This window comes from Pan troglodytes, chromosome 4 (assembly GCF_028858775.2).
Source record: "Pan troglodytes isolate AG18354 chromosome 4, NHGRI_mPanTro3-v2.0_pri, whole genome shotgun sequence".
NCBI classification, from domain to species: Eukaryota; Metazoa; Chordata; class Mammalia; order Primates; family Hominidae; genus Pan; species Pan troglodytes.
The window spans coordinates 13,007,214-13,295,571 of NC_072402.2; the positions used below are offsets into that span (position 1 = coordinate 13,007,214).

The 288,358-nt window shown below is 35.7% G+C and overlaps 1 long non-coding RNA gene across 1 annotated transcript; it reads right to left on the bottom strand.

Moving 5' to 3' along the window:
- Positions 1 to 6,753: 6,753 nt before the first annotated feature.
- LOC107974627 (uncharacterized) lies at positions 6,754 to 214,542 on the bottom strand. The gene is made up of 5 exons (XR_001717493.4): positions 214,177 to 214,542; positions 211,490 to 211,578; positions 169,792 to 169,930; positions 13,972 to 14,023; positions 6,754 to 9,813 (listed from the first exon to the last, which is right to left on the bottom strand). It is a non-coding gene; the product is annotated as an uncharacterized LOC107974627 (long non-coding RNA).
- Positions 214,543 to 288,358: the final 73,816 nt, after the last annotated feature.

Here is a 288,358-nt window from a genome sequence, read left to right on the forward strand (position 1 = left end):
AATTTTGATATTTGACTGTTATATTTTCTTATGATGGTTTAGCTATAAACATAAAAAAACTAAATTATTAATAATAGTATACTCATTTATTGGAGGGCTGACACTTCAGTGACACAATTTGAAGTATAGAGAACAGTACCTTATTTGATTTCATTTTTTAAAGTGTTAAAAATATTTTAATTGTATTTAATTAGTTTGATATTTTTAATTCTGATGTTATATGCCATGTAACAGAGTATCAAGCGACAGGTTGTTAAGATATTTTTTCCCCTAGGACTGTAGTATGATCTCTCACTTTTTGAATGTATAAGCTTATGGGGACATATGTTACTTTATATTACTTCCCCCTGTGATTTACATTTTCTAATGGCAGCAAGTTAATATGAGAAAGCAAATTAAGTAAAAAAATATAGCATTGAAATAAACCTGTGTTATTACTGACAACTGGGTATTGGGATGATGCTCTCTGCCTTCTAATGCTGAATATTTCTCTTGATTATTAGTTTTCCTGTTTGCTTATTTGTTGTAACTTTTTCCTTACTGCTCAGGTCAAAGTTTAGGTATTAAGTTCATCATCTGAACTTTCGCTTGAAGACAGTTATATCTCCTGTGTAAAAGTGAGGTCTTAACTTGTACAGAGCACCACGTGTGATCCCATTTATTCATGCAGTTGGGGATCATCTAGCCCAGGCAGAACTGTGTCTTGTCTGTGCCTTGGCTTGCTTGAGGGCTGCTACCCAATCACAGCCCTCTCCTAGCAATCTAAAGGCGAGAAGAGGACACAAGTTTACAAAACAGTCTTTCAAAAAATAATGGGCTGTGGGGAGATTGATCCAATGTAGGCTTAGAACATCAGAATATTCCTTTCCCTAATACTGTGACCAAATTACATTCTAAACCTTGAGAAAGACTAATCCTAGCTTTACCTTCTGTAGGCTGAATGGGAGCAGGGTAGCACATTTTAGTTTCTAGAGATACCATCAAAACAGTGTCATATCAGAAATCAGCTGTGGCAGGCATGGTAACCTTTATTTAGTAATGAAAGGAGATAAGAGAGAAAGCATACAACCATGTCCTACTCCATTACATGATTAAATGTTTGAGAGTGGATTCTTTTCTTCTGATCACTTATCTGAGCAAGATATCTTCTAGGTATACTCATTGGGAACTGAGACAAGTTTTAATTCTATCAGATTAATGTGTTTGTGTGTGTGTGTGTGTGTGTGCGTGTATGTGGCAATTAAAACATCTATTCAAATGATGATCATAATTTTCCTCCAAAGGACTAATGAAGTGAAATATCGATTTTGAGGAGACTTATTAGGATAATAACATACAATGACATTCTGAAGACTAAGGCTATAATTTAATTTTTTTCTATAGTTTTACCACAAAAACAAGGGTGAGAAACCTACGAGGCATTAGGATGTTTGAGTATGTTGGAATTGGATCTTTGTTTTGATTGACATTGAACGACCAGACCCTTTCATTCAGTTCTGTGTGTCTGTTGTATTCTTATGTAAACTCATCATTTTTACTCTTTTTTTATTTTATTTTATTTTTATTTTTGAGACAGAGTCTCGCTCTATCGCCCAGGCTGGAGTGCAGTGGCGCGATCTCGGCTCACCGCAAGCTCCGCCTCCCGGGTTCACGCCATTCTCCTGCCTCAGCCTCCCGAGTACCTGGGACTATAGGCGCCCGCCACCACACCCAGCTAATTTTTTTTTGTATTTGTAGTAAAGACGGGGTTTCACCGTGTTAGCCAGGATGGTCTCGATCTCCTGACCTCATGATCCGCCCGCCTCGGCCTCCCAAAGTGCTGGGATTACAGGCATGAGCCACCGCGCCCGGCCCATTTTCACTCTTTAAGAGATTGTATAAAAGTTTTCTTCTGACCTTTCTTTTAGTTTACTAGTTCTCTTTAGTTGTTCTTCTCTACTTTTAAACTTACCTATTTCTTGAGTTCCTAATTTTTGTCATTACAGCAATCATTCCCAGAATTTCCATTTTATTCCCTATGGCATCACATCTTCCATTTAAATTATTCTTGTCATTTCATTTCTTGAAAGTATTAATTGCTTTTAAAGTCCTTCAGTGTCTGACCTGCCTGTTAGTCTGTTTTCAGTGTTTCTTCTCCCGTCTCATTTCTCAGCCCATCTACTTTTTTTTTGATGCCTGCTATTTTTTCCCCTGTGTTTTGGGCATTGTGATTTGATGCTCTGTATGATGTTTCTATTTTTCAGAGATCATTTATTTTTGCATTGGGTTGGCTATTATGTAGTGACAGATCCCCCTAATCCAAGCAAAGATTGAGCAGATCTGTGGGGGCTAATTTATGTTTAGTTCCCCTTTACTTCTAGTATATATCCCTTGTTATTCCTAAATAATACCCTGGAGTTTGTACGGCTCCTGAATTCCAAATTTGTCCCTTTATTCCTTGGAGCCAGCCAAAAGCCTCAGGTGAAAAATGATATTAAATACTGAGCTCGTCTCCCTGTATGCCTCTCCTTTCTCAGACTTTGGCCTTTCAAAACTTTTGTGACTTGCAGCCTTACCAATACTTTTAAATAGGTGTGTGTGTGTGTTCACGTGTGTCTTCATATGTGTGTATTCATGCATATGTACAAGGATATGTGTATGTTCTATCCACCTTCTCTTCTTCTCTTTGGGAAGTTTAGCTGAAATTAAAATAGTCTCCAATTTTGAGAAGACATTCCTTGTTAGGAAGTAAGTTGTGGTATAGCAGCGTGCCTGGAATTGTGCATAAACCTAAGAGAACTGGCAGGCAATTAGTCACACAGCTATGACAAGTTCTATGCACATGCATAGAAATGCATCACTAGGCAATTTTGTCATGTGAACATTATAAAGTGTACTTACACAAACCTAAATTGTATGACCTATTGCACACCTAAACTATATGTTGTAGCCTATTACTCCTATGCCACAAACTGGTACAGCATGTAACTGTACTAAATACTGTAGGCAACTGCAACACAATGATAAATAATTGTGTATTTAAACATATCTAAGTGTAGAAAAGGTACAGTAAAATTATAGTATAAAAGATAAAGAATGGTATACCTATATAAGGCATTTACCATGAATGGAGCTTGCACAACTGGAGATTGCTCTGTGTGAGTCAGTGAGAGAGAAGTGAGTGAATGAGAAGACCTAGGACGTCACCACACACTATTGTCGATTTTATAAACACTGAATATTCAGGCTACACTAAATTTATTAAAAACTTTTTTCTTTCTTCAATAATATATTTACCTCAGCTTATTGTAACATCTTTATTCTATGAACTTTTAAAATTTTTAACTTTTGGGCTTTTTGTAAGAAAATTTAGCTTAAAACACACACACATTGTGCAGTCATACAAGAATATTTATTTCTTTATATTCTGATTTTATAAGACTTTTTTCCATTTTTAAAATTTTTAATCTTTATTTTTATAATTTTGAGCTTTTTTTGTCTGTCTGTTTGTTTGTTTTTTTTAAAAACTAAGACATAAACAGATTTGCCTAGACCTACATAGGGTCAGGAGAATCTGTATCACTGTCTTCCATTTGTACATCTTGTCCTGCTGGAAGGTCTTCTAGGTCAATAACACGCATGGAGCTGCCATCTGCTATGACAACAATGCTTTCCCCTGGAATACCTCCTGAAGGACCTGCCTGAGGTTGTTTTATAGTTAACTTTTTTTCTTCTTTTTTTGTAGAGACGGAGTCTTGTTCTGTTGCCCAGGCTGGAGTGCAGTGGCGTGATCTCAGCTCATTGTAACCTCCGCCTCCCAGGTTCAAGCAATTCTCCTGCCTCAGCCTCCCAAGTAGCTGGGACTACAGGTGCACACCGCCCCGCCTGGCTAATTTCTTTCGTATTTTAGTAGAAACGGGATTTCACTGTGTTGCCCAGGCTGGTCTCGAACTCCTGAGCTCAGGCAATTTGCCCGTCTCAGCCTCCCAAAGTGCTAGGATTACATGCATGAGCCACCACGCCCTGTCTTTTTTTGTTGTTGTTGTTAAGTAGAAGGAACACACTCTAAAATACTGATAAAAAGTATAACGAAGTAAATACGTAAACCAGCAACATTGTCATTTATTATCATTTTCAAGTATTATTTACTGTGCGTAATTGTATGTGCTACACTTTTATATGAATGGAAGTGCAGTAGGTTTGTTTACATCAGCATTACCACAAGCCCATGAGTAATGAATGCTACAACATTATGACGTCACTAGGCGATAGGAAGTTTTCAGCTTCCTTAGAATTTACGGGACCACTCCCATTTTATATGCAGTCTGTTGTTGACTGAAACATAGCTATGCATCACACGGCTCTACATTTTACCTTTACTGTCCTCTACATTGTTTGCTTACCCAAGCCATGCTATTTTTTCATTTCATTATAGATGTGAGCAGAGACCGTGTTCTCCTTGTCATAGAGAATGGGGCATTATATTTACATATTTCAGAGATAATGTATGTGAGAGAGAAAATATACTGTTTTCTCATCCATCTTGTGATTTCACAAAATTACTTTGTGTAAGATTACGTTAAATTGGGCGACAACCCTATTAGGTGTAAAATTAAAATACATTTCTATTTTATGTCTGTGACTAGGAAAACATTTGTGAAGATTTTAAGTTAAAGTTTGTCATTGGACCTCTTGTTTTTCTACTGTTAAAGATTAGGACTCTGGACCAGGCGCTGTGTCTCATGCCTGTAATCCCAGCACTTTTTGGGAGGCTGAGGCAGGCGGATCACGAGGTCAGGAGACAGAGACCATCCTGGCTAACACGGTGAAACTCCGTCTCTATTAAAAATACAAAAAATTAGCCGGGTGTGGTGGCGGGTGCCTGTGTCCCAGCTACTCGGGAGGCTGAGGCAGGAGAATGGCGTGAACCTGGGAGAAGGAGCTTGCAGTGAGCCGAGATCGCGCCACTGCACTCCAGGCGGGGCGATACAGCGAGACTCTGTCTCAACAACAACAACAGAAAGATTAGGAGTGGTTAATTGGTCATAAATGAACATTGATTTACAAAAGGAAATAAACAGAGGAAGAAAGTAGAGAGCCTGATATTAGAAACAGCTTTGGCAGTGGGAGCAACAGCTGCAGTGAGGATTATTGGGTAATACACGACACAGGCAGCCTAAATTCCCAAGAGAGTTCTCACAACAGACTGTCTTTTGTTTCTGGAAGTGCCTGGAAATGCGCTGAGGGCAGGAGAAGAGAGAGGTAAACTATCCAGACACACAAGAGTGATGTTAGGTCTGAATCCCCGGCCATTTGTATTGCACAATTTCAGAAAATAAAAACCTCACAGGTGTGGGCATACCAGGACACCCTGTCTGCTAAGAGTAAATAACTGCTCCTTCTTACCCCAGGGTCTCCACAGTTGACCGTCCTGGAGGAGAAGAGGTTAACTGCTCTAAGATATGTGGCTGACCCTATCCTACAGGCTTGTCTGAAAACCTTTCCGGTGTATTGAGGACCTTATAAATCCCAAAGTATCCTTGGAACTTCTTTTGCAGTTTCCTGAATTGAGCAAGTTTGGATTTCTATGAGAATTGACATGCAATTACAAATGGATGAATTTATAAGGAAAATGCAAAGATAAAGAAGGAAAGCTACCTGCATAGTATATATTTATCTACACTGCATGTTAGTATAATCTGTGAATATTTCTGTATGTGACCCAATACTTACCATAAAATTAGAGAAGCAAATGAACAAATTAATGATTGTATTAATGCTAAAATATATAATTTTTCTATTTTGTCATTTAAACAATAAAACAGCTCATTCTGATTTATTTATCAATAATAAGTACCTGTGTGTATAGCTTATTATTACCAGTGGAGAGGTGGCTTATAATAAAATTATAACAATTTATAAAGCTATAGTTAACTATGTAGAAAAGAATGGTTTAAGCTCAATAAAAATCCAGTTTAATTACTGCCTCAGCATTGTAATAGTAAGCAACAAATGCACTCTAGTGGGTGCATATAGCAATTTAAAAAGCTATTCAATCTATATAAAACCAGGTTTTTCATTTGTCTTGTTTTAAATATTTACAAGTATTATTAAAACACATTAGAAACTTTATTCTTACAGCAATATCCTTGTATGGCTCTTCATTCATATTCATCCATACCTTATAGAATCAACAATTCTATTTTTCCTAAATCATTTCATAGGCAAAACAAACTGGCTTGTCTATTCAAACAAAACAAGGATAAACAAGAAAGGAAGAAGGGTAGAAGGAATATATTGCAACTGATACAGAAATGAGCTTAAGTTTTAAGCCTGGACTCTCTTTAAATTCATGGTCATTGTATTAGTTTGTTTTCACACTGCTGATAAAGACATACCTGAGACTAAGTAATTTATAAAGAAAAAGAGGTTTAATGGACTCACAGTTCCATGTGACTGGGAAGCCTCACAATCATAGCGGAGGCCAAAAGGCATGTCTTACATGGGGACAGGTAAGAGAGAATGAGAGCCAAGAGAAAAGGGAAACTCTTTATAAAACCATCAGATCTCGTGAGACTTATTCACTACCATGAAAACAGTATGGGGGGAACCCATAATTCAATTATCTCCCACTGGGTCCCTCCCACAACACTTGGGAATCATGTGAGCTACAATTCAAGATGAAATTTAGGTGGGGACACAGCCAAACCCTATCAGTCACTAACCTCAAGAGTACCCTTCATTCTACTTAGCAAATGTGCCTCTTTTTTTTTCACATTCCCATATTCTTTGGAAATTTCATACTTTGTCTTTTTCATAAACCTTCAGCATCTTTCCACAACATCCTCGCATTTAACTTTCTGTCATTTCCTCTTCTCCATGTAAAATGAAGTTCTTAGAAAATAGATTTCATAAACTCTCATCATCACAACTCTTGACTACTCCACATTTCCCAGCGCTTGCATCTACGTATTCTATCTGCCTGCCTAAAATTTCTTATAGACCTATGCTTTCCAATACAATAGCTGCTGTCCACATGCGGCTGTGGAGCATAGGAAGTGAATGAGGCTAGCTCAAAGTGAGATGTGCTGTCAGGTAAAAATCACATTAGATTCACAGAGAGTATAAAAATTAAATGTAAAATATCTCATTCAATTTGTTATATTAAGAAGCTATCCTTCAAAAATGAAGCAGAAATAAAATCTTTCCCACACAAATAGAAACCAAGGTAATTCATCACCACTAGATCAGCCCTACAAGAAATGCTTAAGGGAGTCCTACATCTGGCAGCAAAAGGACAATATCTATCTTCATAAAACACGGACAAATAGAAAACTCACTGGCACAGAAGAAACAAAAGAATAACATTTTGGATATATTGGGTTAAATCACATATTAGAGTGAATTCCACATGCTTCTTTTACCCTTTTTTTTTTTAGTGCGGCTGTTAGAAAATTTAAAATGACCTACGCTGTTCATATTATAATTCTATTAGGCAACATTTCTGTTAGAACTCTCCAAACTTCTATCTTAAGCCAATCTCTCCAATTTCGTAGATTTTTTAAAAGCAGACTTTAGTTAGGAACATTGTTCTAGCACGTTTCCTATCTCCTACATTGCCAGTTTGTTTTCTCTCCCACATCTTTTCCGATTGTATGTAGATATGATGTTATTCTCCAGGTTTTAAAAAGACATTCACGTAATTCTTCTTCCCAATGAGTATCCCATTTCTCCAGTTTCCTTTTTAGTAAAACTTTTCAAGAGTGTCCCAAATTCTTAGTGTTTGCATTCTCCTTTTCTCATTCTTTCTTAAACTTACCTTTATTTGGCTTTTGCCCTCTCCTTGTCATCCTCTGCTTCTCAACAACAAAAAACCTCAATGACAACAAGCTGTTTTTCTTATGGTCACTATTGACTCTCATATGGTGTAAATTTAGTGGTCAATTTTAGGCAGTCATCTTTCTGGACCTACCATCAGTTTTGGCAGAGGTATCTCTCCTTCTTGACATCGTTCCTTATTGAGCTTCCAAAACACCACATACTCTTGGCTTCCCTTCAACGTTCTGCTGTTACTCCTTCTCAGTCTCTGTTTCTGGAATATTCTTTTCCCCCTGAGCACTTATGTTTTACATATTCTCTTTTAGTCTTTTCTTTATGCATATTTCTTGGTGATCTCATAAAACCCCAAGAATTCTCAACTTCTATCTTCTGCCAGACCTCTGCAAGAACTCCAGACTAATATATACAAATGCCTGTTAAATATCTCTTTTTATGTTTCTAATTTGCCAATCAAACTTAGCCCTTCTAAAACTGATATTCTGACCTCCCTGACTCCAAAACTGCTCCAGTGGCAGTTTCTTCGTCATCTCAGCTGATAAAAACTCTTTTCCTATTGCTGAGACTAAAAATCTCTGTGGAGTCAATTTTAAGCCTCTGGGTCTCCTCTTACTGATCATATTCTACTGGGCACCAAAACTTGTCTTTCATTTCAAAACACAATACAAATTCCAGCCATTTCCCACCACCACCATTTCTACCACTGGGAATGTACCTCACTGGCCCCAATTCTTACACAGCTCTTTAACTGTGCTCTCCGGTTCTACGCTTGCTCACTGTATCGTGTTCGTAGCATAGAAAGTGGAGTGATCCTTTTAGGACACAAATTAGATCATGCCTAACTTCTACTTAAAGCCCTGCAATGGTTCTCCATCACACCATAATAAAAGAAATTACTAGAATTAGAATGCAGAGCATTTCAAACTATCTTTAATCCAATGATATAGTTCTTATAAATTAAAAGTCAAATTACAAATGTAATATTTAAGTGTGTCCTCAAGAAACTTAAATATAAATATTGCAATAATTTCTGTTAAATTTAGTTTTAATTCTCTTTAGTAATGTAAAATTCTAGTAATTCCTTATATATATATTTCTTTCTTCTGGATCAAATATTCTTGTACAAATTTTAATTTTTAAGTAGAAAAAAATATTTGGAGTTATGACTTACCTTCCCACACGAAACTTTTAGGTGGTTATGATGATACAAAATTTACCAGGTCTTCTACCTGTGCATTGCTTTTCTTTTTCTTTGGATAAGAAAAAATAATGCTCACTCTATCTTACTGGCTCATCTATCTAGAATATATGTACACAAACACACAGACACTTGTATTTTCTTCCAGAAACCAAATTCTAGAAATTTTTGAAACTATAATTTTCTTCTTCACGCACTTTTTTTTTTTTTTTTTGCCATAAACACGTGGATAAGTTGTGGACATTAGTAACAAATCAGGTATGTCATGGCATTATGAAGTTTAAAAGTATCTGTATGAAATAAACTCTGTACCTCATTGACTCAATTCAGATATTTCCTCGTTAATTAACTGAAAAGCTCTACCCAAATCGTACAGCCATAAAGCCTCTCTTTTCATCTTTCATCATCATGAAATACTAAATTTCCTTCTCTACTACCAGAAATCCAGTGTTTATTAGCAATAAAGCTAAGACTCAGAAGCTAAGGTATTTTTCCAGCAAATCTTAGGGACTCTTTCTCTAGTATTCCAGATGCACATTACAAACAGTAGGAAAGGTAGGAAGTCTTTCTAAAAAAATTTCCATGTGGGATCTTGAAGACAGAATTATTTACTGCCCAGGCTTTAGTTCATTGTTTCATCATTCTTTTTTTGAATAACATTTCATACCTTATGCTTTTTCTTGTTTTATTTTTGTTATGTGCTCAGAATGGCAAACCTGAGGTCAGAAGCAGTCTATAGCTTGACAGAGGTTGTTTTGGTCAGAAGCAGGCTCCAGTGTGACAGTGGGTGTCTCTGGTAGCTGAAAGACAAGATATTAATTAATAGCTGACAAGGTTTGCAGGCAGTTGGGAAACCCTCCTGATGAAGAGCTTCTTGTTCTGCTTCAAGCAGCCACCATGTACATGGCCAATCTTGTGTGTGGAAAAGGCTCTCAAGACTGTTAGTCACCATGTGCCCACTACATAACAGGAAGAGAGAGCTTGATTGTAAGCAGTGTTAGGATGCTAGACTAAAAGCCAGTCTGCTAGATTTCCATACGTGCGCTTAGTCAAGTTCCAGCCCTTTCTAGAAGATTGGCGGCTAAGATTACTGCCTTACCATTGTGGAACAGTCTCAGGCTAGGAACAGCAAGGATAAGTCCTCAGATGTTATGGGACCATTTTCCTAATTCAATTGGCATGCCCTAAGGAATTCCATAACATAAAAACAACCTATCTCAAAGAAGTTCAAAGCTTTGAGAATTTGGACCCACCAACATGTAATGTTATTGAAAAAATTTTAAATATTAGAAGCAATAAAGTTTTCACATATGAGATCATCTAAAATCTCAGTAAAACCAGGCTGTTTCCTTACTCTTGAACACCTTACCCACTGTTCTAAGATTTTAATTAGTAACAATATCGTTGGTTATTCTAATGACATTTATAAATGGTTAAAATAAACTAATATCAGTCATGAATACTTAAAACAGAACAAAACAGACAACACTGTCAAGTTTTATAAAATATTAATTACCTGCAAAGCTGTTATTAATGCTACTAGTGTCAAACAAATACAATTTGGAGGAAAAAAGTAATACAAGTGACTTTATTACCAGAATCGTAACTGCTTCCTTAAAAAAGAAACATTATAGTCTATGTTCAGGCTCTTGAAATAAATACACCAAAAGTCATAGATATATTGTTATTTTATGGATATTAATTTTAATGTAAATGATATTATAAATTTATTTCCTATTACACACAGCTGATGAGTAACTTTATTGGTTATTTAAAATACAAGTTGTCTCATTTATTTACACAGCAGCTAGAAGTTTTACTATTTAAACTCCCAGCTTAATTTTTAGGTATGGTTGCAGTCATAAAAATAAGTAAATTTTATACATACCATACACAAGATTAGGTTTACATTTTCTGTTTGCACAGTTACCTAAGCCTTTTTATTTTTAGAATGTGTCACGACTACATCAAGGAGATGCTTCCAGATCAAAAACCCTGAAAATAAAAACTTTGCCTTTTCTGGTTTAATGTAAGAGCCAGGTATTAACTTTAGATGTAAACAATCCACCACTGAAAGTTACTTAAGTACACTAGCCAGACAACAACATCACCATCTCGGTGATAAGTTGATATCACCAATGAAAATTCGGCTGTTATAATTCTCAACACAACATTATCAGATAAAGCTACACAAAATCTGAGCTGGATACAAATCCCTCCCTTCTTGAGAAGCTGAGATTTGAAACTTGTTTTCATGACTACATCACAGATAATTGACTAATTGCATTCTACAGTCAAAACATGCTGACTTGAAAGTATACTAACAAAAAAAGTTCAACAAGTTTTCCAAGCTAACATAGATTTCAAAATTGATTTAACTCTTTTGTTGATTGATCGCATTTTATTTTGTTAATATATTTGTCTTCCAATGGTATATTTTTAAAGCTAAATTAGTACTTTTGGTAATATTAAAAACCTAAGCCCAAACTACATTTAACGAGAAGATACTTTTAATTTCAAATGTTACAATGCGTTTCTACTTACAATAGTTTATTTAAATTGCATCTTTAGACAACTGGTGTTATCAATAGTATCTCTCTACTTTTGCTCTAAGGTATTGGTTCCAATGGAGAGGAACAGTATAAAATAATCATTCATATTCTGACTTGGATCAAGAATAGTTTTTGTCTTTAATGTCATCAAATAGAAACTTTATTACCTTTCCTTTTCTTATTAAATAGTTCTTTAAAAGAAATTTCCACCGACTAGTTAAACATATTTATATTTATGTACTGGTTAATTACTGCTTATCTGAAATGCATAGATCAAAAGTGTTTCTGATTTCAGATTTTTTTTAATTTTTGGAATACTTGCAATATGCATAATGAGATATGTTGGAAATGGAACTAAAGATGAAACAAAATTCATGCATGCTTCATATACACCTCATACCCATAGACTGAAGGAAATTTTGTGCAATATTATACATTATAGAGTGTACTTACACAAACCTAGATAGTATAGCCTACTACAAACCCAGGCTATGTGACGTAATCTATTGCCCCTACACTACAGACCTGTATAATATGTTACTGTACTGAATAGTGTAGGCAGTTGTAACATAATGGTATTTATGTATCTAAACATTTAAACATATAAAAAAGATACAGTAAAAATAAGATACTATAATGTGGGAACACTGTCATATATGAAGCCTGTCATTAACTAAAGCACTATGTGGTATGTGTATTCCTTTATGATTTGTATTTTCCCACTAACAAGTATTAGGTTTTCAACATCGCTTTTAGTTCTTTGAAATGTCAGCTAAATTTATCTAGGTGTCATTTTATTTTATTTTGTTATTTTTATATGTCCCTTTAGGGATTTATTGTACTTTCAAAATATATAGTTTCTAAACTGTCTAGCTCTAGAAAATTCTCGGGTATTTTTAAGTTTAACCTCTTAAACTCGCTTCCATTTTTTCCATTCCTTCTACTGTCAGTAATGTTTTCTGAATAACTAACTGGTGTTTTTTTTTTTTTTTTTTTAGTAATTTTCTTTTCAGCTTTTAAAATATACTTTGTCTCATCCATGAATTGAAAAATTTTAGGTTTTATAATTTACCCTTCTATACTTTTATAAAGTTTCATTTATTCAAATATGTTTATTAGTGTTTATAGTATCTACTTCCGTACTTATACTTTCAGTTTCATCTTATTTTCTTAATGTTCTTACAGAGATTTATTTATTTTATATTACATAATAAATAATATCAATAAGTCTTTATTTTTCTAATTGTTCTGCTTACTTTTGTTTGGATTTTTGTTAATGGGCTTTATTATTTCATGTGTCTTGTACTTTTATGTTTTGGGTATGTTCATTTGAGATTCATGTTTAAAATTATTTGGGGAATATAGATATGAGGCATTTTCTTTGAAATGGAGACAAAAAGAAAAGTCCTATTTTCTTCTGTAGTATACAAAACAAATCTCAGTAAGTGCATTTTTAGTTTTTGTTTGTTTGTCTTAAATTCTGTGGTTAGTGAATCATCTGGGTCCAAACCTATATAAAAGTTAGTTCATGGCCACCGATACTCAGAGGAGACCCCCTCCTCTGTCTAGTACCAAGACCAGGTCAGATGAAATCTCTTTTTATTTAAGTGTCTACCGGCGAGTTTGTGTTGGGGGTATAAATGGGGGTGTTTGAGTGTTTATAGTTCACCCATACTGTGCGCTGAGTCTCTTCATGAAGACTTTGATCTGACATCCCTGATTGAGGTTCTTTAACATTTTTGACGTGGTTACAGAGAACAACCTTGGCAAATTCCTCCAAGTCAATAGTCAACTTTATCTTGCTTTTTCTTGATTTACATGCCTCACTGTTGCTTATTTACTTACTTATTATAGTTCTACCTTTGATTATTATCCATAATTTGTTGGACACTCCACCATTCCTTAATGAGATTTTGAATTATGTAAATATATGTATTTTTTTCTAAATTTTTGGTTATTTTTCTTTTTTAATTAAAGCCAATAATTTGTCCATATATGTAAATAAACTCATGAATCATATAATGTATCATGTCTTTATACCCCAGAGTTTGCTATGATAGTGCATTATACAGTTCATCCCATCTTGTTTATTTCAGAGCTTTTTTCAACAAACCTGTTGCTTATTACAAATAAATTAGCAATGTGGCCTGGCCAATTTCCTTTTATAATAATTTTCATAGAAATATAATAGATTTCTTCATTATTAGGATTTCCAAATTTTTAAGTTAAGGAATAGCTATAACTATAATTTCAAACATATGTAATCTTAATCAAAATATATTGTATAAAAATGTGAAAACCAGACTTTCACCACTATGTAATACATCCATATGACAAAACTGCACTGGTACCCCCTAAATGTATATACGTATAGAATAGAAAAGAAAAACAACCTAAATTCCTTACCTTGAGCCTTATTATAATATTGCAACACAGGAACAACTCAAAGGTGGGAATTCTGTGGAGGGAAGAAATATAAAGGTTGTATAAAATAGGCTGAGGAATACAGTCAATTTTAAATTTTGTTCTAAGAATCATTCACTGTTTGAATTCTTGGAAGCTGTGGAAAAACTTGGGTTACCATAGACATGAAGCAGATTGTAGTGGGAAGCAAAGACTGTAGTCACAGTTTGGCAACTGTTGCCCAGGCAATTTGGGTTTAGCCAGACGGGTGGTGTTATGGACTGAACTGTGTCCCCCCCAAATTATCATATCAAAGCTCTAAAACCAAATATATTTGGAGATAAAGTCTTTAAGGAGATAAATAAAGCAAAATCAGGTCATAGGGGTGGGACCGGAATCCACTAGAACTGGAGTCCTTATAAAGAGAAGAGGACACAAAAGCAATTTCTCCATGCCCAGAGAAAAGGCCACATGAGGATGCAGCAAGAAAGTAAGACAGGAAAGAAGTCCCCATCAGAAGTCATCCAGGTTGACGCCTGGATGCTGGACTTTTAGCCTCCAGAACTGGGAGAAAATACATTTTTGTTGTTTAAGACATTAGTTTGTGGTATTTTGTCATGGCAGCATGAGAAGACTAACATAGGGAAAGAAGGATGATCATGAGCTAAAGTCCTACTAGGATTAGTAAAAACTAGTCTTTCATCCATCTTTCATAATGATATGTATGGTTCTAACGATGTTCTGCAATAACATATACTTTCTTGAATTATAGGCAACAATGAGTATGTCCAAGCTGGATGTGGGGATGGAAATGCAAATTAACGTCTTTGAGACTTGGAACAGCAATCTCTGTCTCCTGTCCATGCTATCTGGAACATTGTCATGGTAACTAATGAATGTACCCTCTTTTGGTGGACAATTGACCTGTTTGCCTTTTGGAAGTACTTGTTAGGAGAAGAGAGCAATTTGAAATATGAGAAGGGAACACAAATGAATGAAAAGTTTCTGTTGAGGAGATAAAACTTGACTAATTATACTTTAAAAATATAATTTAGTAGAGTTGAAATATCATTATTCTAAACCAATTTATAGTAAGTATGTTTTCAAATTATAGGATAAAGTATTTCAAAGGCAAAATTTTAACATTACTTTAAGTACTCTAAGCACCTGTGAGATTAAAGAGTTCTGTAGACCATGATTTAAAAGATCAAATCTACAGATAATTATGTCAACTCTAATTAGTAAATTTAGAAATACAGGGGTGTGAATAGTCTTTCTTATTTTGTTCTATGAATTACCAGAAATCTCTGTCTCCTTTATGATAAACCTGAATGGAATTAATTTCAAAGTGGATGTATGTGTTTAATTTACTAAACAAGATAAATTAAATAACAGGCTTTTTCAAGGAGATTGGATACCTCAGATTTGATAAAAATCAGAAATTTAAAAAGGAAAGCAGCAATGAAATACTCATAAAATTCAACAGTGGAAGATATTGAACATTATTCTCAAAGTATTATATTCCTTTACCCACGTTCTTTCAATTTAAGTTTTTACTTTAATCTCTTTTGCCTTTTGTTTTTAAAGTGATGCTTTTATTTATCTACTTATGCTATGAAATTGTCTACATGGATATTTTTGTGTTCAGAATTTTAAAATAATGCATTTATTCAAATTTGTCTAACTCTATTTTTTGATCCAAGTCTTATTTACTTCAAAGGAAATTCACCTTTTAAAGAACATCACTTTGAAAACTCTTTAAATGCTTTCCCTTGTTTGGGGGTTGTGGAAGGTGAATATGAGTACTGCATTTTCCTCTCCCTCTAAGCTTAACCTTGGTAAGCCTTGACTCAGTACCAGATAAATTAACTCCATATAAAACACCACCTAGTACTATATTTCTAAAATTTAATAAAGGCTTCTACTTGAGACATTATTTTATTTTTAGAAAATTTGGATTGAGTGTTTTTGAGGCTGAATATATATATATTTTAACAGCACTTCATAGATTCACTATAGTCACTCCTTCTTATGGATGGGACTGAGAAGATAATGTATCTTCCAGAACCGGAAAAGGTAACGTGGGCACCAGGAGTACATACCTTCTATATTACACTGATGATACAATATGGAAATCCAGTGTTGTCACAACAATCTACATTTTGAGTATTTAAGCAATATATTGGTTTGCACTCCAGCTGCTTTAGATTTTGACATGTCTTAGCTGGCATCGTGTGTGTGTGTGTGTGTGTGTGTGTGTATGTGAGCATGTGTATGAAAATGTCGATTATATAAAACATATCTTTGGGGTTGTGTATTTTGGTTGTTGTGTTGTTTTAATTCCATTCATTTTGGTCACGTGTGCATAACTGTATCTATTTGATGGTGGGGTTATTTGAAAATGTTCCTTAGGAGGATGTAGGATGTGATATATAATCTTCATTACTCGTTAAATATCCATGGCCTTGAATCTCCAGTAAGTTCATCTGCCTTTTATACCTTTGCTTTCTTCTTGTAATATGTGAACCAACTGCAATACCTCCTCCTGCTTGATTCTCGGAAATAAGCTATTCTTTTGCAAAGCATTTAGCCTCTTTTAAAAAGCATTAAAACACAGCTTCCTGATAACTCTATTGCTGCCTTTCTCATCTTGATTATGGATCATTTTGATGTGATGTTAGTATGTTACAAAAGAGAAGATTGTTTTCTTTACCATAAGGTACTAATTGCTAGAAGACACTTTACAAGTGATAGGTAGCTATGTGGTGGAGGAGGCAGTTGCTTTCAAAGGACCTGTGCATCATACATTTTAGAACTTGGCACTTGAGTATTATTTTCTAGATTAAAAAATTACACATTTGATGATGATGCTCTTTCACAAGTACCGACATCTTTTAAGAAAAGACAAATTATAAGACAAGTCTGCAGCAGCAAATGAGTCAAATGAAGCTAACCTAATTAGCACTAATAGGACAGTAAATTTTATTATACTATTTATTGACTCCTTGCATTTACTAAAAATGATAACCAGGCTTCAGCCATGCTATACAGCATCGAGTCTGTAGTACATCTCTAAATCTGTACTGCAATAAAGCAGACTATCAGCATTATTTGGTGAAATAACATATTACCCCTAGATTAGTCAGCCACTGTGGTACAGAAAAGAGAAAAAAAGCTTCAGGTAATTAAAGAAATCGTAAGTACTTGACATTTTACATCAAAGTTCTTTTGTCACAATTGAGATGTTCCTACAAAATGTAATATATATTTTATCAAATTTTACTTTAAAATGAATTTTTATTAGTTTTATGAGATTAACATGTGAAAAAGCATTTTATCAAAATTTCATGGGTTCTGATTGAGAGATTACACTTATACAGCCCTCACGGTTTTAAACCTTTTGAAGAAAATTAACCAAAATCTTGGTTAATATTTTTCACTGTTATTAAACTGATTTGCTTGGGCCGTATGTGTGTGTATCTGTGTGTATAAAACTTTGTTAGCAATAATAGAAATATGATAGATGTAATTAAATAGAATATTAAAATCTATATATTTGTGATTCTGGAAAGAGAGTAGATCCTCTCTGTCTGATTCAAAAACCAATTATCATACTCAATTAAAATGTTTGTCCACTTGCAGATTGATTTAGAAAGAGAGGGACCAAGAGGCATAGTGAAAGGGAGAGAAAAAAGAAAAGAGAGAAAAGAAGGGAAAGTAGAAGAATAAGAAGGAGAGAGGGCAAGAGAAGAGGTCCCTTTTTCTTGCTAGGAGTGTTTGCTGGGAACCAGGACTGGGGAAGCTATACTTGCTCACTTCCACCACTCGTCCTGTCACTGCTTTCTTTGTGACCTTGATTTAGGAACTTAATTTTATGCATCTCATGTGTAGAACAGAAATGTTAACAATTACTTAATATTTGATCACTGTGATATTTTATTATGCTAAGATAGTAAATGCTACTTAAAGGTCATCATTATTAGGGGCATTATTCTCTATCATGTTGCTGTTGGGAGGATTTGGTGAGTTAACATGTATCAAATGCTAAATGTCTCAGTCAGTTCAAGCTGCTATAACAAACATACCTTAGACTGGCTGCCTTGAACAACATTTACTTCTCATAGTTCTGGAGGGAGTAGCAGATCTGGTGTCTGAAGGGAGTATAAGCTTCTTGACTTATAGATGGCCATCTTCTGGTGGTGTCAGGTGGCAGAGAACAGAGACAGAGAGGCAAATCTCTCCAGTCTCTTCTTAGAAAAGCACTTAACTCATTCATGAGGGCTCTGCCCTAATGACTTAATCTCCTCCCAAAGTCCCCATGTCCAAATAGCAACCCCTTGGGAATTCCAAGATGTTGACTGAATGCTGATAAGCTAATGTGTTTGCAACATTTTTCTATAACACAACTCTCTGCTGTTATTTTGTAATTTTGTAATTAAAATAGGAAAAACACTTTTTAATTTAATATTTTAAAAATTCATTTGGAAGAGAAAACATATTTCATTAGTTGCTGCCATATAAATTTCTGATTCAGTAAAGAAGAGCAAATTGTACACACCGCATATGACATACTAGCTATGTAATAGTTTCCCAACTGTGACACGAAAATATTAGGTGCATATGCTTTTAAAAAAATTGGATTCATAGAATTTCCCTCCTCAAACATCAATACACACTTTAAAAAAGTTGTCAGTGGAAATAAATCACAACCATAGAAGACCAGAATGCTTCAACTATATCCATTTTAATTATGCCAGTATTCGTGGGAGAAAACAAATCTTTCCCTCAGCAATGTTATTTTACTTCAGCAGTGACAAAAATTTTGTCATAGAAGAAAGACAGTACTACTTTTCCTTTTATATGCTAAACAATAGCTCTGACACATTTTTTGAAAGTTGGTGGTGTTGCCAGTCTCAGAATTTATATGATTCATTTAGGTTCTGATTAAAATACATACAAAGAAATAAAGAATACAATAAGACTGACATTTATACTTAGTGACAAATTTATATGGAAGTAAAATCTATTGTAAGGAAGATAAAGAGTGACCTTCTCTGGGGAAACAAACAACACTTACTTCCAGCTTCATTCTTTTGTTATTAGGTGCCAAGCAGCATATGTAATAAAATTGTTTTAAGAATTATTTGGAGGCCTAGGACAACATTAACTTCTTTCAGAGGAGATTTGCATTTACTTCTGCCAGGCACCTCTCAGAGACCCTAGCAGTCTGTGGTCTCCTACCCCAATTTCAGAGACTGAGATTGGAGGTTGGAAGTAGGGTTGCTTCACCCTTATTTCTGAGGTACAGCTTTTCAGGGCTCCTTGCTAAATTCAGGCAGTTTAGCAGAGCCCCAAACTCGTTGGCTGTGAATTTCAACTTTTATCCTTCTCTTCTCACAAAACCCTCAAACATCCTGCTCATATTCATAGAGTGTCAGACACCTCTTTCAGAATTGAAAAGACGAATCCTCTTTGAATTTCCGTCTCCTACCAAGACTGTGGCCTCATAAGCTTCAGAGCCTTGTAAGGCCCCAGTCCGGTTTATGCTTTGTCTATGGTTCTTAGTAGGAGGGTTGCTCTGGATTTTCTAGTTCACTTTAAGGGGACAAATATTCCATATTTTCTATAATTTTAAATAATTTTCCATTCCTAAGGCTGAATAAATTCCTTCTGAAATTTTGAATCTGTGAGTGAAGGTCTGGCAAGTCAAGGTTACCCACATCAAATCAGCAAAGAAAACCAAACTTTTGTGCTTTTAAAATTCATTATACTTGCTTGATAAGCATTCTGATTCTAATAACAATAACTGGAATAACATTAGACAATGAAAAATAATCACCAGGCAAGATCATTTCATGACAAGAAAAGTATTAACTTGGGAGAAAATAGTAATTTGGGAGAAAATATTCATTCATGTGTTCATTGACTCAGTAAATTTCTATGAGTGCCTTGCGTATGGATACATACAGCACTGAGCTGGGTACTGGGGGTTTATGTGATGACGATACGGATATGGGCCCTTCCCTCCTTAGAAGGCTTGGAATCCAGTGTGTGCTGAAATGTGTTTCATGTTCATGAGCAGTGAAGAGTCATCAGTGATTAGGTTTCTATGTTTAAAGTAAAGTAGGCCTTAGAAATCATGTAGTCATTCTGAGCAAACTATCGCAAGGACAGAAAACCAAATACTGCATGTTCTCACTCATAGGTGGGCACTGAACTATGAGAACGCTTGGACACAGGGAGGGGAACATCACACACCGGGGCCTGTCATGAGGTGGAGGGATGGGGGAGGGATAGCATTAAGAGAAATACCTAATGTAAATGATGAATTAATGTGTGCAACACACCAACATGGCACATGTGTACATATGTAACAAACCTGCACGTTGTGCACATGTATCTTAGAAATTAAAGTATAATAAAAAAAAGAAATAATGTTGTCAAATTTTCTTTTCTTATTGAAAAGTGAAAACTTGCCAATTAAGCTCCACTGAATTTCCTAAGGCCTCAAAGGTAAGTTAGTGGATGAACGTAGAGTAAAACTCTTCCAACTCTCAGAAGAGTTCTTTTTGTGGTAATAAAATGGCCTCTTTCATCCTCTGGGTGCTTTGAATAATCTTCACAAATACATTTTAGACATTGGAAATAATGATACAGGCTCGGAATTCATAGACCTAATGACTGAAAGGCCATTTTTGTTTATGTAATTTCAAAAATTAATTATAATTTTAAAATAAAATATTTAGACTAAGTTGGTCCACTATGTCAATCTACTATACTCATATATGATTGAACTTGAAATGGCTGGCATCAAACATGAATGAGAACTTGAAACATTGTAAGTTAAATATTACCTAAAAATCTGTTATAGTTTTTAATCAAAAGTTTATTTACTAGAAAACTCAGTTCTGCTAGCACTTTTACATTATTCTCATTGTTTTACTGATTATAATACAATCATAGTTTTATATCTGTTTTCATAACAAATTAGAGATTTATGGCACTTAAAGTAAATAAAATATTAACACATATATAGCATGCAATTAAAATGTCGTGTGTGTTTCACATTAGGTGCAATCTATGACTTTTCTTCTTCAACATTTCTTTGCTACATGACTAAGTTCTATTATCATAGTTCAAGCTAAATTCTAATTTTTTCCTTTTAAATAAAGTAAAAATTTTGAACTTTTCATTACAAATGATCATTTTATAATATTTAAAGGAAATAAAACAGAGGTAATTTGCCTACAATACCAAAGGCCATTTTTTATTTTAACATTTGCAGAAGGTTGATATGCCAAATTGCACTTGACCCAAAGTTTGCTATTTTTAACAGTAAAAAAATTTCTAGTATTTTTACAGAAATTAATAATGCAACAGGGAGGAAAAAGTGAAGTCTTAGAATGCCTAGAAACTATATGCCAAATATTTGGAACAATAAGTACTCTAACTCCAGCAGCAGAATTATCTTCCTGGTACATATTTAAGTGAGGAGTTGTAATGATGTGTACATTTCATTTCTTAATGTACATTCACAGTTTGCTAAACATTCAGTTTGCTAAAATATGGAAAAATAACAAACCATTCTCATTTCTAACAAGAGAACGTAGAAGTTGCAATTTTTGTCCTGCATGCATATTCCAAGCAGCACATTAAAAAAAGGTAAGGGTCCAAAATTCACTGGCTTTTACACTAGGGTGATAGCTGCTAAGGGCATTTTAAATAGTGAGAAAGATAAATGGTCTTTGAATTATAATCCCTAGTGAAATCTGAAATAAGAAAATACAGTTTCTATTATAATAAATAAAATAGAAAACATGGTCTATGCTTCCCAGAACGCCATATTGAAAGGACAAAATGAAATAATTAGAAACTAGGACTTTAGCTCAAAATACAAAATTAATGTCGGTAGCTATCACAAACTATTTATTCTTTTCCTTTGATGTATCAATAAGTAATTCATTCTTTGCTCACCTGCTTATGACCTTCACTTAGCTTGGAAAAAAAATGTGTTTTTCTTCTAGTGACTTTATTGTGAGAAAAATAAAGGAAAATATTACAATGTTATTATGCTTGATGAAAAAAATTGAACTATGCATTATTAAGAATTATCATTTTGCAAATCTGTCATAAGCCACATGGGATTTCTAGCATCTTCATCTTTATCTGTTTGCTCTGTTTTGGCATATCCAGAAACCTGTGAGCAATTCTTAGAGACACTTTTTTCTATACATACATCAAAGTGGCAACTTTTTAATGATCCCTAAGCTAGAGAAGGCCAGATAGTATCTCCTGCCTTTGTGAAACTATAAAAAGAAAGCAGGGGATATTTTATTTCTTTTCTTAATTGCCTTCCAAAGTTCTCAAGGTAAGCAAAATAAATTATGTACACAAAAATGAAGATCTTCAAAGGTTGCTTGTTACGGTCTAGATATTTTTTACTTTCTAACATATATTTATAGAATTGTTATACTACAGAAAGCTTTAGGTAACAATGAATAGAGCCAAGCAAATTTTTTTTTTAAGTACAGTAATTTAGGTGGAAGTTAGTATGATAGAGTAGAAAAACATGAAGATTTTACTGGAAGAGAGATTCTTAGCTTTTGGAATGTAGGTTTCCTTTTAAAATGGAACATTGCAAACTCAAGCTACTTTGTGTATAGGATCTGCTAATTTAATTTGGCGATTATCTAAAAAAGTTGCCTCATTTTGATTGATTTTATTTATTAGCTATTAATTTCTTGTCACTAAAGAAGGTGTGTGGGTGTGTGTGTTTATGTGGAGCTAAGCATAATCAGGGGAAGGGAGGTCATTTCAAATAATGTTTTCCACCAAAAATTTATCCTGGACTCTAAATTATTTTCACACAAGGAGGAGGCAGAAGGGTGCAGCAGAAAAATAATGGACACTAGAGTCTTGAGTTTGAGTTTCACATGTAGCCCCTTATAGGAAGGTAATGTAAGACAATTTACTTAGATTCTCTAAATTCTTCTTGTGAGAATATGATAAACTGTATGAAATCCCTACTCTGGTGCCTGGTACATAGATGATTGATGTTTCTCAATAAAAGTTCCAACTATTTTTCATGAATAACAAAATAGATTGTAACAAGTATGTGAGTTGTATGTTGCCCTCTGCTGCATAATAAACCAAAAACATAGGGGCTTAAAACCATCACCACGGGTCTAGGGTTCTGTAAATCTGGGCCAGCTGTGGCTCTTTCAGCTGGTTTTTCTCATTGTCTTGTGAGCTGCTGGGTCAGCAAGGGTTGGACTGGTTAGAATGGCTATAGCTTGGAAAACTTAATTTTTGCTCCACATGATCTCTTCTCAGTAGGCTAGCACAGTCTTTCTCTCAGAGTGGAGACCAAGTTCCAAGAAACTGAGGTGATGCACATCAGGCTTCATGGATCAAAATGAACAGCCAGTGATATAGACACCAGAGTGGACCTCTATAAAGATGACTGACTGAGAAGTCTGTAGGTAGCTATCAGCCTCCCCTCACTGTGAGTCTGCACACAAAGTTCTGGTGATAGGTTTGATCGTTGGTCATTATGGGCAAGAGTCAGGAGTAAGAAATGGGTGTGGTATTTAATAGAGCAAGAACAAGCTGGAATTTGCTGGTTACTCTGCCTCTGCCACAAGAGCCTTTCAATGGTGTTCATATAGTGATAGCTATTGTTTACATCCTCATGCCAAATCACATGCAAAGCCTTGAAATCAACCCTAACCCCAAATCGTACTGGGGAGGGGACTCTGGGAAACATAGCTCTACATAAACCAAATCCACTCCTTGTCATCTTTTCATCCATTCACATATATTTAAATTGTGGTTTTTTATATCTCTAAAGTAAGTACATAAAACATTAAACTTATTTGTTTTGGTGTACAGTTCTATAAACTTTACCATCTGTACAGATTTGTGTAACTATCACAAATTAAAAAACAGGATGGTTTTATCATCCTAGAAAACATCTTCATAGTTATATAATTCCCCAACCGTATACTTTCCTAACAGTGAGCCTCTGGCAAACAGGAGAATCATTTCAACACTGAATTCCTTCACTCAGTACCATAACTTTGAGATTCAGACAACTTACTGGGTGTATCAATAACTGGTTCATTTTTATTGCTCATTCATATTCCATTTTGTATACGTCTACCAGTTGAAAACATTTTGGTTTGAAAAACATGGGCTGTTATGAACAGAGCTACTACGTAAATTGGTGTATAGGTTTCTGTTTGCACTCAACTTTTTATTTATCTAGTATAATTCTTAGAAGTAGATTGCTGGACCATACTATAAGTATAGATAGAGAATTATAAGACATTGCTAATGTGATTTCCTAAGGGCTGTACCATTTCGCATTCCCACCAGCCTTGTCTGAGGTTGCCACTAGCTCTGCATTCTCTCCTGCCTTTAGTATTGGTATTATTTTAACCATTCTATTAAGTGTATAGTTATATATCATTGGAGTTTTAATTTGCAGCTCCCCATAGTCTAATAATGCACATTTTTATTTGTCTATTTTCTATCTGTATATCCTATTTGGTAAAGTATCTTTTCAAATTATTTGTCCATTATTAATTGTGTTTTCAATTTCCTTTTACTTAGATTTTGAGAGGTCTTTTTATATTCTGGATACAAGTCCTTTACAGATGTAATTTTAAAAGATTTATGCAGGTGTAAAAATCTGTCCTTCCATGATTTTAATAGGGTCTTTGCAAGAAAATTTTTAAAAATACAGACCCACTTTGTCCGTTTTATAGCTTTGATCAGGTATAAGAAACTTTTGTCTAATCACGGGACAGGAAGATTTTCTCTTTAAAACTTTGATTTTATAACTTTATATTTCAGATTTGGATCTATAAAAAATTTAAGATAACTTTTTATGAAGTTTAAGATTTGTGTCAAATTTCTTTTTTTTTTTTTTTGCATAGTGTTGGCCAATTATTCTAACTGCTGTTGGAAAAAATCACAGTTTCTGATGATAAATCTGAGGTCATTAGAATTTTTAGGCATTTCTCTGAATTTTCAGAGTGAATATTCCCTTAAAGCATTTTTTTGTTAACTTTTATTTTACTTTCAGGAATACATGTATAGATTTGTTATATAGGTACATTGTGCATCCTGGGAGTTTGATATACAGATTATTTCTTCACCCAGGTAATAAGCATAGACTCCAATACGTAGTTTTTTGATCTTCTCCCTCCTCCTACCCTTCACCCTCAAGTAGGCCCTGGTGTCTGTTGTTCTCTTCTTTGTGTCCATGTGTACTCAATGTTTAGCTCCTACTTATAAGTGAGAACATGTAATATTTGGTTTTCTGTTCCTGTGTTAGTTCACTTAGGATAAGAGCCTCAAGCTCCATCCATGTTGCTGTTAGGGACAGGATCTCATTACTTTTATGATGTTGTAGTATTCCATAATGCCTATGTACCAAATTTTCCTTATGCAATCAATGGTTAATGGGCAGTTAGATTAATGTCATGTCTTTGCTACTGTAAAAAGTGCTGCAGTGAACATATGTGTGCATGTGTGTTTATGCTAGAATGATTTATATTCCTTTGGGTATGTACCCAATAATGGGATTGCTGAGTCAAATAGTACTTCTGTTTTAAGCTCTTTAAGGAACCACCATGCTGCTTTTCACAATAGCTGAACTAAATTAGATTTCTACCAGCCATGTATAAGTGTCCCCTTTTCTCGTCAAACTCACCATCATCTGTGTTATAAACATCTGTTAAACATTTTGCTAAATTTTTCTCCCATCCTGTAGGTTGTCTGTTTACTCTGCTTATAGTTTCTTTTGCTGTGCAGAAGCTCTTCAGTTTAATTAGAACCCATTTGTCAGTTTTTGCTTTTGTTGCCACTGCTTTTGGCATCTTCGTTATAAAATCTTTGCCAGGGTCTATGTCCAGAATGGTATTTCCTAGGTTATCTCTTAAGGTTTTATAGTTTTGGGTGGTTTTTTTTGTATATAGTGTGAGGATGGGGTCCAGTCTCAATCTTCTGCATATGACTATCCAGTTATCTCAGCACCATTTATTGAAAAGGGAGTCCTTTCCCCATTGCTTGTTATTGTCAACTTTGTCAAAGATAAGATGGTTTGAAGTGTGTGGCTCTCAATTCTATTAAATTGGTCTTTGTACCAGTACCATGCTGTTTTGCTTACTATAGGCTTGTAGCATAGTTTGAAGTCAGGTAACGTGATTTCTCCAACTTTGTTATTTTGCTTATAATTGCCTTGGCTATTCAAGCTCTGTATTTGTTCCGTATGAATTTTAAGATTTTTTTTTCTAATTCTGTGAAGCATGTCATTGATAGCTAGGAATTGAATCTAGCACTGAATCTAAATTGCTTTGGGCAATATGATCATTTTAACCTTATTGATTATTCCTATCCATGAGCATGTAATGTTTTTCCATTTGTTTATGCCATCTGTTATTTCTTCGAGCACTGTTTTGTAATTCTCATTATAGAGATCTTTCACCTCCCTGGTTAGCCGTATTTCTAGGTATTTTATTCTTTTGTGGCTATTGTGAATGCAACAATTTGGCTCTCAGCTTGGACATTGTTGGGGTATAGAAATACTACTGATTTTCATATATTAATTTTTGTATTCTGAAACTTTGCTGAAGCAGTTTATTAGATCTAGGAGTTTGGTGGCCAAAACTGTGGGGTTTTCTAGGTATAGAATCCTATTGTCTACAAATAGAGATAGTTTGACTTCCTCAATTCCTATTTTGATGGACTTTTTTTCTTTCTCTTCTCTGATTGCTGTAGCTAGGACTTCTACTGCTATGTCAAAATAAGAGTGGTAAGAATGGGCATCCTTGTTTTCTTCTGTTTATTAAGGAGAATGCTTCCAGCTTTTGGCCCTTCAGTACAATGTTGGTTGTGAGTTTGTCACAGATAGGTCTCATTATTTTGAGATATGTTCCTTCAATGCCTAGCTTGTTGTGGGTTTTAAACATAAAGAGAGGTTGAATTTTATTGAAAGACTTTTCTGCATCTCTTGAGAAGATCATGTGTTTTTTGTTTCTAGTTCTCTTGATATGGTGAATCACATTTACTGATTTATGTATGTTGAACCAACCTTATATCCCAGGGACTAAGCCTACTTGATTGTGGTGTATGTGCTTTTTGATGTGCTGCTGGGTTTGGTTTGCCAGCATTGTGTTTACAATTTTATCATCAAGGATATCTGCCTAAAGTTTTCTTTTTCGTTGTTGGGTCTCTGCCAAATTTTGGTATCAGAATGATGCTGACCTTGTAGAATTAGTCCGGTTGGAGCCCCTCCTTCTTAATTTTTTGAAGTAGTTTCAGTAGGAATGGTACCACCTCTTGTTTATACACTTGGTAGCATTTGGCTGTGAATCTATCTGGTCCTGGGTTTTTTCTAGAGGGTAAGCTTTTCTTTATTTCCTGATTCAATTTCAGAACTTGTTACTGGTATGTTAAGGGAATTAGTTTCTTCCTGGTTCAATCATGGGAGGCTGTATGTTTCCAGGAATTTATCTCTTTCTTGTAGGATTCCTTGTTTGTGTGCATATGGGTGTTCATAGTAGTCTCTGAGGATTTTTTTTTTTTTTTTTGTATTTCTGTGGGGTTGGTTGTAATGTCCCCTTTGTCAAATCTGGTTGTGTTTATTTGGATCTTCTCTTTTTTCTCTTTATTAGTCTGGCTAGCAGTCTATCTGTCTTATTAATTCTTAAAAAAAAAACAAAGCCTTGGATTTGTTGATCTTTCATAATTTTTTTTCTCAACTTCATTCAATTTAGCACCAATTTTGGATATTTCTTGTCTTCTGATATCTCTGGGGTTGGTTTGCTCTTGTTTTCAGGGGCTCCCAAGGGAAATAATACAGTCATGGTTTCTTAGTTTCTGTTTCTGATTGGGCCAGTAAAGATCCTTCCTTATTCCACTTTTCTGCATATCACCAGAGACAGAAACTAAAAACCATGGCTTCAAGCTGCTAAAAGCCTAAAACAACAACGAAATAATGTGGGTTGGATAAGATTTTATTTCTTTAGTTTTGATGTAAGATTGTTAATTTTGAATCTTTCTAAGTTTTTCACGTGTGCATTTAGCACTATAGCCTTCCCTTTTAACACTGCTTTAGCTTTGTCCCACGGATTCTTGCATGTTGTATCTTTGTTCTTATCAGTTCCAAATAATTTCTTGATTTCTGCCTTAATTTCACTGTTTTATCCAAAAGTCATTCAGGAGCAGGTTGTTAAATTTCCACGTAATTGTATGGTTTTGAATGTCTTTTTAGTATTGATTTCTATTTTTATTGCACTATTGTCCAAGGCTGTGTTTAGTATGATTTCAGTTTTTTTTTTTTTTTGGAATTTTTGGAGGATTGTTTTCTGGTTGATTTTAGAATATGTGCCATGTTCAGATGAGAAGAATGTATATTCTGTTGTTTTGGGGTGTAGACTTTCATAGATGTCTGTTACTCCCATTGTTCAAGTGTCTTTGCTAGTTTTCTGTCTCAATGATCCATGCCCTTCTTTGTCTTTTTTGATCACTGTATGTTTAAAGTCTGTTCTGTCTGGAATTAGAATAGCAGCCTCTGCTTTTTTCCTGTTTTCCATTTGCTTAGTCGATTATTCTCTATCTCTTTACTTTGAGCCTATGGGTGTTACTATATGTGAGATAGATCTCTTGAAGACAACATATAGTTGGGTATTGCCTCTTTATCCAACTTGCCACTCTATGCCTTTTAAATGGGGGCATTTAGCTCATTTAATTTCAAGGTTAATATTGATGTGTATGAGTTTGATTCTGTCATCGTGTTGTTAGCTGTTTATTATATACACTTCATTGTGTGGTTGCTTTATAGTGTTTATGGTCTATAGATTTGAGTGTATTTTTGTGATGGAGAGTAACAATCTTTCCTTTACATATTTAGCACCCCCCTAATAACCTCTTATATGGCAGGTCTGGTGGTAACAAATGCCCTTGGCATTTGCTAGTCTGATAAGGATCTTATTTTTCCTTCTCTTATGAAGCTTATTCCAGCTGCATAAGAAATTCTTGGTTGGAATTTCTTTTCTTTAAGACTGGTTAGTATAGGCACTGAATCTCTTCTGGCTCTTGGACATTTTGCTGAAAGGTCCACTGTTGGCTTTATGGAGCTCCTTTCGTAGATAACCAGCCCCTTCTCTTTAAATCATGTTTAACAATTTTTCTTTCCTTTTGAACTTGCAGAATGACGACTATGTCTTGGGGATGGTCATCTTGAATAGTATCTCACAGGGGTTCTCTGCATTTCCTGGATTTGAATATTGCCCTCTCTAGCGAGGTTGGGAAAATCTTCATGGATGACAACCTCAAATATGTTTTCCAAGTTGCTTGCTTTCTCTCCCTCTCTTTAAGGGATGCCAATGAGTGTAAGATTTGTTCTCTTTACATGATTCCACGCTTCTCAGAGGTCTTCTTTATTTTTGTCTCACTGAGTTATTTTGGAGAGCTGGTCTTCAAGCTCTAAGATTCTTTCATCAGCTTCGTTGAGTCTGCTCTTAATACTTGTGATTGTATTATGAAATTCTTGAAGTGAGTTTTTCAGTTTTATCAGGTCATTTTGGTACTTTCTTAAAATGGCCATTTTGTCTTTTAGCTCCTGTGTCATTTTATTGGATTACTTAGATTCCTTGAATTGGGTTTTGGACTTTTTCCTGAAAGTTGATGATCTTTGTTCCTATCCATACTCTGAATTCTATTTCTGTCATTTCCACCATTTCAACCTGCTTAAGAACTATTACTGGGGATCTAGTGTAGTTGTTTGAAGGTAAGAAGATATGGTGGCTTTCTGAGTTGCCAGAGTTCTTGTATTAGCTCCTTCTTATTTGTGTGGGTGGCTGTTCCTTTCATCTTTGGAGTTGCTGTCCTTTGGAGAGATATTCTGGGGGACTTTTATCTTCTCTGATGTCCTTTGGGGTTTTATTTTGGTATAAGGTGGGTTCAGTCAACTTCCTTTGGTTCTGGAAGATTTCGGGTAGCCAAGCTTTAGTTCTGTGCTTCCTCATGCTGTAACTCTAGGGGACTGGGACAAAGCCCCTGGTTTTGTTCTCTGAACCCTTGAGGATAGGAATCTGCTGTGTTGCAGGGATTGAGGTGTTCCTGGTCTTCTGGACACAACACTATGATGGATGTCGCTGGTCAAAGTGCTTCATCAAGGTGGTGGCAGTGGCAACTGTGCTTGCTTGCATGTGCCAGCAGGTATGGTGGTGCAGCAGGGTGCACACACATTGACTGGTGTGGGGCACTGATGGGAGACTTTGCTTTCATTTTCACAAGTGCTTCATATTGGCAATATATTTTGATATTGTATTTTGGACTATGATCCAGTAGGTGGTGGTGAAGAGTGTTAGCCATCAGATATGCTCTTACTTGGCTGCACGGCTTTTTTGTGGGTGTTTCGGTGTAGTTGGCAGTAGTGCTCCGTGGTGGATGGGGAAAGAAAAGACTCCTTTACATAGTCCACTCCTGTGTCTTGGAGGAGCCCCCTCTGATGACTGTCTCTGTGCTCACATTTCTTTTGTTGGCTGTTCTGGTCCATGGGGCTCCCCCAGTCAGGGGCTGCAGTTTGCAGCCAGGCTGTATCCTCCTCGGGTCACCCTACTCCTCCACTGATCTGTAAGCCCGAGCATCTCACTTCTCTCAGTAATTCGAGAGTGAGGGATCCTCCCTGCTTAGACACTGCCCAAACCAGCAAGTCCTGCTGAGCTAGAAGATGTGGGTGTGGGTGGGGTCACCCAATTTGCTATCTGAGTTCTTCCCAGGAAAACATGGGGCTGTGCCTGCCCAGAGACTTCAGGCAGTAGTGGGACCGCTGGGCTGGAAGCTTTGGGAGGTGCGGCCCATCTAACTAAGAGAAGTGGGGTGGGTGGTGTTGTCCTCTCTGCCATCTAGGTGTTTTCCAGGGCAACAGGAGGCTGTACTGCTTGGCAGAATTCAGAAAGAAGTGGGTCCTCTTGGCCAAAAGCTCCTGCTGGCATTGCTCACCTGGCTACCAGTGGCAGGGATGGGTGGGGTCGCCTGCCCTGCCATCCAGGTGTTTCCCAGGATGAAAGGATGCTGTACCCATCAACACAGTCCACACAGAAGTGGGACTGCTGGGCTATTAGCTCTAGCATGCATTGACTACCTGATTAACAGTGGCAGTGGTGGATGAATCACTCATCATCCCTGGTGTCTGGTTGCTTCTGGGGACAACAGAAGGCTGCACCTGACTGACTGAGTTCACATAAAAGCAGGATGGCTGGGCTGGAAGCTCTAGCATGCATTGCCTTCCTGGCTACCAGTGGCAGGGGTGGAGTCTGGGGGATTGCTGGCCCTGTCGTCTGGGTACCTCCTAGGACAACAGGAGGCTGCAGATGCTGGCCAAGTTCAGGCAAAGCAGGACCACCGGGCTGGAAGCTGGTACTGAGCCTTGTCTGGTGAAGTGGGGTGGAGCCATCTTACTGCTCCCATGAACTGCAACTGTGGCTTCTATTGGAGCTATAGTGCTTATGCTCGTCTGTTTCAGGGTCCAAGGCTTGTAGAGGACCCCTTGGACTTGATGGTTGCCTCCACAAAAGGGAGACTTTCTGCCTCAGCTTAGAAGTGCAGTGGAGGGGGCCAAGGGGCTTCTCTCATTCCCAAGTCTTGCAAGGGTCCCTGTGGAATGTATAAATCCCCCAAGGGGCTCTCATTCATTTACCCTTTCCTGAGTCGGGGAGCTTCTCCTGGCTCCACATTGGGCCCTGTTAGGCTAGTGCCCAGTTTTGCCCCCTCTCTGTTCTCTGTGTCCCCCTGATGCCTTGATGGATCTTAGCATGGCTTCTTACATGATCAGCCTGTAGGGTCAGTGTTCACCAGCCCTATGTTTTGCTTTCCATGAGAGTGGCACACATGAGCTGCTCTAGTCTGCCATCCTGACCCAACATTTAGAGCATTTCTCTATAAAAATAGATTATATTTTATTTTAATTTATGCCTTTTCAGACATTCTTTTTTAATTTTCATAGATCCACTGTTCTGACCTATGTCATATTCCTTCTACCTGAATAATTTATTTTAACATATCTTATGGACAGTTCTGCTGGTAATAAATTTCTTGTTTTCCATTATCTGAGAAAGTTTTTACTTCTTCACTTCCTAAGAATATTTTCTCTGGACATGCAGTTTCTGATTGTCAACTTTTTCTTTCAAAATTTCAAACATTTCAGTCCAGTGTCTTCTTACTTGCCTGGTTTCTGATGAGAAGTCTGTTGTAATTATTGGTCTTGTTCATCCACAGGTGACATGCCCTGTCTCCCCACCTCAAGCTGCCTTCTTGGTTTTCTCTGTGGATTTTTGTCTTCAGTGGTATGAATATAGTATGCTTGGTTTGATTTATTTTTGCTCATTAGTTTTATCTTTATATTTATTCTGTTATGGTGCAGTCTGTGCTTCTTGGATCTGTGTGGTTTGTTGTCTGTAACTAGTTTTGCAAAGTTTTGGGTAATTGATTATTTAAAAATTTCTACTGCTCTAAATATCTTCTCCTTGTGGGACTGCAATGATGATGTATATCTTACATTGTTTATTACCTCAGAGTTCCTGTTTGTCATATTCTGTGTTTTCGACTTTCTGCTCTTTGCATTTCAGCGTTCTATTGAACCATCTTCAATTTCATAGGTAATTTGGCTGTCCTAAGTCTACTCATGGGCTTGTTGAAAATATTTTCAGTTTTTGCTACTGTTTCTATTTATAAGATTTCCATTGGATTCTTTCATATAATTTCCATCTCTCTGATGATATTACTCATCAAATATTGCAGATTTTCTGCCTTTAATTATTTTAAATTCCTCTCTAATAACTTCATTGTCTCTGTTGTATCTGAGTATGGTTCTGATCATTACTTTGTTTTCTCACATTGTGCTTTTTCTTGCCTGTGGGCATGCTTTCTACATTTTTCTTCTGAAAACTGAATATCTTTTCACAAGGCAATGGATACTTTAGTAGATAGGACTTTACTGTGAGAATTTTAATTAATTTAATCTGTACTCGAGCTGTATTTGAAGTGTGTTGTTGGTGTGGGAACCAGAGGCTTCAAACTCCTCTAGTGACCTTGTTTCTAATCTCCCTTCTGATTTGGGTGCTTCCCTTTTAGCTGTATCTCAGAGAAAGTCTATCTGTTGCCACTCGTAAGCTGCAGCCCACTCTTGTATTATTAATGGGGGCTTCCTAGCATGGTTAGAGCATGGGAAGAACATTATCTAATCTTCTGATTAAGTCTTTGTCTTTGGAGTACACAATAGGCCTGTGTCTCAGGGGTGTGAACTTCAGAAGCATTTCTATTTCTCCTTCAGGGCTACAGACTTTTCCCTCTGTCCTCCTAATCCATTTTCTGGTTGCAATTGGACAGTTTTCCTAATGTCCCTTAGGCCATTGTTCTTGCAGATTATGGCTTTTTCTGTGTCCTAAGCAAGACTGGGAGGCTGGAGCTGCACTTAGTTTGCTTCCCTTAACTATAATGGGATTTCACTACTCAGGAGGCGTTACTCATTTTCTACCCCTTGTGGACTGAGACTTTGTTCTATAAGGGAAAAGGATGTCTGGGCATCTCACTTGTCCCTTCCCACAACTGGTTCTGGTGGGGCGTGTGTTGGGGGGTACTTTTTGCAGATCCACATTTTGAGAGACTTTGGGGGTTCTTGAAGGAAAAGGCTACAAAAGCATAGTGGTATCCCTATGACTATTGATCCCAAGAATTTCTCACTCTCATCCTAGCCCATATTTGGCTTCCAGCAATTTGTCAGAATTTTCAGTTTGATCTTACAATTGGTTTCTGTGGATTCCAGTGGCTTCTGTCCAGGTAAGAAAATTCTCAAATCCTGTATCTCGTTGCAGGTGCCTTGGGGATAGCAGTTTGTCCTGAGACCTCAAGATTCATGAAAAATCACTGGTTTTAAATTTGTGTAGTTTTTTCTATCTGAACTGAACTTATGTCAATTAATTTTTTTATATATCAATTTATAATCTGACTAAGCAAATTGCTTGATATTTTCTTTACTAAAATAAATAAAAAGTGGACTGAAGAAATTAAGAGCTTCTTGCTTACAAACATAGAACGTATAACGCATATTAAAACCTTAAGTATTTTGAGTTTTTTTTGTTTTTTTTGTTTTTGCCTTTGAAAAAATACTGGGATACTTCAGAGTTTTGTAAAAATTTTTTTTCTGTTTTTTTTTTTTTTTTTGAGACGGTGTCTTGCTCTGTCGCCCAGGCTGCAGTGCGGTGGTACGATCTCCGCTCACTGCAACCTCTGCCTCCCAGGTTCAAGCGATTCTCCTGCTACAGACTACCGAGTAGCTGAGACTACAGGCATGTGCCACCAGGCCCGGCTAATTTTTTGTATTTTTAGTATAGACGGGGTTTCACCGTGTTAGCCAGGATGATCTAAATCTCCTGACCTCATGATCCACCAGCCTCAGCCTCCCAAAGTGTTGGGGTTACAGGCTGAGCCACTGTGCCCAGCCCTGTGAATATTTGAATAAAGAAAACAAATGTGAATCTTTACAAACATAGTTCCTTATATAAAGTTCTAGAAATGATAATTAATTTGAGAATTCTTAAGGAAAAAATTAGATTGTTTATAACAACACTAGCAACCTTAATTTTCTGATCAGTAATCAGTTTCTGTAAACACTTGTCATTAAAGAAAATAATTGTTTTTTAAGATTTATTAAACTTTTTTTAGAAACTTAGACAATTTTATAAAAAACCACTAAATCAGAGATTATTTGGAAACTCTAATTTTCACTGTACTGTTTTTGTATATTTTTCTTCAGTTAGAGAGAGTTTTCAGTGATGGTAGAAACTAATAATATTTTGCTCACATATATTTATTGTGAGAAATTATTTTTGAATAGGTTTCTTATTTCCCAATTGTTTCTTTTACAGAGATTTATAGGTTTAAATGGTGAACTGGTGGATATCTTATTCACCTCTTGTACCAGAGATTTCTGCCTTCATAATTTTTGTATATAATTTGGTACCATCAATAATGTGCTTTTGCAAAAGCATAGTAATTGGTGTATTAACAAAAGCACATCTCATGCAGTCACAAATGATTCTTATTGGAGAAGAAAGCCAAATATTTTTCCATGATAAAACAGTATCATTTACTATTCTTAACGTCAAGTAGAATAAAAGAGTACTGAAAACATAACCATACTGTATAACAGTAGGACAAGTCTGTGCTTTGGATGATGCTGTGGGGTGACTTGTGCCCCCTCCCTGAAGTTTATATGTTGAAGTAATTACCAGTACCTCAGGCTATGGCTGTATTTGGGAATAGGATCTTTTTTTTTTTTTTTTTTTTTTTTTTTTGAGACGGAGTCTCGCTCTGTCGCCCAGGCTGGAGTGCATTGGCGCGATCTCGGCTCACTGCAAGCTCCGCCTCCCGGGTTCACGCCATTCTCCTGCCTCAGCCTCCCGAGTAGCTGGGACTACAGGCGCCCGCTACCACGCCCAGCTAATTTTTTGTATTTTTAGTAGAGACGGGGTTTCACCGTGTTAGCCAGGATGGTCTCGATCTCCTGACCTCGTGATCCGCCCGCCTCGGCCTCCCAAAGTGCTGGGATTACAGGCGTGAGCCACCGCGCCCGGCCGGGAATAGGATCTTTTAAAAGGTATTTTTAAGGCCCTTAGTATGGGCTTTTATCCAGTATGATTTGTCTCCTCATTAGAAGAGATTAAGATACAGACACACACAGTGGAAAGATCATGTGAAGGCAGAGGGGGAAGATGACCATCTACGAGTCAAGGATAGGGGACTCAGGAGAAATCAACACTATCAACGCTTTGATCTTAGACTTCCAGCCTCCAGACCGTGAGGAAATAAATTTCTGTTGTTTAAGCACCCAGCCTGTGATACCTTGTTATAGAAGCCCTGGCAAGCAAATATAGGTGATTGAGGATAATCATTTTTGGATTACAGTACAGATCTGGATGAAGGCCACCTGTCTCACTGAAAGCAATCATCAGTTCCATTAAGTTCTTGAAGATAATTAATAACAAACCAAAGAATAGAAATAATGTAATAGCCTTATGACAGTACAGTGGGAAATCTGGACAAAGCTTAGAATTCATGACTTCAAAAACTATCATCTTTTTCTAAATTGTTTATTTTGAAAAGTGTTAAACTATAGGTGTTGACATTAGGGCACCAACTCATTTTTATTAGTTAATCCTTTTCAAAGAAGACTATGGTCTATTTATAAGAGCTCCAGAGAAGAATGTGTGAACATTGGGCTGTCACGATTCTCTCCTATGCTCATATGTTAAGATATTGCAACCATATCATGTTCTATTATTTCACAGGGGTCTAGGTGGAGTCTCCGTATTCTTTCTGAACACAGTGTTCCACAACTCCCATGGCTATTGGTGATACTTACTCAACTTAGTCACTAAGAAAATGATTTTTCAGGCTACCATGTGCCCTACACTGCTTTAGGCACAAGAAAAATAGTAGACAAAAAAGGAGTCAAGCAGCTGGTCTGGAATCCATTGATTTCCCTCTACCAGGAGGATGCTCAGACAGAAGGCAGGTGGCTTTCAATGGCATCATAAACTCTTTGGCAACTGACCTTCTGGTTACTAGACTAATGGTATGTGTTATTTCATTAACAAAATAAAAATATTTTTGGTAGTTTGTTTCTGGTTTAGCATTTCTTTTGGCAGACAAACTTAACTCCTGTGGGCATGAATCCCTGGAAATTTTCATGTAAATTCTAACTATCTAAGTAAAAAAACAAATAGATGTTTCATGACCTAAAGTATTGCTTGATGTTTCAGGGTGACTGTGATCTGCATTTGGAGACTTCATCCTTCAATCTGGGACAGAAAGCACATTTCCAGCAGAAAGAACCTGAGGAGTCACATTCTGTCCCAGCTTTCTCTAACCTTTGCTTGTGTTTCTTGATTCTGGTGGATTGAAAATGATGAGCAAACCTTGATTCTGTGCACTGCTTTGCCATTCCAGAACAACAGCATGGTTTTAATAAGGAGATGTGACCTTCACAACCATTGTTTCTAAAGTTTATAACAATTAGAGTTATTTCTTGAAGTATAAAATCTGTAAAACTGAATACAGTCTTCTGAGCTATTATTACAATTGCAGTTCGTCAATTTCTCTTTTGAGAACCTTGGGGCAAAATATAATTTGAAATTCGGTTATTTTTTAGATGTTAGGAGACACCAGTCAGGTATTATAAATGTTATAACAGCTGCAGTAGATTTGAAGGCATAGCTCCATACTCAAAAATGTTAATGTTTCTGAAATTAAACATATGAATATTTATACAAAATATCACACATACAGATTATAATATGTTGTTTCCTGTCAGTTCAGACTATGCCACCAAAGGAGTTAGAAGAAACTTTTAGTTTTCAGATAATTTTGGTTTATAATATTATAAATAAGTAATTATGCAACTGAATTATCATTATTTATTTCTACATTTGTAACAAAAACATTTTTCAAAGCATTTTTGACTTCCTGTTTTAGATTAAACTGATTTCTTTTTCTGCCTGTTGTGGGCTGGGTATTTTTATACTACCTTGTATATTTAATTAAATGCATTGATTCTTGCATCCCATGACTTCCTTACTGCTTTTTTGTTTTCAGTTTAGCTAAAACATGCTCAAGCAGTTTTATTTTCAAATGGATACGTGGGGGAAATTTAGATGCTTTTGCAAGAACAAAAATATGTTTAATTTTTTGTACACATAATTTATAATTTGGTTGGGTAAAAAGTTCTAGATTCCAAATTCTTTTCCCTCAGAACATTGAAGGTATTGCTCTATTGAGCTTTGAACTCAGTGCTGTTAATGGATTCTTTGATGACAGTCTGGTTTGCATTTATTTGCCAATAACCTGATCATTTTTTAAAGCCATTAGTATCCTCTCTTCATCTTTTATTCTTTGAAATTTCAACATGATGTTCTAAGGTGATGGTCCTTTTTAAATTTATCCTGGTGGTTACCTGGCAGAGCCTTTTATTACAAATGCTTTTATCTACTTTTTAAGCTTAGCTATTTTTCTTATTAGTCCTTTGTTTTCATTCTTCATCTATATATTCTGTTCCTTTATTCTAATGTAATATATTTTGCCATCCTGGTTTAATTCTATGTATTTCCTAACATTTTATGCATCTTTTTATTTTTATATTTTTTCTTTGTATTATGGGAAATTCTTTTAATTTTAATATTTTTGTATAATTTCAGGGCTTTTAACAAAGCAAACGTGTTCTCATATTCTTCAACTTCTTTATATGACCCTATTATTTTTTAAAAATATAATATCCTCTCATATATTTTTGTGAATAAAAAAGTATTTTGAAAGTTGTTCTCATTCCCTTAAATATGCCTGTTTTCAGTACCAACTTTTTTGTTTATTAATCTTTCCCTTTCATGCTGTGCACTTAACCACAGTGTCATGATTTGTGTTCTTGTACATGATTGGTAAGGCCACTACCTGCTACCAGGCATCTCTTGTAACACTCAGATCCTCACACTCCACATTCGCTATGTCATGACCTGTCAAGATCCTTCACATGATAGCTGCTTGTATTTTAAAAATTAATAGAAACCCAATAAGTGCAACAGAACAAGCTGCAGCTCTCCACACCATGGTTGTTCCCATAGCCATAATTGCTATTCATCATTTCCTTCCTCTACCACTAATCCTAGATTCCTCTCATTCTTAGCCAGTATGTCTGCTGGCCCGTGACCTTGCCCAGCATCCAGTTGTGATCCTCAGTCATAAAACTATTCGCTTACCAGTTTTATATTCACCACCTTCTCCAGTGCAGCACCCACAAGACCCATTCCCAAGCATGTTTTCTGAGTTACTTATTGTGTCTATTGACCACATCTCATAGCTCCTTTTGTGAATAACCTCCTTAGTCTTGAAGGGAGAACAAGACTTCTTTGATCAAGTCATGCTTAAATGCAGCCCTAGTTTTAGTCAAGTAGCAATGAAGTGAGTTTGATGCAGATTTGAAGAAAAGTATCACCTTGCAAAGCATCCACTAGAGAATAGGACTTTCCATGGTCTTCAGGGGAGTGGAGGCTGCTTTCCACCAGCAAAGTGGGGAACATAATTTCAGAAGCTAGAGGCCTTGGACCTTTATATCTGTGTTTGAAACACATCCAACAGGATGTTCCTACTCCAGGTCTCCTGGGACCACAGCTTCACTGTCAAAGCCTGAATTGCAGTGTAGGAATGCACTATTTTTTTATTGCTGCAAACAAAATACTACATCCTTGTCAGCTTCAAACAATACCATTAATGTCAAACAAAATTCTACAAACTTGTAAGCATTAAACAACACCATTAATTTATTAACTCTGAAAATCTGAAACCTGTTCATGGCCAGGATAGATTCTTTGTTCAAGTTCTCACAGATTAAATTCAAAGAATTGGCTTATCTAAGTTTTCAGCTGAAGATTAACATCCTCTTCCAAGCTCCGGTGCCTGTGACACAATTCAGTTCCTTTTCATTGTGGGACTAAAGTATTTTTTTCTTGCTAGATGACAGCTAGATGCAGCACAAAGAGGCTGCCCACATTTCTTGCCATGTGGCAGCTTCCATCTTCAAAGCCAGCAATGGAGAATCTCTCTTGTGTTGAATCTCTCTCATGAATAAATTTCTTTTGCCAGGAGGACTTCAGTGTTATTAAAAGACTGACTGATTTGGCCAGGTTTCTTATGTTCATGTCATCTGGTTAGAATATTAAATACGTCTGTAAAATTCCTTTATAGCAGCACTTAGATTAGTGTTTGATTGAATACCTGGAAGAGTTGTGTGTCTACCAGGGATGGGAATCTTGAGGGCCATCTCAGAATTCTGTCTTCCACAAGGAGACTTGCTAGGGCTGTGAATTCAGCTTTCTCTGCACTTCTCTTCCCTCACAATGCATTCCTTGAATTGATATGCAGCACAGTCATCTTTCTAGATACAAGACATGGGGCCCTTAATACTATCCATAGAGACTGTACTGGGTTGACTGGTGTTCCTCCAAAATTCATATCCACATGGAACCTCATAATGTGACCCAATTCAGAAAAAGAGTCTTTGCTGATGTCATTAGTTGAGATTAGGTCATACTGGATTAAGTGGGTCTTAATTTAATGACTGGTGTCCTTATTAGAACACCACAGAAGCTAGGAAGAGACAAGACAGAATCCTTCCCTAGAGTTTTCCAAGAGAGTGTATAGCCTTGCCAACACCTCAGATTTACAGCTTCTAGAACAGGAGAAAATAAATTTCTACTGTTTTAAACATACAGTTTAAAACAGTATGTGTTACTATAAAACTAATGCTGAGGAAACTAAGATAGAGGCTTTCTGACTTTCTGACCATGTCCTGAGTTTGTAGTTGTTTAACCAACACTGTTATTTTCTTCGATTAGTACTGCAAAAATACTAAAAATTAATAAACCAATATGACAGTCCTTATGATTAGCATTGCCACTGTGGAGATATTGCAAAAACCAGTGTATTCTTTCCTACCTATATCCCGTCCCACATGACCATGGGTGAGAATCCCTTAGCTCTGTGCTACAGCAAACAGGTGCACAGGTTTTCTCTATATATGTATATCTATATACATATCATTCTTAGCTCTATAACTCTTTTTATTCCTATATCAATCTATCTACAGATTTATTTTAAGGAATTGGCAGACATGGTATTTCGGCTCCCATCTGAAGGAAGTCTGGAGGCACAATGCCTTCTTCCTCAGGGGAAATCAGTCATTTTCTCTTAAGGCCTTCAATGGATTCGATAAGGCATATTCACCTTCTGAGGAGTGATCTGCTTTACTCAGATTCTACTGATATAAATTTCAATTTCATCTAAACATGCCTTCACAGTGACATGTGAACTTGCATTTAGTCAAATATACAGGTATTGTGGACCAGAGAAGTGGGCACATAAAATTAACCATAACCAGCTGGGCGCGGGGGCTCATGCCTGTAATCCCAGTACTTTGGGAGGCAGAGGGGGGCAGATCATTAGGTTAAGAGATTGAGACCATCCTGGCTAACATGGTGAAACCCCATCTCTTTTAAAAATACCAAAAATTAGCCAGGTGTGGTGGCATGCACCTGTAGTCCCAGCTACTCAGGAGGCTGAGGCAGGAGAATCGCTTGAACCCTGTAGGCAGAGGTTGCATTGAGCCAAGACTGCGCCACTGCACTCCAGCCTGGGAGACAGAGCAAGACTCCGTCTCAAAAACAAAACAAAAAACAAAGCAAAACCAAAAAACCATAACCACTAGCAATTGAGTTCTCTTTGCTATGTCTGTTAAGTCAAGAAACCCATATTTCTAGGTACCAATCATGTTACTTAAATAACAGTAGGTAAAAATACTGTATACTGGTTATACTTAAAAATCACTTTATTGAAAGTTTCTGATAAAAATTTTAATGTTTCTTTTTAACTTTTAAGTTATGAGTGAAGAATAAAAAAAAGTACTATGGTAAAATACTATCAGTCTTGGAAGGGACCTCACAGCTATGTATTTTAGTCCTCATTTCACAGATGAGGACATTTTGATAAAGAAAAAGATAAGCTTTCTATAAGTGATTGTTAGTTTCATCATGCCTTTCTTATTTTTCAATCATTTTCCCAACATGACAATTAGTGGAGTCAGTGGCTCATTACTGGGGACATATGGCTAGGTTTGCTTTGTTTTATACATGTATTATATTTGTTACGGCATTTATTCCAGTTAAAAGATATATAATATATGCACAGATCGTAAGACATGTGCTAATAATTCCCTGACTGATTCTAATGATTTTCTTGGTACTTTTCTTCTTGTTTCAGCTCTGTATGTTTACTGAGAATTTCTGAATATCACAAATTATAATTGGTGGAAAGCTTTTGTTTTTACCACCTCGATTGAATTTGGCCACTGTGGCAGGAGATTTTTACAATGCCAAATATTCAACCAAGATTTACTGAGCCCTTAATTTATATTTGGCAAAAAGAAGAATATTGATTGTTTAAAGCATTGATCTTGTCAAAAAGTAGATAGGAAAAGCACATTACTATTTTTAATAATAATAACAAAATAATAATTTTTCAATTAGACTTATATAAGGTTTCAAAATATAACAAATATAAATTTCCAATAAAATTATTAAGTTCAACAATAAACAAATAACTTTAAATTAAGTCCACAAGCATGAGTTGTTCTTCTCCTATCACAACTGTCAAATAAATTTTTTTTTTTTTTTTTTTTTTTTTGAGATGGAGGTTCGCTCTGTCACCCAGGCTGGAGTGCAGTGGTGCGATCTTGGCTTACTGCAACCTCCGCCTCCCAGGTTCAAGCAATTCTCCTGCCTCAACCTCCTGTGTAGCTGGGAATACAGGTGTGTGCCACCACACCCGGCTAGTTTTTTGTATTTTTAGTAGAGACAGGGTTTCACCATGTTAGCCAGGATGGTCTCGATCTCCTGACCTTGTGATCCACCTGCCTCAGACTCCCAAAGTGCTGGGATTACAGGTGTGAGCCACTGTGCCTGACCTCAAATACAATTTTTAATGTGAAAATAATCACTTAAATGCAATTTTCCTGTATAGCAGATTATTGCACAGTTAATTAACTGTTTTATTATATTTATGTTGCTTAAAGCTTCACAAGAGTCACTTCATTTCAACTTACTATTACCCAAATAATTTTATTAATATGCACTTATCTTAAAGTCTATGCCTTAATAAAATTTTATGTATAATTATGTTAAATATTACATGCTGTGTATTTGCCAAGCTATATTATTTATGAATATTGGTTCTAATGGCAGCGTTTGGTTTGAAGCATCAAACATTCATTTTATATTTTATAATAAACTATAATTACTAGTTTGGAGAAAAAAATGAAAGCATAGATTGATTTAAAGAGCTAAATGTCACACATGTTACATAATAGAATGGTTTTAAGCCAGCATCAGATGCTTTACAGAATGCTTTTAGGAAATAAAATTTACAGCTAATGGAACTTTGGGAAATAAAATTATAAGAAATAATTACCTGTGACACATTCATAAAGGAATAAGGATTTGAACAACATTTGAGGCAGGATTAGCATCTTGACTCACATTTTAAAAATTAGCCAACAACCTGATTTCATTCAAGAAATGATTGTTCTTTTCATTTGAGATTATTAAAAGGGAAGTATTATTATTCTGTCTGAAAGAGGTTTGAAGACAGAAATTCCCCAAGTTGGGTTTATTTTAAAAACTGTTGGTGGGACTGTAAACTAGTTCAACCATTGTGGAAGACAGTGTGGCGATTCCTCAAGGATCTAGAACTAGAAATACCATTTGACCCAGCCATCCTATTACTGGGTATATACCCAAAGGATTGTAAATCATGCTGCTATAAAGACACATGCACACGTATGTTTACTGCAGTACTATTCACAATAACAAAGACTTGGAACCAACCCAAATGTCCATCAATGATAGACTGGATTAAGAAAATGTGGCACATATACACCATGGAATACTATGCAGCCATAAAAAATGATGAGTTCATGTCCATTGTAGGAACATGGATGAAGCTGGAAACCATCATTCTGAGCAAACCATCGCAAGGACAGAAAACCAAACACTGCATGTTCTCACTCATAGGTGGGAGTTGAACAATGAGAATACTTGGACACAGGGTGGGGAACATCACACACTGGGGCCTGTCTTGGGGCAGGGGGAGGGGGGAGGGATAGCATTAGGAGATATACCTAATGTAAACGACAAGTTAATGGGTGCAGCAAACCAACATGGCACATCTATACATATGTAACAAAACTGCACGTTGTGCACATGTATCCTAGAACTTAAAGTATAATAAAAAAATTTAAAAAGCTAGCTCAATATTCAGAGATCAATGTCATCCACCATATTAGCAGTCAAAAGAAGAAAAACCACATTATTGCATCAATTTATGTAGTTAAAGCATTTGACAGAACCCAACACCTACTCTTAACAAACTAGTATTAGAGAGAAACTTCAACTCCATAAAGAGCATCTACAAAAAAATCCTACAGTTAACATCATACATAACATTGCAAAGGTGAATGCTGTCCTGCTATATAGAAAAAACGGTAAGGATGCCCACTCTCATCACTCTTATTCAGCATACGACTAGCCAGTGACATAAGGCAAGATAAGAAAATGAAATGCACACAGATTAGAAGAGAATAAATAAAACTACCCTATGTGTGCATATGACAGGATTGTTCGTGTAGAAAATCCCAAGGTACCTAAAGAATCTCCTAGAACTAGTAAGTGAGTTTTGCAACACCATAGGTCAAAACAAGTAAGTCAATATTTTGACATATTATCACAGAATATTTTGAAACTGAAAAAATATGATTTACAATAGCTTTAAATAAATCTGACAAAACACATAGACGATCTATAAGCTGAAAACTTCAAAATGCTGATGAAAAACCTAAATATATGAAATGCTAGGTTTAACTCATTTTCCTTCAATAATCTGGCATGAATTCTTATAGATATGGTTAAATCTAAAATTATATGGAAATGAAGAAAGAACTAGAATAACACAATTTTAAATTAAGAAGAAAAAAATCGAAAGACCATACAACCAGATTTTAAAATTTAGTATATTTCTACAGTGATGGAAAGGCTGTGGTTTTGCACAGAAATAGACACACAGATCAATGGAACCAATGAAAATTGAGAAATAGAACCAGAAATGTAGAATCAACTGAATTTTGAGATAGGCGCAAAGAAAGAGGAGTGTTTTCAAAAGAGATGTTGGTGCATTTATACATGCATATGCAAAAGAATGATTCTTAACATAAGCCTTATACCTTTCAAAAAATCAAATCAAAATAGATAATCGGTACCAATTAAAAATATACAATTACAAAACGTTCAGAAGACAACAAAAGAAAAAAAATCTATGTGACCTATGAATAAGCAAGCAGTTTGTGAACTCATAAAATAAAAAAGTAATAAATTGGACTTTTTCAAAGTTAAAACTATTTGCTCTGCAAAAGACACTATAAGATAACCACACAATGGGCAAAAATATTTTCCAATAATATATCCAGTGAAGAACTTGTTTTCAGGATATAAAAAAGGGTTCTTTAAACTTAACATTAAGAAAACAAATAATCCAATCAGAAAATTAAATACACTTCACCAAAGGGTATGTATAGCTGACAAATTACTACATGAACAAATATTTAACATCAGTAGGCATTAGAATAATGCAAATTAAAGCAAAAATTAGATATCATTATATAACTACTAGAATGGGATAAATAAATAAATAAATGAATAAATTTGCTCTACCAAGTACAGATAAGGCTGTGAAGCTCTAGAATCTCTTACATCTTGCTGGTGAAGACACAGATGTGTAGTAACTTGGAAAAGAATGCTGGCAGTTTCTTGGAAAGCTAAATATACAGTTACCACATGCCTCAGCCATCCCATTTCAGCATATTTATCCTGAGAACTGAAAACGTATATTCAGGAAAAGAACCTGTACACATATTTCATATCATCTTTATTAGCAGTAGCCCCAAAATGAAAAAAATCTTTGATGTCCTTGTGTAGGAAAATGAATAAACAAACTGTCATTCATCCATATAATAGCATATCATTCAGCAATAAAAAGGAACAATTCACTGAAGTGCACAATTTTAATGAATATAAAAAACTTTATGATAAGAGAAAATAATCTGTCTCAATGGGTTGCATAGTATGTGGTTCCATTTATATAAAATCAAAATAACAAGCGGTGTTGCCAGAGTTAAAGTGTGGAGAGATGACATGACTATGACAGGGTAATACAGGAGTTTCTTTGGGGTGATGCGATTCTTGCCTATTCTGATTGCGGTGTTGGTTGCAAGAATCGATACATGTGATAAAATTTTGTGAACTTCTACAAACACAAACGAGTGCATAAAAATAATAAATTCTGTATAAGGTCTGCAGCTAACAGTATTGTACCAATGTCTATTTTCTAGATTTGATAATTATGCTACGGTTATGCAAGATGCTATCATTTGGGGAAGTCAGGTGAAAGGAAGGTGAGAACCTTCTCATTATTTCTGCAACTTCTACGATAGTCTAAAAGTATTTAAAAATGAAAGTTTACAAATAATATATTCAGATATTTTATATATATATGTGTGTGTGTGTGTTTATACATACACACACATACACACACACACACCATGGCACACATAATAATGGGGTAAATGCTAGTGTATATTTCCAAGATTTCCATTTTTTTACATAGTTGGTGCCATGTTGTAATACATTTTTTTAAAAAATGTAATACTGTCTTGCTCTGGTTATGAGGTCTTGGCTAGAGGCCAGTCAGGTCTCTTCTTGAGCAGCTGATTAAGTCCACACCCAAACCACTTCCTTTATGGGGCTTTCACACCTTTCACATTCCAGGCCTCTATGAACCTGTCCTAATTGTTCTAGGGCCAAGTATGACAACTAGAGACAGAGCTTTTGTCATGGAGCCCATGACATTATTCATATTATCCAAGTGTTATGGGCTGGTTTGCATCCCCATTGCATCCCCCTCAATTTAATATGTTGAATCCTTAACGCTTCATACCTGAGAATCAACTATATTTGGTAACAGGGTCTTTAAGAGGTAACTAAGTTAAGATGAGATAATTAGGGTGTGTCCTAATTCAGTATCACTGGTGTCCTTGTAAAGAAGAGGAAATCAGGCTATACGAACATATAGAGGAAAGATTATGTCAGGGCAGTGGGAGAAGAAACCAAAAAGAAACTCTCAGAAGAAACCAACCTTGCCAACACTTTAATGTTGGACTTCAAGACTCCAAAATTGTGAGAAAATAAATTTCCATTGTTTAAGCCACCTAGTCTATATTAGTTTGTTATGGCAGCCCTAGCAAACTAATGCATCAATCTTCAGAGAGCACAAACACCTAGCTACTAACCCCATTCCACTCAACATATGTGAACTGCCTCTAGCAGCTCCAGCTTGCCGTAACCGTGTCCCTGCATGTGACACCTTGCGTGACCCTACCTGGCAGCCTTCTCTCACTTGCAGATGTAAGCAGCAAAGACTTCTTCCTTTCATCTCTTCAAGCACCAGTGTGTTCTGTCCTACTATCAATGAATCTCTAAATTTCAAAAAACTCATATTAATTTTAGGGTATCCTGTGAAAAGTTAAGAATGTATATTGTAGTACCTAAACAAGCCACTAAAAATGATGCACAGAAGTATCAGTAGTAAGCTGACAGACATATTACAATAAGATCCTAGGAGATATTCAAGTTATCCAAGGAAAACAGGGAATAAACAGCACCTAAACTGTTTAATATTAATGGACAAAACACCCAGTTAAAAGATGGATCCAGCTAATTGTTGTATACATGAGATGCACTCACAATATACAGACACAGAACTGTAGGAGTAAAAATGGTTGTAAAAATGTAACTACAAACAGTGACTGTAAGAGGCCTGAAATAGCTATATTAATATAAAATAAAGTACAAAACAGCAAGTACTACCTGCGATTAAAAAATGACATTTCACAATGATAAAAGTGTCAAGCCTATAGGAAGACATAATAAACTTAAGTGTGTATGTACAAAATAACAACTCCTCAAGGTAAAGTTGACAGGATCCAAGGGGACAATGAATTTTTCTTCAATTTTATTTGGAAAAATGTGAAACAATGTCTTAGCAATTGATAGAATTACTTAAAAAATTGAGGACAAAGGTGATCTGAACTAAACCTTATGAAGAATTCCACCCTGCCAATTTAGAATACAGATTTTTTTTCATATTTGTGTGGTGGTGTATTTACTAATGTAGAACATATGTTGTATGACAAAATCGTATCAAATAATTTAAAAGAACTGGAATAACACAGTGTGTGCTGACCACAATAGCATTTAGTTAGCTATCAATAAAATATATTGTTTGAACCTAACTATTTGGACATTAACATAAAGCTTGATAACCAATGGGTAAAAAGTAACTTGTAAAGAGAATGAGCTCTTCATTGATTAGTGTTCGCATGATATGTCTTTCTCCAATCCTTTCACTGTAACCAATCTAAGTCTTTAAATTTAAAGTGGGTTTCCTATAAACACAACATAATAGGGTATTTTTTAATCCACTCTGGCAATCTGTCTTTTAATTGGTGCATTTAAAATGATTATTAATATAGTTGGATTAATATATACCATGTATGTGAATGTTTTCTATTCATTCCATTTGTTCTTTGTTTCCTTTTTATCTTTTTCTGCCTTCTATGGTTTTAATTGCACATTTTATATAATTCCATTTTATCTCCTCTTAGCATAGTAACTATACTTCTTGTTTTAATATTTTTAATAGCTGCCTTAGAATTTCCAGTATCCATTTTAACCAATATAAATTCATCTTCAGATAACACTATAGTGCTTCATGTATAACGCAGGTACTTTATAAAAAAGTATTCCCAATTTTTCCCTTTTGCTCCTTATAATATTGCTGTGATTTATTTTGCTTATTCATATGCTAAAAACACCCAATATATTTTTACCTTTATTTCAAACAAAGTTATTTTCAAATTGATTAAGAAAAAGGAAAATTGATCTCTTCTTTATTTATTCCTTCTATAACACTCTTCCTTTATGTAGATTTGAGACTTGTAAAAGCTAAATTGCACCAGACACTAGTTAAAAACAGCAAGGAAGACTTATTTAACTATTACAATAAGGGAGAGAGCTTGAACTCAACTCAGCTGAAGCAAAAGGTGAGGCCATCCGTGTTTGCTAATAGCCACTTACGAAATTTAGGCTCCTATTCTCCCACAGATCTGAGAAAGTCTATTTCTCCTTCACTTTTGAAACAGTTTCACTAGATATAGATTATGGGTTACTGGGCTTTTTTTGTTTTTACCACTTTAAATATTTAACTATCCTTTTTTTACGCATTCATAGTTTCTGACAGGAGATCCATTGAATTTCTTAGGCGTATGCCTCTGTGAGTATGGTGTTTTCTCTCTCTCTCCTTTGAGTTATTTTAAGACCTTTGTCTTTGGTGTGCTACAGTTTGAATACGATATGTCAAAATGTAATTATTTTTCCTTTGGTGGTGTTCTTTGAGCTTTCTAGATCCTTGTTTAGAGTCTGACATTAGTTCTGGAAATTTCTCAGCCAATATTACATCAAATATTTCTTTTACTCCATTCTCTTTCTTCTCCTGGTGTTCCCACTATGCATATATTACAGCTACTGAAATTGTTCCACAGTACGTGGCTGTTGTATTCTGTTCCCCCCATTCAGTTTCTCTTTTTATTTCAGTTTGGAAAGTTTCTATGCATTTGTTCACATTTTTCAAAACACAATGAATGTACGGTCAAGATTTGTGCATTTCATTTTACATTGAAGACATAAATTCGGCCAGGCACTGTGGCTCATTCTTGTAATCCCAGCACTTTGGGAGGCTGAGGCAGGAGGATCACTTGAGCCTAGGAGTTCAATACTAGCTTGGACAATATGGTGAGACATGTCTCTACAAAAAAAAAAAAAGTTAAACATTTTTTTAAATAAGAAATTAGCTGGGTGTGTTTGTACATGCCTGTGGTCCTAGCTACTTGAGAGACCGAGGTGGGGGGATTGCTTGAGCCTGGGAGGTTGAGGCAGCAGTGAGCCATGATTATGCTACTGTAATTCAGTCTGGGCCACAGAGCAAGATGCTGTAAACCCCATTTCTACTAAAAATACAAAATTAGCCAAGCGTAGTGGCACATGCCTGTAATCCCAGCTACTTGGGAGGCTGAGGCAGGAGAATCGCTTGAACTCAGGAGGTGGATGTTGCAGTGAGCCGAGATCGTGCCACTGCACTCCAGCCTGGGTGATAGAATGAGACTCAGTCTCAAAAAAAAAAAAAAAAAAAAAAAAAGACAAAAATTTATGATAAATTGTGAACTCTAATTAATAATATAATGTTGGAGTATTTAAGAGTAAGTAAGTTAATTTCTGCTACTGTTTGTGTAATTCATTGAAAGAGTTGGATGATTGATAGATTGGCAGTGGCAGATGGATGGAAGGATATGGGATAAAACAAGTCGAGTAGAATTCTATTTGTAGAATCCCCATGGTGAGTAGATGGGCATTCACTATAAAATTACTGTATAACTGAGATATTCCTAATAAAATATTTGAAAAAAATACAATTGCTCAAAATCTCCTGAGGACCATAATTGAACAAAATGAGGCAATCAAATAATGAGGAAAATGTTGACCAGAGAACCCATATCAATCTGTCCCTAGATAGGCCACACTTATTTTTGTACAAAGAGTATTATTTGTTATTAACCTAAACTCTAGTTTTGTTATTGACTTAAACACTAATTTAAGGTCAGACTCAATAAAGCCTCTCACATTTGAAGTAAAATAATTTTAACTTAATACAGTAATAGACCTTTAAATCACCAGAGAGTAGGGTTAAACATACTATGTCAAAGATATCAATGAGGATAAAAAAGATCACATGGTGATATTTAAAAAACAGAAATTAATTGTATGACTGTTGAAGTTAATGACTTTATACTAGAGGGAACTCAATGATTTAACAGACTATTTTGTGTTCTTTATCACATTATATAGGGTGATAAACCACAAACTTGAAAGGATTCTCTTTTATTTTCTCTCCTTATCAGTGCCATAAACATGCATTCTAATAGTATTTTCCTTTTGATAAAGTGGCAAATGAAAAGTTTTGTATTAAGTCCAGAGATAGATCAGCACATATCAAATTAGTTAATCTGCATCTGTGCTGCTTCACTTTGATATATTATCTAGCCACCCTGACCTCGAGCAGACATGTTCCTGCTGATCCTTCTGGTTGTCTGATGCTCAGGACTTTTTTCTCTGCTATTTCTTTAGATCCCTCTAAGCACTGGGTGCATATAATCACAGATTTCCTCGTGGCTATTTTTGGTTTCTAATCTATCTTTCAGTTTGGGCACAGCTTTATTCTTTGATATTCTATTTACAGCTGCCTAGAGACCATCACCCTTTGAATGTCACCAGGTAACCTGTGATTCAAAATTTTTTTACACCAACTCTACTACACAGTCTTGATATCACTTTTTAAATCAAATAGACTAGAAATCTTACAGTCCTTTTCACTATTCTCTCTGTTCCTTGTTTTCTTCTATTCTTTTATTCTCTCTATGACATATTCTTGCTTTTCTTCAAGTTTCTCTGGTATGTGGATTTTTCCTCATGTTACAATCATCATGAGGTCAATTCCATGCCCCTAGAACAATCAACTATTCAGTTCATCTAACAAAAAGAGCATATAATTTTGAAAGTATATCCAAGTAACTTCTCTAAGATTCAGAACAACTTTTTATAAAGTAGGAACAATAGTGATATTAATGAAAGCAAAAATATACATGGATGACAATGGAGCCTGAACTATATTGTTTATAAAGAGTTATGATGGCAAAGTCTTCAATCATGGCCCCTAGGGAGGCATTTTTGTTGGATTGCAAGAATGTCTTGTCAAGTATGTTTCTGGCTCATGAGAACTGGCAATACCTATATATGAACTTAATCAAACTTTTTTGGGTTTAAACCATCTTTCTTTTATTTCACCATAGAAAAAACACAGAAAGATGCTAATTATGTGACAATTCTTAGAGAAAAAAGGTAAAGCCAAGAGCCAGATTATTTTATTTTCAGAGAATATAAAAAGGAACAAATCTCTGTATGAAATTTTTAAAGTTCATTATAGAAAATCTGAGTAAAAGGAAATCTCATACTTCTAGTGCAGATAAAAGTCCTTTTTGTATGCACTTGTGTGATTTAACAAAATTAGCACATTACTGGATAGTTAATTTGCCATCTTTGAAGTTCTTTCAAAATTAACATCATGTAATAAGCAATTTTCCATCCATTAACTAATCCTCATGAGCATAATATAATGCATTTTATATGATAAATTATGCTTCATGATCTAATTGATCTTGTTAATATTTTTATATTAGTGTTTTTTCAATTTTGTAATATTGTTTAAAAAGTTTTTATTTTTTAGTTTTGTGGGCACATAATAGATGTATGTATTTATGAGGTACATGAGATGTTTTGATACAGGCATGCAATTCATAATAATCACATCCTGGAGAATGGGGTATCCATACCCTCGAGAATTTATCCTTACAATTTATCCAACAATTCAATTATACTCTTTTAGCTATTTTGAAATGTACAATTATGGTATTGTTGACTATAGTGACCCTGTTGTGCTACTTTTTGTAGGTCTTATTCATTCTTCCACTTTTTTTTGTACCCATTAATCATTCCCATCTTCCCCCTACCTTCACACTACCCTTCCCAGCCTCTGGTAATCATCATTCTACTCTCTATCTCCAAGGGTTTAATTGTTTTGGTTTTCAGATCTCACAAATAAATGAGACCATGCAATGCTTGTCTTTCTGTGCCTGGTTTATTTCATTTAACATAGTGATCTTCATTTCCATCCATGTTGTTGCAAATGACAGGGTCTCATTCTTTTTTAAACGGCTGAATAGTACTCCATTGTGTATATATACCACATTTTCTTTAACCACTTATCTGTTTATGGACATGTAGGTTGCTTCACAATCTTGGCTATTGTGAAGAGCGCTGCAACAAACATAGGAATGCAGGTACCTCTTCAATATACTGATTTTCCTTCTTTTGGGTATATAGTCGGCAGTTAGATTGCTGGGTCATATGATAACTCTAATTTTATATTTTTGAGGAACCTCTAAATTGTTCTCCATGGTGGTTGTAATAACTTAAATTCCCACCAACAGGGTATGAGGGTTCCCTTTCTACACATGCTCACCAGCATTTTTTACTTCCTGTCTTTTAGATATGAGCCGCTTTAACTGGGGTAAGATGATAGTTCATGGTAGTTTTTATGTGCATTTCTGATGATCAATGATGTTGAGCATATTTTCATATGCCTGTTTGCCATTCTGTATGTCTTTTTTTGAGAAACGTCTATTTAAATCTTTTGTCCATTTTATAATCAGATTATTAGATATTTTCCTATAGGGTTGTTTGAGCTCCTTATATATTCTGATTATTAATCTCTTTTCAGATGGGTAGTTTGCAGATAATTTCTCCCAGTATGTGCGTTGTCTCTTCACTTTGTTAATTCTTTTCTATGCTGAGCAGAAAATTTTTTCTCAATGTGATCTTATTTGTCCATTTTTGCTTTGGTTGCCCACGCTTGTGAGCAAAGTTACTCAAGAAATTTTGCCCAGACCAAGGTCCTAGAGATTTTCCCTAAGGTTTTCTTGTAGTGGTTTCATAGTTCATGGTCTTAGATTTAAATCTTTAATCCATTTTGATTTTATTTTTGTATACGGTGAGAGGCAGGGGTTTAGTTTTATTCTTCTTCATATGGATCATATAGATATCCGGTTTTCCCAGCACCATTTATCGAAAAGACTGTCTTGTCTCCAGTGTATGTTCTTGGCACCTTTTTTGAAAATGAGTTCACTGTAGGTGCTTGATTTGTTTCTGGGTTTGCTATTCTTTCCCTTGGTTTATGTGTCTACTTTCATGCCAGTACCATGCTATTTTGTCTACTATAGATTTGTAGTATAATTTGGCATCAGATTATGTAATTCCTCTTTCTTTTTCTTAGGATAGCTTTGACTATCCTGAGCCTTTGTGATTCCATGTAAATTTTAGGATGTTTTTTTATTTCTGTGAAGAATGTCATTCATAATTTGATAGAGATTAGATTGAATCTGTATACTGTTTTGAATAGTATGGACATTTTAATAGTATTGATTCTTCCAATCCGTGAACATGGAATATGTTTACATTTTTTGTGTGTCCTCTTAAATTTCTTTAATCAGTGTTGTATAGTTTTCATTATACTAAGATCTTTTACTTCTTTGATTACGTTAATGCCTAGGTTGTTTATTTTATTTTTTTGCTATTTAAATGCAATCACTTTTTAAATTTCTTTTCAGATTGTTTGCTGTTGTCATATAGACAGGCTACTGATTTTTGAATGTTTGTGTCCTACAACTTTACTGAATTTGTTTATAAGTTCTAATAGTTTTTTTCTTTTCGTTTTTGGGACAGAGTCTCACTCTGTTGCCTAGGCTACAGTGCAGTGGCTCAATCTCGGCTCACTGCAACCTCCTCCTCCCAGGTTCAAGCAATTCTCCTGCCTCAGCCTCCCAAGTAGCTGGGAATACAGGTGTGCAGCACCACCATGCCTGGCTAATTTTTTTGTATTTTTAGTAGAGATGGGGTTTCCCCATATTGGCCATGCTGGTCTCGAACTCGTGGTCTCAAGCGATCTACCCACCTTGGCCTCCCAAAGTGCTGGGATTACAGGCGTGAGCCACTGAGCCCGGCCCTAATAGTTGTTTTAATGAAGTCTCTAGTTTTTTTTTTTCCCCAAATAGAAGATCATATCTGCAAAAAAGGATACTTTGATTTCTCGCTTTCCAGCTTGGATGCCCTTTATTCTTTCTCTTATCTGATTGCTCTAGTTAGAACTTTCAGTATTAAGTTGAATAACAGTGGTGAAAGTGGGCATTCCTGTTGTGTTTCAGATCTTAGAGGAAAGGCTTTCAGCTTTTCCCCATTCAGTATAATAATAGATGTTGGTCTGTTATATGTGGCTTTCATTATGTTTAGATATGTTCCTTCTATACCCAGTTTTTTTAGAATTTTTATCATGATGGGATGTTGAACTTTATCAAATGTTTTTTCAGCATCAGTTTAAATGATGATATGGTTGTTGTCCTTCATTCTGTTCATATGATGTATCACATTGATTGTTTTGCATATGTTGAAACATCCTTGTATCCCAGGGGTAAACCCCACTTGGTCATGAGCAATGATCTTTTAAATATATTACTGAATTTGATTTGCTAGTATCTTGTTGAGGACATTTGCATCAATATTTATCAGGTATATTGGCCTGTTGTTTTATTTTTATGATAAGTATTTGTATTGTTTTGGTATTAGGGCAATACTGTCCTCACAGAATGAGCTTGGACGTTATTAGTCCTCCTCTTTTTCAGAACAGTTTGAATAGGATGGGTATTAGTTTCTATTAAAAATGTTTTATAGAGTTCAGCAGTGAGGCTATCGGGTCCCAGGCTTTCCTTTACTGGAAGACATTTTATTAAGATTTCAATCTTGTTACTTGTTGTTCACATGTTCAGGTTTTGGATTTCTTCCTTGTTCAGTCTTAGTAGGTTAGATGTGTCTAGAATTTTGTCCATTTCTTCTAGATTTTCCAGTTTATTGTCATTTAGTTGCTCACAGTAGCAGTTAATGTTTCTTTGAATTTTTGTAGTATCAGTTTGTAATGGCTCTTTTTTCATCTGTGATTTTATTTATATGGATCTTCTCTCTTCTCTCCTTTTTTTTTTCTTTTTTTTTCTTTTTCTTTGAGATGGAGTCTCGCTCTGTCACCCAGGCTGGAGTGCAGTGGTGCGATCTCGGCTCACTGCAAGCTCCACCTCCTGGGTTCACACCATTCTCCTGCCTCAACCCCTGAGTAGCTGGGACAACAGGCGCCCACCACCACGCTGGCTAATTTTTTTTTTTTTTTTTTTGTATTTTTAGTAGAGATGAGGTTTCACCGTGTTAGCCAGGGTGGTCTCAATCTCCTGACCTCGTGATCCGCCTGCCTCGGCCTCTCAAAGTACTAGGATTACAGGCGTGAGCCACCGCACCCAGTCTCCATTTTTCTTAGTCAGTCTGGCTAAAGGTTTGTCAATTTTGTTTAACTTTTCAAAAAAAACCTTTTTGTTTCATTGATATTTTGTATCATTTTCTTCATTTCAATTTCATTTATTTCTGCTTTGATTTTTATTATTTCTTTTGTTTTAGTAATTCTGGGTTTGGTTTGCTCTTGCTTTTCTAGTTCTTTAAGCTTCATTGTTAGGGCATTTATTTGAATTTTTCTTCTTTTCTGATGTGGGTTATTACAGTCATAAACTTCTCTCCTAGTACTGCTTTTCTTATATCCCATAGATTTTGATATGTTGTGTTTTTCTTATTTTTTTCAATAAATTTTTTAATCTCCTTCAAATTTTCTGCATAGACCCACTGGTCAGAAAGAAGCATATTGTTTAATTTTCATGTATTTGCATGATTTCCATAATTCCTCTTCTTCTTGCTTTGTAGTTTTATACAACTGTGGTCATAGGATGTGCTTGGTATTATTTAAATTACTTAAAATGTCTCAAGACTTGTTTCATGACCTATCATATAATCTATCTTTGAGAATGATCCATGTGCTGAGACAAAGGATGTATATTCTGAAGCTGTTGGATGAAATATCTTGTAAATATCCATTGGATCCATTTGGTCCATAGTGTAGTTTAAGTCTGATGTTTGTTGATTTTCTATTTAGAAGTTCTGCCCAATGCTGAAAGTGAGGTGTTGAATTCTCCAGCTATTATTGTATTGGAATCTATCTCTCTCTTTAGCTCTAGTAATATTTACATGCCTGAGGGCTTCAGTGTTGGGTGCATATATACTTATAGTTGTTATATCCTCTTGCTAAATTCACCCTTTTATCATTTTATAGCATCCTTGTCTCTTCTTATACTCTTTGTCTTTCATCTGATATAAGTATAGCTACTCCTGCTTGTTTTGGGTTTGCAGTGACACGGAATATCTTTTTTTCAGGGTATGTGTGTCTTCATAGGTGAAGTGTGCTTCTTTTAGGCAACAGATCAATGTTTCTTGCCTTTTTTTTTTTTTTTTTTTTTTTTTTTGCCATTCAGCTACTCCATTGGAGACTTTAGTCCATTTACAGTCAATGTTATTATTAATAAGTGGACTTTCTCCTACCATTTTGATATTTGTTTTCTGGTTGTTTTGTAGTCTAAGCATCCATCTTTCCTTCCTGTCTTCTTTTTGTGAAGGTAGTTTTCTCTGGTGATATCATTTAGTTTCTTGCTTTTTATTTTTTTATGTATCCATTGTATGGTTTTTGGTTTGAGATTACCATGAGGCTTGCAAATTCTATCTTATAACCCATTATTTTAAGTTGATAACAACTTAACTTAGTTTGCATAAAAAACCTAAAAAGCAAAAAGAAAACTAATAAAAACTCTACACCTTAACTTCATTCCCCACTTTTAGATTTTTTGTTGTTTCTATTTATATATTGTACTGTTTATATCTTGAAAAGTTGCTGTAGTTATTATTTTTATTGGTTCTTCATTTAGCCTTTCTACTTAGCCTAAGGTGAGTAATAACTAACCACAGTTACAGTGTTATAATGTTCTGTGTTTTTCTGGATACTTATTATTACCAGTGAGTTGTGTGCCTTCAGGTGATTACTTATTGATCCCTAATGTCTGTTTCTTTCTGAATAAAATACTCCCTTTAGAATTTCTTGTAGGACAGGTATAGTGTTGACGAAATCCCTCACCTTTTGTTTGTCTGGGAAAATCTTTATTTCTCCTTCATGTTTGAAGGATATATACCAGTATATCTGGAGTATTCACCAGATATATTATTCTAGTGTAAAGGTTTCCTTTTTTCTTCTTCAGCACTTTAAATATGTCATGCCACTCTCTTCGGGTCTGTAACATTTCCACTAAGAAGTCTGCTGCCAGACATATTGGAGCTTCATTGTATGTTATTTGTTTCTTTTCTCTTGCTGCTTTTAGAATAGTTTCTTTATCCTTGATATTTGGGAGTTTGATTATTAACTGCCTTGAGGTTGTCTTTGTGTTAAATCTGCTTGGTGTTTTATACATTCTTGTACTTGGACAATGATATCTGTCTAGATTTGGGAGGTTCTCTGTTATTATCCCTTTGAATAAACTTTCTTCCCCTGTCTCTTTCTCTACTTCCTCTTTAAGTCGAACTCTTAGATTTGCCCTGTTGAGGCTGCTTTTTAGATCCTGTAGCCGTGCTTCATTGTTTTTCATTCTTTTTTTGTGTGTGTGTCTCTTTTGACTGTGTATTTTAAAAGAGTCTGTCATCAAGCTCAGTAATTCTTCCTCTGTTTGGTCAAATCTGTATTTACAAACTCTGGTGCACTCTTCAGCATGTCTATTGCAATTTTCGGCTCCAGAATTTCTCCTTGAGTCTTTTTAATTACTTCAATCTCTTTGTTAAATTTATCTGATAGAATTCTGAGTTCTTTCATGGTGATACCTTGAATTTCTTCAAATTTCCTCAAGACAGCTATTTTGAATTCTCTGTCTGAAAGGTCAGGTATCTCTTTTCTCCAGGATTGCTCCCTGGCACCTTATTTACTTCTCTTGATGAGGTCGTGTATTCCTGGATTGTTTTGATACTTGTAGATGTTCAGCTGTGTCTGGACATTGAATAGTTAAGTATTTATTGTAGTCTTCACTGTCTGGGCTTGTTTGTAACCATCCTTGGAAAGGCTTTCCAGATATTCACAAAGACTTGGGTATTGTGATCCAAGCTGTATCTGCTTTAGGAGGCCCAATAATGCTGTGGTTCATGAAGACTCGTAAAAGTACTGCCTCGATGATCTCGGACAAGATCTGGAATTCTCTGGATTACCAGGCAGAGACTTGCTCTCTTCACTCAGTTTCTCCCAAACAAATGGAGAAACTCTCTCTAGTTTCTGAACCACCTGAAGCTGAGGGTGGAATGACACAGTCACCCTGGTGGCCATCACCACTATGACTCTGCTAACTCAGACCTGAAGCCAATACGTCACTGGGTCTCACACAAAGCCTGCTGTAAGTACTCCCTGGCTACTGCCTATGTTCACTCAAAGCCTTGGGACTCTATCGTCAGCAGGTAGCAAAGACAGCCATTCCTCTGTCCTTCTTTTCAGGGTGGCGAGTTTGCCGGGAACCTGGAGGGTCCAGAGGTGCTGTCAGGGAGCCAGAGTCCATATTCAAATACCTTAAAAGTCCACCTGGTGTTCTATTGTACTGCTGCTGAGCTTGTACTCAAACCACTAGATGCTGACCTTCCACTCTTCCGTTCCCTTTCCAAAGGCAGAGGAGCCTCATCCCATGGCCACCACCACTGCAGGCCCATGGAGAATACCTCCATACTACTGCTGATGTTCCCTTGAGGCTCAAGGGCTCTTCAGTCAGCTTGCAGTGAATGCTGCCTGGCCCGGGACTCACCCTCCAGGGCATTGGATCCCCTTTGGCCCAGGGCAGGTCGGGACATGTCATCCAAGGGCCAAATTCTGGAATCAGGGACCGCAAGAGCCCACATGGTGCTCTACAACTCTGTGGCAGAGATGGTACCTAAAGTGCAAGACAATGTCCCCTTTACTTTATCCTCAACTTTTCTTAAGCAGATAGTGTTTTGCCTCATAGCCACCACAGCTAGGAATGTGCTGAGTCTCACGTGAAGCCAGCCGATCTCAGATTCTCACCCAAAGCCGTTAATGCAGTTCCTGGGTATCACTGCTTGTTTTTCAGGGCCCAAGGGCTCTTCAGTTAGCAGGTGATAAATGCTGCCAGGACTGGATTCTTTCCTTCAAGGCAGTGGTTTCCCTTCTGACCCAAGGTGTACCTAGTATTGTTGTCTCAGAGCGATGCCCAAGGGCTAGGAAAAGGGATATCAGGACTCTGACAGGGGCCCTATCCGGCTGTGGCTTAGCTGGTAGGCAAAATGCAAAACAATGTCCTCCCCACTCTTTTGATTTCCTCTGCTTAGGGAGAAGGAAGGGGTTTCTTTTTAAACTGTAAACTGTGCAGCCTTGGCTTAGGGTTAGGGTGATGGCAGCATTACCTTAGCAACCCTGGCTTGTGTCTCAGTAGGTCATATGCCCACCCAATCTAGTATCTCTAGGCCCAGTTCAGCACTAGAACTCACCTAGTTGTTATAGTTCTTGTGGCACAGACCGCCTTTCTAGTTTATTTTATTTAGATCCTCGGAGTACTTTAGCCCAGTGTTGAGGCTTGCAGAATTCAAATTTGAGCTGCTGGGATTTGACAATTTCTCTCTGGGGAGGGCTGCTTAAAAGCTCCCTCTGTGGGCTGGCATCAGCTGAGTTTGTTCTGATTTTCTTTTCTGCTGTAACAGGACAGCATTGAGTTTAATGCCTCACAATTACCGGGCTCTCCTTCCCCCAGCCCAGTTAAAGGCTCTCTGTACCATTCTGCTGCTGCCAGGTGGTGTCAGCAATTCAAAACGGTTTTTCTTCCCTCTTCAGTGCCTCTTTCAGTTATACGACAGTAAAACCAGGTACTGTGAATGCTGAACTGATTTTTCATACGTACAAAGGTGTTTTCTTTTGTGTGTGTAGACAGTCATTAAATTACTGCCCTTTTGGTGAGGGAAACAATTGATGGAGCCTTCTATTCTACCATCTTGCTCCACCTCCACCACGTGTTAAAAAGTTATTTTATTTCAATAATTATATGTTATATCTGACAAAGTCTTGTGGTGCTTTATCCCTCAGAACTTTGTGAAAACAACACAAGCCTTTAATGACAACGAAGAGACCCACATCGTGACATGAATACGATACCTTAAAGATTTGTTACAAACTCCCTCTTTCTGTGACACCAATACACTAATGAAAAGGTTTAGATCCTTTAGGTGGTAGGCAAAGTAATGGACCTCCAGCGCTTTTACTCCCTAATCTTTGGAACCTGTGAATATGTTACCTTACAGGGTAGAAAGAAACTTTGCAGGAGCAATAAAGGATAAACAGGAAATGAGATATTATTCTGAATTATCCAGGTGGGTCCCACCTAATCACATGGGTTCCTAAAAGTGGAAGAGGAAGGCAGAAGTTTGGGTTGGAGAGATGCAACAGAAGAAGAGAAAAGGTGGGAGTTGAGAGGGATTCAAAGGGTAAATGAGACTCAACTGTCATTGCTGGCTTTGAAGAGGGAGGAAGGTAGCCATAAGCCAAGGAAGTTGATGGTTTCTATAAGCTGGGTTCGGGCCTCAGCTTAAAGTCAGAGAGAAAATGGGGATCACAGTCTTAAAATCCAAGGAACTAAATTCTGGAAACCACCTAAATAAACAAGGAAATAGATTTTCCCTTAGAGCCTCCAGAATGAAGCATTACCAACATTACCAATGTCTTGATTTTAATCTGTTGAAATTATTATCTTTCAATATACAGAACTGTAGATAATAAGTTCACGTTCTTTTAGGCCACTGAGTTTGTAGTAATTTTTTGTGGTACTAATAGAAAACTAATATATTACACCTACTATATTAACAATAATAATGGTATAATTACAGTAATCATAATAGTTTACTATTTTTATTGAGCACTTACTATGCCCCAGTCTGTATATAACTATAGTAATTATATTAATTCAATTCATATTTAGACTCTATGAGTTAGAGTTAAATATCAAAGATGTGAGGAAACTGAGGTGCTAAATGGTTAAGTAACTCATTCAAAGGCATTTCATTAAAAGCACCATTAAAAGCAGCAATGTCAGGATTTGTTTTTAATTTTAGTTTGGATGTAGTTATCATAATCTTTATTTGTAAACAATTGATAATATGACATAACATATTTAAAGCCTTGAAACGTAACTATTAAACACAAAATCAATGAGTTATTGAAATGCATCATTGAGATAGAACTTTTAAAACTCAATTTATATACTGTTTTTATTTTAATTTACTTATTTCTAAAATCAACCTGCATTTAGTATCTATTCTATTTTTTATATGTTCATTTCTGATTTATTTAAAAATATATGTATAAAAATGCTTGTAACAAATTAATAGATTAAAATGAAAAACATTTTTGGCAATATTTATTAATTCTTTGAACTTCTGAGTGTCATGTGCTCTAAATCACATAATAAACTCTCACCACAAAAATTATTTTTAGAGATATATTCCTTGACCATAAGGTAAGATCTTCTTCCAATTTAGTTGAGTTAAAATGATCTTGCAAAAAAAAATTTGCCTACACATTTGTAGTATCTACAGATTTACTTCATTTGAATTATGGGAAATAATCTCCATAGAAACTCATTGCCTGAAGCCCTGCTTCTCAAAACAAAAGCAAAATCACATACTCTCTCTCAGAAAAAGTCTCCCGTATGACAGCCGGGATGGCTTTTTGGGAGGGAGAGGACACTAGAAAGGAAAAGATCAGAAAAGCCAACCCTTCTCCATGTTTCTCGGGTTTGGAGGAGTGACTATGCATACCCTCTGACCCTACACAGTCAGAGGCTTGGAAAAAGGAGAGGTAAGTATTGGACAAGTAGCTCACCTTAAGAAATTGGGGTACAGGTGCTCTACCCACCTGGGGAGCTTCCACAGAAAAATGCTATGTGACCAGGAGAAAGAGGCCTGCCAAATACTTTTGCCTAAATGTCCTTGAATTTAGAGTCCCAGGACCAGTGGGCAAGGGTGGCCTGCAGCAGTGGCAGAGGTAGGAGGTCAGGGTGCTGGAGGAGTAGAGGATGAAGGATGTGATCAATGCCCAAGTGGGCACTTTGCAGGCAAAAACAACATTAAGCTCTGAGTTACAGCAACTAACACTTCAGCCCAAATATTCAACAGGGCAAACAATACTCAGTGGGGTGAGAGACACAGCTCTGGAGACGAATATAAGGAGGAACTAGCACAAAGTCAGCTGGTTCTTCTTAACACAACGCAGCTGACATTGAATTCCATTTTAGGAATAGGAAGGAGGAGGCTGGAGGACAAATTAACACGTTTCTAAAGATCATCTTTAAATAATCTTATAAAACTAACTTCAAACTAATTTGGTTACGTATTTATTTTGCTTCCTCTTATCAGTAAGAGTCAGGTCAGAGGAAAGTTCAAACTAGTCAGAGATACGAGTAGCTCCATTTTTTTCAGACATCTGTCCTGTACTGGGAGTTAAATTTGAAACTCTATTATATGATATCTGGAAGTTTGCATTTTATTAACTTAAGCTTTGTGTACCTACAATGATACTTGCTATGTTCATGGAGGAAAATATCTTTTGGGAAAATACTAATTGCTGGAATTCTTTTTATCATTTACTAGATGCCATAGACTATTCTAGTACATATATTGTCTTTTTAAAAAATCCTTATAATAACCCTACAAAATCACTCTTCACCTGCTGCAAATGAGAAAACTCTGGAACAGAGGTTGTAAATAATCTGACCAGGACCAGCATTTTAATAGAAGGTGGAATCAGGATTCTGGACCAAGGAGTTTGAATCTAGAAGCTGAACTCTGAATTCATAAGTTGTACTTATATCCCAGGATGTAAAATGACATAGATCAGTTGTGAGTGGAAAATATGGAAACAAGAAAAACATGTTTAAATATAATTCCCCCTTTTTAACCTGCCATTGGAAAAAGAAAGCGAGCTGTTGATTGATTGGTTCCCTTTTCTCACTCAAGGTATTTTATCAAAAAATAACTCAGCTGGCTGGATCTATAAAAGTCAGTTCCAAAATATGTTCTGTCTTTTCCTATTCACAGGAAGCTACTTACACTGCTTTACTGCTAACAAATCAAAAATTGGTCTCAGACAAACAGTCAGCCAGAAAACATCCTTCTTCCTTTTTAGCCAGAGAGTGAGGTATGGGGTATTGATTCTTCCATACAATCCAACTAAATCTTATAGTCAAATCTTATGTGATATAGCAAAATTTAAAGATACCTTCTTTATGTACAACGATTGTGGCTCAGCAGGTGATAAAAAGTCATTTTCATTAGTGATTACGGAAAGGGATGTTTGTGCATTACTGTAATAATACCTCAACTGTCAGCAGGATAATTATTAGTGTGGACCCATCATTTTCTCTTTCACAACAACTAATGGTCCGTGAGGCCGGTAGCTTAGACCTGCCACAGACAACTGCAGTTGCTGAATATTTTTATCTCTGACATCTTCAGATGGCAAAGTTGGGATGGTGGGTGGGGGAAGAAAAGGAATATAAAACAAAGGAAAATCAGAAAACATGAGATATTCTTTCCCAAATATCCTCTTTTAGGTTTCAGAAATAGTTTGTGCCTAGTCTGGGTCTTCTGTCTGCCACTATTTTGTTAAACTTACTTATTCAAGGTAAAGAGTCAGGCCTCTGAGACACCTGATGAGTTTCATAATTAAATTCAGGCAGTGCATTGAAACCCTACTGAAAATATGCAGCCGTGGGAGTGTCTTATTCTATGATATCCACCTTATTTTTTTATAAGGACACCATCTGGTTCCTACTAAAGTGGGAGCAAAACTTTGAGCACACATGGACATAAATATGGGAATAATAGACACTGTGGACTCGTAGAGAGTGGAGAGGAAAAGGTGGGTTAAAAAACTACCTATCAGGTACTGTGCTCACTGCCAGGGTGACAGGATCCCTGCTCCAAACTCCAGCATCATGCGATATTCCCATGCATCAAATCTATACATGTACCCCCTCTATATAAAAGTTACAACTAAAAAAAAATAAAATTTCAGGTAAAAGAAATAAAATGTTTAGGCAAAGCTTAATTTCCATTTTTAAGAAACATTATTTTTGATTATTAAATTTAATGTTATATTTCAAATATGTACTTTGTGGCTCCTCAAAGATTCCTGTTTGTTAGATCTTTCAACTTTTGACCTCTCATGGGCAGGAATGAGCAGAGAGTCCAAGACCTTGAGTTATTTCTGGAAGGACCACCACCCACTTCTCCCAACCACATTCACCTCTCACCCCCTTTTCTGTCTTGATGCCACCAGCATTAGTTTCATTGTGGATATTAATTTTGTTTATCTTAGTCATCAAAGAAGCCCAGGACTACTGGATCTTCTTCACCCCAAACTCCTTAATTGTTAATATAACCCAATATAACCCCTTTGGTGATCCCCTACAACCATTTCCCAGGCTTTAACCAACTCCTCAAATCCTTCCTATTGCTCATGGAACTCCTGGCCTGTCAGCAGCAAAATCTCCAGAGGATTCATCTGTTCTCTGAGTATGCCCTTCCCTTTCTGGCTCTACAAGGAAAACAAAATTCTATGCAAGGAGTCACTGATCCCTGCAGTCCTCTCCAGTGACAGCTTTTTCACTCCTGTAAATCTTATAACTTTGGTCTGGAGATGGGGTGTTTTCCTTACTCCCCATGTCCACTTCCAGACAATTTACACCTCTCATTCCTTTAAACACCAGCTATGAATTTAGTAATATCACATTGCACCACACACATTATCTCCTTGGAGTCATGTACCTAACCTTTATCACTGTCCTATACTCTGGACATTTTCCCTTCTGATGTGTGGTCACATTATGACTCTTCTTGATGCAATACTCACGATTCAATGTCCTGAGTGTCTCAGTATCTGGATCTTCTATTTGCTAATACTCCTAGTTCTTAAGTCTATCTCAGCCCTTCACTGCCAAGGTCTTTACTTTACACATCTTCTCATAAAGAAGTGGCCAGAAAGAACTTAGGCAAATTCCTACCACAATGTCTATTCACTACCTGCATTTATGCATGAATTCATATCTTTATAGTTTGAGTAAACTGCCCTTTCACAGAGCAATGCCTCTGCCATTGTTCTCAAACCCATTTTCCTCACCTACTCATGCACATAGTGCCAACAGTTCTCCCGGCTGTCTCCTATGTCATCATTTTTTCCTCTCTCCTAGATAATTTCAATCAACAAGGAAAATGCTTTCATTTTCCAATCTGCCTTCATTGTTACACATATGACAATCATTCATCCTTTCCAGTGCCAGACCATAGCAGCTTGGTGCTTTAACAGAGTCAACTGAAGAAAACTCTAGTTACAGTCTTGGGAAAAATGAAGTGCACTCCTGTATTTCCATGATCTGTGTCATTCCTGGGATTGTACTCTGGTTACTTCACACCTTACTACTACTACAATTTGCTAGAAAGATACCCAGAATTTTACTCAAGACAAAGATAAATGACTGGATTAGTAAATTTGTAAAAGTTGATCAATAACAACAGATTAATAAGCAAGAAACTCTTTAAAAAAGAAAAAAATGATATTATAGTTAACCATCCCAATGTTTGCTTGGTCAATTGCAAGTTGTTATTCTCCAAATTGACTAACTCTGTCTCCAATCAACAAACTGGCCAGGAAAGAAAAACTGACCCCAAGACACAGACAAAGGTTAGTCACCCCTGGGTCTCCTGTTAGATTTCTTTCATCTTCCCTAAGTTTAATTTAGTCTGTGAAATAAGTATTTTTTGCTGTTTATAAAAGAGAGATGGATCTCAAGAGCATTATGCTAAATAAGGGAAACCAGATGTAAAAGACTTTATGATTGCATTTACATAAAATATTAGAAAAAGCAAAATGATAGTGACAGCTAGCAGATCAGTGGATGCCACGTTTTGGGTATGAGAAAGGAGACTGTAAATGTAAGAAGTGGACTTTCTGGAAGGCGGAAATATTCTACATCATGATTGTGGTGGTTGTTTTACAACTGCAGACATTTTTTTGAAAACATTGAATTGTAAAAATAAGTGAATTTTATTGTGTGTGAATTATAATTCAATAAAATCTAAAACAGTATTTTGTGAATTATATAGCCTCTGTAGAGAGTTTATCTGAAAGGATTAACTTCACCCCAACATTAAAAAATTTCCAAGAACCTGTGCACTATACAATAACAAAAACAGTTGACTCTTAGTCAAATATCAGATATATGTACATTTCACTCCAAAATAAATTATAATTTCATCTTTTACAATAAAAATTATATAATCAACACTTGATAAATTTATTTTATAAAAATATACATTTAAAATTTTAGTTTTTAATACATTTCATATTTTTATTGGTTGCTAATAAAGTGTCCTAAAAAAGTAACAAGGCATTCTTGTATTTTCTAAAACTCAAGATAAAATATTTATACCAATAATTTCTATTCAAATTTCCAAAATTCAGCTCTACTTGTGATACAGTTTGGCTCTATGTCCCCACCCAAATCTCATTCTGAATTGTAATCCCCATGTCAAGGGAGGGACCTGGTGGGAGGTGATTGGATCATTGAGGTGGTTTTCCCCATGCTGTTCTCACGATACTGAGTAAATTCTCAAGGGATCTGATGGTTTAAAAGTGTTTGTCAGTTTTCCTGCCCCTCCTGCCACCATGTAAAATATGCCTTGCTTGTCCTTCACCTTCCACCATGATTATAAGTTTCCTGAGGCCTTCCAAGACATGTGTAACTGTGAGTCAATTAAATTTATCTTCTGTATAAACTACCCAGTCTCAGGCGGTTCTTTATAGCAGTGTGAAAACAGACAAATACAGAAAATTGGTACCAGGATAGTGGGGCACTTCTATAAAGATAACCTGAAAATGTGGAAGCAATTTTGGAACTGGGTAACGGGCAGAGATTGGAACATTTTGGAGGGCTCAGAAGAAGACAGGAAGATGTGGGAAAGTTTGGAACTTCCTAGAGACTTCTTAAGTGACTTTGATCAAAATGTTGATAGTGATATGGACAATGAAATTCAGGCTGAGGTGGTCTCCAATGGAGATGCGGAACTTCTTGGGAACTGCAGCAAAGGTGACTCTTGTTACACTTTAGCAAAGAGACTGGAGGCATTTTGCTTCTGCCCTAGAGATCTGTGGAACTTTGAACTTGAGAAAAATGATATAGGGTATCTGGCAGAATAAATTCCTAGGCAGCAAAGCATTCAAGATGTCACTTGGCTTTTTCTGAAAGCACATAGTCCTATGCATTCACAAAGAGATGATCTGATACTGGAACTTATGTTTAAAAGAGAAGCAGAGTATAAAAGTTTGGAAAATTTGCATCCTGACCATGCAGTAGAATAGAAAAACCCGTTTTCTGGAGAGAAAAATCAAGCTTTCATCTGCAGAAATTTGCATAAATAAAGGGAAGTGGAATGTTAATAGCCAAGACAATGGGGAAAATGTCTCCAGGACATTTCAGAGACCTTCACGGCAGCCCTTCCCATCAAAGGCCTGGAGACATAGGAGGGAAAAATGGCTTCCCAGGCCCAGGGCCTCCCTGCTCTATGCAGCCTCAGGTCATGGTGCCCTGCATCCCAGCTGCTTCAGCTCCCATTGTGGCTAGGGGAAAAAGGTGCAGCTCAGGCCATTGCTTCAGAGAGTGCAAGCCCTAAGACGTAGCAGTTTCAACATGGTGTTCAGCCTATGAGTGTGCAGAAGACAAGAGTTGAGGTTTAGAAGCCTCCACCTAGATTTCAGAGGATGTATGAAAACACCTGGATGTCCAGGCAGAAGTCTGCTGCAGACTTCTCATGAAGAACCTCTACTATGGCAGTACTGAAGGGAAATGTGGGATTAGAGCCCCGACACACAGTCCCCACTGGGTCACTCTCTAGTGGTGCTGTGAAAAGAGGGCAACCAACCTCCAGACCTCAGAATGATAGATCCCATGGTAGCTTGCACCAAGAGCCTGGAAAAGCCCCAGGCACTCAACACCAGCCCATGAAAGCCACTGCAGGAGCTGTACCCTGCACAGCCACAAGGGTACAGCTGTCCAAGGCCTTAGGAGCCTACTCCTTTCTTCAGTGTGCCCTGAGTGTGTGACACAAAGTCAAAAGAGATCATTTTGAAGCTTTAAAATTTAATGAGTGTCCTGCTGGGTTTTGGACTTGCATAGGGTCTGTATCCCCTTTGTTTTGGCCAATTTCTCCCATTTGGAATGGGAACATTTATCCAAAGCCTGTATCCCCATTGTATCTTGGAAGTAACTAACATGTTTTTTATTTTACAGGCTCATAGATGTAAGGGACTTGCCTTGCTTGTCTCAAATTAGACTTTGGACTTGGACTTTTGAGTTAGTGCTGGAATGAGTTAAGACTTTGGGGGACTGTTGGAAAGGCATGATTGTGTTTTGAAATGTGAGAAGGACATGAGATTTGGGAGGGATCAGGGGCAGAATGATATAGTTTGGCACTGCATCCCCACCCAAATCTCATCTCAAAGTGTAATTCCTGCGTGTTGAGGAAGGGACTTGGTGGAAGGTAATTGGATCATGGGGGTGATTTCCCCTATGCTGTTTTCATAACAGTAATTGAGTTCTCACAAGATCTGATGGTTTAAAAGTGTTTGTCAGTCTCCCACTCCCTCCTACTGCCAGGTAAGATATGCCTTCCTGCCGCTTTGCCTTCTGCTGTGATTGTAAGATTCCTGAGGCCTCCCAAGTCATGTGAAATTTTGAGTCAATTAAACCTCTTTTCTTTATAACTACCCAGTCTCAGGTAGTTCTTTATAGCAGTGTAAAAATGGACTAATACAACTTGTCAAACGCAGAAAATGCATTTCACAAAATTAAACACCAATCATGATATAAACACTCAGTAATCCAGAAATAGAGGGAATTTCCTCAATTAGATAAAGAGAATCTATGTAAACCAACAGCTAACATCACACTTAATGGTGAGAAACTAGATACTTTGATCCTAAGACCAGGAACAAGATAAGATGTCCCCCTCACTATTTCTATATAACAACATATTGTATGTCATGGTTAATGAAATAAGGAAATAAATGGTACATTAATTGGAAAGGAAGAAATAATACTGTATGTTCACAAGTATCATAATTGTTTATGTATAATATTCCAAAGAATTAACAAAATAAATTCCTGGAACTAATAGCAAGGTTGTAGAAAAGAAGACTTCTATATAAAAGTCAATTGCTTTCTTATACCAGCAATGAACAATTGTTAGTTAAAATTAAAAATGTAAAATTAAATTTACATTAACGATAAAAAATTAAATAGATATGAGCATAACAAAATGTACAGAATAAATGTTAAGAAAATTATAAAACTCTAATGAAAGAAGTCAAAGAACAATTAAATGAAGGAGATATATTCTTTGTTCCTAGATTGGAAAACTCAATATTGTTAAGATTTTAATTATTCCCATGTAGATGTATAGATTCCATACAATCTCAATTGCAATCCCAGTAAGCTATTTTACTGATACCAACAAGTTAAACCTAAGTCTATATAGAAAGACAAAAAAAAAAAAAACAAGATTAGTTAACACTATATTTAAGAAGAGCAAAGTTGGAAGACTATCACTACCCAATTTTAAGACTCACCATAAACCTACAGTATCAAGACAGTATCAAGTGTTGAACTGGCAAAAGAATAGACAAATAAGTAAATGGAACAGAATAGAGAGCCTAAAACTAGCCCCAGTCACACACTGTCAACTCATCTTTAACAAAGGGGCAAAAACTATTCAAAGGTGAAAGATAATTTATAAATGGTGCTGGAAAAATTGAAAACATGTAGGCAAAAAGAATAAATTTAGACACTTATTTTACATCTTTCACAAAAATTAACTCATAGTGGATTGATCATTGACCAGAAATATGAAAGGTAAAACTATACTACCTCTAGAACCCAATATAGAAGATCTAAGGGACCTTGAGTTTGGTGTTGAGTTTTTAGATACAATACAAAAAGTACAATCCATACAAGAAAAACATTGATAAGTTGGGCTTTATTAACTGTAAAAACTTTTCCTCTGTGAAAGACCCTGTTAGAATGAAAACAGAAACCCAGATTGGAAGAAAGTATTTGAAAAACACAAGTCTGATAAATGAAGTGTATCTAAATATGGACAGAATATTGTATATCTCAAAATAGCTGAGAATAAATTTCAAATTTTCAAACCCCCAAAATGATCAGTTTTTGAGGTGGTGGATGTTTCCTTAGCTTCATTTAATTTTTCCATATTATATTCATAAATTTTAACATTACTTAATACCCCATGAATGTATACAACTATAACTTCTCAATTTATAGTAAAATAAACTGCCAAAGTCATGAATTAAAAGAAAAACTGAGAAACTGAAAACTGGATTGGATCCTGGAACATGAAAAGAACATCCATGTAAAAACTGGTGAAGGAAAGGAGATTATAAGGTTGTTACAAATACACTCTTGAGACAAACTTTAGACACGTCTAATCCCTGCAAGCCTTGGCATTTGCATTCACACTTGAGGGGCCTATATCGCTCAGTTGTAGCAAGCATCCTTCTAAGTCAATCTGGGGAGAAACCATCACCCTTGATATTGAACACCTGACTTGCTTTCAACAAGAATTCTGTCAAGTCAGTTTAGCCAGAATCCCCCATCCTTACTCCTGATATTCCCTGTGAGAACTTTTCCATCCTCTAGTCTATACCCTGCTCCTTGGGTATCCAGCCCCATCTGCCCATGGTGTATTCAGAATTGATCCAAGTTCTATACTGAAGTTTCTTTTCCCATATTGCAATAGTTCTGGTGTAAAATATATTTTTACTACTTTACTGTCTGGCTCTGGTTTTCTTTAGCAGTTAGTAAACTATTCTGTATGATACTTAATGGTGAACCCATGACATTATGTATCCCATAGAATTGCAGAACACAAAAAGTGAACTTTTACGTAAACTATGGTGTTTAGTTACCAAAAAAGTATCAATATTGGTTCGTTAATTGTAATAAAGGTCCCACACAAGTGCAAGATATTAATAGTAGGGAAATATGTGTGCATGTGAGAGAGGGATAGATATAATAAATCTCTGTACTATCTACTTAATTTTTTGGTAAGTTTAAAGCTGTTCTAAAAGTGGTGACTCCATTGACTTACCTGGCAAAAAGCTCTTATCTTTTGATCAAGAGCTGAATTATGTATGTATGTACCCCTAATATGCAGATGTTGCATAGGCAGTTGTAGCTGGATTTCAGAAGAGGGCGCTTAGTTAGAGATAGAGATATAAGGGTTATTTAGAGCAATGACAATAAATAATCTCCAAGGCTGAAATTATAGAATGAAAGAAAACAATAGCAAGATTATTTCTGAAGAACCCCAACATTTGGAAATTGGGAACGTGAGTAGATGTAGGCAAAGTGTAAATAACATTGACTTGAGAAATAAGAGGAAAATAAGAAGAATGAGATATTAAAGTGCAGAATTGCTTATGCAAGACTTAGACTCAAGATATTTTTCTCAGTTGAAACAGGAAAAGTCATATTATGCTATGCAGCCAGAAAAACTTCCATTAGTATATTAGTATGTAAAATACTGTCAAATGTATGTGAAAGACAAGTAAAAATTTTCATCTTTTCCCAAAATAATCCAACCCTAGTAAATAATTTTACCTAAGAGAAGACACACCAATTAATGATTGTGTGTGTGTATATATTATATATACTATATATATATAGTATATATATATAGTGACAGATTCTCACTCTATTGCCCAGGCTGGAGTGCTGTGGCATGATCTCAGCTCACTGCAACTTCCCTTTCCCAGCTCAAGTGATCCTCCCACCTTAGCCTCCCAAGTAGCTGGGATTACAAGGGTGTGCCACCACGCCCAGATAATTTTTGTATTTTTAGTAGAGATAGGGTTTTTCTATGTTGACCAGGCTGGTCTCGAACTCCTGACCTCAAGTGATCTGCCTGCCTCAGCCTCCCAAAGTGCAGGGATTACAGGGGTGAGCTACTGCACCAGGCCTGCCTTAATAGTTTCTTATTTTATTCCATAAAACTCACTATTCTTTCAAGTCCTTCAATTTTCTACCTGAAAGTGTTGGTAACTGACCTGCTTGCCATAGTAAGCTCTCAATTAGTGGCTTTTCATTAACTCTATTAGTCCTTTAGACATGAACAACAAAGGAAGAGTGTGTGAAATTCTTTTGAGCTGTGTGCATTGTGTTTTAAAAATAATCTGATGAGTTCACTCATTCATCAGTATATCACATAATAGAATACCCTTATATCTATTCCTAATTTTAAGAGTGTATGTTATATATTTTATTTGGGTTAACTTGTTTGTGTTTAGATCTTGTGACCTCTATAGTAATAACATTAATTGAAAAAAAGTACACAGTTAAATATGTATTCTACTAAATCAGTTTCTTCAAGCAAACATTAGTAATTTGAGGTTTAAGACAATAGCTCCTTAAATTATTAAGAAGTGTGTAATACTGTAGTAAGTTATCTTTGTCCTCTTTTTGTTAACAGACAAATAGGAACTTACATTTATGGCAAGACAAAATACTATATACACATATGTATAATAAAACTTAAATGTGTTTTGTTAGACTGGTAAACAATACATAAAAGATTTACTTCTTATTTTTCCTCTTTAAATAAAGTAAAATATTGAATATAGTATGTAGTGCAGTATTCACAAAACCAACTGCAATGACATCTTCAAATCCTCAGGTTTCCTGAAAACCAAAAGCAGAGAAATTATGTTTTGTCTGTATTCAACTATAATTTTAATGAAAATAAAATGAAAGATATTTAGAATTAATGAAAAATTATATCTACATCCCTGAGAAAAAGTCTTTAAATTCTCTTTCGATGTAGCAGCATGGATATCATTGGAGTGTCATTTTCAGTAAAAAAATTCAATGAAATCGAAGAAAGAAGATGGACATATGAAGAAGACCCAATAGGAAGTGAGAGAGTGAAGCCTGCATGATGTATTTTCCCTAAACATTTCTGCCTTAGACTTGAATAATAGACTGTCTTATATCTGGAAAGAATGCAATAGAAAACAAGAGTAGTGCTAAAGATGAAAGCCCCCTGAGCTGTGTGAGGACAAAGATTCATCTGAAAAATGACACGGCAGAGAAGGTGGAAGATGCACTGTGATTGGACAGCATTGGCTTTAGTGACAGCAGCCATTTCTACTGCAGGCTTTCTCCAGAAGTATTTGGCTATTTAGAGTCTGCCTGTGACATGCAGGTGGTTGGGTAAGTTCAGACTGGATTTTTAATGAGAAGGTGATGGAAAAAGAAAAAGAAACGTGTTGGGAATATGTGTTAGTTTATTGTGGCTGCTGTAACAATGAGCACACGTTTTGGGGCTTAAAACAATGCACATTTATTCTTTCACAGTTATGGAGGTCAGAGTCCAAAACCAGTCTGAATTGGGCTGAAATCAAAGTATCCGCAGGTCCACTCTCCTTTTGGAGGCTCTAGGGAAACCTGTTCCTTACTTCTTCCTGCATTTGGTGGCTGTAGGCATTCCTTGGATTTTGGCCACATCACTCTAATGTCTGCCTGTGTTGTCACACTGCCTTCTCATCTATGCGTGTCAAATCTCCCTCTCCTTTTCTTAGAATACATGCTATTGCATTTAAGGACCGCTTGGAAAATATGGGATAAACTTCCCACCTTTGGATCCTTAACTTTATTATACCAGAAAGACACTTTTTCCAAATAAGCTAATAGTTACAGTTTCCAGGAGTTAAGTCTTGGAATCTGGGGGCCATTATTGGCCTGCAGAGGGTATTTGATGATGATTTCAAAGATCAAAGTGATATAGAACCTAAGGTAGATGAAAAAGTGAGAAAGAAGAGTGTTAAAACATGGAAAAGAAGACAACTGTAAATCATATAATCAATATATTAAGAGAGAGAAAAGTCAGATGCTAAACCATAGCGGCTATTTTATGTTAAAAATACATACATATTAATGTATGTAGATGCATCTACAGTATATAAATTTATGCAAATATGTTAACAGTGGTTTTTTTCCTGGTGGTGCTATTGGAGTGGCTTTATATTTATTTAGTTTGTATTGTCTCCATGGTAGCATAGCCAAAATCTAAACTTAAAAAAAAAAAAATCCTGCACCGTTTTATCTCATATATGAAGTCTTTTTGATGGTCTTTGCAATATAACCATATTTCACTTGAAACATTTGAAGGAAAATCTGACATTGTGAATCAAACAATGTAATAGAGCCAGCAACATAGACTCCATTAAACCGAGAAAATATCTTAAGTTAGAGCAACACAAACTTCTTAAACATAAGAATTTGTCATTTAGGATAAAGACCGTGTAATTCTGATGAGCTGTGGAGTTGAACATCAATAATCAATTGTTTTGATTTGGCAATTTGTTTTCCCTAACTTCAATCCTCCTTCAATTGCTGGTAAATATAATTCTTCAGCTCCCCCTTGATCTCAGTGAGGGTCTCTCACTTGAGGCTTAACTTGGTGGTTATAAAATACCTTAAGCTCTTCAGATAAAAGGGATATTAGTGCAAAATACTAATAAGCATTATCATTATAAGTGGTCTGAGCTCTAAGGTGTTTGCCTAGTATTGGAAGCTCGGAAATACGTAGTTTGAATGTAAAAGTGTCAAAAACATGCAGTTTGGGAAGTATTTTAGGAAAGTTGATGAGAAGGCATTAGTTTGAAGTGATGTTTTCTAATTCTTTCAAAAAATAATGCAAGAAATTAGGCAATGACTCAATGCAAGCCAACAGATAAAAATAGTAATTAAAAAATAAATTTTTCTAAAAGGAAAAGTCAAGCTACAAAAAAAAGAAGAGTAATTTAGAGCAGTATTGATCCAAGGGAATGAAACTGAATGACAAAGCTCTATCCCAGGTAAAAGACAATGTCACGAAATTGGTTTTATTGGAGACACCTAGCAAGATAGATTTTAGTGAAGATCATTATTGACATGTTATATTTGGGAAATAGACAACTAAATTAGTATGTTCCTCCATCATTATTATGCATTGATGGTATTAATTTGTTCTGCAAATATGGTACATATATGCTTAATGTCTGTCATTTAGTTTTCTAACTACAAAAATATTTGCACTACTGATTTTTATGAGCATTATGTGGTCATGACACAATAGTTGCTATGAATATGAACAGTTACTGTAAATGCTCACACTTTTTTCTCACTGTGTGATTGCCCTTAGAGGGTCTTATTTGTTGTCTTACAAAATGTTAACAGAACCTCAAAGTGACAATATTCTCTTTATTTTTAAATAAAATGAAGGGCATGTTCTGATTGCTCACAAGCTGTTGTCTCTGAATTTACTGACATCTTAAATTCAAATGTCAAACTTCATAGTGATTCAAGAGAATGTTTTTATAATGAATTGAATAGATGAACTTTTGAAAGAAGATTATTATGGTCAGTGGGTTAACAAAATGCAAGAAATTCAGGATGACTTTGGAAAATATAATTTTGTATAATTATCTGTAGAATAAATGGTTTTTAACATAGAGAGTAACTTATTCTCAATTAATCCCACTCAAATATATTTTCTCTAAAGTGTTGTGGCTGCATGAGAATTTATTAATGGGCAACATATAAACATCCTAACTCCTCAAATATTTCAAGGAGGATGAGGATTTTTATGCACATTTATGCCTAGGGCTGTACTCCTTAAACATTAATGTATATAGGAATAGCCTGGAGGTTCTGTCTCTGATTCAGTAAGTCTCATTTGGGCTGCACGATTCTGCATTTCTAGACAGCTCCCAGGTGAGATTGCTGCTGCTGATTCACAGAGTACATTTTGGAGTAGCCCAAGGCCCCACCACACAGTGCATCACACACAGCTCTCTGTGCTGAACAAAATTATCAGCAGATGTAAAAAAAGCGAGGCAATGAAAGCTTATTATTCAAGTGGAAAGCAAGTTATTTCATGTATGTATTTATTATTTATTTACATTATTATTAAAGTAGAATGCAAGTCAGAAAGAAGCTTATAGTCAGACAGCAGGTTTTGTAGATAAAGTTCACGAAAGTGATTTAATGGTCAGACTAAATTTTCCACTCTTTTTAGTCATAATTTCTTAAAATTGATGTGTTGTCCCCTGTATCCCTGTAGAACAATACCATTGGTAGAAATAAACATTGTCCAATTTTTTAAAGGTAGATGTGCTTTTTGTTGCTTGTAAAGTGCATCTGTTTAGATGTGAAAAGATAGACAGTCTCCGTTTTATACCTGCCAGCTGTAGGCAGTGATGCTAGAAATAAATTTAATTATTTTTTCCCTAGAAATTGGAATAAAACAAATTAAATTTAGCTTTAATAAGGTGGTTTAATCCATTTTCTAAAATTGTACCAGTACAATAAATATAAGCATCTTTAGCATTTAAAAATATGTTGTGGGAATCAATCATTAAAGCTAAAAACAGATTGTGGAAATCAATTATTAGAAACAATTTAAAAATGTTTCTGAAAGTATACAAATAAAATATACTAAATTGGTAATATGTTGGGTGCCAGTAATCAAATAGTATAATACATATGTGTGAGAGGGTAGATTGGAAGTGAAAGAACAAAAATCATCCACACAGAGACAGCATAGAACAGTTTTTGAAAGTATCCAGTAGTTCTGTAGCCTGGAGTAAATTACTTCAATTCTGAGTCTATCAGTTTTCTCATCTATACAACAGAGGTCATTATAACTGCCTCAAAGTGTTGTTCTATACATGAATACGTGTAAAATCTAAGAACAACGCCTGGAAGATAGTACATTCTCAGTAAATGTCAGTGTCTCAGTTCTTTTAGACTGCTCTAACAAAATACCACAGACAGGGTAGCTTATAAACAACAGAAACTTATCAAAAATCTGGTGGCTAGGAAGTCCAAGATCAAGGTGCCAGAAAAGTCAATGTCTGGTGCGGGCCTCTTTCCTGGTTCATAGATTGCAGTCTCTCTCTGTCCTCACCTAGTGGAAAAGGGTAAATCAGCTCTTCTCTCTGGGGCCTCTTATAAAGGTGGTTCTGCCCTCATGACCTAATCACTTTCCAAAGGCCTCATCTCCTAATACCATTACTTAATGGGTTAATATTTCAACATATGAAGTTTGGGGAGACATAACTATTCAGGTCATAGCATTTAGCTATCATTATCTAAATTTTTGCTAAAGTTAAAAGTTTCTTTGTGAAGAATCAGTATTTCTAAGTGATATTTGGGAATGTCTATAGGGATATTTTATAAGCCCTTTTAAATCAATGTCTTCAAATCTGTACTTATCAGGTTCAGCATTAATACTCTGTCTGCCTATTTACTGTCAATTCCTCCCCCCAACAAATACATAATCAATAAAACCTTTGACTAAGGAAAGCTGAGTTTATTACACCTAATGTAATAACGGAGAACACCACTTAGGTAGAAACTCAATACAATCTCAGAATAGAGACTTTGGGGAAAGGTATTGATATTGATTGAAACGTGGGAAGCTGATTGGGATTGGACAAAGTTCATGGCATGATAATTTGGGATTGGCAGGTACAGATGGCAGGAGGGTGGTTAAAGTGAGTCACAATAAACAAATAGCTTCCTGTTAGGGGAGTTCTTTGCCCAGGTGGGCAATCTATTGTCCAGAAAAGGAGAGCTGCTGTCTCAGAAGAAATACTGTCTATATAAATCAATTTTCAGGGATTTTATGGAACCAATGTTAAAATATTTGTGGATTATAGCTTTATATTCCTGACTGAGACTTTCACTGAAGAAATGGTTAAGTCATGTTGACACAGGTCGTGTGAGTTTTCAGGTCCAATAGTGTGTGAAGCTAATCTTAATTCTGATACCTAAAGTTCTCATGCCTTAATGATTGTCATGCCTACAGTTCAGATATAGACCCCTAAGTGACAACAACAAAAACATATTATATTCCCCAATTGTGCTCCTTTTCTCGTTCATATCCCTAGTTTACATCAATTATCTACCAGGTATTTTGGAAGACTCTATCTTCTCTATTGATGTCAGATTTCATGTCAGAACTACCAAAATGTCTTTTTAGCTTTATCCTCACTGCCAACTCTCATTGTCCTTCAAACCACATCTATAATCTTTAGAATATAATCCCAGTATTATCATTCCACTGCTTAATATCCTCTTTGTCTATAGGATGAAATACATTGTTTCTCAAGAAATAAAACTCCTTATAGCTTGTGGGGTGACCAGTTTTGCAGGCTTAACTTCTTCCTTGCTCATTAGAACCCTTCCCTTCCCTTCCCGTCCCCTTCCCTCCCCTTCTCTCTTGTTCACTTTCCTTTCTGTCCTTCTTCTCTCCTCTCCTCTCACTCCCTCCCTCCCTCCATTCCTTCCTTCCTCTTTCTTTTATTTTCCTCTTTCTTTCTGTTATTTTCGTCTTTCTTTTCTTTCTTTCTCTTTCTTTCTCTCTTCTCTCTCTCTCTTTCTTTCTTTCCTTTTTCTTCTTGTTCTTTTTCTTGTTCTTTCCTCCCCCTCCTCCTCTCCTCTCCTCTTCCTCCTCCTCCTCCTTCTCCTTCTCCCTTTTTTCTCTCTCTCTCTCCTTGCTTTCATATCTCTGTTCTTAGTCTTGTTCCTAGTGAGCTAGGGTATCTTCCATGATGTGCTCAGACCAATAACTTAGAAATATGCTTGTTATATAAATAGCAATGTTAAAATAAACTGTTCATTTATCATGGTGTCTTGGCTAAGTGGAAAGTAAGAGTTAGCTTCTACAGGTGAGACATATTAGATGGCACTTTAGTCTTATGTATCCACTTGTTCAAGTAATTCAATAAGCGTTGTTGGAATAGAAGTCATTTCCATTTGCCACTCGTGCCATATCTGATGGACTGTGGTCACACTGGCAGAGGCTTGGCTGTGGAGAGCAATGGGGGGACATGGAAATGAATGATCTTAAAGGAATAGTCTGACTGGTTAATAACAATATCTAGCTTTGGATGAATTTAGGAATTCCCATCTCTTCATATAAGTATTGATATCCCAGACCACTTGGACATGGAGATGTCTCTAGTGTAGGCAAGTGTTATAGCAAAGGTAATGGGGACATATGTGTAATACTTTCAGATTCAGAGTTGTTTGTCTGTACACCCATCTCCTACAATATTTCTGCCTACCCAACAATCATTAAAAGAATCGAAAGGATTTTTCTTTCTGCATTTGATCGGGAGGGGACTCTATGACATAGACATTTGAATAGTAGTCTATTTCTACCAGCTAATGAAGTCTGACAAAATGCTAGGCAGTAGACTCTAGTTCTATGAACAAAGCCCATTTAGTGTCGTATTATTACTGTTAACACAGTCTCTAGGAATGAGTGGGTACTTGATGAATATTTACTAAAGAATGGAAGGAAAAAAGAAAGAAAGAGAGAGAGGGAGGAACAGAAGTAGAGGTAGATAAGAAAAAAGAGTAGAAGAAAGAAAGGAAGGAATGAAATACTTGAGAAGAATAGAGGAAGAAAACAAAATTGAAGAAAAGCAAAGCAAAAAGGGAACTAGCATACTTAAAGGCCAACTGCATTCCTGTGTCTTAGATATAAAAAATCCCTACCCATAACGTAAGATAAGGGGAATATCTTAACTCTTTCACTATGTGAAATATATTCAAATATGTGGTTTTTTTTTGTGAGAAAAATCTCAAATATAATACTACATTTTACTATTTGCTATGGCCTGTTTTAAAATGTTATTTATAATTGCTAGGTGAGAATGTTTCAGAAAAGCATAGCTACATAAGGAAATATATATATATTTATATGTTCTATATTATACTATATATAATTTATATATTGTATATTATACTATATATAATTTAATATATAATTTTATATATTGTATAAGATATAGTTTATCTATTTGTATTAGTCTGTTCTCATGCTCATGATAAAGACTTACCTGAGACTGGGTAATTTATAAAAAAAGAGAGGTTTAATGGACTCATAGTCCTATGTGGGTGGGAAGGCCTCACAATCATGGCATAAAGTGAAAGGCACGTCTTACTTGGTTGCAGGCAAAGAGAGAATGAAAGCCAAGCAAAAAGGGCAACCCCTTATAAAACCATCAGATCTCAGGTGACTTATTCACTACCATGAGAACTGTATGTGGGAAATGACCCCCATAATTCAATTATTTCCCACTGGGGAATAATTACTGTGTTAACATATTATTACTGTGTTAACAGTAATAGTATGACACTAAATAGACTTTGTTCATAGAACTAGAGTCTACTTCCTAGCATTTGATCAGGTTTCATTAGCTGGTAGAAATAGACGAACATTCAAATGTCTCTCCTACAACACAGGGGAATTATGGGAGCTATGATTCAAGATGAGATTTGGGTGGGGACACAGCCAAACCATATCATTATTCTATATATATAAAAATACCCCTCTCTCTCTAATATATATATATATATCACATATATATGTGTATATATATCACATATATATATGTATATATATACTTAATTGTTCCTCACAGGGAAAACAGAAGTTATAAAAGTTAGATTAACTGGTTTGTGTTCTTTTTCCTTTACTCCTTCCTTTTCCTCTTTTTTCATTCTGACTCATTATTAAATCCTGCTTTCATTTAATATATATAAATGTAATTCTGCTTTAATTATATATAGTTATATTTTATATTTATTATAAATATTGTAATAAATAAAAATATTTATTATTACAAAGATTCAGCATAAAGTAAAATAAATCCTAACCTTTTTGATAATTTATGTAAGGTATTTCTACTTAGTCAGAAAAATCACTCCTAACCTGTAATTTTTCATGGTCCTTTTGGGAAGTTTGTTTGATGCAAAAGGGATCATTTTGGAAATTATAAAGCTTCAATTTCTTTCTTTTTCCATATATATTGAGTTAGTGATCATCCACCCAAAAAATTTCTTATTAGGGTCATTGTTTATGGTTCTAATTTTTTTTTTATAAACACCAACATGTCTGAGTGACATTACAGAAGCGAAAGGAAAGATGAAATTCTCTAACTTCAAATTCCTTACAACTCAGCAATTTGTTTCCTAGGGTATCTTAACATTTTAGGCTGAATAATTCTTAATTATGAAGGGGGTGTAGGCTGATCTGCACATTGTATGATGTTTAGTAGCATCCCATCCATTAGATGCCAGTAAGCTCCTCTTCCCAGTTATGACCATCAAAAATGTTCCAGGTACTGCCAAATGTCCCTTGGGGGACAAAACTTCCCCAGTTAACCATTGAAAGGCTGCATACATATATGTTAGTATAGTGGTAACATATTTTTTCAACTGTGTGTTAATATGGGTACTCATTTTTCAGTGGTAAGATCAAATACATATTTTTGAAAAAATCTATTTTGTAGTTTGCAATGTTGCATATTAACTTCATCTTTCCCTTAGATCTTTCTACATCAAAATATAATTATGTTGTTATGCTTCTTGCTGGGACGTTTGGGTAATATCAGTTGTTGATAATAAAAAATAAATTTTTTTATACTAATAGAATTTGATTAAGACAAAAGCTGTACCTTTAAGTACTAACTGGAATTTATAATCTAATTCTGTCAGGTTGCATTGGCATGAGCTTCTAAGCTTGTGTTACAGAGTAATTGGGCATCTTGTATACAGAGTGGTGAGAAATAACATTTGGTACCTGGATACCATATCTTATTATAGACACTTGAAACATATGGTATCCCAACTTCTGTTTAGGAAGTTAGAATGGAACAGTCACTTTCATAAACAAAAGACTCAATGGCAATCTTCTTTCTCTCATTTGGAATCCCTTATGTGAAATGATATTCAACTCAACTGAAAGTAACTACAGAAAATTTCACATTTTAGAAGGTAAAGTGGTTTTGTGACTCCTAATTGTTCCTCACAGGGAAAACAGGAGTTATAAAAGTCAGATTTACTGGTTTTTGTTCTTTTTCCCTAAAACCTTCCTTTTCCTTTATCTTTTCTGACCTATTACTAAATTCTGCTTTAACTTCCTATCTTCTAAGTAGTATCACAATTATGAATATGTTACACTTGAGATCATCTGTAATCTCAAGCTTACCCTAAATTCCCTCTTGCTGAGATAAAAAATTCCTATGTATCTCTCTGTAGGAACTTGAAGTTGGAACTCAAATAGGGGAAGCCCTTTAATGGAATGAAATGAACTCCTGTTAATCTAGGGGTTCTCTATGTTTGGTTTCCCAGTAGCGGCATGAGCTGCTAGATGTTTGTTAGAAATGAAATTTCATAGTCTCTCCTCCAGATCTACTGGATCAGATTCTGGTAGTAGGGCCCAGCAATCTACTTTATGAAGCCTGCCAAGTGGTAGTGATGACTGCCTACATTTAAGAACCAGTGGGCTCATACATCTATATCATCAAACTTTCAATGGAACAGGGATTCAGAATTTGCAAAATGACATTTGTTATATCTATCTTCTTGAAAAGATGGAGTAGAATGTTAAAATAACACACCACATAGGATGCAATTTAATAAAATCCACTGAGATTGTTTGAGTAACCTGTCACCATAGCAATTTCTTATCCTCATAACATGTTCTTCCTTCTCTTCTCTTCTCTCCTAGTGGTGCACATGGGGCTCCACATAAGTAGGCAATCAGACCTTAAACTATCAACTTATCAGCATATTCATCCAGTAAAAGCCAAACTTTTCCTAAGGAGGGACTAGGTGCTGGAATTTCATAGCAGCTTATGGAAGAATTATATTTATCTCTAGTTAGATAGCCATGTAAAATCAGCCACAGCTAAATGTTAGAAGAAACTTCAATAATATTCTACAGTTGAGGTGGTGATGAAGGGGATCAGGAGACATACAGTGATGGTTGGATGAGAAGAGAGAATTTAGGAGATTAAATTGGTTTTGGTAGACAAAGAATTTAAGCACACCTGAAGCCTGGGACTTAGGGAAAATGTGGTCATGGAAATTGACTTTCATGTCAACTTCCCGACAAGCCATTCAAGAATGTCCTCCATCTGTTCCCAGGGATGGGTTTGCAGATCACTGTCCCTAGAAATATCAGGAGGTGTTCAGAGGGTAAAGAATCTGCCCAGTTTGAATAATAAAACGACAATGATGATCTGGAGGTTAAAAACCCAGAGAAATTTGCTATCCCTAGAGAGAAAGCTGTGGTGTGTCCTACCCTGTATAGCTCTATGTAGAAAGCTCTGTCATCTAAAATCATTACCTGAATTAAGAGAATTAGACTATGTCCCTGTGTTTATCACTAGGTGATAAAATGATTGGTGTATGTATGTGTGTGTGTGTGTGTGTGTGTGTTTGAGATTGATGGATGGATAAGATTAAAAAGGAAAATGGGACCAAGATTGAACCCCTAGGATTTGTCTTGGGAAACCAGATGTTTAATCATGTGGTTCACAAGATAATATAAAAATAATAAAGGGAATCTCATTTAGTCATATTCGTATTAGGCATATAAATCTTGGACAGTTTTAGATCACATGATGCTAAAAAAAATAGCTAAGATTACTCATGTCTTTCTAAATTAGCATGCATGAAAAAATTGGTTAATATGTATCCACTGTTTAACTAATTTGTACAAAAATTCTCTAGTCACCATTAGGTTCTATAAGGAAACGTGTAATACATGCCAGCTTCAATATTTTGCTTTTTATAATATTTTTTCTTGTGTGTAAAATCATAGAGAAAAGTAGGTCATCCATTTGACTCCTGGCAAAGTACCTTAGGGAGACACGGATAAAATGCGGGATTTGTAGTTTGCGATAGGACCATGTTAACGATTTTTTAGTGGTTTGAACTTTCTGCTGTGATCAATATCATTTGGCTGTGTCATATCATCTTTGTCTGACTATTTCCAGGCATCTAATGCAGGTCAGTTTAGATTGATATTAGGAAAAGCTGTTTTGAACTGTGGACAAAAGAAGAATGATTCTGAGTTTGGGTTCTCTTTAAAACTGTGCAATACTGTTTAATAATGCAGACATGCTAATATTAGGACATTGAAAATACTGTTCCCAGTATCGTTGGAAATTTGATGACACAGCATACACAGCAAACATATGATTTAGGAAGCCAATTGTACTGTATTTCATATAACTATATATAAATTGTTGTTAGAGACATTTTCTTGGGAATTGTTATTCTTTTTTTTTTTGAGACAGAGTCTTGCTGTGTCGCCCAGGCTAGAGTGCAGTGGCTCGACTTCCGCTCACTGCAAGCTCCGCCTCCCGGGTTCACGCCATTCTCCCGCCTCAGCCTCCCGAGTAGCTGGGACTACAGGCGCCCGCCACCACGCCCGGCTAATTTTTTGTATTTTTTTAGTAGAGACGGGGTTTCACCGTGTTAGCCAGGATGGTCTCGATCTCCTGACCTCGTGATCCGCCTGCCTTGGCCTCCCAAAGTGCTGGGATTACAGGCGTGAGCCACCACCGCACCCGGCCAGGAATTATAATTCTAAAATTTGGTGAATGGACACATACATTCTTAACCACAATATTTTTGTTCATTTTTTCACATATATTTGTTAAAAGGATAAAACATTTTTCTGCATCTAATTCAGTCCTCCAAACTGTCAGGTTCTACTTTTAATACCCTGATAGAAAACGGGGGAAGAATTTCTACATTTAGGGATTTTCAAAGTGGGCTAAGGCCTAACAGCCATTGAAGCAGCAATAATATAAAATAACATTGTTCATAATGACTTTCTGAAAACCACTTTATTTATTGAATTGTGGCGACATGAAGTCTTATATTGATGCCACTTCTCATGTAGGGAAAATACAAACGTCACAGTTCACGTTTTCAATGTGGTGTGGCTATAAAATAAGAGTTACTAGCTTTAAAATTGATGTAACAAAAAATGCATTCAAAGGATTATTACTGAATTTTTAAAAAGACTGTTTGGAAGGCTCTATGTATTCCAGTATATTGTATTGCTTTAACCATTTCTGAAATTATGCATGCAATTGTTATCAGAATCAGTAGCAAAACTTCTTTCACTTTTATTATATTAAATATTTTCATTTTATTAAAATAGTAGAATCTAATTTCAGAAAATTTAGAACATTTAGAAAAGCATGAAGAAATAATTAAAAATACCTGTAAAATGTTTTGATAGGTGGAAATAATAGCTATAAATATATTTATTTATTTCCTACCAATGTAGTACTTTGTTACTACCATTATTAATATGGCTTATATATAATGTATATGTGTATGTATGTGTATATGTGTATATATATAACTTAGTTCATAGTATCTGTATATCCTGTTCATATTAATATTTTAAATATTTTTGAAAAATTTAAAAAAATGATTGCATAAGCCAATGTAACGTCATTTATAACTAGACTCAAATTGATTCTTCTAGTGTAAAAATTGCGGTGCATATTTTTAAACATTCATATTTGTGCATACCTCATAATTTTCTTAAGATATTTGCTATTAAAGAAATTTGGGAGCAAAGTAGTGTAAAGTTTTTGTAGGTTGCCTAAACCAGGTTGCCCCATTACATTTTGAAGACTGCAATGAACTCTGCTGACTCATAACCCCAGATTTGTTTTCAACTATCTTTTTTTGTTTGTTTGTTTTTGGAGACAGGGTCTCTCAGTCTATCAACCAGGATGGAGTGCAGTGGCTCCATCTTAGCTCACTGCAACCTCTGTCTCCTGAGCTCAAGCGATTCTCCATTCTTAGCCTCCTGTGTAGCTGGACTACTGACACGAGCCACCAACGCCCGGCTAATTTTTGTATTTTTTTTGTAGCGACAGGGTTTTGCCACGTTGCCCAGGCTGTTCTCTAACTCCTGAGCTCAAAACAATCTGCCCGCCTTGGCCTCCCAAAGTGCTGGGATTACAAGCTTGAGCGACTGTGCCTGTTCTCAACTATCTTATATTGAACAAGGATACAATTATTAAAGATGTGACAACTATCAAATGGCCATAAGAAATATTCCAAATGAATCACAACTTGGCCAGCCTGATAGTGTAAGCAGCTGAATCACCTCTAGAAGTCGTATTTAGAATAAGTATCTGAGACAAATGAACTCCTAACTCTTTCAGACCACTTTTAGGAGGGTCTTGTCTCGCCTTTTGCCTTTATGATTGTAATGTGATTGAAATTACTTATAACTCTTATAAAGATCTTTAGTAGGGGGCAAATGCTTTTTGTCATTTAATACAAAATAAAAATTTATTTGGTATTAAGTCTAATGAATATTAACATTCACGTAAGAGAAAATATTGTTTGGAAGATAAGTGTAATTTTTGACTGGGAAAGCAAAGAATCTTCAATATCTTTTAAACTATCTAAAGTTTTTAAAAGTAGAAGTTCTGGAAATGTTTCGATTGGATTACATATGCAGATTCCTAAAGCTGGTTGCTCCTCAGGTAACCCTTCTCATTTGAGATTTCAATTCCCATGGACGTATTGAGTGAGGGAGATGAAGAAAAATAGATGCCTCAATAAGATAGAAATGGATAGAGGTAGAGACACAGATAGTACAAGAGTGAGAAAGTGAGATACAGAAAGAAAAAGAGACAGAGACAGAGAGACAGAAATTAAAGTTCCATATTTTCAGTGATTTTGAAAATGTTGTAGAAAAATGGTGTCTAGTTTACTGTTCTCATTTCATTTCATGTGATGATCTTTAACTCCTGCTCTTTTTATTTCCCTTCTTATAGGAGGAAAATCCTCCCTTACCTTGGCCCATCAAAGTATGCGGGCAGAATAAATTGTTAACTCCAACAACCGGCAAATATACTGAGACCCGAAGTTTTCCCACTGAAAAGAAGAAAAATATTGCTGCACTTGCTATTATTGAAATATGCCCTATTATAAATAATTTCTTGTCCTAAATTCTCATCATAAGGCACAAATAACATTCACCTGGAAAATGCAAAGAACCACATAACTGACGCACAAGGCAGATAAACTGAAATGAAAATAAACAATTTACAAATTTGTACATCAGCATTTTTCAATATTTGGATAGAAAATGTCAATAGTACAATATATTCCATACTGTATAAATTCTTTCTGTGAGAAAGAGTGTCTTTAATCCTTCCCTATGTTTTAGTTTTATTAGAATCACTAATCCATATGCATTTTCTCCACACAAACTTTCACATCCTTCTCTTGGGATCCACTCCACTTTCTACATAGAGTTAAAATATCACAACAGTTTCAAAACTACTCTCTGGTGTTTTGTATTCATCTTTCACAAAACCTAACTGAGTTGGCTATCTATAGTTTAGATTCTTCCTAAACTCTTACTTCTGCTACCCTAACTGCAGGGATTCTTTAAAAGCCAATACAAGTTCTGGAATCATTGCTTTTTCCCACTGTGTCCTTCAATTTCCCATTTCTGAGTTTACTTGTCTTCCCTAAAATGTCTTAGTTTCATAAAAACAACAGTCATGTCAATCATATTTATCATTTTCTCTCTGTGCCAATTACAAATAAGTTATTTCATAAATTTTTTTGAATCTTTTTATGTGTTAATTAATTTAGAAAGTGACAAATGGCGAGAATCCTAACAATTACCTAAATCTTTCAATAGTGGGTGATAATATCCTCCTAAATTACATTTTAACTTCTATTTCCAGAGTTAAATGTCATCAAATTGTTTACATTTTTGAAATATTTTGCCTAGATGGACTTATAAATATATGAATAAGATATGTTTTGTTATTCTGCATAATTTAGACAACATGACAGTTATCTAACAATATATTATGTACTTCAGTTTTTAAAGGGCTTTATAGTATTCCAGAGAGCACAGTAATTCACTTTCACTAAACACTTTATAGTCTCCCAGAGAAACAAAATCAAGAGAGGATACATGGATACATACACACACACACACACACACAAACACACACGCGTATATACATGGAGAGAGAAAGAGATAGTGGGGCAGGGGGAGAAAGAAAGGAGCAGAGGGAGGTTTTAAGAGACTGGCTCACATGATTGTGCAAGTTCAAACTCTGAAGGGAAGGTAGCAGACTGTAATGCAATTAGGATTTCTATGGTGCATATTTGATGAGAATTCCTTCTTCTTTGGGAAATCTTAGTCTTTGCTTTTTATACTTTTACTTAATTGAATGAGGCCACTCTGCATTATAGAGGACAATATGCTTTACACAAAGTCTACTGATTTAATCATGTCTAAAAAATACTTTCACAGCAATATTTCACTAGTGCTTCACCACACAATTGGACTCTGTAGCCCAGTCAAATGGACATGTAAAATTAACCATCACAGCAATCTATCCATTGCTCAGGGCCAAAATTAGAGTTATTTTTGACTGATCTCCTTTATATGGCACAACCACTCCATAACTAATTCATACAGGCTTCTTGATCCAAACATGTCTACCTCTCTCCATATCTAATCCACTATACCATCATAGCCCAGTCACATTTTTTGTGTGGATTACTGCAATGGTACCTTAACTGCTCTCCTGCCTTCCACACTTGACCTCCCTCATATCCCACCCTCCCCAACACATATATATTCTCCATAAAACAATCAGAGTAATTTCATTTAAGGAAACTCCTCTACTGAGAACACCCCAATAGCTTCCCATCTAGGGCCAAGTAAAATTAAGACTCCTTACTTCTTAGAATGCTCCAGACTCTGGGCCCTTGCCTCATTTCCTACCACAGCTCCATCATATGCCACTTCAGAAGCATTAGCTTACTTGACGTCCTGTGAACATATCAAGCATGGCCTCTCTCAGAACATTTCCTTTCTGTCCCATCTGTTCCTAACCACTTTTCTCCAGGTATCTGTATTGCACTGTTTCTTACTGTATTTAGGTTTCTGCCTCTAAATCACTATAACACAGAGTACTCTCCTTATCAGTGTTTTTAAAGTACCGCAATCAAACACTGAAAGTCTTCATGCCTATAATTCTCCTTTATTCTTCCTTATTGCAACTATCATATTCGGATGTAAAGTGTATATATTGTAAACTTGTAAACTTATCTGTTGGTTTACTCTTTTACTCCCTGTGCACAGGAATAAAAGTGTCATGAAATTGGAGACCACACCAAAATCTTTCACTGTGGTTTTCTCAAGCAATTGAAGTTAATTTTGGCATATAGTGCCTCTATTTTAAAATGTGAAGATTTATTACTTAATTTGCAATATTTCTTCAATTCGAATGCCTCTTTTTCTACTTATTGAATTATGAATTATTGAATACTTATTAATTACTAAATATTCAAAATATTTTATTTCGTGCTTTAAAAATCATTTTATGTGTGTCTATTATACCCCTTTTATAAATAACAACACTGATATTCAAATAGTTTAACTCTCTGTCAGAGAGCTTACAAGAGATAAAACAAGAATTAAGATGCTGGATTTTGTAACTCAAAAGGCTATGATACCATAAATGAGTCACATATTAATAAAATAATGTTTAATTAATAAAATAATGAATAAAAGTGTCAGAGGACTAACACACATACACATTAACAAAATAATGAATAAAAGTGTCAGAGGACTAACGCACATACACACAAATCATCAGATAAATTCAGAACTATGCAGTCTAAATGTGAGTATAGAATGGGTAAAAGTATCTTGACTGAATACCATTGAAACAATGAAATAGACTAGTATAAAATGACTCTAAAATGTGGCAAGAAGAAAATAAATGGACTAGAGACCTCATGACTTGAAGAATGAGAATGAATTGAGTTTCTGTAGCTTTATTTTTATTCCTCATATATCTCATACTGGGTGCCAGAGAACTCTGCACACTCAGACTGCCAGCAGAGATAAGTAAAAAATAAGACAAAAAGAAAGAAAAGTGTACTCTGTCTGACCAAAGACTGCTAAAGGAGAATCCCAGTAGAGATTTAGTGTGGAGTCCCATGCCCAGTGGGAATGGTGGCCCAGTCTGCCTGATGCATCATTGCCAGCAGATCCTGAATGGGCCAAGTTATCCCTTGTTTTACACCCACTGGTAGTAGCAGCTCCTTCTAACTCCAGTGGTGATGTCAATAGATACAGTGAAGGCTGTCACAACCTACATTATAAACCTAAACATTTTGATAGCCAGTTAAATTAGAAGATTTAAATAGAATCAAGAATGCCTTAACATAATATCAAATATAACCAGAATATAATTGAATATCACTCATCATACCAAGAACCAGAAAAATCTCAATTGAAATGAGAAAAAGACAATAAAGTTATGCCAAGGCTGAGATGAAATGGTTTTTAGAGCTATCTGGCAAAGAGTTCATATCAGCCATTATTAAGTAGATTTCTCAAATCGTTACAAATTTCATTAACACAAGTAAAAATAAGAAGCCTCAAAAATAGAAATATAAACTATAAAAAATCCAAATGGACACGGTAAAATAACAAAATGCAATAACAAATATGCACTCTTTGGAATGCATCAATAGTAAAGGTAACAAAAACCAGGATGTTAGGATAGATCATTGGAATTTACTTTATCTGAACAACAGAGATAAAATAGAATCAAAAATAAAAAAGCCTCACGAACATGTGGGATGATAAAAGGATCTCAATTTATGTCATTGAAATATCAGAAGGAAAGGAGAATGAATGAGGTGATTAAAAAGAATTCTAAGAAATAATGAACAAAAATGTCACAAACTTGGCCAAAGATAGAAACCTACAATTTCAAGAAACCATGTGAATACCAAATACGTAACTTCAACGAAATCTATGCCAAGACAGATCATAACTAAATTTCTCAAAACTAAAGACAAGGGAAAAATATTAAAAGCAACCAGAACGACATTCAGAATCTAGGTTTAAGGAAAGATATGTTAGCCTTGACTAGGAAAGCATGTTTTATATAAGGAAAATTGACAAATTGGACTTTATTGAAAATAATAAGTTGGCTCCATGAAGAGGATACAAAGGTAAACTACAGACTTGGAAAAAATATTTTAAAATACTTACATGCCAGAGCACTAATATCTAGAATCTATATAGAAGGTTTTAAACTTCAAAAGTTAAAATTAAATAATTAAGTCAGAAAATGGCAGGTGATATTAAACAGATAGTCTAGAATCCTCACCCTCAGTGGGGTAGATAGAGGTTGGGGAGAGATACTTGAACAGCTGCACAAATTCCTGCAGCCTAGGCCACTGAGGAATCATGGATGTTGACAACAGCTGAAAACTGTATGAAGACAATACTACAGCACCCACCCAGAATCAAATCCAATGCACCCCACCTAACCAAAATCCTATAACACATCTGGAGTTGAAAATCTTTCCCTACAAAAACCACTTTACAAAATTGAAAAAGGCAGTTGTTGTGCCAGATGCACAGATATCAATGCAAGGACACAAGAAACATGAAACAGTAAAAAGAAATGACACAGTAACTGATCACTTGGAAAAGGAAATGTACAAATTGTCTGAAAAAGAAATCAAAATAATGATCTTAAGGAAATTCAGTAAGATACAAAAGAATCCAAACAGAAAATACAATTCAACCAGGAAAAAATTCATAATCTGGATTAGAAATTCAGCAAAAATATAGATATCATAAAAAAATCTCAGAAATTTTGAAGCTGAAAACTTCAATAAATAAGATAAATATACAACTGAGAGCTTGAAAAGCAGACGATCAAATGAGAAGAAAGTGCTTATTTAAGAAAGAAAGTAAATTTATATTTAGAATCAGAATCAAATCACAAAAAAGTGTAAATTTTGAAAAAAAATCAATAAATGCCAACCACATGAGATAATCCAAAAAGCATAGTTTTTTCTTAGCTACTTTCATCACACAACTCTATAGTACCTTTGTTCCTTTGTTTTCCTTTTTGTTTGGCTGCACACTCTTTGGTCACCTATTCAAGTGACAATGATTTTATATTTCTAATAGCTAAGATAGAGTGATTATTTATTTATATCACTTATTGTGTCTTCTAACTTTTATCTTAGCCTCAGAGGTTACGTGAGCCAGTTTGTTACATGGGTAAATTGTGTGTCACTGGAGTTTGGTGTACAAGTAATTTTCATTACCCAGGTAGTAAGCATAGTACCTGACAGGTGTTTTTTTTAATCCTCACCCTTCTTCCACACTGCACCCTCAAGTAAGTACCAGTGTTTATTGTTTCCCTCTTTGTGTCCATGTGTACTTTTTGTTCTCATCTTTGTGTCCATATATTCTTAATGTTTAGCTCCCACTTATAAGTGAGAACATGTGGTATTTAGTTTTCTGGGACTGCATTAATTTGCTTAGAATAATGGCCTCCAGCTGCATTCATATTGCAGCAGAGGACCTAGTTGCATTCTTTTTTTTATGGTGGCATAGTACCCCATGGTGTATATGTACCACATTTTCTTTATTCAGTTCACCCTCGGTGAGCATGTAGTTTGACTTCATATCTTTGTTATTGTGAAAAGTGCTATGATGAACATATGTGTGCATGTGTCTTAAGGGTAGAATAATTTATATTCCTTTGAGTATACATCCAGTAACGGGATTTCTGGGTTGAATTATGATTCTGTTTTAAGTTCTTTGGTAAATCTCCAAACTGCTTTCCACAGTGTCTAAACAAATTTACATTTCCTCCAGCAGTGTATAAGTTTCCTTTTCCCTGCATCCTCACCAGCCTTGGTTATTTTTTTACTTTTTAATAATAATCATTCTGACTGAGGTGAAATGGCATTTCACTGTGGTTTTGATTTGCATTTCTCTAATAATTGGTCATGTTGAGCATTTTTCCTTATGTTTGTTGGCTATTGGTGTGTCTTCTTTTAAAAAATGTTTGTTCATGTGCTTTGTACATTTTTCAATGGGGTTGTTCGTTTTTTGACTTGTTGATTGGTTCAAATTCCTTATAGATTCTAGATATTAGACTTTTGTCAGATGGACACTTTGCAAATATTTTCTTCCATTATGTAAGTTGTGTGTTAACTCTGTTGATAGTTTGTGAGTATTTTGTGATTCCATATATATTTTAAGATTGTATTTGCGTTAAAGACTCAAAGTCTTTAACAACATCCCACCTGTAGTCATTTGGGGCCCAGGACAGTCAATGTCAGCATCCTTCACAACTCTGAAATTCTAGTATATGTTGTATACATTACATACTTTGTACATTTTTTTTAAATGACAGAAAGCTAGATCTGACAGTGGTAATTCATTGGGACACAACAAATCACCAACTACTTGGGATATAATGGAAACCTTTTATCACCACGTGGATGACAGGAATAGGTGAAACTAACGGTCCTAACACAGGGAAATGATCAATGCTTGAGGTGACAGATACTCCCATTATCCTGATTTGATGATTAAACATTGTATGCTTATATCAAAATGCCACATGTATCCCATAAATATGTACAACTGTTATGTATCTGTAATAATTAAAAATTAAAAAATAAAGATCCTTTAGAAAGCCAGTGTTTATTAGAATACACTTAAATATTTATTTAACAATACATTAATTATAATTTCCCAATGAAATACAAAATACAAAATTATAAATAATCTATTCAAAATTAAACTTGAAACTTATTTGAGGGGTTGACAACAGGTAAAATAAACTCTTTCCCGATCATAATTCAACTTCCATTTTTGTAATTATTTGTATTTAAATTGCCTGGAGTAGAGGCTTGCATATCATGATAGTGTTGTTTTGTTTCCCTGCACTGATTGGATGCTGCTTCTTTAAAGAACTCTGGTAGTGGCACTCAAATAGTTCATAGATTGATAATTTTTCTTGTATATATGACAAGCAACAGGCAGTGATTTCTGTGAACTGCTTATCAACTTATTATAGAGGAAAAGCTTAAATATGCATGTATTCATGTGATTCCTCTGTGCATATTTGAATTTCAAAAATTCAAAATTATTCAAACTATTTTATCTCTGTTAGTGTGTGTCATCGGCTACTTAGACCCTTGTGATATGGCCCTGAAGGAAAAATGCTTTTTTATTGATTTACTCACTCACAGAAACTAATGTCATCTCTAACTCTGCTCACTTGCTATTACTGTAAAAGAAGGTCAATAAGCAATATTTGGGATCTTTACTTTCTTTATTAGTGAGTTGAAATATAATCAGTGCAACCAATGTAATTTTCTGTTCCCCAAAATATATAAAAGCTCAAATTTCAAGGAGTATATTTGTCAACAACAATTGATTTAATAGCTCAAATATATACATAATTTAAACAGAAACCAAGTTGTCAAGAGACATATTTACCTTATATGTGTTTGACATTCTTGTTTTTGACCAATTTACCAATAATAGCATTGCAAATTACCATTATTTTTCAACATAAATAAGAATTTTTGCTGAAAAAATTTGTGGATAATATGAAAATTTAAGTAATTCTCAGTAAAATATATTTTTTAAAGGGCTTGAGGACAAATAATTAACTGAGTAATAATCAGTTTGATTTTCCCTAAAATTTTTAGCAAAATGAATCACAATCTCTCTAGGTTTTTCTCCAGCGTAACTTCTTGTAGCAGGTCACACATGTGGATGCAACAGAGAGCTGGCATATGCTGCTACTACTTTGAGATCCTTGTCACCAAATAACCACTCTGTGAAGGACCTCTTCAAGGAGAACTACAATCCACTGCTCAACGAAATAAAAGAGGACACAAACAAATGGAAAAACTTTCCATGCTCATGGATAGGAAGAATCAATATCATGAAAATGGTCATACTGCCCAAAGTAATTTATGGATTCAATGCTATCCCCATTAAGCTACCACTCACTTCCTGCAGAGAACTGGAAAACACTACTTTAAATTTCATATGGAACCAAAAAAGAGCCCGCATAGCCAAGACAATCCTAAGCAAAAAGAATAAAGCTGGAGGCATCATGCTACCTGACTTCAAACTATATTACAAGACTAAAGTAACCAAAAAAGCATGGTACTGGTACCAAAACAGATACATAGACCAATGGAACAGAACAGAAGCCTCAGAAATAATGCCACACATCTACAACCATCTGATCTTTGACAAACCTGACCAAAAAAAAGCAATGGGGAAAGGATTCCCTATTTAATAAATGGTGTTGGGAAAACTGGCTAGCCATATGCAGCAAGCTAAACCTGGATCCTTTCCTTATACCTTATACAAAAATTAGCTCAAGATGGATTAAAGACTTAAATGTAAGACCTAAAACCATAAAAACTCTAGAAGAAAACCTAGGCAATACCATTCAGGACATAGGCATGGGCAAATATTTCATGGCTAAAACACCAAATGCAATGGTAACAAAAGCCAAAATTGAAAAATGGGATCTAATTAAACTAAAGAGCTTCTGCACAGCAAAAGAAACTATCATCAGAGTGAACAGGCAACCTACAGAATGGGAGCAAATGTTTGTAATCTATCCATCTGACAAAGGGCTAATATCCAGAAGCTACAATGAACTTAAACAAATTTACAAGAAAAAAAACCCCATCAAAAAGTGGGTGAAGGATATGAACAGACAGTTCTCAAAAGAAGACATTTATGCAGCCAACAAACATATGAAAACAATCTCATCATCACTGGTCATTAGAGAAATGCAAATCAAAACCACAATGAGATACCATCTCACGCCAGTTAGAATGGCGATGATTAAAAAGTCAGGAAACAACGGATGCTGGAGAGGATGTGTAGAAATAGGAATGCTTTTACACTGTTGGTGGGAGTATAAATTAGTTCAACTATTGTGGAAGACATTGTGGCGATTCCTCAAGGATCTGGAACTGGAAATACTATCTGACCCAGCAATCCCATTACTGGGTATATGCCCAAAGGATTATAAATCATTCTACTATAAAGACACATGCACACGTATGTTTATTGCAGCACTGTTCACAATAGCAAAGACTTGGAACCAACCCAAATGCCCATCAATAATAGACTGGATAAATGTGGCACATATACACCATGGAATACTATGCAGCCATAATAAAACGATGAGTTTATGTCCTTTGCAGGGACATGGATGAAGCTGGAAGCCATCATTCTCAGCAAACTAACACAAGAACAGAAAACCAAATAGTGCATATTCTCACTCATAAGTGGGAGTTGAACAATGAGAACACATGGACACAGGGAGGGAAATATCACACACCAGGGCCTGTTGGGGGATGGGGCCTAGGGGAGGGATAGAATTAGGAGAAATACCTAATGTAGATGATGGGTTGATGGGTGCAGTAATCCACCATGGCACGTGTATACCTATGTAACAATCTTGCATGTTCTGCACATGTACCCCAGAACGTAAAGTGTAATAATAATAATAATTAAAAATAAAAAACCTTTCTGTGAAGAAGCTGAAATGAGATTGAAGAAACTATTTGGCGAAGACAAGTTCTGTAACAGAAGACCTCTGTATATGATTCCAGCCAATAGAGTTTAATATCTGCATTAAAAGAATTGATAAAATGTACTCAAATCTTCCCCGCCTGATTAGTATGCTGAATTGACATTGATGGGAACCAGATGACTCAACTGAGCAAAGCTTGAGCAATACTAAAATGTGAAACCCTGGCAATACGACTCTGAGATTTTGTCCTACGCACGATTTAACATTTCATCACAATAATAATTTGAGACGCTTTTATAGATTAGTGATTATAATATGATGGAATTTAGCTTACTTTTTGTAACACTGCTTAAAGAGAAAAATTAAAAGGTTTTGTAGATAATTTAATACATTGTCTAATTTTATTAGAAACTTCAGGTGTGTCATGGAAGGAATTCTGTATCTCCTCAAAGTTCATAGGCTGAAGCTTTAATTCCTAGTATTTGAGAGTCTCTGTCTCCTAGTACCTCAGAATGTGACTGTGTTTGGAGATAAGGCCTTTAAAGAGGTGAGTAGGGTGAAGTGAGATAATAGGAGTTGGGTTCTAATCCAACAGGACTCGTGTCCTTAGTAAAAGAGAAGAAACACTAGGAATGCTGGTGCACAGAGGAAAGGCCAAGTGAGGAGAGAGAGAGAAGGCGGCCATCTTCAAGGCAGGGAGAGAGGCCTTAGGAGAAACCAATCTTGCTGGAACGTTGATCTTGGACTTCCAGTGTCCAGAACTATGACAAAATAAATTGCTCTTGTTTAAGTCACCCAGTTTGTGATATTTTGTTATGGCAGCCCTAGCAAACCAATGCAAGAGGACTTATGTTTTCCTTAAACTCCTAAAAATTCACTTTGTTTTTAATTTCATTTACTATATGTAAACATGCTTTCAGAATTTCAGACTTCCTCAGAATGTTTAATTCCTTTCCACAAAACATGTGACTCTTTTAATTATAGTATATTTTTCTACACTTACTGAAGAAATGATTTTATTAATCCCAATTTAGTTCCCACATTTCAAAGCTGGTTATGTATAGCAAGTCATACTTTTATATATAAAAAAATACCTTCATCTCACCCCAGTTAGAATGGCAATCATTAAAAAGTCAGGAAACAACAGGTGCTGGAGAGGATGTGGAGAAATAGGAACACTTTTACACTGTTGGTGGGACTGTAAACTAGTTCAACCATTGTGGAAGTCAGTGTGGCGATTCCTCAGGGATCTAGAACTAGAAATACCATTTGACCCAGCCATCCCATTACTGGGTATATACCCAAATGACTATAAATCATGCTGCTATAAAGACACATGCACACGTATGTTTATTGCGGCATTATTCACAATAGCAAAGACTTGGAACCAACCCAAATGTCCAACAATGATAGACTGGATTAAGAAAATGTGGCACATATACACCATGGAATACTATGCAGCCATAAAAAATGATGAGTTCATATCCTTTGTAGGGACATGGATGAAATTGGAAACCATCATTCTCAGTAAACTATCGCAAGAACAAAAAACCAAACACCGCATATTCTCACTCATAGGTGGGAATTGAACAATGAGATCACATGGACACAGGAAGGGGAATATCATACTCTGGGGACTGTGGTGGGGAGGGGGGAGGGGGGAGGGATAGCATTGGGAGATATACCTAATGCTAGATGACGAGTTAGTGGGTGCAGCGCACCAGCATGGCACATGTATACATATGTAACTAACCTGCACAATGTGCACATGTACCCTAAAACTTAAAGTATAAAAAAAAAAAAAAAAAAAAAATACCTTGCCAGTAACCTTCTCCAAAGTTATCTTCAGGTTTCTTAATGAAAGGGAGGATTTCAATTCTTTTCTTTGTTGTGCTTCATAGATTTCAATTAATTGAAATAGTGGCTTTGACAGAAAGACTAACATCTCTCTTTTTTTTTGGTAAAAATGAGTGTAGTTTTAAAATACATAAGTGTTAAATATTTTAATGTTTAATCTGTTTGAAATTATCATTACCAGGAAGACAATTAAAATAAAGACACCCAAATGTAGAATTATTTTATATTTTGCATCCCTTACTGGAGAGGATTTAAAGAAAGACAGCACAGTCACAAGGCATTACTTCAGAGAATTGATTTTTTTAAAGGCTTTTATATGATAGGCTACAAATTATCTCCTGGCCAGAAAGTGAAAACCAGTCAAGGTTGGTTATTATAGTTTTAATCATAAACTCCTCCAATGTTCAATATTTTGAAATTAGTTGAAAGAATTATTATTATTGTCTTTGAAAATAGCTGTTATTGAAATATATGTGTATGCATATGTATTATATATATAATTCTGATGTTTCTGTATCCACTAACCTTATCCTATGCATTTCACTACAAACTTCATATTTGAGCTACTACTCAAAAGTGTGCTTTCTTTTCTTATGAAATTTCTCAGTGAGGCTATGAAGAATGCTGGGACTTTTTATGATGTTGCTGTTGCTGTTAATACTTGTGTCATTTTATTCCTCTAGAAGACTGCAACTGTGTGCCTGTTGAGAGATTTGACTCTGTAATTTCAGCAATCCCTGGAGAATAAAGTAATCTACACTTTGAAGTACAAGTTTTGAAATATTTCTGAGGCCAGTTCTTTCTGTATGGAAAGAATAAACACACCAAATATTCTCCCACTTGGTGAGATAAAAGAGAAATTCAGGCTAATCACAAGAATATCATCTTGATGTAATAATAGTGATAATTACAATAACATCTTTATCTTGTGTAGTATTTTCTTATTGTAAAAATCATTTCAAATAACTTTAATGATTATTCATAGTGACTTCATCAACATGTTAAATAATACTCTGCAATATTGTAGAAATGGAATATATTTTAGTTTTTTTTGCATTCTTAAAATATCCTTTCATATCTTCATATATTTCAGCCACAGATGTTTCACATCTGCACATATAAATGATAGAGCTACATTTTACTATAATTGTATCTTTTGAGCCCAGTTTCACTCTTGTCGCCCAGGCTGGAGTGCAGTGGCACGATCTCGGCTCACTGCAACCTCCACCTCCCGGGTTCAAGAGATTCTCCTGCCTCAGCCTCCCGAGTAGCTGGGATTACAAGCATGAGCCATCACGCCTGGCCAATTTTTGTATTTTTAGTAGAGACAGGGTTTCACCATGTTGGCCAGGCTGGTCTTGGACTCCTGATCTCAGGTGATCCGCCTGCTTTGGCCTCCCAAAGTGCTGGGATTACAGGTATGTGCTGCTATGCTGGGCCGAAAATGAACCCATTTCTAAGAACTACCTTCCTATTTACTTTGATTTAGCTTACTCTTAAAAATGTTTTTATCATATACTCAATAAAACACACACTAGTAAAAATAAAAAATCAACTTTTTAGAAAATAAAAAAGTTAAGTATATTTGATATTCACACTTTTTTCTTACCAAGTAATTTATCTCTTTTATGAATTTCCAAACTCCTATGAGATTTATGATGTTCTAAATTTACCATATAAACAGGATTTTTATCAGTGTTTTGAATATGCCTTAAACATGGTTTATTTCTTTAAGTTTCTAAGTGATAATGTATAAAATGCAAACTAAATCTAAGACAAGAATGATCATATTTTCTAACTGCATGGTTATAAAAATGCAAGAGTTTTATCAAAATCTGATTCATAGGAACCAATCCCAAGGAAAACCTAAGCAAAGCCAATAAGCATTTAGAAATTACCTAGTGGATATCCAGCATTGTGCTGAACTTGCTGTTGAATTCAGAAAGAGTGTAGGTGAAGATTCTCCACTTAAACTATTAATAATCTACGATATATATCTAATTAATTGTTTAGAAGATACATAAAATGATGTATATCAGCATATAATATACTAAATATATGTATTTTATGTATTAATATATACTCATATTTTATACATTCTTCAGTGTAAAGCAAATGATTTCTTAATTTTCTTTACATGTTTCATCAGAGGTAAAAATAATGACCTTTCCATAAATGCATAAGGAATGAGGTAACTGGAACTGAACAGGTCCTCATGAAATAGTTATCATGTTTGTAAAATGTTTTTTGTATAATTATGGGTACCCATATCACAACTGAACAACTAAATTGCAAGGCCTGAGATTGTGGGGCTATGTTTTAACATCCTCTGTCCTCCATCTTGCTTTGAACCATGCTTTGGTTTTATCAGACATCGACTATGTTTCAGAGAAGGAATAGAAGATAGGAAGAAAAAAAAGAAAAGGCAGAAATGGGAAATGAAGGATGGAAGCAGAGGTCCAGGAAGAAAGGAAGATAATCAAATTGAAGTTTGCAACAGTCAATAAATTAAAACAAAGATGACTGGAATTGAATAGAAATACGGTTAATAAAAAAGTAAAGATAGAAATGGGGCATGACACTTGATTTGGTTATCCTCTGTCTCTCCATGTCTGCACTCCACTTTATATTTCTTTCTCTGCCCTCTACTTTACTCTGGGAGACTGATTCCCACAGATTGCAAGACCTAGGCCCTTGTGCTTTCTGGCTTTCAGTTAAGTGGCATCAATGGGGCGCAAACAAAAGATAGGAAGGCAAGAAGAGATGTATAACTTCCTGCCTTCTCATTATTTCACTGTGGATTGGAAAAAACTTTGTTTTCTCACTTATGGCTTTAGCTTCTCTTAGGTAGCTTTGCCCCTACAATTACAACAACTACTGGTTTCCAACAGCATTGTTCTCTCCCAAATAATCTACAGATCTAGGGCTACTAATGACTCCTTGCTTTTGTTAGTTTCTGGAAGCTGTACCATCCCCTCTTAATTTCCTTAATCTTTTCCAGACCTTTGTAAACAGGCCTTTATTATTTTTTTAAATTACCCTTTTATATGTACCATCTCTTTTTCTACCAAAATTATCTGACAATTTGTACTAGGGTGGCATCAAGAAAAAACCCACAAAACTAGATTATGTAATAAAAATGTTCATCTAATGACTCCACAAAAAATCTCCATGTTGAAGGAAATGGGATTTAACAGAATATAGCGTAGAGTGGTGTATCACAATCACACACATTATCACTGACACTGCCATGGGCTTGAATGCAAATGGAGGTCAAGGCATTGGGAGACAAGAATAAATGACACTCAATGGCCATGCTAAAAAGATTGGTATTGATTATGTTTTGCGCTGAATGATGTCGATCGTATTGCAATGATACAATCATTAAGCAATGATAGAAAACTTTGAGCAATGATAGAAAGATCAGTGATAGAAAACTCTGAATTTATATCTCAAGGTACAGGTCAACCTGTATCTGGCTACCTCTTTGGCAGATACAGATTCAGGGCATATATGGCTGAAGATTGATCATAAGAATTGGTTGTAAGAGTTGCAGAGTTGGAAGCAAATAAATACTTCATAAGGCACTGTTTGAGAAGAAATGGGAAAATCTTTCAGGAACAACACACGTAAGGAAATGAGGAGGCACAACAGGCAAAGGGAGAAACCGAAATATGATACATGGCTACAGATGTTTCAGCTGACCTTATGGGGAACTGTGAAGCTAGGATGATCCTTAAGAGAGTTTTTAATTGACAAAAAGGAACCAGGGTTTTTACCCCTCTATCCACGACCCAGTGGATGTAGGCCTTCCCTGAGAGGGATCATTTCTCAGTTAACATATTATTGCATTAAAAACCATTCCTGAATTTCGAAGCCTAAATAAAAAATAATTATTTTTTCATCATTCTCTGTATTACCTTGTGATTCTTCTTTTGGTCTCACTTCAAATCACTCACGTGGCTGCACTCAGTTGGTCATTTCATTGTGGCCAGAATTCAGCCACATTTCTGCCATTTTCCTCCTCATGTTTAGGTTGAGCCCTAAACAGATTTTTGTGTTTGTTTGTTTTTAAACTAAAAGGCCACTTAAAGCCTAGCCTTAGAAATCACTGACTCTCTTCTACCACATATTATTGGTCAAAGAAAATCATAGAGTCAGTTCAATTCAAGAGGAGAGGAAATACATTTCAAGAGGAGAGAAAATACATTTTGCAATGAGCAAATTCTCACTGCAAAAGGCAGGCAGGATGGGAATGCAGTTGCAGCCATCTTTAGAAACAAACTACTGCAGGCTGTAACCTTGTGTGAGGCAGCTCTTTTTGGTTCATAAGAATTCTTGAAGAGATACTCATTAGTGAGCCATGGCAGACAAAGTTTCCTGCATTTGGGTCAGTGAGTGCCTTGATATTGAAAAGATCTAGGCAGTGTACCAGAACTTCCACTACCTTGACTGCACCTCATTTCTTCCAAGTTCTTAACTGGTTGGATCTCAGCAACTCCCAGATGGAAAAGTGCAAAGCATGATCTTCTTGGAAGAGAGTTGACACTCTTACATCTTGACACCATTTTTGGCATAAGTGTGGAGAACATATGGGAATACATTCTGAGGGTGTTAGACCAAAGAAGTCAGAATATAAGATTTAATATTTCTGGATTTATCACTGTGAACACACGCATAGTGTTAGAAGGTTGACAAGTTAACTTAAAGGATATTAACAGTCTGCTAGGTTGTTTAAGTGAAGCCTGCTTGTCAAAACATAGATCGTTAGGTCTCACTTTCAGAATTTCTAACTAATACAACATGGGCCAGAACTTTGGGCCAGGCTTAGGTGGATCCTCTGCTCAGTGTGTTCAAGAGCTCATCATGTGAGATGTGGTCCTCATTTTGAACTTGGGATGCTTTTTCAAGTCTGTCCTGGTGATTGGAAGACTTTAACTCTTTGAGGTTGTAACACTGAGACCCTCTCTCTCTCTCTCTCTATATATATATAGTTTTGAACATCACTGTTTGGTTCTCTTCTTTGAGGCTAGAATGAGAATCTCTTTGATGTTTTAATATCTTTTAAGAGCTCACCTTATTAGGCCAGAATTACCCAGGATAATCTTATTTTATATTAACTCATTGTAAATATATTAATTATTAAACTGAGGCAGCCATATCCAATACAAGGACATGTACACCAGGGACTGGGAATCTTGACAATCATCTTAGAATTCTGCACATCAGAGATGGAAACAGAATATTTCCATTTCTACAAGGTTCCCCTTTACACTGGTGCTGTCGGGTTGGATGGCATACCTAGGAAAAAAATCAAACAGAGTAGATGAGTTTGGATACCATAACTTCCTTGGCATAATGTATAAGAAGGGGTTTGAAGGTTCAAGGAGGTGAGGCTGTTGGAGAAGGTATGTTGTTTATAGCCTTCTCATTGAATACCTACTCATACCTTAATCCATAAAGACCTAGAAGGTTCTCTCTTCACCAAAGAATTTAACAATATTTTTGTAAGGGGCTTGTATATTTGTACAAGAACTTTTGTACTTGAACATTTCTGCTGCAGCTGACCTCTTCACTCCAGAGTTCATAGTTGGAGTGCAAGAATTAGATGTGTGGTAATGCCTAATTGATCACAAAGGCCCTAGGATTGAAGAATAAGGGGTATAATGAGATGACACATGACATATATAAGGAAAACAGTTCTAGGTGAAGTCATAGCGAGTAATCTTGGCCTGTTTCCCAGTTCACAGACACAGACTAATTCAAAAGACAGTACATTAACTGGCTGAGGGATGAATATAAATCCCTTAACAAATGTCCCAAATACATTCTGCAACTTTTCTCCCAAACTTTCCCACAGAGACTCTTAATAATTTGTGTGGAAATAAAACAGTTCCTCTTCAAAGTTTCCCTTCTTGTTAAAGAATAAATCATAAGTGTTAGAAATAATAGTTTCTTTTAAAGAATAACTTCCTTCACGCCTCCTTGCTTTTTGCTAATAACTCTTTGTTAAGCCCTATCCTATGTAGCTGTTAGATATAAGAGAATGAGTACATTCTATGTCCTTGTACTTGAACCAAGATATTTGTTCTAGACATGCTCAGGCACGTCCCAGCTCACAGCATATGCCCCTTCCTTATTTGGAAATGTTATTACTTCTCTAAGTCTTTTCGTAAGCAAATTTCTCTTTTCCTTTGTTCTCCCTTGCCTTTACCTATTTCAGAAAGTTTTAAGTTATTAGCCAGTCGGGTTTAGCTTAGATTGTGCGGTCTGGCTCCAACCAATGGAGACAGGACAAAGTAGCAGGGACAAGCTGCGTAAGAGATAAAAATTGCTTCCCTCCTTTGTTCAGGTGTGCTCTCACCATTGTTCTACCTGTGAGGAGCCCCCTTTCTGCATAAAGTAAAATTGACTTGCTGAGAAAACTTTTTGTCTGAATGCTGATTTTTACTGGCAGTACTGAGGAATAAGCATTTTACTTATAACAATTTCTCAAGGAAAATGTAAACTGGGGAAACGAAAATGTCCAGAGCTTCCACAGACATATAAAATGCTCAATTTAAACCAGTGTTAATAATATGTAAATAAAATGATATTGAAGACATTTAGTGCTTAGGAAGGTTGGGTCATAAATGTAGCTATAGCCCTGGTTGCTTTCCTAGTATGTTCAATGTGCATAGGAATCCTGACTTTGATTTTTATCCCAGGCTATACGCATAGTGGGAATGGACACACATTATGTGTAAAACTCTGCTTTTGAGTTCCTGACTCGTGAAGACTATTATTCATGAAGGTCCAAGAAGGCTCTAAAACTAATTACCCAACTCTTAACTTGGAAAAACTACACATTTAAAGGAATACCACAACCCAAAGAAATAGAAGAAATTAATGCTACCATCAAACACTTGAAAAATTCAGGATGGTGACTTTTTTCTATATACCAAGTTAGTGCACCTGGTTGGCTATGTCAAGATGTGGATCAATTTTGGATAAAGTATTAATATTAAGGTTTTGTTGTCAATTGCTGATGCTTTTCCAGATGTGCTATTTTAATTGAAGTGAATCAGTGTCAGCTCTGGCACTTGGCGTATAATTATTGACCTAGAAAATATTTTTTTGGTATTTTCTTCAACTAAGAAAACTAGAACAAATTTGCCTTCATTTCATAGAAATAGCAGAGTGTTTCAGGTTTCTTGTATCAAGAATACAATATTCCTCTTATCTCTCTTGTCATAGTCTGGAGAGATCTTGATGAGCTTGACATCACACAAAGCCTAGTAATGGCTCATATGCTTGGCAGATTAAGCTAACTGGATTGTCGAACAGCATAAAGCAAATGCACAAGAGCTTATAATGACATGTGCGCCAGAGGGTGGGAAATAACATGGAAGTTCAGATATCTGTTAAATCAGTAAATATTCTAGGGTTTCCATGGCCTTTGGCATACCTAGGTCTTTCGAGGAGGAGACAATTTGCTAGACCTTATGCTGTCCACAAAAGGCACAATGATTGATAGTGCCTTTTTGGATTATTGAGGTAATATGAGTTATATTTGTGTGTGCTGTCACCACATATTTACTGGGTATATCCTACATTTTCCAGTTTTGAATGTGCCTAGTGCTAAGGCATGCTTCATGCCAGGTCTAAGTTGCAGGATCTAGATGCTGCTGCATTAGATATTAGGAACTATCAGAACTATGATATTGGAAGAGTCTGTGTCAAATTGGATCCCTTGATGAAACCTCTCATGAGACCCAGAGCAGAGAAAATTAATAGAGATTTTGGGTAAAAACATTTTTTTATCGACCAATAACTATTTTCTATTTGAGAGAAGGTAGGCTTACTCTTGGAGTTCAGTAAAGAAGGAAGGTCTGACAGTGGCAACCAAGTGACAATTCTCCTTCAGTTTCCATCATGAACTGGTTGTTATCTGGCACACTAAATCATAACTTAAGCTGTGCTCAGTAATATTCCATTTTAAAATATACCATCTTCACTTAAATCAATAGGCCCTCAAGCATAAGTGATAACATGTAAGCACGCAAAACAGATTCCCATGTAACCTGTTTTACAGCCTCTCTGCTTGTCCTCTAGCCAAATCTATGGCCCCAAAGGTTATTCTCCATATTTTGTTAACAGAGAATGAAGCTATACATATCTTCCTGGTATGCTTGGATCCACCAGAAGTGGTCCCTATTAAGGGTAGCCTAAAAACAGCAATAAGAAAAATTTCCAACAGTGGATAGCACTGTTGGAAAACACATTTGATTTTTCAAATTTTGATGGAAAAAGAGATGGCCAGAGATTACCATAAGTTATAATTATTGGATTGGCCAGCTCATTACAGGCTCAGTAAAGGCCCCAAAAGAGCATCCACAAAAAAGGTGTTCTCAATAAACATGGTAATAAGTGAAATCTTCCTGTGGATGAAAATCAGCCACCTTCTTAAATTAACGTGGGCTTGTTCAATGGGCCCATGTACACAGATGTTAAGGACATCAGATATGAGATACTAGTGGGCTCAACAAATTTTATTTTACATTATCAAGACCAATTGGGTCACTGAACCTGCTGAGGGATCAAAATTTCAAGAGCAAAGGTCAATGTTAATATATGTTTAAATAAATAAATATTTCAGAGTCCAGAAGAAATATGGACATAATTATTGATATATTAAGAATGACAGTCAAACTACTAACAATAACAAAGACATGGAATCAACCTAGGTACCATTCAATGGTGGAATGGATAAAGAAAATGTGGTACATATACACCATGGAGTACTACACAGCCATAAAAAATGAAATAATATCCTTTGCAGCAACATGGATGCAGCTGAAGGCCACTATCCTAAATGCATAAACCCAGGAACATAAAACCAATTACTGCATGTTCTCATTTATAAGTGGGAACTAAACATTGAGTACATGTGGACACAAAGAAAGGAACAATAGACACTGAGGACTACATGAGGATGGAGGCCAGGAGGAGGGCTAGGGATGAAAAACTAACTGTTGGGTACTATGCTCACTACCTGGGTGACAGGATCAATCATATTCCAAAAGTCAATATCACGCAATCTACCCATGTAATAAAGCTGTACATGTACTCTGAATCTAAAATAAAATTTGAAATTACAAAGAAAAACAAAGAGAGAAAAGAATGAGGGCTAAATTGTCTCTTCCTATTTTTAGCTCATCATACCAATGAAATAATAAAGAAGAATGTCACTATGGTAGCCAAGGTAATTGATTTCAATTACCAAAGGCAGTTTTGATTGCTGCTACTGAATGAATGCAATTCAAGAGACATACTGGAGTGCCTCTTAGATTTATCATATTCCATAAAAATAGACAATGGGAAATTAGAAAAAGATGGGAATGCTATTAACTTAGATCAGTTAGTTTGGTTTATCCAATTAGGCTTGAAAAAGAAAGAAAAAAAGAAAACAGCTGAGGTACTAGAAAATGTTTGAAGGAAAATAGATTGGGTGTTATTCAATTCGGCCTTCTTAACATCTACAGATGGAGAGATTGTGGCAGCTCTTGTGTAATAATTAAATATATGTCATCCTCTCATTTTTCAAATACCTTATGTAAAGAGTGCTAGGAGTACATTTAGTAATTACCATAAGGATTTGTGTATCTTTGGTACTTAAAGTGTTTGTGAGATGTTCAAGCTTACAAAATTACAGTTGGTGATTTAAATTAGAATTGGGTAATTTATTTTACTATTGTGATTTTACTCTGAGCTATATGAGAAAAATGTCTTATTTGTAAAAACTGTAAATTGCTCAAATGAATTGGACTTATATTAATAATTTTAATATACTTGATTCACAAGGGCTGTTAAGTCACTTGGAATATTTTGCTGCTTAAACTTTAAATCTTGTCCACTTTGGCTTTGAAAAGCTTTAAATGACTGTCAAATAGATTACATTCAAAAGTACTTTTTAAAATGATTAATGAAATTGCATTAACTAAGTCCTAAATGTTTTTGAGAACTTAGTCTGTTCAACTAAAGTTGATAGAACATTAATCAGATTTCCCTAGGAAATGTTCTAGAATTATAAATAGAATATTTTAATTTGTATGTCAAATGAAAATGTTTAAAAATATTTATTGCAATAAATTAATATTAGCTTTAAATCTAGGACACTACTGGCGGACTTTTTTGTGTGGAAAATCCCTGGATATCAAGATATAAACATTAATTCTTCAGATACCCATTGTATTATTTTACATGCAGAAAGAAATTAGAAACTCATGACTATATCCTAAAAGACATCATGATACAAAGCTGACTACAGTTCAACCTTTATGCCACCCAGCCTTCTTGTTCTCTTGACATGTAACCTAGTGTCTTTGACCTTTCTTCAAATGACTTAATCTATCCTTTTATTTAGGTCTCAGCCTAAAAGTCATCTTCTAAGACAGGCTTTCCCTGAACGCTTGACTGAAATAGTCTCTGTATCATGACGGTTTCCACCTCCATAAGAACACCAAAACCTGGATAATCTTCTCTGTTTGTTTTTTCATTTAGTGTATGTTTCTATCGGAAGATAAATTTTGTGACAGTTAGGTCCTTGTCTACCTGTTTCAAAGCTATATTTCTAAAAGTTAGCCATGTGATCTTGGATTATGGTATATGCATAGTTAACACTTGTTAAATGAGGTTAACTTTCCCCTTCCTTTCCCCCTTTATTGGTATCAAGCTTCTGACTCTAAAGTCTGCAATGTCAGCCAGAAAGATATGCTGTGTCAGGTTCTAAAATATAAATATTAGTTGAGGTTATTAAGTAATACAATTTTATAAACCAAGTAACTCAACTTTAGTTCAAAAAAGTTTTTTAAGGAACCATTCAGGAAATTACAATATAGATATAAACAAGCTTAACAGTCTCCCAGGCATCATGAAGTTTAAAATCTCTATATTGAACTAATTTCAAACTATTAAGCATCTATCTGTATATACTTTTGTGGGTCTACCAATGCAGTTAATACAAGAATCTTATTATTTAATCTATAAAATATAGGTAATGAAATAAAACTTTGCTCTGGCACTCATTGTACAATGCACAATGAAATAAGGAGGTAAAATTTTTATTCTTCAAAAATGCCATTTAGTTTTTACATGTGCATTGTAACAAAGAAGCTCATGCTCTTTCAAGTTTTTATTCATTTTTTAAATCTTATTTAGTGACAGGCCATGCACAAGTTCCTATCAATAAATGAAATGTAATTGCTTTAATTATGGTCATTTTTAAACTGTCATTTTTTTATTTGAAGGATGAATAATTATCAACAATTGTTAAATAAAGGATTAAAAAATTATATAAAAACCCTTGATTCCTGAAAAAGTACAAAATCCAAGCCAAATATAATTGTCTTTGATGGTAAAACACAGGAAAGCATAAAGAAATAACTTTGATAAGGATCAAGTGCTTTGTCCCTTGTCACTGTTAAGGATCAAGTGTTATGTCCCTTGTCCACTGAAATCCTTACATTGGGAGTTTCTACAAGTGCTTTTTCATATAAACATTGTGAAGTACTTTTACCTCATTCCATAGCATCAACCACTTACATCTCAAATGTTAACATGATGGTTGTGTTTGGTATTGTAAAGACTAAACTATGAATAATAAATAACACTTACAAATAATACATCATTACATAGGAGAATGTTGGAAGTAATGAAGTCAAAGCACTACCCCTTCTTCCCTTATGAATTTTAGCTACTTTGTAAAAGAACATAGGCAGCAAAGTCGGATTTAGTCATAAGATAGAGTCATCCCTCCATTACTCCACAGGTTCCTGGTAAAGTCTGTTGGAGTACAAATTTAAACCCTGAAGAGAACTTGAGGTTACCAATGAGCTAATCCTTCCTACTCTTCTTACCCAATTTATACGTTAGGGTCTGTCCGGGTGAACCCATAGAATTCCTATAGTTTGTGGTTTATATATTTGTAGACTGTTCATATCTTTTGGATTACAAGAGAGGTGTGTGTGTGTGTGTGTGTGTGTATGTGCGTGTGTGTGTGTGTGTGACAGAGAGAGAGAGACAAAGAGAGAAAGAGAGAGAGAGGTGTGTGTCTGATTATATGAGATACGAAGAAATAAAGAAGCAAAGACCAAGTCAGACAGGTCCTTACCATTTTCCTCTTTCAGTCCCTAAAGAAGGTGGCCTAGTAGCTTTCAAGTATCCATCTTTTCAATCAGATATAAAGCATAGGTTTGGTCTTGCTCCAAAATAGCTGACTAGACACAGCCAGAAAGAACACCTCCCACAGAGAGACAAGGACATCAAGAAGACTGGCACACTCCTAGCAGATCTTCAGAGGGAAGGCATTGAGAGCAGACAGAGGAAAAACACAGATGCTGGGCTGAAGTGGGAGGAAGCTGGGAATCTCGCACAGGGATATTATGCTACCATGTTCCTGACCCCCAGTGACTCCTGTGGAGGGTGTGAGTTGAACAGGCAAGGCAGAACCTACTCTCCTCATGGGCCTCTGGAATCCCAGCAGGAGGAAACCCCTCGACCACCATGGACACTTGAGTTTGCAGGGAAAGTTACTTATAGAAGTGGCAGGGGAAGACCGCCTGCTGCTGCAGAGCACAGGGGGTTTGGTGCAGGAGTACCTGTAGTGGAGCAGAGCCACGGATGCACAACCCCCTAAGCTTGACTTGCTCCCATGGACGATTTTGGCCCTAGGAGAACTGTTGGACCTGAACCCTTCAGGGTGGTCTTGCCCATGAGACTGGGCAAGTACAGCCTGAGCACCTCATGGTCTAATGGGCTCTCCTGGGGCCCCAATAAGGTTGGGCCTCCTTGAAGTGTAGTCCCCAATACTTCCTGGGGGCCCATATACAGCTCCTGCATTGGTGGACTGCACATGACTGGCAGAGTGCTCCAGCAGAGATGTGCCTGTGGACCCACACAAGCCTGCCTGTGCCCTGCCCCCACTGCAGCCTTCCCCCTGGCACTCTGCCTGCAAACACTTGCCCAACAGCACCCCCTACATTGCTTTGCTGGAGCATGTGTGCATGGGTGCTTGCCTTCCCCACCGGTGCCAATGTGCTGATGTACCATGCTGTGCCACTATGGCTGGCGTGAGTGCATCCCACTACCTCTTCCCCCACCACACTATCACCGTAGTCAGAGCATTGGCAGGAACAGAGCCCACCAGCTCCACCCCCATCAGCACCCTGCTCCTGCATCAACACTGCCACCAGCATGACATTAAACACAGAAAACAGTGGACCTGACCCCAGCCCTGAGTGGCCACTACTGCCTTCATAAAGGCACACAAAGGATAAACACTGTCTTGAGCCCACAAGTGCCCACCCCCATGCTAACATCCCCAATGGTGTGAACACATGCACTGTAGCTGGCAGGGGCCCCTTCATTCTACTGAGCTCTATTTCCACCACTGCTGCTATGAAGGCCCACATAGGGGCTGGCACTCTGGCACCTGCTAGCATCCTGCCTCAGCCATTGAGTGTGCACTCTGCCACACTGCCACTGCCACTGCTGCTGGCATATGTGAATAAGGATGGATCCAACTGCCACTGCCCTACAAAGTGTTTTGGCTGGCACCACCCCTCACAGTGTTGTTACCAAGGGTCTGGGGGCACCTCAGCCCCGTCCAGTACAGCAGGTTCCTAACGTTGAGGAGCCAGAGAATAAAGCCAGGGCCTGATGCCAGTCCCCCAGAGTAAGAGCACATAGTCTAGAGGTCCTGAGATGAACCTTGGATGCCTAAAATTTCCCAGTAATGAAGCCAGTCAACTGGCCACAATCAAACCCCCAAGGTCATCCAATAGGATAAAAGAAAAAAAAAGACCAATCCAAGGGACAGCAACTTCAAAAGAATGAAGGAACATCAGCCCACAAAGATCAGAAAGAACCAGCACAAGAACCCTAATAACTCAAAAAGCCAGAGTATCTCCTTTCTCCCAAAAGACTGCACCAGTTCTCTAACAAGGGTTCTTAACCAGGGTGAGATGGCTGCAATGACATAAATAGAATTCAGAACACGAAGGGGAAAGAACATCATCAATTTCAGAAGAACATTAAAACCAAATCTAAGGAAGCTAAGAATCACAATAAAACAATAAATGAGTGGACAGACAAGATAACTATTATAGAATAAAACATAACCAACCTGAGAGAGCTCAAAAACACTTTAGAAGAATTTCATAATGCAATCAGAAGTATTAACAACATACTAGAACAAGATGAGCAAAGAATCTCAGAACTTGAAGACTGGCTTTATGAAATAAGACAGACAAGAATAAAGAGAAAAGGATGAAAAGGAACAAACAGAACATCTGAGGAACATGAGATTATGTAAAAAGACTGAATCTATGAGTCATTGGTGTCCCTGAAAGAGATGGGAAGAATGAAAGGAACCTGGAAAACATATTTGAGGATATTATCCATAAGAACTTTTCCAATCTAGCCAGAGAAGACAACACTCAAATTCAGGAAATGTAGAGAACCCCTGAAAAACACTTCACAAGAAGATCATCCCCAAGACACATAATTATCAGATTCTCCAAGGTTAAAATGAACAAAAAAATTTTAAAGGTAATTAGAGAGAAAGGACAGGTTACATACAAAAGGAAGCCCATTAGACTAACTGCACCCCTCTCAGCAGAAACCCTACAAGCCAGAAGAGATTAGGGGTCTATATTCAGCCTACTTAAAGAAAAGAAATTCCAACTAGTAATTTCATATCCAGCCTAATTAAGCTACATAAGTGAAAGAGAAATAAAATTCTATTCAGACAAACAAATGCTAAGGGAATTTATTACCATAAGATTTGCCTTACAAGAGGTACTTAAGGAAATGCTAAACATGGAAATAAAAGACCATTATCTGTCACCACAAAAACACACTTAAGTACATAGTACTCTAACATTATAAAGCAACTGTACAATCATGTCTACAAAACAACCAGCTAACAATACAACGACAGGATCAAATTATCACATATAAATATTAATCTTGAATGTAAACAGGCTAAATGCCCCACTTAATGGGCACTGAGGCAAACTGGATAAAGAAGCAAGACCCAATTGTATGCTGTCTTCAAGAGCCATCTCATATGCAATGACACCTATAGGCTCAAAATAAAGGGATGGAGAAAAATGCACCAAGCAAACAGAAAACAGAAAAAAGTAGAGGTACTAACTTCAGGTAAAAAGACTTTAAACCACCAAGATAAAAAAAGGCAAAGAAAAGCATTACATAATGGTAAATGGTTCAATTTAACAAGAAGACCTAACTGTCTTCTTGTTACTATCCTAAATACATATGCAGCCAACACAGGAGGATCCGGCTTCATAAAGGAAATTCTTAGAGACCTTCAGCGAGACTGAGACTCCCACACAATAATAGTGGGAGACTTCAACACCCCACTGACAGTATTAGGCAAATCATGGAAGCAGAAAATTAACAAAGGTATTCAAGAGCTGAACTCAACACTGGACCGAATGAATCTGATAGACATCTGCAGAACTCTCTACCCGGAACAACAGTGTATACATTCCTCTCATCTGCACATAGCACGTACTCTAAAATTGGCCACACAATCAGACATACAACAATCTTCAGCAAATGAAAAGTATTAGAAATCATACCAACCGCTCTCTCAGACCACAGTGCAATCAACATAGAATTCAAGATGAAGAAATCACTCAAAACAATACAATTATGTGGAAATTAAACAACCTGGTCCTGAATGACTGTTGGGTAAATAATGAAATAAAGGCAAAAACCAAGAAGTCTTTTGAAACTAATGAGAACAAAGATACAACAAACCAGAATCTCTGAGACACAGTCAAGACAGTGTTAAGAGGGAACTTTACAGTACTAAATGCTCACATCAAAAGAAAAAGACAGATCTCAAATAACAACCTAACATCATAAGTAAAAGAACTAGAGAAGAAAGAGAAAACCAACCCCAAATCTAGCAGAAGAAAAGAAAAACAAAATCAGAGCTAATTGAAGGAGACTCAGACATGAAAAACAGCTCAAAAGATCAACAAAACCAGGAGCTGTTTTTTTTTGAAGTAACAAGATAGACCACTAGCTAGACTCTAACAAAAAAAGAGAGATCCAAATAAACACAATCAGATATGACAACAGGGTTATTACCACTGACCCCACAAAAATGCAAATAACCATTAGAAATTATTATGAACACTTCTATGCACAAACTAGAAAATCTAGAAGAAATGGATTAATTTCTGGACACATACACCCTCCAAAGAGTGAACCAGGACTAAATGGAATCCCTCAAGAGATCATTAACGGTCTTGAAAATTGAATCAAAAATAGATAGCCTAGTGATGAAGAAAAAAAATGCCCAGGACCAGATGAATGATTCCCAGTCAAATTCCACCATATGTACCAAGAACAGCTGGCATCATTTCTACTGAAATCATTTCAAAAAATTGAGATGGGTGAACGTCTTCCTAACCCATTTTATGAGGCCAGCATCATCCTGATACCAAAACCTGCCAGAGACACAAGAAAATAAAACTTCAGGTCAATATCTTTGAGGAACATCTAAGCAAAAATCCTCGACAAAATAATAATAAACCAAAACCAGCGGCACATCAAAAAGCTAATCCATCACCATCAAGTAGGCTTTATTCCTAGATGCAAGATTTGTTCAACATATGCAAATAAATAATTGTGATTCATCACATAAACAGAACTAAAGAGAAAAACCACATGATTATCTCAATAGATGCAGAAAGGCTTCTGATAAAATTCAACATCCCTTCATATTAAAAACTCTTAACAATCTAGATATTAAAAGAACATGCAACAAAATAATAAGATCCATCTGTGACTAATCCACAGCCGACATCATACTGAATGGGCAAAAGCTGGAAGCATTCCCATTATAAACCAGCATAAGGCAAGGATGCCCTCTCACACCACTCCTATTCAACATAGTATTGGAAATCCTGGACAGAGCAATCAGACAAGAGAAATAAATGAAGGGCATCCAAATAAGAAGAGAGGAAGTCAAACTATCCGTGTTAGTAGACAGCATGATTCTTTACCTAGAAAACCCCACAGTCTTGGCTCACAAGCTCCTAAAACTGATAAATTCAGCAAGGTTTCAGGATACAAAATCAATGTACAGAAATCACCAGCATTCCCATACCTCAACAATAGCCAAGCCAAAAGCTAAATCAGGAATGCAAACCCATTCACAATTGTCATGAAAAGAATAAAATACATAGGAATACCAGGGAGGGGAAAGACCTCTACAAGAAGAACTACAAAACTCTGCTCAAAGAAATCAGAGATGACACAAACAAATGGAAAAAATATTCCATGCTGATAGGATAAGAAGAATCATGTTGTTAAAATGGCCACACTGCCCAAAGCAATTTAGAGATTCAATGCTATTCCTATCAAACTGCCAATGACATTCTTCACATAACTAAAAAGAAAAAACTATTTTACAATTCATATGGTACCAAAAAAGAGCCCAAATAGCCTAGGCAATCCTAAGCAAAAAGAACAAAGCTGGAGGCATCATGCTATCCTAATTCAAACTATACTACAGGGCCACTGTAATCAAAACAGTATGGTACTGGTATAAAAACAGACACAAAGACAAATAGAACAGAATAGAGAGCCCAGAAATGAATTTGCATGCCTACAACAAAGAGATCTTTGACAAAGTTGACAAAGATATGCAATGGGGAAAGGACTCCCTATTCAATAAATAGTGCTAGGATAACTGGCTAGCCACATGCAGAAGATTTAAACGGGACCCCATCCTTACACCACATTCAAAAATCAACACAAGATGGATTAAAGGCTTAAATGCAAAATCTAAAACTATGAAAACCCTATAAAAATTTGCCAAAAAAAGAAAATAGGCAATACTATTCTGGACATAGAACCTGCCAAGGATTTCATGACAAAGATGCCATAAGCAATTGCAATGAAAGCAAAAATTAACAAATGGGATTGAATTAAACTAAAGACCATCTTCACAGCAAAGAAACTATCAACAGACTAAGCAGACAGCCTACAGAATGAGAGAAAATATTTGAAAACTATGCATCTGACAAAGGTCTAATATACAGCATGTATAGGGAACTTACACAAATTTACAAGAAAACAAACAAGCAACCTCATTAAAAAGTGGGCAAATGACATAAACTGACACTTCTCAAAAGAAGACATACACATGGCCAACAACCATATGTAAAAAGGCTCAATATCATTGATCATTAGAAAATCAAAACCACAATGAGATATCATCTCACACCAGTCACAATGACTATTCTTAAGAAGTCAAAAAATAAGAGATGCTAGTGAGGTTGAGGAGAAAAGGGAACACTTATACGCTGTTGGTGGGAGTGTGAATTTGTTCAACCATTTTGGAAAGCAGTGTGGTGGTCCCTCAAAGAACTAAAAACAGAACCTCCATTTGACCCAGCAGGCCCATTACTGGGTATATGCCTAAAGGAATATAAATTGTTCTACCATAAAGACAGATACATCTATATGTTAATTGCAGCACTATTCACAATAGCAAAGACATGGAATCAACCGAAATGCCCCTCAGTAGTAGACTGGATAAAGAAAATGTGGTGCATATACACCATGGAATATTATGGAGCCATGAAAAACAAGATCATGTTCTTTGCAGGATCAGGATGGAGGTGGAGGCCATTATACTTAGCAAACTAATGCAGGAACAGAAAACCAAATACTGCATGTTCTCACTTATCAGTGTAAGCTAAATTACATGAACACATGGATACAAAGAGGGGAACAACAGACACTGAGTCCCACCAGAGGCTGAAGGATGGGAAAAGGAAGAGGAGCAGAAAAAAACAACTATTGAGTACTATACTTAATACCTGGGAGAAAAATTAATCTGCACATAAAAAGCTCAGGACCAGAAGGCTTCTACTGATGTGTTTTACCAAACATTTAAAGAAGAATTAATGCCCATCCTTCATAAACTCTTCCAAAAATAGAAATGTTAGTACACTTCTCAACTCATTCTATGAGGCCCTTATACCAAAATTAGACAAAGACATCACAAAAAAACGAAACTACAAGCCAGTATGACTTATGAAGATAGATTAAAAAATCCTCAGCAGAGTACTAGCAATCCATTTCCAGTAACTATCCCTGAATTTGGACCTCTACTTCACATGCACACAAAATTTAACTCAAAATGAATAAAGACCTAGAATTTAATGCTAAATCTATAAAATTCTTAAATAAAAACTAAGTGCAAAAAAAAAGCACAGGTGTGCACAAAGTAACCAGACGAATTACTCCAAGAGATGTCCATAGTATGATTAGAGTCAATTCCATTTATTAGGAATAGAGGAAACACCTTCCATGACTATGATTATGGATATCTGCCTTTTTTTTCTCTGAGGCTAGTTGAAACTGTAAAGTATTTTAAAGTAATATACCTTTTTTTATCTTTCAGTACTAAACATAATGGGACTAAAAATGTCAAAATGCCTTTTTCTTGTTAATGAATATAGGAAGAACAAGAGTGAATGTGTAACTTCTGTATTTCTATGTTAAAATATAGTTGATTAATAATTTTCATGAGAAGAGGATTCATTATAAAATCACTGGATTACTGTCAAAGTCTTTTCTTCAAGTATTTCGTATAGTTGTTTTTATTTCTGTTGTTCTACACTTCCCTCCTTACAAGAACATAGATTTACAACATTAGATTTAAAAAATTTTAAATACAATGGGATACTGAAGCATTATTTGTGTCAAATGCACATCATCTGCTACAAGTCAGTAACATCTTTGTCTATCATGAAAGATTTTGTGGCTTTTAGAAATGTCAGATGTCATCAAAATATATTGCCAGGTAAAAACTTGAGTGGAGTGGAGAAAACTTTTTGTTGTTTAGGGTTGAAACATTTTTGAGTCTTGCGTATACATTAGGCTATTGTTTTGTTGGTAAGAAAGACTATCAATTGGTAATATTACGTGACTTTCCATATAGGCATGAATTGGCCTCTGCTATACTTCTTAAAATATCTTAACCTAGGGAGAGAGAAAAATGTGACTAATTTCAATACCATCCTACTGTTAACTTTTCAAGATTTGGAGGCTAGGAAGGTACCCCAAATTCTTTAAGCACTTGACAGAACTTTAATCTTTATCTATAATATTTTTCACTTTAAAGGAGACAAAGAAAATAAGATACAATTATCACAATTTGAAAAGAAGAGGTTTACTCATGGCTTTTCTTAATTTTTGAGTATCTTTAATTACACAGATGAAGTAAATATTTCTATTTAAGACTCAACCCGGCACCACTGGATATTTTACTGAAATAACGACAATGTAAAACTAAATGGCACTTTAGTCAAACTGCTACACTCTCAAAGGTTAAGTCAGAAAATGATGTAAATTTTTCAATACTCCTGGAGGAGCTGCTGCAAGCTGGAGTCAATAGTGATAAATCTCTGTAAATTTCTGGGCAGGTTGAAGATTTCAGATATTGGAAATTACCACAGGATGAGTTCTTAAGGTCATTTTTTAATTTAACGTTATGTGTTTTTAGTGCTTCATTTTATTCTGTCTGTTTGTACATGAACTATTTTTTTCTTTGCTTACTTTGTGTGTGCAAGTTTTACTTCTGATAAAAAAGCCATAGTGTCAATTTTCAGTTATTATACTGTTTACCTTTACCGCCAATGGAAATATACAAAGACCACCCAGATGAGAAAAACAAGGTCATTTATTCTTTACTTCCTATAGCAAGGGAGTTGGACATTGTCACTCGTGTTTGACAGAGACTCAGAGGCAGGCAGAAGAGTGGGAAAGTTTTATAGTGGAGAAAGGGAAGGGCTTGGGTGTGCCCTGTTGGTCTGGAGAAGCTGCACATGGGATTAATTAGAATCAGAACGTCCCATGTGACGGTAAAGGGTGCATGTTTGGCTTTCTCTGGTTGGCCCTATTTGAAAGCAGGGACAAAAATTAAGGAAGCTGTCAGTTACTAATCAATTCCTGGCCTTTTCTGACTGATTGTTACAGAAGTTATTATTCAGCATCCTGGATTTTCATGGAGATAGTATTCTGACTCCCTGCAAGTCTGCCTTAAAGCTGGCTTCATGAGTTCTTTATTGTAGATAAGATCTTGGTTTCTTGGGCAGCTTGCTGAAGGTTGTGGGTCAAAGATCCATTTCTATATATGGTCTGGCCATTGTCTGCTTCTATATTCAATCTTTCAACCTTCATGTATTGTTTCCAACCCAAAAGACCTTCTGTTTTCTGATCATGGGTGATTCCTATAGACTCAACTCTACCACTTCCTTTCTTACTCATCTTACCTGAGGGTGTGATGGCCTTCCTTACCTTAGGCCTTTACATTTTCTATTTCTTCTTTATGAAATGCTCCTCAGCAAAACATGCACATGGCTCTTTTGCACTCTGTTATCTGGTCTCTGCTCAAATATGACTACTTCAGTAAGATTTTCCTTTATCAGCCTACACAAACTACACCAAATCAAAATCATTCTGCCCAATTTACATATTTCCTCCTTGTATAAATAATCATGACTGTGCTCCAGCTGTTCAATTTTGTTTGTTTATTATTTCTCCCTTACTAGAATGTAAACTACATGGCCTCATGGATACTGCCTGTTTTGTTCACTGCTATATCTCTTCTTCTTTGGACAGTAAATTAAGCAGAGTAATTGGTCATGCATTATCAGTTAAACACAGCTACATACCTGTGCTCTGTGATTTAATAAATTTAAGCAGTAATTTTTCATCCACCACACGAATTATGAAACCTTACTTCATTGTTTTTCTACTCCCCATTTCCTATATCTTCTCACTATTTTAATTTGTTTTATTATCTTTAGTTTATCAAGACATATTCATTTCAGAATTATCCTTAATTTAATTGTAAAGTCAGAAAAAAGTAAAATATTGCCAACTAAAAACATTCCTGGATTAAAAAAATGAAAAAAACATTTTTTGCCGTCTTGTTTAGTTCATGTCTCCCAACATCAAACCACACATTGCTTCCAAATTTGTAACCATTACTCTCTTCTATTGTATATGTTTTCAAATGATTCTATATTAATCATGGTAAATGAATGCTAATTCCTATAACAAGCAAACTTATTAATGGAAAATATCAGGAACTTGATATATTAAAGGTTTATTAAAATTAAAAGTATGATTAAAATTAGTTGTTTCTCAAGAAGTCACTGTTTAGAAATAAATTTCTCTGGAAGTCACCTTTCAGAAAACCAGGAATCCAATTTCCTTTATAATAAGCAATGGAAGATTCAATATCATGGTATCTGCACAAAGAGGAGATTGAAAATGAGCAAGAGCTATGCACGGGTCCATAAGTGGTACCATCAATATGCTCACATTTTTTTTAAGATTTAATGAAGTACACCAAAACTAACATGATGGGAAGTTGCAAAATACAGTCTGTTTATTCAGGCAAAATAAGTAGAAGAGAGGGCCTTCTAAGGATAATAGCTGAAGTCAATCAAATAGAAAGCATATAAACAAAAATCACTTCAAATTAGTTTTTGAAAAAAATCAATAATATTAACAATACTAACTTTAGCCAGATGAAGCAGTAAAATGTTAGAAGACACAAATTATTACTATCAGAAAAAAAGTAGATAATACAGCAGATCTTACATGCATTAGAAGTATAAGGGGCTATTATAAACAAATGTTTAACAATAAATCAAAAAATTTAGATGACGTTGGCAAATTCCTTGAAAACCGCAGTATCCAAAAACTAATATAAAATGATACAGAAAACCTGAATTGCAGTATATATGGAATACCAACCGGTATTTGTATTAAACCCAAGTACTGCCAATTTTAAAGTATCTCTTTAAGAAAACTACAGAGAAATATTTTTCTCCTCTATGATGCCTGAATTATCCTGATGCCAAAATAAGACAAATATATTGAAAGAAAATAAACAGAAGATGAATACATGTCATAAATATCAATGGAAAAATTCTTAACAAACATTAGCAAATAAAATTTAGCAATATATTTAGAATGAATTGTAATGATTTATTAGAGATTATAGCAAGAGTGAAAAATTCTGTATCAAAAAATCAAAAAAATTTGAACATGTGGATATGCACATATAAAGCCTTAGAAAATTTACAAAAAATTTGCTAGAACAAGTGAAGACTTTAGGTTGTGGAATACAAAGTCAATAAACAAAAAAACTTGCATTTCTATAAACTGAAAGATCATAAGAAGATGGAACAAATTACTATTTTTAATAGTTTATAAATACAAAATACTTTGAGCAAGATTTGGACACTGAAAATTTTGAACTAATGCTAATAGAAATTGAAAAAATTAAAAACGAACAGAGATATGTCAGTTCATGGATTCAGAGACAGTATTCATTAAGATGTCAATTACCTGGAAAGTAATCTAGAGATAGAATAAAATTCTAAACAAATTCCCTTACGTTTCTCTTAAATTAATGAGATGTTTCTAAAAGTTATATTAAAATGTAAAATATCTAGAATTATCTAAAGGAATCCTTAAAACTTAAGAATAAATAAATTTAGATGACATACACTACATTATTGCAAGTTTAAATATAATATAAATATAGCATATAAATATAAATACAGCAATCAAGAAAGTGTAATACCAGCCTAAGGATACATACAGATCAGTGAGACAAAATAGAGGATATAGACATAGACCCACAAATGTGTACATGTTGACTTTCAACAAAGATGCCGAGTTAACTCAGTAGGGGAAGCCTCATCTTATGCACAAATGGTTCTAGTGAAATTGGATAACCATACTAAAAAAAATGAGCCTCAGTCTGTATATCATACCATAAATAATTAAAAATGGAGCAAGAATCATTTAGTAATACAAAGCCTAAAACTCTAAAATCTCTAGAAGAAAACAGGATAAAATCTTCACAATAGACCTGATAGAGCATTAAAAATAACTATATCTTTAAAAAACAGTCAAATGGACTTCATCAAAATTTGAAATTTGAAATGTCAGGGGATGAAATATCTGTACTTCAAAAGGATACATTGTTAAAATTAAAATAAAAGTTATATTTCCGTGTGTGTGTGTGTGTGTGTGTGTGTGTGTGTGTATGTATTGGTTTGGTTACATGGATGTGTAACTTTTGCAAAATTCATTTAACAGTACTTTGTAAATGGGTGCTTTTATTATATGTAAATTACATACCAATAAGCTTCACTTTAAAAATTAATATGTAAGAATGATGTTTTCAGGCAAGCAAATATGAGAAAATGTGTTGCCAGTTAACCTGTACGAAGTAAATTACTAAAGGTAATTTTATCAAGCAGAAGAAAAATTATCCCAGACCAATTAAAATATTGGAGGAAACGAAGTGAACTGAACAATTTAAAAATGTGGATGTGGAAAAGCAAATAAACACAAATGATACACAATTATAATAATAATGCTTTGGGATTATAAAATATCAAAATATAAAACATTCTGAAAACCAAAAAGCAAAACAGTGGATATGAGGAATTGGTGCTAAAGTGTTCTAAAGTTCTAGCAACATTCAAAAATTAGTAGAAGTTACAGTCCATAAAAGTTTTATTTTATTTATTTTATTTTATTTTATTTTTTATTTTTTTGTTTGAATGGAGTCTCACTGTATTGCCCAGGCTGGAGTACAATGGTGAGATCTCGGCTCACTGCAACCTCTGCCTCCTGGGTTCAAGCAATTTTCCTGCTTCAGCTTCCCAAGTAGCTGGGATTACAGGTGCTTGCCACCATGCTTGGCTATTTTTTTTTTTTTTTTTTGTATTTTTAGTAGAGAAGGGGTTTCACCATGTTGGTCAGGCTGGTCTGGAACTCCCGAGCACAGGTGATCCACCCACTTTGGCCTCCCAAAGTGGTGGGATTACAGGTGTGAGCCACCATGTCTGGCCAAAAGTGTTCACTTCTAGAACAGTCTACAATGTTGTAATCATTGGGGTTTTCACTAAAAATAATATGAAAGCAATTAAGAATGTATAATTAGCAAGTGAGTGGATGGGCAAAGGAGAATAATGAAAACTGAAAAAAATCAAGGGAAGATAAGTAAATCTTAAAAAAAAAACCCACATAAAAGCAGTGGGTCAAATAGAAAACAAATAGCTTTATGATATAAACCCAGATATAGCGATGATTAAATTCATGTAAATATACTAAAATGTTTTTACTTGGTGGCACACATGAGGGTACAGAATGGTTGAAAGAAAAAGGGTAAAGAATGTATTTCCTAAAACACTAACCTAAAGGAAGTTTCTGTAGCTATATTCCTTTCAGAAATTAGTGTAGTAATAGTGTAGTAGTAGACTACAAGCAAAATAAAATAAAATAAAGCATTATAGGAAATGAAATTTTTTATAATAAAAACAGCTAATCCTAAATATGCATGCTGTCAATAATATATACATTAAAAATAATGTAGAAAGTAGAAATAAGCAAATCCACAATAGTCGGAAAATTTAATATATCTCTCTAATTAGCTGGTAGAACATAGCAAAAGTACCATAAACAAAATAAAAAGTCAATAGGGGTATGATACTTATAAAACATAACAGGCAAAAAGCAAACCTTCCTAATATATACAGAGTTCTTACCAATCAATAATGAAAGAACCATTTGCCCAGTGGAAAAACATGGTCAAAGATATGAACACACAGTTCAGAGTGAAGAAACTACAAACTGCACTCAGAAAAACTCTCAAAATAAATATGTCTAGTGGCAAAGATTTCAGAATATTTATAATACACTATGATGCAAAGGTGTAAAGAGGTGCAAGTTGTCATAAAATGCTGAGGGGGACGTAAATATGTAAAACTCTCAAGGAAAACAAAGTGGTGAATTCTATCAAAATTCTAAATGTACATACTCTTAAATTCTGCTCCTCAGAATTTAGCACACTGATATGTTAGTGCTCTTGAAAAATGATTCATCTGCATACAGGGTTACTTATAACAGCACTGTCTGAAATGCAAAACACTAAAGCTTATCTAAATGATTACCAATGTGAAACTACATATATAATGTTTGCATATATATCATATACAATATACATATACATTTTATATTCATACACTAACAGATTAATTATATATAAATACCTGTAAATATTTATATACACTTATATATAAATATCTAGAAATACCTTACCCAAAATACCTAATAATTATGTCAGAATAAAAGATCTTAGTAATAGGATTAGGAGAGAGATTTTTCATTTGCCTTTTAGGTAATAGGGTGTGAGGGGAACATTTCATTGTTCCCATTTTTACTTGTTGTGAAGGTCAAATAATTTGGATGCAAACATTCCAGAGGAAAAAAACTGAGGTGGAACTCATTTCACTGAATTGATTATTCCGTTAATGTGCCATGTGTTTAAGTTAAAAAATTGGATTGGAATGAAAAACTGCTTAGTTAATAATATTATTTTACTGAGGCAGTGATATTGTATCTCTTCAAATTCTGTTTCAGAAGAAAAACAGATATAGATGTAGCGCCATCTAAGTCAATCAAAAAATATCTGAAGCTAGGAGCTATCTACACCACGAAATTCTGGCCAATAAATATCTGCATTAAGCAGCTTTATTGAAACAAAAACTGTTTTTTCTAGCCACTCTAATGTCACTCTCATCATCATGTTTGTTTCAGTAGGTTCTAGCAAACTATATGTGTTAAGCCCAACCTATTTATGCAATCTGAGCTTCCCACAGGATTCACACTCTCTGCTATCTCATATCCAACCTACCTTATTTATTAAGTCATCAGCATGGATTTTGTAGGCAGTTGAATTTTAAGAATACCTGTTCCAAAGCATTAAGGATAAGAGAGAGATCTCGAAGGAAGTCAATCAGTGTGATGGCTTATAACTCAGTTAATCTTTACATTAATCAAGTTTAAGCCTGAAAACAAGTACTTTAAGCAACTTTATTAAATTAGACTAAAATTACATTTCCTTATGTGTGAACCAATATGTAATTTCTTAGATAGTTCTGAAAATACTTTCTAAACCTAACATTAGAGATTGAAATAGTAATCAGAAATAATTATTTAACTATGCAAAACACAGGCACTGGATACCATATGTATAATACAAAGACAAAGAAGCTGTAAACACGTTTTCAGCAAATAACATAATCTTATGTTTGGTACCTTTAATATGGACAGTTGTCATATAATTAGATAAGAAGAATATTAAATTCCAGTTCCAGAGGGGAAATATACATGCTTAAAAATCAGAAAATGTATAATTAAAAGACTCACTAAAATAACAGAAAAAAATGTCAACCATTCCCATACAAATTAACCGAGATTATAACCTGGCAATACTTACTACTGGTTAAACTGGGAGGAGGTGAATGTGAAAATGGTACTCTTTGTCTCAGTCATCAAAAATTGATGAGCACAAGGTCCTAAGTCATCTGTTCCCATTGCCGATTCTTTTTCTATTTTACATTGTCTCCTTTCACTCTCCTCATTACTCACTTTGCATCAACCTGCTTGACCTCTGTCTCCTTGAACAGGCACAAATACCTGTAGATCTTTAACTATTCTTCTTTCTTCTGTCTAAATTTATTTGCCCTATGGATTGCTCACCAGATTCATACATGAAGCTCATATTAGAAATAGTTTCCTTAACCACCAAATATTAAAACGCTCACCCATATAAAGTCTGTTCCCATATGTGACATATATTTTTATGTATTTGTTGGTTTGCTTTTTGACTGTCTTCCCCACCTTAATATTCATGAATATCGATGTGTGCATGTGTGTGTGTGTGTGTGTGTGTGTGTGTGTGTGTGTGTGTGTTTTCATTACTGCAGGTTCCAAGAACAATCCGTGGCACAAACTGTTTTGTAAATATATGTTGAATGAATCAATGCTCCCTCAATTTGGCAATCTGTCCTAAAAAGTGATTAAAATGTAGCCAAATATATATTAAAAAAGAATATTCATTGCAATATTTTCAGTCATAATGAATTATTGAAATGACCCAACATCCTATAATGTACAAATTTTTAGTCAACTTTTAACATAGAAACATGAACACATATTATACACAGTGAGGTGTTTTAATAATGTTGGAAAATATGCATCATATAATGTTACCTATATTGTACAAAAGTATGACTGCAATTGCAAAAGTAAACAAGAAAATAAATTGGGAAGAAATCCGTAAAAATTATGAACAGAATCATGGGGAAATTGATGCCAAGTTTTTCTTTAAACTCTTCTAATTAAAAAAAGGTTTAAAAAGTAATTATTACTAAGCAAATACCATTAATGAAAGTAGTCTGAGGATTAAAAAAATGAGTTTTTTTTATTTCTTTTTTTGAGAAAATGAAAATGATAAAATCACTTGACAAAATCCCTACAAGCTTCAATTTTCTATACCCTTTTGGAATTATTTTATGACCATAGACTTTATTTTTTATGCCAAATGCACAACACATAAATTTGTTCTTTTAGTTATGAGAGAAACAAAGCTCTAAACTGTGGATGGAAGAGCCTAATTCTAGCACCCCCAGTAGAAATAAGAACACTGTCATGCCAAACTTTATCAGAAGAATTAAATAGAAGTCTTAGGATCTTTAAATCACTGTATCTCCATGTGTTTGCAGTAGACGTCTAATTCATAAGATGACTTACTAGAAACATTTTCAAAACATCATATACCAAATACTGTTTATGTCTCATGTATGTATGTGCATGTCTCACATATGAGTGTGCATGTATGTCTCATGTATGTGTGTACACATACACACACAATTACATATCTGAAGTTAAGAAAGTTCTTCCACTTCATTTAAAATGGTGTAACCACTATGGAAAACAGTATGGAGTCCGCTCAAAAAGTTAAAAATAGAACTACCATATAATCCGACAATCTCATTTCTGGGTGTACATAAAAAAATTGAAATCAGAATTTCAAAGAGACATGTTCACTCTCATGTTTGTTGCAGCATTATTCATAGCCAATATATGGAAACAAACCCAATGTGCGTTGACAGATTAATGGGTAAAGAAGATGTATATAAATACATTTACATAAACGTAGAGAAATACATGGACTATTATTCAGCCTTTAATAATAGGAAATCCTACCATGTACTACAATATGGACAGACCTGAAAAACTAATGTGTTACATATACTAAGTTAGTAACAGATAAATACTGCATGATTCCACTTATATGAGGTATTAAAAATAATGAAGTAGGAAATAGAATGATGTATGCCAGGATCTGGGGAGAGGGGGAAATAGGGAATTGTTGTTCAGTGGGTATAAAGTTACCATTATACAGGATGGAGAAGTTCTAGAGAGAGGCTGTACAACATAGTGCCTACAGTTAATATGGTATTGTGCGTGTAAACATTTTTGAAGAGGGTAGATCTCTAAATTAAGCCATCCTTGCATTGCTATAAAGAGATACCTGAGACTAGATAATTTATAAGAAAAGAGATCTAATTAGATGACAGTTCTGCAGGCTGTACAGGAAGTAGAATGCTTGCATATGCTTCTCAGGGAGGCTCTGGGAGTTTTTACGCAAGGCAGAAGGTGAAGCAGGAACTTGTGCACCACATGGCAAAAGCGGGAACGAGAGAGAGAGAGAGAGAGAGAAATTGGTGGAGAGAGGGATCACATACTTTTAAATGATCAGATCTTGTGAGAACCCAGATAACTCACTTATCACCAAGAAGATGGCCCAAGCCATCTGCCCCCGTGATTCAAAACCTTCCACCAGGCTCCACCTCCGACATGGGGGATTACAATTCAACATGAGATTTGGGCAGGGATAAATACCTAAACTACATCATTCTGCTCCTGGCCCCTCCCAAATCTCCTGTCTTTCTCACATTGCAAAATACAATTACGCCTTCCCAATAGTTTCCCAAATTCCAACTCATTCCAACATTAACTCAGAAGTTCAAAGGCTCATCTGGGAAAAGGCAAGTCCCTTCCACCTAGGAACCTGTAAAAAGAAAACCAAGTTATTTACTTCCAAGATGCAATGGGGATACAACATTGGATAAATATTCTCATTCCAAAAAAAAGAAATCAGCCAAACAAAAGGTACTACAGGTCCCATGCAAGTTCAAAACCCAACAGGCAGTCATTAAATCTTAAAGCTCCAAAATAATTTCCTTTGGCTCCATGTCCCACATCCAGTGTACACTGTCACTAGGGGTGGACTCCCAAGGCTATGGCAGCTCCACCCTTGCGTCTTTGCAGGGTTCAGTATCAATGGCTGCTCTCACAGGTTGTTGAATGCTTACAGCTTGTCTAGGTGCAAGGTGCAAGCTGCCAGTGAATCTATCAGGAGGCCAATGGCCTCCTTCTCACAGCTCCACTAGGCAAAACCATGTTGGGGTTCTGCATGGGGACTCCAATTCCACATTTTTCCTCTTCACTACCCTAGTAGAGGTTCTCTGTTAGGGTTCTGCCCTTGCCGCAGGCTTCTGCCTGAGCACCCAGACTTTCCTCTACATCCTCTGAAATTCAGGCAGAGGGGCTCCCAAGCCTCATTCACTTTTGCATTTTGTATGCCTACAAGCTTAACACCACATGGAAGCCACCTCCTTTTTTTTAAAGGAGGAAACTCACATTTACCGAGGCAATCAGTGAGCAGTGTACTACAGCTTTTCCTTCCTGTATATTTTCCATAAAAACTATTTTAATTGCTATTTAATATGGTTTGGATTTGTGGCCATGCCCAAATCTCATGTTGAATTCTAATACCCATAGTTGGAGGAGGGGCCTGATGGGAGGTGTTTGGATCACGGGGAGTGAACATCCCCCTTGCTGTTGTTGTGATAGTGAGTGACTTGAGATCTCGTTGCTTAAAAGTGTGTAGCATCTCCTGCTTCTCCCTCTTCCTCTTGCTCCAGCCCTGTAAGAGGTACCACTTTCCTCTTTGCCTTCTGCCATGATTGTAAGTTTCCTAAGATCTCCCCGGCCATGCTTCTTGTGGAGCCATGAGCCAATTAAACCTCTTCTCTTTATAAATGACCCACTCTCAGGTAATTAATTATAGCAATGTGAGAAGGGACTAATACGTTATTATTTTTGACAGATAAAATTTGCATATATGAATGGAGTACAATGTGATGTTTTGATATATGTAAACAATGGAATAATTAAATCAAATTAATTAACATATCTATCACCTCACTTTAAAACAGACAAGAGAATAATTACTATTACCTGGAATTTTATGATTTTTAAAACTGTTAATTGTTTGTGTAAAGATCTTGGTGCAGTGTCCGAAAGTAGCATTATATATGTTTTGTTCTTAATGTTTATGTTTAACTCAGTCTTTTTACTAAATTGCTTATTCTTTCAGGTTTTTCCTAACTTCTCTTCATCATGGCTAATCATGGCTAATATATAAATTATGATGGTGTTTACTTGTTCTTGGTGTGATGGGGCTCTGGGGTCTATGTTGGTCCTTGCATGTGCACTTCCTCTCATCCTCTGACTTATGGTCAATTGGTCACCTGTGGGCTCACTCATGCAGTTGGTGGCCTCTTGGTACCATATGTATCTCTGAGGCACATCTGCTGTGTGACAGTAGCCTAGGCTGACCTCACTGCAGCCTCTGTCACATTCTTGCCACCCAGTGCCCATCATCCATACTTCCAAAAGGGAGAGAATAAAATTTATTTTATTTTATTTTATTTTTTTGAGACGGAGTCTCACTCTGTTGCCCAGGCTGGAGTGCAGTGGTGCGATCTTGCCTCACTGCAAGCTCTGCCTCCCGGGTTCACGCCATTCTTCTACCTCAGCCTCCCGAGTAGCTGGGACTACAGGCACCCGCCACCATGCCCAGCTAATTTTTTGTATTTTTAGTAGAGACAGGGTTTCACCGTGTTAGCCAGGATGGTCTCGATCTCCTGACCTCGTGATCCACCCTCCCAGGCCTCCCAAAGTGCTGGGATTACAGGTGTGAGCCACCACGCCTGGCCTAAAATTTATTTTGAATTTGCTATTCCTTTTACCCACACAATTCAGGAAATACTTGACCACATTTGTGGAGCTCTGGAGCAGGGAGATTGGAACACACATTTCTACCAGTCTTCCTTTACATCCCATAATGTAGTGGTTCAGAAGAGGTTTTTTTCCTTACTTTCTACTCTGTGGCCTCTCCACTTTATCTAAAGCTTAATGGTTGGGATGTGACACGGTGTGAAGAGAGAGAAGCTGTCCTACTAACAAAAATTACACAATAAGAAATAATGATGGACACAATATATCTATTGTTCTTATGTTCATATCATATAAAGCCACTGCTCACTCCTCCTTTACCCTGCCCAGCTGAAGTTGATATGTATCAGCCCTTTTCCACATGTCTTAATGAAATTCTCTATTCACACCATGCCTCAGTTTATCCTCCTAACATTGAAAATTTTATGTATAAGTTATATTATGGAAAATAGAATGTCCATTCAAATGTCAGTTATCAATGTTTAAATCAAATGTCTCCCATTTTCAATGAAGATTTTCGTATCTACCTTTTGAAAATAAGGATGTACTTAAAATTCTGGTCAAATAGCAAAATTCACATTTCTGGCTCTGTATTAAATTGCATGTCTCATTAGGCAGTAACTTCCTTGACAGTATTTTTTACCTTAAGTCCTGCATTTTCAGTTCCTTACATAGTCACAGATGCATAGCACATATTTTTTAAATGCCAAATGAATGTTTGTTTAATGAATTGATAGTAGCTAATTCATATTCTTGAATTTAGTAAAAACCTTTTTTCCACAGCAAATAATTGTTGGATGAATAAATTTTGTTAATACATTTAGAGGAATTGTCACTGTGTTCAAAAAATAACCATGAAGAGTGAAAAGGCAGCCACTAGAATTGTTTGGCATTTGTCCCCCGATAAAAAGGGACCAAATCAACAAGTAAACAACTATAATTTGACTGAAGCGACTGAAGATGTATGCTGGAGAGGACCAGGAAAACACAAAAGTTTGTGGAGGTTGTAAGCCCAGAATAGCACTATACAGAAGGGAGCAAGCCATCCTGCCTCTGCCACATTGTTTTCCCCAACAGGATCAGCTCAGAGTCAGGGGAGTCATCTTACAGGATAAAGGTGAGCTGGCGGCCCTGTGAGATCCCCATCACCCCGTAGATGTCAGCAGTTTTTGCTACAGAGGATCCCCTAGTTCTCACAGGTCTTGAATTCAACATGGACAGTTCCTGGGAGTTTGCCAGTTGTTTTGCCTGAGAGCAGTAACTCCCTTGACACACCCACCTCACCCCTCCAACATAAGCTGCTATGGCCCAGTGCCAACTGCAGTAGATTTTGCCCTGGGAGCCAGTACCCACTGATGCCCTCTATCTCTGAGACCCCACTGTCAGCCCAATACATTCATGCAGGTGCCTGCAGCACCAACACCCTGGCTGCCTAGAGCCTAGACATGAAACGAGGACCAAAATCCCAAACCTGAATCCATGAAGAACCTGATTTACCAGGAAAATAGGTGGGTCTGCACAATGGAGAAGGCTTGTGTGACCTCCCGCTCAGCATGTGCCAGCCTTGAAGGACAGCAAACCCAGAGGTGGCCACCATACCCTCTTTACCCACCTGGTATGCATACTCACACTCAATCCAACATCCAGCCTGACAGCAGCACCTTTTTGGAGAGCCTGCCACACAAGCTGCTGGCTTGCTGCATCCACATGCACCTGGCCTGAAAAACAACCTGGTGCCCCTTCCCCTAGAAAATCTACACCATTGCCATCATAAACTTCCACAGCTTATGCCACCAAAACAATTGCAGACATTGCAGATCTGGATTACAGCTAAAGCATCTGTATGGAAACCACGTTACCCCATCTACCTAGAATCAAAGCCAATACAACATTCCCAACAATTAACCAAATGGCAGAAGTAGATATTCACATATAAATAACTTTGTAAATGCATTAAATTCTCCAATTAAAGGATACAAATTCACTGCAGAGATTTAAAAAACAAGACTCAACCAAATTCTGTCTACAGGAGACATAATCCATTGTTAAAAAAAAAGTAGAGTGAAAATGAAAGGATGAAAAATATATTCCATACAGATGGAAACCACAAGAAAGCAGGAGTAGCCATACTTTGATAAAATATACTAAAATTCAAACAGTATAAAAAGAGAGAAAATTGTAAAAATATATGCATCCAGCCCTGGAAGACTCAAATGGATAAAGCAAATATTTGATATAAAGGAAGAGAAAAATTGCAATCAACACTCCTCTTTCAACAATGGTCAGATCTCCTATACAGAAAATCAACAAAAAAACCACTGAATTTGAACTAAACCTTAGACCAGAAGGACCTAGCAGACATTTAGAGAACAATCCATCCAACAGGAGCAGAATACACATTCTTCCTGACTACACATGGAACATTCTCCAGGATACATCATATGTTAGGCCACAACATAAGTCTTAAGAAATTTAAGAAAACAGAGATCATATTAAGTGTCTTTTCAGACCACAGTGGTATATAACTAGAAATCGACAATAAGAGAACTTTGGAAAGCTTACGAATACAAGGAAAAGAAAAATATTCTTAAATAAACAATGAATCAATGAAAAGTTAAAAGGGAAATTTAAAAAACTTTTGAGACAAAAGAAAATGGAAACATACCATACCAAATCCTATGGGACACAGCAAAAGCATTTCTAAGAAAGAAGTTTATAATAATATATGCCTACATCAATAAAGAAAAAGCTATCTCATAAATAACCTAATCATGCACCTCAAGGAACAAACTGAACCCCAAATTCTTAGAAAAGGGGAAATAATGCAGCTCATAGAAGAAATGAGTAATGTAAATACTAAAACAATTCAAAAGACCAATAAAACAAAGGGTTGGTCTTTTGGAAAGATAAAATTAACAAACCTTTAGCCAGGCTAAGTGAAAATAAAAAGTCCCACACAAATAAAATCAGAGAAGTAAAAGGAATTATTAAACTGATATCACAGAAATACAAATGATCATGAGACTATTTTAAACAACTCTATATCAACAAATTTGAGAACACAGAAAAAATAGATAAATTCTGGACACATACAACCTATCAAGATTAAATTATGAAGAAACAAAATCTGACCAGAGTAATATAACAAGTGAGAAAACTGAATCAGTAATAAAAAGTATTCTTTCAGAAAAACAAAAAAAAAAAGAGCCTAGGATCTGATTATTTCACTCCTGCCTTCTATCATACATTTAAGGAAAACCTAATACCATTCAAACTACTTCAGAAAATTGAAGAGAAGGAGATATTTTCAAACCAATTTTATGAAGCCAGCATTAGCTTTATTTCAAAATCAGACAGGAACACAACAAAAAAAGGAAACTACTGGCCAATATTTCTGATAAACCTAGATACAAAACATCTCAACAATATACTAGCAAACCAAATAAAACAGCACATTACAAAGATCATTCATTATGATCAAGTGAAATTCATCCCTGAGATGCAAGCATAGTTCAACATGTGCAAATTAATAAACATGTTATACTACATTAACAATAAAAGTCAAACAAATCGTCACTTCAACAGACACAGGGAAAGTATTTGGCAAAATTCAACATTCCTCTGAAAAAATTAGTTATAGAAAGAATGTACCTCAATATAATAAAGACCATGTCTGACAGAACCACAGCTAACATCACACGAAATGAGGAAAAACTGAATTTACCCTAACATCAGGAACAAGACATGTATTCTCATTTTTGCCATTTTTATTCAACACAGTGCTGGAAGTCTTAGCCAGAAAACCTGGACAAGAGAAAGAAATAAAAGGTATCCAAATTGGATAGGAGGAAGTCACAATGTTTCTGTTTGCAGTGACATGATTGCACATACAGACAACTCTAAAGAACAGTTCCCCAAAAGAACTGCTATAACTAATACACAAATTCAGTAAAGAAGCAGAACACAAAATCCGCATGCACAAATTAGTAGCATTAAAAACAACTATTTTTAATTTTTGTGTGTACATAGTAGGTGTATACATTTGTGGTGTACATGAGATGATTTGATACAAGCATGCAATGCATTGTAATCACATCATGAAAATAGGGTATCTATGTCCCAAAGAATTTATCCTTTGTGTTACAAATAATCTAATTATACTATTTTTAGTTACTTTAAACTGAACAATTAAATTATCATTGACTATAGTAGCATTTTTATATCCTCATAGTGAACTATCTGAAAAAATAAAAAAATTCTATATCCAATAGCCACAAAACAAAAAAAGATACCTATGAATAAACATGACCAAGTAGATGAAAGAGATCTACACTAAAAGCCATAAAATATTAAGCGAAAAAAAATTGAAGGAATAAATAAATGAAAAGATAGCCCATTTGCACGGATTGGAAGAATTAATATTGTTAAAATTACCATATTACTAATCTTCAAATTTAATGCAAATCCTATTATAATACCAATGACATTCTTTTAGAAATAGAAAAAAATCTTAAAATTCAGTTATAGTAATAAAAGACGCATGATACTGGCATAAAAACGGACACACAGACCAATGGAACAGAATAGAGAGCTTGGAAGTAAATTCATACACCAACAGCCATCTGATATTTGACAAAGGTATCAAGAAAACTCAATGAGGAAAAGACAGTCTTTTCAATAAATGTTGGTATGGAAATTGGATATCTACATGCATAAGAATAAGACTAGACCTCTACCTCTCACCATATACAAAAATAAATTCAAAATGGATTACAGACTTAAATGTAAAACCTGAAACTATGAAACTGCCATAAGTAAACATAGGTGAAATGCTTTATGACATTGGGCTGGGCTAGTGTTTTTAAAATTAGACCTCAAAAGCATAAGCAACAAAAGCAAAAATAGACAAATAGAATTACATCAAACTAAAAAGCGTTCACATAGCAAAAGAAACAACACATTGAAGAAACAACCTTCAGAATGGGAGAAAACATTCTAAACCATACATCTGGCAAAGGGTTAATATCTAGAATATGTAAGAAACTCAAGCAACTCAGCAGCATAAAACACAAATAACCTGATTTTTAAAATGAGCAAAATACCTTGAGACATTTCTCAGAAGACATACAGTGGCCAACAGGTACATGAATAAATACTCAACATCACTAGTCACCAGGGAAATGCAAATCAAAACCACAATAAGATACCACTGAACTATTTTTTGAATGGCTATTATCAATAAGACAAAAGAAAACAAGTATTGGTGAGGATGTGGAAAAAAGGGAACACTTAAACACTGTCAGTGACGTCTTAAATTAGTACAGCCACTATGGAAAACTGTATGAAGCTTCCTTAAGTCATTAAAGATAGAAGTATAATTTGATCTAGCGATCTCACTACCAGATATATATTTAATGAAATAAAATTACTATATCGATGAGTTATCTGCACTCCCATGTCTATTGCAGCACTATTTTCAATAGCCCAAGTGTCTTACAACAGATAAATGAATAAAGAACATGTGGTGTGCGTGTGTGTGTATATGTATGTCTCATTTCTTTATATATACATATATAGTTTCTACACACACACACACAATGTGTATGTGTACACTATGTATATGTATACACAATGGTATACTATTTAGCCATAAAAAATGAAATCCTATAATTTGTGACAACACAGATGTATTTGGAGAATGTTATATTAAGTGAAAAGCCAGACATAGAAACACAAATACTGCAGGATCTCATTCATTGTTTGGAATCTAAAACTCAAAAGAGTTGGTATTATAGAAGTGGATAGCAGAATAGTGGTGGTCATTGGGTGCAAAGTTACAATTAGATAGAATGAACAAGATCTGGTGTTCTACTGCACAGTAATGTGATGATGTTTAGCAGTAAGGTATGAGTATTATAAAGTAGCCAGAAAAGAGGCTTTTAAATGTTCTTACCAGAAATAAATAATAAATGTATGCAGTGATGAATTTACTGACTACTCTGATTTGCTCATCATAGATATGATCAACATAAACATTTTTCCTCAAATTGTATCACATAAATATGTACAATTACGGTGTGTCAATATACATAAATAAATGATTAAATAAACAGCATCACAGGTCATGATGACATGGATTTGTGTATGAACACATAGTAGAAATTTGGGATTAATAATACTCACATGATTTATTGGAAATAAGCATGTAAAGATGCCGGTATTAGGGTTCTCTAGCGAGATAAAACTAATAGGATAGACAAATATAAAGGGGAGTTTATTAAGGAGTATTGACTCACATGATTAAATTTGAGGTCCCACAATAGGCTGTCTGCAAGCTGAGGAGTAAGGAAGCCAGTCTGAGTCCTAAAGCTGAAGAACTTGGAGTCCCATGCTCGAGGGCAGGAAGCAGCCAGCACAGGAGAAAGATGCAGGCCAGAAGACTAAACCTGTCTAGTCCTTTCATGTTCTTCTGCCTGCTTTTATTCTGGCTGTGCTGGCAGCTGATTAGATGATGCCCACCCAGATTGAGGGTGGGTCTGCCTTTCCCACTCCACTGACTCAAATGTTAATCTCCTTTGGCAACAAACACCCTCACAGACGCTCCCAGGAATAATAATTTGCATCCTTCAATTCAATCCAGCTGACACTCAATATTAGCCATCACAATGCCCTTTCTATTTTTAGAATTTGGGGAACGTAAAATATCAAGCACTGTAGCCCCCTTTTCTTTGGGCTTTACTTATTGCAAAACAGTTCCCATTGCAAATGACACTGATATACAAGTATTTTTATGAGATTCATTTCCTCATACTTGGCAATTATCAATTATCTTTGGAGGAAAAAGAAAACACTTATAGCTTGACAAGTCATGTGTACCATTTCAGAAATTTCCCTTAAGTTGATAGAACAAGTAAATAACATGTACACCATCAGATTTAAAGTTCTCTGCCAAAAAAAAAAAAAATGATGAAAGGAGTTTGCTCCTGTTTCCATATCAAGGATTGTTTTAAAAGTGTTTCTTAAGAAGAATAGAAAAATTTATGGCCTTAAATTTTTAGAATCTTGAGAATTTACTGAGCCTCAGCCATCAGTTTTATATCTTATAGAAGTAGTTGTTCATATTTTTTAAATGGATCAAATCACTTTGAAGAAACTCAAACCATTCTACTGGTGCGATTAAAGCTAACAGCGATGGTCGAGGTCACTGGAAATTGAAAAATGCAAGTCCAAAAGAGGAAACAGTGACAAAAAGCTATCACCTATTTGTGACATTAGAGTGAAGCTGAAAAGGGCATTAAAGGGAAACATATTCTATTGTTATTTTAAAATATACTTAGTATTTTATAATTCCAAATGGATACATATAAAAATACATGTTTTTCAAGGTCAACCACAGCATGGAAAAGATAAATTTAACAGATAAAGTCATCTGATATGTCAGAAACACAAATAGTTTTAGAAAATTGAAGGAGTAGCAAAATAAAGACCCACAATAGAAGGGCATCCATCAAGTATATGATATGGAGAGAAATCCATTCCACTGACTTTCCAGTTTTGTTCTTTATCAGGCTTATCCTCAGGCTTACCTTGGTATAATACAGTATATCTTTCTCAGTATAGCCCATAGTTAAGAATACAAAGAGGTAAATCAGAAGCTGTAAAAACATACTGTGTTGGTACAAAGGGAGAGATGTCAGTAATTTCATCTCCTAACATAAAGGATAAAAGGTGCTTACATCCTGATAAAAGACAAATATTTAGGGAACTGAAATTGTCCATTTCAAACCATTAGATCTGAAACCAGTTTACTTATAAACTTTACCTATAAATTTTGTGTCAGTATGGCTAGAACAACACACAAAACCTAGTGTGTGGTCTGTCAGCCAATATACTATGATTTAGGAAATGTAAAGAGAGAAAAATGATCTATTGACAAAAGTATATCACTATATACACAGACAAATTTGTATAATTACAATGCAAATTTTATGCTTTTATTTATTTGCCTAAGCAACAGATTTTCTCTCACTAAGTGTACTTTCCTTTAGACATCTTATATATTTTGTCATGAAAGGGTGATAATATAAAAATGCAATGCCGCTAGTAATTTATTCAAATGGTAGACCATTTATTTTAGGTTTGTCTGAACATTTTAACCTATCTTTTTCTTAATACAACATAATATTGAATATATTATATAAGAATACACTACTGGCTGGGTGTGGTGTCTCACGACTGTAATCCAAACACTTTGGGAGGCCAACGTGGGCCAATCAAAAGGTCAGGAGTTCGAGACCAGCCTGGCCAACATGCTGAAACCACATCTTTACTAAAAATACAAAAAATTGGATGGGCATGGTGGCGGGTGCCTATAATCCCAGCTAGCCGGGAGGCTGAGGCAGGCGAATTGTTTGAACTCGGGAGGCAGAGGTTGTGGTGAGCCAAGATTGTGCCACTGTACTCCAGTCTGGGCAACAGTGCGAGACTCTGTCTCCCCTGCCAAAAAAAAAAAAAAAAAAGAATACACCATTAATAGTAATATATATTGGCAAAATTAGTTTATGCACACCTCTATAACATTTTCCGTGTGTGTCTGTGTGTGTGTGTGTGTGTGTGTGTGTGTGTGTGTGTTAGTGAGTGAGAGTCAGAGAGAGAGAGGTATACTAATGTTTTCATGTCTTAATGGTTTGTGGCATAATATGTTATATTCAAGAAATGCAACAGACAAGTAAATGACTAAAGAAGCATCTGGCACTACTAAAATACTTTGGAAATAATAATAATTTCTTCATTTAGGAAAGTAATTTTAAGCTCATTTATGTTTATATATTTTGTATATATACATATATATAGTGATAACGTAATACTAACTATGAGAAATTTTAAGATGTAGCTGACCAGGCTTATTCACCATTTAGTTCTATGTGTGTGCATTTGCATCATACCAGTGCAATGATAGAGCATAGGTTATGTAATAAGACTCTGGAGTTCCAGTGTGAACTTTGCCACACGCTACCTGTGTGGAGTGAATTACCAAATCTCTCTGTGCCATAGTTTTCTTATCTATAAATTGGGTTAATAACAGTGTCTGTCTCCCAGGGTTGCTGTGAGGATGAAATGAATTGATATATGAAATGTGCTTAGATGATTGGTGCATATGTTCTATTAGCTATAGTAGTAATGATAAAAATGATTACATGTAATATATTAATTTTAATGATAGTTATTATTGATTTTGTTTAAAAGACAAGCTGATTGATCATTTATTTTATCATTAAATATATATAATTGATGTGGAAGAACCAACTAAAGTTTTCTAATAGTAAGCACATATGGAATTCCATAGGAACAGTTTTTTTATTCAAAATGTCATATTCATTTGCTTATTTGCCATCATCTTTTCTCACTTGAAACTTTATGATGACATTATCTCCAGGTCACTAAAGTATATAGTAGAATATATTTAGTTACCCTGTTCCTTTTCTTGGTCTTTCTCCATAAATGAGGTTATCTACAACTGTAGCCTTCATTACCATCTATAGTTTGATCATTTCCAGAACTACAAATGCAGCTAAGAATATGACTGGATAGATAGATAGATAGATAGATAGATAGATAGATAGATAGACAGACAGACAGACACATACGTACATACATACTACATAGGTGATAGATAGATAGATTTATAGATAGATGGCTAGATGATTTTGAAAGTATCTTTAAGTTAATATGTCCCAAATTGAACTGATCATCTTCCACTCAATGTGCTCTTCCTATTTGACCCCAGGTGTAAACGGCGTCATGTTTCTGCCCTGTCCTGGAACTCAGTCAGTATTTTTGCCTACTCATCTCTCTTGTGGTTCATGTCTCTCATCAAGTCCTCCTAGCTCTGCCTTCTGAAGAAGTTTCAATTATCCCCCTTCCCTCTACACTGATGTTGCTGTAAGTTAGGGGATGTTCACCTCCCACCTGCCTTGCTAAAGAATCTTATAACTATTTTTCTTCCATTCATAAGATTAAAAACTACTCATAGATCTGTGTTTTCTTCAATATAATAATGACTTTAAAAATACTGAGTAATTATAATGTGATAGGCACCTTTAAATTACTTTACATATCTTTTTAATTATCAGGAAAAATCTGATGAGAAAGATAATGATTGTTTTATCAATTTATCGTGAAGGAAACTGAGAATTTAAGTAATAGCACTATTTCACCTAGTTAGAAGGTGCTAGGCCAAATAAAAATTGCCTAATCATACTTAGAAGGCCATTATTTATGCCCTTGATTCACTTCAATGTGTTGTTCAGCTAATGTCCTTGCCTCTGGCAAGCCTCTCTTGTCCGCCCAACGCTGGGCTAAATCTCATAGAATTCTCAACTTCAGAAAACACAGTATTCATCCAAATTTTTAGAATACTCATAGCTATTAATTCCATATCTACTTGTCTCCCTGTTACTATAGGCTTTGTGAGAGAGAGGACTGGGCATCTGTGTTCATGTTTATCATTGCATGTGTCTGTCACATGTCAGGGAGGTCAATTAACAATTTTTATTAAAATAGTGAACGACTTGAGGTTACCCATGTCTCTTCGTGGTGGTTTACCAAATTTCTAGCATACTTTTCTATAACCATAACACCTATGTCATTGAAAAACTGAGCTATTAAAACATAGTAATTGTACGCACACTTGGGAGGTGTGAGTGAATGGAATGAGAAAACAATGATCTAACATGAAAGGGTTCTGAGTCTCTTTGTATAGATTTCAGGGGGATGACCGCTTATCACAGGCCTGAGATTAATTCATGGGCATAATCTGTTGTTACCTTCAGTTTCTCCTTCTGGCTTTTGTTGTTATCAGGCCAGATTTCTGTATTTGAAAACAGATATCTTTGCTTTGCGATAGCTTTCTCTTTTTACCTATTCAGAATCATTTAGCCCTTAAGCAAACTTTCACACACTTATCTTATTGCCATATCTGAAAAGGGAAATGGCTCTCTCTGTTATTCCTGGGTGTTAACCTTTTCAGAATAAAATTGTTAGTTGTGAAGATTTTACACATGTATCTTGATTTGTTAATGATGGTTTCACGCAACATGCTCTGCGGGTTAAAATGTATATATGTGTGAGAGTAATACATGACATATTGGAAGAAGTCTATGCTATTTATATTGAGAGAAAGGAAAAAAGCATACAAAGCTAATTTGTGTCAAGTGCTGGATATCAGCCTATGTGTTTTCATTTGCCCTTTAGAAAACCCTGTATTGCAGGTAAGAAAATTGTGAGTTAGACAGGAGGTGCTTTATGTAAGACCATGCATGCAGGCAGTAAGAAAAATTTTAATGTTCAACACATAGTGATAATCTATGCTATGAAGAACTGCAATTATATGTAAGGTCTAATGTTCACACTCAAAGATATAAACATTAGTTGAGAAGAAAAATGATATTCATTAAAATCAAAGGCAGCAATCAGAAGAGGTAAATTACAAAGGTTATAGAAGGGAGTGTCTTAGTCCATTAGTACAGCTATAACAAAATACTTGTAACTGGGTTCTTTATACAAAACAGAAATTTATTTCTCAGTTCTGTAGGCTTGGAAGTTCAAGATCAAGGTGCCAGCAGGTGACGTTTGGTAATGGCTTGGTTTCTGTTTCCAAGATGGGACCTTGTTGCTGCATCTTCTGGACGGGAGGAACTCCGTGTTCTCACATGACAGAAGGGCAAAAAGGGGTGAATACTGTGTGAAGCCTTTTTTATTTTTTATTTTAGCTTTTAAGTTCAGTAGTACATGTGCAGGTTTGTTATGTAAGCAAACCTGTATTGTGGGGGTTGGTTGTATGGATGATTTCATCACCCAGGTATCAAGCCTAGTATCCATTAGTTATTTTTTTCTGATCCTCTCCCTCATCTCATCTTCTACCTTTTGAAAAGCCCCAGTATGTATGGTTCACCTCTCTCTCCATGTGTTCTCATCATTTAGCACACACTTATAAGTGAGAACATGCAGTATTTGGTTTTCTGTTCTTGCATTAGTTTGCTAAGGATGATGGCCTACAGTTCCAACCATGTTCCTGCAAAGGATATGATCTCATTCTTTTTTATGGCTCCATAGTATTCTGTGGCATACTTGTACCACATTTTCTTTATCCACTTTACCATTGTTGGGCATTTAGGTTGATTCCATATCTTTGCTATTGTGAATAGTGATGAACATATGCATACATGTGTCTTTATAATAGAATTATTTATATTCCTTGCACCATTGGTGGAAGAGTAAATTAGTTCAGCCATTGTGAAAGATAGTGTGGTGAGTCCTCAAAACCTAAAGACAGAACTAACATTTGACCCAGCAATCCCATCACTGGGTATTGTAGCTCCCATAATCCTTATGTGTTGAGGGAGGGACCCAGTGGGAGGTAATAGAATCATGAGGGCAGTTACCTTCCTGCTGTTCTAGTAATAGTGAGTGAGTTCTCACGGGATTTGATGGTTTTGTAAGGGAATTTCCCCCACTTCACTCTGCACTTCTCCCTCCTACTACCATGTGAAGAAGGACATGTTTGCTTCCCCTTCCACCATGATTGTAACTTTCCTGAGGTCTCCCCAGCCATGCTGAACTGTGAATCAATTAAACCTATTTCCTTTATAACTTACCGAGTCTTGGGTATGTCTTTATTAATAGCATGACAATGGACTAATAAAGGTTGTTTTTTCTTGTAAATTTGTTTAAATTCCTTATAGATGCTGGATATTAGACCTTTGTCAGATGCATAGTTTGCAAAATTTTCCTCCCATTCTGTAAAATGTCTTTTTATTCTGTTGATAGTTACTTTTCTGTGTAGAAGCTCTTTCATTCAACTAGATCCCATTTGTCAATTTTTGCTTTCATTGCAGTTGCTTTTGGCATCTTTGTTATGAAATTTTTGCCATGCCTATGTCCTGAGTGGTATTGCCTGATTGTCTTCCAGGGTTTTTGTAGTTTTGGGTTTTGTATTTAAGTCTTCAATCATGAGTTAATTTTTGTATATGGTGTAAGGAAAAGGTCCAGTTTAAATCTGCATAAGACTAGCCAGTTATCCCAAGAACATTTGTTAAATAGGGAATTCTTCCCTCATTGCTTGTTTTTGTCAGGTTTGTCAAAGATCAGGTAGTAATAGGTGTGCAGCCTTATTTCTGAGTTCTCTATTCCGTTCCACTGGTCTATGTGTCTGTTTTGTACCAGCACTGTGGTGTTTTGGTTACTGTAGCCCCATGCTATAGTTCGAAGTCAGGTAGCGTCATGCCTCCAGCTTTGTTCTTTTTGTTTAGGATTGCCTTACCTATTTGGGCTCTTTTTTGGTTCCATATGAATTTTAAAATAGTTTTCTCTAGTTCTGTGAAGAATGTCATTAATAGTTTCATAGGAATAGCATTAAATCTCTAAATTGTTTCAGGCAGTGTGGCCATTTTCATGATATTAATTCTTCCTATCCATTAGAATGGAATGTTTTTCTATTTGTTATTGTCATCTCTGATTTCTTTGAGCAGCGATTTGTAGTTCTCCTTGAAGAAATCATTCACCTTCCTTGTTAGCTATATTCCTAGGTAATTTATACTATTTTTGGCAATTGTGAATGGTAGTTTGTTCTTGATTTTACTCTCAGATTAACTGTTCTGTAGAAATGCTTGTGATTTTTGCACATTGATTTTGTATCTTGAGACTTGCTGAAATTATCAGCTTAACAAGCTTTTGGGCTGAGACTATGGGGTTTTCTAGATATTGGATCATGTCATCTGCAAACAGGGGTAGTTTGACTTCCTCTCTTCCCATTTGGATGCACTTTATTTCTTTGTCTTGCCTAATTGCCCTAGCCAGAACTTCCAATGTTATGTTGAATAGGAGTGGTGAGAGAGGGCGTCTTTGTCTTGTGATGGTTTTCAAGGGAAATGCTTCCAGCTTTTGCCCATTCAGTATGATGTTGGCTGTGGGTTTTTTACAGATGGTTGTTATAATTTTGATGGATGTTCCTTCAATACCTAGTTTACTGAGAGTTTTTAAGATGAATGGATGTTGAATTTATCAAAAGCCCTTTTCTGTATCTATTGATATAATCCTATGGTTTTTGTCTTTAATTCTGTTTGTGTGATGAACCATTTGGTATGCTGAATGAAACTTGCATCCCAGGGATGAAGCCTACTTGATTGTGGTGAATAAGCTTTTTGATGTGCTGTTAGGTTTAGTTTGTCAGTATTTTGTTGAGGATTTTCACATCGACATTCATCAAAAATATTGGTCTGAAGTGTTCTATTTTTTGTTGTATCTTTGCCAGGTTTGGGGATTAGGATGATCCTGGTCTCATAGAATGAGTTAGGGAGGAGTCCCTTTTTTTCAATTTTTTTGGAATAGTTTCAGTAGAAATGATACCAGCTCTTCTTTGTATTTCTGGTAGAATTCAGCTGTGAATCCATGTGATGCTGGGCTTTCTTTGGTTTTTAGGCTATTTATTACTGCCTCAATAACAAAACTTGTTGTTGATCTGTTTAGGGACCCAATTTCTTTCTACTTCAGTCTTGGGAGGGTGTATTTGTACAGGAATTTATCCATTTTTCTAGCTTTTCTAGTTTATGTGCATAGAGGTGTTCATAATCTCTGATGATTGTCTGTTTTTCTGTGGGGTCAATGGTAATATCTGCCTTGTTGTTTCTGATTGTGTTTATTTGAACCTTCTCTCTTTTCTTCTTTATTTGTCTAACTAGTGGTCTATCTTATTAATATTTTTCAAAAAAACAGCTCCTAGATTTGTTGATCTTTTGAATTTTTTTTCTACCTTTATCTCCTTTAGTTCAGCTCTGATTTTGTTTATTTCCTTTCTTATGCTAGCTTTGGGATTTGTTTTCTCTTGGTTCTCTAGTTCTTTTAGTTGTAAAGTTGCGTGATTAAGTTTAGATTTTTCTGATTTTTTAATGTGTCATTTAGTGCTATAAATTTCCTTCTTAACACTATCTTAGCTGTGTCCCAGGGATTCTGGTACATTGTATCTTTGTTAGTTTCAAAGAACTTCTTGATTTCTGCCTCAATTTCATTATTTACCCAAAAGTCATTCAAAAACAGGCTATTCAATTTCCATGTAATTGTATGATTTTGAGTGAATTTTTTAGTCTTGATTTCAAACTTGTTTGTGTTGTGGTCTGAGAGAGTGTTTCTTATTATTTCAGTTCTTTTGCATTTGCTGCAGCGTGTTTTAGCTTCAATTATATGATGGATTTTGGAATAAAGGCCATGTAGTGATCAGAATAATATATGTTCTGTTGTTTTTTGAGTGACGAGTTCTGTAGATATCCATAAGATCAATTTGATTCAATGCTGAGTTCAGGTCCTGAATATCTTTGTTAATTGGCTGTCTCAATAATCTGCCTAATATTGTTAGTGGGATGTTGAAGTCTCCTATTATTACTGTGAGGGAATCTAAATCTCTTTGACGGTCTCTATAAACTTCCTTTATAAATCTGCGTGCACCTGTATTGGGTGCATATAAATTTAAGACAGTTAGATCTTCTTGTAGAAGTAAACCCTTTACCATTATGTAATGGCTTTTTTTTGTTGAAGCCTCCTTTATAAAATCCTAAATTCCACTCACTAAGGCTCTGCCTTCATAACTTAATCACCTTCTAAAGATCCTGCCTCTTAATACTGTCATATGGACTTTAAATTTCAACACATGATATTTGGAAAGAATATTATTCAAACCATAGCGAAAGAGAACTTTAAATGTAGGTAGTGAGGAAACTCCTTTTCAAAAACAATAAAGCCTGAAGTATTCTTAGTTGAAAACAATCAATGAGTAGATTGTGATTACTTATCTTTATTTTAAGAAAGGCTTGTAGTGGGACTCTAGGAAGCATGCTTGGAAGTTTGAGGTTTTCTTAACTGGACAGTACTTTTTTTCCTTCAGCTTTTATTTTAAGTTCCTGGGTACATGTGAAGTACGTGCAGGTTCATTATGTAGGTAAATGTGTGCCAAGATGGTTTGCTGCAAAGATCAACCCATTGCCTAGGTATTAAGCCCAGCATCCATTAACTATTCTTCCTGATGCTCTCCCTCCTCCCTCCCACCTCCCTTCAACAGGCCTCAGTGTGTGTTGCTCCCCCAATTTTTTCTACTTGTTATCATTGTTCAGCTCACACTTATAAGTGAGAACATGCAGTTTTTGGTTTTCTGTTCCTGTATTAGTTAGCTGAGGATAACAGCTTCCATCTCTATCCATGTCCCTGCAAAGAACATGATCTTGCTCCTTTTTATGTCTGCATAGTATTCCATGATGTACATGTACTATATTTTCTTTACCCAGTCTGTTATTGATGGGCATTTGGGTTGATTACATGTCTTTGCGATTGTGAATAGTGGGGCAGTGAATAAACATGTTCACGGATCTTTATAACAGAATTACTTATATTCCTTTGGGTATATACCCAGTAATGAGTTTGCTGGGTAAAATGGTATTTCTGATTCTAGATCTTTGAGGAATTGTCACACTGTCTTCCACAGTAGTTGAACTAAATTACACTCCTACCAGAAATGTAAAAGCATTCCTTTTTCTCTGCAAATTCACCAGCATCTGTTGTTTCTTGACTTTTTCATAATCGTCATTCAAACTGGAGTGAGATGACATCTCATTGTGGTTTTGATTTGCATTTCTCTAATGATCAGTGATGTTGAGCTTTTTCTTTTTTATGTTTGCTGGTTGCATGAATGTCTTCTTTTGAGAAGGGTCTATTCATGTCCTTTGCCCATTTTTTAATGGAGTTGTTTTGTTCTTGTAAATTTGTTTAAGTTCCTCATAGCCTCTGGATATTAGACCTTAGATAGATAGATTGCAAAAATGTTCTCCCAATCTGTAGGTTGTCTGTTCAATCAGATGATAGTTTATTTTGCTGTGAAGAAGATTTTCAGTTTAATTAGATGCCATTTGTCAATTTTGGCTTTCAGTGTTTTCGTCATGAAATCTTTGACTGTGCCTATGTCCTGAAAGGTATTGCCTAGATTTTATTCTAGGGTTTTTATAGTTTGGGTTTTTACATTTAAGTCTTGAATCTATCTTGAGTTAATTTTTTATAAGGTGTAAAGAAGGGGTCCAGCTTCAGTTTTCTACATATAGCTAGCCAGTTCTCCCAGCACCATTTATTAAATATGGAATTCTTTCTCCATTGCTTGTTTTTGTCAGGTTTGTAAAAGATAAAATGGTTGCAGGTTTGCAGTCTTAACTCTGAATTCTCTATTCTGTTGCATTTGTCTATGTGTCTGTATTTGTACCACTATCATGCTGTTTGGGTTATGGTAGCTTTGTAGTATAGTTTGAAGCCAGATAGCCTAATGTCTCCAGTTTTGTTCTTTTTGCTCAGGATTGTCTTGGCTATACAAGCTTTTTATCCCATATGAATTTAAAAATAGTTTTTTTCTAATTCTGTGAAAAATATAAGTGGTAGTTTAACAGAAATAGCATTGGATCTATAAATTGCTTTGGGGAGTATGGCTAATTTCATGATACTGATTCCTCCTATTCATGAGCGTGGAATGTTTTTCCATTGTTTGTGTCCTCTCTGATTTCCTTGAGTACTGGTTTGTAGTTCTCCTTGAAGATGTCCATTAATTCCCTTGTTAGCTGTATTCCTAAGTATTTTATTCTCTTTTTAGAAATTGTGAATGGGGGTTCATTCGTGATTTGGCTTACTGCTTGCCTGATGTTGGTGTATAGAAATGCTAGCAATTTTGCACGTGTATTTTGTACCCTGAGACTTTGTTGAAGTTGCTTATCAGCTTAAGAAGCTTTGAGCATGAGAAACTTTGGGGTTTTCTAGATATAGGATTTGCCATCTGCAAAATAAACAAACAAACAAAAAATGATTTCCTCTCTTCCTATTTGAATACCCTTTATTTCTTTCTCTTGAGTGACTGCCCTGGCCAGAACCTCCAATATTATGTTAAAAAAGAGGGGTGACAGAGGGCATCCTTGTCTTGTGCTGTTTTTCAAGGGGAATATTTCCAGCTTTTGCCCATTCAGTGTGATACTAGCTATGGGTTTATCATATATGAATCTTATTTTGAGGTACATTCCTTCGATATCTAGTTTATTGAGAATTTTTAGCATGAAGGGATATTGAATTGTATCAAAAGTCTTTTCTGCATCTATTGAGATAATAATGTGGTTTTTGTCTTACATTCAATTAATGTGTTGAATTACATATACTGATTTGCATATGTTGAACCAACTTTGAATCCTTGGGATGAATCCAATTTGATGTTGTTGGATAAGCTTTTTGATGGGTGCTAGATTCCGTTTGCCAGTGTTTTATTGAGGATTTTTGCATCAGTGTTCTTCAGGGATATTGGCCTGAACTGTTCTTTTTTGTTGTTGTATTTCTGCCAGATTTTGGTGTCAGAATGATGGTGGCCTCATAAGTTAGGAAGGAGTCCCTCCTATTCCACTGTTTGGAATAGTTTCAGAAAAAAATGGTACCAGCTCTTCTTTATACCTCTGGTGGAATTCAGCTGTAAATCCATCTGGTCCTGGGCTTTTTTTTTTGTGATTGGTAGGTGATATGGGTTTAGCTGTGCCCCCACCCAAAATCTCATCTTGAATTGTAGTTCCCATTATACCCACTTGTTGTGGGAGGAACCCGGTGGGAAGTTATTGAATCATGGAGGTGGTTTTCCCCATGCTGTTCTCATGATACTGAGTGATTTCTCACAAGATGTGATGATTTCATAAGCATCTGGCATTTCCCCTGCTTGCACTTCTACCTCCTGCCACCTTGTGAAGAAGGTGGCTGCTTCCCCTTGCCTTCCACCTTGATTGTACATTTTCTGAGGCTTCCCCAGCAATGCAGAACTGTGGGTCAATTAACCTATTTTCTTTACAAATTACCCAGTCTCACGTATTTCTTCATAGCAGCATGAGAACAGACTAATACAGCAGGCTATTTATTACTGCCTCAATTTCAGAACTTCTTATTGGTCTACTCAAGGATTCAGTTTCTTCCTGGTTCAATCTTTAGAGGGAATATGAGTCCAGGAATTTATCCATTTCTTCTAGATTTTCTAGTTTATGTGCATAGGAGTTTTTATAATATTCTCTGATGGGGTTTTCTTTATTTTTGTGGGGTCAGTGGTGATATCTTCCATATAATTTCTGATTGCATCTATTTGATTTTCTCTCTTCTCATATTAGTCTAGCTAGCAGTGTACTTTATTATTTGTTTTAAAAAAACTCAGCTCCTTGATTTATTGATTTTTGAATGGTTTTTGTGTCGGTATCTCTGTCACTTCTGCTCTGATCTTGGTTATTTCTTGTCTTTTGCTAGCTTTGGGTTTTGTTTGCTCTTGGTTCTCTAGTTCCTGTAGTTATAATGTTAGGTGGTTAAGTTTAGATCTCCCTAATTTTTTGACGTGGGCATTAAGTGGTTAAATTTCCCTCTTAATACTGCTTTAGCTGTGTTGCAGAGATTCTGGTACATTGTCTGTTCTCATTCGTTTCAAAGGACTTTTTTATTTCTACTTTAATTTGATTATTTATGGAGGCATCATTCAGGGACAGGCTGTTAAATTTTCATGTATTTGTGTGTTTTGAGAGAGTTTCTTAATCTTTAGTTCTAATTTAATTGTGCTTTGTTTATTTTGATTTCAGTACTTTTGCATTTGCTGAGGAGTGTTTTACTTCCTACTATGCAATCAATTTTAGAGTAAGTGCCATGTGGTGATGAGAAGAATGTATATTCTGTCGTTTTTGGGTGGAGTGTTCTGTAGATATGTAACAGGTCCACTTGATCCAGAGCTGAGTTCAAGTCCTGAATATCTTTGTTAATTTTCTGTCTCAATAATCCACCTAATATTGGCAGTGGGGTGTTAAAGTCCCCCATTATTATTGTGTGGAAGTCTAAGTCTATTTGTAGGTATCTAAGAACTTGCTTTGTGAATCTGGGTGCTCCTGTATTGGGTGCATATATATTTAAAATGGCTTTTCTGTTGTCATTGAATTAAACCTTTTTCCAGTATGTAATGGCCTTCTTTGTCTTTTAAAATCTTTGTTGGTTTAAAGTCTGTTTTGTCAGAAACTAGGATTGTAACCCCTGGTTCTTTTATGTTTGCCATTTGCTTGGTAACTTTTCCCCCATCCCTTTATTTTGAGCCTATGTGTATTTTTGCACATGAGATGGGTCTCTTGAAGACAGCATACCATTGGGTCTTGACTCTTTATTGACCTTACCATTCTGTGTCTTTTAATTGGGGCTCTTGGCCCATTAACTTTTAAGGTTTATTTTGTTATGTGTGAATTTGATCCTGTCATCATGATGTTAGCTGGTCATTTTTCACACTTGTTTATTTGGTTGCTTTATGGTATCACTGGTCTGTGTACTTCAATGTGTTTTTGCTGAGGCTAGTAACAGCTTTTTCTTTCCATATTTAGTGCTTCCTTCAGGATCTCTTTCAAGGCAGGCCTTGTGGTGAAGAATTTCCTCAGCATTTGCTTGTCTTAAAAATATCTTTTTTCTCCTTCAATTATGATGCCTAGTTGGGCCGGATATGAAGTCCTGGGTTGGAAGTTCTTTTTTTAAAACAATGTTGAATATTGTTCTTCAATCTCTTCTGGCTTGCAGGGTTTCTAGTGAGAGATCCACTATTAGTCTGAGGGGCTCCCCTTTGTAGGTTACCTGGTCTTTCTCTCTGGCTGCCCTTAACATTTTTCCTTTCAATTTCACTTTGGATAATTTGATGATAATGTGTCTTGGGGTTGATCTGCTCATGGAGTATCTTACTGGAGTTTTCTGAATTTCCTGAATTTGAATGTTGGCCTGTCTTGCTAGGTTGTGAAATTTTTCTTGATAATATCCTGAAATACATTTTCCAACTTGGTTTTATTTTTGTCTCTTTCAGGTACTCCAATTAGTAAGAGGTTCAGTCACATATAAAAAATATGCGTTTTTTTTTTCTATCACATTGTCAGGCTGCTTCCACATTCTCAGGTATCTTACAGCAATGCCTCACTACCTTGGTACCAATTTATTGTTTTAATCCATCTCACACTGCTATAAAGAAATACCTGAGACTGGGTAACTTATAAAGAAAAGAGGTTTAATTGATTCACAGTTCAGCATGGCTGAGGAGGCCTCAGGAAACTTACAATCATGGTGGAAGGCACGTCTTCACAGGGCGGCAGGACAGAGAATGAGTGCAAGTAGGGGAAATGTCAGATACTTATAAAACCATCAGATCTTGTGAGACTCACTCATTACTATGAGAACAGCATGGGGGAAATCATTCCCATGATCCAAGTATCTCTATCTGGTCCTGCCCTTGACATGTGGAGATTATTATAATTTAAGGTGAGATTATGGTGAGGACACAGAGCCAATCCATATCAAGCAGGCACCTTCTTTACAGGTGGCAGGAAGAAGAAGTGCAGACAGGTCAGAAGAACCTCTTATAAAACCATCAGATCTTGTGAGAACTCACTCACTATTGTGAGAACAGCATGGGGAAAGCTGTCTCCAAGATTCAATTACCTACACCTGGTTCCCCCTTGACAAATGGGGATCATGCAGATTAAAATTCAAGGTGATAGTTGGGTGGGGACAAAAAGCCAAGTCATATCACCCCTAAAAAAGTAACTTGCTAAAAAGACCCTTTAAAAATTATGTCATATAACCCTGTGGGACATTAGCTAGTTTTGTATCCAACCTAGAAAATTTATCCTAAGATTTATTTTTTAACTTGTATGTGCATGTGCACACACATATACATTTGCCTGACAATCATGATTTTGAGCATTTCCAAATTATAATTTAACATGAAGTATGGCTGTTTACAATAATATTAAGTGAAAGAAAGCAGAAGGAAAGAAATCTAAGAAGCTAGAAGAAAATTTAGTGATTATTAGTTTATAAGTGTGGGGACCAAGCTTATGAGAGATTAGATAAAGGAAAACTACATATTGAAATCAGTCTCTTGTATTCCAGAGAAGAATCTCATTTAACAGTTAGTTTCACAGCTTAACTATTAAGTTCCTGGGCCTATAACGTTCATTTTTTTATCTTTCCTCTCTGTTCTCCACATTGCCAGCAGGATTCTGACTGTGGGTACCAATGGTAGGAAACTGCAGGATTGGGAGAGATAATGGGAAATATGCCTCTTTCTTTTCTAATGAACTCTTTGACCTTTCTGATTGCAAGTGTAGATTTTCCTTGGGGATTGCACCTCCAACTCCAACTGAACCACTGCCTCTGTCTCTCTGGCCTAAGTGTAAAAGAGGCTCTCTCTTTTTTTTTCCTCCTAGTGTCTGGGATGCTTCATTGTCTCCTTAGATCTCCAACTATTTTATTAGCTTTGCAACTAATCACCTGCATGAATTTACCATGATTGTAAACAATACTCAAGTGGGGTAATTTTCTTATTGGACATTAATGGTCTATTTGATTTCCATTTTATTGAGTAATGTCAGATTTTTTTCAGGGTTATTCCAACCAACAAATCTATTGTTGAATTTTGATTGGCCTTAAATATTAAATGAGAAGCCAGTGAACATATTTGATTTTATTGGGGCTTGAGAGTGTTAGAACAGATGACAATATGCAGAAACTTACAGAATAATGACATCAAATATTGGAATTAACAGACCTGGGATAAAGGAGTTGGCAAAGAAAAGGGAAAGTAATTAAAATGACAACAGGTGAGGTAAAAAGGGGATTTTTGTAGGCAAATAGAATTTGATGCAAAATTCTGGCTAATTAAATCCTTGCAAGTATAAACATATTAATTAAACTTGTGCATAAACAATTTATTTATTTGCTGTGTAGAACTAGTACTACCTAAATTCTAGTTTTTTAAAAAATTAATATTATTTGTAATGCACATAGTACAGCTTTTGATACATGGTGTAGGCCAAAATTTTGGGTTAGTATGGTGGTTAGTACTGCTGCTACTACAACAAATGCTACTGTTATGTGTAATGTGAAATATATTTTGTAGAAGAATCAGTAGTTTTGATAACTAAATATATAGGAGAAAAATGAGAGAAAAGAGTTAAATAGTTTCTTGAAAAAGTTAAACCAACTTTATTGGGTTAATCATGGAGCTGATTTTAGAAATAGGGAAACCACAAGCAAATAAAGAACATATAATTTTATCTGGTAAAACATGATGTGACTTAAAAAACTATGTCTTCATTATTATAGCTTCTAGGATATCACAATTGAAATACAAAGGGGAGGAGTGTATGTTTATTATATTTCCTGTCTTATTTCTCCTCCAAATCTTTTGGTCAACTAGTTACTTCTGAATAACCAGTGTGTCAGAAAGATTGTAGTGCAGTTTAAGTAGCATCACAAAACTAAAAGCTGGTAAGGGGAGAATAATTAATGTAATAACAGATGTGAAATTACATCATATAAACAAAAGTTGAAGAATACAGGAGACATCCAGAATATAAATCTAGACAAGAATTTCTCAAATTCAGCATTTTTGACATTATGGGCTAAATAAACTTTATGTGGGGGTTGGAGGTAGCTTTCCTGTGCACTACCGGATGTGTAGCAGCATTCCTGGACTCTACCTACTAGATGCCAGTAGTAACACCCTCCTTCTTCAGTGTGACAAGAAAATATTAGACATTTTGTTACCTATGCCATAGGGGTCAGAATTGCCTCTAGTTGAAAACCACTGGTTATGTTGACATTTTAAATATATTTTTCTTAATATAAATATGTATTTTTCTCACTAAGAATCTCATGTTTTAGAAGCAGCCATTATTTCTTCTGAAAACTGTTCCTTCTTCTCCCTCCACCATCTCCATTCGCTTCTCCAACTATGGAGGCCTGAGGGACTTGAAATTTTTAATATATTATATCTTATTCTTCTCACTTGATTGGTTCAGATATGTACATCTGATCCAAACTGGACCAATCCTAACTTTTTTTTCCTTCTGGATACAGTTGACTTTTCTGAAGGTTAGCATTTTATTTAAAATAAACTAATAAGATAGTCAGGAGTTTTAAACTTAGCATGAATAAATAAAAAAAAAAAAGTCCAGGGCTTCTTAGGAGGTGAGAGTAGAGTGATGTCTGTACCTTACCATAAATTGTTATTTAAACTGAAGCTAGGTCTCTTATTTCTTCTATCTCATAATAATTAAAATATGCTATTATTTTGTCATAAGATGTCCTATATAAGCTGCCAGTGAAAAGACTCACATTGAATAACTTATGACACTACAATCTTATTCTAAAACATGGTATTTAATTCTGAGTCATCGCTGTAATAAGGCAAGTTTGGTTCCATAACTGAAAAGGTACTTACATATGATTTCTAAAGATGGGGTTATCTGGACATATCATTCTAATAGCAGCCAGGAATGCTGGCCAACATTCTTAATGTAGATACCATGTTGTAAATCCGATGAGATTAACAAGTTTGGTACCATAAGCATGTGGTAGCCTAAAGACAAAGGTCATCCTGAGAATTTTTAAATTATTGTTGAAATGCATGTCACATTTTTTTTGAAAGGTGACTTCCGACGTCTGATGGTTGTCAAAGTAAAAACTGGGCTGGATAAACTTAAACAAGTGATATGGTTAGGCTTTGTGTCCCTACCCAAATCTCATCTTGAATTGTAGTTTCCATAATCCCCACATGTGGGAGGAACCTGGTGGAGATAATTGAATCATGGGGGCCATTTCTCCCCTCCTGTTCTCGTGATAGTGAATAAGTCTGATGAGATCTGATGTTTTTATAAAGGGCAGTTCCCCTGCACACACTCTCTTGCCTGTCACTATGTAAGATATGTCTTTGTTCCTCTTTCACCTTCCACCATAATTGTGAGGTCCCCCTAGCCATGTCGAACTGTGAGTTTATTAAACCTCTTTTTCTTTTTAAATTACTCAGTTTCAGGTATGTCTTTATTAACAGCAAAAGAACAGACTAATACAACAGGCAAGGAAGACTTTATACAAGACTACTGCAACAGGGGAGACTAAACTGAACTCTGCTGAAACAAAAGAAGTCTCTGTGTGAGCTTGCAGAAGAGTACTGAAAGACATCAAGGGGTAGGTTGATCAATGAGATGTCTGGCATGTTGAGTTATTTCCAAATTTGTAAAGGTTTTTCCATCTGATTTGGCCATCTATACTTGCTTACTAGTGCCCCTCAAAGTGGAAAAGTGGTTACCTTCCCATAGAGACTGGAAGATAGACATGCTATCTTTCTCGATGATTGCATTTCAAACGGATGGCTCTGAAATTCTTGAGAAAGATATTGCTGAGTTGTAAAACCGGCAAGAGGCTTTTAAGGAGATTTATATGCATCTAAATTGGGCAGAGAAAGAATTTGCAATTACAAGTATTTGTAAATCCTCTAAGAAAAAGGAGATCAGGAACCTATAGTCATCAAGAAAACTGTCTGAATTAAGTCAACATAAAGAAAATATTATGGCAATCTTGTTCATGACTTTGGGAAACAAAAAAAAGGAATCCCAAGTTTCAACTGGTTATTTGCTTTTCTAAGTGTTCTAATGGTTCATTTAAATTTTAAAATTATATGATTTCTTTTGATATGCAGAGTATACAAATAAAAATCCATTATTATATCATACATTTATTTTTAAAATATAAAGTTTGATTTATTTCTTAGAGTATAGTTTTATTGATACTCTTAATTACCATCCTTAGATATAACAGTAAATGACTGTTTATACTAAAATTAGATTCTAGTAGTTAGACAAGTTCTTAAATCTTCAAGGATAGTTAACATAATAATTGACAAATGTGTTGATTATCAAAACACATTTATATAAATAGCTTTGAAAATATTCTATAATGAATAGTGGAGTGGGTTAGTAAAGTAATTTAATTGCTACTGTAGTTACTTTTTGGTATCCACTGCAATATTTTCATAACCATATTAATTGGTCTTGTCACATACATGGGCCAATCCTCAGTTGCTAGGTATTTACACTACTAAAACTTGGAAAAACAGAAAAATTTTGAAGAAAACATTAAATCAATCCTTTAAAATAATCTTAAGATATGTTAAAAATAATTTAAAAAGTACTTGTTTAATTCCATGTTCTTTGATGTTTATTTATTCAACATTTTCCCCAATGAATTTATATTTTCTTTTACACTCTCTTTCTTATGCTAATTTCAGTAAAATGCTAATATATGTCATTGTCACAAGGTTTTTTACTTTTAGTTCAGCTGCTCGATATGAGACAATTTTTAAATTATACCTATTTGATATACCTGGATAATCTTTTATTAGATCATAGGGAGTACAATCACCAAAAACAATGATTCGAAAATTACCATATTATCATCACAAGTCAATAATGCATTAGTCGTTTTATAGTCTTTGTATTAGGACAACGCATTCTACTTTTGCTTAATATATGATTGGAAAATAAATTAGAGAAGCACTAATGTTTTTGATTTGTTGGTGATCTTCAAATCTCCTACATTTATAGTGTTATGACTATCAAATGAACAAAGATGCCCATATTCTGAGAATAAGTCTCATTAGGATCATCAGCAACATTTGACAAACAGGGAATATTGCTTTTGCAAACTGGCTTTTCATATCAGGAAGAAAGTGTTTCTGTTTTGTGTTTAATTACTTAGTCTCCAAAATGCAACAGTATGACTAAAAGAATTTTAAAAAATCTAATAACATTATTTCTTCTTTCATATATTGTGTTAGTCCATTTTCACATTGCTGGTAAAGACATACCCAAGACTGGGAAGAAAAAGAAATTTAATTTGGCTTACAGTTTCACATGGCTGGGGAGGCCTCAGATTCATGGTGGGAGGTGAAAGGCACTTCTTACATGGCAGCAAGAGAAAATGATAAAGAAGTAAAAGTGGAAACCCCTGAAAATCCTATCAGATCTTGTGAGACTTATTCACTATCATGAGAATAGCTGGGAAAGACCAGACCCCATGATTCAATTACATCCCCCTGGGCCCCTCCCACAACATGTGGGAATTCCAGGAGATACAAATCAAGTTGAGATTTGGGTGGGGACACAGCCAAACCATATCATTCCAACCCTGGCCACTCCATATCTCATGTCCTCATATTTCAAAACCAGTCATGCCTGCACAACAGTCCCCCAAAGTCTTAACTCATTTCAGCATTAACCCAAAAGTCCACAGTCCAAAGTCTCATCTGAGACAAGGCAAATTCCTTCCACCTATGAGCCCATAAAATCAAAAACAAGCTAGTTACTTCCTAGATATAATGAGGGTATAGGCATTGGGTAAATACAGTCATCCCAAATGGAAGAAATTGGCCAAAACAAAGGGGTAACAAGGCCCACGTAAGTCTGAAATCCTGTGGAGCAGTAAAATTTTAAATCTCCTAAATGATCTCCCTTGACTCCAGCTCTCACATCCAGGTCATGCTGATGTGAGATGATGAGTTTCCATATTCTTGGGCAGCTCTGCCCCTGTGGCTTTGCATGGTACAGCCTCCCTCCCAGCTGCTTTCAAGGGCTGGCATTGAGTGTCTGTGGTTTTTCCAGGCACACATCCACGAGGGCACAACCCCTGCGCAAAAATTTGCCTGGGCATCCAGACATTTCCATAAATTTTCTGAAATCTAGGCAGAGGTTCCCAAACTTTATTTATTTATTTATTTATTTGAGATGGAGTTTTGCTCTTGTCCCCCAGATTGGAGTGCAATGGCATGATCTCAGCTCACTTCAACCTCTGCCCCTTAGGTTCAAGCGATTCTTCTTCAGCCTCCCGAGTAGCTGGGATTACAGGCACCCACCACCATGGCCAGCTGATTTTTTTTTTTCTTTTTTTTAGTAGAGATGAGATTTCACCTGTTAGCCAGGCCAGTCTTGAACTCCCGACCTCAGGTGATCTGCCTGACTTGGTCTCCCAGAGTGCTGGGATTACAGGCATGAGCCACCCCACCCAGCCCCAAACCTTAATTCTTGATTCAATACCACATGGAAGCTGGCAAGGCTTGGGGCTTGCACTCTCTGAAGCCACAGCCTGAGCTCTACATTGCCCCCCTTTAGCTATGACTAGAGTGGCTGGGACACAGGGCACCAAGTCCCTAGGCTGCACACAGCCTGGGCCCGGCCCACAAAACCACTTTTTCCTCCTGGGCCTCCAGGCCTGATGGGAGGGGTTGCCATGAATGTCTCTGATATGGCCTGGAGGCATTTTCCCCATGGTCTTGGGATAAAACATTAGGCTCCTTGCTACTTACGCAAATTTCTGCAGCCAGCTTGAATTTCTCCCCAGAAAAACGGGTTTTTTCTTTCTATCATATAGTCAGGCTGCAAATTTTCCAAGTTTTATGCTCTGCTTCTCTTTTAAAACTGAATGCCTTAACAGTACCCAAGTCACCTCTTGAATGCTTTGCTGCTTAGAAATATTTTCCATCAGACACCCAAAATCATCTCTCTCAAGTTCAAAGTTCCAGAAATCTCTCGGGCAGGGGCAAAATGCCATCAGTCTCTTTGCTAAAACATAACAAGAGTCATCTTTGCTCCAGCTCCCATCAAGTTCCTCATCTCCATCTGAGACCACCTCAGCCTGGTTTTCATTGTCCTTATCATTATCAATGTTTTTGTCAAAGCCATTCAACAAGCCTCTAGGAAGTTCCAAACTTTCCCACATTTTCCTGTCTTCTTCTGAGCCCTCCAAACTGTTCCAATCTCTGTCTGTTACCCAACTCTAAATTTCCTTCCACATTTTCAGGTATCTTTTCAGCAATGCCCCACTCAACCTGTACCAATATATTGTATTAGTTCGTTTTCATGCTGCAGATAAAGACATACCCAAGACTGAGAAGAAAAAGAGGTTAAATTTGACTTACAGTTCCACAGGGCTGTGGAAACGTCAGAATCATGGTGGGAGGGGAAAGGCACTTTCTATATGGTGGCGGCAAGAGAAAATGAGGAAGAAGCAAAAGAGAAACCCCTGATAAACCCATCAGATTTCCTGAAACTTATTCACTATCATGAGAATAGCATGGGAAAGACTTGCCCCCATGATTCAGTTACTTTCTAGGGTGTGATATGCTTTGGATGTTTGTGCCCTCCAAATCTCATGCTGACATGTAATCTCCAATGCTGAAGGTGAGCCTGGTGTGAAGTGTTTGGGTCATGGGGGCAGATCCCTCATGAATGGCTTGGTGCCTTCCTTGTGGTAACCAGTGAGTTCTTGCTCTGAGTTTACAGGAGATCTGGTTGTTTAAAAGAGTGTGACATCTTCCTCCTTTCTTCCTTGCTCCCACTCTCACCACCTGACATGCATGTCTGCTTTCCTTTCACCTTCTGTCATGATTGGAGGCTTCCTGAAGCCCTCACTGGAAGCAGATACCAGTGCCATTCTGCCTGTATGGCCTGCAGAACGACAAGCCAAATAAACCTTTCTTTATAAGTCACCCGGCCTCAGGTATTTCTTTATGGCAACCCAAACAGATTATCACAGTGTGGATACAACATTACTGTCTGGTAAGCAGGCATATTTTAGAATTGTTGTGCTCATTACAGTAGTCACTAATCCTTATATGGCTTTACATTTAAATGTAAGTGCTCTATACCCATCTGTGGTTAGTCTCTACTGTCATAAAAAGCTCAGAAATAGTATATTTCCATAATTACAGAAGGTTATGTTGAACCAATGTATTGTAGAAAGAACTGAGAATCTCACTAGATATGGCAAGAGTAGTAAAGATACTCACCTTTAGTCAAACCAGAGTAGATTGACTTCATATTTAATTAATATGGCAGAGGGTGCAGCCAATTCCTAAGACAAGGACTAAAATCTACAAAAAGTGATTCAGAGAATAGGAGCATCAAACACACATATGTGCATGCATGTACACATGTGTGCACATGGGCACACACACAAGTCCTGATTATGTTTGAGATAAAAACAAACAAGGTTAAACTGTATATTTTTTGGTGTAATGGTATTTTTTTAACATATATTGATGGTTTTAAAAACTGAGAAAGAAAGCCAGAAAAAAGTTAATAGTTTCCTCTAAATTAAAATTGCTCTTCAGGGAACAAAATATTCACTACTTACAAAAAAAAAAAAAAAAAAAAGAGCAGAGATATAACCAAATATTGAATTACAGTAGCTGGTCTTGAACAAGGAATTATCATCTACACTATAGTCCACTTGATAAAGAAATGCATGGAGGTCGTCAATATTTGTGAGTGATTGCTATGGTTTGGATATTTGACCCCTCCAAACCTCATGTTAAAATTTGATCCCCAATGTGGAGCCAAAAGGTAGGTGTTTGGGTTATGGGGGCAGATCCTTCAGGAATAGGCTTATGTCCTCCCTGGAATGCGGAGGTAGTGGGTGAGTTCTCAGCTGTTAGTTCCAGTGAGAGCTGGGTGTTCAGAAGAGCCTGTCGTCTTTCCTCCCCATCTCTCTCGCTTTCTCTCATCACATGATCCCTGTACATGCTGGCCCCCATTCACCTTTAGCTTTGAGTGGAAGCCGCTTGAGGCCCTCAGCAGATGCAGATGCTGGGCTGATGCCAGGTTTCTTGTACAGTCTGCAGAACTGTAAGCCAAATAATCCTCTTTTCTTTATAAATCACTTAGTCTCAGGAATGCCTTTATAGTAACACAAATAGGCTAAGACAGTGATCCAAGAGCAAATGAGATGTATTCTCAACATAAGGAAGTAAAGTAGAAAAAAAGAAAGAAATACATTTAAAAAAGAAGAAGAATTTGGAGGACTATCATGAGAGTGAACATGACATTTATATCACATCTATCATAATGTCCAGTGAGCTCAACTTTAAAAACGTTAAATTCCACCTGCTGCTTTCTAACTGTTGATAAAGGAACTGTTTTGGTCGGGTGGGGTGGGGAAGCAGTGGGCAGGTGCTAAAGGAAGGTGAATCATTTCTGTTTTGACATGTTAAGAGTGAGATGCCAAGTGGATATGTAAGTGAAAATGTCAAATACGAATTCTGATGACTCACAAACCTGGACTTCAGAAGAGAGGTCAGTGATGGAGGTTCAGTGTTAGAGTCCTTCACTAATACAGGATGTTAAAGCTCTGGAACTAGATGAGAACACAGGGATTAAATATGGATATAAAGAAGAAAGGTCAGGCCCAAGCCCGGAGAACCTCCAACATTTAGAGCTGTGAAAAAATACAGGAGCTAACCAGAAAACTATGAACAAAAACTCATGAAGGGGGAGGTAGTCTGGGATTACACATTTCATTAGAAGCTTAAGGAAAAAAGATATTAAAGAAGGGGGAGTAGTCTAGGTTGAATTAGCTGCTGAGTGTTCAGGTAAAGGGAAGAAGAGAGGTGACCCCTGGATTTGGCAAAAGAGAAATTATTATTTACCTTGACAAAGTAGGTGCAATGGATTACAGGGAACAGCAATGTAACTAACTTGCACAGAGGGGATAATTCAAGGGGAATAAGTAAAGGCAATGCCAAAATGTGCCTTGTGTGGCAAAAATTAAAACATAGAGATGATTTTAACTCTGTCACAGGATTTCTCAATATAATAGCTTTACTCAGATATTTAAATTGTTAGTTAATTCTGAATCAAGTTTGTAATAATAAGCAGTACTTCGGGGTAATCTTTATTTGAATGTAATGCATACATTTGAAATAATTTTCTTTATTCATGAAATGTTTTACCATATTTATTGATCTCTTAACAGAGTTAATTGACACTCATTTATGAAACATGTCTGCATACCTCTAAAGTAAATGCTTCCAGAAACACCAAGATGAGAAGACAATATCTTCAACCAGCAAATTCTAATAGATATAAAGCAGCTAAAACTGATATTTATATTACTATTAGTTTACATAGTGATATAATTTATAGTGATTAAATTACATAGTGACATAATTTATGTCACTATTAATATTAAATTAAATATAAATAATTTGAGGAAGGCAAAATAAACACCTTTTGGAAATTAAAGGTGATCTAAGGCGATATCTGGTGGTAAATTCAGTAAAAAAGGAGATGTACTTACAGTTGAGTTCCAAAATATATTTAAGATTTGTAGGCAGTTAGAGTCAAAAGGGAGAGGTATGGGCAGTAAGAATTGTTTAGTGTGCCTGGAAGATGACTTCTCATTTATTCTGACTAGAGTATGAGGTACATCAAGGGAAGTGGGAAAATTGCTTGTGTGATTAATTTGAGGACAGGGTGGGATGTTAAGCTTTGCTAGTTTATACTATCTTCTATGTTGTGACTATTTTATACTACCTTTTAATTAATTTTGTTTTGTGATAATTATTTAAATAGAATTACATATTATAACAATAAAGTTATTCTTATTTTCTCATATTCTGATGGTTTTGTTTTGTTGCAATACATGATTTCAGAGTCATACTTGAAAGTGTGTCTTCAGTGATAGACTCAGACATAACATACATTCCTATATATTAGTTAATTTGACTTCAAAAATTAAATTAGGTCAAAATAATTTTATCTTAGAAACTTAAAGATATTTTTCTACAATGTTTTTCTAAAAAAAAAGCTTTTCTCTTTTGCAGGAGTTTTAATTATTGCAGAGAGTTTATATATATCTCTTAACTAGTTTTCCCTGTTATTGACATCTTATATTAGAACAGCACATTTGTTATAATTGTAGGCCAATATTTACACATTATTATTACCAAAGTTCATATTTTTTATCAGATGCTCAGTTTTCCTCTCATATCTGTTTTCTGTTTTCAGTCTCCCATCTAGTATACATCACATTGACTCAGCACATCTCTTTACACTTCTCTTGGTTTCAACAATTCCTTGAATATTTTCTGTTTTTGATGAATACTGGTTAGATATTTTATATAATGTCTTTGAATTGGCCTGAGGCTTATATGCTTTGAGTAGAAAGACCAGAGAGGTAATGTGCCATTTCATCACACCATATTAAGGGTAAATCATTTCAACATGACTTATAATTGTTGAGGCTGAGTTTGCTCACCTGGGTGAGGAAGTGTTTATCAGGTTTCTCCTCTGCCATGTTACTCTATTTTCCCTATTTATTATACTCTTTAGAAGAAGTCCCTTTTTTCAGATGACTTCATGTCCTTTGTAGGGACATGGATGAAATTGGAAATCATCATTCTCAGTAAACTATCGCAAGGACAAAAAACCAAACACCGCATGTTCTCACTCATAGGTGGGAATTGAACAATGAACACATGGACACAGGAAGGGGAACATCAAACACCGGGGACTGTTGTGGGGTGGGGGGAGGGGAGAGGGATAGCATTAGGAGATATACTTAATGCTAAATGAGGAGTTAATGGGTGCAGCACACCAGCATGGCACATGTATACTTATGTAACAAACCTGCACATTGTGCACATGTACCCTATAACTTAAAGTATAATAATAAAGTAAAAAAAATAAAAAAAGAAGTCCCTTTTTTCAAACTACATTTACTATGGAGTTATGCTCCACCTTCTAGAGAGTATTTATATACATTATTTGGAAAACTGACCTATGAAAGATTTCTCTATTGTCCTTATTTATTTATGTATTCAATCATTTATTTATATCAGTATGAACTTATGAATATTGATTTCATATTTTGGGTTATAATTCAGTGCCACGTCGTTTTTTTTTTTTTTTTTTGCTCAAATGTTTTCAGTTTTGGCCACTGAAAATTCTTTCATTTGGCTTTTATGTCCATTTGTTACATCCCCACTCCCATAATTTTATTTTGTTTTGTTTAAGTACTTTCTTACTTCTGGCATTAAGCTTGAGTCTTTTTATTGGAAAAGGGTATGAGAAAACAAGATCTGGGTGAAAGAGGTGCTTGTTGCTATTGGGGTGTTATGTTTTCTAGTCCCTCTAAGCCGACACTGTTATCTTTGCATTTCCATTTGGGAAATTTCTATTGACCTGTCTTCAACAAATTCTTCAATTCTTGATAAGCATTTTTGACAGTCCATTTTTTTGTTGTTAGCAGAATACATGAAACTAGATAATTTATAAAGAAAAGGAATTTATTTCTTACACTTATGAAGGTGGAGAAGTCCAAAGTTGACAACTCACATCTCATGAGAGCCTTCTTGCTGGTGGAGACCATCTGAAAGTCCAGAGGCAGCACAGGCATCGCCTACTGAGAAGGCTGAATGTACTAGTTCAGGACTCTCTTCCTCTTTTTGTAAAGCCACTGTCTCACTTCCATAACTTCTTAATTCATTAAGCCATTAATCTATTAATTCATGAATGGATTAGTCCATTTATGAAGGGAGAGGCCTCATGACCCCATCACCTCTTTAATGTCATACCTCATAATGCTGCTACATTGGGGATTAAATTTCAATATGAGTTCTAAAGGGAAAAATTATTCAAGCCATAGAAGTTTCCATTTTTCCACTTACGTTACCTATCTCCCTTGCATGTTGTCTACTTTCTCAGTTAGAGCCCATCACGAATTTCATCGGAAACTTCCAACATCTGTGTGTTATCTTTGTCTGGTTCTGACGCTTGATGTGTTTCTTCAGACTGTGTTTTTCTTTCCCTTCATTATGCTTGCAATTTTTTTTTTCTGTGTTGAAAACTGGGCATGTTACATCAGGTAAGAGGAGAGATAAATAGGAATTTAATGTGAAAATTTAGACTATTCTGGCTAAGAGTTAGGCTGTATCTAACATTTGCTGTATCTGTTTATGTAAAAGGTTTAGATTTCTTAAGTATATTTGTTTCTGTCTTATTCTTGAGCTTGGGCTTCCCAAATACTCCTCCTCAGAGAGAGTCTATGTCTCGCGGATGGCTTATCTGTACTTTCCTTTTACTACAGTGAAGCCCTGTTGCTGTGGAGGTATGTGGTGAAAGGTGTAGCATTCTATAATCTTCTAAGTCCCAGTATTTTAGTGGGTCTGAGTCTTTTTTCTGTGACCTCCACATGTGTTTCTTAGTGGTATAGTTCTTCTCACCTTCTTACCCAACCCTATGACTCAGGGAGGTTAGAAATACTTAAAAGTATGAGGAAAGTCTTTCCTCAAAGGGATAGAGTTCTTGTATATTCTTTTACCTTAGAGAGTAAGCCTTTGTAGTTCAAAATACTCAATGTACATTTTACAATGATAATCCTTCCCTCCTTCTGCCAGAGCCTTAAGGGGATCTTTGTAGGATTTCCACCTTGACAATCTGGTGTTGATCCCGCAAATAGAATCCAAAAAGTGTTAAGGTTTCTCTAAGACTGTGGCACCCTGGAATTTCTCACAGTCAGGCTAGTTAGTATACACTTGACCTCTGGAAATTTGTCAAAATTATCATATATATGTTCCTGCCTGTTTATGATATCAGTGGCTTCTGCTCCAGGTAAATATATCTCATCTATGACTCTGTTATATATTCACCTCTCCAAATTTTGGAGTGATGTTTGCCCTGTAACCTTAGCTCTCTAATGGGTACAAGAAAAGTGGTTGATTTATAGCTTGTCAAGCTTTTTCTTATTATGTGTACAGAAGTGATGACTTCCACTCTTTTTATATGTTGAAGCCAAAACTAGCAGTTCCTCTTCATTATTTTTTTACTTCTTATTCTCTCATAATCATCATTTTTTCTCTCTCTGAGAATATAACAAATTTTATTAAAAATTTGTATCTAGAAATGTTACATAATGTTTGTAGTTTTAGGTCTGTTTTTATTCGTCTTACTGGACATACAGAAATCATATTTAATCTGATTTTTGCTTACCATTTAGCTGTGTAAAATTTTCCAACACTATGTTTTTTAGTATATTTTTCTTCATTCTCCCTCTTCTAATGTTTTGGAGCCCTTATGAAGGATTAAAGATCATTTAAAATATTCCCCTCTCTTATTTTTTGTGGCTTGTAGATGCTATTTGTTTAGTGTAGACTGATGACAGAACTTCTGGAAAAGAGAGACATTGTCTAGACAGGTAAAGTAGGTCTCCAGCTTTTCTAGTTCCAGTGGAGCCTCTGCTTCTCTTGGTGTTCATAACTTAAATGAACCTATCCCTGCTTCCATAGCCCAAGTATGTGTAGGTCAAACACCTCTTCTTTGAACCTCTCTGAAGGCTTTCATATTTTCCATTTGTTTTCTCCTGAATTGGTTTCACATGATGGCTTTCTTTCCTGGCCATTAATTGTCTGCCTGTCTTTCACGTATTCATTATATTCTGGTGTCCTGATGGGAATTCCTTTATACTCCAGTGATATTCTTTTTTTTCTTTAAACATTTATTTTAGGCTCAAGAGATACATACACAGGTTTGTTACATGGGTAAATTATGTATCTTAAGGGTTTGGTGTACAGATAATTTTGTCACCCAGGTAATCAGCATAATATCCAATAGGTAGTTTTTCAATCCTGTCCCTCCTCCCACACTCCACCCTCAAATAGGCCCCAAAATCTGTTGTTTCCTTCCTTGTGTCAACGACATTCTAAATCTTCTTTTTTCTTTAGGATTAAATTAGTTTTACCAAATTTTTACCTACAAATTTAAATCGTAGATAATTGTAGAAGTCTTTTTTTTTAAAAGACAGCATAGTAAAACTATGCAGTGAAACAGCTTTAGTGGCTTGCATTAATTGTTTGTTTAATTTAATCAGTCTTGCTGTTTATTGATAAAATACTTTGCAATATACAAAAACAATGACCAAGAAGTGTACCATTTATGAACCTAAACATCATTTCCCATTACTCCTGGTATGTTTGTGACAAACTATGTTAAACTTATTAGTCACCTCAGATACTTGATACTTTGTGGTATAATCTATACTTATTAGGGCTGGAGAGCACTCTTCCTGAGGTGCCAACACTGAATTTATCACAGCTAAATCACAATGTGTCAGTTGTATTGTGATAATGAATTTCTTTATCTAGAATGTATTCCTGACCCAGACAATTAGTTAGTCAATCAGCAGTGTTTCTTGACCCCTAAGTATAAGGAGGATTAATTCTACTCTGCATAGTGGGGAGTTAGAAGTAGATTTTCTTTCAAGTAGCAATGTACTCCAATTGTTAGGAAAATTATGCTCAGATGATAAGTTTAAGTTGAGGAAAGGATATTCCTCTTCTAAAATCCTATGTCTGTGTGAACAATTCATTGAATTTACAGAGGGAACATAGCCAAAACAATTAAAACTGTTACAGCATGAGAGCCAGCCAATCAAAACAAGTGCCTCTGATGCACCATACACAGGCAGAAACATGGCTAAATATCACTCATGTTTAGCAATAAAAGGAAAAAAGTCATACATATATAGGTAATGAGGATGGTAATAGTGTTTCAGTATCTACTCAAGCACACACAATTTGCAGGCACTGGAAAAAATCTAAACCTACACTACCTATGTAACTAGCTGAAAACACAAAGATTACTTTTCCCCAAACTTCCCAAACTCTTGAAAATAAAATTCATCCAAAAATATTTATTGAGCAGTGTCTATTTTGTAATGTGTCAAACACCGTGAAATATGCTTATAAGAGAATTCTAAATAGACTGTGTAGCAGTTTTCTAGGAGCTAACATTCTCTTAGATGGAGATAGGCTAGGCAAATTTATAAAATAAAAAAAATTATCAGATTGTATTAAATTCCATTAAAAAATTAAACGAAGTGATATGATCTTGCAGAAATAATTTTAAGATAAGTGTCCAGTAAAGTCACTTGCAAGTGAGAGTTGAGTAGTCACCATCTGAAGTTCTGTACACTTATTAAACAATGTAATTCTCACATAAATGCAGTCAGCTAAGCAATATTTTTATTCCCATCTTTCAGATGATGGAACAGAGGCACAAAAATGTCAAGTAATGTGCCCCAGGTCAGGGCACTCAGATCGTAGGTCTATGACCTTTATCACTATACCACACTGCATCTCCTGGTGAGAACTCATAAAAGTCTAAGATGATGAGACAGTTTACTACCTGAAAACATAATAGAATAAGTTTCTATTTAGAGATGACCATTCTTACAAAGCTAGAGGAAGACGTGGATGAGGAGTTGAGGTTGGAATGGGGTCCTGGTCCAAATCATGGAGAGCTTGCAGGGGATATTTAAAAAATACATACATATATAATTTACATTTACATATATGTGTATTTGTATATGTAAATATATATGACCAGATAATATGTTTTAAGAATCTTTTGAAAAGTGATAAATAACTTCAAAATAAAGATCATTACTGCAATTTATATATACAAAGAGATTAAGTCATAAAAACTTGTCATATTACTATACGAAAGTATTGACTATTATACAGCAAATGAGATACTCTTCTTCTAAAGCAGTAAAAATATTGTTTATAATAATAGCTAACATTTTTGAGTACTTACTCCATGCCAAGCATTGCTCTGTTAGATGTTCTACAAGAAATATCTCACTTAATTCCATAAAACACCAAGAAGCAATACAATAATTTACAGGACAAGATCTAATTTTGTCTCGATTAAAAGCCTCTGTTGTAGGAGTTCTTTTTTCCCTTGACAGTCGTGATTTTTATGTAGAATATCAGGAAGTTCTGCTAATCTGATTCCTGTTCAGAAGTTTAAAATTATTTTTAAAATAAAAATGTTACTTGTGTTACATATACTGAATAGAAAAACAGAATTCCTGATATGACTTAGTTGAAATAGTTAGTTTAATGGATTGGGATTTTGTTAAGAAAAAAATCAGATGCATCACCGTTAGCCCATATCATCACCGTTTTGTTTCAACATTGTTAATTATTTATATAAGAAGAGGACATCGGCTTTTGATTGGAAAATCTATCCTAAGCCTTTCTCATGTTTAGATTATGACACTGGTTGTTCCTATCTCTTTTTCTCAGTTTTTCATCTATACAACTCACTGATCATTGCATCAGGTGATCTTATAAGGAAGCAGAAGGCAGGATGGGGAATTTTACCACAGACTGTTGCTTCCTCATGCAAGATCCACTCTCTCAGGAAGACGTGCTGAGAAAAATATAATTCATTTTCCTGGCAAACCTCTGGCCTCTGAGAAACCCTTGAGAAAACCGAAGCCTACTTCTGTAAGTGAGGCAGTCAGGGAGCAGTTGCCTCATAAAGCAGATGGTGGTCAGCTTGGTTATGAAACGATAAACTAAGGAGACAAATCCCAGCGATGTTTTACACTTACCTGTATCTGACTTTGCTCTTGGACAGTCAATACCAATCCTGCCTGTTCCATTTTAGAAATCAGTGGAACTACTCTAGTCAGTTGTACAGGTGGCCTCAGGTGAAAACTCAGGGCAGGACAAATATTCAGGAGATGAGACCTGGGGAAAACAGATGACAATGGACAAGTTACAGTCATTCCTTCATCCATTATCCTTCAATAAATGCCTGGTGAGTGGACTATGACTTAGCCAGCGCTTCCTCCCAGTGCATCTCCAGAGGTTTTGAAGTTGAAGCCCTAAGCTTTGGAAAGGCATAAGTTCTTAAATTTTATTAAGTACTATTACTGCTTTCTCTTTTATTATATTTTAACGTCATATCTAAGAAATCATTATCTAGTGCTAAATCACACACATGATTAACGCTAAATCCTGCTAAATCCTGCTATGTTACCTTCTAGAAATTTTATAGTATTAGGTTTTACATTTAGGTCTGTAATGCACTTTGAGTTATTTATATGTGACTTATGTATCGATTTTTTTTTTTGCATATGGATGCCAACTTGTTCTGACAACACATTACAAAAGAACTATTCTTTCTTCATTGACTAGGCTTTGCATCATTGTGAATAATTAGTTGACTACATATAAGTGTATCTGTTCTGATTTTTTATTTTTATCTAATGTATTTGCTTATTATTACACCAATACCATCCAGTCTTTATTAACTAGTACTAGCTATACTATGTTTTGAAGTAGGAGACTGAAACTTCGGTAACATTTTTTGTGAAAGTTATTTTGGCTATTCTAAGTTATTTGCACTTGTATATAGTCTGTTTTACACAGGTTTTTTTAAAAAAATTCAAATTCCCTTTTACATCCTTTTTTTTTTTTTTTTTGAGACGGAGTCTCGCTGTCGCCCAGGTTGGAGTGCAGTGGCGCGATCTCGGCTCACTGCAGGCTCCGCCTCCCGTACACCCATTTAAAAAAAAATATTGTTAGTTTTAAGTTTACTGTCCTGTAATTTGTGATTTTACTGTCTGTACTTTTTTCCTTTTTCTTCTTATTTTTTAATACATTGACTAGGTTTCCTCCTAGTATATTTTTATTGTTGGCTTTAACTATATGTCTTGTTTTTAATGGTTGCTTTCAAGTTTACACATCTTTCATTTATCTAATTACCTATTTACCTTCAGGAACTATTATGCAATTTCACATATAAGAATCTCTAAACATTATACTTTATTTCTCACTTGCCCGAATTCATGCTATCCTTGACAGACATTTTAATTTATATGTGTTATATATACCCAAACATATTATGTATTAACTTGCTTTAAATTGAAAACTATCTTTTAAAAATAATTAAATAAAAATTAAAATATCTGTTTCTAAAATTTATATTTTCAAATTTTGTCACTCTTCCTTTCTCTATGTAGATGTAGATTTTTCACATTTGAAAAGGACCTTTCTCAATATTTATTGTATTACAGGTCTGCTAATGTTAACATTTTTTATTTTTAAATGTCTGGAGCCAAGATGGCCACCTAGACCTAGCCAGGAAGGGCTTCTTCCACTGAGAGGGACTAAACCATCAATTACACTGGCACATTCCAAAGAGACCTTCAGAAAGAAAGCATTGAGAGTGGACAGGAGGAGGAAGCAGACTCTGGGATGAAAGGGGATGAATCTAGGAACCCTGCACGAGGTTGTCAAGCACAAAAACTAGTTCCTCACCCTGAGCGGCTGCTGGGGAAAGGGTGAGTGGAATAGATATGGTTCACTCTGCCACAGACCTCTGGTAACCTAGGTGGAGGAGACCCTATGACCTCCATGGAAATTTCAGCCGACAGGGGAAACTGCCTAGAGAGTTGGCAGAGACAGAACCCCAGCCTTCATGGAGGCCATGGGACTTGGCCTGGGAACAGCTGCAGTGGAGCATGGCCATAAGTACTCATTCCAGAAGGCTCGCCATCATCCTCTAGGTGGCTTTGACCTTTATTAGCTGTCTGACCAAAACAGAGCAGGGCTATCTTACCTATTGGATGGACCCAGGCTGATTTGAGCACCCCTTGACTACTGGTTTATCCCAGGGTTCCTGCCTGGCCACACCTGCTTGCAGCACAGCCTCAGCTGCCAGCTGAAGTGCTTGCTGGTGGCCCCCACTGGCAACCACATGTCCACAGCTCTTGCACTACCAGTATGCACTTGCCTGCAGCCTCCCCTCCACTGCTTCACCACCACTCTCACATGCACATGGAGAAGCATACGTGCTTCTCCATGTTGCTGCTGGCATATGTGAACACAGGGACTCCCCACTGCCCACTGCCTCCCCACCAAAGTGCTTTTTGCCAGAACCCCTCATCAAAATGTTGTTGCGAGTGGACTGGGAACAGCTCAGTCCCCGAAGTACAGCAGGTACTTAACTTCAAGGGGCCAGAGAAAAAAAAGCTATGGGCCTGGACCAGCCCCCAAGATAGAGCACACAGCCTAGGAGTGTTGAACTAAGCCTTGGCTCCCTGAAATTATTCAGAAATGAAGCCAATTGACTAAATCCAAATTAGACCACAGTCAAATCCTCAAGGGAATCAAAGAATATAAAAGCAAGATGTTCCATTCAAAAGACAGCCACTTCAAAGATTAAAGTAACATTAACCCCAACATATGAGAAAGAACTGTGCAAGATATCTGGCAGTTCTAAAAACCAGAGTATCTTCTTACCTCCAAAAGATTGCACTAGCTCTTCAGCAGTGACTTGTAATCAAAATGAAAAGGCTGATGTCTGGATGGCAATGAAGATCATCAAGATTATGAGAAAGTTGAAAACCAATGCAAATAATCTAAGGAATTCAATAAAATGATACAAGAGCTGAAAGATGAAATAGTCATTTTAAGATAGAACCAAAGTAATCCTCTAGAGCTGAAAAACTCACTATGAGAATTTTGTAATACAATCAGAATTGTTAATACCAGAAGAGACCAAGCTGAAAAAAGAATCTAAGAGCTCAAAGACTGGTTATTCAAATCAACTCAGTCAGACAAAAGTAAAGAAAAAAGAATTTTAATAATTAACAAAACTTCTGAAAAATATGAGATTATGTAAAGAGATCAAATCTGTGACTGGTTTGTGTCCCAGAAAGAGAAGGGGAAGAGCAAGACACTTGGCAAATATATTGAGAATACTGCCCATGAAAATTTTCCCAATATTGCTAGAGGAGTCAAGATGAAACTGTAGGAAATTCAAAGAAATCCAGTGAGATACTATATAGGATGACCACCCCCAAGACACATAGTCATCAGATTTTCTAAAGTCAGTGTGTAAGAAAATACATTAAAGACAGCTAGACAAGAGGAGCAGGCCACATTTAAAGGAAACCCCATCAGGCTAACAGCTGAACTTTAATTCAGCTGAAACCTTTTTTTTTCTTTTCTTTGAGACGAAGCCTTACTCTGTCGCCCAGGCTGGAGTGCAGTGGCGTGACCGCAGCTCACTACAATGTCCACCTCTGGGGTTCAAGCGATTCTCCTGTCTCAGCCTCCTGAGTAGCTGGGGCTGACTACAGACATGTGCTACCATGCCCAGCTAATTTTTGTATTTTTAGTAGAGACGGGGTTTCACCAAGTTGGCCAGGCTGGTCTCGAACTCCTGACCTCAAGTGATCCACCCACCTCGACCTCCCAAAGTGCTGGGATTACACACATGAGCCTCTATGTCTAGCCCAGCTGAAACATTTTAAGCCAGAAGAGATTGGGAGCTTATATTCAGTATTCTTAAAGAAAAGAAGTTCCCACTAAGAATTTTATATCCAGCCAAACTAAGCTTCAGAAGTGAAGCAGAAATAAAATCCTATTAGACAAGAAAATGCTAAGGGAATTTATTACCACCAGACTGCCTTACAAGAGGTAGTTGAGGGAATGCTAAACATTAAAACAGAAGAATGTAACCTGCCACCATGAAAACATGCTTAATACATAGCACACTGACAGTATAAAGCAACATCAAATCTCCATAATAACCAGCTAACAACACAACGACGAGATCAAATCCTCACATATAAATATTAACCTTGAACATAAAGCAGCTAAACACCCCACTTAAAAGACACAGAGTAGCAATTTGAATAAAGAAGCAAGATAAAACTGTATGCTGTCTCTCCACATTCTCTCCACATCGATGTGGAGAAATAGGAACACTTTTACACTGTTGGTGGGACTGTAAACTAGTTCAACCATTGTGGAAACCAGTGTGGCGATTCCTCAGGGATCTAGAACTAGAAATACCATTTGACCCAGCCATCCCATTACTGGGTATATACCCAAAGGACTATAAATCATGTTGCTATAAAGACACATGCACACGTATGTTTATTGCGGCACTATTCACAATAGCAAAGACTTGGAACCAACCCAAATGTCCAACAATGATAGACTGGATTAAGGAAATGTGGCACATATACACCATGGAATACTATGCAGCCATAAAAAATGATGAGTTCATGTCCTTTGTAGGGACATGGATGAAATTGGAAATCATCATTCTCAGTAAACTATTGCAAGGACAAAAAACCAAACACCGCATGTTCTCACTCATAGGTGGGAATTGAACATTGAGAACACATGGACACAGGAAGGGGAACATCACACTCTGGGGACTGTTGTGGGGTGGGGGGAGTGGGGAGGGATAGCATTAGGAGATATACCTAATGCTAAATGATGAGTTAATGGGTGCAGCACACCAGCATGGCACATGTATACATATGTATCTAACCTGCACATTGTGCACATGTACCCTAAAACTTAAAGTATAATAATAGTGGCTCACGCCTGTAATCCTAGCACTTTGGGAGGCCGAGACGGGCGGATCACGAGGTCAGGAGATCGAGACCATCTTGGCTAACACGGTGAAACCCCGTTTCTACTAAAAATACAAAGAATTAGCCGGGCTTGTTGGCGGGCGCCTGTAGTCCCAGCTACTTGGGAGGCTGAGGCAGGAGAATGGCATGAACCTGGGAGGCGGAGCTTTCAGTGAGCCGAGATCGTGCCACTGCACTCCAACCTGGGAGACACAGCGAGACTCCGTCTCAAAAAAAAAAAAAAAAAAAAAAGTATAATAATAAAAAAAAAAACTGTATGCTGTCTTCAAAAGACCCATCTCACATGCAATTACACCTATAGGCTCAAAGTAAAGGAGTGAAGAAAAACCTATGTATCTAATGTAAAACATTAGATAAGTTGCTGATACATTTGGGATATGTTTCTACTCAAACCTCATGTTGAAATGGACTCCCTGACGTTGGAGGTGGGGCCTGTTGGGAGGTGACTGGATCATAGGGCAGATTTCTCATGAATGGCTGGCACCATCTCCTTGGTGGTGTCCTCATGATAGTAAGTGAGCTATCATAAGATCTGTCAATTTAAAAGTGTGTTGCACCTCCCCTTACCCTTGTTCCTGCTCTGGCCACATGAGGTGCCTGTTTTCCCTTCACCTCCTGCCATGATTGTAATTCTCCTGAGGCCTCTCCAGAAGCTGAGCAGATGCCAGCATCATCCTTTCTGTATAGCCTGCAGAAACATGAGCCAATTTAACCTCTTTTTTTTTTCTTTTTGAGATAGAGTCTCACTCTGTTTCACAGGCTGGAGTGTAGTGGCATGATAACCGTTCATTGCAGCCTTGACTTCCAGGCTCAAGTGATCCTCCCACCTCAGCCTCCTGAGTAGCTGGGACAACAGATGCATGTTACCACTTTCATCTATTTTTGTATTTTTTGTAGAGAAGGGATTTTGTCATGTTGCCCAGGCTGGTCTTGAACTCCTGGGCTCAAGTGATCCCGCCCTACCCTCCCAAAATGCTGGGATTACTGGCATAAGACACCATACCTCACCTCTCTTTTCTTTATAAATTACCCAGTCACAGGATTTTTTATAACAATGTGAGAACAGCCCACTACAGATTGTTATTCTTATTTTAGACTAAACATACTTTAAACCAACCAGTATCAGAAAGTAAAAGAAAGTCATTACATAATGATAAAGAATTCCATTTAATAAGACTTACCTATCCAAAATATGTATGCACCCAACACTTTAGCACCCAGATTCAAGTTTTTAGAGATGTACAAAGAGACTTAGAAAACCACACAATAATAGTGAGAGACTTCAACACCCCATTGACAATGTTAGACAGATCACTGAGGCAGAAAACTAACAAAGATATTCAAAGTGTGCAGCCAACACTTGACCAAATGGACCTAATAGGCATCTATGGAACACTGCACACAACAGCAACAGGGCATACATTCTTTCCATGTGTACATGGTGCATACTCTTAGATTGACCACACACTTGGACATAAAGCAATTTGCAAAAAATTCATAAAAAGAAAAATCATACCAACCACACTCTTGGACCACAGTGCAATAAAGATAAATAACTATGCCAAGAAGATCTCTCAAAACTGTAAAATTGCAAATAAATTAACCCTTTTCTGGTTGGCCCCAAGAAAACTTGCCCACAGTGCTTGTGGCTTGGTGTTTGCCCTGAGATAACTTTGCCATGAAATATTTCGCTTTTCTTCTTATTTTTGCATCACTCTAGTATATTGACCTTGGAAACAGAAGACATTGTTCTATTTTATAGCATTCTGGTTTTAGTAGTGGTATTTCCATGTATAAAATATGGTAATTCTTGATAGCTGAAAATATCAAATCCTAGAAAACATAGTATCCCTACACATGATATTAACATTGTTCTAAAACAATTGGCCAAAGATTCATTTGATGAATCCATTTTTTTAAAAAATAAATGACTCTGATGATTCAGGTGATTCTGATGTTACTTCTGTTTAGAAATTACTCCAAGAAGAGTTTTTATATTTTATTTTCATATAGAAAATCTGTCAGATTTGCTTCAAACTCAAAGAGCATGTTTATGTAAAATTAAATGATTGCAGACAGTGAGCTGCACTTATTTTTTTTAAATGGAAAAAGGTTAAAGAACTGCCTCCTAAATGATTTAAGGTAAAGAATAAAATTAATACAGAAATCAAGAAATTCACTGAAACTAATGAAAACAAAGATACAACATTTCAGAATCTCTGAAACATAGCTGAAGTAGTGCTAAGATGAAAGTTTATAGTGTTAAATTCCTACATCCAAATGTTAGAAAGATCTCAGATAAACAACCTAACATCACATCCAGAGGAACTAGAAATACAAGAGCAAAACAACTCAGATGTGAGCAGAAGAAAATAAATAACTAAAATCAGGGCTGAACTCAATGAAATTGAGACATGTAAATTCATAAGGAGAATCAACAAAACCAAGAGCTAGTTCTTTGCAAGAATAAATAGAATTTACAGACAAATAACTAGACTAATAAAGGACGAAAGAAAGAAGGTCCAAACAAACACAATCAGAAATGACAAATGTGACATTATCACTAACCCCACAGAAATATAAAAAACCTCTCAGAACCTATTATGAACACCAGTATGCACACAAACTAGAAACCTTAGAAGAAATGGATAAATTTCTTGAAACATAAAATATTCCACGATTGAACTGGGAAGAAATTGAATCCCTGAGCTGACCAATAATGAGTTCCTAAATTGAATTAGTAATAAGAAATTTACTAACCAGAAAAAAGGTCTGTACCAGACAGATTCACAGCCAAATTCTACCAGACATAGAAAGAAGACCTGGTACGAATCCTAGTGAAACTATTCCAAAATTTGAGAAGAGACTCCTCCTTAACTTCCTCTACAAGGCCAGCATTATTCTGATACCAAAACTTAGCAGAGACATAATGAAAAAAAGAAAATTTCAGGCCAGTACCCTAAATAAACATAGACACAAAAATTACCAACAGAATACTAGCAAATCAAATACAGCAGAATATAAAAAACTAATTCATCACAGTCAAACAGGCGTTGTTCTTGGTATGCAAGTTTGGGTCAACCTACGCACATCAATAAATGGGATTCGTCACACAAACAGAACTTAAAACTAAAGCCACATGGTCATTTCAATGGTCATAGAAAATGCATCTATCTCTTCATGTTTAAAACCTTCAACAAACTAGGTATTAAAGGAACATGTCTCAAAATTATAAGAGCTATCCATGATAAACCCACAGCAAACATCATACTGAATGGGAAAAAGCTGGAAGCCTTCCCACTGATAACTGGAACAAGACAAGTGTATCCACTCTCACTACTTCTGTTCAACAGAGTACTGGAAGTTCTAGCTGTCAATCAGGTAAGAGAAAGAAATAAAATAACATACAAGTAGAAAGACAGCAATCAAATTATCTCTCTTTGCAGATGATATGATTCTATACTTAGAAAATCTCATAGTCTCTGCACAAAGTCCCCTAGAACTGATAAACAACCTCAGTAATTTTATGATAGAAAATCAATGTTCAAAAATCAGTAGCATTTTTATATACCAGGAACATCCAAGCTGAGAGCCAAATCAAGAATTCAATCTTATTCACAATAGCCACAAAAAGAACAAAATACCTAGAAGTGCAAATAACCAGGATGGTCAAAGATGTTTAGAATGAGAATTATAAAACATGACTGAAAGAAATCCAAAATGACACAAATAAATGGAAAAATCTTCCATGCTCATGGATAGGAAGAGTCAATATTGTTAAATGGACATCTGCCCACAGCAATATACAGATTTGATGCAATTCCTATCAAATTATCAACATTATTTTTCACATAATTAGAAAAAGCAATTCTAAAATTTATATATGACCCCGAAAAGAGTCCAAATATCCAAAGCAATCCTAAGCAAAAAGAAAAAGCTGGAGGCATCACCTTATCTGATTTCAGATTTTAATTATAAGTCTATAGTAACCCAAACAGCATGGTACTGGTACAAAAATGGGCACATAGATCAATGGAACAGAATAGAGAATCCAGAAATAATAAAGAAACATACCTATAACCTACTGATCTTCAACAAAGTTGACAAAAACATACAATTGGTAAAGAAGACCCTATTCAATAAATAGTGCTGGGAAAATTGAATTGCTATATGCAGAATAATGAAACTGGAACCCTATCACTCATTAAATACAAAAATTAACTCAGTCTGCATTAAAGACTTAAATGTAAGACCTGAAACTATCTAAATTATCAAAGAAAACCTAAGAAAATCTCATTTAGGCATTGGACTAGGAAATGAATTTATGACTAAGACCTCAAAAGTAAATGCAACAAAAATAAAGCTAAACAAAAAAATCAGAACATACATAAATTAAAAAATCTTTTGTACAGTAAAAGAAATAATCAACAGAGTAAATATATAACCTCCAGAATGAGGGAGAATATTTTCAAACTATGCTTCCAATAAAGGACTAATATCCAGAGTCTATAAGGAACTAAAACAACTTAGCAACAACAACAAAAACAATAACATCATTAAAAAGTGGGCAAAGGACATGAACAGACATTCCTGAAAAGAAGACATAGAAGCAGCCAGAAAACATATGAAAAAATGTTGAATATTATTAATCATCAGAGAAATGCAAATTAAAGCCACAAAGAGATACCATCTCAAAGCAGTCAGATTGGTTATTAAAAAGTCAAAAAACAACAGATGTTGGCAAGAATGCAGAGAAAAGGGAATGCTTTACACACAGTTGATGAGAATGTAAATTAGTACAACTTCTATGAAAAATAGTATGGAGATTTCTCAAACAATTAAAAATAGAATCACCATTTGATCTGGGAATCTCATAACTAGATGTTTACCCTCCACAAAATAAATTGTGATATCAAAAAGACACCTGTATTCCTGTTTTCTGCAGCACTATTCACAACAGCTAAGTCATGGAATCAACCTGAGTTTTGATCAACAAATTGTTGGCTAAAGAAAATGTGGCATATATACACCATGGAATAGTACTCTGAGATAATAAAAAATAAAACCATGCCTTTGCAGCAACATGCATGTTGCTTGAGGCCATTATACTAAGTGTTTTTTACTCAGAAATAGAAAAGCAAATACCACATGTTCTCATTTATAAGTGGGTGCTAAACAATAGATACCTATGGCCATATAGAGGAGAATGATAGCAACTGGGGACTCCAAAAGTGGGGAGGGTGTTTGTGGGTGAGTTTTGAATAATTATCTATTTTGCACAATACTATTTGACTGTCCAGGTGATGGATACACTAGAAACCCAGACTTTGCCACTATGCAATATATAGCCATATTACGAAACTGTACATGTACCCCCTGAATCTATAAAAATTAAAAAAATACATTTTAACATAATAAAATATAGAATTGTAAATTTAAACTAAATAAGTTTTATTCAAAACCTACTTCTTAGAGACTGCCAATAGACTCTATATACTTGGCAAAGATTCTTGAAATACAGAAAATAGGCAAAAGACAGACCCTGGCATGTAATGCAGTTGTATAAATTAGAAATAAAAGGACAAGTAATGAGTAGGAAAAAAAGGCAAATGATATAAAAGACATGTCATGAAATAGGAAATACATGTCACAGGAACATTATTAAAGATGCTGAGAAATCACTTAACAGGTACAACATACAGTGTTTGGGTGATGGTTACACTAAAAGCTCAGACTTCACCACTATGCAATATATCCATGTAACAGAATTGCACTTGAACCTCTTAAATTTTGTTTAAAATATACTCGAAATTATTTATAGGTAAATTCCAATGAAGTCCACACTTATTCAGTTGGTAAACATTAAGAATGTTGCAATATCGTATCCTGTAGAGCACGTGTATCAAGTCAGATGACTTGTATATTATGCTCCTGAGTTTAACATATTGCAATCCATTTTGTTAAATGGCTTGGCATTATATTGTGAAGACCAGTTTTCATATACAATGAGTCAATAACATACTTGTCTACACTCGTGAGAATTTTTAGTCCTTGTATCCCAGGAGAGAGTTACAATACTTAAAATGGCACTGCTCCAGATGTTAAAAGACAAAAGGAAGAAGACGAAATATAATCTGCCTTGATAGAGAAAATGAATAAATTGTAACACATTGCCACAAAGTAATCCACACATTACAGAAATAAATAAATCATAGCTACACTTAGCAATACGAATGTCCTGTCCTAATCTCTAATCTCTAGTGAAGAAAAAGACAGTTACAGAAAAATATATACTCTCTAATATTATTTTTGTGGAATTCAGCAACAATTGTATGTGTATGTGTTTTTGTGTGTGTATGTGTTTTTGTGTATGTATGTATAAGCACATTTATATGAAGCACTCACATAAATATTTTAATAAGTGATAAAATGATATTTCAAATTTTATAAAAGGGACAACAAAAAATGCTTTAAGGGAGGGTGTAAGTAGATGAACATGGCTGTTAAAGTTCTAGAGCACTGAGCAATGGCTGTTCTTTGTATTACGAGAAACCCATATGGATAAGCATATGTAAATCTCTTACTGCACCAATAAAATCTAAATTGTTTCTCTTCTCATATCAATGAATAAAATAATATGAATATTACTAGCTGTTGCCCCTTTTTATATCTCTTTTTCTTCTATTTTATTTCTTGCAACACCTAGAATCTGATTTTTCTAAATTTCAAAGTGAAGCTGAAATAAACTTAGTTCCTTATATGGTAAGACAGAGCCCTTTAGGGAACAAGGAAATGGATTTCTTTGGCTACAACAACAAAAAGGAAATAAATATTTTACCACATCTTGTTTCACAGGGCTAACCTTGTCCTGGGCCAAACTGTCCTCAGGAAATCCAGTGCTATGTTGAGGAAATCCAGTTTCCCTCTCAGATTCTTTTTGAGTTCTTTTTTACTAAGTGAATAAATTATGCTGTTTTCTGGAAGAAAAATGAAGTCCTAACAAAATAATCCTCAGAAAAATCACCTACTTAAAGTGTATATGTTACATATGTTATACATATTATAAATGTGTATCAATGAATTTCTAATAGGTAAATATAAGTAAGAAAAATTACAATGTCTACAAATGTCTTCTAAATGACTTTAGACTTGACAAATCAGTGTCAATTGAGATTCTTTTTCTGTTGCTTGAGGGACACTTTAGCAAAATAGATAAACAATCAGACCCTGGATTTAGCACTGAAGTCTCATTTGAGATCTAAATCTGTCATGTATAAGACTTGTAACACAAATCAAGTTATATGTTCACTTGTGCCTCAGTATCCTCAACTATAAAATAGTAGTTCTTCCCTCACTGTATTGTTGTAAGGATTAATTAAATTAATAAATAAGGGACATTTTAAAAAATCCTGTCAAAATAATACTATACATTGATTTGCTATTTTTTTCATAGCAAATCTTTTTTCACCCCTCAAAAATTTGCATGCATTGTAATAGATGCCAGACATATTAACGACTATGCCAGACATATTCATTTCTTCCTGGATGGCTGTTACAATATAGCAAGGATGACACTGTGAACAGTAAACATAAAAAGGCATTTATTTCTCATGAAGGAAGATGGTATGGGTGAATAAGTACATTTGGGAATTGAGGTGGAGCTTTCTTGAGGAAACAATATTTTAGATTGTACCTAAAGAATAAAATGGACACTTTGGGAGGCTGAGGTGGGCGGATCACGAGGTCAGGAGATCAAGACCATCCTGGCCAACATGGAGAAACCCCATCTCTACTAAAAATACAAAAATTACCCAGGCATGCGTGCCTGTAATCCTAGCTACTCGGGAGGCTGAGGCAGGAGAATTGCTTGATCCAGGGAGTTGGAGGTTGCAGTGAGCCAAGATATCGCCATCGCACTCCAGCCTGGTGATAGAAGGGAGACTCCATCTCAAAAATTATAAAATAAAATAAAATATAAAATAAAATAAAAATAAAACAAATACAATAAAATAAAATAATAAAATAAATAAAATAAAATAAAATAAAATGGAGTAAGAGGGGCAAGATAATTCCAATGAGAATTAATCAAATGGGCCAAGATCTGAGGCAAGAAAGGGAATAGTGGGGAAGATTAAGTTAAGAGAAGAGCAAGGACTAACATAAAAATGAAAGAAGTTACACTAAATATTAGCGATTTTAGAGGGAATAAAATAGGAAGCCATGAATTAGTTTCTGGAAAATAAAAAGAAAATGATCCGATTTATATGTTTTTTAAAAATCTGTTAACATTTGGAGTAAGGGTTTGGAGAAGAAATAGCAAGAGCAGAAGTAAGGAGACTAGTTCACATGCCTTTGCATGATATTGTGTTGGGCTGAGCTACAGTGGTGGAGGTAGGAGAAAGAATTTAAATGACTGCAGAAACCAGTTAGGTGCAGAATCTATAAAACATTGCATGAGCATAGACAGGAGGAAAAGGAAGGTGTTAAGAATACATTGAGAAAAAAGATGGACTATTATCCCTTTTTAAATATGGAGAACCCTTTGGATTTAGGAAAAAATATAGATATCGGGTATGAGTTGTTGAGTTTCTGAATAAAATAAGACAATAAAGTAAATATGTCAGCCTGGGATTCAAAACTGTATGTAAGTGTGCGTATGTTTGCATGTTCTATGTTTGTAGATACATATATATTTACATATATAAGGCAGATGCAAAATATGACATTCCAAAGCATGAGAATGAGTAAAGTTGCCCAGAGATAAAATTGAGAGAGATGATGTGTCCAGGATTTGATTTCTATAAAATTGGGGAAATTAAAATAGAAATTCGGGCCACGTGTTAATATTAAATAAAAAAGCCAATGTTTCTACAAGAAATGAAGAATCAACTATATTGAACATATCTGCAGTTCCAGGAAAGATGTGGACTCCAAAGTTCCAAATGCCTTGGAAATGGGTAATAAGTCTAACATAAGCAATAGCCAATTTCCTGTATATTAAAAACTGCAAGACTAAAAAGACTTGGTTGCAGAGTGTGGGGAAAATGTGAGTGGGGACAGGTTTCATGAGAACATGAATGTTTTGAGCCATGTGAAAGAGACATGAGTACAGTCATTGAGTGGATAGAGTGTAGGGTAGATTGGGGCACTGTCGTACATTTTCACATAGAGGTGCATGATCTAGGAGAGGGATGTGAGGAAGGTTCAGGAAAATAATAAGATAAAGAAAGTTGCTGAGAAAATGAACAGGGATGGTGCAGTAGCACTGCAACACTGCTAATAAAGACATACCAGAGACTGGGTAATTTATAAAGGGAAGAGGTTTAATTGACTCACAGTTCCTGTGAGGGGGCTGGAGGGGGCTAACAAACATGGTGGAAGGTTAATGGGGAGCAAAGTCATATCTTTCAAGGTGGTAGGCAAGCGAGTGTGTGCAGGGGAACCCTCCTTTATAAAACCATCAGATCTTGTGAGACGTATTCACTACCAGGAGAACAACGTGGGAAAGACCCGCCCCCATGATTCAATTACCTCCCACTGGGTCCCTCCCATGACATGTGGGAATTATAGGAGATAAAATTCAAGATGAGATTTGGGTGGGGATACAACCAAACCATATCACTTGGGTTCCAAAGCTCATATGGAGAAATGGCCTTAAGTAAGCAAAGAGCAGACACCTTAGGAAGGAAAAACTCTACTCTCTGCTTTTTAATTTATTGCTTATTCTGGAAATATCTCATGTTGCACTATAGTTTTTTCTAATAATATCTGCGTTATTACATGAAGTTTTTCCCAAGCATGCTTGCATAATTGTAGCCTATTGTATTATTTTTTATAATGTAGTCTGAATATTGGTAGAAAAGTTGATAGAAAAGTTTTGTTTCCTTCATTCAACAATGTATAGTTTCAACATAATGACTATATTTTAGAAAGGAAAATATATTAATGTATTGCCACATGACATATCAATTATAAATGACTATTAACATTCAACATTTTAAGTTAGTTTTTTAACATTATTGCATTGTGAAACTCCTGAATTATCTTGAGGGAGAAAGACTCTATATACAATTTGACCCTAAACTACATTATCATTATCATTATTTTTTGAGATGGAGTCTCGCACTGTCATAGGGGCTTGTGTGCAGTGGCACAATCTTGGCTCAATGTAACCTCTGCCTCCCGGGTTCAAGTGATTCTCCTGCCTCAGCCTCCTGAGTAGCTAGGATTACAGGTGCCTGCCACCCCGCCTGGCTAACTTTTTGTATTTTTAGTAGAGATGGGGTTTCACTCTGATGGCCAGGCTGGTCTTGAACTCCTGACCTCGTGATCCGCCCGACTCGGCCTCCCAAAGTGCTGGGATTTCAGCCACTGCATCCGGCCTACTATTTTTGTTTTAAAATGATTATTTATTATTACATGTGCTGGGATTACAGGCGTGGGCTACCGTGCCCAGCCTATTATTTTTGTTTTTTTAAAATAATTATTTATTATTACATATATATAATGTTTTATGAGTCTCACATCTTTAAAGGACTATAGTTGACCAAATACATCCTTAAAAAGTTCTGTAATTCCCAGACAGTATTATGCAATTAATAAAAATTTGTTGTGATTAGGCTACACAGATTTGTTGAAGATGGACATGATTTCTTCCTTTGTATTATGCAATTAAGAATTTCAATTTATAACATACATTCAGAGCTAATTATAAGATACCAAGCATTTTGAACAAAATTGGAGATCTATATTTGCAGATATCTGTGACTTTCATTCATTTCCAAGAGGGTACACTGTGTTTCTGGACAGTGAAAGTTCCAGGTGCACGGGTGTCTCATTGAACAGCAGAAGGAGGATGAAAAGTACTGCTGAACTGTAGGGAGGCTAAAGAAATACTCTTCTTGGAGACTAGTCTCATAAAACATTACTGCATTCCCTTACTTCTTCATTCATTCATTTATTCTACAATTCTTTTGAGATTTTAATACATTCCAAGAATTATGTTAGCTGTTATGAGTTGCATAAGTATTCTCATCCTGATCCTTCAAGTACAAATTGAAGTATGAGGAAGACATACGATAATAAAACCCCCCCCCCAAACAATAGCATTGGCTCATGGAACATCAAGGACAGTGTCCTGGGAGGAGAATTGTGTGGAAAACATTTTGCCTGCCCCCTGACCTTGTAGGGGGATATTTTCTTCAAAATCCTGGGAGATTTGGGAGAAATCTCATAGATCCACATAGATCCCAAATCCTGGGATTCTATGTGGATAAAATTAATGTAAATATAGACCTCTCTCTCTGTTCTTTAATTTCATCTATCCTACTTTAATTATTTATCTGATTGGAAAACTAAAATGAGAGAAATTGAAAAAAAGAGAGAGAGTGGATGAAACTAGGTAAGCTTGGCTCAGTTTTGCATTTCTTCCTTTCAGGAGAATACTGCACACTTGGATTGGCAAGCTGCTCTGCTGTACTGTCAACGGGCATCCTCCTGAGAACAAGAAGCCTGGCATTCCTAGGACTGTGTCTCGGAAAAGGTAATAACTTGCCCTTCATCTTCTATTCTCTGCATCATTTTAAAACTTGTTTAGAACCTGGGAAGGGAAGAGGACCATTAGTTTTTTGATTCCCCCCAGAGTATCCCCAAGCAACTTCAGCATCCTTCTGGTTGGTTATTATCATTAAACTGAAATCTGAACCTAAAATATGTATCTTCAGAGAATTTTAAGAATTTAGCCAAGAGTGTTTTAGCAGTGATTTGACGAAAGAAGAAAGAGGACAAGCTAGGTTGAATTAGCTGACTCAGCTGACTCAGATATATATATATTATATGTATAGATATGATCTATATATCTGAGAATATATATTATATGTAACATAATCTTATAATATATTTATGTGAACAATGGAGAAATTTTTACTTATGAAAAAGTTACTAACAAGATATTTTGAAAAATTACTCTAGGAAACAGGCTATTTTTATGGTACAAAATTTTGAGGAATTAAAAGTTTAAAACAAAACATGAACAACCTGAGATAAAATCAAATTTAGAATAAGTTAAAGACATATTTGGTAGAATTTAAAAAAGGAATCAAAAAAGGAAAATACCATTGAGTGATTTATTACTATTTACAGGGAAAAATAAAACCCTACAAAATAAATTCTTTAGATAAAAAAACAACAACAGCAATAATGGGGACATATTGGAGAATATGATAGAGTAGTCAGTGAAGGCAAATAGATAAAAATGAGTTCCAAGAATATTATTCCTCTGGACACAGACACTATGATATAAAATGCCCATAATTGATGTATTTGAAAGTAGACGAGGAAAAATGAAACAAAATATTCAGAATAAATACAGGAACATTTTCTGTAATAAAAGAAACCTGAATAGGTAGATTAAAAACACTCAGTGTATTTCAGTGACTCAAAAAGCATTAATAATGATCAAAAAGACTGAGATAGATTCTGGTAAACTTACTGATCTTCGGGTTTAAAGAAGGAAACCTGCAAGCATCCAGGGAAAAAGACAGGATGTCATTTAAAAAGGGAAATACAGAGATGATTTTATATTTCTCAGTAACTTTAGGTGACAGATGACAACAGAGAAACCTCTACAAAGCATGAAAAAGAAATGAATAGACCCAGCAATCTTATGACCAGCTGGCATGTTATCCATTGTATAGCACAAAATGAAGATGAGTTTGACAAATCCAAGGTTCAGGAAATAAAGCATTCACTAACTCACTGTTAAAGAATATGCTGGTGAATGTGTCCATTCATCAGAACTATAGCTAAATAACCATAAAAAGTACAAATAGAAAATGGAATGTAAAAGCTACAAGTAAAAAAAGATGTTTAACATGAAAAATAATATATTTCTTATACACTGATTGTGAATGTATCCAGATATTTTCCCCAGTCTCTTCTGAGAAAAAAATGACTAATTATGAAAGTATATTCATTTATTTATGCCTGAATAAAACAAATTATTTAACACACACAATGTGTCAGCCACCTCTCTGCATGCTAAGGATACTACAAAGAAAAACAAAAATTCCTTCCTACCTAACAGATCCTTCCTAACAGAGTATATGTTCTAGAACAGGGGTCCCCAACCCCTGGGCCATCCAGTAGTGGTCTGTGGCCTGTCAGGAACGAGGCCACACAGCAGGGGTTGAGTGGTGGCAAGTGAGCATTACCACCTGAGCTCTACCTCCTGTCAGATCAGCAGCAGCATTAGATTCTCATAGGAGCACAAACCCCACGGTAAACTGTGCATGCGAGGACTCTGGGTTGCATGCTCCTTATGCGAATCTAACGCCTGATGATCTGAGGTGGAGCTGTTTTATCCCAAAACCATCTCCCCGCAACTGTCTGTGAAAAAATTGTCTTCCACAAAACCGGTTCCTGATGCCGAAAAGGTTGGGTACCACTGCTCTACAGAGATAGACATAAATTAAAAAGGTAAATATATAATATGTTAGATAATCAGTGTTACATAGAACAAAAGCAAAGAAGGAGCACAGGGAATGGCTTATTAATAACCTTCCTTATTTAGCTGAGTTTGCAATTTTAAACTGGGTGGTAAGTGAAGACAAATAAGAAAAAAGGTTGTATTTAAGCCTTCTAAAAGAAGATGTGTATGACCTTCAGATTCCCTTGGGGAGAGGTCACCTAGATCCCACATGTAATCATTATTCTCCTTAAAATAGCTGAGATGTAGGTGGAGAGGAAGGGTGAGATCAGGGAGCTTGGAGGGAGAGAGCAAGTCCATGTCAGGAAGCAAGGATTTACTTTTTCTTTTTCAGTTTTGAATGACGGCCCCCTGAGGCAACATTTTGTTGATTCTGGACAAATTCAAGCATCGTAATGCAAAAGTATGTCACCTCATCCTCCTGCCTTACACCCTTTAACTTCTGCACTAGATCTCTGCTGCTGACCCTGAGGCTGGAGAAGCCACAGGACTATGTACAAGCTTGTCCAACCCCCAAGGCCCATTGGGCTGCATGGGCCACAAGCAGCCCAGGACGGCTTTGAACGCCGCCTAACAGATTCGTAAGCTTTCTTAAAATATTATGAGATTTTCTGTGATTTTTTTTGTTTTGTTTTGGCTATCATTAGTGTTACTGTATTTTATGTGTAACCCAAGACAATTCTTTTTCAAATGTGGCCCAGGGAAGCAAAAAGATTTGATGCTGCTGCTGATGAATTCTGACTAAATGTCCTATAAGGCAAAACACTGACAAATAACAGAAAAGCAATGGTGAATACAATTTTCTTTCTTCCACTTTCCAACAGGCTTGTCTTAGTTCATTTGTGCTGTAATAACAAAACATACAGACTGAGTAATTTATAAAAAAAATAAGAAATTCATTTTTTACAATTCTGCAGGCTGGAAGTCCAAGATCCAGGCACGGTTAAGGTTGGTGTCCAGTGAGGGCTACTCTCTGGTTTGAAGATGGTGCCTTGTGGCTACATCCTCTCATGGTAGAAAGTGAAAGGGCAAAGTGGGAGAACCCTATGTGAAGGCTCTTTTATAAGAGCCTTAATTCATGCATGGGGGTGGAGTCCTCATGACTAAATCATTTCCCAAAAGGCCTCACCTCTTAACATAACTGCATTAGAAATTAAGTTAAAACGTGGATTTTGGAGGGGACACAAACATTCAAACACTAGCAAGGCTATATTGACGAATTATCATTTGCGTGGCTTTTTAGAAGAGGGTCCTGCAAAATGGAACAATCAGTAGTGCTTGATATCTCGTTCCCCTTTCCCTGCCCTTTTGTCCTGGGGTTGCACTCTCAAAAATATAATAGAATGTAAACATATGCTACAGGATCTGCTTCTGGAGAAGCTCAGGGTAAAACAATATTTATAACTTTACAAATTACAACATCTATAAATTCTAGAATCACTAACTGTTTCACTTTGGTCTCAGATGGTTTATTGGACATGGCTTTCATTAATGGCATCCTAATTGTCAAAGGGGTCAAAACTGCCCCAACTTCTCTCGGGGAATAAGCCTATACAGATATTTTGGAAAACGAATTGCCCCATAAAGATATGTCCTGGAAATAAGGGTGTCAGTGTCTTGGCAGACCTTCTGGTGTCAGTGTCTTGGCAGCATCTCACAAAACCAGATGCTCCACGAATGACAGGTGGTCTCTGAAGAAACTGGTGGTCTTGTCCATTATACAGCAGTAGAGGGAGTTAAAATGTCTCCATTTGCTTCATTTTGGTTCATGTGACCCTATTTTCTCTGGAGAAAACAACAACAGCAGCAACAAAACCAACAATAAGAACACCCAATTTGCCATGAAGTATTTCTTCCAATATTTATTTATTTATTATTGTGTATATCTTTGTTTTTGTTTTTACAGATAGAATCTCACTCTGTTGCCCATGCTGGAGTTTGGGGTGTTCCATAACTCACTGTAACCTTGAACTTCTAGGCTCTAGTGATTCTCCCACCTTGGCCTCCCAAAACACTTGGATTACAGGTGCAAGCCACCATGCCTGACCTTATGATAGCATTTATTTTGTATCCACAGACTTTCTTTGCTAGATTGAGTAAATCTTCTATATCTGATAGAAGGGAAAGGAGAAAGTCATAAGGGAATGTAGAGTTAAGAAAATTTGATGAGCTTTGGTGTACAGAAAAGGGTAATACATGTGCATCAAATATGTAATTATTTAAGTATATAAATATGTTACAAACGAGTGCATAATAATATCATTGTTATTTGGTAGGGAAGTGGTGACACAGAGGACATTAATACTTTATGCCTCATCTTCTTAGAACACCTCTGATTTCCATGCACAATTCTGTGCAACATCAGCCTCTGCCCATGAATCCCTTCTTATGCCTGGACTGAGAGTCTTACCATTTCCTATCCAGTGCCATTTCTAGGTCTTTTCGAAGACATGTAAGAGTTACCCATAATGTAGAAGGGTTAAGGTACCCAGGGTCATCCCCTAACAAATGAATTAATAAAGGTTTTCTTGTGTTTCAGGAGGAAAATTCAGACGGGCATTTTATACATTGGTTGGGAAGTATCAGCAGAATTAATTCTGGTAGCCACAACCGTGATCTTGACAAAACACTCTCCATATTGGATTTTCCAACTTCTTTCCCTTCATGTCATCCTCCCAAACTGCCCATCTCTGCCATCATCTCCCCAGTAAAATATGTCCACCTATTCTATTGACCTCAAGCTCTGCCTTGGGGAGGGAGTTATTAAACATATGAGAGTTTTTATTTCATAGGGAGAACACTATGTTTGCCAGTTGCTACATTTATATGCAGAAAAAGGGAAAGTCCAGTGGGCAGTAAGAAGCAACTGAAAGAGAACAAAATGTTTTGCAAGGGAAGGGGATACAAGTTAAACTATTAAAGAGAAGACTGAGTTTTACATAGTTTTATATAAGGATGACTCTACTTATAATCAAGGAATCTCATAGATATTCCAATTTTTTTCTAAGTAAACATTCGTTTTCATGACAGATGATTTAAAATCTCTTTCCTTATGCTAAACAAAAGTAACTCTTTGGGGACAAATTTATAAATAGATTTATAGGGAATATGATTTGGAGAATGTGATAATTAGGGACCTCAAGATATTCCACATAATCTGGAGGTAAAGAAAATAAAAGTTTAATAAGAAGTGCCTCAGGATATTGGAAATCAGAAGTAACACTTTTTTTTTTTTTTTTGCACAGTTATTTTAAAATGCAATGACACCCAAAGGAACATGATATTAACACAGCCAGATTGAAGGAACTGCACATAAAGTAATTCACTGACGTTTATTCAGGAAAGAAACATAGAAAGAATCCTGGAATCAAATCCCAGGAGAAATAAACCCAAGTCCCAATTATAATTTTAATCACATTGTGTGAATGGACACATTAGGTCATTTCTAATCTTTTTTATTTTGACTTTATGCTCAAAACAGCTATAGCTTTGGGAATGGAGAAAAGAACCAATTTTCTCCAAGAATTAGCAGAAAAGAACTATTTTCTTACTATATTAAAAGATGATGGAAATTTTAAACACTCATAAAAGCAATGATATAAATTTGTCACACACAGGCAATCGTTTCATATACTTAGAAACAACTTTTTTATCCATTAGATATCAATGTGAGATAGTTAATATCAAAGAGCAGCAACTATTGCTTAAAAAGAATTGCTTGTGTTTAAGTGAATCATAGTTTATCAAGATTATAGACTTAAGAAACTTATTTTTCTTTATCTTTTAATTTCAAGTTAAAAAAGTAAGTTTTATGTAAAATAAAATCAATCCATTTATAAGCATGATTAATGTTTGCATGTATACATTTCTTATAAATAAATTAGTTCCATTTTTAGACTCATTTCATGATTTTCCTTTAAATGTTTCAAATGTATTTATTAATTTTCTAGGTTTGATTTTATTTTAAGCAGTTAATTGCTTCCTGATTGAACAAGTTTATGAGTTTACCAAGAAAATATTCCTAAGTACTTAAACATATGCAAATCCAGTAAATTAAAACTGTAAATATAGTAAAAAGTTTGCTAAAATATTCAAACATTCTTTATGTATTTACTAAAATATATATCTTTTAAATTAAAATAATAAATTTGAAATCAATTTTATATTGTTAGATTGAGATTTTTAGGGCTGATCTGTCAGGTTCTCTAATTAACCGAAGTTTTTCAAACATAACAATACTTCAAAAGTTATTCAGATTTTTCTTAATAAAAAAATTGCTCTTGCGATATATCTGATCTACTGTTGTAAATCACCTCTATATATTTATCTTTTTTTAACACAAACTTGTAAAATCACTTATCTTTTGATAAAGCAGATTTTATATTTCAAAGAGTTGTAGTCTGCAGATCAATTATGTAGGACCAGGTAATGGTGAAGATGTCAGGTAGATTGCGGTCACAGTGAAGTCTTGGAGGCTGCATTCATTTAACTGAATTATTTCGTCCTGTACATAAGCATACTGAGGACTTTTCTCATTCTGATGACATGAGGAATCTTCACTAAGAAGGCTTCTACAACTACATTAAGATTGATTTCAGGGCTGGAGTGGCGGCTCACATCTGTAGTCCTAGCACTTTGGGAGGTTGAGGGAGGAGGATCTCTTGAGCCCAAAATTCGAGATCAGGCTGGGCAACATGGCAAAACTCTGTCTCTACAAAAAATACAAAAATTAGCTAGGCATGGTGTTGCATGCCTGTAGTCCCAGTTACTCAGGAGGCTGAGGTGGGAGGATGGCTTGAGCCTGGGAAGTGGAGATTGCAGTGAGCTAACATCAAGCCACTGAACTCCAGCCTGGATGACAGGGTGAGACTTTGTCTCAAAAAAAAATTTTTTAAATGGACTTCAAAACATTAATTTTTTACCTCAAATACTTCACATGTACTACATTCATCTAATTAGAATAGATACATATTTGCACACATTCTTACAGATAACTAATTTTACAACTTATTTTTACTCTGCATTACAATAAAACAATATGTTTTCCAATATTTTAAAATATATTATAATTCTTAATTCTCACACATAACTTTATCTGACTAGTAACCATTTGAATGTCACTCGGCATTACAATAAAATAATATGTTTTCCAATATTTTAAAATATATTGTAATTCTTAATTCTCATACATAACTTTATCTGACTGGTAACAATTTGAATGTCAGGAAAATGAAAAGACAGACATAGAAATAGAATTAGAAAATCAAATTCTCTTCCTGAATTAAGTAAAGCCATCTCTCAATCACTGTAGATATGCTGTATCTATGTTCCTTAAGAAAAAACAACAGCCGGGCACGGTGGCTCACGCTTGTAATCCCAGCACTTTGGGAGGCCAAGGCAGGTGGATCAACGAGGTCAGGACATCGAGACCACGGTGAAACCCCGTCTCTACTAAAAATACAAAAAATTAGCCGGGCGTGGTGGCGGGTGCCTGTAGTCCTAGCTAATCGGGAGGCTGAGGCAGGAGAATGGTGTGAACCCGGGAGGCGGAGCTTGCAGTGAGCCGAGATTGCGCCACTGTACTCCAGCTTGGGCGAGAGAGCGAGACTCCGTCTCAAAAAAAAAAAAAAAAGAAAGAAAAAATAACAATAATCAATATTCTCATGTCTTTCATGCCTTCAGAAGGAAAAAAATAGAGGTTTACCAGTTGTCAAAAGAAAATGTAAACAGCCATTCCACTTTATATACCTTAAACTATTCGGTCTTGGATATAATAAGTGCCTTTATAAATAAACAGATGGAAACAGGAATTAGGAAAGTTGTGGCTGTAAAGTAACATAATAGAACAGGACGTGTAAAATACATTTAAAAATAATAATTATTAAATGTTAAATTTCAAAGTAGAAAAACATAGTAAAATATCTTTAAGGACACATGATGAATTAATGGAAATTGGTGTTAATTCAACTTGAAACACAAAACAAGGAGAAAAGATCAAGTTTTCCAGACCCTAGAAGGTAAAAATATGTGATTGTAATCTTAGAAAACAAGATAAAATTATGGAATCATAGTATTTTAGGGTTATATAAGCTAATACAACCTCACCTGCTTACATTACAAATAAGGATATTAAAATTCTGTAATGTAACATGACTATTACTATTTTAGACACATGTATATTTAGCACCAAATATTTAATAATATAAATCATTTGAGAAAAACCAAATTAGTTCTTTTTCTGATGTAGTGATCACCAAACCACACTCTGATGACAAATTCAGTATGTAGAGTTAACATGCATATGGCAAGGGAATGTCTAAGATGCTTCTATATGTGTTAAATTATTTAATAACCGAGGGTCATGTAAACCTTCAGTCTTTGACAAGTCATTCCAGTTACAAGTATTAATTTAAAAGTTATTGAGTAAGTAGTTGATGTGCAATAGCATCTATCTAAAAAAGTCTACACTGTCACTTTTTAGAATGGAAATGAAAAATACACATAGATGTAAATTTCAAATTTTATTGACTTTGTTTTATTGTAATCTAGAAGAAAGACTTTTTAAAATTTAATGAAGTTTCTCCTCAAACCTATTTTGACATGATCTTTGAGAGAACATAATTCTATAATATTCTTTTAAACAGTAGATAATGTATCAATTATTCATGTAACTATTATATTGCAGATAAATGTAAAGGGCACAATAACACTCTTAATAATGCCAGCTAGAAATACATCTTATAATTGAAGATTTATATAACAATATTTAAAAAGTAGCTGATACTTTGCCTAGGATACATAAGTACATAATTTTTATTTAGATTTAGGCTAATTTGAATGACTATATTTGACTATATTTGAATGACTGTTTAATTTGAATGACTGTTTAATTATTAATTACAATAGATTGTCAAAATGTATGTAAAAATTCACACAAAAACTAGTGTCTTAGTTAATATGTAAAACAAAACTTCAATATGAAAGTTCTATCTCAAATTAATATTTATTATGATGATACTGTTTGCGTATCTCAAAGACAATGGTGTGTTGAATAACACAATAGAAAATTATCTCAATAAAGAATACTACTTCTGGGCCGGGCGCGATGGCTCACACCTGTAATCCTAGCACTTTGGGAGGCCGAGGCAGGTGGATCACGAGGTCAGGAGTTCAAGACCAGCCTGGCCAAGATGGTGAACCCCCATCTCGACTAAAAATAAAAAATTAGCTGGGCATGGTGGTGGGCGCCTGTAATCCCAGCTACTCGGGAGGCTGAGGCAGAGAATTGCTTGAACCTGGGAGGTAGAGGTTGCAGTGAGCAGAGATCGCACAACTGCACTCCAGCCTGGGTGACAGAGAGAGACTCCGTGCCAAAAAACAAAAAAACAAAAAAACAAATAACAAAAACAAAAAACTAGTACTTCTGAATACTGCTAAAATTTTCAAAATAATTCTAGCTATTGAGGTATATTTTGATCCTTTAAGAAAGATACAGGTAGCAGTTATGTCTTCCCTGATTTAAAGAGTCTTCTAATGTAAAGATTAAGTAGGCTATGCATGTTTTCATGTAATAATTATCATTAAATTTGTTGTCACAAACACAAAAGGCATTGGTGACAATATACATTATTTTTTATTTTCCATGTTAATTAATTTTCAGTTTTGTGTGTATGTGTGTGTGACAGATAAGAATCTTAAAAATTTTAATATTCTTTTCTTTCCAAATATTAGACAGCTTCTTTCATGAAAAATACTTTATATAGCTTTAAGTGTTCTCAAATGTTGCATATTGACTTATAACATCTAAATTACACAAACACTTTTCCTGCATATTTACTTTAAGCTGTCTAATGTTGTTATTATGCTCCTTTTTTTTTTTTTTTTGAGACGAAGTATCTCTCTGTCGCCCAGGCTGGAGTGCAGTGGCGTGATCTTGGCTCCCCGCAACCTCTGCCTCCCAGGTTCAAGCAATTCTCCTGCCTCAGCCTCCCAAGTACCTGGGATTACAGGAACGTGCCACGGCACCTGGCTAATTTTTTCTATTTTTAGTAGAGACTGGGTTTCACCATGTTGGTCAGGCTGGGCTTGAACTCCTGACCTCAGGTAATCAGCCCACCTCGGTCTCCCAAAGTCTTATGATTACAGGCGTGAACCACAGTTCCCAGCCATGTTACTTTTTACATAACAGAAATAGTTGTGCTAACAGTCTTCTGAGAAGGAAGGTAGGAAACTACAAATCTTAAAGGAAGTAAACCAAAAGTCAAATGCCACCTTATATGGATATTGAGTAATTGATTTTGTGATTTAGTATTTTGTTTAGTTTATCATTCAAAGGCATACGTTAATTGTTACTCAATTTCATTTTTGGTACATTAGGAAACTGAAAAACCTGACGTGCATGTGTCGATTTGTGTTTATAAGCCATGGACTTTGTGTGTGATCATTATATTAGCTGCTCTAATGAAAATTGTTACACTTTCAATGCTCTTTCAACCTGCAGTTTCTAATCTGTCACAAATCATTGTGGGTACCCCTACTGTAGCTAGATCACCTCATCAGCGTTAAGACAATTGCAAGCCACAGCCAGTATCTGGAATTTTGTTTTCACCTTCTGCCCATAAACATTATTTTCATATTATCTACTCTCTTCACAGTCAGAGCCAAAACTTTGTCTTAATTCTGAAGTACTACATTACAAAAATTTTAAATATCTTAATTTCTGACTATATTGACAAATATATCCAGCCTGCTTACTCACCTTATTTGTTCAGTCGATCTCTCTATTTGTGCTGTCCTAGTTCTACTTATATTTCTATCCAACTTAGATCTCTTGGGCCATTATTTCAATATTTTTATTGCCATTTCCAGAAGGAATTTTGTTGACTTTCTTCTAACAAAACTATAATTCTGGAAGAGGCCACGTCATCCAATATCAACAAAATGCTTATAATTGCACATGATTTATATCAAGCTTTTCTAACCAATATTTTTGGAAGGTAGGCCTGGCTACATAATTTGCTAGAACTAGTGCAAAATAAAAATGCAGGTCAAAAGCTTTATTTTTGTACAAACAGCTGTACTTAAAGGCATTAAAATATGTAGCTTTCCCCATTAAAAATATTTTATAACTTATAAAATGTAATAATGATACATGAAAACAATATCAAATTCCAAAATTATAAAAAAAATTATAAAATACAATAGACAATAGCACCTTATGAATGTAAAATCTTGATTGATAAAATATTGTCCTGAATATTTATTAGGACATTAAAAGTTATATATTTATCAACTTTATTTTTAATTGGTACAAATAAAAAGTGATGTTATTCACTCTAAAAATGCATGGTTATGAATAATTTTTGATACTTTTTGATTCGGAGAAGGATCTGTTGATGCAATTGCTATAGAAGCTGTTAGAGTATTTTGTAGACTGTTAATATATTTAGATAAATTCCTTTGAAGTATAAATTTTAGTACTTCTACAGCTAATAATTCTCGTGGAATGAAATATTTTTCTCAAAAGATTTAACTGTATACAAATCTGTTTGATATAAGTATGAATTTAATTTTAAATATAAATGTATTCAATAACATTTTAACGTTCTCTCTGACATTTGCTGTGTGGTGGTGACAAAGAAACCAAAGTCACTTCATGAATTGTATCTAACTTAAAATTGTTACCTAACCACCAGAGGTTTGGTCTAGGTCCTGGTGCTCACTGCACTGAAAGATGATGACTTAGACAACAGGTATTACCAAGGAAGAAGGCTTTAAATCAGGCACTACAGCCAAGGAGATGGGAGCTCAGTCTCAAATCCCCCTCTGAGGAGCCAAAACTAGGAGTTTATATAGCAGGGAAGAAATGTAACAATGTGTAAGAAAACAGAAACTAGGGAGGGGCAAGGAAGCAATCATGATAAATGAGGGATCTGGTATTTCATTGTCTGAATGTGGTGATCTGGTGAGTTTCAGTTCTTTGATAAGTTTTTTTGGGGACCAGAATATCATTTTCTGAGGAAGCAACTCAGATAAAACAAATGTAAATTTTAAGTTTTAAGGCCAGAAGCATCCATTTCAGTTTATCAAAAACAACAACAACAACAACAGCAAACAACAAGAACAAACCTATCTATGGGACTGTTGGGTCAGTTTCAAAATGGCTGTTTGTTTCTTAATGCTATATTTTCAATTTAGGTAAAAAATAACTTTAAAAATATATTCCTCATTAATAATTTAATGCCTTTTAAAACTGCAAATTTAAGGAAAATGTTGTCAAGAACGTCAACACAGTGACCGCAGAGTGAGCAAGCTGTGTCTCATGCCCTTAAGCCAACCCTGTTAGAAGACATGGATGCAGCAACAGTATTTTTTAATCTAAATACTTTTATTTGCTGTCCAAAAGTATAAATCCACAATAGAACATAAATAAATAAATATATCCATCACATTACATACTTTTTTTTTTTTGAGACAAGTCTCTCTCTTTCTCCCAGCCTGGAGTCCAGTGGCAGGATCATATCCCCTTGCAGCCTCAAACTCCTGGGCTCAAGCAATCCTCTTACATCAGCCTACCAAGTAGCTGGGACTACTGGTATGTTCCACCATTCCTGGCTAATTTCTTTTAAATTTTATTTGGAACAGATGGGGTGTTCCTTTGTTGCCCAGGCTGGTCTTGGAAGCCTGGGCTCAAACAATCCTTCTCCCTCAACCTCTTAAAGTGATGGGATTATAGGCATAGACCAGTGCACCTGGCCTACATACATTTTTTATTTATTAGTAGGAATGCCTGAGAGTTCCAGGCCAGAAAATCAGAGATACGTAAATTCCGAAATGCCTTTTTTATTGACAGTTAAGAATAATGGTGCTATTTATAAGTTTGAGAAGCCATAATGATTTTATGCTTTGTCATACTCAAGGAAGATTAGTTTTTTTCTCTTTATTTTTTAAGGACCAAAAAGTCTATACTGCAACTCAATACAAAAATTTGCAAAAACTTAATTCTAACAATAAACTGAATCATTTTGGAGAACAGTGTATTATGAGCATGAAGATATGATGATGACATTAGAAGGAATGTTGGTCTAAAAGGGATACCTTGGTCCTGCCTAAAATTAAGGATCATTGGTTCCCTAACCTCCAAATCTTTCCAAATCACACAGTAAAAGAGAGTGACATCAGTACCTTGATCTCATAGATAAACTACTAATTCTACATTGATTTTGTCTTTAAAGTAATTTTTTCTCTATTTTTTTAAAGGTACTAAGCCTCATATAGCTTTGGTGTGTTTAGCAGAATGACACAGATGAAATGTGGATAAATAGTAGTATGATGTATTCTTCCTCCTTTCACCCCAGGATGCATCCCCTAGTATTCAGATTTCAAAGCTGACTGAGATGGATATTGATATAGAGAATGCTTTTGTGGATTATTACTTGTTTGCTCAGTGAATTCCATAATCTACTTTTCTATATCTTGCTCAGATTCATTTCCTGGAAAGCTGACTTCTATAAACTATATCATCTAGGCCACTTTTCTCTTTGGGTTGAATCCGGATTTGAAAAATGGCAGGAGTTACTCAGAGATAGAGAAATTATTTGTAAAATTTAAGCCACCCTAATTTCCTGGTAAGCTGTTTTCACGGTTACCCTGATTATCCTAAAGTGTACAGATCCTGACAGATCGCAGTTTTCCTTATATGTTTAGATACACGTTCCTTATCAGATATACGATTGCAAATATTTTCTCTCATTGGTGGTTTGTCTTTTTTTTTTCTCTTGACTTTTATTTTAGGTCCAGGAATACATGTGCAGGTTTGTTAGATGAGTAAATTGCATGTCTCTGAGGTTTGGTGCATGAACGACCCCATCACCCAAGTAGTGAGCGTACTATCCAATAGGTAGTTTTTCAACTCACTCTCCTTCCATTCTCCCCAATAGTCCCAAGTGTTTATTGTTTCCATGTTTGTGTCCATGTGTTCTCAGTGTTTAGCTCCTGATTGTAAGTGAGAACAGGCGGTATTTGGTTTTCTGTGCTTGCATTAGTTCTCTTAGGACAATGACCTCAAGCTGCATTCATGTGTATTTTGAAACATAGAAGCATTGAACTGTGATGAAGACCATATTATCTTTTTTGGGTTTCTTTTACTTATTGTCATTCTAAGAAACCATTCTAAGAAGTCATTATCAAATTAGAGGGTATTCAGATTTTCCCAAAAGAGTTTTCTAGTTTAAATTTCTACATTTAGGTCTTTCACCCATTTAGTTATTTAATATTGTGAGAGGTAAGAATCTCTATATGTGCTATCCAGATGTTTCAACAACATTTGTTGAAAAGACTTTTTGTTCATTAAATAATCATGGCACTCTCATCAAAATAAATTGACCATAGACACATTACTTATTTCTGAATGTTCGATTTGATTCCATTGTTATACCTGTATATAAATACTGGTACCTCGCTATCTTGATTACTGCTGCTTTTTAGTAAGTTTTAATATTGAAAAGTGTGAGTCCTCCAAGTTTTTCTTCTTTATCAAGATTATTTTGTCTATTCTAGATCCCGTGCAATTCCATATAAATTTTAGGATTAGCTTGTCGGTTTCTGAAATTGAGACTCCAAAATTCCAAGATTGTGGTGAATCTATATATCAATTTAGTGAGTATTGCCATCTTAACAATATTAAGTCTTTCGATCCTTGAACATAGGATTTTTTTCCACATATTTAGATTTTTCTTTAATATTTTTCAACAGTTTTGTAATCTTCATAGAGTAAGTTTTGCATTATTTTTGTTAAATATTTTCCTAAGTATTTTATTCTTTCTAATGCTCTTAAACATAAAATTGTAACTTCACTTTAAATTGTTCGATTAAAGTGTCTAAAACTAAAATTGATTGTTGTGTATTAACCTTGAATCCTATAATCTTGCTGTACTTATTAGTATTAATTTTCTTCTAATGGTTTCTATAGAAATTTATATATACATATATAAGATAATATATAATTATGTGATCTTGTGTATATACGTATGTATATATGTATATATGATCTTGTGTGTGTATACAAGATCGTATAACACATATATATTAATATATGTTATATATGTGTGTATGTATATATAGAATAGTGTGTGTGTGTGTGTGTGTGAGAGAGAGAGAGAGAGAGAATGGGGATAGTTTTCCTGCTTTCTTTCCAATCTGTATGTCTTCCATTTCATTTTCTTGCCTAATTGCTCTAGCTAAAACTTCTAGTATAATGTTGAATAGAATTGAAAAGGGTGAGTATCATTACCTTGTTCCTGATCTCAGGGGGGAAAACTTCAGGCTTTCACCACTGTGATGTTAGCTGTGAGTTTTCCATAGATGCTTTTTTTCTCTTTTAAGTGGGAATAATTTTATTTTCTAACTTTCATCTTGGATTTAGGAAGCACATATGCAGATCTGTTACCTGGGTATACTGCATGCTCCTAAGGTTTGGGGTATGAATAATCCCATCACCCAGGCACTGAACACAATGGTATAATTTGAATTGCAAATAATTTTGCCACACAATAAAATAAATTATGTATCAAGTAGCAAAAAGATTTCAATTTTAATAATAGGCAATTTTCATTGTTTTCAAAATTGTATGAGGGTTTTACCATTTATGAAAACGTTTCGCTTCTGTGGTTACATCAAAAAGAATTTTGTGATCACTTTTTCTTTTCAAAAAATATGACACACCTGTGAAAGATCAAATACATCAGACATATTCAATGTTACTATTGATAAGAAATATTTTTTATTCTGTCACTTTCTACAAGGTCAAAAAGAATCATAAACTGAAGAGGAGGGGAAAGTCCTCTTAGAAATGTTACCTCAAATAATTGAAAGAAGACATGACATCTGAATAAATATTTTACTTTATTTTTCATTATGGCACACTTGTATGTACTGGATTATTACAATTAGGTTTTTGTTTTCATTTAGGTAGACACAATGCTGTTATCATTAACGTTCATATTCTCCAGCGACAGAAGAAGAATAACATACAATGATTTTTTTATTGTCAGGTGAAATATTGCAATGTGGCAACCAGATTACTTGGGTGAAAGTGACATATCCTTAGGAGAAAAAATATATTCCTCACAGCAAAAAACTTTTCTTTTTCTTTCTTTCATACCCGTTGTATTATTTCCTGCACAAATGCAATTTTAATGTCATATTTTTAAACTGGTAAAAAAAATTTCAAAAGACATTCTTATTTCTACCCATTATATGCTTAGGAAATAACATAATTCATTTTCTGTTATTCATACCTCCAACAACAATGAAGAATAATTTTGAGCATTAAAATATAATTTTTTTCATTCATTTGTCTTTTATTTAAGTTCAATTGTTACAGTTTAATTCTTACAATTGAGTTGCTGCATCACCAGGCTTAACCAACTGGTCTTCACCATGTTACTTAGAGACTATATACACACCATCATCCTAAGATTTATTAAATTATCAGTCTTATTCACTAACATTAAAACTGGAAGGTAATATGAGATTGATTATTCTTATTAAGTGCACTGTTTTGAAATAAGACAGGCATTCATAAAATTTCATTGAACAGTACTATACCAAAAGCTTATTTCATATTTTCTCATTAATCTTATTATTTTCCCAAATGGACATCTGACACAGTAAAAGGAATAAAATATTTATGTACATATACGATACATACATAAATGATAAATATATGACACACATATGATGTATATATATGCATCATATATGTACCATACATGTGCATATGCATTATATATATGCATCATAGATGCATTATTATATATGTGTGTGTGTGTATATATATGTGTGTGTGCGTGTTTGTATATATATATAATTTTATCTACCTTCTCCAGTTTCTCCAAAAGTCAAACTGATGATATAAACTGGACACTGGTTTCTAAGAGTCTGTGCATTGCAGGCCCTTTATAAGACAAGTGTCTGGGAAGCAACTCAAAATAGTTTCAGCCAAAGAAGAAACATAATGGGTCACAAAACTGAGGACATGGGTGGTTTTGTTTTAATAAGATGGAGTATGAGACTGTATGGAATATTGCAGACGCTCTTACTATCTTTAATCTGTGCTATTCCTGTATTCTCATTGCCCCATTTAAGAGACCAATAAGAGGGTGCAGCTTGGATGAGGGTAAAGTGACTGCAGGCCTCTCCAGACATTTTTTTAAAGGGAGATGTGGCTACCACATGCTCTGCTTTCCTTACTGTGTGGCATCGTAGACATGTTATGGTTGTTTTTAAATTTTATATGAATGGCATCATAGACAGTATTTTGTCTTTTTCCTAAGTAATATGTTTGTTAAATGGACCTATGCTCTTGTATAGAGTATCTGTTAATTGTTACTCCTATAGGCTTGTATTAGTTTGTTCTCATGCTGCTGATAAAAACATACCTGAGACTGGCCAATTTACAAAAGAAAGACACTTAATGAACTTGTTCCACATGGCTCTGGAGGCCTCACAAGTATGGTGGAAGGTGAAGAGGAGAAAATCACGTCTTACATAGATGGCAGAGAGAGAGCTTATGCAGGAAAACTCCCCCTTATAGAACCATCAAATCTTGTGAGACTTATTCACTATCATGAGAACAGCACAGAAAAGATCTGACCCCATAATTCAATTACCTCCCACCAGGTCCTTCCCACAAGAGAGGGAACTCAAGATGAGATTTGGGTGGGTACACAGACAAACCATATCATTCCACCCCACCCCCTCCCAAATCTCATGCCATCACATTTCAAAACCAATTATGCCTTCCCAATAGTACCCCAAAGACCTATCTCATTTCAGCATTAACTCAAAAGTCCATAGTCCAACGTCTCATTTGAGACAAGGCAAGTCTCTTCAGCCTATGAGCCTGTAAAATCAAAAGCAAGTTAGTTGCTTCCTAGATACAATGGAGTTACAGGCATTGTGTAAATACATCCATTTCAAATGGGAGAAATTGGCCAAAAAAGTGGGGCTACAGGCCCCATGCAAGTTTTAAATCCAGCAGGGCAGTCAAATATTAAAGCTCTAAAATGGTCTCCTTTGACTCCGTGTCTCACATCCAGGTCATGCTGAGGCAAGAGATGAGTTCCCATGGTCTTGGGCAGCTCCACCCCTGTAGCTTTGTAAGGTACAGTCTCCTTCTCGGCTGCTTTCATGGGCTGGTGTTGAGTGCTGGCACTTTTCCAGGCGCACGGTGCAAGTTCTCAGTGGATCTACTATTCTGGGGTCTGGAGGATGGTGGCCCTCTTCTCACAGCTCTACTAGGAAATGCCCCAGTAGAGATTCTGTGTGAAGGGCTCCAACCCCACATTTCCCTTCCACACTGCCTTAGCAGAGGTTCTCCATTAGGGCCACACCCCTGCAGCAAAATTTCTGCCAGGGCATCCAGGCATTTCCATACATCTTCTGAAATCTAGGTGGAGGTTCTCAAACCCCAATTCTTGACTTCGTTGCACTCGCAGGCTCAACATCATGTGGAAGCTGCCAAGGCTTGGGGCTTGCACTCTCTGAAGCCATGGCCCATGCTCTATATTGGCCTCTTTCAGCCATGTGTGCAGCAGCTGGGATGCAGGGCACCAGGTCCCTAGGCTGCACACAGCATACAGACCCTGGGCCTGGCCCAAGAAACCATTTTTTCCTCCTAGGCCTTTGAGTCTGTGATGGGAGAGGCTGCCATGAAGACCTCTGACATGTCCTTGAAACATTTTCCCCATTGTCTTGGGGATTAACATTTGGCTCTTTGTTACGTAAGCAAATTTTTGCAGGCAGCTTGAAATTTCTCCTCAGAAAATGGGATTTTCTTTTCTAGCACATCTTCAGGCTGTAGATTTTCCAAAATTTTATGCTCTGCCTCCCTTGTAAAACTGAATGCCTTTAACAGCACCCAAGTTACCTCTTGAATGTTTTGCTGCTTAGAAATTTCTTCTGGAAGATACCCTAAATCATCTCTCTCAAGTTTAAAGTTTCAGAAATATCTAGTGTAGGGGCAAAATGCCACCAGTCTCGTTGCTATAACATAACAAGGGTCACCTTTGCTCCAGTTCCCAACAAGTTCGTCATCTCCATCTGAGATAAGCTCAGCCTAGATTTCATTGCCAATATCATTATCGACATTTTGGTGAAAGCCATTTCACAAGTCTCTAGAGAGTTCCACAGTTTCTCACATTTTCCTCTCTTCTTCTGAGCCCTCCAAACTGTTCCAATCTCTGCCTGTTATGCAGTTCCGAAGTCCCTTCCACATTTTTGGGTATCTTTTCAGCAGCGCCCCACTCTATTGGTACCAATTTACTGTATTAGTCTGTTCTCACGCTGCTGATAAAGACATACCAAAGACTGGGTAATTTACTAAAGAAAGAGGTTTAATAGACTTACAGTTCCACATGGATTGGGAGGCCTCACAATTATGGTGGAAGGCAAGGAGGAGCAAGTCTTATTCTACATGGATAGCAGCAGGTAAAGAGAAAGCTTGTTCAGGGAAACTCCTTCTTATATAACCATCAGATCTTGTGAGACTTATTCATTATCACGAGAACAGCATGGGAAAGACCTGCCTTCATGATTCAATTACCTCCTACAAGTTCTGTCCCACAACATGTGGGCATTCAAGATGAGATTTGGGTGGGGACACAGCCAAACCCTATCAAATATCAATGCTATAACATTATATCAATATTCTGCATTATATTTATGCATTTCAATTTGATACATTAGGTAGTTCCCAGATTTAGGACATTATGAAAAACATTGTTACTAATATAGCATTACTTTTTTTGGTGGTGTGTGGTAGACATGAAGACATCCCACCTAGGTCACACTTCAAGGAAGACATCTATGTAGAGCTTCAGAGAATGCAGTCACTGAACAGACTCCAGGTGTCAATTCCTTCAGGACCAGCCTCCTATGCAGAAAGTCACCTTGCCCAAAGCTCTAAAAGTTTGAAAATTTGGTTTGATGTGGTACAAAGATGATGAGCAATTTCATTGCAGAGATCCCCTCTGGGTGACAGAGGCTTTCTTGGTCCTGCAGTTTGTCTAATCTAGCTTGCTTTGTTCCCTTTTCCCTTACTGATGTTGATTCTTAAAAAGTATCTTGTACTCCAAGCTCTGACTCACTTCCTGGAGTGGTCCCAGGAAGGAAGGAATAAGATGGGGTTTGGGAATTGCATCACTGACTGCGCAGGTTGCAATGAAGAACCCATCACTGCTGACAGAGCACACTGCCCCTGGCACAAAGTGCCAAGCCAGCTTTTAAACCTTTCAGCCATGGTGAACTGGGAGGGTTTCTCAGTGGGGAAGAATGCAATAGCTGATGTGATATTTGAAGCACTTGAAGCATGAAAAAGCAAAATATGTATAAGAATAAGAGGATTGATGACTCTTGCTAAATCTCATTAATGCTAACAATAGCTGAGGTCAACATCCCCCCAAAAACTCAAACTTTATTTTTCTAGTTCCTCAAAATGAACCAGGCTTTAGAAATTGATCTCATAACTAAAAATTACTGAATCCCAGGCAGAAGGACTCCAAAATATTATGGCAAATATGTGATATACTGATTCAGTGCTTCTCCATAGGGACACATGGCCATTTACTTAGAGAGCTATAATTAGAATCCATTGTTCTTTTCCCATATGGCTGCTTGGATAGAGTTAAAAGACCCTGCTAAAGGCATGAAGAAGTTCCATCTGAGAAGGAATACTCTTAAAATTTGGTGTGCCATACTCCAGGGTGAACTGGATCAAAAGAAACAAATCAAGGGATGGAAGTGAGAGTTTGTTGAATCATATAACTTTTTATAATGCTATATAATCAATAAAAAGAATACCTGGTCAGAAAACCAAGAGATGAAAGCAGAAGGAGTCCCTCTAAGCACCACTCTCAATGACCTCTTGGGGAATTTATGCTTCCCATCCCTGCAGCCCTGGGATATGCAGGGTTAGAGTTTCTTATCCTCAAATGTGGCACCTTTCTACTGGAGACATAAGAAAGTCAGTTGAACTATAAATTATGGTTGCTCCCTAGGCATTTTGAGACCTTTTGTTTTGTTTTATCAACAATCAGAAAACAGAAAATTGAGTGGTAATTTTCAGTGGACTTCTGTTACACCAAAGGGCAAGGAGAAATCCAAGTGTAACCCACATGATGCATTTGAGCCCACTACTATTTCTTTGTCCACCCATGGTTTAAACAAACAGATACAGAGACTTTGGTATAAGAAGGGCATGGAGATCAGGAACTCAAACCCCTCAAGGATGCAGGTCTCACCTCCAGGTAAGCTACTGAGGTCAAGCAGAGCTATTTGCTGATTGAGAGAGATATAGAATGGTTAATGGAAGGAGGAGAAAATGGGTGTCAATTGTGGCCCTGACAATAACTGCTTCAGTTAGTTTCTTTTCTCTTAGTTTTCCCTCAGAAGAGAAAAAAATGTAAGAAGGAGTCCTGGGAAAGCTTTTCCCTGAAAATGTATATGAGAATGTATTTGAGTGCTGCAAGAGATCACCTGCTGTACACAAGAAGACATGCCACACAGCAATCCTTTCAGAGACATTCTTGCTGGGTTCTGGAATCTCTTTTCCTCTCATGCCTTTATCTGTTTATCTATTCCCACATTGATTACACAGTATGGTATTTGTATATTAAAATAAGATGTGATTTTTAGTAATGGAATTTCTCCAGGTTTGTTATATCTCTTTAAGATTATGTGGGCTATTTTGAGCCCTTTATATTTCCATATAAATTTTAGAGAAAGTTTATCAATGTATGCACATTAAAACAAACTCTGAGGAAATATTTTCTGAGGTGGTTGTGGGATTGCATGCATTTATAAGCATATTTTGGAAGAAATGCTGTCTTCAAATCTATATTTATGTACAGGCCTCACAGACCTATTTATGTATTAATATCTTTCAGGAGTATGTTGTGTTTTTCATCATATAAATTGTTCCTATCTTTTGTTAGATATATTCATAGGTAATTAATTTTTTATATGATTGTAAATGGTAAAATTTATCATTTTATTTTCTATAACTTTCTGAGTGTTGCAAACGCAATTCATTTATTTTGCATTGCTCTTATCTTTTCCAATATTATTGTATTAATTGATTAATTCTAATATTTGTTTAGTGTACTAGTCCATTCTCTTGCTGCTATAAAGAAATACCTGAGACTGGGTAATTTATAAAGAAAAGAGTTTTAACTGACTCGCAGTTGCACATGGGTAGGGAGGCCTCAGAAAACTTACAATCATGAGGGAAAGCACCTCTTCACAGGGCAGTAGGCGAGAGAATGAGTGCAAAAAGGAGAATTGCCAGACACTTATAAAACCATCAGATCTCATGAAACTCACTCATTATCACAAGAACAGCATAGGGGAACCTGACCTCTTGATTCAGTTACCTCACCTGGTCCTGCCTTTGAAATGTGGGGATTACAATTCAAGGTGAGTTTTGGGTGGAAACACAGAGCTGAACCATACCATAGAGAATCTTTTGGATTATTTTTATTCATATTATTTTGAATGAGGAAACACCTTCACGATGTTTCTGAATATATTATACATTGAATTTTTTGTTTTTTTTTGTGTTGTGCTATCTTAAATCACTGGCACAAAATTGAACAGAAGTAGTGAATGTGGGTATCAATGTATTTGTAATGATAATTCATGATAGTTTTCTGTATGGATGCATTTAAAAAGACATTTTATTTTTTTTAAATTTGCTTTGCTTTTAAAAGTTAATATTTGTTAAATTTCATCAAATATTTGAATACATCTATAAAACAGTCATACATATTTAATTTCTTATGTGATCATGCAGAAAGATTAACATTAATTCTACATTGTCTTTGCATTCGTGATTTATAAAACAGACATCTGTAATTTAATACTAATCTTATTTGTTTCTGGATTTTTATCTACAAATGTTTCATGTAATTTGTTTTTATGTGTATACATATACTCTATGTTCTTGTCAGATTTTGTTATCATGTTTCTGCTGGCTTCACAAAAATACTTTTTAAATACTTTCCCTGTTTCTTCACTTTAGAAGAATATGTGTAAAGTTGCTGTTATTTTGGCAATAGCTATTAGGAAAAAATCACTGATAAGGTAATCTGTTTGTGGGATTCTTTTGCAGAAAGATATTAATAATAGGTTCAATTTCTTTAACTGGCAGAATATAAGGTACAAGTAATTTTAAGTTGCCACACAATAAAAAGAACACAGAACATACGCAAGATGCAGACTGTGACAGCATCATTGGATCAGCCTCCTGAACTCTGGCTTCACTGAGCATGTCATTCCTCTAGACTCAGTGGCTCATGCCTGTAATCCCAGCATTTTGGGAAGCTTAGGCGGGCAGATCGCTTGAGCCCCGCAGTTTGAGATGAGCCTGGGCAACATGGTTAAATCTTGTTTCTACTAGAATAAAAGAATAAATAAATAAATACACAAAAATTAGCCAGGCATGCTGGCATGCACATGTAGTCTCAGCTACTCGGGAGGCTGAGGATTGCTTGAGTTCAGGAGGTGGAAGTTGTAGTGAGCCAATATCGCACCACTTCACTCTACTCTTGGTGAAAGAGATAGACCTTGTCTCAAAAAAAAAAAAAAAATCTAATTTTTCAATTCTCTTGCTTATCAGATACCAAGAGTTAGAATTGAGTTTATAGGATTTTAAAATGAAAATGTGATATAGTTAGTGAGTTGAATGATATCTTCTCAACATATATGTTCACCTGAAACCTTTTATTTAGAATAAGAGTGTTTGCAGATGAAATGAAGGATCTGAAGAAGAGTTCATCCAAGATTTAGCCAGACCCTAAATCTAATGATGAGTTTCCTCATCAGGACAGAAAAGAAGACACAAAGATACACAGAGAACAAGTGAATGTGAAGATGGAGGCAGGAATTGTAGCAACGTGTCTCAGCCAGGGAATGCTACAGATTCCAGGAAACTATCAGAAACTAGGAAAGAGGGATGCACAGACTCTCCCTCAAAGCCACCAGGAGAAAGTCATTCTTATTTCAGGAGGCATCTGACCTCCTGAACTGGGAGATAATGAATTTCTATTGTCTTAAACCACAAAGCTTTTGGTAATTTGCTATAGTGGCCCTAGGAAACTAAAATATGACCCTTCATGTATAGATGATAAAAGACAAAGTAACTTTAAGGTTCTACTACATTGAAATATGTGATTAGTTTTTTTCCACCCAGTAGTCTCTTGACAAATCCCTGAAGGCATTATATCTGTTCTTTCCTTCCACAGAGAAACTATTTGCTTTGGAGGAGAGTTTGTTTTCTCAAAAAGGAAAATAATCCATTGAACATGTAAGCCTCTGATCCTTTTTTTTAATCCACAGGAGAATCAGAAGATGATTTTGCCATGACTAACACCCTGCCGATGACAGAAACAAATACCTCTTAAATTCTTATATTCTGTCTTTAAACAATTGAAATGCCTTTAACAATTGACCTACACTGCAAAGTATGTTTTCCACTCTTGATTGTACTGATCAGTAAATAAAGCCAGAGCCAAACTCTGTGCCTTTTTCTTGCTTAGAAAACCTCAATATAATCCTTGACCATTTGGAAAATAAAATAATGGTGAGGATTGAAATGATTTTTAATAGGTAATTCACCAGTTTTAAAATTTTCATTTTACAGAATAGTCTTGGCTTCAGGCACATAGATAACTTGTTTGATTATTCAAGTTACATATTGTAATTAGTTATTTTTGTTTAAATGAACCTGGTAAATTCTGTTTAATTATTTTTTTAAAAGATGGCCTGGAATTAAATCTTCTCTGTTTCAGAATACCTTCTCTTTATTATCTCAGAGTAGCATTAGAGCGTTTGATCATTGTGACTGTTTGTAATACATAAATGATGAGTCCAGTGACGGCTTGTACACTTTTATTAACTGAAATTACATGGACCCCATAGAAAAACCAATACTTGAAACTAATGAAGTCTCTGATGTTTTGAATATTTTTTGTACAATCAAGTGCATGTGTATATGTTCATTTTGCTAGTCCAACGGGTATCTGAACCTCAGAAGGCAAAGAATTCCATTAATACTAGATGCAATTTGAGAACAGAAGCATAATCTTTGTTACTGAGATTTCAGGTGGAGCATCCCACAGCATCAGACTTTATTAAGATCAAATAAGAGACGACATTCCAAGACAATTGAGAGCATATATCCTAGAGGCAGAAAATTGTTAACCTACATAGATACACCCTATCATCATCTCTACCACTACTATGATAGTAATATTCTGGAATTCTGAATTCTGTTGATGGGAAGTACTTAAATCTTAAGTTTACCTGGTGTATCATGGTACATGCACTTTGCGTCAATCTTTAAATCTTCTATTTTTCAAATGGTCGTAGTTCTGAAATGGGAATCCTGTAACCTGTTAGGTAAATGTGATAGTTACTAACTTGAACAACTAGTAAATGTGGACCACGCAAATATCAAAATAAAAATTGGTAACACAAATTCTATAATGTCAAAGAGAATCAGAGAAGAAATAGGACACAAATATTTCTTATGTCCTTGAGAGCAAAATACTCTCATGCATCACAAATATTTGAAGTACGCTATTCACCACTAATATTGAAGTACCAATGTGAGGTAAAATTTGTGGTTTGAGAAAAAGCAAACAAAAACAAATGAAACAATCTTTTGATGTACATGCACGTGTCTTGGTCTGTTTCATGCTATCATAATCGAACACTGAAGATTGAGTAATTTAGAATAAACAGACATTTATTGGTTTACAGTTCTGGAGGCTGGAGTCTATTATCCTGATGCTGGCACCTGTGAGGGCCTTTTTGCTGCATCATCAAATGGCAGAAGGTGAAAAGGCTAGAAGCGTAAGAGGGGGCTGAATTTCCCCATTTATAATGGCACAAATCCACCCATGACGGTGGAGCCTTCATGGCCTATCACGTTTTAAAGGTCTCACCTCTTAATACTGTTAAATGGTGATTAAATTTCAAAATGAATTTTGAAGGAGACAAACTTTCAAACCATAGCAGCGTGCCCTTACAAATAATAATTGCAAGTGTTTTCATTTAGTATTCATAAGGCCCTCACTCTATATCCTACAGCCGCCTTTTCTATACATGGCAATGTGAAGGTAGGGGTGTGGAAGGAAATAATTGGTTGTCTATGAAGCTTGAAAGGTTTAGAAAAATACTTATCAAGCCAAGAAATAATACAGTGGAATATAAAATAATAATTAAAAATTCAAAGATTACACAAGGACAACCACCACCACAAACATGTAATACCCGTAGGCTATGCCTTTTATTTTTACTTTGCTAATTGGAAATTAGATATAGTTTATGCAACGAACCAAGTATTCAAACACAATATGAGAGAAAATCTAAAATGTTCTTAATTGTTGAAGTTGTCCATATTTTACAAATTCAACATGGTTATAGTTTCTGAAAAGTACCTAGGGCTCTAAGTAATAAGCATTGCCTAGTATTCAGAGTAATATACATGCACTAGACTCAAGAGTCTAGCATAGCTCCTGTACATAGCATTTCTTCCCTTCAAAGAAAGAGTTACCATGCTGTATGAAAATCATGTGATCCTTTAACTTCTCTCTGCATTTAAGTAATTAAGATCGATTTGAGAGTGAGCATGGTGACATGCTGCACTTGCATGGCTATTCATTGGATATTGCTAGAGCAAAGCCTGTAAGGCATCTTTAAGGACAAGGAGCTGCACATAGGCAGATGACCTATTTTTATAGGACATTCTTTTACTTTCTAAAGTCAAGAGAAATATTTTAAGAAATTGACATTTTGTTTCTCTCTTGAGCACTTATGTTCAATGAAATAAACTACTGTTTGTTTCTATTGCTTACCATCTTCCTATGAGTTCTTGCGTGAAAAACAGCTGATATTTGCCTAGTTTGAAATTTTAATCGTGAATATAATTGTTTTCCTACTCTGCTAATTCTAACTAAATTGTGATGAGTCAAAATCATTTTAGAGAGAATATGGGGGTTGCATTATTTTTCGTAGAAAATAAATCCACAGAGGACATGTAAATCCCATGAATTCCAGCTTGTTATGAATTGCTTACAAAGTGGAAAGACTGTAGAGTAAGTAATAGTCAGCAATGATTACAAATTTCAGATGGTTTATGCTAATTTCCATTATTTATATAAATACCTCTATCTGGGCACATGTACAATTGGAATCCTTGTTAGCCATAATTATTTGCTGCAATTCATAGGTGGGTGTTCACATCAAGTGTTTTTTTCCTGCTTCAGTGAACTTCCTCAGAGCTTATTTATGTGATTAAAAATAATCTGGTTCTGAGTTCTCTTGAAATGGTTTATTGTTTTTCTCTCCAATGTAAGTGCAATGTACAACCATCAGCCGTCCCTAAGAAACTAAAATTGTTTGATTTTTTTATGTGCTAAGAGAGGACACTCCTCAGCCCTTGGGTGGTCGATAGGACTGGGCGCCGTGGAGCAGGGGGTGGCGCTCGCCGGGACGGCTCCGGCAGCACAGAAGCCCATGGAGGGGGTGGGACGCTCAGGCATGGCAGGCTGCAGGTTCCGAGCCCTGCCCCGCGGGAAGGCAGCTAAGGCCCGGTGAGAAATCGAGTGCAGCGCCGGTGGGCTGGCACTGCTGGGGGACCCAGTACACCCTCCGCAGCCACTGGCCCGGGTGCTAAGCCCCTCATTGCCCGGGGCCAGCAGGGCCGGCCGGCCGCTCCGAGTGCGGGGCCCACCAAGCCCACGCCCACCCAGAACTCCAGCTGGCCCGCAAGCGCCGGGCGCAGCCCCGGTTCCCGCTCGCGCCTCTCCCTCCACACCTCCCGGCAAGCTGAGGGAGCCGGCTCTGGCCTTGGCCAGCCCAGAAAGGGGCTCCCATAGTGCAGCGGTGGGCTGAAGGGCTCCTCAAGTGACGCCAAAGTGGGAGCCCAGGCAGAGGAGGCGCCGAGCGAGGGCTGTGAGGACTGCCAGCACGCTGTTACCACTCACCGTGAGCCCGCACTCCTCAGCCCTTGGGTGGTCGATGGGACTGGGCATCGTGGAGCAGGGGGCGGCGCTCGTCGGGGAGGCTCGGGCCGCACAGGAGCCCACGGCGGGGGCGGGGGGAGGCTCAGGCATGGCGGGCTGCAGGTCCCAAGCCCTGCCCCGCGGGGAGGCAGCTAAGGCCCCGCGAGAAGTCGAGCACAGCAGCTGCTGGACCAGGTGCTAAGCCCTTCACTGCCCAGGGCAGGCGGTGCCAGCAGGCCGCTCTGAGTGCCGGGCCCGCCGAGTCCACGCCCACCCGGAACTCACGCTGGCCCGGAAGCGCCGCGCGCAGCCCCGGTTCCCGCCTGCGCCTTTCCCTCCACAACTCCTTGCAAGCTGAGGGAGCCGGCTCCGGCCTCTGCCAGCCTAGGAAGGGGCTCCCACAGTGCAGCGGCGGGCTGAAGGACTCCTCAAGTGCCACCAAAGTGGGAGCCCAGGCAGAGGAGGCGCCGAGAGCGAGCGAGGGCTGCCTGCCAGCACGCTGTCACCTCTCAGCAATAGACTGCTCTTGAGGTAAGCAGTAAGAATAAGAAATGAAATCAAGTCATTTTGCTTAGTGTACTACAACAATGGAGAATATTTTCTTTTTAATACAAAGTTTATTTAATTTTCCAGAGTAACTCTATTGCATCCAGTGGTGTAATTCTCAATTCATAAGGATGAAGAGAAGTTACCTGTGACCTATTACATGATTTATAAACCTCTTCTTACAGAGAATGATGTGTCTTAGAGGAATAAAAGTGAGGCATTTTATTTTCTTCAAATTTAAATATTAACAATTGTCTTATACTGATCATGGGAAAAGTAAGCTGCTACCACCAATTCCAATCTATATGAGGTACTTTTATTTAAGAATTATAACTAATGATTCAAGAACTAACTTAAGTCCTATTTTATTTACAATGATTCCTGAATGTAAGAACACCTACTGCATTTGCTCTGTATCCATGTAGGACCTAATTAGAAAGCTGGGCTCCATATAGAAAAAACAATGAACATTTTTTGATTGATAACTAGCCAAAATGACAGAGTTTTCCATCTGTAACCATACAAACATGCATTTTATTTTGAACTTTCATTTTGTTATAATTCTTTATGATTTTATCGGCAAAACCAACAAAATAATACATTGTTCTTAAAGGAACACATGCTAAAACAGAGGTACATTATACATGTTTACCAAAAGTACTGTAGGGTTGTTTTTACATTGAAAAATGCATTTGTCTGTATCCTTTGGAAAATCAAACTGATCTAATATAATTTCATTAAGTCTTTAAACAAAAAATACTTTAGAAATGTATGCAACTAACAAAGGGAAGAACATTCCATGCTCATGGATAGGAAGACTCAATATCATGAAAATGGCCATATTGCCCAAGGTAATTTATAGATTCAATGCCATCCCCATCAAGCTACTGATGACTTTTTTCACAGAATGGGAAAAAACTACTTTAAAGTTCAAAAAAGAGCCCACATTGCCAAGATAATCCTAAGCCAAAAGAACAAAGCTGGAGGCATCACGCTACCTGACTTCAAACTATACTGTAAGGCTACAGTAAGCAAAACACAGATATAGACCAATGGAACAGAACAGAGCCCTCAGAAATAATACCACACATCTACAACCATCTGATCTTTGACAAACCTGAAAAAAACAAGAAATGGGCGAACGATTCCCTATTTAATAAATGGTGCTGGGAAAACTGCCTAGCCATATGTAGAAAGCTGAAACTGGATCCCTTCCTTACATCTTATACAAAAATTAATTCAAGATGGATTAAAGACTTAAATGTTAGAACTAAAACCATAAAAACCCTAGAAGAAAACCTAGGCAATACCATTCAGGACATAGGCATGGGCAAGGACTTCATGTCTAAAACACCAAAAGCAATGGCAACAGAAGCCAAAATTGACAAATAGGATCTAATTACACTAAAGAGCTTCTGTATAGCAAAAGAAACTACCATCAGAATGAACAGGCAACCTACAGAATGGGAGAAAATTTTGGCAATCTATCCATCTGACAAAAGGCTAATATCCAGAATCTACGAAGAACTTAAACAAGTTTACAAGAAAAAGTCAAACAACCCCATTAAAAAGTGGGCAAAGTATATGAACAGACACTTCTCAAAAGAATACATTTATGCAGCCAACAGACACATGAAAAAATGCTCATCATCACTGGCCATCAGAGAAATGCAAATCAAAACCACAATGAGGTACCATCTCATACCAGTTAGAATGGCGATCATTAAAAAGTCAGGAAACAACAGGTGCTGGAGAGGATGTGGAGAAATAGGAACACTTTTACACTGTTGGTGGGACTGTAAACTAGTTCAACCATTGTGGAAGGCAGTGTGGCGATTCCTCAAGGATCTAGAACTAGAAATACCATTTGACCCAGCCGTCCCATTACTGGGTATATACCCAAACTATTACAAATCATGCTGCTATAAAGACACATGCACAGGTATGTTTATTGCGGCACTATTCACAATAGCAAAGACTTGGAACCAATCCAAATGTCCATCAATGATAGACTGGATTAAGAAAATGTGGCACATATACACCATGGAATACTATGCAGCCATAAAAAAGGATGAGTTCATGTCCTTTGTAGGGACATGGATGAAGCTGGAAACCATCATTCTGAGCAAACTATAGCAAGGACAGAAAACCAAACACCACATGTTTTCACTCATAGGTGGGAGTTGAACAATGAGAACACTTGGACACGGGGAACATCACACACTGGGGCCTGTCATGGGGTGGGAGGAGGGGGGAGGGATAGCATTAGGAAAAATACCTAATTTAAATGATGAGTTGATGGGTGTAGCACACCAACATGGCACATGTATACATATGTAACAAACCTGCACATTGTGCATATGTACCCTAGAACTTAAACTATAATTTTAAAAAAAAGAAATGTATGCAACTTCGAATAAAACAAGAACATTTAATTCTGAGTTCATGTAACGATGTTAATGCTCAATGTTTTCACATTTTAGTGAATAAAAATTTTCCTTCAAAACTGTAAAACAATATAAATTTACATACACCTCTAACATTTGTGAGGCTCAGGGAATGAGTGAAGACATCTACACTATATGCCAAAAATTTAAGGTTATAAATCAAGCTAAGAAACAATTAAATAAAATATGCTTGTCCTCCTACCTTAACAAATGAGACTTCAGTGTTGAAATTGAAAAATGTATGTAAAGTTATCTGTGTATATTACTTCTAGACAACTATCAAAAATAATTGAATGTAAATATTAATGTCCATAGTTCTACTGATAGCCAACAATGTGGTGAAGGATGTAATTTATAAGTCATTTTATATTTATAGTAAGCATAATTTTTCTTTGCCTTTCCACATAAGCAATAATTAGGTTATTAAATCTAGGCTGTTTTCACATGTTTTCTTCTATCTATAGCACATATATAAGTGCTTAGATTACAATCGTATTAGAGGTGTACAATATTTTCCCAAAAAATATAAATGGAATGAAATATTTTTAAAAATATAAGAAACAATGTACATTATTATAAAAGTCAATATTCTTATAAAATACCTAAATTAATATTAAAATGTAATAAAACTAATTTTAACCATTTTAACTAAATATCATTGAATACTTTTATAAAATAAAACTACAATTTCACCCCCAAATGTCTCTCTAATTTTCAACATAAGTTATTAGCATCAAGCTTTATGCATTTTACATATAAAATTATATATACATAGATTTCAGAGAGTAATAAATTGTTGAAAAGTATGTATGTTCCTTACTCTCCAATTCTTACACATGATGCATTAATTTTTGAATAGTGCTACAACTAAAATTATAGTAATAAAGAGATTCAAGATACCCATGTTAGCATTTTTAGATGATACTACTTAAGGAAATATATATTTCATTGGTGCAATTTCAGTGGAAGGAAATGACAATTATTATTATTTTTTTCTTCCTTCCTAATTGCTTCTGCCACTAATAGCCTCCTCACACTTTGAATCAATATCCATCTCTAAAGTCTATCGGGGCACAAACCACACAAATTCACAGAATCTAGATGAGATCATAATTTTTTTTTTGTTTTGAAGACACAGGACTTCAAGGACATGTAGGAGGAGAAAAAAAAATACCGTGGGGCTGGGACAGTGTGAAACATGACTGTTTTTCCTTTCTTTCTTTCTTTTCTTTTTTGAGACAGAGTCTTGCTCTGTTGCCCAGGCTGGAGTGCAGTGGTGTGATCTTGGCTCACTGCAACCTCCGCCTTTCGAGTTCAAGCAATACTCCTGCCTCAGCCTCCCAAGTAGCTGGGACTACAGGTGCGTGCCACCACACCTGGCTAATTTTTTGTTTTTTATATATTTAGTAGAGACGGGAGTTTCACCATGTTAGCCAGGATGATCTCGATCTTCTGACCTCGTGATCCACCCACCTCAGCCTCCCATAGTGCTGGGATTACAGGCGTGAGCCACGGCGCCTGGCCATGACGTGTTTTTAGGGCTAAAGTCACTCTGCGTCAGTGTTGTATGTTAGACACCTAGTGAGAGACTATGCTTGATAAATGCATTTTTTTTGAGTTTGTGATATATTGAACCTTTGAAGTCATGAAACCCAAGGCAGAGGTACCTCTTGCATAGGTTTAAGTAAGTATTAATTACACACATGTTATTGAGCAAACATTGAACGGAGGGACACTGGATTTTTACTCAGGTTTCTATAGGTGATTAAGATTCACTAACAAGGTAAACAAAGTATAAAGATATATTAGAAATTTTCTTAGTGTCTTCAAAACTAGCTTTAATGGGATAAGAACTCACTCCAGAAAACATAGCATTGGCAAGTCAGTTTTCAAAAATATGCCACCAAAAACATTCAAGCTGAGATCCAAATAAGAAATGCAATCTCATTTAAAATAACCACAAATAGAATAAAATACCTAAGAATACAACTAACCAACGGGGTGAAATGTCTGTATGAGGAGAATTACACACAGCACAACTGAAGGAAATAACAGGTGACACAAATAAATTGAAAAACATACCATGCTTATGGATTGGAAGAATCAACGTCATTAAAATGGCCATATTGCCCAAAGCATTTTAAAGATTTAGTGCTATTCCTATGAAACTACCAATGCCATTTTTTACAGAATTAGAGAAACAATTGTAAAATTCACAAAGAATTAAATACCCCAAAATGAAAACATGAGTACAAGGAAATTTTCTGTGTGGAACAGTGGCATCACCAGCAGTAGGAATTTGAGACCCATCTCAATCTTGGTCATGAAATCAACCAGAACATGTCAATATCAAGGGAAATGTTCTATTCTTAGAAATGTTTCCACTGACCTGTTTGCAAATATCTTCTCTTTTTTTTCACAAATATGTTTATTGCAGCATTATATATATGTAATAGTATAAAAATGAAAAAGTATAAATATGTATCCTATATGGGTGACATAATATTTTCCTCTGCAGATTTCCATACAGAGGTTGCAAACCAAAAAATGTAACTTGTATAATAAAATTTTTAATCTTTGGAAGTACCTAGATGTTCCCTTGGAAGATTCCATGCCCATCTGACAAATAATTAAACAGTTTAATTTTTATCAATTGTTTAAATTTTTATTTTATTTATACTTGTAATACTATTTAAGGATGGTGGCAATAGCAGTAGAAGTAACAGCTCTGTTTTCAATTCTAAGTGGCTTTATTCTACATTGTTTTGTAAAACATTCTTTCTTTTATCTACTAAATCATGAACATATTCTCATGTAAATACACACATACAAACACCGTTTCCTCCTACATATTAATATCCCTTTTCACTCTCTATTCTATCATGTATTTGTGTGTGTGTGTCTGTGTGTGTTGGTATGGGTGTAATTTTCAGTATCCAAATGTTTTACATATGTATACCTTCTGATGTGTGCTTTTGATGGATTGGGGGTGTTAAGTTGTGTTTTTATTCTCTTTTTGGAGTCTTTCTGTTTTTAGAATGCCGGCTTTTTACTCCATATTCTGTTATTTGTTTTATTAGTAAATTAGTACATTTGTGCTGGTACCTAGTGAGAAGAATCTCTTGAATGCATTTAGTTTAATTTTATCTTTGGAATAACATGGATTTCCCTTTTGCAGCTTAATAAATAACTTGAATTATGAAGAATGTTCTTTTACACATACTAGATGCAACTACTGCTCCATGAGTGGTTTTACAGAAGCATTTCATTATGTCTGCAAACATCTTTACAATTATTGAGACACCATCTCCCAAAAAGCGCTCTTCTGCCTTTAAGTATAAGAAGATTGGTAGTTTTGCACACTTTGCACCATATTTTTTATGTATATGCCTTTTGTTTGGGGGGGATGATACCATTTTTATGTGACTCTTAATTAGATACATTATATGTAGAAAATTGTGTGTATATTGCTGGCCACTTTGTGTTTCTGACAAACCATAGTAACTTGGAATTGAATCATGAAAGTTTTCAGAAGTCTCTAAGTTTTTAACCTGAAAAATCTGTATGTAATTCTCTCAACTATAAGCTTCCAAAAAATTTAGGTTGTGTTATCTTCTAAATTTATGAAAGCTTGTTCTTCAGTTACATTTTTGTCTATGTTATTATCCATTACTCTTTATTTTTCTCGTTTTAGTTTGTGAGTAGAACAGCCGTGACATTTATTTTCAATCCTAGTGTGAAATTCCTCGGGCCTCTCAATTAGTACTGACTAAAAATGTGTTTTACTTATCCTCTCAAAAGTTACAGTAATGGCTAAGAAGCTAAACCAACCCATGTTCTCCTTGGAGTTTGATGCTAAACCAGCAAAGCTGATATTTTCTTGAACCCCCCTTTTTTTGACACTATTGACTATTCAAGACCATTCCAGTGACCAAGATTTCTTGTTTGTTCTTAGATGACATTTTTATAGGTATGTTTAAAATGAGAATGTAAAATGTGTAGATGGAAGATTCTCTCTTCCTCTCGTTGATTAGCCTTCACTTTCTTGTAAATATTCTTTTTCTCAAAAGCCTGTGGGAAATCACAGGAGATATTTTTTATTGCACATGTCACATGTGCATGGTTTAACTCACAAATGTTTGAGGCATATTATGACAGCAAAGTTATATGGCAGAGGACAAGCAAGTATATACAAAAATTGAGAAAGTAAGGATTTTTAACATGTCACATTGTGAAAATTTACGTATAGGAGGCTAGTGATGACCAGTGATACACTCCAATAGGTAGATTTCAAATTTATGAAACTATTTTGAACACATTGTTCCAAGGTTGTTCATAAGTACAGCACATTTGTTCTTCTGGAAGGTAAATCTTTTGTTATTTAATTCATGGATTAGAAAAATTGTTTGAAAATTCTATTACTTTTTAAAATTAAAAAATCAATCATAATTTTATATTCCAATCCTATCTGAAATTGAGTTAGATCATTTCTGTATTGGTTGCTTTTTATGCATCTATTTTTTAAAGTATTTTGGAGGCAATGACCTTAACAACAGATTCTAGATTATTTTGCCATTGTTTTCCAATTCTCAAATCCTAATCAGTCAATTGAGAGCAGGAGTCATACTTCATCTGCATTTGTAACTTGAACGTATAACAAATTGGCCTATAAATATAGAATAGGTAAAAAGCAAGTAAGACAAGCAATACTTTTGCTTAATTAGAAATGTTTTTTAAAAACTTTAAGATATCCTGGAATGGTTCAAATACTGATTCACTAATATATTGCAATCTAGAAAGATAAAACTCCTAGTGTGTTTATTCTGTTTCAGTTACTAAGACACATGGTAAAGAAATTAGTTTTAGTAAATTATCTTTTACAGGGGATATTAAGATTGTGTGATTATAGAGTTTTTTTTAAGAAGTACCAATATAACTAAACTTTAAATATTTAATCATATTTTGTTCAATATCAATGTAAAATTTAATTAAATCTTATATTAAAGTTAAAAGCCATGTTAAATAAAATATTGTTTATGAAAAACAATTAAAACATAATATACTATGAAACATTTGCTTTTAATTCAGCTGTGCTAATTATTTTTTCCATTTTAAAATAAATATAAATCATTGTCATCATAAAATAGTTTTCAGCCAGGTGTGGTGGCTCACACCTGTTATCCCAGCGCTTTGGGAGGCAGAGGTGAACAGATGACTTGAGATCAGGAGTTGGAGATCAGTCTGGTTAACATGATGAAACCCCATCTCTACTAGCAATACAAATATTAGCCAGGTGCAGTAGCACACCTCTGTAGTCCCAGTTACTCGGGAGGCTGGGGTGGGAGGATCACTTGGGCCTGGGAGGCAGAGGTTGCAGTGAGCTAAGTAAGATTGCACCACTATACTCCAGCCTGCCTGGCTGACATAGGAGACATTGTCTAAAAAAAAATAATATTTTTCTCTTAAAAGTTTTATATTATATATAATTAACATAACTATTTTTTATATTTATGGGATACAGTGTGATGTTTCTCTTTTTTTTCATTTTTACTTTTTGTGGGGACATAGTTGATGTATATATGTATGGGGCGCATGAGATGTTCTTATATAGGCATGCAATGCACAATAATTACATTATGGAAAATGAGGTAACCATCCCATCAAGTATGTATCTTTTGTCTTACAAATAACCCAATTATACTCTTCCAGTTATTTTTTAAATGTGCAATTAAATGATTGTTGACTATAGTCACCCTGTTGTGCTATTAAATACTAGGTTTTATACATTCTTTCTAACAATATTTTTTTGTAGCCATTAACCATCACCACCTTCCCACCACCCCACACACTACCTTTCTCAGATTCTGGTAACCATCATTCTACTCTCTATATCCATGAGTTCAATTGTTTGGAATTTTAAATTTCACAAATAAGTAAGAACGTACTATTTCTGTCCTTCTGTGCCTGGCTTATTTTACTTAACATAATGACTTTTTGTCATATCCACACTGTTGCAAATGACAGGGTCTCATTAATTTTGTGGCTGAATAGTACTCCACCGTGTGTAAGTACCACATTTTCTTTATCCATTCATCTGCTGATGGACACTCAGGTTGCTTCCAAATCTTAGCTATTGTAAACAATGCTGCAACAAACACAGGAGTGAAGATATCCCTTCAACATATGGATTTTCTTTCTTTTGGCTTATATGCTGAGCAGTGGGATTGCTGGATCATATGATAGCTCTATTTTTATTGTTTTGAAGAACCTCCAGACTATTCTCCATAGTGATTATACTAATTTACATTCCCACCAACAGTGTACAAGGGTTCCTTTTCTCCACATACTCACCAACATTTGTGTTATTACCTGTCTTTTGGATATAGGCCATTTTAACTGGGGTGAGATAATATCTCATTGTAGTTTTGATTTGCATTTCTCTGATGATCAGTGATGTTGATCACCTTTTCATATGCCTGTTTGCCATTTGTATGTCTTTTAATAAATGTCTATTCAAATATTTTGCTTATTTTTAAATCAGATTTTTAGATTTTTTTTCTACTCAGTTGTTTGAGCTCCTAATATGTTCTAGTTAAGAATCCTTTGTCAGATGAGTAGGTTGCAAATATTTTATACCATTCTGTGAGTTGTCTTTTCACTTTGTTAACTGCTTTGTTTGCTATGCAGAAGCTTTTGTATTTGATGTAATCTCACTTGTCCATTTTTGCTTTGGTTCCTGTACTTGTGGGGTATTACTCAGGGCATTTTTGTCCAGATTAATGTCCTAGAGATTTTCCCCAATGTTTTCTTGTTGCAGTTGTATAGTTTGAGGTCTTAGATTCATTTTGATTTGAGGGTTTTTTTATATTGCAAAAGATTCTGTAGGTATGCTGCATTATGGTTTATGCTTTTTTCTTTTGTCTACTCTGTGTATTTTCAAAAATAGCCTGTCTTCAATCTCACTAATTATTTCTTCTGCTTGGTCAATTCTGTTGTTAAAAGACTCTAATTCATTCTTTAGTATGTCTATTGTACTTTTTAGCTTGAGAATTTCTGCTTAATTCTTTTAAATTATTTCAATCTCTTTGTTAAATTTATCTAATAGAATTCTGAATTTTTTCTCTGTTTTACCTTGAATTCCTGTGAGTTTCCTCAAAACAGCTATTTTGAATTCTCTGCCTGAAAGGTCACATATCTCTGTCTCCAGGATTGATCCCTAGTGCCTTTTTTTTTTTTTTTGGACAGAGTCTCGCTTGTTGCCCAGGCTGGAGTGCAGTGGCGCAATCTTGGCTCACTGCAAGCTTCGCCTCCCAGGTTCACGCCATTCTCCTGCCTCAGTCTCCCAAGTAGCTGGGACTACAGGTGCCTGCCACCATGCCCGGCTAATTTTTTGTATTTTTAGTAGAGACAAGGTTTCGCCATGTAAGCCAGGAAAGTATCGATCTCCTGACCTCGTGATCTGCCCCCTCGGCCTCCCAAAGTGCTGGGATTACAGGCATGAGCGACCGCGCCTGGCCCCTAGTGCCTTTTTTAGTTCATTTGGTGATATTATGCTTTCCTGGATTGTCTTGAGACTTGTAGATGTTCCTATGTGTCTGGACATTGAAGAGTTAGATATTTATTGTAGACTTCGCAGTCTGGTTTTTTACCTGTCCTTCTTGGGAAGAATTTCCAGATATTCTTAAGAACTTGAGTGTTGTAGTCTAAGCTGTATCTTTTTTTATGAGGACCCCAAGTCCAGTAATTCTATGGTTCTTGCAGACTCCTGGAATCTACCATCATGATAGTCTTTGATAAGATCAAGAAGAATTCTCTGTATTACCAGGCAGAGACTCTTGTTCTCTTCCCTTCCTTTCTCCCAAACAAACACAGTACTACTCTCTGTTCTGAGCTACCTGAAGCTAAGGGTCAAGTGACACAAGTGCCCCTGTGGCCACCACTATTAGGGCTGTGCTGGGTCAGACTCGATGCCAACACAGCACTGGGTGTCACTGAAGGCCTGCTGTAACCACTCCTTGGCTACCACCTATACTCACTCAAGGCCCTGGGCTTCTACAATCAGCAGGTGACAAAGACAGCTGGGCCTGTGTCCTTGCATTCAGGGTGGTGAGTTTCCCCAGAACCTAGGTAGGTCCAGAGGTGCTTTTTGGGAGCCAGGAGATAGACTCAAAACCATAGAAGTCTGCTTTTTCAAAGGTACATGGTTGAGCTGGCACTCAAACCACAAGATGCAATCCTTCATACTCTTTATTCCCCTTTCCAAAGGCAGAGGAGCCTCACTTCATGGCCACTGCCACCACAGACCCACAGGGAGTACTGCCAGACTACTGGCAGTGCTCCTGTAAGGCCCGTGGGCTCTTCAGTCATCCTGTGGTGAATGCTGCCTGCATGGTCTAGGATTCACTCTTTAGGGAAGTGGTCTCCTCTGTGGCCCAGGGCTGGATCAGAAATGCTGTCAAAGAGTGAAATCCTGGAATTGGGGACCCAATGAGCTTGCTTGGTGTTCTACACCTCTGTGGCTGAGCTGGTACCTGAGGTGCAAATCAAAGTCCCCTTCACTTTTCCTCCACTTTTCTTAAGCACAAAGCGTCTCACCCCATAGTCACTACAGCTGGGAATGTGCTGAGTCTCACCGGAAGTCAGAAAGTCTCAGAGTCTGACTCAAGGCCTTCAACATAGTATCTGGTTATCACCATTCTTCACACAATTAGAAAAAAGCTATTTAAAAATTCATGTGGAACCAAAAAAGGGCCCAAATAGCCCAGGCAGTCTTAAGCAAAAAGAATAAACCTGGGGGCATTATGCTACCAAAGTTCAAACCATACCACATGGCTACAGTAACCAAAACAGCATGGCAATGTTATGAAAACATGCACATAGACTAATGAAACGGAATAAAGAACCCAGAAATAAGACCACCCACCTACATCTGAACTTCAACAAGTCTGACAAAAACAATCAATGGGGAAAGAATTCCCTTTTCAATAAATGGTGCTGTGATAACTGGTTAGTCACATGCAGAATATTAATACTGGACCCATTATCTTCTTATACTACTCCAAGAAATTATATGAATTAATTAAAAAAACTCTATGTCATCATTTTTCATAAATATTATTTATTAGGATTATTTTCCCCTGTTGGAGGATTGTGATAGCATTAATACAATTCAATGGTTTGTGATGGATATCTTCATTTTATCTTAATGGCATACCTTATCATAATTTTAATGACATACTTTGTTTTTTAAATTTAATTTGTGTCAATTTTTCATCATTACACATTATGAATGTGCTTATGTTTTTAATCTTTTTTCCTCAACTTAATTTCTAAACAAAATCAATTTAGTAAACATAAAACAAATATATAAAACATTTGAATATAAGCAAAAATGAAAATAACATCACAATTGCTCATTGAAAAAGATTTGTTTAATCTAGAAATAAAAATGATGTGCTAACATTTTTGGGAATATCTATGTCATTATTATCAATGTCTGTATCTTACAGCATCTTGTTTGTACATCTATGTATTAAAGAGCCCAATAATGCCTATATATGTATTAAGTAATCATATTTATACATATGACAATAATTTGTTTTATGCAAACACACACAAACATATACACACTCAAATAAAATACAACATAAACCACCCTTCAAAATGACAACAACCTGGTTTTCAGTTTGTTTTCAATAATCTTTGAAGAGAAAATATATTGCGATATATCCATGCTTAGTAACTTTTATTTTGAAACCTTTTATTGATAGCTTTTTAGGACATTTTAGAGAACCTGGGGAAGATTTCTTTTCAGTACTTCGGAATCACTCAATAAAAATTAATCAACTGTGATTAACTAAATGATAATGCCATTCTGAGCTTAGTGACTGCAAAATAGATGTGTAATTAATGAGGACAAACTTTTAATAGACATCACAAAGATAAGCAGCTATAGAAAATGTCTAGACACCAGGATATTTTAGATTTCCTTCTACCCCCAGTCCTGACACTCAACTTTTTATCCCAATTTCTCTACTCCCCCTTATTTTTTACTCTCTTCTTCCCTTCCCTGTTAGTTTTTTGTCAGTCTCATCCAGCTCAACACCCTTGCTAAATTTTTGAAAAGTCTATTTCAGCTCTTTATTGCCTACATCCCCAACTTAGGATTTCTTCTAATCATGATTTAGATCTCCATTAATCCCCATTTATCTTGATTTCCAATGGGCAGAGAATTTTACCTTTCAATTATTGAGTGTAAACAAATATATTACTGAGAGATGTTTGGTTGGAGATATATCTGGAATATTTTTTTTCTGAATGTATAAAAGAGAAGAATAGTTTAGAATTATAAATAGAGTTAAGAGTAATTTATTCAATTGAAACAATACTGATACATCAACTTTTATTTACTTTCTGCTGTTATATTTCCAGCTATACATGTTACAAATATAACATACAATTCCTCCCCAGAGTGCTAATAGGGAAATAATATATACATATACAAAGGCAGCTAATAATATTATTGGATTATCCAAATATGTATCAAATTGACTTGTGACTTTAAATGCTATAAAAGTTGAGAATAGGGTAAGAGACTACTATACATTTTTTTCCTTTTCGATCACAGTTAAATTGGAACATATTTTAGATTATCATAATACCACCTAGAGGGGCATAATAAAAATTATTTCAAGCTCTCAGGTTTGATAAATAATTTGTATTTCATCTTCCACAGTTTCTCAGAAACTCTGTCAAATAGTGTTTGAAAATCTCGAAATGTCCTATAATCCTAGTACTTTGGGAGGCCAAGGCAGGAGGATCACTGGGCTCAGGAGTTCAAGACTAACCTGGGCAACATAGCAAGATCCTGTGCCTACTAAAAATTAAAAAATTTAGTCACACATGATGGTACACACCTGTTGCCTCACTTACTTGGGAGGCTGAAGTTGGAAGATCGCTTGAGCCCATGAGGTCAAGGCTGCAGTGAGTTCATGTTGTTGAGCTTATTCTTAGCCTGCATATACACTCCCATGGCAGCATTTTTCATGAAATTCTTGTGCAAGCTCCATGGTAGCTCAAAACAGAGTGGTTCACTATCTTTGGTATAAGTCATCCTGTCCACTGTGAGTCAATGCTTCTCCTGCAGTAGATGCTCTTTGGTGAAAATTAACATGTGCTATAAAAATTCTTATATATTTTGCCAACTCTCATGTGCCCACTCATTCACCATAGCCAAAATTTCCTTTAGATTAAGATCCCTTGGCATTTTTTTCTGGCCTCTCTTCCCATTGTTCCAAATCCTGGGATTAAGTTACTCCATTTACCAGCTGCTATACTGGATTTCTACGATCTCCATTGTCACTAGGATCTATAATAACATCCCCTACATGAGCTGCAGATAGCTGTCACCTGAAGAGGATAGTTAGGCTCTAGTGAGCATGTCTATGCTACCATTGCCTTTTTGGTAACATATTTCTTACTATATTAATTCTATGAACGTCTTCTGGATCCTTTCAAGAAACAGAAGCATCTGTTGCCTTCTCCATTATTGTACACTTAATTTGTTTGAGCATGCTGAATTTTTTATTCTTTCTTCAGAATCCTGCAAAGACGTTTTGGTATTTCCACCTTGTTTAATATGGGACATAATTTTTCCCAAGGTTCCAACAGCCAGCCCAGTGGCATGTTAGTATTGGTCCCACTGTTAACACATTTTATCATGGCTAAAGGAAATTTCCCAACATCAAAGAGCTCTCCATTACTTAATATTAAATTTTACCTCTTGGTCTATTGCCCTCAAGGTCTCCTCTCAAGTATGCTCTCTCAGTTCCCGTAGGTATGCATCTATGAGGTCCTGAAGCTCCCTTGGAGAATAATTCCCTTCTTAGTGTGGAAAGAACATTCCTGATTACTACTTGTTCTAATTAACTAACCCTAGATATTGGTATTAGCTGAGAGCTAAGGTAGGGGAAGTCTTGAGGAGGGCAAATACAGTCTTGTAAGTCATCTGCCCCAATTGATGCCTCCAAGAAAAGCTTCTTGGTAGTCCAGCTATAATTCTCTAACAAAGGAAGGAGCTCACTCCTATTTGCCCAAATTTTTAAGGAAAATGTGATGTGTTCATTGCTATAGGTTTGACAAAATACAGAGATCCACATCCCAATTTCAGTGTCATACTCTTGTAAAGAAGACTGGCTAAAGATAAAAGTCCACATTTACCTGAAGCTCTTCTACTCATAGAATTAGCTATGATAGGTATGAGGTCTGGTTTTCAACATGTTTGCAAACCTGGCTAGTGGAGATGATTGTCTCTTTAAATGTTAATGTGGAAGCCTACTGACTTTTCCAACATGCCTTATAATGGATTATGCTGGCAATATCTTTTTTTATGTTTTAATGGAGCTCAGTAACTATTAGCCCATTTCATAGGCCTTATAGTGTCAATTTGCCTGTTTTCTCCAGGCCATATCCACTGCAGAAGCCAGTGCATCTCCTTCCCCTCTACTGCACCCTGATTCCCTCAGGCAATCTGTTGGTAATCAGTATGCTACGGTATGCCAGGGGCTTCCAACTATCTATTTATCAACAGCCCCCGTTTATTTGTTGCCATGTTACTGGCAAGCAATATACCTCAGAATCTCATCTTTTTTTTGTTTTCGTTTTTTTTGAGACGGAGTTTCGCTCTCGTTGCCCAGGCTGGATTGCAATGGCGCGATCTCGGCTCACCGCAACCTCCGCCCCCTGGGTTCGAGCAATTCTCCTGCCTCAGCCTCTCAGGTAGCTGGGATTACAGTCATGCACCACCACGCCCGGCTCATTTTGTATTTTTTTTAGTAGAGTCGGGCTTTCTCCATGTCGGTCAGGCTAGTCCCGAACTCCCGACCTCAGGTGATCCGCCCACCTTGGCCTCACAAAGTGCTGGGATTACAGGCGTGAGCCACCACGCCCGGCAGAATCTCAACCTTAATTCTTACAAGATATGAGTTGTCTAATGAGTCACCTGCAAAAGAGTTATAAATTAAAAATTCATGTTCAGGAGATTAATTAACTGCTCCCAGGAGATACTGGTAAAGTCCTGAGGAAGGGAGGCCAGGGGAGGAGTGGAAGCCGAGCAAGGATGTAAGTTCAGGCAAACACCCACAGAAGCTTCAGCTCGACTACATGAAGGAAGTCTGGCATCAAAATTACATTCAGAATTATAATGACACAAGGCATTCTCTAATGTGCAATGTTCATAAAATTATATGCCTCCTTAAATATAAATATTACTATTTATTTTATATTACATGCAATTTGATATTTTAAATTGCATGACAATATGAGTCTTTTCATAAATGACACAATCTAATAGTATTCAATAATTATATTTTAAAATATATTAAGCATTTTTCACAGTGTGCCTATTTTTTCTTTTAAAATCAAACAAAATCATTTTTTACAATACATCTTTGCTTTGAGGATTTCTTTATTGTTCTTTTTAAGGTGCAACAATTTATTATTAGAAGAGTGATACATTTATAGAAAAAAAAAGAAATGGGTCTATTTAATCCGAGGATCACTAGTTCCCCTTTAAATATCACATTATATGCACATGGACAGAGCTACAGAAAGATGGAATAAACAACGTTAGAGTTAACTTGTAGTTACATTTCATTCAAAATGCATTATTTCTGAATGTATGGATTTCCCTTCTTTTCACGTCTCTAACACTTCCTTACTTTTATAAGATGTTTTCAAAACAGCCTCAGAAAAATAAGAGACAGTTGTACAAAGATTTTTTTTTAAAAAAACCCTCAATTTATGTTATTGTGCATTGAGACTAAATGAAGTGATATTTCAAGGACCAATTACTCGCCTTAATAACAACCAAGTTTTATTTACTGTTAAAGCAAAACAAAACACAAAAACACTTAGCTCATATACTCCATGGCTACTATGATAAAAGACAATAAGGCATATGGTTCCATCTAAATCTGGAAGTTGTATACTTTCCATAGAAACTTATATAAAATAATGCAATAAATTAATAAGGAAAGTAACCTATTAATAATTTGGAAAATAAGTAAAATTTGGGATTTTTTATTATTATTATTTTGAGATGGAGTCTTGCTCAGTTGCCCAGACTGGAATGCAGTGGCACAGTCTCAGTTCATTGCAAACTTAACCTTCCAGTTTCAAGTGATTCGCCTGCCTCAGCCTCCTGAGTAGCTGGGATTACAGGTGCCCACCACCACACCTGTCTCATTTTTGTATTTTTAGTAGAGACAGGGTTTCACTATATTGGCCAGGCTGGTCTCTAACTCCTGACCTCGTGATCCGCCCTCCTCAGCCTCTCCTCAAAATTTGGGAATTTGTCTGAGCAAGTAGTACTTTAGAATTGTTTTTTTCTCATCTAATGGGTTCCTAGTTTATGAAATTCAATTCAACCTTAAATGTCAAATATTTAAATTCTTACTTGTTATATACATAATGTATGCATCTTGATATTGTTTGTACACTAGAGACTATGCAGGCAAACTTCATTAATTTGTAGATGAGGAAATTTAAGCACAAATAATTTAAGTGACAATCATTTGTGATAATTATAAACAATGCCTAAGACAAAAGCCAATTGAATGTTAGCCCCGTGATATCTTCTTGCTGCATCACAGTCACACTAGAGCAGCAGGAAGCTCTGTAGCTTGTACCTCTGATTTGTTAAAGTTATAAAATGTTAGAAAATGTGTTGTTGCACAATAAGTAAGACAGATCTCCTAAGAAAATTTACTCTGGCTACTAAAATATGAACTATGATCTTGCTTCATGAGAACGCTTCTGACAGAATTCTTGAAAGTATTGCTCTCCTGAAGACAAGTGCTTTAGAAACACATAATTGTCCCCTTCATGAAAGTCAAAACCTTCCCTTCTATGAACCAACATACTTCTCTCTCTCTCTATCTCTTTTTCAAGAGAGTGAGTCACTGTATGAAAACTTAATCTATACAAGATTCTTACGAACTGGAGTATTTTTAACCTAACTAAAATTCAGTTTTACTTTCATGGTCAGCCTTTCCAGAGAGCAACATGTATATAAAAACTGAACTCACAATTAGAATGGGCAACTATTATATGGTTAATAGTCTAAAAAGGAAAAGTATTAGAAAAGTTTTTTTTTCTTTTTGTTATTTAGAGGAGACAGCAAAATATTTCTTACATAATCCTTCAGAGACAATGAAAAGTAAACCAAGAACTCTTAAATACTAAAGAGATACAAAAAAAATTAATTCCTCTGGGCAATATATCACATGTAGTAGATTGTAACACAAAAATCAATGAGACATAAATGAATGTAAATTCCCCATGAGATTTAGAATATTACGTCAAAATGCATGTATAGATCATCATCCACATGTTGCAGAAGCACCAGCACCCTAATTTGTCTTTCAAAATATCATAACAAAATTATGAGTCAACATGTACTACATTTTAGATGCTTAAATATTTCAAGACACAATTAACATTTAATACATGTAACAACTGTTAGCAATTTTTAACCAGGTAGACAATGATAAGGTCATATATCAAATTTAATGTAATGGAAAGTCCGTTTTATACAGAATGAAATTTGCAAGTGTACAGAAAAATTATTCTCTTTTTGACAATTTTAGTTGATAAAAAGGCACTAGAATATAATTTTCTAGGAATAAAGTAGAAAGTAAGATGAGGTTTCATTATCTAAAAACCATAGAGGCTATGACAAGCAGTTTAACAAAATCAATAATTGAGATTTTTGTTGAAATACATTAGAGACTTAGAAAAAGGAAAATGTAAGATATATATGCATAATCATAATGTATTCACTTTCTTCACTTAGAAATTCAATATTTTGCAAAGAATAATATATGCTCTCAACTTCAATTACATTTATTTTGTAATGTCTCAGTACAATATTATATATCTTAAATATACTATGGCTTTCAAAATATAGCAAAAGGGATATAAGTTTAATGAGTTAGGAAAATGAGCTATAAAAAAGTGATGATTAAATAGAAGAATTTACAAGGATTGTAACTATGAGTGAGAAGGCTTACACAATAAGATCCATCAATTACTTCTTCCAGGAAAACTAAGCTTTAATTATGGAATGGCAGAATACATCTTCATTTAAACTTATTTCTCACATCAGTGTTCGGTTGGGAGAATGTTTCTGCATGGATTTTTGTGGCTTCTTTATTCCTAAACTAGAAACTAGTGTAAGCGCGTGTGTTTGTGTGTGTGTGTGTTTTAATCAAGATTATTTGAAGAAAAGAATAGTATTACATCTAAGGAGAAAACTATGTCAAGGAGAGGAAAATTATTAACAAAAACATTGGACACAGAAGAAAAAACAAAAGAGGAAAGCCATGTGTCAAAATTTCACAAGAGCCTATTACAAAATATAAAGAGACTCAGAGTTTCAAGATTATATGATAATTTTCAAAACTCCATTAAAGACATAGGAAAATCTATTTTCTACAGATGGAGTCAACTTACTCTTTAAATGAAGTAAACATGGAATAGCAATTTCTGAAGGCAGGTCATAGCAACTTGAGAATGAAATTTTGTGAACTATTACAAATAATTAATTACGTACATTTTGTTTCTTTTTGTTAAATTGTATGAGATTTACAGGTTATATGAAACAAGTAGCTCTATCAAATTGATATAAACAGTTATTCATGTAAAAACAGTTCAATGATTTTGGCTTTTAATGTTTAATAATTTTTAACTTTGTAAAGGAAACATTTACATTAGAATTTTAAATAGGATTCAAATTATGTGACCACTAGTAATTGCTTTATTTCTCAGATGATCTAAAATTAATTGAGGGGGTAAGCCCATAAAATGTATATGGATATGAGGTAAAACATTTTGTATTAGTTACCAATCTAAAAAACATTGCCAAATGCTAACAAACTTTTGCAGTTTAGAATCCACAAATATAAAATCTGAATAATAATTCTAAATACTTGGGTAACATTGAGAACTCTTTATTATTCAAATAAAATAAAAACTCTTTAGAGTGAATATTGAATGAGTTCATTTTTGTAAAATTGGAGTATTCCCAATGTATTAGTTTTCACATTGCTATAAAGAACTACCTGAGACTGGATAATTTATGAAGAAAAGAGGTTTAATTGACTCACAGTTCTGCAGGATTAGCAGGAAGCATGACTGGAAGACTTCAGGAAACTGACAAGGCAGAAGGTGAAGGGGAAGCAAGGCCCCCTCTTCACATGGTGGCAGGAGAGAGACCGAGAGCAAGTGGGGAAGTGCCACAAACTTTTAAACCATCAGATTTCCTGAGAACTCTATCACAAGAACAGCAAGGGGGAAGTTTGCCCTCATGATTCAATCACCTCCCATCACGACCCTCCTCTAATTTTACATGAGATTTGGGTGGGTACTGAAATCTAAACCATATCACCCAACATGCAGTAAGTGTTTTGATAATTCTTTTGCTACTGTTATAATACTGGGATATGAGAAAAGACATATACATCATGAATTCCTTGACTTGTGTACAGTGTCCCTAGTTTAATAATCCCGGGAACTGGTAAGTAAAGCAAATTCAACTGGTCTCTTTGCTCAAGCTTCCTTCAGATATCCATATTTAATTGTTAATATCCACTATAAATCTTTGAATGGTATATGTTATACATGTGCAATGCTTATTTCAATCTAGCTATACTTTCTTTAAACATCCAAAAGCCTTTTGATATATGCACAACTTACCTTCCACATTGCACACAGAGTAAATTCTTAACTATCCAAATGCTGGTTATTAGTCTCAGCAATGGCTTTAAAAGCTTTGAAACAAATGAGTAGTTAAGAACTCTATGTTCATTATTTTAGCAAAGGTAAAAATAATCTAAGTCATAGCCCTGATGTAATCTCTGTTATTCTTAACCAGTGTAAAGTAGTAGTTATATATACTTTGTTATTTTAATTTGAAAGGCAATGATTTATGATAGCCTGTTCAGTTTGTGGGATCTCAGTTTACTTCAAATCTAAACCAAAATTGAACCAAATAGCAAATGGATTTTCATAAATAATGAGAGATTTAAAAGGTGTGATCTAGCTATGGATACAGAAAATAGAGTAATCTAGATGTTGTTCCTGTTCTTTTTTTATTTTTTATTTTGTTAAAGACAGTGTCTTGCTCTGTCCCCCAGACTGGAGTGCAATGTTGTTATCATAGCTCACTGCAACCTGGAACCCCTAGTCTCAAGAGATCCTCCAGCCTCAGCCTCCCTGGTAAGTAGAACTACAAGCAAGTGCCACCATACCTAATTTTTCTATTTTTTTGTAAAGATGGAGTCTTGCTATGTTGTCTAGGCTAGCCTGTAAATCCTGGCCTTAAGGGATCCTCCTGCCTAGGCCTCCCAAAGTGCTGAGATTACAGGCATGCCACCATGCCAGGCCTGTTCTTGTCCTTAAGTAGGTCCACTGTAAGTGATTCTGGGCAGACATTTATCTCACTATAGCTCTCAGCTTTAGAAAAAGTCACTTAGGTAACTTTGGGCTGTGAAAAATTATATAATCAGTTCAGGAACCCCTTTGGTTTTCTATCTTGATTTATTTGTCCATAGCACTTGGATTAGAATTGGGTACTTAAATCAATTCAAGAAAAATATTAAGAAAGCCATTATCTCATTATACAACAAATTAAGCCAGGATTGTTGGCATGTGCCTACAGTCCCAGCTACTCAGGATGCTGAAGTGGGAAGACTGTTTGAGCCCAGGAGTTCAAGGCTGTAGTGCTCATGATCATGCCTGTGAATAGTCATTGCACTCTAGCCTGGGCAGCATAGTGAGACTCTGCCTCTAAAAATATAATAATAATAATAACATAAATTACTTCTATAAAAATATATGATAAAATGTGAATATTGAATTATGTTTTATATCAGGGATGTGTAGGGTTCATTTGCTGTATCTTCTTCACTTTCAAAACCAATCTCCTATTTTTATAGTACAATAATATATCTTTATGTTAAATACAATTGGATATTTTTCTAATAAAGGATTAAGCAAATTAATAGTAGGAACTTTTAAAAAAAGTTAATTCTATGTGTGACTCATTTTCATCAATACCTGTCTGTAATTCAAAATTATTTTAAAAACAACACAATATTGTGTTGATTATATTAATAATTGAGCATTCAATTGAGATGTTCCATATTACTTGTTCCTAAATTGCCAAAATCTAATCAGGAAAATGCAAACGATTTGCTTTGTGTTCTGTTTGTAGATGTTCGTTGTTTACTGGAAATATTTGGAATGTGGGACAATTCTTATTCTACCTTCCTTGATATTTCTTCCCCACTCATTTCTTGTGATTCTATTTTCAATAATAATCTTTCTAACATATATAAGTCTATAACAGTAAGTTTTAGAGAAATGTAGTAACTATATTGCATCATATGAAGAGAGTCTGTATTCTTTTTATTATTTATTTAGGAACCTCTAGCCCAGAGTGTAATCGATATTCAATTTTTTGGTGAGTGTATAAGTGAGAGCATTAATCAATGAAACATATAATTTTTTATCTAATGGAATCACCTAGTGCTTTTTTGTTATTCATTTACATTTCTAGTTAAAGCCAGTTTATGTGTACATCTTTATACTAAATACCATCAATTTTTTTTCTGTCATTACACAATCAGCATATAAATTGTATGAGGATTAAAAAGTATTTGATTGACTAAAAATGCAATCATATTTAATTATGACTTCCTTCAAAAGGAGTATGGGTACCTCACAAAACTATGTATCAACCCATAATATTCTGTTAGTAAAACCACTTATTTTAAAAAAGAAGTGCTTTGTCGTCAAAAACACTGAAGGCTTTCAACGACAATGAAAAAACATAGATCGTTTACACTTTTTGTCTTAAAGAACAACGTATGAGAAGCCTTTTACATTTTGTTTCTTTTAATACTTGTTTTGAATGAGCAGATGAAGTAATCAAAATTATAGAGCAGCTCTACCCTGCTACGCTGCTAAGCTGCTATGCTAGCTCTACGTTAGCCCCTATTACTACAAGTAACAGCTAGACAGACAATGTAATAAATTATTTTGTCTTACTGTCCTTATATAGACCTGACCTGAGAAAATATCACTCTAGTTTCACACACATGTTTCATCTTTTTCTATGTTTGAGAATTGCTCTCACTTTGATAAGATTCATGGCCATGAATTGGGACTATAGTTGGAACCCCCACAGCGTCAAGTGATCCTGTTATTTCTCCCTTGCAAGAGTTCTATATGCCCAAAGTTTTCACTTTAAAACTTCACTAACTTATCTCCAAAGAATAAAATCTTGCTTTTCGCTTGATATAAATGGCTTTGCCACTCAGATCACATATAAAAGGAATAAAAAGTTTTGTGCTATCTGTTTGTCTCTATTGTGATACCTGATTGGTTTGCATGGAGGTCATGAAGCTCTGTGTGACCAGAAGAATTCTCAGGTTGAGTGTGGAAGTGTGGGCAAAGAGAGGTTTTGCCCTCTGAATCCACAACTTCGGCGTCTAGTCCACCTGTGTTCTCCAGGTCAGCTTCACCACTGAGATCTGTACTTTGCAAGGCACAGGACTTCTCTTAATATAACTGAATCCTTGATTCCCATTTCATATGCTACTTCTGTTATCTGTGGTTGGAACTGAGATCTGTACTTTGCAAGGCACAGGACTTCTCTTAATATAACTGAATCCTTGATTCCCATTTCATATGCTACTTATGTTATCTGTGGTTGGAACTTTTAGGAAGAGAGAGGTATGATTATTAGACACCCTATCTATAAGTGACCATGTCCCTTTTATTAAAGGCAATAAGGGCCCAAAGTTAACATCATCTTGTTAAATTAACAAAAACATTCCAATAAATAAAGATTGTGAATCCCTTTTATTGCCATCAAATGTATAAATATTTATTACTTTAAATGGAATATAAATGACACTAGACATTGACTATCATTCAGAAGGGTTTCCTTGTGTTTTTGTTTGTTATTTTTACCTTTCCTTTAAGGTTTTCTAGCTCACAGTTGGGAGGGGGAAACATATTACTTGTGAGACTGCTTGAGGCACATTAAAGCATTAAGCAGCCATTGGGCAATCGAGTCTTAGAAAGCTCCCTTGTGAACAAATGTGTATAAAAAGGGGACAAAGAATTCTGAATGATTTCATGCTGGAAAACATACAGAGTATAAGAAAATAACTTATAAATCTGGGGTTTTCTACGACTTGTGAGTTTTTCTCAGAAAAGAGATAACTCATCTGGAATTATTTCTGATTTAATTACTTGGACAAAAACAAGGTATATTTTGTTTCCCATTTTAAGGGTTCATTAGGGTCCTACCTTGCAAACCCCATTGCAGACAGACAGCACCCTCTTCTGTCACTTAATTTTAGAGGCAGTATACATTTTTCTCTGATACCAATTTAACAGGATTTTGAAAAGTTCTTGGTTATGAGGCATCATGACTAAAAGTACTTAACTGACAAAATGGCCCTGAATCAAAACCATGGAGTCCTCAGGAGAGTGGGGCTGTTTTGGGAAGGTGTTTTTATCATCTTAGAGATTCCGTTTGATGTTCAAAATGGCTTGTAAATACCACCATGGGGTAAGTGACTGTGAGTTTCTGCGTATAAAAAAGCCCATTCGTGACAACTACTGCTTCTACATTAAATATATCACTGGCTGTCGTATGAACTGTGTCCTCACTGCAGCAAATACAGTAGATTCTGCTTCTAGTGTCAGGAAATTAGAACTCTGAGCATTGATGGTCATGCATTTTTATCTTGGATCTATCCATAATACATTGGAAACTGATTTTCTCATAACATTGAATCTACTTATGTAGTATCTATCAGTGACTTTTTTTCTCATTTGAGAATTTGCACTTTTGAAATAATATCTGGTTATAAGTACTATGATGTGAATTTATCCAGGGAAATTCTAAAACTAGATTTAGAGTATTTGCACATTGGATCCCCTGTTTTTTTTCTGATTTAATAAGAATTCTACTTTAGAATACATGAAAATATGTGTGTGTGTGTATATATGTATATATGTAAATATGTATATAAGTATATCTCTGTGTGTATATATATGCATGTGTAAACATGTGTATGAGTATACACATGTATATACTTATAAACATACACATATATACTTATATACATATTTACACATGCATATATATTTACATGTTTCTATATGTGTAAATATGTATATAAGTATACATATTTAATTTCATATACATACACACGTATACTTATATACATATTTACATATATATGTTTACATATTTGTGTATATATGTAAATATGTATATAATTATACATACATATTATATATACCTACACATATACACACACATATATATTTACACACATGTATATACACACACACATTCTCCCAATAAACTACTAAGGATATTTTGTATTTATCTGTGTATTCATTTATCTGGCATTTCCCTAAAATGGGCTTACTAGATGATAATAAAATGACACAGAATTTCAAGTATACATTTTAAAATATATGCACAATACAGCATAATAGAGTTAATTCTTCTTGAATTGAAAGTTTCAATGATCGCTTCTCAGACTACAAATATTTCTTATATTTCTGACTTTTCATACTTCTGCATTCTCTTGGTTCTCTTCTCATTCATTTACTTTTTTATTCGAATCATTCCTTTTTTTACAATACTCTTTTCCTGACCCAAAATATATTATAGAAAATATGTAGGACTGAACTCATGTCTACTATTTGTACCCTGTTATTCAAAAATCTCATTTACTCCCATGGCTTTGTCCTATCACTTTACGTTTTTCTATCTATATGTGGCCTTTCTCCTGAGTTCCATTAGTTCAGACTGCTTGCATGTAGGATGTCTTCATGTTGGATACCCTTCAATCAATTTGAATCCATCTTTGCTCCAAAAGCCATGATTTCTCTGGACTTTTCAATTTCAATTTTTTTTTTTTTTTTTTTTGAGACAGGGTCTCACTCTATCACCCAGGCTGGAGTGCAGTGGCATGATCATGGCTTACTGCAGCCTTGACCTCCCACACTCTAGTGATCCTCCCACCTTAGCCTCCTGAGTAGCTGGGACTACAGGCATGCACCACCACTCAATTTTCATTTTTGAAAGGGTAATTTTCCCATATCCCAAGTTTAAATTTTTATGGCTACCTTTGTCTCCCTCCTAGCTCTCATTTTTCTACCTACTCACATTTCTACTTACTAAGTTCTTTTCATTCCCTCTGAAACTAGTTCAATGCAGGCCCTTAGGACTTGGTACCAGGAATTTCTATTATTCTTCTAAAGCCCTCTCTGCCTCTTTCTTTATTTCTGCAAAGAAATTTCAAAAACACATTACTGGAACTTTACTCTACACGTTTTGTTTCCTAAGTTCTCACTACCAAAGCTTTCAAGAACAACTTCCTTCTTGAAGGTCCCGCATCCTGCTGTGCTTAGAACAGATTAGTTCAATACTTACACTGTTATACTTCTGCCAGGCTTCCAGGTCCCTCAGGCACCTGTGTGACTGAATCCCTGGCTCATCTGAAAGTTGACCAGAGTACTTTATAATAGGTTAAATGCCCATGTTAGCATGTTTTTTCCTCTTATGGAGTCATGCTTAATTTTGGAAATTTGTTAGTCACTAAAAAAAACAAATAGTAATATTTATTGTATTTTAGTCTATCATTAAATGTTGTTTCATTGTTTTATTAGGACTTTTCTGATACCTAACACATATTCCCGTAGCACATTTCCTAATACTTCTCATTCTCATTCAAATTATCTGTTTAGCCCTGGTCTAGATTTTCTGTAGAGGTCAGCAGGATCCATGTGACCTTTGCAATATATGTGATTAGGTAATTGATTTTTTTTAAACAAATACTCGTGCTTAGTACAATGCTCTGTATTAGGAATAGAAAAATTCATAAATACAGAGTTGGTGCTTTCTCCGTATTTTCAAACTCTTTTTTGGCATTATATATTTCTTATCCTACCATAAGATATTCTTATTCTCTTCTCTATTTATTTTTCAATAAAATTTCTTCTCATTTTATTCTTTCTTTAACTACTGATTTATAAATTAGATTTTCTCTAATTTAATGCATTTGTTTACTCATACATCAGTGACCGCTGAGTACAGTATCACAGTATCATATTCTAACATTAAGCTTGATTGATATCACCATCTCAGATTATTTTTACAAGCATTACTCATTTTACCTTGAATACAATCTTGGAGGTAAATGACATAATACTATTATAACCATTTTACGTATGGATAAAATGAGTAGCACAGTTTCAAAGCAAACTGATGATTTGACACACATGGCTGGTATTCTTATCACTCACATTCTGATTTCTTCTGTGTGTATATGTGTGTAATGACTTGCTCATTGGTATAAAATGTTAACTCTTATTATTATGATTTTTCCTGTAGTTTGATCAAACAAACTCTTTTTATCCCCCAGAGAATAAAAACAAATCAATAACCACACAAAGATTTTCGTTCTTAAGGGCAGCATATTTCATTTGCATGATTCAGAAAATGTTTAATCTTGACAGGATTTTCTTAACATCTTGAACACGAGATATGTGAATAAAATTTTCTGATATTGTTTTAAAAGTACACATTTTAAAATTGGTGCTGAGTTGAGATGAAAATTGAATGCATTGTGAATTACCCAAAAATAATAATAACTTTGGTTAAAGATACAATGTCTAACACTTTGCCTAATTGAAATTTAATTCATCTTTAAATCAATCACTAATTAGCCTTTATGTTGCCTAGAAAATAAAAAGTGTTTAAAAAAATATTTTCTTCCTGCTAAGGTGTAGTATTTCTTAAAGAATGTGTGGTATTTCTCAAAACACTCAACTCACTGAATTTTATTTGTATTCTACATAGAAAAACAAAATTGAACACTAGCCTGTATAGAAAGGTGTTGCAGACACCCATTCCTGATGTGGATATACAACATCAACTGTTTTTCTTCCACCTCTGAGTGATCATTTTATCCAGTTCTAGACAATAAGATAGATGTGGAAATCTGCTGTGTTTTCTCCAATTTTTCATCTTTTTCTGCCTCATACATAGACATGTTTAAAGCCATTGGAGCTATGAATTAACAAGCATGTGGGAAAAAACAAATAAATTGCTCTGCATCCATCCTGCTACCACCTCTCACCATATATTTACATAAAATAAGTTCTTATTTAAGTTGCTATTAATTGCTTTTTAAAAAATGTATGCAACAATAAGCATTTATAGCAGATATTGAAGGGTACCACTATATACAGAAAAAATGTTGTACATTAAAAATATGGATTCAACAAGGAATATTATTATAATGAATAATCTAAAAATAAGATTGATGCCTAATTTTAGATATATACTTACATTTTGTATCAAATGAAATTGCAATGTAAAGTAAGATGTACGTTTTCAGTGGCATGAGTTTGAAGTTTTTTTGTTTAACTTTTGAATATTTTTTCTTTTTTTAATTATACTTCAAGTTTTAGGGTACATGTGCACAACGTGCAGGTTTGTTACATATATATACATGTGCCATGTTGGTGTGCTGCACCCATTAGCTCGTCATTTAACATTAGGTATATCTCCTAATGCTAGGAAAGCTCAGAAAATAACTCAGTATCTCTATAAGTTTTAACTTAAAATATTATAGAAGTGGGACAAAATCCTGGTAAACTATCTCTACGTAATGTAGTAACATATGGCTAGCTATTTAATTGGGTCTAAACTTTATATAAAATTACAGTCTTTGCAGAAAGTTTTGGTATAAATTACATAAAGGCATCACCTCTGATTTGCTCCAATTGGTTTTATATGGTGTCTTGACAGCAAAGAGAAATTATCCATGATTGATAGAAACTGGGAGATACAGCATCTACTTGAAACATTAGAAAGAACGAACATAATCAGTGTGGTGGAGGAAAAGCTGAAAGGGAGAAATGTTTCTCAGTGACTTTATTTTCAATGTTAAAAAATGCATGCCACTGTAATCCCAGCACTTTGGAAGGCCGAGGCGGGCGGATCACGAGGTCAACAGATTGAGATCATCCTGGCTAACCTGGTGAAATGCGGTCTCTACTAAAAATACAAAAAATTAGCTGGGCGTGGTGGCGGACGCCTGTAGTCCCAGCTACTTGGGAGGCTGAGGCAGGAGAATGGCGTGAACCTGGGAGGCGGAGCTTGCAGTGAGGGGAGATGGCACCACTGCACTCCAGCCTGGGCAACAGAGTGAGACTCCATCTCAAAAAAAAAAAAAAAAAAAGTATGCCAAACTTTAAGAAGTAATAATAGTAAGGTGTGGAAGGAAACATAAATTTAAAAGTCAGTATAAAGTTTTGGTGGGAAAAAGTTTGCAAGACATGGAAGTTTGTTATAAACAAAAAGAGAAAATTGACCCACATATACTTTTTTTACTTTTTTGGTTTTACTTAAGCTTTTATTTTAGGTTCAGGGTTACATGTGCATGTTTGCTATATAGGTAAATTTCATATTGCAGGCGTTTGTTGTACAGATTATTTCATCACCCAGGTAATAAACATAGTACCTGACAGATACTATGATCCTCACTATCCTTCCTCCCTTCACTCTCAAATAGTCTCTAGTGTCTATTGTTCCTTTCTTTGTGTACAGATGTACTCAGTGTTTAGCTCCCTCCTATAAGTAAGAACATGAGGGATTTGGTTTTCTGTTCTTGCGTAAGTTTGCTTAGGATAATGGCTTCCAACTTCAGCCATGTTGCTGCAAATGTCATGATGTTGTTCTTTTTATGACTGTGTAGCATTCCATGGTGTAAATGTACCACATTTTTTTCTTTAATTCAGTCTACCACTGATGGGCATTTAGGTTGATTCCATGTCTTTGCTTTTGTGAACAGTGCTGCAATGAACCTACATGTGCATGTGTCTTTTTGGCAGAATGATTTATATTCCTTTGAGTATATACCCAATATTGGGATTGTTGGGTCTAGTGAAAACTCTGCTTTGAGTTCTTTGACAAATCACCACACTGTTATCACAATGGCTGAGCTAATTTACATCCCTTCAGCCATGTATAAGCTTTCTCTTTTCTCTGCAACCTCACCAGCATCTGTTACTTTTTGATTTTTAATCATAGCCATTCTGACTGTTATGAGATGGTATCTCACTGCGGTTTTGATTTGCATTTCTCTAATGATTTAGAATATGTGATAATATTTGAATATGTAACATTAGTTTACATATTATAAATATTACATGTTATGTAAAATTAGAATATGCAATGTCAGTAATGTTTAGAATATGTGATAACCTTTTCTAATTACATATTTCTCTGTCAACATAAAAATTAAGAAAAATCATATTTATATTTTGTGGAAGCATCTTTCCCATTTGAATAAGATTTTACAAAATAAAGTAGATATATAGGCACACATTTTCTGAATTATATTTACTAAGACTTAACTGAACAAACTAATTTCAATATTACAGCATAAACCTGGAAAATATATAAAGTATGTGAATGCTTTAATTTGTATATTATTGGAAGTATGTGAATATCATCGATATTATAGGATTTCAAAAAAGAGCTGTGGAATGTATACTTTTTTCCCAGTATAATTATAGAAGTTTGATAAAATACCAAAAAACAAAGCCATTTGAAGGCATTGAAAATAAAAGATCAACAGATGTTCAAAATTCCGGAAAGAAGACAAGCAAATGATGATTATACCCACATCAGTCTTCTGTTTTCCCCCTTGAGGTATTTGTCAATTCACAGAAGGAATAATTTAGGATTAGTTGAAAGTGGATACTTTGGTTTGCTGGCAATTTATAGGTCTGAGGAGGCAAAAGTTAGGGTTTGAGGCTGCCGAGAAGCTGGGTTAAATTTGCTGAGAGAAAGAAAATCACAGGGAGTGAGCCTCAAATTCCAAGCGTAATTTATCCTGAGTCACTCTGTGGATTCCAAATCTGAAACTTTTGGAAACCAGACATAAACAACAGAGTGTAAGGTGCTGAGCAGAGATTTCAGCAGTTACATAGTGCTAAGAGACAGGTCTGAATTTAAATGCATGCCAATGATGTGAGACTGTTACACACGTTCTGTTTAACAGTGTGTTTCTGATGAGAACACAGAAGATTTAAACTCTTGGAGCAAGAGCATACCTAAAACAGACGAGCCTTAACGATGTTTGTATAATTTTTCATACACAATGTCTGGTATACAAGTAAAATTTTTATAAAAAGCAGGAAAAGAAACAGTATCAGAAGACACTGAATCACAGAGATGTGATGAAATAATGAACAAATTCTGGAGATGGTTGGTGGTGATCGTTGCATAACAATGAGAGAATGTATACTTAATACTTCTGAACTGTACACTTAAGGGACATTGGATTTCTAACATTGAGTCTGAAAGAAGAGAGAAAGGAGATAGAAGCAATTTTTTTAAATTACTACCTGATAATTTTCTAAAACTGATAAAGGATATTAAGCTCTGAGCAAAAATCAAGGTTAAAAACATCCCCACCACAAAACAATCACAAAAACAACATAAACCTTAGAAAATCAGAGTTAAGCTTTTGAAAAAAGAAGTAAGAAACAGAAATATAGTTACAAAGACAGAGACACAATTCAGATTACCTTTTAGGGATCAATGTAAGGACAGACTGAAATTCTCAAGAGAGTTCCAAGAAGCTTGTTGATAGAATATAGTGGAATGATGTCTTTAAAGTGCTAAAAGTTAGCAAATATCAGTGTATAACTTAATATCCAGCTAATATCTTTCAAAAATGGGATCAAAATTAATAGGTGTTCATAAAAAACGTTGTGATATTTAATTTTTAATAGTCCTATACTAAGGGGAAATACTAAAGAGAGTTCTTTAAAGTGAAAATATGTCATCGCAGATGGAATTGTGGAAGAAAAAAATCAAACCTTCTGAGGGCACATAAATGTAAACAAATATTAACTAGTGATGTACTTGGGAGACTGTATGTAGAATTAACGTACATTATAATGATATATAATCAAAATCACAAGATAAAACTTCGTATCAATTAGGCTATTAAGAAAAAATAAAAAATAACAAGTATTGGTGAGGAAATAACAAAATTGGAATCCTTGTGCATTGTTAGTGGGGATGTAAGATAGTGCAACTACTGTAAAAAATAGTACAGCAATTCCTCCAAAATTGAACATGAAATTAAAACATGATACACCAACTCCACTTCTGGGCGTATACCCAGAATAACCAAAAGCAGGGAATAGAATAAGGATTTGTACACCAATATTCATAGGTACATTATTTATAATAGACAAAAGATGGAAACAACTCCCAAGTGTCCATTCACAGCTAAATAGGTGAACAAAGTGTGGTATGTGCATGCAATGGACTATAATCAAATTTGATAGGAATTACATTTTGACACATGCTACCACATGAATGAACCTCGAAGACATCATGCTAAGTGAAATAAGCCAGTCAGTCAGAAAAGGACAAATGTTGTATGATTCCACTTATATGAAGTACATAGACTAGTCAAATTCATAGGGACAAAAAGTAGAAGGGAGCTTACCAGGGGTAAGGGGAACTGGGAATGGGAGATTATTTTTTAATGGGTAAAGAGTTTCTGCTTGGTATGATAAACGGATTCTGGAGGTGATGGTGATGATGGTTACACCACAGTTAGACTACTAAATTTTTCTGAACTGTTTACTTAAAATAGTTAAAATGATAAATTTTATGTTATATGTATAGTTTATCTTAATTAAAAATAGTATACAAGAATGGATTTGGGCTATTAAAATGTTATAAGTTTTTTTTTCAGCCAATAAGTGGTAAAAATATGACTTTAAAGAGGATATCAACAAGTCAAGGTTGTGTGTTTAAGTTCAGGGTAAACACTAAAATAATAATAATAATCTATACCAATCAAGAAAGTAGAAGGTACATTTGGCTACTGAAAATAAGTTTGAACTTTGGGAGGCCAAGGCAGGTGGATCACTTGAGCTCAGGCATTTGAGATCAGCCTAGACAACATGGCAAGACCTGTCTCTACTAAAAATACAAAAAATAGCTGGATATGGTGCTTTCTTGTTGTCCCAGCTACTCAGGAGGCTGAGGGGGAAGGATTGCTTGAGCCCCAGGGGCAGAGGTTGCAGTAAGCTGAGGTTGTGCCACTGCATTACAGCCTGGGTGACAAAGTGAGAACCTGTCTAAAAAAACAATTAGAAATCCAAAATTGGTTATGAATATTAAAGAAAGAAAGAAGAAACAACTAGAAAACAGAAAAAGTTGCTGCACATATCATCCCGTCATGCAGGTATTAAGCCCAGCACCCATTAACTGTTCTTTCTGGTGCTCTCCCTCTCCCTATACTCTGGACAGGCCCCAGCATGTGCTGTTTTTCCCCATGTGTCAGTGTGTTCTCATTGTTCAGTTCCCACTTATAAGTGAGAACATGTGGTGTTTGGTTTTCTGTTCCTGCATTAGTTTGCTGCAGATAACCTCTTCCAGCTCCATCCATGTCCCTGCAAAGGACATGATCTCCTTCCTTTTTATGGCTGCATAGTATTCCATGGTGTATAGGTAACATATTTTTTATCTAGTCTACTGTTGATGGACATTTGAGTTTATTCCATGTCTTTGCTATTGTGTGTAGTGCTGCAGTAAACATATCTGTGCATGTATCTTTATAATAGAATCATTTACATTACTTTGGGTACAGACCAAGTAATGGGATTGCTGGGTCAAATGATATTTCTGCCTCTATGTCTTTGTGGAACCATCACACTGTCTTCCACAATGATTGAATTTATTTACATTCCCACCAACAGTGTAAAAGTGTTCTTATTTCTCCACAATCCTGCCAGCATCTGTTGTTTCTTGACTTTTTAATAATTGTCATTCTGACTGGCGTGAGATGGTATCTCATTGTGGTTTTGATTTGCATTTCTCTAATTATCAGTGATGTTGAGCTTTTTAAAAATATGTTTGTTGGGTGCATGTATGTCTTCTTTTGAGAAATGTCTGTTTGTGACCTTTGCCCACATTTTATTGATTTTTTTTTTCTACAAGTTCCTTGTAGGCTCTGGATATTAGACCTTTGTCTGATGGATAGCTTGCAAAACCATTCTCCAATTCTGTAGGTTGCCTATTCACTCTGATGCTAGTTTCTTTTGCTATGCAGAAGTTCTTTAGTTTAATTAGATCCCATTTCTCTAGTTTTGCTTTTGTTGCAATTGCTTTTGGCATTTTTTGTCATAAAAATCTTTGCCCCTGCTTACGTCCTGAATGGTATTGCATAGATTTTCTTCTAGAGTTTTTATAGTTTTGGGTTATACATTTAGGTCTTTAATCCATCTTGAGTTAATTTTTGTATAATGTGTAAGGAAGAGGTCCAAGTTCAGTTTTCTGCTTATGGTTAGCCAGTTCTCCTGGCACCATTTATTAAATAGGAAGTCCTTTCCCCATTGCTTGTTTTTGTCAGATTTGTCAAAGATCAGGTGGTTTTATTTGTGTGGTTTTATTTCGAAGTTCTCTATTCTGTTCTACTGGTCTATGTGCCTGTCTTTGTACCAGTACCGTGCCGTTTTAGTTACTGTAGCCTCGTAATATAGTTTGAAGTTGGTTAGCATGACACCTTCAGCTGTGTTCTTTTTGCTTAGGATTGTCTTGGCTATTTGGGCTCTTTTTTGGTTTTATATAAATTTTAAAATAGTTTTTTTCTAATTTTGTGAAGAATGTCAGTGGCAGTTTAATAGGAATAGCATTTAATCTATAAATTACTTTGAGCAGTATGGCTATTTTCACAACATTGATTCTCCCTATCCATGAGAATGGAATGTTTTTCCATTTGTTTGTGTCCTCTCTGATTTCCTTGAGCAGTGATTTATAGTTCTCCTTGAAGAGGTCCTTCTCTTCCCTTGTTAGCGGTATTCTTAGGTATTTTATTCTCTTTTTAGCAATTGTGAATGGGAGTTCATTCATGATTTAGCTCTCTGTATACCTGTTGTTGGTGTATAGAAATCTTAGCAATTTTTGCACATTGATTTTGCATCTTGAGACTTTGCTGAAGTTGTTTATCACCTTAAGAAGCTTTTGGGCTGAGGTGTTTGGGCTGTCTAGATATGGGATCCTGTCTTCTGCAAACAAAAATAATTTGACTTCTCCTCTTCCTATTTGAATACCCTTTCTTTCTTTTACCTGATTGCTCTGGCCAGAACTTTCAATATTATGTTAAATGAGAGTGGTGAGAGAGGGCATCCTTGTCTTGTGGGGGTTTTCAAGGGGAATGTTTCTAGCTTTTGCCCATTCAATATGATGTTGGCTGTGGGTTTGTCACATATGGCTCTTATTATTTTGAGGTATGTTCCTTCAGTACCTAATTTATTGAGAGATTTTAACATAAATGGGTGTTGAATTTTATTGAAGGTCTTCTTTGCATTTATTGTGATAATCATGTAGATTTTTGTCTTTGTTTCTGTTTACCTGATAAATTACATTTATTGATTTGCATATGTTGAACCAGCCTTGCATCCTGGGGATGAAGCCAAATTGATCATGGTGAATAAGCTTTATGATGTGCCTCTTGATTTGGTTTGACAGTATTTATTGAGGATTTTTGCATAAATGTTCATCAGGGATATTGGCCTGAAGTATTCTTTTTTTGTTGTATCTCTGCCAGATTTCAATATCAGGATGATGTTGGCCTCATAAAGAGAGTTAGGGAGGAGTCCCTCCTTTTCAATTGTTTGGAATAGTTTCAGAAGAAATGGTAATAGCTTCTCTTTGTACCTCTCATAGAATTTAGCTGTAAATGTGTCTGGTCTTGGGCTTTTTTGGTTAGTAGGCTATTTATTACCACCTCAATTTCAGAACTCATTATTGGTCTATTTAGGGATTCATTTTCTGATTCAGACTTGGGTGGGCGTATGTGTCCAGAAATTTATTCATTTTTTTTAGATTTTCTAGTTTATGTGCATACCGGTGTTTATAGTATTCTCTGATGGTTGTTTTTATTTCTGTGAGGTTTGTGGTGATATTCCCGTCATCATATCTGACTGTGTCTATTTCATTCTTTCCTTTTTTTTCTTTAAAGTCTAGCCAGTGGTATATTTATTTTATTAATTTTTTTTTCAAAAGACCACCTCCTGGACTTGTTTTTTTAAAGGGTTTTTCGTGTCTCTATCTTCTTTAATTCCACTATCATCTTAGTTATTTCTTGTCTTCTGCTAGTTTTGGGATTTGTTTGCTCGTGATTCTCCAGTTTATTTAGTTGTGATGTTAGGTTGTCAATTTGAGATCATTCTAGCTTTCTGATGTGGGCATTTAGTGCTATAAATTTCCCTCCTAACACTGCTTAGGTGCATCTCAGAAATTCTGGTATGATGTATGTTTGTTCTTCTATTTTTTTTTTTTTTTTTTTTTTGAGACAGAGTCTCGCTCTTTTGCCCAGGCTGGACTGCAATGGCCTAGCTCGGCTCACTGCAAGCTCCGCCTCCCGGGTTCACACCATTCTTCTGCCTCAGCCTCCCGAGTAGCTGGGACTACAGGCGCCCGCCACTGCACTCAGCTAATTTTTTGTATTTTTAGTAGAGACGGAGTTTCACCGTGTTAGCCAGGATGGTCTCAATCTCCTGACCTCATGATCCGCCCACCTCAGCCTCCCAAAGCGGTGTCTTTGTTCTTTTTACTTTCAAAAAACTTTTTATTTCTGTCTTAATTTCATTATTTCCCCAGGAGTCATTCAGGAGCAGGTTGTTCAATCTCCATGTAGTTGTGTGGTTTTGAGTGTGTTTCTCAATCTTGAGTTCTAATTTGATTGTACTGTGATCTGAAAGACTGCTTGTTATGATTGTTATTTTGCATTTGCTGAGGAGTGTTTTACTTCCTGTGATGTAATCAATTTTACAGTAAGTGTCATATGACAATGAGAAGAATGTATATTCTGTTGTTTTGGAGTGGAGAGTTTTGTAGATATATATCAGGTCCACTTGATCCAGAACTGAGTTTAGGTCCTGAATATCTTTGTTAATTTTCTGTCTCAATGATTTGTCTAATATTTTCAGTTATGTGTTAAAGTCTCCCACTATTATTTTGTCGGAGTCTAAGTCTCTTTATATGTCTCTACAAACTTGCTTTATGAATGCAGGTGCTCCTGTATTGGGTGCATGTATATTTAGGATAGATAGATTTGCTTTGTGAATTGAACCCTTTACCATTATGTAATGCCCTTCTTTGTCTTTTTTGATCTTTGTTGGTTTAAAGTCCACTTTGTCATAAACTAGGATTACAACCCTCCCTTTTTTTGTTTTCCATTTGCTTGGTAAATTTTCTAATTGTCTAATTTTCTTTGTTTTGAGCCTATGTGTGTCTCTGCATTTGAGATGTGTCTCTTGAAGGCAGCATACTGATGGGGCTTGAGTTTTTATCTAGCTTGCTATTCTGTGTCTTTTAATTGGGGCATTTAGTCCACTTACATTGAAAGTTAATATTGTTATGTATGGATTTTATCCTGTCATCATGATGTTAGCTAGTCATTTTGCAGACTTGTTTATGTAGTCACTTGATAGTGTTGCTGGTTTGTATACTTTGGTGTGTTTTTATAGTGGCTGGTAACAGTTTTTCCTTTCCATATTTAGAACTTCCTTAAGGAGCTCTTTCAAGGCAGGCCTGGTGATGATAAATTTTCTCAGCATTTGCTTGTCTGAATAGAATCTTATTTCTCATTTGCTTATGAAGTTTAGTTTGGCCAGATATGAAATTCTGGGTTGGAAAATGTTTTCTTTAAGAATATTGAATATTGGCCCTCAATCTCTTCTGGCTTTTAGGGTTTCCACTGAGAAGTCCACTGGTAGTCTGATGGGCTTCCCTTTGTAAGTGACATGGCCTTTCTCTCTGGCTGCTCTAACATTTTTTCTTTCATTTCGACCTTGGAGAATCTGACGGTTATGTGCCTTGGGGTTGATTTTCTTGTGGAGTATCTTAATGTAGTTCTCTGCGTTTCCTGAATTTGATTATTGGATGGTGTTGCTAGGTTGGAGAAGTTCTCCTGGATGATATCCTGCAGTATGTTTTTCAACTTGGTTCCATTCTCCCCATCTTTTTCAGGTACCCTAATAAGTCATAGGTTTTGTCTTTTTTACATAATTTTATATTTTTTGGAGGTTTTGTTCATTGCTTTTTATTCTTTTACCTCTATTCTTGTCTGCCTGCCTTATTTCCAAAATACAGTCTTCAAGCTCTGAGATTCATTTCTCTACTTGGTCTATTTATCTATTGATGCTTGTGATTGCATTATGAAGTTCTTGTGTTGTGTTTTTCAGCTCCATCAGGTTATTTATGTTTCTCTATAAACTGACTATTTTGGTTATCAGCACCTGTAATGTTTTATCATGATTCTTAGTTTCTTTGCATTGGGTTAGAACGTGCTGCTTTAGCTCAGCAAAGTTTGTTATTACTCATCTTCTGAAGCCTACTTCTGTCAATTCGTTCATCTCAGCCTCAGCTGTTCTGTACCCTTGCTAGACAGGTGTTGCAATCATTTGGAGAAGAAGAGACAGTCTGGCTTTTTGGGTTTTCAACATTTTTGCATTGATTCTTTCTCATCTTTGTGGGTTTATCGACCTTTGATCTTTGAGGTTGCTGACCTTTGAGTGGAGTTTTTTGGTGGTCTTTTGTTTATGTTGTTGTTATTTTTTGTTTTTCTTTTAAATGTCAGGCTCCTCTTCTTTAGGGCTGCTGCATTTTGCTAGGTGTCCACTCTAGACCCTGTCACCTTGGATCCTCCTGCACGAGAAGTTATCATAAGTGAAGGCTCCAAAACAGCAAATATAGCAGCCTGCTCCTTCCTCTGGGAGCTCCATCTAATAGAGGGCACTGACCTCATTCCAGCTGAGATGCTCCTGTAGCAGGCTTTTGGACATCCCTACTGGGAGTTCTCACCCAGTGAGGAGGAACAGGATCAGGGTCCCACTTAATGAAGTAGTCAGGCTGCCCCTTGGCAGAGCAGGTGCGCTGCACTGCAAGGAAGTCCCCTTGTCCAGATTGCCCAAACTTTCCAGAGCCAGCAGGAATGAAAGTCTGTCAGCTGAGCTGCAGATACGGTGGCTGCCCCTCCCCATGGTGGCTCCATCCCAGGGGGAGATCAGAGTTCTGTTTATAAAACCCTGGGTGGAGTTGCTGAAATTCCTGCAGGGAGACCCTTCTGGGTAAGGAGGGATGGATCAGGGTCCTACTTAAAGAAGCAGTCTGGCTACAATCTGCCACAGCAGCTGTGTTGAACTGTGGGGAATTCCTCCCTGTCTGGACCACCCAGTTTCCCTGGATCTGGCAGGTCAAAACCAAGGGTTTTAATATTGCTTTTGATGTAGACTTTTCGTTTTCCACTGACCAGTCTTGATTATTATAAAAATAGTTACTTGCTGTAATATATTGTGCCATTGTTAACATGAAATTGTTGATGATTCCCCTTTAACCCCCTTTATCCCCTTGGTGTTAATTAGACAACATTAGAAATAGTGACAAATAAGCAACTTTTACAAAATATCCTGGTTTGTTATAGTGATGAATGTGAGTTAGTTTGACCCAATAGGGAAGCTTTGAAGCACGTATAGGCTGCAGCTTAATATTTTACCAATATTTCAAACTCCAAACTTTTATTTTACTCCTTGGGTGTTTCTGGAAATATGAAATTACATATTTGAATACCTTTGAAACTTTAACTTACGATATATTTAGATACTCAGAATCTTGAGAATCGTCTTTCTACTCATTGTAAGGATTACCATTTGATTTTAACTGCACTCAGTATTTAAATATGTAGTGTGATAACACTGACAAAACAATAGGCAAAAATAAAAATGCAACATGGAGGTTCTTCTATTTTACTTTGATGTTATGATTATCTGTTGTATCTTATGACAACGTACTGTATGTGTAACAGTGGAGAACTATTGTGAAAAGTCAAATTGTAAATTGTACTCATAGTATTGCTTCTATGAGAATGAAACTCACATAAATGAATTGCAGTCTTTGCAGTTACAACCAATCTAGGAGAGGTGTTTGAGGAGAGTCTTTTAGGCAGGAAAATCATCAGCTTATGTTTATCAGGAGCCTAAGTATCAGCTAGTAAGTGATTCAACTGCAGTATTGATAAGTCTTAAATCAATTAAAATTATCATCTCTAGTGTTTTGGCTTAAAGGATTACATTTTGGAAACAGGAAGTGAGTAGATTAAAAAGAAATAAACAAGGTTTTCTGGCAAATATATTTCCATGAAAGAAAATTAAGAATTTGTGAACTACAAACTACCAACCACTGTATCTCTAAATCTCCATGAAGAGATGTTGGCCAAAATCCAGACTTTGAGTATACTTCTGGTGAACATTCAAAAGGAAGAGAAGAACATGCTATTGGACACTAGAGAAAGGGGTATCTTCGCTATGTGCTGGAAGAAATCTTAGCAAAATTGTTTCCCTTAGAGCCAGTTAATGTGGAAAGAAGAAATTTGTTGTCTACTTAAGGAGATTTCCAAAATAAGGGTTGAAGCTATGGGCCTATTTATTTTTGTTCCTTATAACAAAATTTGAGAGGAAAAAGAGAAATTGAGAGAAGAACTTGTAAAGCAAAAAAAAAGGAAGGGCTTGACCATTTTGGATATTCTCAGCCCCTCCAGACAGCAAAGAATGCTAACATTTTGAAAAGGTTTCCAAATAACTGCAGGAAAATAAGGTCAAGAACAAAAGCCAGGAGTGTGACTGAATAAACTTCTGTTAACATTTCAGAAAGACAGAAACATGGACATGGTACTCAGTTACACAAAGGACTGTTTTAAGAGATTAAGAGTGTGCCTTGCAGACTTCTCAACCAAACCGCAGAATTTCTAGGAAGCCTATAGACTACGTCCCCAGCCTTGTCAGCAGAAGCCCAAGAAAGAAGAGCTTATCTTAAAAGCAATCTGTGGGTATGGCTTTTTTATGACTGAGTGAGCCACAGGGATATTTTTCATGAGACTCACAAAGTATTTGAGAGTTATTTCAGCAGACATTACCAGCTTGGATCAAAAAAGACAGAGAGAGTACAAAATGAAAGAATATTGTTTTGTACCCCCAATTCTGCTGACAAACAGAAGGCAAGCAAAACTACTCAGCTGCAAATACTTGTCAGCTTTCATGAAAAAGGAAGAGGGCAGAACCAACAGCACAGAGAGTTGAACCCAGAGTAACTGAGAACTATATGCAGCCCTTAAATCCCAACCAAGCAACTCTGGACATTTACCCAGCTGGATTTCAGCACGGCTATTGATTAGTGACTATTTTGTGCCTTCACTTTCTCCATTTTTGAATAAGAATGTCTATAACTATTATGCTATGACTGTGCCACCATTGTACTCCAAGTTTGAAGGGCAAATAACTTGTTGGATTTGCTTTCCAGATTGTCAGATAAAGATTGTTATATGCAAGGAGTCTCATCCACATGTGGAAGTAATTTAGATTATGACTTTTGGGGGTTTGATCACATGTTATAATAGGATTACAGACTTGGGGACTTGAAAGGGAATGAATGTATTTTGCATATAGGAGGAATGTGAATTGAGACTCTGGAGTGCACCCCATGATGCTCAACTTAATAGTGTTCTTACTCTTTCTTGATTCCCTCCCTTTAAGTGGAAATGGAACCTGTGACCTGCTTGTAACAAACAGATCACAGGAAAGGTGGTCTGTGCAATTACCTCAACCTGACTGTATTATGTAAGATTATAGTGGATCTTGCAAGGAGATTTTTGTCTTTCCCTTGGAGGTTTTAAGAAGCAAGCTCTTATACTGTAAGCTGCCACACAGGAAGGAGCCAAGGACAGCCTGTGGCTGACAGAAACGAACCCAAAACTTCAATTCAGCAGCTGGCATGGTCTGATATTTGCATCCTCCCAACATTTATACGTTAAAATCCTAAACTCCAAAGTGATAGTGTTAGGAGGTGGGGCCTTCGAGGGGTTATTATATCATAGGAGTAAAGTAGAATTAGTGCCCTTACAAGAGAGACTTCAGACAGATCCCTTTCTCCTTACATCACGTGAGAACACAATGAGAAGGTGTCATCTGTGAACGAGAAAGTGTGTCCACACCAGACACCAAATCTATTGGCAAGTTGATCTTGACCTTCCCGGCCTCCAGAATTATAAGAAATAAACTTCTATTCTTTATAAGCTACCCAGTTTGTAGTACTATATTATAGCATCTGAAAGAGACTACGAAAGCAGCCCATGGAAACTGAGTTCTGTCAAAAACCATGTGAGTTTGGAAATGTCCCTGTCTCTAGTCAAACCTCAGATGAGATCACAAACCTAGGCAGTATCTTTATTGCAGTTTTGAGAGACCTGAAACAGAATACGCAGATAAATTGTTCCAGGACTCCTGATTCACTGAAACTATGAGATAATAAGTGTATTATTTTATTATTTAGAAATTGTTTTTATAGTTTTAGTGGCACAATTTTTTTATTGTTATTGTTGTTGTTACATGGATGAATTGTATAGTGGTGAAGCCTGGGATATTAGTGCACTCATTATTATTCAAGTAGTGTATGTTGTGCCCAATACATAGTTTTTCATCCCTCATCCAAGTCCCACCCTCCTTTGTTTTGAGTCTTCGATGTCCATTATATCACTCCGTATGTCTTTGTGTACCCATAGCTTAGCTCTCACTTAGAAGTGAGAACATGCAGTATTTGTTTTTTGATTCCTGAGCTACTTCACATAGAGTAATGGCTTCAAGTTCCATCCAAGTTGCTGGAAAAGACATTATTTCATTCTTTGTTATGGCTGAATAGTATTCCATGGTATGTAAGTGTGTGTGTGTGTGTGAGTGTATACATACATACATACATACCATGGAATACTACTCAGCCATAACAAAGAACGTATATCACATTTTCTTTATCCACTCATTACTTTTTCTTTATCCTCTCATTGGTGGTTTGGGCATTTAGGTTGATTACATTTCTTTGCAATTGTGAATCATGCTGTAATAAACTTATGGATGCACACTTCTTTTTGATATAGTGACTTTTCCTTTGGGTAGATACTCAGTAATGGGATTACTCCATTGAAAGGTAGATCTATTTCTAGTTCTTTGAGAAATTGCCATACTGATTTCCACAGAGGTTGTACTAACTGTTATGTGCACCAGTAGTGTATAAGCATTCCCTTTTCATCACTTCCATGTGAACATCTATTGTTTTTTGGCTTTTTGATAATGGCCATTCTGGCTGGGGTAAGATGGCATCTCACTGTGGGTTTAATTTGCATTTATCTGGTGTTAACGATGTTGAGCATTTTTTCATAGATTTTTTGCCCAGTTGTATATGTTTTTTGAGAAATTTCTATTCATGTCATTTGCCCACATTTTAATGGGATTATTTGGTTTTTTTCTTGCTGATTTGTATGAGTTCCTTGTAGATTCTACATATTAGTCCTTTGTTGGAGGCATAATTTTCAAATATTTTCTCCCATTCTATAGGTTATTAACTCTGATGATTACTTATTTTGCTGTGCAGAAGCTTTTTAGTTTAATTAGGTCCCATTTATTTATTTTTATTTTTGTTGCATTTGCTTTTGGAGTCTTAGTCATAAATTCTTTGCTTGGGCCAATCTCCAGAACAGATTTCCTAAGTTTTCTTCTAGACTTGTTATGGTTTCAGAGATTAGATGTAAGTACTTAATCTATTGTGAGTCAACTTCTGTATATGATGAGAGGCAGAGATCCAGTTTCAATTCTTCTACAGGTGGCGATCCAATTTTCCAGCACCATTTATTGAATAGAGTGTCCTTTACCCAATTTATGTTTTGTATGCTCTGTTGAAGATGAGTTGGTTGTAAGTATTTGGCTTTATTTCTGGGCTCTTCTATTTTGTTTTGTTGGTCTATGTTTCTACTTTTTTATTAATACTGTGCTGTTTTGTTTATTATAGCCTTTTAATATAATTTGAAGTCAGGTCATGTAATGCCTCCAACTTTGTTCTTTTTGCATAGAATTGCTTTGGCTATTTGGCCTTTGTTTTCCATAGGAATTTTAGGATTCTAATTCTGTGAAAAGATGATGTTGATACATTGATAGAAATTGCATTAAATTTACAGATTGCTTTGGGCAACGCTGTCATTTTTACAGTATTGATTCTTACAATCCATGAATATGTGGTATATTTCCATTCGTTTCTGTCACCTATAATTTCTTTCAGCAGTGTTTTGTAGTTCTCTTTGTAGACGTGTTTTACCTCCTTGGTTAAGTATTTTCCTAGGTAATTTTTACTTTTTGTAGCTATTATAAAAGAAATTGAGTTTTTTATTTGATTCTCAGCTTGGTTGTTGTCAGTGTATAGCAATGCTACTGATTTGTGTATATAAAGATTTTGTAAACTGAAACTTTATTTATTTATCTGATCTAGGAGTGTTTGGGAGGATTCTTTAGGATTTTCTAGGGTTAAGATTTTATCATTGGCAAACAGCAATAGTTTAAATTCCTTTTTTCCAATTTGGATGCCTTTTCTTTCTTTCTCTTGCCTGATTGCTCTGGCTAAGATTTTAATACTATGTTGAACAGAAGTGGTAACGGTGGGCTTCTTTGTCTTGTTCCAGTTAATACTGGAAATGGTTTTAACTTTTCTCCATTCAGTATGTTGGCTGTGGGTTTGTCATATATGACTTTTAGTATTTTGAGGTATGTTTTTCATACTTAGTTTGTTGAAGGTAAAAATCTTCATAAAAATCATAAAGAGATGCTGGATTTTATGAACTAATTTTTCTATGTCTATTGAGATGATCATATGGTTTTTATTTTTAATTTTGTTTATGTGGTGAATCAGTTTTATTGACATGAGTATGTTGAACCATCCCTGCATCCATGGGATGAAACCCAGTTGATCATGGTAAATTCTTTTTTGATGTGCTGTTGGATTTGGTCTGCTAGTATGTTAATGAGAACTTTTACACCTATATTCAGCAGAGATATTGGTCTGTAATTTTCTTTTTTTTGTTTGTTTGTTTGTTATATCCCCTTCTGGCTTTGGTATCCAGATAATACCAGCTTCATAGAATGAGTTACGGAGAATCCTCTCCTTCTCAGTTTTTTAGAATAATTTCAGTGGAATCGGTCCTAATTTTACTTTGTGTATAAACCTCAAATTTTGCATTCTAAAATTCAAATTTTAGAATTTGGCTGTGGGTGCATCTGGCCCTGAGATTGTTTTGTTGGCAAGTCTTTTTTTTTTTAATTACTGGTTTAATCTCACTACTTGTTATTAGTCTGTAAAGGGTTTCTATTTCTTCCTGATTCAAGCTAGAGAGTAGAATGTTTTGAGGACTTTTTTCATTCAGTTTAGATATTCTACTTTGTGTGCATAAAAATGTTCATGGTAGTCTCAAATGATCTTTTGTGTTTCTACAGTGTTGGTTGCAATGACTCCATTTTCATTTCAAATTGAGCTTATTTGAGTCTTCTCTTTCTTTTCTTAGATAATTTAGCTAGTGACCTATCAATTTTGTTTATGTTAAAAAAAGCACTAACTTTTGTTTCAGTGTTCTTTTGTATTTTTGTTTCAATTTTATTTGATTCTGCTGTGATCCTTGTTATTTCCTTTCTTCGGTTAGCTTTGATTTTGGTTCATTCCTGTTTCTCTAGTTCTTTGAGGCGTGATCTTACATTGCCAGTTTGTGATCTTTCAGACTTTTTGATATAGGTATGTAGTGCTATAAACTTTCCTTTTAGTGTTATAAGCTTTCCTTTTAGCACCGCTTTTGCTGTATCTCAGAGGTTTTGATAACTTGTGTCACTTTTATTATTTATTTTTTAAAATTAAATTTCTATCTTGATTTCATTGTTCACTCAAAAATCATTTAGAAGCAGATTGTTTAATTTTCATGTATTTGTTTAGTTTTGAGGGTATTTTATGGAATTGATTTCTAGTTTTATTCCATTGTGGTCTGAGAAGATGCTTGATGTGATTTAAATTTTTAAAAATTTATTGAGACTTGTTTTGTGGCCTATTATGTGGTCTGTTTTGGAGTATGTTCCATGTGCAAAATGTATATTCTGAAGTTTTGGTGTAGAATGTTCTGCAAATATCTGCTAGGTCCATTTGTTCTACAGTGAAGTTTAAGTCCAGTGTTTATTTGTAGACTTTCTGTCTCAATAATCTGTCTAGTTCTATCAGTGGAGTATTAAAGTTCCCACTATTATTCAGCTGCTATCTCTTTTTTTAGCTCTAGTAGTCATTGTTTTATGAATTTGGGAGCTCTGATGCATATATATTTAACGTTATATATGTTATATGTTCTTGCTCAATTGATCCATCATCATATAAGGACCTTCTTTGTCTTTTTTATAAACGTTGTTGCTTTAATGGATGTTTTACTTGATAGAAAAATAGCTACTCCTGCTCACTTTTGGTTTCCATTTGCATGAACTTTGTTTTCCACTCCTTTACCTTGAGTCTATAAGAATCCTTATGTGCTAGGTGGTGCATCTCCTGAAGATAGCGGATATTTGGTCTGTAATTTTTATCCTTTCTGCCAATCTGTATTTTTTTAGTGGAGCATTTAGAGCATTTATATTCCACATTAATATTGAGATATGGGGTATTGTTTCTGTCATCATAATGATTGTTATCTAGTGACTTTGTTTTCCTCACTGTGTTGTTATTTTATAAGCCTTGTGAATTTTATGCTTTCAGGAGGTTCTATTCTGCTGCATGCTGGTAATTTGTTTCAAGATTTAGAACTCCTTTTAGCATTTCCTGTAGGGCTGGTCTAGTAGTGACAAGTTCAGTCAGCATTTATTTGAGACATACTTTATTTCTGTCTCATTTATAAAATTTGTTTTCTTGAATACAAAATTCTTGGCTGACAGTTTTTGTCTTTAAGGAGAATATAGAAAAGACCCCAATCCCTTCTGGCTTGTAGTTTTAGCTCCCTCAGTTCTCTGCTGAAAAGTCTGGGTTAATATGATACATTTTCCTGTATAGGTTGCCTTGTTCTTTTGTCTCACTCTTAGGATTCTTTCCTTCACATTGACTTTAGATAGCCTGATGATTATAAGCCTTAGTAATATTTTTTTTTCAATGATTCTCCTAGGAGTTCTTTGAGCCTCTTATATTTTAATTTCTAAATTTCTAGCAAGGCCAGGCTTATAACATAGCAACATAATGAGGAAAACAAAGTCACTAGGTAATAATCATTATTCCAGCAAGGTCAGGAAGTATTCTTCAACTATTCCCTCAAATACGTTTTTCAAATTTTTTCAATTTTTCTTTTCCCTCGGGAACACCTATGATTCTTAGGTTTGGTTTGGCCATTTTATATAATCCCATATTTCTTGAGTAATTTGTTCATTAATTCTTTTTTCTCTATTTTTCTGTTACTGGGTTAATTCAAAAGCCTTGTCATCAGGCTCTGAAAATCTTCCTTTTACTTGGTCTAGCGTATTGTTAACACTTTCCACTGCATTTTGTAGCTTTCTAAATGTATCTTTTATTTCCAGAAATTCTGATTTTTTTTTGAAATATCTATCTCTTTAGCAAATTTCTCTTTCATATTTTGAATTGATATTTTAACTTCTTTATGTTGGTTGTCACCTTTCTATTGTATTTCATTGAGTAAGTGAATAATCAATCTTTTGAATTCTTCATCTGTTATTTCAAAGATTTCATCTTGGTTTGGATTCAACAGTTAGTGAGAATTAGTGTGATCTTTGGGGATGTTTTAGGACACTATTTTTTTTAATATTGCCAGAAATATTTTTCTGATTTCTCCTCCATTTGTGTAGAATATTTCTTCTAATTATTTTTGAATTTATTTTTAATTCAACAGTGTTTTTTTTTAACTTCTTTAGTTTTTTCCCCTTAAGGATGTGATTTTACTTTTATTATTTATTGTCACTTAGCTTGGCTCAGGGTGCTTTAAGTGGTGATAATTATACCATTTCCATGATTATAGAGAATCTTAGTGTGATGATTTTTCAGATGCTGGTTGTAGTAGCAGTGTGCTAGGTGTGTGAGCATTGTCTCCTTTGAGACTGGAATGGCAGAATCTCATGAATCTTATCTCGTCCCCCAGTGGTGTGCACTTTAAAAACATTTTCCCCAATATTTTATTCTCTGTGTTGAACAGTTTAGGCTTTAGCCAGTAGAAAGTACCCATGGATGAAAAAGCAGCTGTGGCTATAACAGGTTGGTAAATGCAATACCCAATGGTGGACAACAGTCCCAGCATTGACAGAGGCAGCTGGGGAAGCGCTCATTGAAATGCACTGAGGTATTTTCAGGGGTAAGAAGGGGCCATGACAGCTCTCCTTCCATGCCAGCAGGAAAGCCGTATGCCTCCAAGTCACACTGGCCCAGTCTTCCAGCTATTCAGATCAGACAAATACCTCTTTTCATTTGCCGGAATGCTGATGTACCCTGTAGAATGAGATTGCGACTCTCCCCCTTGTGCAAATCTGAACCTAAAAGGCACTCGTCTTGTGGGAATGTAGTCACCCTGAGTATTCCAGAAAGGCTGTCTATAGATACACCCCTGCAGAGCTCACATGGGAGAAGCCCCAGCAGTGTCTTCAGTGGTGGGTGAGGTGGAGAATAAATCTCATTCTCCGAGGTCCTTCATAAACTTTAGGGTTGCCTGACTGTTGTGTGAGAGCCACAAACTTTCCCTACTGAGCCCAGAACTGCACCTGTGCCTCTGTTGAAAGAAAATTTCCACAAGAGGAAAGAAAGTTCAAAGACACCGGGCCTGCAGTCTAGTTTCTTTTGTCCTATGGGGTGGTCCCTTAATGTCGTGCACTTCCCCTTCTCCTAAGAGTAGCAGTCCCTGAGGGCTAGGCAACTGTGAACTCTCCTGCTCCTCAGTGTCTAGCCACCCAGTAGGGCTGCCATGTTCCAGTGTGGTGCTGTAGAATATCTGCATGGGATTCAGCTATGTGATTTGTTCTCTAGTCTCCCAGCATCAGGTACCAGCATCAGTTCTGATGGGGGTAGGAGAAATACAGATTCTTCAAGATTTTTTGGTTATAAATAGCCTTATTGTGTTGGTTACCTGAAATGCAAGCTGTAGTAGTAATGTGCAGATTCAGGACCTCCTGGTTATCCAGGATGATGCAGGCAATGCTAATAGCTACAGTCATGCAAAAGTTTTCTCCTAAGTAAGCACTATTATTGTGTCTGCAGATGTTGTAATGGGCTGTGCCAGTTGGCTTCCAGCTGGGAGGTGATGCTTTCCAAAGAGCACCAGCTGTGATGGTAACAGTGAAATTTCTGCTTGTCTTATTTTACACAGTGGAAGTATTCTCGTGCCTCTGGCAATAAGCAGGTCCATGGAGCTCTCAAAAGTCCCTGTGTGTTATATTATGCTACCAGCACAAGTAGAGGAGCAAAGCTGGGTGGGGGTTTAGTCATGCAATTCTGGCTCCCCACATGTGGGTTGGGGAATGTGTGTTTCCAGTCAAATCTTATATTGAAATGTAATCCCCAGTGTGGAAGGTGGGGCCTGGTGGGAGATGACTGGATCATGAGGGCAGGTTTCTCATGAATGGCTTAATGCTACCTCTGCTGGTACTATCCTTGCAATAGTGTGTGAGTTCTTGTGAAATCTAGTCATTTAGGTGTGTAGCACCTTTCCCCTCACTCTCTTGCTTCTGCTTTTATCATGTAACGTGGCTGCTTCCCCTTTGCCTTCCACCATGATTAGAAGTTTCCTGAGGCCTTCCCAGAAACAGATGCTGTTATGCTTCCTGTATGGCCTGAAAAACCATGATCCCACTAAACCCCTTATCTTTATAAATTATTCAGTCTCAGTATTTTTTTTACTGCAATGCAAGAATGGCCCAATACAGAAAATTGGTATCAGGAATGTGGCATTTCTGTAAAATACCTGAAAATGTGGAAGCAATTTTGGAACTGGGTAATGGGAAGAGGCTGGAAGAGTTTGCAAGACTCAGAAGAAGAGAGAAAAATCAGAGAAACTTTGGAACTTCTTAGAGACTGGTTAAATGGTTGTAACCAAAATTCTGATAGTGATACAGACAGTAAAGGCCAGGCTGATGAAGTCTCAGATGGAAATGAGAAACTTCTTGTGAACTAGAGTGAAGGTCATACATGTTATACCTTAGCAAATAACTTGGCTGGGTTGTGCTCATGTCCTAGGGATACGTGAAAGTTTTAACTTGAGAATGATGACCTAGAATATCTAACAAAGAACATTGCTAAGCAGTAAAGTGTTCAAGAAGTAGTGTGGCTATTTCTAACAGCCTAGCTCAGATGCAGGAGCAAAGAAATGTGTTGGAACTTATATTTAAAAGGGAAGCAGAGTACCTAAGTTTGAAAAATTTGCAGAATGGCCACATGGTAGAAAAGAAAAGCCCATTTTCAGTGGAGGAATTCAAGCAGGCTGCAGAAATTTGCATAAGCAAAAAGGAGCCAAGTGCTAATAATCAAGACAATGGGAAAAAGGCCTCAAAGGCATTTCAGAGAACTTCCCAGCAGCCCCTTCCATCACAAGTCCAAAATCTAGGAGAACTGAATGGTTATGTGGGCCAGGCCCAGGACTCTGCTGCCCTGCACACCCTGGGGACACTGCTCCCTGTATCCCAGCCACTGTAGTTCAAGCTGTGGTTCAAAAGGGCCCAGGTACAGCTTGGTGACTGCTTCAGAGGATGCAAGCCATAAACATGGTGAGCTCCACATGGTGTTAAGCCTGTGGCTGCGTAGAGTACAAGAGTTAAGAATTGGGTGCCTCTGCCTAGATTCCAGAGGAAGTATGGAAAAGCCTGAGTGTTTCAGGCAGAAGCCTGCTGTAGGGGCAGATTCCTCACTCTACTAGGGCAGTGAAGAGGAATAATGTGGGGTTGGAGCCCCCACAGAGTCCACACTGGGGCACTGCCTAGTGGAGCTGTGAGAAGAGCTCCACCATCCTCCAGACTGTAGAATGGGAGACCCATCAGCAGCTTGCAGGCAGTATGTGGAAAAGCCAAATGCATTCAGCTGTAACCTGTGAAAGCAGCTGCAGGGGCTGAACCCTGCCAAGCCACAGAAGCGGAGTTGTTCAGGGCCTTGGGAGTCCACCCCTTGCATCAGTGTGGCCTGGATGCGAGACATGGAATCAAAGGAGATTATTTTGGAGTTTTAAGATTTAATGACTGCCCCGCTGGGTTTCAGACTTGCAGAGGGCCTGTAGCCCCTCTCGTGTGGCCCATGTCTCCCTTTTGGAACAGGAGTATTTTCCCAATGCCTATATTCCCATTGTATCTTGTAAGTAACTAACTTGTTTTTGATATTACAGGCTCATAGGCAGAAGAGACTAGCCTTGTCTCAGATGAGACTTCGGACTTTGGTCTTTTGAGTTAATGCTACAATGAGTTAACACTTTGGAGATAATTGGGAAGGCATGATTGTATTTTGAAATGTGAGACAAGCACGACGCTTGGGAGGGGACAAGAGTCGGATGATATAGTTTGGATGTGTGTTCCTGCTCAAATTTCATACTGAAATGTAATTCCCAATGTGTAAGTGAGGCCTGGTGGGAGGTGATTGGATCATGGGGGCAGGTTTCTCATGAATGGGTTAGCACCATCCCCCTTGGTACTGTCCTCACAACAGTGAGCGAGTTCTTGTGAGATCTGGTCATTTAAAACTGTGTAGCCCCTCCTCACTTTGCTCTGTTGCTCCTGACCTCACCTTGCGATGGGCCTGCCCCCTCTTCGCCTTCCACCATGATGTTTCCTGAGGCTTCCCCAGAAGCAGATGCTGCTGTTATTTCTGTACACCCTGCAGAACCATGAGCCAATTAAACCTGTTTTCTTTATAAATTATCCCCTCTCAGGTATTTCTTTATAACAATGCTAGAACAGACTAATACATAGGGGCAAGCAGTGGGACTGGTGGGAATCAGAGGGCAGATCTCTGGCTGCTCAGGTCATGTTCAGGGAGGAGTGCAGCTGCCTGTCCTACATAAAACAACACACATGGGGGCTGGGTGCGGTGGCTCACACCTATAGTCTCAGCACTTTGGGAGGCTGAGGCGGGCAGAACACTTGAGGTCAGGAGTTCGATACCAGCCTGACCAACATGGTGAAACCCAGTCTCTACTAAAATTACAGAAAATTAGCCAGGCATGGTGGCACATGCCTGTATCCCTGTTACTCAGGAGACTAAGGCAGGAGAATCACTTCAACATGGGAGGCAGAGATTACAGTGAACCGAGATCACGCCGCTGCACTCCAGCCTGGGTGACAGAGCAAAACTCCGTCTCTAAACAAATGAGTAAGACCAGAAAAGAATACACATGGGGAGCAGGCGGCAGTCAGCCCCACTCAGCTCTCATGCTCTTGCCAAGGCAGGTCTCACACCCACAGTGTTTTGCTAGCAGCTGCTAGCTAGTTTCCAGGTAGTCTGCACTTGGTACTCCAAACTGCCACCTACCATAAGCCCTCCCAACTAAGAGAAAAACAGTGGCTTTCAGGCTGTGATCCTCCTGGTCCACCCTCAAAGGAGGGGTGCCCAGCTGAGGTTATATAGGTGGCTATAGCACACTTCCCGCTCCTCTCTTGGTTCTGGCCCAGGGGGTTTATCCCCACTTGAGATTATTTTGCAAACCTCAGTTAGGAACCTCTGGAAACCTGTAACAACCACCTGAGTGAGCTGGCACACTTCCGTGAGGTGTCCTGTGAAGTAGGATTAGGATGATTTTCCTACATCTCTGCTGGAGTCTGAGAGTACACACAAATGCTGCTCCTTCCCACATTCTCCCTACTGCTCACTAAGTCAGCTCCAGCGCTGAACAGGGTGAAGGCATTTCCCTGTGGCCTGGGTTGTCCTGCTGCTCAGTGGGAGTGTGTGTCATGGAGGCAGTCTTTCCCCTCTCACATTCTGAAGACTCACAGTTTTCTGCCTCCCTCATGGTGTAGGTTGCTGCCTGCTGCTTCTTTCATAAAGTCTGTAGTTATTTTCAGTTTTTCTGTTAAGTTCCTCTGTTGTTTCTTGGGGAAAAAAAAAAAAACTCACAACATGAATCTCTGCACAATATTTTGTCCTTCGAAGTGGCGGAGCCATGCTAACAATGCCCCCAACCCGCCATCTCGGAAACAGAATTAAACAAAGAAAGGAAAAACAAATACGTTGTTGTAATCTGAAATGTTGGTGGGAATATGCATCAAAGATAAAATTACAACAAATTTAAAGATCTTAACTGGTTTATATTTTTAATTCTAGAATTGTTCTAATAGGCTGAGCAAAGGATGTTATTTTATAGACAATAAAGGGCTGAGAAAAGTAGATATAGAGAACAAAAAGTGAATTGGTTGATTCAAAGTTACTTTTCTTATAAAGATTAAAGCAGAGGAAACTTTCTTATCACACCGACTAAAACTGGCCTGTTTGCGGATTTGGCTAGTATTTATCTTTCTTCTAATTTCCTGGACAGTCAGAAGAATATCTTTTGGTTTGGAGGTGTACTTCAGCATGAGTAATTTTGTACTTTTTGGGCTGTTGGACCTAACACAGGAGTTCAGTCCAAACCAATGGCCTCCTATAAGTGTTATCTAACATAAGTTGGCTGGGTGTGGTGGCTCAAGCCTGTAATCCCAGCACTTTGAGAGGCTGAGGTGGGCAAATCACTCGAGGTCAGGAGTTCGAGACCAGTCTGGGCAACATGATGAAACCCTGTCTCTACTAAAACAAACAAAGAAAATCAAAAAAAAAAAAATATAAGGGCATGGTGGCACACACCTGTAATCCCAGCTACTCAGGAGGCTGAGGCAGGAGAATCTCTTGAACCCGGGAAGCAGAGGTTGCAGTGAGCCGAGAATTCTCCACTGCACTCCAGCCTCGGTGACAGAGTGAAACACTGTCTCAAAAAAAAATGTTATTTAACATAAATTATGCAGCGATACATAAGTCACACACAGATGCTAGTATAACTATACAATGACATTACACTTATAAGCTATATGGATGTGGCCACTAATTGTTGTTGTTTACTAACAGCCTTAAGCATCTTAAATCTCTGAGAAAATCATGCTGATGATAATGATAATGTTTATATAACACTGAATGTGTTCCAGTTATTGTTATAATTTTTGTATTAATATGTCTTATGTATTAATTTTTGTTTTAATTATTGTAAAGTCCCCATTCTATAAACAAAAATATTGAGATGCAAAGAAGTTGAGAAATTTCCCCAAAGTCACATGGCTTGTGAATTTTGTGTCACTTTTTTCTACATAATATTTATCCAATACTTTATCTAGTTTAGTGGACTGCTCCTATTTTTTTTACAGTTTTTGCTTCATCCTGTCACATATTCTAAGGGATAGGTTGAGACATCATGAGCAAATACCTTTAACGTTAAATCTGTGAGTATGTGAATATTTCAGCCTGAAGTTATAGGAGGAAAAGCAAGAATTATTATACCAAAGCATTGCAGAAACTCAGAAAAGGTGGAGAGGAAATTCCAGATATGTAGTAATTGGTTACAGTAAATCCCACATATTTGTTTGTTAGTATTGGCAGAATTGTTAAAGCCTTGAGTTTGTTCAACACAAAAGGTACAGAAGGATATTAGATTTGATTGTTAGAGTGGAGTGGAAGTGATAACACAATTAATTGTTAAAAATTAGCCTTTTTTGCATTATAAATTCTGCAAGAATATAAACTATCTCATAGTTGGACAAAAAAAAAAGGTTGCAGAAAGCACACCAAATGCACTCTTTTGAAGAGCATAATTTGGGCTATATGTTTTGCTTTGCCCATGAAGAAACAGCACGTAAGAAATACATTATCCTGGACCAACCAGGCTTTCGGGGATCACAGATGTTTGTCTCCATCACAATTAAATTTTCAGTGAATAAAATACCTGCTGGAATGTGTATTTTTCCTGCCTAGGCTTATGCTAACTGTTTATGATTAATAAGCTTCAGAAACCGATGATTGTGGAATGAATATGACATTTAACATAACATAAGCCAGAACGGGAGTCAGTGACCCAGATAACATCAATATGCTGACACTACATGCCAATATTTTGCTATAAAACTCTTTCTTTGACACATCTAGGTTGGTATGAGATATCATCTGTCCTCTACAGGTGGCCTCTAGGCAAACTGAGAAGAAAAATGTGTGAATATATACAGGACATAGTTTCACCTTCTCATTAATCATCTAGAAATTGGGTGAAACATTTTTGTAATGGCAGCGTGATAAATGGACTGATTTAGATTTTAGTTAAAATAATAAGTACAACACATTTCAGATGTATAGAATATTTTTAAAGGATACTTCTAGAACTACAAACCAACTGTCACAGATATTAACGTGTTTGACATAAACTTAATGTTTTTAATGAAAATTTTACACATTCAGTGGACTATTGATGTCTTCCATTCTCTCTCTCTCTCCCTCTTAAGAGGTAATTATGACTTTAAATCTGTATGTGTTCTCCTTATCCATATTTTTGTACATTTGATGTATTTATTGGTATCAATAAATATATTTGCATTTTTATGACATTATAAAAATGATATAATACATGAATTGTTTCATACTTCCTTTATTGACTCTATGCTCTTGTTAATTATCTAAAATACATGTAAATATGTCCATGTATTTCTAGTTTGTACTTATGTCTACTTTATCATTTGTATGGTATTTCTTTCCTTATTGTGATATGTATTTCAATATTCCCCTTTCGAAGATCACTTATGCAGTTTCTTTTTTTGCCTATTAAAACATATCTCTGAAAAAAACCCATCAACAGTTGTGTATTCTAGTGATAGGTCTTCAGAACTGAAATTAGTATACAAGGGAGATGCATATCTTCTATTGTACCAGATAATATAATAATAATATTCTAAGTGGTTATAACAGATGACATGGTTAGCAGAAAACTAATATCATTTCATTTTCTACATTTAGACAAAAACTAAAAAAAAAACAAAAATTTGAATTGAGCCAATAGAAATTGTGAAATATATATTTGTTCCATAATTTCTTTTGATTTATTACAAGTGACATTAAACATTTTTTCCTATGTTTATTGTCTGATTTAGGTTAACTTTGAGTTAACCATCCATCTAATTTTCCTTTTCTGTTGTGCTGCCTAAATGTATTTATGTATTTAAAATATTTATATATCTTGGATATATACCACTGATGATTACATGTCTGCAAATATAGCTTCATACGCTCTCACTTATCTTTTAACTTCATGCAGTTGTACTTTACCATGCAAAATTTGAAAGCATTCATTTTATCAAAATTCTTTATTATTTATTAGGTTGGGTTGTCTGTAACTTGTGTTATTATTCTACTGCAAATAAAATAACTACATTACTGTTATTTATTCTAGATTTTTTTCTATTTATTTTTATGTCTTTTTATCTATCTGGAATATATATATTTTTTGTGCATGGTGTATCATTGAAATCTAACTGTATCTCTCTATATACGTATACATGTGTGTACATATATACATATATATTTATACACTCACATATATACACATATATGTCTTTTTCTAAAAAATAGAGATGTCTTGCTCTAGAATTACATATCGTTTAGCTTATTATTTATTCCGTTGATTTTATAATGTCACTTCTATTGCATGGCAATATTTAGATAATCATTAGCCTGTAGCTTGTATCTCTATGCTATTCCAGTTTTCTTTTGTCACCTTCAGATAATAAGCCATTAACATGACTTACTGTAGTACAGGTGCATTTCTTTTAGTATTTTCTTTCTTCAACTTTTAAAATTTAGTTTTTATAAAACTCTGTTTTGTATGAGTTTTAAAAAGAATGTAACAAGTTTATTTACAAAACGTGTATATCTACTAGTAATCCACTTAGAAATAGATAAATTGATAGTTTTACCTATTCCTTATATATTTCAAAAATTAATTTTAGTTTAATGTAATACCTTAATAGAAGAAAATATATCAAAATATGTTTATAAATTCAAGGTAAGGATGAATCCCTAGAGCAAGTCCCAATAAGCAAAAATCTATAAAATTAAACTTCTAATAAATTTGATTGTAACAAAAATTAAATAAAAAGCAACAAGCAACTTCAGTATGCTAAAATATTCTTATAACAAAGTACAATTTTATATGTGATTCTGAAAGAATCCATTTTCAAATAGATATAATAGGCAAAGGATAAGTTGTCAAAAAATATTGACAAATGCCTCTCATTGATTAGATCAGGTCAAAAAAGTTGATTAAAATATAGACATGAAACTGAAAATAAATGAATATTTGAAAAGATACTCTAACTCACTAATCAGGGTAGTGAAGATTTACCCAACCAAAATACCATTCGTTTTGGCAACCTAGAAAAATACACTCATTTTGGGCTGGGCCTGGTGGCTCACGTCCGTAATGCCAGCACTTTGGGAGGACGAGGCAGGCGAATCACGAGGTCAGGCGATTGAGACCATCCTGGCTAACATGGTGAAACGCCGTCTTTACTAAAAATACAAAAATTAGCTGGGCGTGGTGGTGCACGCCTATAGTCCCAGCTACTCAGGAGGCTGAGGCAGGAGAATCGTTTGAACTCGGGAGGCAAAGGTTCCAGTGAGCCGAGATTGTGCCACTGCACTCCAGCCTGGTGACACAGCGAGACTCCATCTCAAAAAAAAAAAAAAAAAAGCATTTTGTTTGGAGTTCAGCTTGTGTAGCTATTTTAAGAAGAAATTAGATATTTGTAATGAATTAAAAATCTACATGACTATTTCCTATTAACTTCACTTCTTGACAAGTATCAAAGAGAAAGATGTGCGCATAAGCACAAGTGGCATACACAAGGAAAACATATCCAACTTTGTTTTCCTAGTGGAAAATAAAAACATTTTCATTATTCATCTCAACTATATAACACTTTGCAAGAATATAATACAGATTGGTTTCCTCTTAGCTTTTCCCTAAATCAACTTTTGCAAAGAAACCTCCCAGTCAGGTTACAAACCCATTCCCTTACCTGCTCCTCTTCCTGAGAAAAAACTTCAACCGTCATGACCCAACATTATCATAAATGTCTTTCCTTCATTTTTTTGCTTCTCTTTTTTTACTGCTGCTAGGTCAGTGAGGCTGGCTGCATTCTCACATGTAGTATACAGAAAATATTTCTGAGTGCTTCCTTTGAATGTATGAACTTTTCCACAAAAGGGAGTCAAGGCATGCATTTTATCAGATATCCAAACCATGTCCTCCCAATTTGCTAAAGAATTGTTGACCAGCCTGACCAACATGGAGAAACCCCATCTCTACTAAAAATACAAAATTAGCCGGGCATGGTGACACATGCCTGCAATCCCAGCTACTCGGGAGGCTGAGGCAGGAGAATCGCTTGAACCTGGGAGGCGGAGGTTGCGGTGAGCCCAGATTGCACCATTCCACTCCTGGGCAACAAGAGTGAACTCTGTCTCAAAACAAACAAACAAACAAAACAAAAAACAAAACAAAACAAAACAAAAAACGAAGTGTTTACTGTGTTCTTGATTTCTTGAGCATGTGAGCCTTAAGTAGGCGCGAATACTTTGCTTGCCCTTTAATTATCAGTTTCCTGTCTTTATACACAATTAGATCCACAAGAATATATTCCAAATATATATGTCTAAATTCAGTTTGATTTACTCACACACTTTTGAAAATAGAATTGAAAGTAGTTGTCATTGTATCACTTAGGTATCAACTGCAGGCAGCAATTCTCCATAATTCATCCTGGCCAAAGGCAAGATCCCCTTTCCTCAACATGCCCTTATTTATTCTGTGGAGGAATATTCCTGTGCTCCTCCTTTTCAGCACCATTATCATTTCACAATATTTTATCTCTTCTTGATTGTGAGAGTGGCACAGAAGGCAAGATACAGCAGGGTATTTTTTCAGTATTCTGGTTCTCCCATAATATTTCAGGCAATGGCATAATTGTACTTCTGGTTCTCTTTGAGATTGGTTTTGGCTATGTTGCTAGTTTTGGCTGATGGGCTGGAAGGGAAAGAGAGAAATGCACCACTTCTGGGATGATGTATATAATGCTGAAGTAAGATCCTCTAGAAATCTCTTTGCCTCAGCTATGTTTCATGAACAATGTTCTAGATTGTTGGCTGATCCATAAGCCTGGGTCCTAGAATGAGGTCAACCACAATGTGAGAGCAGAGCCTCAGATTACCTTTCAAAATTATGATGTGAGTGAGAAATAAACCTCTGATGTTTAAAGCCACTTCAGTTGGGTTTAGTTTGTTCATGTGTATAACCCTAGCCTATATATTCTTACTGATACACAGACTATGCTTTTAGTTCACAATCTCTTGCTTCTAAGTTAAAACATACTTTAAAAATTGTCACCTCCTTTGAATGTTTTGTGACAGTCTTCCAAATTTCTAGATTTTGAGACAATTTGAAATCAAGGTTTCTCTAGTATTTTTTCTAGTTCTGGAGTTTAATTTCACAACACTTTTGAACACACTAGATTCTATATGAGTTCATTAAGCTGTCTCCACAATTTAAATGAGTAAAAAAATCAATTTTGTTGCTTCAAGAACCAGGCATGAAAATAAATAAAGGGAGAACAAGTGACATCTTGATAGGACTTTCTACCTGCCAAATTTCTATCTTGTAAGTCATGCAAATGTTCCCTTTTTTTCAATCTTCAAACTTATCTTGTTGAGCTATTATTAACAACACCTGTGTATGCATTCTCACACAAACATTCATACATACACACACATACACACTCATAGCTTAACTTATGAAGAAGATTTAGGTAGGACATGTCAGCATCTCAGCAAACTTTGTCACTAATGCTCCCTTTTAATCCAGGAAGTCATGGTTTCTGCTAAGTTTAAAAACTGACTGTTTAACTCATTAATACTCATCCAAATATATCTCCATATTTACATTTCTGAAACTTAAAAGCAAAGAATTTATCCCTTAGTTTAGGCTTGCATTCTCCATCAGCTTTTCATTGAGAAAATAAGTTCTGATTTTGGAATTGGAAATGCAGGTTAGGACATTAAAGGCAACAAGTCAATGATAACAGCATTAAGGAAAGTGAGGTTTTATTCCTTTTTAATCTGCAGTTAACACATTGAGCACTAACTCTGTGAATGGGCCTAAAATATGCTGTCTTTTCTAAAACTCTCTCACCATTTACCCCAGGAGGCAGGTATTGTCAACCCATCTCACAGATGAGGGACTTGAGACTTGGAGCTTAAGAAGTCTCATGATCAATGAGGTGGCCAATCCAGGTCTCGAATACAAGACGTGCTCACTGTAGGGCCCACCCTCTGTCCCTTATGCTGTGCTGCACACATTGTTCTCTTTTTGTTGACACCCTTTATGGGCTTTTCTGGTGGTCTAGGTCATGAGACCTAATCAAGACCAACATAGACAACAACAAAAAACTTAGATCGTCATCTCCCAAGAGAACAAAGTGTCAATTTTTGAGTCCTTCCAATAAAATGGTGAACAGAAAAAAAATAAAAACACAGAAGAGAATCACTACACCTGCTACATAATTGAAGATTTTAAGTACTGAGGGTTTTTGTTCCCTGCTATGAAATAATTAGTTTATTTAAACACAAAGATACAGAATACTTATCTGGAAATAAAAAAATAAAATACTTTGATAATAACCTGGAGTGAATCCTTTCTTGAGTGATTCCCCTGAAATCTAGCAATTACAGTTTGAGTTTTCTGTTAATTTTCTCAATGGGACAAGACAAGAGTTCAATAGAAATAAAATTTCTAATCTTAGGCAGTTCTTTGTGACTTATGAGATATCATGATCCCCAAAGTTTTTAAAGGAAAACAAATACCTATGATTGAGCAAAAACTATTTTTAAAGCCTTCAAGGCAAAACCAATACGTGTTCATGGTTACATGGTAGAGAGCCTGTCGGAGAGTGTTTAATGAAGAGCTAAAGAGTTCTGTGTCTTGGTTAGAGGGCATGCGATCTATTCTTATATGATTATGATATCATGTGCTGTGACTTTATTTTATTTTGTGGACATCCTTATCATAAAATATATAGCCATTTGTTCTTTTTCTGGAGTCATGTAGTGCATTACAAATCATAGGATCTCAACAAGGAGAAGTGGAGATACCAATAGCCTGAAATATTTACAGTATGTATAAAAAACACATTTTAGAAGTTGAGGTATAAAGTATTGTCCATATAATAATGAAAGTATATGGATAAAAGGAGTCATGCAATACTTTCAAGTGCTAAACACCTTCTAGACTAAATAGTAGAAACTAAATAGATTCTACAAAGTAAGTTCTGAACCTGATGCATTTTCTGAACTTGCAGCACATGGAGCAAATATAAGGGAATTTAGCAAAGTAAGTAAGAATTTCACAATGCAGGGCCTTAGAAGGTAGAGCAAAAGGTTAAAATTTTACTCTGACATTTTTGGGAAATCATCACCATAGTGTCAACATCTAATTGCCTCTGCTTGTATGTGGTAACAAGAGAAGAAGGAGGGAAATAAATTAAGTTCAATAAATTATAGTTAAATTTTAAAATAAAAACTTTAGACAAATTCAATTTAATAGAGTTTATTTGAGCAAGGAAAAGAAAAACGATTCAGGAATCAGGTAGCTCTTAGAATCACAGCAGATTCAGATAGACTCTGGAGCAACTGTGCAGCTGGAAAAAAATTATAAACTGAAAAAGATAAGTGATGATGGAAAGTGGAAGCAAAGTACAGAAAATGCCAGACTGGTTACATCTTTGCATTTGCCTTATTTGAACATGGTGTGAAGAGTTGACCGCGGGTGAGTGGTTGACATCTGACTACTGGGATAGGCTTAAACACAGCTATTGTTAGCAAAGCATACCATTAAGCTCTGTTTTCAGATTGCCTACCTACTAAGTTAGAATACAGGTTATCCATAATGACTCACGTATTTAAGTACAGAGGCTCTCTCAGGCCAGGTTTAATTCGATTTACCATAAGGTGCAATGAGTCAAGACAGTGTGATGACACATTGGGTTAGTGGTAATGGGAGTGAAGTAAAGTGAACAGATAAGATATAGTTTTGACTTTAAAATGGTGTGATTTGCTGGTTGCATGAATGTGAAATATTCAGAAATACAGAGGAATCGAATTGTCTCCTGTATTTTGGTGTAAACTCTTGGAGCAATGTAGTTTTATGAAGAATGACAAGGAAAGCAGAGGGGGAGAATACATACTACGGGCAGAGAGCAGGAAGTCAAGTATTTGGTTTGGAAATGATACTTTTGAGATGACTATGAGATATTTAAGTGCTAATGTCCATGAGTTTGTTTAATGTTTAAATCAGGGATGCAGAACAGGAACAAAATACCAGCATTATTGACAAAAGGCCTAGGAAGGAGGGAATAGACATTGAATCAGAAAAGCAGAGGGCTCAGGACTAAAAACGCCAACACTGAGAGGTCAGTTATAAAGAGAAAACTCAATAATTTAAAGAAGAGAAGATTCCAAGGAGGAAAAGCAGAACACTTTTTCTTTGTTAGGAAGTTAGAGAAGGAGAATGCTTCAAGAAAGCAATAGGGAACTGGTCCAAATTACGTTACATTTTATAAATACATTATTTATAAAAACAAGTAAACAGAATCATTTTCACTCTGCACTTTCGTAAAGTTTTACTGTATGTATTAGTCCATTTTCATGCTGCTGATAAAGACATACCCAAGACTGGATAATTTATAAAGAAAAAAAAGTTAATGGACTCATAGTTCCACATGGCTGGGGAGGCCTCACAATCATGGCGGAAGAGCAAGGGATGTCATCTTACATGGCGGCAGGCAAGAGAGCATGAGAGCCAAGTGAAAGAAGAAATCCCTTATAAAACTATCAGATCTCTTGAGACTTATTCACTACCAAGAGAACAGTATGGAGGAAACCGCCCCTGTGATTCTATTGTCTCCTACCAGGTCCCTTCCACAACACATGGGAATTATGAGAGCTAAAGTCAAGCTGAGATTTGGGTGGGGATGCAGCCAAACCGTATCAGTGTATTAATAAAAGGTATACTAATATATGCATGTTAATGTACTGTTTTACTATTTTCTAAATAAAAATTTAGAATGTAGCTTCAAAATTTTTCAACATGCTGTACAGTAGAGGAATTATATATCTTGGCCATATATGCTTCATTCTGAAGGAAGTGTTTGTTAGCATAAAGAAATTCATAAAGATATATTTATTTTAGGTTGAAGAATAAAGTGATGCAATCATGTTGATAAGTACCAAAATGCACTTAAGAAAAGTTGGAATACATTTCTGATTTTAGGAGAAAAAAACTACTAACCAATAAGAAATAGACACTTTAAAACCATAATATAGTGTAACTATGTTCATACAATATATACAACAATATAGGTATGTATATTTATAATATAGTGAACTATATTCTCAAAAAAAGTTGAGAAACTAATGGGGGAAAAATATATCTATTGGTTAACAATTAGAAGACTCAATCAAGGAGAATACCTAAATTCTATATTACTGCAGTATTCGTTATATATTCAATCAACACTTTAAATCCAAAAGAAAACTTCAATCAATTTACTTATATCTGTCTAAGCTGTATTTATTACTCAGTCTGCATCCTAACATGTCACTCAGAAAACACAGCAATAGTATACTAACTGGCAATTTTCTTCAGCCTTGCTCCTCCCCAATTTATTAGCTGTACTTCAGGTAGAATTATGTAAAAACACAAATTGGATCATGCCATTTCTACATGCTTCACCTTTCATTTAAGGTAGAATTCATACTTAGTATTCGAATTTACAAAGCCCTAGGTGATATCTACCCTGTCTACTCATAAAACCTCATCTTGCATCATCTCGCTTTCTTCTTGGTACTCAGTCTCTTCTCTACATATTTTAAGTCATTTCAACTTCTCAAATTTTTAAATACAATTTTCGCTTTTATGCATACCACTTATTCTGCAAGCAGGTCCTCCATTCTTTGCACACACAGACATTTTGCCTGAGTGTACACTACCTGCCTTTCATGCCTATGTTTGTTTTTATTGTTTCTGGAAAGGTACTTAAGAACTGTTAATTATGAGTTATATTTGCCTTTTTATATTCTGCTTCACATATAACTTTGTGCTTCCCCTATCATTACATAACTATGGCTTGTCTAACTAGTATTACCTGCTAATTTTTCCATACCTCAATGAAACTACAAAGTTTATTGGAAGAGATACCATGATAGCATTCTTCCTTGAATGCTTGAGTTTAGTGGAGGACTTTTCTCATATGATGATTAAATAAAGAAATAAATAAGTAAAACACATTGTCTATGGAATTATAAAAAATAATACTAAGACTATGCATTTTGTGAATAAAATATTGAAGAATAGACTTTAATATCCTTATTTGAAATAAGTGCGATTGTCAGCACAAGTCTCAGAGCTCTCAAATCTATTAGGGAATAATAAAAAATGAAAATATGATTTTCAATGAAAGAACACATGATATAAAGAACAGTAATTAAATAAAGAATATAAATAAATCAAGATTGTTAGGGTAATGGATACACTAAATTTAGAAAAAATAAAATTGAATGGATTTTCTGGAGCAGAGACAAGAGCAATTCAAGAAAAGCAACCATAAATCTAAGAAAAGACCATGCAGATTTCGTTCAAGGAGCACAAACAAGTGAGTCTCTAAAAAATTCCAAGAAAAAATGAAGAAGAAAAATAAAGCAAGATGTGCGGGGGGGAGATCAAGTGGTCCCTTGTTGATGTGGTCAGGTTTGACATTTCATTTGAGTTTAACTGAAAGTTACTACCTACTTATAAGCAGGTCGGAATCATGATGTAATTTTTATTTTTAAAAAGATCACTTGGGATGATGTGAGAAGATAACACAGAGCAAAGAGTTGGACCAATTAGGGCCAACCTGTCATTACTAAAATGTTGATAGTTGGCTGAGCATGTTTTCATGAGAAAGGATGTTTGATTTAAAAAAACAAACAAACAAAAAACCATACTGCACTAAAAGATTAAATTTGGCATGCTTTAAACTTTACACCTGAGGGAAGTACTTCACCCTAAATCTGGCCCTGATAAAACGCAGCAGTTTTAATGATAGACCACATAATCTAAGCTGATTAAAAAGGAACTTGAGGATGTTAGTGTATGAGTGACAGTGAGAATGCGGTAGGACCTTTCTCTCTGTCTGCCCTTAACATTTTTTCCTTCATTTCAACCTTGGTGAATCTGACGATTATGTGTCTTGGGGTTGCTCTTCTCGAGGTGTATCTTTGTGATGTTCCCTGTATTTCCTGAATTTGAGTGTTTGCCTGTCTTGTTAGGTTGGGGAGGTTCTCCTGGATAATATCCTGAAGAGTGTTTTCCAACTTGGTTCCATTCTCTCCATCACTTTCAGGTACACCAATCAAATGTAGGTTTGGTCTTTTCACATAGTCCCATATTTCTTGGAGGCTTTGTTTGTTCCTTTCTTTCTTTTTTCTCTAATCTTGTCTTCATGCTTTATTTCATTAAGTTGATCTTCAGTCTCTGATATCCTTTCTTCCACTTGATCGATTCGGCTATTGATACTTATGTATGCTTCATGAAGTTCTGCTGTTTTTCAGCTCAATCAGGTCATTTATGTTCTTCTGTAAACTGGTTATTCTAGCTATGCAGCCACAAAAAAGGATGAGTTCATGTCCTTTGCAGCAAACTAACACAGGAACAGAAAACCAAACAGCGCATGTTCTCACACATAAGTGGGAGTTGAACAATGAGAACACATGGACACGGAGGGGAACATCATACACTGGGGCCTGTCGGGAGGTGGGGGGCTGGGGGAAGGATAGCATTAGGAGAAATACCTAATGTAGATGATGTGTTGATGGGTGCAGCAAACTGCCATGGCACGTGTATACCTATGTAACAAACCTGCGCGTTCTCCATGTGTGTCCCAGAACTTAAAGTATAATTTTTAAAAAATTAAAAATAAATAAATAAATAAAATTAAATTTAAAGAGTGAAAAAAATAGATTGAATCTAAATGATGTGGTTGTGATTGTTTAACATCTTTCTTCCTCTTAAATTTTTGCAATGACATTTATTATTTATATAAACAAATTTTTCAGTGTACCAGTAAATTAATTTACTTGATTCATTAAAAATGCATTTTTTTCTAAAAATTAATATAATCATTTAACAATACCAGGGTAATGACAAATTGAATAATTCTTTCAGTATATTTTTTCATAAGTTGTTCACTAGAGGTGAATTAATTCAGAGATCGATATCTTAGTTCCAGATCTATTTCCACTTATTTAGCCGTCTAGGTGTCATATAAAACAATGAAAGTATAATTGACAAAGATCCCACCTGGATGAGTGCTTTCCTAAACTTAATAAGTTTACAAGTCACCTGAGGATCTTATCAAAATGAAAAACTGATTTATTAGATCTGGGAATGGGCCTGAAATTCTACACTTCTTACAGCCAGCCTTGACCCAATGCTGTTGGCTTATGAACCACACTTTTATTACCATGTCGCAAGATAAAAATTCTTCTGAGATCCTACTCTGGATTTGCAGACAATGTGTTTAGTTCTAAAGGAACAGGTGAAGGTTAACAGATAAATTTGACCAAACAAATTATATCAAACATTCATCTGCTAAGCTGAAAGTAGTCTAAATTTCGCTATAATTTTATGCACAGGAGATAGTGCTATGTCCTGGACACCCCTTCTGCATCACTTCTAAATAATTGGCCTCAATTTTCTCTTTTATTCCAAGCAGTCCAGTGACTAGTTTCACACACCTTCCTTTCATCTCCAACGTGAATTATGGCAGCACTTTGCCACAGGAGGATTTTGTGCTCTTTGCTTCCATATTAAAGGATTCTCTGTTGTTAATGCAGTGTGAGCTTCTGAGGGAGACTGTTCTGCACCATACTTATGAATCAACAGAGTTAAAGCTCTAGAGGGTGAAGTTTTTTAGACAATAAGGAACAAGAGCCAGTAAACAAATAGTTTTCCCATTCTGTCTTGCGGTCATGGATCCAACCAATAGTCACCCAGAGCAGTGGGTCAAATTGAAGATGCATCCTTTATTGTATTCTCTTTCGTTCTTGCTTCTTTCCTCCAATTCTTATTCCCACCTCTGGGCCCACAGTTGTCAATAAAAAGACTTGTAAACAAGGCTTTGCCTCCGTACTGCTTTCCGTTGAGCCCAGGCTAAGAGGTTAAATGATTTAGTTTGTCCAGGATAAAAAGATTACTTATCTAGATTACTTCCCTACATGAACAGGGAAGATCAATATTTCTAAGGAAATTGTGTCCAGATTAGAGAGTATTGCTTTATGTAGTAAATCCTTTTAAACACATGCCACCTTTAGTTAGTTACAAAATTTAAAAAAAAGTTGATTAGAATTACACTATTTCCTTGGACTTTTGGTTTTGGTGGCATTTTAAATTTAAAGCTCCTTACTACTTGTGACTCTTAACCGCCCTGACTTTGAGAAAAAATTTCTCTACCTAACATCTTTGAACATTTTAGTTTGCATTTGCTTTGAGGTTTATTTTATATTTTCTGGCATCAAACTATCCCGTTTTCTTATTATGCTGAGTCCCATTAGCATTTCACTTTAATTTATTATGTTTGATAGCATTAATTCTTTTTTTTCATTGACTTGTTTTGATTGTAAATTTAGTCATACTGTAGGTGTAATAAAAGAAACAAATACAAAAACGAAGAAAAAATAACATTACTGAATAATGTTTATATCTAGTTAGGATACACTGATAGGCATCTCCTTTATATTGATACCTGTGCAAAATGAAACCTTTTATATTTTCTTGATAAAATAGCTAGAATCTTCTTCAGAGTTATTTCCTGCTTTTGTTTTATTTTTATATGCTTCCATTACCCTTGTATACAAATTATTTCCTGGATTGCCAGTTCCTTGTTAACAATTTTCCAGATGACTGATTAAGAAGCTTCGGCAGGTTTGAAGTTGCATCAGACTTTTCATGCAATTGGCTACCACCTTGTGATTTCCATGTACTGCTGACACAAGATATTTCTTGCCATTAGTCTGTTTTTCCCCTTAGTTGTATACCAGACTTTGCATAGGTCATCTGTTTAAATCTATAAAATAAAATGTGAAATGTAGCATCTCAATAACTTTTCCCAGCTTTCATGAAGTAGCATCATTCATCATCTATAATGGCATCATTTTAAGTACTAAAACGCAACATATTCAAACAATGAACACATGAATAAAAACAAGAAATGATTTATTTGAAAATAAACTCTATTAAAAGCATGCAGTTAAAATGTTTAGCATAAACATTATGACCACTGCATAATCATAAACTTTTACTGAAATAAGTAACTATAGGTACTAAAGTAAATTAAATTCAGTTTACTCATATATACTCACTCTGATATTTTTAAATATTATTCTGGACTTGGTTATATATTCTGTCCTTAATGTTGAGAATGGCACAAACCCAGGCATCAACAATTATCTTTAGCTACCCTATGTTTTTATAGGGTATTTAAAAACTCTATCCATATTTATCTTCTAAGTGATTTAATTCAGGATCTGAACTTAGTTGCCTGATGACCAAGAAACTAATTTATCATACCCTTAATACTATTGTAGGATTGGTGATCTGAATTCCTCATAACAGCTAGAAAGTCTCACCTAAAATTAGCATATTAACAAAATTCTCAATACGAGGAAATATCAAGAAAATTAAGAAAATCACAGAATTAGGGCATGCATTTTACATATGTCAAAAGAAAATGAAGAGATGGGATTACATGAAAGAATAAGAAAGTATAGAACCATATATGTGGAAGTTTAACAATAATGTGTAGATAGAAAAAGGGATAAAATTGATTATATAAGTGAAACAATATTTATTACAATTAAAATAATTGTAGATGGAATAAGTTCTAGTCTTGAAAAATATAAGAGAAAGTTTAAATTATTTAGAGAATTCTCAAAAAACACAATTCAAATACCGAAGTGTTTAAAATATGTTAAAAATGTTAAATGAAATAGAAAGCACATTTAACAGCTTGAGAAAACATCTAACAGGATTCCTAGAATGAGACACTAGAGGAAATTGTGAAGAAACTGGCATTTGAAGGGATAATAAAAGGAAGTACTTTCTTAGTGATAATTATTCAGGTGTGAAGAAAATAATGAATCCTCAGAAACAATGAGTTCTGAATACAAAGAGAAAGTATAAAAATAAATCCGTATCTAGAGGGCACGAAAATGTGGAATACTAAAAATGAAGAAAACTTGGTTAAAAATACTGAAGAAAAACATGGTGTTGTCCTCCAAAATGAATAACAGACCAACAGTTCACTTGGTATTAGGGAAAATACAGTACAAAATAGAAATATAAGTGCTGAAGGGAAACTGTGCTATATTACGTATCCCTACTCAGCTAAGCCATCGGAAAAACCCTTCTAGACATTGGCTTAGACAAAGAGTCCATGGGCAAGAACCCAAAAGCAAATGCAATCAAAACAAAGATAAATAGATGGGATTTAATTGAACTAAAATGCTTCTGCATAGCAGAAGAAATAATCAGCAGAGAAAATAGACAACCCCCAGAGTGGGAGAAAATATTACCAACTATGCATTCCACAAAAAACTAATATCCAGATTCTGCAAGGAACTTGAACAAATCAGCAAGAAAAAAAATAATCCCATCAAAATGTGGGCTAAGCTGACACGTGGGGGTAGCTTACTGCCTGGGGTACTACCCTTGCCCATGCCTGTAGCTACAAAACAATTCAATTGTTGTTTTTGTAAATAAAATCTCAGCTAGCTCTGCCAACTGCCAAAAGAAAAAAAGAAAAAGTGGGCTAAGGACATGAATAGACCATTCTCAAAAGATATACAAATGGCCAAGAAACTTGCTCAGCATCACCTGTTATTAGAGAAATGCAAATCAAAACCACAGTTTGATACCCCCTTACTCCTGCAAGAATGGCCATGATAAAAAAAAATAGATGTTGGCATGAATGTGGTGAAAAGCGAACACTTTGACACTGCTGGTGGGAATGTAAACCAGTACAACCACTATGGAAAGTAGTATGAATACTCCTTAAGAAACTAATAGTATAACTACCATTTGACTCAGCAATCCCACTACTGAGTATCTACCCAGAGGAAAATAAGTCGTTATATGAAAAGGGCACTTGTACACACACTTATAGCAGTACAATTTGCATTGCAAAAATATGGAACCAGCCTAAATGCCCATTGATAAATAAGTGGTTACATACATACATAGTGAATGTGACATCAAGAAGACACAAAAGGAAAATGTCAATATCAATTATATATTGGTTAGGAAGGATTCATAGACATATAAAAAAGAAAGACTAATGGAATATTTTAACACTTAACTATATATATATTTATAAATTTTATTGAGGTATAATATTCATAAACTAAAACTTTCTTAAAGATACAACCCATTACGAGATATATAGGATTTATAGAATCATAAAAATTCCTCGTTTTCCTTCTAGTAAATATTTCCCCAAAATATAACCACTCTGACTTCTACAAACACAGAGTAGGCTTGCCTGTGTTTGAAATTAATATCATAATATGGTAGATTATACTATTTTTATCTGAATTCTCTTGTAGATCATTGTAACTGTCAGATTCATTCATGTGTTGCAGTACTGTGGTAGCACATTCATATTCATTCTTTTGTAGTAATGCACAATATAAAAAGCACAAATTACTTCCTATAATGTTGAGAAATATTTGGGTAATTCATGTGTTCATTGTGAATAAAACTGTTGTTCTTTTACCATTTTAGCCATCATTTGTGATTTTCAAAATTTTTAATGAAGTTCAAATAATCATATCTTTTAGCATGTCAATACTTTTGTTAACTGCTAATAAATATTTGTCTTCCTGAAAGTTGAAGAGATATTCTTCTCCATTTTCTTCTCAAAACTTTATCATTGTACTCTTAACATTTTGGTCTACTATTCATTTTAAATTGATAACTCTGTGTAGTGTAAGGTAGTAATTTAGATAATTTTTTCCCAAAGTAGGAATCTAATTTAAGCATTTTTTAAAGCATTTACTCACTGCACCACTAAATTTCAGGAGCAAATCTGTCATAATCAGGAGATATTATTTGTGTGGTATAATTGTGTTTCTGGATTCTCCACTAAATTTTATTGATATTTATATTTGTTTATATCAATAGCATTTTTAAATTGTACTGTTATTTTATATGAGTTCTTATCTGATACTATATTCTGCAACATTGTTATCCTTCAGGACTGCTTTCAGTTTTTAAGTCCCTTGCATTTTTATTGCATCATCTTATCAATAACCGCCAAAAGGAAAAAAAATCAGTTAAGATTTTAATGGAGTTTTGCACCAAAAGCAATGGCAACAAAAGCCAAATTTGACAAATGGGATCTAATTAAACTAAAGAGATTCTGCACAGCAAAAGAAACCACCATCAGAGTGAACATTCAAAAATGACTTCATCAGATGAAGTGTTTCCTCAATATGCCAGCAGTCAACATTATAATTAATAATAATATTGTAAGCTTTGACCCTGTTAGTTCAAGGACATAATGAAGACTTACATTTCTGAGTTATAATAAACATTGTATTAAATGTCCTAACCAGTTCAATAAGAAGTGAATAGAAATAAAAGGCAAACATTTTTGGAAAGAACAACATAAAATTTTCGTCGTTTGCAGACTCTTAGTTTTCTACCAAGAAGATGCAAAAGAAAGCACTAATTATCATTTAGATTTAATAAGTGAATTTGTTAAAAGTCTTTGGATACAAGACAATTATATAAAAGTCAAGTTCGTACCTAGTAACAACCAATAAAAATTAGAAAGTTTAAATTATTCCAATTTAAATAGCATGCAATATATTTAAGAAAACAGTAATAAACAGAATAAGTTGTACAAGTCTTCTCAGAAAACTAGAAGTATTACTTTTGTACATATTAGTTATACTGATTTTTAAATACTGTCTATGATAACTCTAAAATATGGATCATCCTATGGCCTCTTCTTTACTTGTACTAAAAGGAAGAAGTCCTTCTCAGATATGAAGCAGAAGTCTCAAAAATTAAAAGATTTTTCTAAGAAATTCCAACATAAAATGGGTAGGGAAAAAATGTTCAAACCTTTTGATATAAAGCAAAACAAACAAAATAGATCATTATCAATAAGATAAAAGTTTAAATTGGCAGCATACTTCTTATCAAAAACCCTGGCTGTCTGTAGAAACACAAGCCAAACTTTCAACATCTTTATTACACATACAATTCTATTTACAGCAAAAATGCACGTTCAATACATGGCTGCATGTGTGTTTGTGTATGTTTGTGAGACAGAGAGAAAGTGAGAGGGATAGAGAGAGAGAAAGAAACAGATTAGCATATTATCCAAAGTTTTGTGGATCCAGTCAAATTTGGAATTGTCAAAATTAAACACACCCTCTCTCAGACACAGAAACACACACATTAAATAACAGTGCATAAAGATGGAAATTGTAGTTGTTAATATATTTGGTTAACAAAATTTAAACACATCATAATATTCTATGTTGATAAGGGTGTGTTGAAATCAGGAAATCTCAACTTGATAAGCATTTGAGAAATACAAATTGTTAAATATATATTTATAAATATAAATAAATATATATTTTTATATATATAAAATAAATATATATGTTTGATTACACCTTTCTTTTACCCAAGTTCCATTTGCTTAGAAATTAATCTTATTGAAATAGTCATATGTTCTAATCATTTGATCAACTCTCTTCATTCATAGCTATCCATCAAAAACACGCCATCCATATTTGATTCAATGGTCAAAATACAGACATGGTTTTGGATGGTGTATTGTGTATATTTTACTAATAAGTATAGGGAGAATAAAAGCAAATCTGTAATATTAAGTAGCAGTAAATAAGAAGAAATTAATCTAACTAGGAAGTAGTAGAGATTTAGCTAAAGCGACAGTCTTAAGTGGAGACCTAAATTAAAGAGTCATTTTGGCCATGTAATAATAGCATGTTAACATGTGGTGACAGGGGGTGGGAGAAAGAAGGCATGAGTGGCTTATCTCAGGTCCAGAAGAAGCAGGGTGGCTGGGTGTGAGGGGCTATGAGAGAGAATGATATGGTTTGGCTATGTCCCCACCCAAATCTCATCTTGAGTTGTAGCTCCCACAATTCCCATGTGTTGTGAGAGAAACCTGGTGGGAGATTATTGAATCATGGGGCAGTTTGTCCCACATTGTTCTCATGGGAGTGAATAAGTCTCACCCCATCTGATAGTTTCCCCTTTCGCTTGGCTCTCATTCTCTCTTGCCTGCTACCATGTAAGACATGCCTTTCACCTTCTGCCATGATTGTGAGGCCTCCCCAGCCACGTGGAACATGAACACGAGTCCATTAAACCTCTCTTTCTTTTCTTTTCTCTTTTCTTTCTCTCTCTGTCTCTGTCTCTCTCTCTCTCTCTTTCTTTCTCTTTCTTTTTCTTTCTTTCTTTCTTTCTTTCTTTTTCTTTCTTTCTCCTTCTTTCTTTCTTTCTTTCTTTCTCTCTCTCTCTTTCTTTCTTTCTGATGGAGTCTCGCTCTGTCACCTAAGCTGGAGCGCAGTGGCACCATCTAGGCTCACTGCAACCTCTGCCTCCCGGGTTCAAGTGATTCTCTTGCCTCAGCCTCCCAAGTAACTGGGACTACAGGTGCCCGCCACCACACCTGGCTAATTTTTTGTATTTTTAGTAGAGATAGGTTTCACCGTGTTAGCCAGGATGGTCTCCATCTCCTGACTTCGTGATCCACCCGTCTTGGCCTCCTAAAGTGCTAAGATTACAGGCGTGAGCCACCGTGCCCGGCCGAAACCTCTTTTTCTTTAAAAATTACCCAGTCTGAGACATATCTTTATAAACAGCGTCAAAACTGGCTAATACAGAGAATAATGGAAGCTGACGCTAGACAGCAGGCATGGAAAGGAGAGTAATGCCTGGTCACCATCACAAGAAAGAGTTCTATTAGTTTCCTAGGGCTGCTAAAGC